General features: G+C 37.4%; 2 protein-coding genes across 8 annotated transcripts in view; both read right to left on the bottom strand.

Moving 5' to 3' along the window:
• Nucleotides 1-48,372, bottom strand: part of ARB2A (ARB2 cotranscriptional regulator A) — a 274,667-nt gene extending 226,295 nt beyond the window's left edge. For 5 of the 7 annotated variants that reach the window (XM_063295415.1, XM_063295417.1, XM_063295418.1 and 2 more), the window contains exons 1-6: nt 48,161-48,239; nt 34,322-34,445; nt 30,602-30,703; nt 24,437-24,537; nt 14,981-15,046; nt 11,321-11,512 (exon numbers count right to left, since the gene is read on the bottom strand). In XM_063295415.1, coding sequence (XP_063151485.1) covers nt 11,321-11,512; nt 14,981-15,046; nt 24,437-24,537; nt 30,602-30,703; nt 34,322-34,445; nt 48,161-48,214 — 639 coding nt within the window. In that variant the 5' untranslated portion in view covers nt 48,215-48,239. Of the gene's footprint in view, nt 1-11,320; nt 11,513-14,980; nt 15,047-24,436; nt 24,538-30,601; nt 30,704-34,236; nt 34,446-48,160; nt 48,240-48,261 lie in introns of those variants that run through there. The other 2 variants (XM_063295416.1, XM_063295420.1) reach the window with 2 other exon arrangements.
• Nucleotides 48,373-57,092: 8,720 nt separating this feature from the next.
• On the bottom strand, nt 57,093-277,740 carry KIAA0825 (KIAA0825 ortholog). The gene is made up of 19 exons (XM_063295424.1): nt 277,543-277,740; nt 276,577-276,745; nt 272,214-272,889; nt 257,943-258,107; nt 251,350-251,444; nt 249,202-249,429; nt 247,591-247,856; nt 239,375-239,525; nt 234,894-235,084; nt 230,791-230,973; nt 223,018-223,128; nt 219,035-219,174; nt 215,085-215,273; nt 213,744-213,977; nt 211,670-212,078; nt 205,280-205,439; nt 194,565-194,717; nt 182,850-182,944; nt 57,093-59,671 (listed from the first exon to the last, which is right to left on the bottom strand). The coding sequence occupies exons 1-19, from the start codon at nt 277,671-277,673 to the stop codon at nt 59,560-59,562; spliced, it is 3,858 nt and encodes a 1,285-aa protein (XP_063151494.1). The 5' UTR covers nt 277,674-277,740; the 3' UTR covers nt 57,093-59,559.
• Nucleotides 277,741-288,358: the final 10,618 nt, after the last annotated feature.

Here is a 288,358-nt window from a genome sequence, read left to right as displayed (position 1 = left end):
ACATTAACAATCTCAGATATGCAGATGATACCACTTTGATGGCTGAAAGTGAAGAGGAACTGAGGAGCCTTATGATGAAGGTGAAAGAAGAAAGTGCAAAAGCTGGTTTGCAGCTAAACCTCAAAAAAACCAAGATTATGGCAACCAGCTTGATTGATAACTGGCAAATAGAGGGAGAAAATGTAGAAGCAGTGAAAGACTTTGTATTCCTAGGTGCAAAGATTACTGCAGATGCTGACTGCAGTCAGGAAATCAGAAGACGCTTAATCCTTGGAAGAAGAGCAATGACAAATCTCGATAAAATAGTTAAGAGCAGAGACATCACACTGACAACAAAGGCCCGCATAGTTAAAGCAATGGTGTTCCCTGTAGTAACATATGGCTGCGAGAGCTGGACCATAAGGAAGGCTGAGCGAAGGAAGATCGATGCTTTTGAACTGTGGTGTTGGAGGAAAATTCTGAGAGTGCCTTGGACTGCAAGAAGATCCAACCAGTCCATCCTCCAGGAAATAAAGCCAGACTGCTCACTTGAGGGAATGATATTAAAGGCAAAACTGAAATACTTTGGCCACATCATGAGAAGACAGGACACCCTGGAGAAGATGCTGATGCTAGGGAGAGTGGAAGGCAAAAGGAAGAGGGGCCGACCAATGGCAAGATGGATGGATGATATTCTAGAGGTGACGAACCCGTCCCTGGGGGAGCTGGGGGTGTTGACGACCGACAGGAAGCTCTGGCGGGGGCTGGTCCATGAAGTCACGAAGAGTCGGAAGCGACTAAACGAATAAACAACAACAACCAGCCATTAAAGGGAGATACAAAAAAACAACCAACTGTCCAAGTTTGCAGTGCTTTGTGTCTTTACTGAGTCTGAGTCAATCTGACTATTTATTATTCAAGAAGGAACCCATAACAGAGATAAGACCAAACCGCCCCCATCAAATCAGCATCAATATAACCATTTCATGGGCTCTGCCATACAGTCCAACCCACATGCCTGGTGAGATAGCCATGTCTTTAAGGCCTTATGAAAGGCCAACAGGATTCAGGCTAATCTAATCTTGGGGGGCAGGGGGGAATGATGCTCCAAAGACCAGGTGTCATGATAGAAAAGGGTCTCTTCCTGAGTTCCATCAGATGGAACTCTCTAACAGACAGGACCCAGAGTCCAATGGAGATAGGCAGCCAATAAATTTAAATAAATAAGTCTCTCCTGCAGGATCTGATGGGACAGACATAATCAGGGAGAGGCAGTTCCTCAAATAACCTGGCCCATGCCCTGAAGGGTTTTACAAGTAACTACCAGCATATTTAATTGAACCCAGAACCATACTGGCAACCAATGCGTCTTGTGGAGCAGAGGTGTAAAATGCATTGCTGCATTTTGAATCAGTTGCAGCTTCTGGATGCTCTTCAAGAGCAGTCCCACTGTGAAGCACAATGAAGTAGTCAATTTGGGAGATGACCAAGGCATGAGTGACTACAAGGAGAGCTCCCAATGCAGGAATGGGTGCAACTGGTGCACACCACGAAGCTGTGCAAAACCCCTCTTAGCCACAGCTACTAGCTGTTCCTTGAGCAGGAGCCACAAGCCCAGGAGGACCCCCAAATTGCACATTGTTTGGGGAACTGAAACCCCATCTAGAACTAAAGATGGAAAGTCCTCCCAGATAATCAAGCCAAAAAGAGCCTCAGTCACTTCTATAGGGCCTTCTCCAAGGCTACAGTCCAACTTCGAAAAATCCAAGCAACTTTATCTGACAGATGCCTAGCATATTCCTCACAGCAAACTTGCAGGTTAACCTGTCAGCCAGCTCTTCCCAGAGGGCCCCAGTCACTTTGAACAAGGCTGCTTGATGGCTATCTGCTGATGCAATAAGGGAGAAGAAATACTGATGTTTTGCCACTCTTACTGCCACAAAATAGGCCTTAACAGCAGCTCTAACTTGTGCTCAGTCAGGTTCACTCCTTGTTGCCCACCAGCAGCACTCTAGAAGTCTCTTTACCCATTTTATCTCCCTCAGCTCCTCTGTAAACCAAAGGGAGCTCTGGGATCCATGGGAGGAGAGAAGCTGCATGTATACAATCTCATCCAAAGTCCCATTCCAGGCAGGTGGATGTCATGAATATGCAGAAGATGCCCAGTTATATATCTTGTATATTTTACTTTCAGTGGATATCCTGAACGGATGTTTACAAACAGTGATGACTTGGTGGGGGGGTTAATAATTGAAAATTAAATTTGCATAACACATAGGTACTCTTGGTGAAGGGTAAATGTGAACCAGATCTGGTTGTATATCCAACTATGGATGAGTTGCCCTCTCTCTGAAGGAGTGGACATGCAGTTTTACATTGTTCCTTGAAACAGACTGATTAGCTAATATCCAGGTGACATTCCTCAGCTTCAGCTGCTGTATTAATTGCAAGTATTTTTGGAACATACTGACCTTGTCAGAGTGACCCATGCTCTTGTTACCTGTTTAGATTACTTTCTGCATGGGAGTGCCCTTGAAAATGTCTGAAAAGCTATAGCTGCTCCAAAATATGACATCAAGAGTTTTCACTGGCTTTAAAAAATAGAGGACATAATACTACTCTTATTCGAGCTGATCACTTACCAGTTCACTTTCAGATACAATTTAATGTACTATGACTTTTAATGTAGTAAACAACTTGTGATCAAGGTTCCCAGAAGACTGCTCCCACATGAATCAGTCCAGCCTGTAAAAAACTACAGACACTTCCCTCCAAGATCCCACCCTCTCTGAAGCCAAGCTATATCCACCCAGAAATGGGCCTTTTGGATGAACACTCCAATTTTACAGAATCTATTTATCTTTGATTGTCTATTCACATTTCTAAAGCCACCCAATTTCCTGATGACTCTGGGAGACATATAGTATACATTGAAAACCAAAGTAGTAGAACAATATCAGACAACAGAAAAGGACAATCCATGTGGTAGAATAGAAATAAGAACCCCTCAAAAAGGGAGCCAACAACTCACCTCAAAGCCTAGGGAAAAAGCCAGACATTCAAGCTTCAATTAAAAGAGAGCAGGGTTTTGTCCTAAGGGGATGCTGTTCCAGAAGTCAAGTGCCGCATTGAAGTATACTTCCTGGGTTCCATCAGATGACACTGTTTAATGGATCGGATGGGATCCTAAGGATGGGACCTTGCTGACTGCCTCTTATAGGACAGGCAGAAATGAGGGAGACAGTCCCTCAAATAACTGTAGGGCTTGTAGGTGACAACCAGCACATAGAATTGCATTCAGAAGCCTACTGGTAACCAGTGTAGTTTCCAGAGCGTAAGTATTACATAGGGATACCAAAGCACGCCCATGACTATTGCCGCATTCTGGATCAGCCGAAGTTTCCAAGTAGTCTTCAAGGGCAGTCCATGTAGAACACATTGTAATAGTCCACATGGGAGACCATGAGAAGAGCCTCTCAGTCCAGAAACAAGCACAATCAGCACACAAAAGAATCTCTGCAAAGGCCTTCCACACCTCAGCTGCTACCTGCTCTGTGAGCTGGAACTACGAATCCAGGAAGACCCTCAAATTGCATTATCAGTTCCATCTGGGGAACTACAACTCCATTCCAAACTAGAAATGGAAAGTCCATGGTTCCAAAAAGTCCACGTACCCATAGCCACTTAATCTTGATAGTTGATTTTAAGTCCATTCCTTCCCATCCAGACCCACAGCCGTTATGCATTGGAACAAGACCTTGACATCATCACTTATTCAGCAAGGGTTGAGATATATAGCTGAGTATCACTAGTGTACTGATGGCACCTGCCCCTGTGCTGACAGACAAGCTTACCCAGTGGCTTCATATAGGTGTTAAACAAGAAGGGCAAGAGAATCAAGTCCTTTGGCAACCAGGAGATCAGGAGTTTTGGACCCAATTTATTCCCCATCAATACCAACTGAAAGTAGCCTAACATACCCCCACAACCAATCCCTACAGTCATTCCAAAAGGATACCATGTCAGTGGTATAGAAAACCACTGAGAGATCAAGGAAAGACACCATCCCCATTCCCACTATGCTAGAGCAATCAGTGCTGTTTTTGTGCTATGCCCCACCATGAACCCTGACTGAAGAGTTCAGATAATTCATTTCCTCCAGAATTCTCTAAAGCTGTAGCCTGACCTCTTCTTCTGATAGCCAGCTCAGCCTCAAAAAAAAAAAAAAAAAAAAGGAAACAAAACCCTGAGATGGAGGAAGCTGCGACTTGAGATGGCTGAGGAACATTCAAATCAGCCGGAGGCTGCGGAAGATGAGGGGCTGGATCCAGGACCTCCCCCCAGCTCTGAAGTACATATTGCTAAGCACAGAGCAGAAGAGATCTGTGAGGTTTCTTACATGGCAAGGGTATTCCTGCCCTTGACTGCTTGAATTTGATGCCAACTCCATTTAAGAGTAGTTGCTGCCCACAAGTTCTCTGTTTGAAATAACCACTCTGTTTACCAGAAACCCTGTCTGTGCCCTGAACTGCTGGTTATGGAAATTCTGCTCCTTTGTGACCCACACCGGTTGATGATTTCACTACGACACTCTGACCCTCAGACTGTGACTCTGACTATACTTTGGCTCACTCCTCTGGACTTTCTGATTATGAGCACGACCATCCAGGAAAGCTAAGGGCAGTCTTATTTTCTACCAATCTGGCATTTAATTCACTTAAAATATTAACTACCAATATAAAAGAATTTCAAAATTCAGCCTAATAAGAGCATAGGTTTTTTTAGACAGAGGGTCTCAGCTTAACTTTGTAAACTGCAAATAATCCAGCTATTTAATTGCTTTCATCTTTTTTTACATTAAAACTGGTAGCCCTCCTGAAAATATAATGTCAGTGGAAAAAGAGTTCCCAGTAAACTTTTCAGAATGCTTCAAAATTTCAATTCCCAAGATTTTCTAACAGAAGTTATGACAGGTCATAGTGATATGATTCAAATCTTAGATGATTATAACAAGAATTGTGGATTTTTAATTTCATATATAAATTTGGACAAGTATAATCCAACTATTAGTTACAAAATGGAAAATTTATGATATCCAACGTTGAAGCTTGAGATTTGGTAATGACCTTGCTATGTTACTACATTCTGAGAATACTTCCTTAGCATGACTACTGACCATGCATTTCTTACAACATTTTCAACATTATTATTCAGTCAACTTCACTATCTGGGCTTTGGAATGATCTTTAATGTGTGTTAATCATCTGTTTCCTCTCCATAAGCTAATTTTTTCCTTGCTAAATTTGAAAGCAGGAATATTGCTTTCTTGTAATATCCAGTATGTCTTCTAGACAATGTATTTTGCAATGCAAGAAATTTTATAGCAATGGCATTAGAATGTTTATAATGAAAAAGCAGCACCATTTATTAATTTTGTATAAATTATCCTCAACCCTAGAGATTCCCTGGAGGGGAAGAACATGTCTGAATTTCACTATACACTGCCACAGGCAGAAAGTGAGAGAAACTAAACAAGCCCATCCTGAAGGAGAGAAAACGCCTGCAGCTGCAAATGACCTATTACATGTCTCACTGGAAATGTTTTCATGTTGTAATTCGTTAATTTCAAGAAAAAAGACAATTATCAACACCTACAGTTTGTTCTTGTGTTGGTATTTAATTTTATAAAGGGTTTTTTAAATCAAAGATGACAGATATTTAAAAGAACACTTTTTTTCAGAAGATTATGATACTACATAATTTTTGAATGAGAATCCCTGTAGCAGATTTATTTCCTAATTAGTTATAGCAAGAAGGTTTGCAACAGGACACAGAAATGCTTGATTTTTATTCCAGAACTAATATTCTAGTAGATGAAAGAATGTTTTTCAGATATACTTTCAACAATTTCAATTAGCAACTTTTTATCTCTGTTGAATATCATGGTCTTATTTTTGCTTTGGTGGCTACACAGAATCCTAAATATATTAATATGATTCATTGGGATTGGAATTTAAACAGTTACAAGAAACCATAGCAAATTATCAAATATTTTATAATAAAAAATGAAGAATTGTATTACAAACTGACAGTCTTCTAGTTTACAGGTCTGCCAAAGAAACTTTATAAAACTCTTTGCCAGAAATCTGAGCTCTGCAGTAGATTTTTCATGAAAAATCTCAATGAATGCTTGTGAAAGGTCTGCAATGGTGAATATGGTGCAGCTCTTCAGAGAGCACAGCAAACAACCAGTTGTTCTTTCAACTCTTCATATAGGGGCAGAATTATCAAAGTATTTGCATAAAAATTCTTGTGACTTCCCCAGATCCAAAATTAATAGAAAAGGAAGATTATCAATCAAAGGCAATATTTGTAGCTCAGGGTTGAACTGTGGAGTCCTTGGTGCTCTCTGAATCGTTTTCCTGCAGACGTTTCTTTCATACTGAAGATGTTGCCTAGTCTGGCAATGAAATGTCTGCAAGAAAACAACAAGGCCAGAGAGCACCAAGGACTCCACAGAGGAGGATTATTTAGTAGTTATGTATAGGGGAATCCACAGGTTTAAAAAGTTAAGCTGTGACAGTGTGATCGAAGCTCCAACTGTTTTTATATTCAATGCACATTAAAAACAGGTGGAGCTTCAATCACACTGTTGCAGCTGCCATCTTGACTTTTCTGACCACCCCCTGTGGACAGCCCTTGGCCATTAAAAGCCAAAATGCAAGCCCTTCCCAAAGCACCAAGAAAGAGAAGAGTAAATGAAGTACTAGTTGTCACTGCCTGAAGGCATCCACGTAGCTTTGGAAAGCAGAGTAATAGCACGCATGTACCTCAACGTCAACAACAAAACCCCTGAACATTGTTATACATTTTATACTATGAATATAGCCACCAGTCCTATGTAGAATTCTAACCGGTGGAAAACATGAAACCTGTGCCACTGTGAAACTGTATTAGCTTTAGCTTTCTGTCCTGAGTTATTAATCTTGTTCTTATTTCAGATGTTGCTGTGCAATTATGAATATACATATCCACAAACCCACACCCAAACACACTGACTGTATATTTGTCTGAGTACTTTTGGACAGGAAGGCAATAAATGTATGTACATTTATTAACTGTTTTAAAATACTATAGAGATAAAACAATCAATTCTGAATCTATGAAATATTCAGCTTATATATGCAGAATTACTCTTTCAACTATAGCAGTAATTTTGTTTTTCTTTACAGTTTCTAAAAAGGGCAAATATTAAATACATAAACATTGGCAGGACTCTTTCACTCTGAACCCATTATTGCATTATTTAATCCATATTTAGGGTACTCCACACATTATTTTGAGGCATTTCTGTATCTCTGAGATTCGAAAACCATGAGCTTCATATCATATGGAGAAGGAAACAGAAAGCTCTATGTTCAAACAAAGAAACAGACATTTCAAAATGGGTTGCTATCTCATTTTTGTATTCTCTACATATTTCATTTTGTATTTAATCTTTATCAGTACAGATATCCATTTAAATCTTGTTAAATGTTCCTGAAAATTAATTTGTATTAGTTCTACATATGTATTTAGTGACAATACATTCTGCCGTGTATGTGAAAAGAAGAAGCATGATTATTGATTATAGAAAGAACAACACAAAATTAATTATTTTATTATGCCTTCACACAGCTGAAAGATTTCTATTAAAAAAAATCTTAAGAAAGTAAACAAAAGGTTAAAGATTAATAAATAAAAGAAAATGACTACCTTTTTCATTTTTAAGCAAGGCTAATGAAAAATGTTCAACTAATTATTACATTTTATTGACAGCAGATTTCCCTGGGGAGGTTATTTAAAAAGTTTAACCCCTGAGCAAGTTATAGTTTCTCTTGCCTTTGAAAGTGTCAAGTGCATTGATTGTAACTGCAAGAAGGGTTATCTTCTGCCTAGAGATTCACTTCCTTTACAATCTTAAACACTGTCTCCCTCCCAAACTGGCTTTGATTCATCAATTTAAGCCTCTTCAGCTGATATGAAAGGCAGAAGCAGCACAGAAAAGAGACCAGCAGTTAAAATGAAATACAAAGTGGGGGAGGATCACAAATCATGGATATGATAGGACTAGGCTAGGGAGAAAAGCAGATTTGAAAAAGACTTCAGAGTGACTAAACAAGAACAATATGAAAGAAATTAAGCATATTTTTATGCTTGCTTCCTCTGCATTTAAACTCATCTCACTTGATTGAAATTCTCATCATACCCAAATCATCAAGGCTTTTTATATACTTTCATAAGTCTACAACTCCTCTCTCTGTTGTTTAATTTCCAGAATCACTGTGAGGAATCCCACACAAAGTACTAATAACACAGAATTCTAATATCCCTATGAAGAGAAAATACCACTTAATTCTTAAAACAATACAAAATATCAATATTTGCTAGGAAAATTTTTCCAGTATTTAAACATGTAGAAGTTTATTAAAACTGAAAAAAAAACTTCTGAAAACATCAAGACTATGTAGGAGTAGTAACAAAACAATGCTACAAATCATATCCCATTATAAAACAGATTCATTAATATTCAGAGAAAAGACATGTATTTACTCCCATAATCTTCAAAACTGAAACTTCACACCACTATTAAAATTCAAGTACAGCTACTGCAAGGAGACTTATGCTACTCTGCACATGAATCACAGACTGTGTTCCCAAACTTCCACAAAGTAATTGGATTTTCAGAACTGCAAGTGGTTTTATTCCATTTCAGTCATGACAGGGCCAGGAGGTAATGATACATCTGCCATGATGCAACAAGCAGACCTGTCTTCTGTCAAGAGTTGAAATCATAAAGGAATAAGCTGTCATTAACAACCTCCCTCCAAACACTAGAGCTGTCATCTCATTGTTTTGTTCTACTGGCTTGGGGGGTAATGTGGCTTCATATAGTCTGTCAATGAGAATTTAACTATCCTCCTTACTTTTCCTTAAGCCACTTTTTCTAAGCTTACACAAATCTATGACTAATTCTCAACATAAAACCAACTGTATGAAATATCCATGTAACCATCTTTTGGAAATTTATTAATTTAATGAAAATTTCACATACGCTATTATGTATTCCTAATAAAAGCTTATTATTATTTTAATTGACAGTTAATGCTCTGATTATTTCTTATAACTTATCTCCTAAATTCATTTCTTACTGGTTGAAATGAAACAAATTCTTCTGGTGATGGAACTACTTCTTAGTCTCCTTATCCCCACCCCACCAGCCTTCATGTATCCTCAGAATCTGTTCATAGTAAAAATGGAGATTGTGTGGGGGCTGCAAAGAGAGAAGAAAATCCTCGAGTACAAGCACAACACTGGATTCTGCCCTTTATCAATGCAAAAATGATTACCTACCATTACACTAAAAATATAAAAATTACTATAAATTAACTTAAACCCCCAAAATTCCAAAAGTGTACAGAAGTGTATTTTAAGACAAATTATATTATATGGACATTGTGTGCAAATATGCTATAGGTTTTTTGCAAAGTAAGACCAGTAGGATAAATGAATTCATAGAGGTAAAAACCTAGGAACAAACAGGGTTAGAGCAGATGCTATTTTATGGTAGTTCTCTTTCTATGAAATAGCTTCCCTACCCTGGAAGTCAGATTGGTGTCAATTCTGGTGTGTTTTATGAAGGTTGCTAAGGCAGAACTATTCCATAGGTCCTTTGACAGCTGTTGAGACCCAAGGTGGGGTAATACTATTATATTGTATTACTGCTGTGTATTATATAGTCTGTTGTTGTTTTTTTGTATTGATACTGTGGTTTATTTTATCTTTTTTAAGAGTATAAACTGCCACGAATCACTGACTTTGCAATATACAAATAAATTAAATAAATAATAGATTCTGGACAATCTGATTTTATAAGAGATACCAAACCTCTGATCTAATACTAAATTATTAGTGTATATTTTAGCAATTTACTCTAAGATCCTAAAATGACAGTTGTGGCTATATTTGATATGCAAAAAGCTTATGTGCAGACTAAATTTCTGGAGCATATGGTGAGATAAAATGGATTGTCCTTTATTCCTTGGTTTTACTCCTGCTGCTCAAGTTCTTACAAATTAGATTATTTCCCACCAGTTAAGATACATCATGCAACTTGTCAAGGATTCTTTATATCCTATTATTTTAATTTGGTTCTGGAATCTTTAGCTTGTCTCAGACAATCCAAAGACATTCAAGGTATCCCAGTGATGGAACTGAACACACATTGTTATTTATATGCAGATGATATATTGGGCCTTATTAATAATTACCAAAAGCCTTTACCTAATCTTGTACACTATGACAGATTTTCTGGATATACAATACATTGGAATAAATCTAATATATTGCCAATCAACAAAAAAGATTTTATGGAAATATGCAAAAATAGGGGTTATTTATTTTCCAGAATCTCTTACATATTTGTGAATAATTATTTCAAGAAAAGCATTTGTTAGTAGATGTGAATACTATGAGCTGTATGGCTTAGCGTCAGTGTTAGCTGACCGCTGAACACAAACATTAGTAAAAGTATATGGAGCAGAATAAATGTTAAAATGAATTAAAGCTCAAGATTGTTATATCTTTAGAAAGATACCTATTTTAATTCTAGTTAGATACTTTAGAATCAATAAGCAAAACCTGCCTTCTAAGATCAACTTATTATAATAATAGGCAGACAAAATTTATATTTGAGAGTAAAATGAAATTTTAAAAAAAATTCCACTTTAAACAAATCATTATATTAATTTCTGTTTTAAACCATATATGTAATAATAAATTTCAATATAATATTTAAATATCCTGAAACAAAATAGAAATTGCATACATGGTTTGAAAATAAAAGAAGTACACATCTGACATGCATTAAGATAATGTATACACCCAGAATTGTGAACACTAATCCCAAAAAAAAAGTCCATTAAAAAAGAGGTGCCCCTGAACCCTTAAGAGTCTTGTATGGTCACCCAAAAACTTTATATGCAGTTCCCAGAAACCTCTAAAAGTTGCTACTAAATTTAAATCTGTGTTATAAATTGTAGATTATTAAATATGTAACTGGATAATAACCATATTAATTATATTAAATTGGAATTAAATTTAAATTCAAAACAACCAGATTTAATTTCTGTCCTGACCCTGTCTACCATTTTGGGATGACTGGCCTCCAACACATAGTGGTAAAAACCCAGGAACAAACAGATACATTCAGAACAGATGCATTCAGACACCAAGTATGACTCTCAGTTTGGAATCAGTTTTGCACCTCTGTTTTAGGAAAACCCTAAAATAATTATCTTACCTCTATCGCTCTTTTAATATAAGGAATCTGAGTGCCACTGTCCAGATCTTCATTTATAATAAGTCTTCTTGCCCACTGTCCTGCTCTGACAACACCACTGCCTTGAATTAAAATCATCAGTTTGTCAGGATTTGTCATTGCATCCTCACTCATAAAGATGAAACTCCTCGGTTCAGTCTCTTCTGCATCTATCTAAAATCAAAACAGCCGAACATTTAATGAATATAGACTATATTCACTAAATATACATAACAAAAAGTTATATACAGCATATTTATTTAGCATATGGCATACAATGTCAGGGAGTCTACAATGTTTTTACACACAGTAGACAGTAGATGTTCTGGCGCCGACAGTTAGTTCTTTGTTATATATACACAATATACACAATATACAGTACATAACAAAAAGTTACTTGAAAAAAACACTGGCTACAATCAGCAGTTCAGATACTATTTATGCCTGATATCTAAAAAATAAACCTCTAGCCAACATAGCCTTACCAAAAAGCAAAAAAAAGGGAACATACTGTCCTCAGTAGTCCAACCAAACAGCAAACCAAACCTATCATTTTCCATTATTATCAGTAGGTATCTTTTTATTTGACTGTTCGATTTATATATTATCCTTTCTCCAAAAAGCCCAGGATGGTATTTTTGAGGTAAGTTAGATTGAGAGAATGGCTAGGTTCACAGATCATGCTAAGCCATAAACCATAGTTTAAACAAAATGTAATAGTAGAGGTCATACAGTGTGCTAAACCATTTATTAGAAATGTATAGCAACAGCTGAATTTTACCAGTTTCACTTCTTCAAAACAGGCAAATCTCACAATGACCCCTCGTACTAGAGAAACTGAAGGTGGGTAGGAGAAAGATAAGAGGAGGGTCTTTCCCTTGGCAACAAGACCAAGATCAGGAATGGACAACTTAATACCACAGGAATCCCTGGAATCCCTGCTATCATAATCTATTTCAAACAACAGTTAGGGATTCAGACACATACCCAATACCTTTTAATTCTTTACCTTACTTAAATATTAAGCTTAATTGCTCAGCTGAGAAGTTGCAAAGCCCTGGGTTGGAGGTGGGGAAGGGAAATCTCATTTCTCCAGAGATGCTGAAACTAAATCCTCAATGGTGGGCCTCTATCTTGGCACCCCTATTTACCTACATTGATAATCTGCTGCAGATTCCCAAGGAATGGAGTAACTCTTTAGTAGTTCCAATCTATATAAAGGCAGTAAAACCAACCCACTCATTACCATCCAATCACCCTCCTGTATATAATTAGTAAATTATATGTGAAACATCTCTATTACAAGTTAGCTAACTGGATGAACCAAGAAAGAATATTAGCTGTGGAACAAGCCAGCTTTAGATCAGATTTTTCAATACTGGATCAATGTATTACATTAAATTAGATACATAATGAACAATGTTACTCCCTCTTGAGGAAGAATGTTTTTGTGATGTTTCTTTCTACAGCTACAACAATCAAGTAGCTGGCAGTTGGCTGGTTTTAAAAAACTGTACTTTCAAAGAAATCTTGTCTTTCACTTATAAATTTTTTTCCAAGATCATTCTACTATATCTTAGGGGATTTTTGCTGGGCTTTCTCTCTCATCTTCTGCAGATAATGAGGACTCAGTTTTATAGCTTTATATACAAATAATAACAAAAAATTGCAATTAGAGAACCAACTGTAAAATTAGAAGAAAAATGTTTATTATAAAGATCCATGCATTGTAAGTTGTTTAGTTAATCTATCTAAAAATAAATTAGTCAAATATCTACCAAAGTTTAGAATCAGCCTCTACAGCTTTGATCTTAATCACATTTGGAAACATTCCTTCAAACCAATTTGTCTTCAGAGTGCTGTGATTCATTAAATGAAGCTTTCACTAAACAATAGCCATAAAAAGGTCATAGTAGTACACAATCACACTTTATTGACAAATCAAACTAGTTTACCACAGCAATGAGAATGTCCCTGGCAATTTATATTTTCATGATATAAATCTATTTTTCTTTTAAATGATTGTTACAGTATATACAAATTGTTATGGTCGTGATTTCATTTTAAAAAACATGTTAGCATTTCACCCTACTACTTCACTGGAATGGAAACATTCTTTCAATTTCATTTTATTTATTGGATGTATATTTTCAATGGACTTCCAGATTTTTTTTTAACCCATAACATTCTCTGTAAGTCAAAACCATGAAAACAAAATGATATTAGTATTATAAGACATGCTAGTCTGATCATAAGACAATATAGTAATTTAATACATTCTCCCTAATCTTTAGTCTCTTTGTATCGTCACTTTAGTCTCTTTTTATAAAGTGCAATAGAACTAACTCTACAAGCTTCATTAGAAAATAAGTTCCCGAATATCAGAATATTCAGATTTAATATATAGATTCTGCAATTGTGTTTTTTATAAAATTTTGTGCATTTTTCCTCCATAGACTGTAGTATTTTAGAATTTTACTTGCACAGTTTATTAACACATTTCATTATAGTAGCCTATGCTACACTTTTATTATACATATTCCTTGTTAGTACTTTGTTTCATCCATTTAATTTGACTTTCATGTTGTATATTTTATAAATATTGCTGGTCACTGACTGAATAAACATTACTGTGTGTATACTTATTTCTGGTACACATAGTCCTTGACTTATGACCACAATCGGGATCAGAATTCCATCGCTAAGTGATGCAGTCATAAAGCACAATGTCAAATGACTGCATCTCTTAGCAACAGCAATTCTGGCACTCTCCGCTGCCATTGTTAAGCAAATTCCACCTGTCGTTAGCCAAGGACCAACCCCAATTCATGTTGATCACAAACAGAAAAACAGATACATATTTGGGCGAACTGCAGCATCAGCAGATTTTCTACTCTCAACAGTTAATGAAGAATACCCATTATGGACTTTTGTGGCATAGCATCATTAATTTTACTTCATTCTAAAACTCAAGACTATGTTCTTCCCTCAGAATTCTTTAATTTTAAGCACATACAATACATTTGGAGCATTGTTGGGTTGTGAATCTTATCGATTAGGAAAAAGTGGGTCTTGCAAATATGAAATCTGCCCAACACTTGATGTGAGTAGAGACTTAATCTGGAGACCTATCTGTACAAAAGATACACATTACACCCTGTATACTTTACATCTGGAATAAAAAAATTAACCTTGAAGTCACACTTCAGAATGAAATATGGCTTGGATTACATGCACAAATATAAATTCATAGTCTGCTTAATTTCTATTATGTTCTACCCTTTCCCAAACTAAAATAAGATGAAACAGCAACTGTAAACATCATCCATACATCCCTAAATAGTCTATGATTTATTTAAATTGCACAAGGCAGCATAGACGGTGTTATACTCCCACCACTATCCAGAGCAACTCTTTATTTGTTAAACTGACAAAATAAAGGACTTATATCACCCAGTGAGATTCATAATGAAGGAGAAATTCAAATCTAGGTTTAGTTCTTTAACATAAGCAATAATAGAATTTCTGAACTGTCATTGTTCAGAAATGGGATTTTACAAGTCCTCACAAAGAAAAATTATTTTCTCGAATTCATTTCTACATCTTAATGTACTCGAAGAAAAATCTGTACATTTAACTTACTGGGACGTATACTTTTTTCAAATGGCATTCCTCTTCCAATAAGTCATATACATATTTAGTGATGATCTACAAGAGAAAAGAGTTGTACAATATTCACAAATAGCTCATTTTTGTAAAAAAAAAATAATTAGCAAATGATTTATCAAGCCACCATTTATAAAAATACAATACATTCTTCAAAGTACATTAAAAAAATATGTTAGCAAAAACTTCTGCCTTGTTGCCCCAATATATTTGTCCGGAAATGTAATTTATGAACTAGGATTTTGCTTTCTGCTACTATGTGAATAATTTAGCTAAAAATTAAGGCTAAAAAATATCTATTTAATGCATAGGGAAAGGCATAATGATCTCTCTTGGATTAATTTGTCAAAAATTATTTCAAACAAATTGCAGTAAGCATATCTCTTAGAACAATTTCTCTTTAACATGGCATATCCAGTTCATGAACCACATGAACAGTAAGTAGAGAAAGGAACAGATCAAAGAAAGCCTAGGCCAAAAAAAACCCCTAAAGAAATGGAAAAAGTACTTTATAAAGGTTAATTAATAAAAGTATTTCTATTGCAAAGATATCCCACACGTCACACCCTTTCAATGAAGAATGAGAACCTTGTGGAGAACTAAAATTTACATTGGGTTGAGTACTACTTGAAATATCTTTAACTCAGGCAGCCACTGTTACACTTCATTTGCAAGATATACTAGTCCTGCCTCAGGCACCAAAGCAGCTGGTTAACTTTAGGCCAGTCACCGTCTCTTAGCCCAGGGAAGAAGGCAAGGGCAAACCACTTCTGAAAATGTTGCCAAGAAAACCGCAGGGACTTGTCTGTTTAGTCGTCAGGAGTCAATGCTGACTCAAAAGCACAAAAAGAAAACCATAGCACTAGAACAGAAAAGAAAAAAACAGAAATCTAGAATAACAATATATGTAAATAAGAATATCTACAACATTAGCATTTGAGATTTCAAACAGACACAAACAAAAAGCCTCTGTGTTGTAAGATACTACATGTAACTGTTCGAACAACTTCTACAGAAAATAATAGTGGAAAAATATTATGTGTTGGTTTTTTAAAAAAATCTTACCATTAAAAAAACTTTTTGAACCCCTTTTACTTTCAAGTGCAAAATAAATTTTAACTAAACACGTTTCCAAGAAATTATTCTGTCCCAAACACAGAGTTCAGTAACGTTTTCAACTGCTAAACCAAAGCAGTTCAATGTTTAAAATGTTAACACGGATAGGAATTCTGCCAGAAGCAGCCCATTTCGTATCACAATACAGTGCAAACTATTTTTGATGATGCATCATGATATAATTTTATGAAGCAAAATAAAAATAACTATTAGATTTATTTTATAACTGGCAGCAGAGTATAACTTTAAATATAGCTTTTGCCAAGATAATTATCTTTCAGAACTTTATGAAGAGCAGTGTCTGGTTTTGCTGAACAATTTTTTTTATTTAAGACATTTTTAACATCTCTAATATAAAGGTGTTAATTAACAAAGTTGTAACATCTTTAAATTCCATTGTCTGATGCCTTGCTTGCCAGCCACCAATACTCATACTATTTTCAATTAATCATAGAAGATAATTCAGTATGTTGTATCTTTTGGTCCATGGTGGTTCAACAAATAAATAAAAACAATTTGTTGTGCTAATATTGGCAGCACAAAAAAATAATAAATTGAAATACAATCACATCCAGGTTTTATACATAATTACACACAGTATACTGAAGAAGCAAAAGTACTGCATGCACATCACTGAAGTATAGCTTTATGAATTTCCCCTTTAATCCAAGTATAATCTGACATACATACTCAAATGATATAGCCCAGTTAAAGGTTTCTGTTTGGGACTTTAATGAGATTATATTGGTAAAAGGAAGGGTTTTTTTCATATATGTACAGTGGTAGTGATGTCTTTCTTACTTTATATATTTTTTATTTCAGATACTTCACAGTTACTAGGTTGTGATAAACCAAATCCAACAGTTATTTTATAGATCCAGCAATTCCTGATCCAAAGATTTAAAAAAAAAAAAAGCTGGGAAAATCAGAATTGATAATTATTTTTAATGAATTCCTACTGGGCCTTCAAATCAAGTATCCTTTTTAAAAAACCACTAGATACTAAGTTTCAGGATGATGCTGTCTGGAAATAACAACTAAACTCCAGCAGAAATATAAATACAAGCCTTGGCTGTTACACTTTATGAACAAAATAAACGTATTTCTGCACATGGCAGAAATGAAGAAGTTAAGCACATCTCAAGTAGCAGAGCTAATCTAAGATCTGATATGATTGGTACTATATGCTTGGGCTAAATAAACTCCCCTTTCTCTGAAGTGACAAATCTGCCAAGTAAGTAAGAGATGCCATAGAATCTCCTAAGACTCAGCTCCATCTTCTCTCACTGATACCAATGAGGGGGGGGGGGGGAAATCCAATTGTACACAGTGGCTAAAAGAATTTTCAAAACAAGGGAGGAGAAGAAAAATCAGCAATGAAAGTGTTTTTTTGTATCAAACAACAGATAGTTGGAATGAAGCAGCAGACTGTTGAATAGCTGCTGCTGTTTGCAACTTAATTTTGAGAGAAAAGGTTTTAGTTTGTCCGATATGTCTTCCCACAAAATCAGGAGACTGGGGTTTGACTTGTCTTTAATGGACGTGCTACAATAGCTAAAGTTCAACCTACTGAGATTTTTCAAGTTTTGTTTTGTTGTTGTTAAGAACAATGGCCTTTTTCTGCTCCCCAGATCAGATTGCACTGTTTATATTCACTCTTGGTGGTAAGAAATTTTCTTATCATATAATTTCCTTGTGGTTAGGCAGAACCATTTATAGAAGCATTTTTCCTCTTCTCAATTGCATTAGAACAAGGAGACAGCTAAAAGTTAAAACGAAGAACTCCTCTCTATCCTTTTCTGGTTCTTATAAGCTGCTGTATGATGAAACCAGAATATCCTCTCACTGGAGATCCACAAAAAGGTTTTTTTCCCCCTTCTTACTTTTAAGGCTAGAAGATTTTATTTAATTTGCTGTGAATCTGACATTCATAAGTGTTTTGCTTTTGCCCTTCCAAAGCTTAAAATGCTTTAAAATATTGTATTTCCAAAATCACTTCCCAAAAGAAATGATTCTAGGGCAACAGACGAGTTAGTTTTGTAAGCTACTTCAAACTTGTTACTGCTGAAGCAGATTGCCAAAAGTATTGCAGCAGACACTATAAGAGATGGTCAATCATCTTGCAACTGTAATGCGTTATTTTAATATATGCAAGATATAATACAGAATGACCTATAGAAGTAGAAGGCTGCTATTAAAAGATGAGGCATGTAATACAACAAAATATAAGCAGAAAATAGAGGTAGAGGGAATTCTTAAAGTCCAAGATAAGATGTAATGCTTATCTCTAGTTCTGTTACTTCTCTTGTCTTGCCACTAGAAAGAAAAACGTTCCTAATTCATGATTGTTTAGTAACTTCTAAACAGGAAAATAGAGCCATTTTTCATACCAGTGTGTTCTTAGTCTGTATTTTATTATGCCCAGAGGAGATATTTCTTAAAAGTATTTCATAAATGGACAATTCCACTATAAATTCAAATAAATGTCCCTATATATGCCACCTTGCAAACAATTAGGGAAAATATTATGTATATGGCTTAACGCGACAAGGCTGATTTATCCTTTATATACTTTCAGAGCACATTCCCAGTTTTTGCAGAATTTGAAATTACAGAGTTCTGATACTATTGTTAAGTTTAAAGAAAAACATCCAAACCTGGCTACATTTTGCAAACCTACATCAAGTCTGACAAAAGCATGTGGGAAAATACGTTATGGTCTAATGAGACCAAGGTTGAACTTTTTGGCTATAATTCCAAAAAGTATGTTTGGTGCAAAAGCAACACTGTGCATCACCAAAAGCACACCATGCCCACAGTGAAGCATGGTGGTGGCAGCATCATGCTTTGGGGCTGCTTTTCTTCAGCTGGAACTGGGGCTTTAGTCAGGGTGGAGGGAAGCATGAACAGTTCCAAATATCAGTCAATTTTGGCACAAAACCTTCAGGCCTCTGCTAAAATGTTGAAGATTAAGAGGAATTTCACCTTTCACCACAACAATGACCCAAAGCATACCTCCAAATCAACACAAGAATGGCTTCACCAGAAGAAGATCAAAGTTGTAGAATGGCCCAGCCAGAGCCCGGACCTGAATCCAGTTGAAAACCTGTGGGGTGACCTGAAGAGGGCTGTGCACTCAAAAACCTGGCAATTTAACAGGGACATGTAGACTTTTTATATCCACTGTAACTAAATATATATTGGGCAACTATAAACTCTTTAGAATGTATGCATTGAGTTTGTATGGTAAGTCAATAGGTCATATAATAATTGGGGAGTATTTGCATCAAACCTTAGATCCCTTTTTTAGATCACTCCATTATATTCTAAGATTCCTAATTTTTATAAAACAGAATTGGATGGCCCTGCTCCTGCTCTATAAGGCCTTGAAGACCTGAATTACCCCCCAGGCACAGAGCCAAGGCACTGAATGAACCCATCTCTAATAGTCAGAATATGAATTATTGGAGGTCGGCCTTGATTTCTGCTGGGTTATTTTCCTGTGCTGTTTTCTGTGTTTGCTTTGTTTTATTGTTGTTTTGTTGGTTCTTTTGCTTGGTTTTCATCCAATCTGTGAGTTAGGCAGCCATAACTAAATAAATTTTGCAAGATGATGTATGCAAATATATTCTAATAGGTATTTGGCATTCTATTAATTGTTCCCAATATGAATACACTTCTCTTTTTCCATGCATAAAACTTTTCATTTAAACTTATTGATATTTCATTATTTAGTATTTAACATTAAGCCATGTAACATAACTTACAATTATTTCAGACTATGCTCTTGTGATGTTAGTAACTCCAATTTACTAAGATTTTCATGCATTTCTCAAGTATATAGTATATATACTTGGAAGTATATAGTTGTTGTACAAAATGGTTTTATTAAACTGAGGGAACAAGAAATTGTAGAATTCTTGAATATCAACAAAGGTTCTCTTTCATCACTATACTGATATTATTGTGATCATATGCATACATTTCTTATGAAAAAAAGCAACAATTAGATAAAGTTTCTAGTGGAAGTAGTTGAAGAATTAACTCTTTATGCATGTCATATATCTCCTGAGATTTAAATAAATTAAGCAAGAAGTAATATTCAATTTCTAATATACATGGGAAAATATATACCAACTTTAATCAAGTGTTTTAAAATGCTCTTCCAAATTATACAATTAAGCATTTTAAAATGCTCTTCCAAATTATACAGTTCAAATCTCTTATCAACTGATGAGATTCATTCTCCACAGCTATCCTAGGACACATACTAATCTCCACTCTACCTCTTTCTCTTCAAGAAATTGTTTCTACAATTAGATCTATGAAAGTTGAAAATTCTCCTGGCCCTGGTATTTTCTAGTTCTGTGGCACAAGGCAGATTGGGTTTTAATGTTCTATTGGAGATATAAGTTGAAGCTTTTTCAAACAGACTCCTATCACTTAATTGTGAAACAAACAGTATTTTTCATCCTAAGCTAGGTAAGGATGTTAGTATTTGTACCTATTATACACTATTTATTTATTTATTTATTTATTCATTCATTCATTCATTCATTCATTCATTCATTCGTTTGTTTGTTCGTTTGTTCATTCACTGCCCATCTCTCCCCTATGGGGGGATTCTTTTTCTTTGATAAATATGAATGCTTAGCTATTATCAGCATCTTTTTGCTTGTAGAATGAAATGTGTTTCAATAACTATTTTGCATGCTGAATTCATGCTGAATTTAATTAATTAATTAATATATCAAATTTAGTCACTGCCCATCTCACTTACTCACTGAATTTATATATAATCAAAGTTCTGGTAACACTGGATGTTTGACATAATTGCTTAACTTAAAACAGGCAAAATCCAGAAGTGCTTATTTCTCTGGATATTAAGAAAGTTTTCAATATGGCTTCTTGGAGATGTTAGCTGAGCAAAAGTTAGTGTGTATTTCCTCAAAGTTTTAAAGCTTGGATTGAATTTAATCCCTAAATGAAGTATTATTACTATATGTTATCATTTTAGTTAAAGTTATGCTATGATAATTTCAAATATGGACTCTCTCCTTTTCATTTCAATTTGCCATCAAAATCTCTGCTTATGTTATTAGAATTTCTGAAAATATTAAAAGGATCAGAGTAGGGGAGCAGAGTATATGATTCTGCTATATGCAGATGATATATTTCCTAGGAAAATGAGAAAAGTCCATTCCTAATTTTATTTTGCTAACACGAGTCTGGACTCCCATATGATTAGTTTATAAAATCAGAACAAATCAGATTAGATATAATTGGTTCTCAGTAATAATTTCAACATGTGTAGGGATTGGGAGGTTAGGTTGTGTTCCAGCTCCTTTATTTATTCATTTCTAGGTTTTATCTGCCACTCTGCTCCAAAATAGCAGTTATCCCAATATAAGACTTCCCAGAAATCTTTTTTAACTAATCAATTTGATGTTTTGTCTTTGATTTGCATCAAAACTGGGAGTAAACATTTCAGGGTAAAATAATTGTGATCAACGAGCATATAATTCTGAGACTGACCTATAAGATACTACATACTTCCTCTGGTGGGACCATCCCTTAAGATTTTCACTGTTACAACTGCCTGTTGGGAATGTGGCTTTTATTTTCAGTACTTTTAGCTGTATATTATTTTCAGCCTTAAAACAGAACATGTCAAATAATGCAAGGACTTCACAAAAGCTCTGAATAGCCTAATTCAAATACTTTTCTCCCCCCAACTCTTATTTTTCATTCCCCCAATTCCACAACTAGTTCTGTACCATCTGCAGCCAGATGCCTCTGCTCCCAGGCACTCCTAAAGCTATGAGGGCTTCAGCTGCTGCTGCTACAGCAATAGTGCCTTATTTAAATTGTTAATTTTTAGCATGCTACTAAATTATGCTGAATAATCTATAACATAGTTTGAAACCTGTAGTTTGAAATTCTTTTAGCTCATTTGCATCCTAACATATTGCGAAGATATAATCAAGAGTCACAGCCAGTGCCATGGGAAGTTCAGTACCCAGGGTGAGAGATCTGCTATAAACAATAAATTGGTCAAAGCACGCCACAAGAATCTTTTAGAAAGTAAAGTATTAACTATTTTGAATAAAAGTGATGTTGTCCATTCTCCTGAAAAAGATAACTCCATCTGTTCATTCTTGGCACTTTTCCTAATAGGAGGAGAAAAACACTATATTTTCAAAAATTAATGCTTCTATTACATTTTTAAAATCACATTTATGCTTTAATTGATGGATTATGTTCATCCATCCTTTATTTCCTCCCTCCCTAAATATAGTTACGATTCAATTTAATATTTCTCAGCATCTCGGTTAACAGACTTTTATGGAAACTACAATGAGATAGCATATCCTATTATGTTTTAGCTGCACCAACAGCAAGACAAGAGCCAACTTGTTTTCACTGATATTTATAGTCTCCATATTAATGTTCAAATAAGGTAAATTTTCAGCTTTATTTGAAACTTTACACCAATTAAATATAGGGCTGTGTGATTTGCTTTGTGGGGCAGTTTGTACATCTTCTGGAACTTGCTGCCTGAAGGAAGCTCATTATTCCTCCCATTAATTCTTTCTGAGCTTGCTGCCTGAAGTGTCCAAGCGGCATTCCTTCCTGGAGGCCTGGCATAGCTCCTTCAAGAGCCTTCCTACTTGACTGACCACACAGACACATGCACAGATGATTTTCCTGCTCTACTAAACTGATAACATCAGAGGCTCATTATTTCTCTCATACTTTCAATACAAGCACAAAAGAAAAGGTAGCACAACCATTTAATTTTTGTTAATTAAATTCAGTATCAGACCTGTTTTTTTTAACATGGATCCATACTGCCATAGCTCAATCTGCCATTCCTCTAAACATAAATAAGAGACTGACCAATGTCTAGCTATGCTAGAGCTGATGGTCTCTCTTGCATCATCCATTACAGGTGGTCCTTGCTTAATGAAAATTCATTCAGTGACCAGACGAATTTACAAAGATGCTGAATGAAGGGGACTTACAGTGGGCCCTCATGGTTGAGGCTGTTGCAGTATCCCCACAGTCACATGACTGTGATTTGGGCACTTGGCAACCAGCTTGCAAGTACAACATTGCAGTGTCCCACAGTCATGTGTTTGCCATTTGCAACCTTCTTGGCCAGCTTCCTATGAGCAAAGTCAATGGGGAAGCCAGCAGGAGGTCACAAATGGCAACTAGATGACATCCTCACTTAACGTCCTGCAGTGATTCACTTAACGACAGCAACTGGAAGTGCCAGAATTTCTGTTGTTAAGCGGCACAGTCACGTGATGTTAAACTTTATGATTATGTTGCTTGGCAACAGAAATTCCAGGCCCAATTATCATTCTAAAGTGAGGACTACCTGTATACAAGAGAAAACTTAATGATCACAGTATTGAAAAAACTTAAAGATCAATATACAAATGATAGGGTTTTTTAAGACCTGGTTATGTGCCTGGGTCTGGGGCCCCGAACATGTGAATGGTCCCATTTCTTGGTTATATTAACATCTATGCACTGCTTACTTGGTGGCCATGTATATTTATTCTGTAATTTAATTGCTTTAATTGAAATTGTTTTAATTGTTTTATAGTTTTTATTGTTGTAAGCTGCTCTGAGTCACTTGCTGAAAAGGGTGGCTATAGAAATTGAATCAATACATAAATAAATAAGTTAGTATCACCAAGATCGAGAGATTTTCTTGTATAAATGCTGGTTTAAATAAAGTTAATATCTTGTTAAGAATCAAGATTTTTATAAGTGAAATATATAAATGACAAAGGAAACTGCGTTACCCAAAATGTATCAACACTTACATGAGAAAACAAAACAAAAATAGAATCTAAAACATTATTTACCAAGAACTTGGTATTTGTTTGATATTGATAAAATACTAATGTACTTCCTCTCATGTGTTAAAAATCAACACAAATGGGTTAAATGTGTTAAAAATCTGCACAACAAATAAATAAGTACAGACGGAAATGCCTTCTCATATTCATACCTGCATTTGCAACAAAAAGTTCTGACCCAATAACAGCAAGATTTTATACAATATAGAGCACATTACATTTTTTTCTTATAGTTAGGCACACATGCACCCCTCACAGAACAGTTAGTTCACCCTTAAAGCAGTGCAGATAATTTCCTGGTAAGGTTATTCCTTGCTCCCAGGACTATTCAGTTCTATGCTATCCTTACAATAATAAGCTCTTCTGCCTTATTTAGCCAAATACAAAATAAAACAGGCACACTGTACACATTACTATATTATTTGTAGATGATATATACCTCTCCAAGAGCTTCATAGCGCTTTTGGTTCCATCTATGTAAATCTTCTCGGTAGTTAAAAACAAATGGCTCTCCAGTTTTTATATGTCTTAACTGCCCTTCTATAAAGAAAAACAGTAGTCTTAGATTTAAAACACAAACTTTCAAAATGATAATTCACTATAAAGACATAATATTTCATGACACAGTAGTTAGCTTATATTCCATAAAGGTAGTTTCTACTTAACAACAGTAATTGGGACCAGAATTTCCATCACTAAGTGATAGTCATAAAGTGCAACATCACATGACCATGTAGCGACAGCAATTCCAGCAGCCCCCATTGCTGCTGTTAAGTGAAAATTGTGGGTCGTTAAATGAGGACCTTACCTGACTGTGCCTTGCAACTTCCTGCCAGCTTCCCACAAGCAAAGTCAATGGGGAAGCTGGTTGGAAGTTGCAAGTCTCAGGTGGCTTGTAAGCAGGCCAGAGGGCAGGTAAATACTAGGAGTGAGCTGGGGTGATTGCTGTGGTGAGTGCGTGAGGGCTGAGAAGGGGTTGCTGTTGCACTGTGCAAGCGTGTACAGGATGGGGAGGGGGTGCTGGGGCACCGCGATTGCGGGTGGGCTGGGGAGGGGGTGCCTGGGATCTCATACTTTGCTGCAGGGCTCCTTCTGGAGAAGAAGTGGTGGGAGTGACTTTGCTTGTGGGAGGCCAGCAGGGAAGTTGCAAAAGGTGATCACATGACCATGAGATGCTGCAAACGTCGTGTGAGCTAGTTGCCAACTGTCTGGATCACGATCACGTGACCACAGGGATAGTGCAACGGCCAGAACTTCGAGGACTGGTCATAAGTACCATTCATTCAGTGCTGTCGCAACTTTGAATGGTCACTGAATGATTGGTCATTAACCAAGGACTACCTGTACTTACAAATAACTAGTCGGATGAGAAAGTAATCTTTTTAAAAGTTGTCAATCTTCTGAAAAATGTTGTTGAGGCATGGTGGTTGTGAAGGTTTATCAGTTGATCTAGATAAGAGGTTTGGGACTTAGGTTTTTTGCAAATTAAAAAAGAATTTATGGCAAAGTAATATAGGAAAGTATCCTAAAGCAAGAACAGGCAATCTTTTTTTTTTTTTGAGGGGAAGGCTCTGAGGAAAACAGGGAATGTGGTGGTGACATTTTCAGCCCCAATTTTCTCCACTTTTTAAAAACTAGAATAATAATCTGTGATATTGTTTTAAAACGCTGAAAATCGAACCACCAAATGTCAGTGGCACAATCCTGCAGTGCTCTGGAAGCAGCAAAAAGTTGTCTAATCCTGCCCTAATTGTGAATCTTATTTTATTTGTAATTTTCACAATCCAGTTCAAGATTCAAACAAGTAAAAGGAAAAGAAGATAGGTCTATATACAGTAGTACAGATCCAGAACCTCCAAACACATTGTTCTCATTGTATATAGTCTCATTGTATAAAGTTTATGGCTGTGACCACACCTGGGAGGTAAATTCAGCATGGAAAGAAAGCACTAAAAACACCTCTTTTTCAAGGGCCTTGTGAAGATGCTTTAAAATAAATAAATTCCTACCTGTTAGTTTGACTGTACAGAACTTAATACAATCATATACTATTGACCTCCTTTTTCATATTATGTAATAAATTATTGTCATACATTCTTGATTCAAATGTTGTTTTAGACTATGTTCATACCACATTTAGTTATAAGTGCATAATAAATAAAATCACTATTATGGATCTAAAAGTAGATTCTCTTTGCAGTCATCCCTTCACTACTGTCCATGTGAAAAGGCATCAAAACAATGAGTTTTTGAAAAGGAATGGGGATGTTAGGCTGCCATTTTTTGGGGTCATATTTTACTCTGTTGCTTGAGAGTCATTGGGGTTTAAAAGATGTTTCATTGGATTTTATGGTACTTCTTTTTGTATGGTTTTAAACTACCCATCTTCTGATGGAGTGGGATATAAATAAATGCAATAAATAAATAAAATTAAGTAATTTAAGGGGGAAAATATTGTAACAATTCTGCAGTGCTCATACATTTTTATCCAAAGCAGAATGTCATGTATGAAACTTGGTAATTAAGGAAATCATTCTGATTCTTCAAATTAATTCAGACTTAACAGTCATTTCAAATACTGTGGATTGCTAATTATATGCCCATGCTTTTAATATTTTTAATAATTAGTAAACTGTAGATTTGTTAAGATTTTTCTCTCATATCCACTTAAGGTAGTGAAACACATGCAAAACTCCTAAACAAAAACTTCACAGTTAACTGACATCCTTCATTCAAATGTGGAACCAACTCGGGCCAAACTTGAGAAATCTTAAAATACGGGATCGTTAAAATACTGAATAACATTGTTATTCAAGTAGTAACTAAGAGCCAGTTTGGTATAGTATGTAAGGTACTGGGCTAGAAACTGGAAGACTGTGAGTTCTAGTCCTGCCTTAGGCACAAAGCCAGCTGGGTGACCTTGGGCTAGTCATTCTCTCCCAGTCCTAGGAAGAAGGCAATGGCAAACCACTTCCAAAAATCTTGCCAAGAAAACTGCAGGGACTAGTTCAGGCAGTCTCCAGGAGTCAGCATTGACTCACACACACACACACAATTTTTCATACAGTATAGATTTATTTTGCATATATCTAATTACTGATGAAATTAAAACAGCAGGTTGTTGAACAGAAAACTGAAAAGAAATTTAAAATAAGCAGAGGAAATTTTACCAGAAACTATAGCTTGAGTTGAATGTTTGGACATATATAGTTACCAATTTAATAAATCAGATAAGCAATTAAAAGAACATTTAAAACAATCTCACCTGTATTTAGATATAAGAGCAAGATTTACATTCATAGAAATATATTGAGTTGTAAAGATACAGTTCAATAATATTGTTGTCTAAAGAAACAAATAGGTCATAAGATCTTTTGTTTAAGAAGATCATTTGTCTGGAAAAATCTTGAAGCCTAGCAATAAAATGAGTACTTTATGCTATCTCAGCATTTCTACTTCTAAATATGTTAATCAAGCAAAAGTATTCTAACTTTCTTACAGTAAGTTTTTATTCATTGTATCATTTTCAATGTGCTTTTACCAACTGCCAATGAAATGCTCCGCCCCAGCTTCACATCCAGTTCCAATATCCCTTTCTTAACGCCAATCATTTTGTTTCTTCCAGCACATCTATTTTTTTAAAATCCCTGCTCAATTTTTGTGTTTATTTTTAAAGCAGGCTACTGAAGTTCTTTCTCCCTGAAGAAATCACAGCACACTGTTTTGAATTGCAGTATATTCTGAAGTGCTCCTAATCTTCACTGAGTCACCACCTACTGGAAATTTTTTTTTTTTTTTGTAAATCAGGATAAAAAGGTATACCTTCTCTCCAAACCACAAAAACATGAATGAGGATGTTTAAAAGGCATGTAAAAAATTCTAGTAACAGCACCAATAGGATGACTTAGAATAAAGAATTATTTAGTACTAATATAGTAATGCCTTTCAAACATTAGGTTGGTCAAACTTTGAACATTTCAACATCATGCATTGCCATTTATGCATTACTAGCTTTTAGCAAGCTAATATGCCCTATTAAATTAGCAGTCCTAGAATGAGGCAGAATACCGCTTGAAATGGTTGACCTGTTTGTTCTGAAGATTTAAAAACTTAACAAGTAACGTTTTACGTTTTAAAACTCCTTACTATAAAACCCACCAGGTTACTGAAAAGCTAAGTGCTACATTTTTAATTGCTTATGTGCCATGAAGTCACTGTTGACTCTTAAGTGACCACATAGAACTACTTCAGGATGATCTGTCACCAACCTGGCCCTTCAGGTCTTCCAATAATGCACCCATTCCCTGCTGTAATTGAGTCCATCCACCTTGATGGTCATCCTCTTCTTCTTTCCTTCCACAATTCCCAGGATAATAGACTTCTCAAGACAGCTAGGTGTTTGCACCGTGTGTGCAAAATATGGTAATATAAGCCTGGTCATTTGTGCCTTAAGTGAGAACTCTGGATTGATCTGTCTCATGATCCATTTGTTTGTTTTCTTGATTATCTATGATATTCTCAGGAGTCTTCTCCAATACTAATATTCACAAATGTCAATACTCTTTCTATCCTGCTTATTCAAAGTCCATCTTTTGCTTCCACAAAGTAGCATAGGGAAAACTATTGCCTGCATGATTGTGATCTTTGTAGGGATAGATACATCACAGCATCTGAATATCTTTTCCAAAGCCTTTATTGCTACCCTACCAAGAGGTAGTCTGCAACTTCTACTTTTTTTCTGGTTTCTTCATGGTTGATTTTGTTGTTTATTCATTCAGTCGCTTCCGACTCTTCGTGACTTCAAGGACCAGCCCACACCAGAGCTTCCTGTTGGTCGTAAACACCCCAGGGACGAGTCCGTCACCTCTAGAATATCATCCATCCACCTTGCCCTTGGTTGGCCCCTCTTCCTTTTGCCCTCCACTCTCCCTAGCATCAGCATCTTCTCCAGGGTGTCCTGTCTTCGCATTATGTGGCCAAAAGTATTTCAGTTTTGCCTTTAATATCATTCCCTCAAGTGAGCAGTCTGGCTTTATTTCCTGGAGGATGGACTGGTTTGATCTTCTTGCAGTCCAAGGCACTCTCAGAATTTTCCTCCAACACCACAGTTCAAAAGCATCAATCTTCCTTCTCTCAGCCTTCCTTATGGTCCAGCTCTCACAGCCATATGTTACTACGGGGAACACCATTGCTTTAACTATGTGGACCTTTGTTGTCAGTGTCATGTCTCTGCTCTTAACTATTTTATCGAGATTGGTCATTGCTCTTCTCCCAAGGATTAAACGTCTTCTGATTTCCTGACTGCAGTCAGCATCTGCAGTAATCTTCGCACCTAGAAATACCAAGTCTTTCACTGCTTCTACATTTTCTCCCTCTATTTGCCAGTTATCAATCAAACTGGTTGCCATAATCTTGGTTTTTTTGAGGTTTAGCTGCAAGCCAGCTTTTGCACTTTCTTCTTTCACCTTCATCATAAGGCTCCTCAGTTCCTCTTCGCTTTCAGACATCAAAGTAGTATCATCTGCATATCTGAGATTGTTAACGTTTCTTCCAGCGATTTTAACCCCAGCCTTGGATTCCTCAAGCCCAGCATGTCGCATGATGTGTTCTGCATACAAGTTGAATAGGTAGGGTGAGAGTATACAGCCCTGCCGTACTTTGCCCAAAAAAAGCAATGAGATTTGTCTGGCATGACCTATTATTAACAAAGCCATGCTGGCTTCTAGTAAACATCTTATCCCTTTCTAAGCTATCAACCTCATGGTTGATAGCTGATCCTAAAAGACAGATACTGTCCTAACAGCCAGGAACCACGCTGAGACAAGAATAGGTCTCTAGTGTTTTATTACTGCTACATGACAGAAAATCCTAACAAACTGAAGAAGCGTGGGAAAAACCCAGACATATAAACCCCAAAGGCTAAGGCGGGCCTGATCTGTGTCTCTTTGAATGGCTACCTAATTCCTCAGTACTACGCATGCGCTTTACAGCCTGGATGGGAGCCCCCTGCTCACCATCCTTACTCATGACAGATACTATCCACTAATTCATTATCTTTGTTATCAGTTTTAAGGGTGGCTTTTGTACCTGTTGTCATTAGTTTGGTCTTCTTTATATTTAATCTTAGTTCCATTTCTGCACTTTGCTCTCTGACTTCCATTAATAGAGCTTCTAGATCACATGGATAGACAATGTAAAGTGTTACATATATTTAAATAAAAGTTCCCCCCCCCATACAACTGGAAAATATAACATGAAAAAATAAGCTAATATTTTATAGAATATATTTAGTATCTTGTTAAACTAAAATCTGCAATATCTTTAACATCAGTTATTAAGATATAGTTCACAATGGTATTTTGAATAAAAATATTCAGATGTTTCCCCAATGTATATTTACAATTCTTTTTTACTTATGTATGGCAAGAACATGAATATCTGTACTTTTCTACTCCAGGGAAAACTTATTTCAGATTATTACTTTTACTAATTATTTAACGTAACTGTAGAAAGATAATCAGTACCAAGCTATGAAAACAAGGTATGGAGAAAAATAATACTTGATTGTTTCTATGTGATTTTTTTTTCTGAAACCATTACTTACTTTCATTAAAGGTGTATTCAAATCCTTCAAGTGTATCAGGAAACTCAAGAGGTGGTTCATCTTTTTTCATCAGTTCATCCAAGTCTATTCTAGACAACAAGTCTGGGGGAAGAAGGTGGGGAAGAAGACAGTCTTTCTGTAGACCTCAAAGTTATTACTTCTAACAAAACTAGTGACTTTAAAAGAATTAATTTATTACAAATATTCAGCAACCTCCTATATACATAAAAACATTTAAACTTAATTGGAAACTATAAAAATATTGGCAATATATTGTTCCTACACAGAGTTCCATCAAGGTATGTTTTCCTTCAGGCTACTGACACTAAAAGATTTTGAAGTAGCCACCTCCAATCTCCCAATTTCTTTTTCAACCCACATTCAACTTTTTGAAGCTACTGGTTTATTTTAGAAGAATTGCCCTGTAACTTAAAAAAAACTTAATTTGGTATATTTAAAAATGCTGGGCTTGCCAGAAACATACTAGTATTTCAATTTTAGTAATTTTACAGTGACCTGATTCGGTTTCATTTCGGTCAAAACTCATGACCAGAGTTTATTATTAAAATAAATTACAACACACTAAGATCGTCTTTTGCATCTATATTTTTGCAAAAGGAAAAACTGGGGTAGGGGGGTTGGGAGAGGACAAGAGAAATATAGGTCAAAACAGGCAAGGAAGAGAGAACATCTAGCTGCTTTGAATAAATTCAAACTGCTGGGGACAGATGGACCAGATCCCAGGTGCTAAAGAAGGTGCCTGAAGTAATCTCAGAACCATTGATAGTAATCTTCAAGAACTCTGGAGTACAGCAGAAGTGAGAGAAGATAGGAGGAAAAAGTAGCATTGTTGCAATCTTTTAAAAAGGGAAAAGGGTGGACCCAGGAAATTCAGACCAATAAGCTTATCATCAATATGTGGAAAAAAACTAGAAAATATTGCAAACACTTAGAAAGGGATAAGATGTTTACTAGAAGCCAGCATGGGTTTGTTAATAATAGGTCATGCCAGACAAATCTCATTGCTTTTTTTGGACAAAGTAATTAAAGTAGTAGGTCAAGGAAATGCTTAGTATAGTATACCTAAACTTCAGTAAAGATTGTGATAAGATTAGGTCACAACCTCTTTCTTAATAAAATGGAACAATGTGGGATAGATGGTCCTATTACCAGATGGATTCATACTTGGTTAAAAAACCATACTCAATATGTGGTCCTTATTGGATCTATGTGTATATGGAGAGGTTCCATCTTGGGCCCACTGCTCTTCAACATTTTTATAAATGACTTAGATGAAGGAATAGAAGGGATGCTCAGCCAATCTAAAGACAATACAAAGCTGGGGGGAACTTCTAACATATCAGACTTAAGGTTCAAAAGGATCTTGATAGACCTGAACTATCAATAAAATCCTATCCAATTGTGATAAATGTAAAGTTTTGCACTTAACTAGGGAAAAGATGCACAAGTACAGGATAGGCAGTACCTAGCTTCTCAGTAGTACTTGTTAGAAGGATCTTGGTATGCTAGTAGACCACAGATTAAGGATGAGCTAGCAATGTGCTGCAGTTGCCCAAAGAGCCAGTGCAATCTTGGGCTGAATCAACAGCAAAGAACAACAAAGAATGTGAGGCTCTTTGAGGATATGAAGAATGATTAAAATAACTGGATAGCAGAGAAGGCTAAGGGAAGGCACAATAGCAGTCTTTATTATCATTATTGTCATTATCATTATTAAACAGATTTATAAGGCCACCCAACTCACATACGGTGTCTTCCAATTCTTGAAATGCTATCACAGGGGAGAGGGTTTGGATTCATTCTCCTTATGTAAAAAACAGTGGGTGAAAGCTTTACAGACAGAGATATAAACTCAAAATAAGGAATTTGTTGACCATGAGAGCTGTAAAACAGCACAACAGCCTGCCACCTGAAGTTGTTGGTGCTCCATCAGTGGAGGCTTTCAAACAAAGGTTGAGCAACCACTTGACTAGGATGTTTGAGGATTCCTACTTTGGCATAAGGTTGGACTAGAACATCTCCAAGATCCCTTCTGACCCTATAATTCTATGAATCTAATAAAGGCCACAAAAGGTACTTCAGCATTACGTAATCTAAAAATCTTTACTTCTGTATTTTTCTTGTTATTTTCAAAATGCACTAAGAGCTTTCTTTTATGCTGAAAGTTTAAATTTTAAAACCTGTGCTCCACAAGCTGCACTGCTTACGAAAAAGCTTCCAGGTGCAATTCAAAGTCCTGCTTATCATTTTATAAAGCCCTAAATGGCATAGGGCTAGTTAACTGAAGGACTGTCTGTCTCCCATGGATTCTGCCCATTCTGTACTATTTGAGCTGGCTTGCTCCAGATCCTACTGACCCTTTAGAACCTGGCTCTTCATCTAGACCCTGGGCTAGGTGGTAGTTTGGGCCCTTTAATATGGGTGTTATTAGAGGTTAGAGGGTTTGTTTCCTCTGGGTAACTATCATTTCTTTCTGATATTGTGATGCTTCTTGTCTTTTTAATTTGTAAGCCACCCAGAGTAATTTTGGAGTGAGGTGGCCTTAGAAATGTATTTTTATAAATGAGTACACAAACAAACTTGAATTATTCCTAGAAACATATCCAAACAAGCCTAAATATTTACCACCTAACTCTGGTTTTATACATACTTAATGTATATCTACATTCCTTGTTAAAAGAATAAAGATATGCAGTAATCATGCAAATTCATTATGTTGCAATCTTGAATTTACACATTTGCCCAGTTATTTTTTTCTAATAACAACAACAATACATGAACCAGAACTTGCATCTGTATGGACTGAGGGAAAGTGCAGAGGAAGACAGCGCCATAGGAGAGTGGGGAAATTCAATTGTCCTGCCTCCCACAGAGTGAAGATGCCTGAATGCTATCATGTAAGTACTATGGGTTATATTTGTGTCCTGTCAGTCTTCTATATAGTTCAGGATAATATACACTGATTGACAGTTTATATGCCACTCTATTTCTGAAGATTTGAAACAGCATAAAAAATGAGATATAGTATCCCATTTTATGTTCAGAGGGAGAAGAAAAAGGCAGTTGAAGAGAGCTCAGCAGGGATTAGGATTCAAAATCCCAAACTGTATCAGATTATAAACTGTGGAAATCCAAAGTAAACCAAATAAGCAACAATTCCTCCCAATATACAAACACCTCATTTTTGCCAGGCTGCCATTGTGGAATTTTGTATGCCCTTCGACTGAAATAATTTTGAAATTATTATAATACATTAATTCAATATCAGCTTTTGCAAACAATTGAGATATGTTTGTATAGACTTTAAAGCTTTTCCCACATACTGCTTTGCTCACTTTATGTGCTTCTTGTCTTTTTAATTTGTAAGCCACCCAGAGTAATTTTGGAGTGAGGTGCATAAGTTGTTGTAGCTTCTCCAATTTTTTTTTCTTTCCATAATAGGATTTTTGCAGACAGGGGGATCCAATTGACATCTCTGTCACAGCTAACAGCATTCCCTTTGTATGCTGATATATCCTTTTTCAAAGCAAAGAACAAAAATTCTGGATTATGGATATCTGTAAGAGATTTATTGCAGCCAAGAAACGTGGGTTGTATCATTTGCACTTGCTCACCTGTTTTACTAACCACAAAATTATAGTTCATCAGAACACAGTCTACGGAGTGCCTATGGAGGAGAAGTTCCAAATTAATTTGTACCCTTTAATGCTGTAGTCTTCTCTTTTTCATCAGGACCTCCTTGTTGGAGTTGCGCCATGTTTATCCAAACTCTCAGCAAGCTTAAAATAATGGTGAAAACATGCATCAATCTTGAGGTGATAAGCTGAAAAAAAATTATAAATTAGAATGCTAAATTTATTTTCTGGAAATATCCTGATTGGAAACAATCATTACAGAAATCAAAGTCTATTAAAAAAAACCCACCAATATCATCTGAAATAAAGGTACTAGACTGTTTGGAATGGGTGGGCTATAAATGTTGCTAAATAAACAAATAAAAAATGCGACTCAAGAAAAAATTCTATATAAGATTTCCAAGATGTGTCAGAAATTTATCTCGCCATATGCATACAATTCTAGATATCCTCCCTTACAATAATTCTTATTTTAAGGGATTGCTTTTGCACTTCCTTTTCCATTTCTGATTTGCTTTTTAAATATATTCATTTGCCTTCGCTCCCCATCCGTCAAAGCTTTTGGCAGTTTCTTCAATAAGATCAATGAAGTTCAGCGTGAATTTTCATCCCATTCCTTTACATTCCTCTTTCCTTGATCATCTGCCTTCATTTCTTAAGTATGTAATTTCTCTTCAAGGAACCTCTTAATCAAATAGGATGATTGTGTAATGTACTAGAAGTGATGCAGAAACCTTTACAAACTGCAAATAATTGTTAATCTGTAATCTAGTGTCTAGAGCTTGAGGTCCTACTATGACCAGGATGACAATGGTTTCAAGGTTTGCAACCTCACTGTTAAAACTTCCCATATTTCTCACATCAATATAATTTGGTTATTTTTTTACACAATCTACAATCTATTACTTCAACAGATTGTTCATCATAGTAATTTGCCTGCCTCTCTAGTACCTTTGCTGATATATCAGACTTAATATGCTTGATTCTCAATCACTTTTAAGTCCCTGGATCTACAGTGCCAATTCTCAAATGCTATCTTTTCCCTATACATCTATAGTATCTTCTCCCTCCTCCAAATTCAACATGCATTCATTACTAATACAAAACTATCTATAGGAAGGATAAAGAAGGACAAAGAACAACAAATTAAGACTATAATACTCCTTGGGCACCAGCACCCACCCATTCAATTTTCCCCCACTCCAGGCTGCCTGCAGCACTTGCCAGCCTGCCCAAGCTCCCCAGCACCCACCCGTGGCCCTCACTGGACCACCTGTGATCCCCCTTGCCTGCTTGCAGTCCTCACCAGCCCACCCATGCTCCCCAGCACCTGCCCACTGCCCTTGCTGGCCCGCCTGCACTCCCTAGCACCCACCTGTGGCACCCACCTGCATTCCCTAGCACCCGCCTGCACTCCCTCCCACCCCCCGCACTCCTTGCCTGGGACTCCTGCCTCTTCCCATTTAATAACCCTGCAGTCCTGGGGTTACGATGGCAACCAGGAGTGCTGGGATTGCTGTAGTTAATCAAGACCATCATGTGATGTTATGACCTCATTGCTTAGCAACCAATTGCCCTTGTAACCCAAGGACTACCTGTAAAACGCATACAATTTTATGATTTAATATTGATTCAAAATCATTAAAAAACATGTCACTACAAGAAGATTCAAAATTAATTTAATATTCTTTGCTAGAAACTTGGCATATTTTTGCCAGAAACTATTTATTTATTTATCTATATTTCAAATTTAGTCACCGCCCATCTCACTCAGAGTGATTCTGGGCGGTTCACAACAAAGCAATAATAAATACTAGTTAAAAACAATAAAACAATATTCTTAAATAAAAGTATAATCCAGGACGTAGATGTTAAGAAGTTCTTGATTTACAGGAGCATCCTCAGGGTGCTACCGCCCCCAGGGCTGGTTATCCCACCTTACACCCCAGGTGAGATGGCAGAGCCAGGTCTTCATCCCTTTCCAGAAGGCCAGGAGAGTGGGGGCCTGCCTCACATCTGGGGGAAGAGTATTCCATAGGGTGGGGGGAACAGCAGAGAAGGTTCTCTTCCTGGGCCCCACCAATCAACATTCTTCCGTGGACAGGGTCTGTAACATGCTTTCTCTGCCTGACCGGGTGGAATGGGTTGATGCAATGGGGGTAAGCTGGTACCTCAGGTAACCTGGACCCATGCCATGTAGGGTTTTATCAATATTGAATGGGTCCAGCTACCAGTGCAAGGCTTCCTGCCTGCAGCCCTGGGCAAGAGGCACAAACTCACTGCCTCAGCTTAACTGCAGCAGCAAGTTTGCTTGGTGTTGCTGCAGTGCAGACTGAGACTCCTGTCATGTGGTGCTCCTGCTCAGTCCACACCGTGGCAATGCCAAACAGTTCTTGCTGCTGCAGCCAAGGTGTCAAACTTGTGCAGGCCTCTTCACCAATCACAAGCCTCGAGTTTTATGGCGGTTGGTGACTAAATATATTATTTAGTTTCAAAATGTAGTATTATCTATGTTTTATTGTATTTTTATTTTGTTTTGTTAAATATTTCCCAATTGCATTTTAACCTGGTTCAGGCTGCATGTGGCCCACATGTCTGACACCTCTGACATAAAGGAACACAGGGATGGCCTTGAAGAAAAGGCTGTTAGCTCTTAGCAAAACATGAGCTTAGCTATGAAAACAGGAAAGTGTAAGAAATTTCAAGATTGCCCCACAAGGATGAAAAAAGAAAATCTGTCAAGCTTTCAAGATTCCATTATTATAGCCTATATAGAGTTCTAGTGTTTCTCATGGTGTCTGTTTCCTGACCTGGTCTACTTCAAAGGACTGACATACAGTACATATGACCAAGGATGGGCATAATATACACTCACTCCCCCAGCAGAATCAGCTCAGCTACCATCCTGGCCAAATCTGCAGGAGAAAAGCCACATTTCACGGCACTATGAATGGCTAACATAGTTGGGGCTGCCCAAATCTCCAAGGGGAGCTCACTCCAAAAAGCAGGCACAGCCACAGAGAATGCCCATCTCCTGGATTCCATTAGATGAAACTGCCTCAGAAGGGGAACGTGAAGCTTGCCCAACCTGTGCAACTTAGTGGGACCTGCAGAAATAACAGAGGCAAATAACTGAGCCCTGTGGCATGTAGAGCTTTATAAGTGATAACCAGCATCTTGAATTGCACCTGGGAGCCACTGCAGTTCACAGAAGAATGGTGTTACATGGGCCTATCAAGGTGAGCCCCTTACCACTCCCACTGCTGCATTCTGAACCAGCTGCAGTTTCTGGATGGTTTTCAAGGGCAGCCCCATGTAGAGCACAATTTGTAGTATAAGGAAAGTTAATACACCCTCTCCTTATTTAGCGGCCACAATCAGTTCCTTAAATCATAAGTGCAGTCGCTAAGTGAACACGACTGAGAGAGATGGTGTGAAGATCACTGGTTGCTGCCATCTCTTTCAGATAAAGTTCTCTTGTGCAGCTTCACCAGTGTCACACTCACTCCAGTGTGCATTGTTGTCAGGCGCATGAAATGTGGTTATAAGTGCACACATTTGTTGGAAAATGATTTTATTTTTTTACACTATTTGTGAATGATTGTTAAACTAGGCAGTCACTAAACAAGGAGTGGCTGTATATGCCATGAAGTCTGCCTACTGAAGATTTGAGTCATAAACTTTCAAGAAAGTAAGTTTATTATAAAATCCATCTCCTTGGTAGAAGAATCAACTAGAGTTGGGCAATGCCCAAACCAAATCAAAAAGATTTTTTACACAAAACACTAAGCATAATGTATCCATATTTTACATCAGGCTAACATTAATGCCAAAATATATGCAAGTACAAGGATATACAGTATATAAGGAGCCAGTTCGGTATAGTGGTTAAGGTGCTGGCCAGAAAGCAGGAGACTGTGAGTTCTAGGCCTCCCTTAGGCATGAAAGCTGGCTGGGGGACTTTGGCTAGTCAGTTTCTCTTAGCCCAACCCATCTCACAGGGTTGTTGTAGGGAAGATAGGAGGCAGGAGTATTAGGTATGTTCACCGCCTTGAGACAGACAGACATAAAAAAGGCAGAATAAAAATCTTCTAATAATAATAATAATAATAAACTACAAAGCTAAACATGAACTAGATGCTCTGTAAACATATAGCCCTATACCATCAGTAGCCAAATATATGGCCATTCATACTAAAGTTTAATTTTATCCAATTATCTCCTTCACCCTTGGTTTCTGGGATCATAGTCCTCTGCTTCCTCTTCTCAGCCACACACTTAAACTGTTACTAGTCTATAGATTTTGCTAAGTATAGTTACCCTCTCTTGAATTCTTGTACCTTTTGTACTTCCAGAATCTGTATCTATCTGTACCTCAGATTCCATTTACTTTTCTTCCACAACTAGAATCATAGAATTGGAAGATGCCATAGAATTGGAAAAGGCATTGAGTCTTACCCCCTGCTTAGTACAAGAATCCAAATTAAAGCATCCTCGACAAATGTATCTCTAGATCCAAGCTGAATCCATCCAGTAAAGGTATGTCCACCACTCCTTTAGCTATTTGGTTCCATTGTTAATCTATTTTTCTGTTTGGGATGGATTTTTTTTTTCAGCTAGAATCTGCCTTCCTGTAACTTAAATCCATTATTTTGTATCTTGCATAGAATGGTTCTTATTCTGTTAGATCCAATAACCCCCTTTTCTGGTCTTGAATGTTATTACCCCCCCCACACACACACACACACACACAAGAAAAAAACAGTCTCTGTTGTTTTACACAAGCAGCTTGGCAGCAGCAGTCCCAACCTAAATCCTCAACTCACAAACAAGCAATTGTAAATTGCTCCATTAGCTGCAGGATACCCCCAGTTTAAGAACCACTGGCACAGATCTTGAACTTTCGTGTGAATTCTTTCAGATGTCTGAAGAGGATCACAACATCCTCTCACTTTTCTTCCCAAAGCTAAGCACGGCCAATTTCTTCAGTCTCTGTTCATTCATTTTGGTTTCCAGTTTTCTGATCATCCTCACTGACCTTCTTTGAACTTGCATCAGTCTGAATCCTCTTTAAAGTATAGTACTTGAGAAGAGCACTAACCAAACAAAATAACATAGAACTATTGTTTCCCATAATTTGGAAACTACGCTTCTGGGGATACAGCCTACATGCCTTATTTGCAACTGTAACTTCTTCATAAATATTGTTCCTAAACCAAATAGTTTCCATCTTATACCTGCCATTTTTAAATTTCTTATGTGAATAACTCTGCATGTATCTGTTAAATTTTATTTTGTTACTTTCTACTCAATTTTCTAACCTATCACAAGATTGCTTTGAATTTCTTTTCTATCCCATCCAATGTTATGTCATCTGCAAATTCCTTCTACCTCTTCATTCAAGTCAATAAAAATACTGAACAGCAAAGGACTTGCTTCTGACTAAGCCTTGTGGCACCCCACTCAGTACATCTCCTGTCTAATGAAAATAACCTATGAGCACTTTCAGAGTATAGGGACGCGGTGGTGCTGCGGGTTAAACCGCTGAGCTGAGCTTGCCGATCGGAAGGTCAGCGGTTCGAATCCGCATGACGGGGTGAGCTCCCGTTGCTAGTCCCAGCTCCTGCCAACCTAGCAGTTCGAAAACATGCAAATGTGAGTAGATTAATAGGTACCGCTTCAGCGGGCAGGTAACGGCATTCCGTGTAGTCATGCCGGCCACATGACCACGGAAGTGTCTACGGACAAACGCCGGCTCTTCGGCTTTGAAACCGAGATGAGCACTGCCCCCTAGAGTCAGACACAACTGGACTTAATGTCAAGGGAAACCTTTACCTTTACCTTTTACTTTCAGAGTATCATTTCTGACCCATCTATACATCTACTTAATTGTTGGGACATTCAGCCCATGCTTAACTAGTTTGCAAGTTAGACTGTCAAGAATACTTTAGCAAATACTATGCTAAAAATCAAGATATATTTACAGCATTCAAACAAACTAATAAAAAAACGAGGTAAGGTTAGCCTGGCAATAACGGACACACTGCTTCTTTCCTTTTCCTTGGATTTTAAATATATCTAAATAACTCTTTTTGTAGTTGTTAACCTCCTTCACCCTTCTCATTCCATTCAGAATTTAACTTTGCTGACATTGTCTCTGCAGTTCTAACATGACCTGTATGTTTTTTTCTTTGCTGGGCTGCCAGGCACTTCTTTCCACATCCTATATATACTGTTTTTTGTTTTCAAATCTTCACTAAAGAAACACTTTTTTTCTGCTGTCTCCTTTCTTTTGCACTGGAGTTGATTGTAATTATGATTTTTCTAGAACCTTACATTTTTGTATCTTTCTATTAATGGCATAAATCTCTACTTAGCTCTAAATCCTTTTATTTGTCAGCATAGCAATTTCATAATCTAAAGAATTTTAGTTAATATCTTGATACTGTATCTCAACAGTTAAACATGTCAATTAAAACAACACATAAATATGACAATGAAAAACTTAAAATAAGCGCACAAAGTTTTTATACATAATGTAAAAGGCAACATATGGAGGCACATGGTTTCTTTATCATTACTTAAGAAAGCAAGCTGATTCCAGCCAGTCTTAGATAATTTTTTTCTCTAGTTTATACTTTATTTAGAAACTGCTCTAAAATTTTATGACAGTACAAAAATGTTTCATAAAGCAAACACTGAAATTGATTTTAAAAAAAACATACCTACTGATGTGTCTCAGCCACCATCATTTTTATAACAATTATAGCTGGCAATTACATACAACCTCACACTTTGGCCCCAGTCCCTATCCTTCAAAATCAAATTTGCACTGTCTCAAATAACTATGGCTACAACTTTTCTTCCTCTAACTTTCCCAAAGAATATGTGCAAATTTTTTCTTGAAAGAGAAATGGGCTATAAATTCAAAACCACTGCAATTGTTATATTTCTATATGTATTATAACCAACTAACAGTACAATCTTGTACATGCATACTCAGGTGTTTGATGGCATTGATTTTCAGTTAAATGCATCCAGTATCACAGTCTAAAGACGTATGGACAGAACTAGAAAGGTTTTAGCTAGCAATTATAAATGCATAGATTGTTTAGTTGTGCTTATGATACATTAACAATAATAATGTATGCTTATATCTTGGTTTTTATGAGATTATAACATATGTTGATCTTATTTTCTCATTTTATTAGTGTTGTTTTAATGTCTAGTAGGTTTTTAATTAAAATGCCTGGAAGCTATTCAACAGTTTCAGGAGTTAAATAACATAATGTGCCAGATCACAGCCAACTGATGATCGTATCTATAGTCAAAAAGCTTCCAACAGGCCCTTTTTAAAACAATAATGCATTTTGATTTGAGACAAATGAATTGCTTTAAAAATGAATCTATTCTAGAAAAACAAATCTCACAACAATTATTTAATGTTGATACACCATTTAACTTCAGCAAAGGATCGTTACCTTGTCATGGTGCTGGAGCTTGAGCACCTCAATGATGCCATGAGCTAAACCGTGAAGGGCCACCCAAGACAGGAAGGTCATGACAGAGAGGTCAGACTAAATGCGATCCCTGGGGAAGGTAATGGCAACCCACCCCAGTATTCTTGCCATGAAAACTAAATGGATCAGTACAACCAGAGATATGTCAGTATACCATCGGAAGATGAGACCCCCAGGTCGGAAGATGGTCAAAATGCTACTGGGGAGGAACAGAGGATGAGTTCAACTAGCCCCAGACATGATGACGCAGCTAGCTCAAAGCCGAAAGGATGGCTAGCGGCCGACGGTGCTGGTGGTGAACGGGAAATCCGATGTTCTAGGGATCAACACACCATTGGAACCTGGAATGTAAGATCTCTGAGCCAGGGCAAATTGGATGTGGTTATTGGTGAGATGTCAAGATTAAAGATGGACATTTTGGGCATCAGTGAACTGAAATGGACTGGAATGGGCCTCTTCACATCAGATGACCACCAGATCTACTACTGTGGACAAGAGGACCACAGAAGAAATGGAGCAACCTTCATAATTAATAGTAAAGTGGCTAAAGCAGTGCTTGGATACAATCCAAAAAACGATAGAATGATCTCAATTCGAATTCAGGGCAAACCATCTAACATCACAGTGATCCAAATATACTCCCCAACCACAGATGCTGCAGAAGCTGAAGTAGAGCAGTTCTATGAGGATCTGCAGCACCTACTGGACAACATACCTAAAAGAGACGTTATTTTCATCACAGGAGACTGGAATGCTAAGGTGGGCAGTCAAATGACACCTGGAATTACAGGTAAGCATGGCCTGGGAGAACAAAACAAAGCAGGACATAGGCTGATAGGATTTTGCCAAGACAACTCACTCGGCATAACAAACACTCTCTTCCAACAACCTAAGAGACGGCTTTATGCATGGACTTCGCCAGATGGACAACACCGAAATCAGATTGACTACATCCTTTGCAGCCAAAGGTGGCGGACATCTATACAGTCGGTAAAAACAAGACTGGAGCTGACTGTAGTTCCAATCATGAACTTCTTATTGCACAATTTAGGATCAGACTCAAGAGATTAGGGAAGACCCACAAGCAATGTGCGGAAGTGGAAGAAGACAATAGAATAGGAAGGACAAGAAACCTCTTCCAGAAAATTAGAACCATCGGAGGTAAATTCCAGGCCAAAATTGGCATGATCAAAAACAAAGATGGCAAGGACCTAACAGAAGAAGAAGAAATCAAGAAAAGGTGGCAAGAATATACAGAAGACCTGTATAGGAAGGATAACAGTATCGGCGATAGCTTTGACGGTGTGGTCAGTGAGCTGGAGCCAGACATCCTGAAGAGTGAGGTTGAATGGGCCTTAAGAAGCATTGCTAATAGCAAGGCAGCAGCAGATGATGGCATCCCAGCTGAACTGTTCAAAATCTTGCAAGATGATGCTGTCAAGGTAATGCATGCTATATGCCAGCAAATTTGGAAAACACAAGAATGGCCATCAGACTGGAAAAAATCAACTTATATCTCCATACCGAAAAAGGGAAACACTAAAGAATGTTCAAACTATAGAACAGTGGCACTCATTTCACATGCCAGCAAGGTAATGCTAAAGATCCTGCAAGGTAGACTTCAGGAATTCATGGAACGAGAATTGCCAGATGTACAAGCTAGGTTTAGAAAAGGCAGAGGAACTAGGGACCAAATTGCCAATATCCGGTGGATAATGGAAAAAGCCAGGGAGTTTCAGAAAAACATCTATTTCTGTTTTATTGACTATTCTAAAGCCTTTGACTGTGTGGACCATAACAAATTGTGGCAAGTTCTTAGCGGTATGGGGATACCAAGTCATTTTGTCTGCCTCCTGAAGAATCTGTGTAACGACCAAGTAAGAACAGACCACGGAACTACAGACTGGTTTAAGATTGGGAAAGGAGTACGGCAGGGTTGTACACTCTCAACCTACCTATTCAACTTGTACGCAGAACACATCATGCGACATGCTGGGCTTGAGGAATCCAAGGCTGGAGTTAAAATCGCTGGAAGAAACATTAACAATATCAGATATGCAGATGATACCACTTTGATGGCTGAAAGTGAAGAGGAACTGAGGAGCCTTATGATGAAGGTGAAAGAAGAAAGTGCAAAAGCTGGCTTGCAGCTAAACCTCAAAAAAACCAAGATTATGGCAACCAGCTTGATTGATAACTGGCAAATAGAGGGAGAAAATGTAGAAGCAGTGAAAGACTTGGTATTTCTAGGTGCAAAGGTTACTGCAGATGCTGACTGCAGTCAGGAAATTAGAAGATGCTTAATCCTTGGGAGAAGAGCAATGACAAATCTCAATAAAATAGTTAAGAGCAGAGACATCAGACTGACAACAAAGGTCCGCATAGTTAAAGCAATGGTGTTCCCTGTAGTAACATATGGCTGCGAGAGCTGGACCATAAGGAAGGCTGAGAGAAGGAAGATAAGATGCTTTGGAACTGTGGTGTTGGAGGAAAATTCTGAGAGCCTTGGACTGCAAGAAGATCAAACCAGTCCATCCTCCAGGAAATAAAGCCAGACTGCTTTATTTCAATCATCTCCAAATCCCTGCAGTTTTCTTGGCGAAGTTTTTCAGAAGTGGTTTGCCATTACCTCCTTCCTAGGGCTGAGAGAAAGTGACTGGCCCAAAGTCACCCAGCTGGCTTTGTGCCTAAGGCAGGACTAGAACTCTCCCAATTTCTAGCCTGATCCCTTAACCACTTACACCACTAGCTCTCTAAACCTCATACCAAATAATAAATAGTTAATGGGAGAATATATTAAATATAGAAAGGTATACCAGCATCTTTGTATTGTTAATATGGAAACTACTGATTGACCATTCAGAGTGGTTTTTAAAAAGTTGTAGAAGCAGAAGGTATGGAAATAGATTTTACGTTGTCATAAACATTAATTCTTAAAATATTTCCAGAACTGATGTGAGCTAATCAAAAAGTTGAGTGATAAAATGGTTTTTAAGGAACTGCTATTCTAGAACAATAACTAAGAGTGATTGGATAAATGGACTGTATTACTTTTGGAAATTAAAATATAGCATTATACAAATGACACATTGCTTTACATGAAAAACACATTGATCCACCATTTTAGCAACTGCCCAATGCACAGTGAGTGCTAGCCTGAAGTTTTTCTATTCCAAAGGAGGGCAGCTGGTAGCCTCCGCCCTAAAATATTCCGGGGCAAGATGATAGTTCAATGGCGGCATAGGGCTTGAATCTGGAGGTGGGAAGAGAAAGCGATTATCCAGCTGGAAGTAGTCCAAAACAAATCTCATGACAATTATTTGAAACACCATTCAAACATCAAGAAAGATGCACCCCAGCTGCTTGTCTACAGATGAACCTTCCATCGCCATCACAGTACACCTTGCATTGTGAGGCATTATAAAAAACTAAAGACTTCAAGAATTCCACTTTGCCAAATTTTCTTTTCTCCATTGTAGAGTTGGGAATCAATGGACCAAACTTTTGTCTTCTATCCTACAGATGTATTCCGTATCCGCTCTGGGGACCTTAGAACAGTTAAAATATTAGAGATAGGCTTCTTGAAAGAGATAGCAATAAATATGAAATTGTAGAATAGTTATCTAAACATTCATCCTGATACCATTACTATAAAAAATATAAAATCCTCTCACAATATCTGGTTAATATTACCACTGCCTCACTGAGAAAGGCATTTACATTCCTTCACCTCACATCTAGCACTCTTCATCATTTTGTTTCCTTATTTTGCTTTATTATATTTTATGCTGTTACGTCCTCTGGTTACAACAATGCATCTACCATACTTGCTTACTGACAATCTGGAGCAATGGCTAGTAGCTAATTGGCTCATTACTAGTTCATGCTGCCAATGAACGAAGATGAAGCAAGATTCACAATTACTCTTAAAGGAGAAAAAAATATTATTAGTACCAGTTGCTATGAGAAAATGAAAACTGAATTTCAAACTCTTGTATTCCAGTGGCAAAAGAAACAGGGAAAATTTCCCCTTGGATACCCTAAACTATCTTAAGAAAAATATATAATTAATTTACAATTTACACTTGTTTGTGTACCCTTTCCATTATTATGAACCTTAGAGTAATTTCCAATAATAAACTTGGAAATGCTTCCCAAGGGTAACCAGAACATTAACATTTATGTCATAATGTCATCACTTTCTTGCAGTCTAAACTTATATATTGTTCCAATCTTAATGTAATTTGCTTTTAATTTAGTTTCATGACAATGTGTACTGAGCTGCTGTAGTTTCTATTCTGATTTAGTATAGATTTTTTATGGTTTAGTATAACTCACAAATCCAATTCTTTATTCAATTAATCATGGCTATCTAACTTGGCCTACCACAACATGAGAATGCAGTCAGCATCATCATTATTATTATTATTTTGTGCCATTGAGTCAGGCTTGACTTCTGGCAACTATATGGACAAGTCCATGTAGTTTTCCAGGTAACATTTTTAGAAATGGTTTGCCATTGCCTTCTTCCTATGGCTGAAAGAGTATAACTGGTCCAAAGTCACCCAGTTGCCTTCAGTTCCTGAGGCAAAACCAAAGCTGAGCTTCTAGTAGAAGAGATAAATATAGTACAAGGGATAACTAGAGCAAGCTAGTTCAAATATAAGAGACTTGCTTTTCCTACAGAACTCCAAAGTCAACAGCTTGCCAGTACCGTAGATAAAATTGCATTAGACTTCATCAACCAGGAGCCTATGTGATGCATTAGACCACAACCCTATGATCTGTAATCACCACAGCTGCTGAAAGAAATGTCTGGGTTCACAAGAATGCAGCCCAATACCTATGGAGGTGCCATGCTGGAGAAGACTGCACTAGACTGATAATGTGACATAACAATGTTGTTTGTTCTCTCTTGGCATATTGAAGGGGGGAAAAAAGCACAATCCAGTAGTTATCAATGATGCACCCAACCCTATGTTTACTTTTCAGAACTATACAGTAGTTTTCTACAACACAGGCATTCTAGTTCAGTTTGCACAACATACTGTGAGAATATGGTCAGCTAGTTTATGGTTAAGGTAAAGGTTTCCCTTGACATTAAGTCCAGTCGTGTCCGACTCTAGGGGGCGGTGCTCATCTCCGTTTCAAAGCCGAAGAGCCGGCGTTTGTCCGTAGACGCTTCCATGGTCATGTGGCCAGCATGACTACACGGAACGCCGTTACCTGCCCGCCGAAGCGGTACCTATTAATCTACTCACATTTGCATCTTTTCAAACTACTAGGTTGGCAGGAGCTGGGACTAGCAACCGGAGCTCACCCCGTCACGCGGATTCGAACCGCCGACCTTCCGATCCGCAAGCTCAGCAGCTCAGCAGTTTAACCCGCAGCGCCACCGCGTCCCTTTTATGGTTAAGAGTGCCATTCAAATTCAGCCAACCAGACTTGTTTAAGGTTCAGTGCATTTCTTGTGAACCCCAGCAATTAGATTAAGTAAACAATAGTAAGCAAACCTAAGTTAGTGTATTGCAGAAATACCTGTTTCTTTCAACATTAACATAAGTTGCTTCTTTTTAAGTACACATATTCTCCTTAAGACGACAAATGTTCTAGTTGAGAAAAGGGGCCTCACAGCAACAGCACTGATATTAGTAGGAAAATAATTACTTTCTACTAGTGTACTATCTTGCAAGTTGAAATAGGAATTCAATGATTATCCACCATTAATATACGTTAGTGAATGTGACCACTCAGTGAGGAACTGTAGAGGATCTAGTACTAGTAACTCCAAGTGGGTGAACATTGTTAGTGATTGATCTCAGGGTATTATTCTGCAGCAAATCCGGATCCTTGTTATTCTCGCACTTTTAAAAGGTCCGATTTAGCCTCAAATACAGCGTCTGCCCTGTACTGATTACAGCAAAGTTAACCAGAGACGCCCCAATCCTGGCTCCGCATCTTTTTTCTCTCACGCCGAGTTGTCCCTTCAGGCTAGTTTTGGTACACTTCTTTCAAGTACCTGAAAGATCAGGTTTGGTTTCTCAAGAGAAGCAGACCCAGAAAAAACATCTCAAAAACGCGCGCGGCAACGTGGGAGCACAAGCGGTTCCTGTGATTCTTGAGGACGCCAGCTTGTACTTCCTGTTCATGACAGACAACCCCCAAAAGGGACACGGGGCCAGCTACTGCCCCAGAGGCTTTCTCCTCTCTCTTCGGCAGGTAACCACAGCCGCGCCGTCGTCACCGCCGGAGGAGAGCGAAATTGTCTACGAAGCCCTCTGCTTCCCAGGGACATTTAAGGCCAAAGTCGCAGACCAGAAGGAGGGGAGGGGGGGTTCCGTCTCCTGCACTGCCCGTCCCTTCTCACTCTCACACACGCACACCTGAGGGCAGTCGGAAGGGCTTGTCACCGCCTGATCGGAGGGGGAGAGGGGCATGCCTGCCGTCGGCGTACGCAAAAGCAAAGCGCGGCGGCTACACGTACCTGCAGTTCCGGGAAAGGGGGCGGGGCAAAGACTGTTACCGAGACACGCACCGCCGCTTCTCCTCTTACTGTTTCGCTATGGGTTGTCCCGCCCCTTCCGTTCTTCCAACCTTGAGACCAGGCACATTTCGAGCACTACTTCCGGTTCCGGTGATGAGGCGCAGTCAAACCAGGGGTCCGAAAATTTCGCGCTTTTTTTCTCCTGCTCTCGCCGCCTCCCGCTCTCTCAGTTCGGAGGGGGGATGCGGCGTAAACGCTAAGCATCACGCCCATCTTCACGCTGAGCATACCCTGATAGGGACTGGTTAGTCGGGGCCATTGTATTTGAGGTTTGCCCATGTTTTCTCCAGTTTCGGAATGAGCCTCCAATGTTTACCTTCCCCCAAATGGCAGACTCCGTTGACGCAGAAAGAAAAGGATTGACAGTTAGCTAGAAGTGATGCATCAGGTGGCTGGTTCCCTCGGAAGTACTTCCCTCTTAGCTGAGTTCAGCGTGCGAAATCTCGGGTTGTGGAATCTGGACTGCAGAAACACGGTCAGCCACTAAGGGGCACCAAAGTGGTACAGAAACGCCTGTTTTTGCTGCCTTCTGGTGGTCGTCCGGGTTTCTGCAGCCCAGATCTGGTAGCCCTAGCTAAATCATAGTTTGTTTTGGCCATGGCTTATTGAATAACCATACTTGACTGGATGTGACCAGAAACTTAAGCTGTCAACTGTGGTTTACAAATCACACTGAGTTGAAATAACAAGCAAACAGGCTACATTTGGCCCCATGTGTTGTGTGAATTAAACCACTGAATTTAAACAACTGGTTCCCAAAGTCATTATGCTGAACTTCAGAAAGTATTTGTCATCTTCCAGTGTTTTTGAATAGCTATAGTTTGAAATGCCTTTTTGGATTATTTTTCCTTGCTGATTCATCCGTCTTGATCCAACTTAACAGATAGCTGTCTACTGTTGATCGATCATTTCATTTATTTATTTATTTGATTTCTATAGCCACCCATCTCAGAGAGTGACTTTGCATACTGTTACCTTGATTACAGCACCCTTAGCTGGGGGTGGACCATCTTTTGATTCTTTTCAGTTTGCTTTATGTTTAAAGGCTATCTTGCCAGCCAAACATAATAAATATTGTGGAAACCAGAAATTAGAAAAACATGTGCTTTCTGATTGCTAAGAGATAAGGCAAATCAGAATGCAATGTAAAGTGAAGCTGGCAAGCAGTTTCAGAGACTGTTGGTGAGTTCAGAAAGAACTAGGATTGAAAAATGTGGAGCTCAAGAGGTATCATTCCACATTGTGTGGTGCCGACAGTTCAGTATTTTCTCCACTCCTGTTTAACATCTACTTGAAGCCAGTGAGTGAGGTCATCTGTAGCCATGGGGTGAGGTATCAGTATACTGATGATACCCGGCTGTATATCTCTGCCCCTGATAATGTAAGCAGTGCTGTTGAGTGCCTGGAGGCTTTGTGGATTTGGATGGGGATCAACAGGCTTCAGCTCAACCCTAGCATGACTGAGTGCTTTGGGCTATGGAGTTACCAAGATACGGGAATTTACTATCTTTTGTTCTGGATGGAGTAGCACTGCCCCAGACAGACCTGGTGTACAATCCAGGGGTCCTTCTAGACTCACAACTCCTGCTCATTGAACAGGTGGCAGTCATGGCCAGGAGGGCCTTTGCACAACTTCAGGTTTTGTGTCAGTTGCGCCCATTCCTGGACCAGGAGGCCTATGCTCAGTCACTCATGCCCTGGTCACCTGCATGGATTACTGTAACACACTCTACATGGGTCTGCCCTTGAAGAGCATCTAGAAGCTTCAGCTGGTACAAAATGCAGCAGCATGGGCAGTTATATGTGCACCTAGATCAGAACACATTACACCTCTTCTCTGCAAGCTACATTGGTTACCAGATTGCTTCCAGGTTCAATTCAAGGTGCTAGTAATGATCTATAAAGCCCTACATGGTTTGAGGCTGGGTTATTTGAAGGACCGGTTGTCTTCAATCACATCTATCCCATCAGTAAGGCCATGTTGCAAGTCCTATCCACAAAGGAGTGTCATCTGATGGGACCCAAGAAGAGACTTTTCTGCCATGGTACCTGCCCTTTGGAATATCATTTCCCCTGAAGTCAGATTGGCCCTGACCTTGCTGGCCTTCCTGAAGGGCCTGAAGACATGGCTTTGCCATCTGGCCTGGGGATCCAGTAACCTGGGTATGGAGACTTCAAGGTGACTTCAAGGTCTAGGAAAATTGAGTGTGCTCTTCTGCAGATTATGTTTTTTTTATTGTTTTTATTTTTAATTATTTTTGTTATGTTTTTTGTTATGTTTTGTTTGACACCACTCAGAGTCACATACGTGAGATGGGTGGCTATATAAATTTACCAAATATATAAATATCCAGTGCTTTTGTTAAAATGATGAAAGAAGCACCATCAGTTGTAAGCTCTGTCTGGTTTGTACATATGGTAGATGTCACAATAGATGTACAAAAGAGACAGAACTTACCTTGTCTCAGCATGACTGCTTTTGTCATTTGTGCCCTCCCTTACCTCCTTGTAGCCGCTTTTAGCTGAGTTGAAAGCAAGGCTGAAATCTGCATTGCCCATGAACTTGAAATTATTTTATTGCTAAGTTTTGACTAAAATGGGAAATAGAGGCTTAGATAAGGCTTAGATATATGCTATTTTGATTTCCTAATTGATTTTAGAATTACTTAATGCAAGAATGTCAGAATCTTTTTTTCCTCCCTTTGGAAGTATCTCAAAGATCTGTTCTTTGAGGAACTGTCCTCTTGAACTGAGGATATGCCTTCAGTGAGAACTATAGGCATAGAGTGTTGGTAATAGTTGATGATTTGATTAGAAGAGACCTAAGCTAGTTTAATGATGGACGTACAAACTGTCTGATGTGAAGGTTGCATATACCACCAACTTTATGTGCCAGTCATGGTCCTTTGTGAAGGAAGCAGCCCCGGCTACAGTGATTTATACTCTTATCATCTCCTAGTTAAATTAGTGCAATATGTTCTACCCCGGGCTACCTTTGAAGACAACTCAGAAGCTGCAATTCATACAAAATTTACACACTTAACCCTATGTTGTGGGTGCTGCATTTGCTACCAGTAGGCCCTGGATACAATTTAAAATTCTGGTTTTGATCTATAAAGTCTGATAGTGAGATGTATTGAGTTGAAAGGGATAGGAGTACAAAATTCCAACAAGTGAACTATCTTTAAATTTGAAACAATATTTACATAAACAAATATTGTTTCAAATTTAAAGATAGTTCACTTGTTGGAATTTTGTACTCCTATCCCTTTCAACTCAATACATCTCACTATCAGACTTTATAGATCTTATAGGTTCAGGAAGTCTCTGCCTTAATCACTTTCTCACCATTTTACAGTGTACCAGAGAGGATTTGGCTCTCTTCACAGTGCATATTTTTCACTTGTTTAGGCAATCTCTCCTGTGCATGACTCATTTTTTTTACTTTCTCCCCCCTCACGGAGTGAAGAGATTGTAAAGGAAGGGATTACAAGAAAGTAAGGCACACAATGGGGAATACACCAGCTGTTTGTCTAGTGTGTCCAGGACTGCCAGCACCAGCACATTCCTTTCAATGTGTATTCCCCATTGTGTGCCTTACTCCTTTGTAATCCCTTCTTCTCCAATCTCACTGCTCTGCAAGGAACGGAAAAAAGAAAAACAGATCAGGCACAGGACAATGCATACTGACTGTAATGACGATCATGTGACTGAGGGCACTGCAAAGGTCCTAAATGCGTGCCTTGGTTGTAAAGTTATTTTTTCAGGACTGTTGTAACTTTGAACAGTCACTGCATGAGGCAGTCAGTAAGTGAGGTCTACCTGTATTGTTGAAGTTGTGGTTTTATTGGTATGATTTGTCTTATGTGTATTTATTTTGTTGTTTTTGAGTCCTTGTAGAGTGTGGCACTATAAAAGTATAGTAAATAAATATATTACTTTACTAATTTAGTAAAGAGTGGGAGAGCAAGCTAGTATCCAGAGAGCATATTGCCATCAAGGAAACCCATGCAGTCTTGGAAAATAAAAATCAGGACCTCCAATGTAGCTTCCAGATACAGGTCCAAATAAGTGGAAGGGAATCAAGGGACACGCAAGAAGGTACGTTGAATATTTGGGACAAGTCAGGCTTGTACAAAATAAATGGAGTCTAACCAGAATTAACCAAAGTGTAGCTCTTTCCTAGAAGATAACAATATATTTTAGGCTCCCCAAGTGAAAATATGGCAGAAGCATGTGATGAGCATATGGCCCATCATTTGCTTGCACGCACACACACACAGATATCAATTTGATAAGGACTGCCAGAAAACAAAAAAAGAAAGAGTGGCTATTTTTAGGGACCATAGACAAGATCACCTACATATTCCCTATTCAAGGATTCTTCAAAGACATGTTACCAAAACTTAGTTACTACTAAAAGGAGGAAAGTGATGTGTGAAACTTGGATGCAGTTGATAGCTGCAGCTCATGCAAAAGACTCTGCTAAGTTTTGGCATTTAGTTGCAGGCAGGCTGAAAGCTCACCCCTCTTCCCTAGAGTGTCATATCCCAACAACAATCTGGGAAACTTATTTTCAAACTTTATATGGTGGTGAGAACTGACAAGATACTGAAACAGATTTAGGGGAAGAGGCTTTGATGAAGTAGCTTCCAGCCTCAGCTGCCGAAGTACACACATTAATTAGGCAATTAAAACCCAGAAAAGCCCTGGTCTGGATTTAATTCCCCCTGAACTGATACAAACCCATTCTGAGTTGTGGGCTTCAGTGTTGGCTTCACTTTTTACTTACATCAATAATTCAGCCTTCATTCCTAGAGTCTGGGGCACAGCAAAATTATCCCTATTTAAAGACAGACAGACATCCCAGACAATTAATGCCTGGTGAGCCTGCTTAGCATAATTAATAAGATCTATGCTAGACACCTTTACTGGAAACGCTTAGACTGACTGGAAGAAGAGCAGGCAGGATTTTGGACAGGTCACTCTGTGTTAGATCAAAGTTTAATACTCTCAGTTGATTGAAAAATATAGCCACCTAAACCAGCACTTTCTACCTTGTTTGTAGATCTCAGGCAGGGTTTTGACTCCATTTCTAGAGAAACTCTTTGGAATAAACTCAAAGCATCTACAATTGATGGGTGGTTACGCACCCTGTTACATGCAGTCCATAAGAACACCATTTTGAGGATGAGATGCACTATAGCCAGGCACTGTACAAACACAGGAACAATCAACAAGGGAATTAAACGGGTGTATTTTGGCCCTATTACTTTTTAATTACTCTCTTCATGTGATGCTAGGTGCCCTAAGCAAGGAAGTTTCATCCCCCAAACTGGCTAACCGATACGTATCTATACTGTTTCATACAGATGCTACTTCATACTGTCCCAGACCCTGGTAGGTCTTTAAAATGCTGTGAGAGCACTGGTTCGCTTCTGTAGGGAACATTCATTATAAATAAACTATGAGAAAACAAAGCTCATGTATTTTGCAAGGGGCTTCAAAAAATTCCATTTGACCCTCAAACAACACAAAATAGAACAAGTCCCTTGTTTTAAGTACTTGGGTTTTGTGCTACTTGATTCAGAGAAGTGATACACTCATTTTTATTATCCCTGTTGCTCTGAATGCTCAGAGGAGTTCAAGAGGATTCCTCTCTTTTTATCTAGAAACACACAGTATGTACCAGCCGCTTTGAAACTTTGAAGCTAAAATACTGGCACAGGTCCTATATGGAGCTGAGTTAAACCCATATGTTAACTAGGAGAAACCAGGGAAGGTCCAAAGGAAGTTAATCTAGGTAGCAGATTGTGTGCCTAATGTTGCTTCATTTGGAGGTGGAGTTTGTAAAAAAAATGAGGTCATGACTATGTTTGTGCAGATATTGGCTAAAAGCTCATTTTCATCCCCAAGATCTGATTCATCTTATCTTATTAGACAAATATTATTCCTCTTGGAAATTCCTAATAAAAGACAAATTACGAAAATTGGGACTTTCAAGTGAGATGCTGATACCCTGAGATGAGATTAGGCAAAGGATTCTTAATATAGAATTACAAACAGTATATAGCAAGATGTCACTTAGAGCTCAACTGGGTTGTAACACATTTTATATCAAACCAGCATTACATTTGGATCAACTTACGAACAATACATTTTGAACAATACCTTTACACTATTGTGGTTTAATATTTTCCCATCAGCAGTATTGGAGGGCAAATATTGCAAAATAGTCTATGCTGAAAGGCTTTGTCCTTGTAAAGATGGGTGTATTGAATCATGGGGTCACATTCTGCTTTACTGTAACTTTTACTGAGACATTTGCAATGAGTTACTAATACTTCTTAGCCCATTCTATGTGTGGCTTCTTTTAGATCCCAAGGTAATTCTTGCTGTTGCGAAGTTATTTGTAGCCTGTAGAATTTGTGTGTTGCTAAGAGCAAAGTAGATTAAGCACAATTAAAGGTCTTTTTACCGTGCATGCTATAATGTACTTTGTATTATACATTGTATTTTCTTTGTGCAGTCTGGGGCTGTGACCTCATGTAGTTTGATTTATTGACACAAATATGCACAATATTATATTAAAATAAAAGCAACACAAAATGGATCGAGTTATTTAAGATTTTTGTTTAATAGGTGATATATATTAACAAATTGTATCCACACATAAAAAACTATTTCTCACAATAGTTTAACAGCAGTTAATAGTTGAATATAAATTGGGAGTATGGATTATCTCTGAAAGCACATAGCCATAAAACTTCTTGCCAAGGAGAAATCTAGATGAATTTCCTGAATATAGAGCTGGAAATCTTCAAAAAGCTTGTGAATAGAAACAGCAGCATTCCATCTGGGCAACTTAATTTATGTTTTTCATTATGATTTCTTGATTTCTATGCAATCAATCTATCAGTAAGTATACTGAAAGCTGAAATTCTTTGCTTTTATAAGATGTGAGAGCTGTTTTGTAACAGGCTTTATCCTAGAGATTCCCAATCTCAGGGATTTTTTTTTTGTTAAATATTTGCATTAATGCAAATAATTGACAGGTACGGCAAAAGAGAAAGAAGAACACGGCAAAATGGCAACCCTTCCAATCATCTGCCTTTAAAAAAAAATGTAAGTGGCCAGGTATCTCTTACCTTGTATCTGTGCATTTGTTTTTTCATATATTCACCATCAAACTTCATTTTGTTGGAAAAGTCCCAATGTTCAAGTCTGTCAAGATCATTTTGAACCTAAAACCTAGACATAGTTCCATTAAGGACCATGCATTTTGTATGGTTGTTCAAGCAATTCCAAATCCGTCTGGTAGTGGGATTATCCATCCCGCATTGTTCCATTTTATCAAGGAGACTGTGGTCAACTTTATCAAATGTCTTACTGAAATCTAAATATACTATATCCACATCATTCCCTTAGTCTACTAATTTAGTTGTCCAAAAAAACAGTAAGATTTGTCTGGCACGACCTATTTCTAACAAACCTATATGGCTTCTAGTAATCACCTTATCCTTTCCCAAATATTTGCAAACCCATTACTCGATTATTTTTTTTAGAATTTTAGCAGGCATTGATTTCAAGATGATTTGTCTGTAACTCCCTGGGTCCTCGTTTGTCCCCCTATTTAAAAGACTGGAACAATGTTAGCTCTTCTCCAGTCTTCTCATATGTTCCCTGCATTGCCGAAGAGTTGCCGAAGATTACACTCAGTGATTCTGAGTTTATATCAGTCAGGTTCTTTAGCAACCTGGGATGTAATCCATCCAGCCCCTGCAAGTTGAATTCATTCAAAGCAATTAGGTGTCCTTTCATCACTTCCTTGCCTATGCTGTCCTGCACTTTTCTTGTGCCCCCACCCCACAATGGTACAGCTTCTGACAAGTTGGGCCACTTTTTTCTTTTGCAAAACGACAGATAATAGGAATTCAGCCTTCTCCCTGTTGTCCCTCACCGTTTTCCCCAACCAGTAGACAGACAGTTTCTGTGATTTTTCTCATGTTCTGCACATCCTCAACAACCCGTTTGTTTTTGCTTTTTTCTGATGTTTATTGTAAGCCTCAGCTCATTCTGAGCCTTAGCCCTCCTGGTTCCATCCATCCTTAGAGATTTAGGTGGGGGTAATAAAGCAAAACACCTCAATATCTAACATCTCTTTTTATAATGCCACCCAACTCCCAGTGACTCTGGGAAGATATGTATATAGAAGAAAGAGAGAGAGAGAGAGAGAGACTGAGACTTAACTTTCTTAAATTTTTTTATGAGTTGTGATCCAATTTTTAAACAGTGCATTGAACCTAGACCAGGGTTTCTCAGCCAGGATTCCGTGGAACCCTAGGGTTCTGCAAGAAGTCACTAGCAGTTTCCTGGGAGATCACGATTTATTTAAAAAATTATTTCAAATTCAGGCAACTTCACATTAAAGAGGTAAGTTTCATTCTTTAGTTTAAGAACACTGTTAATGCATATATACAGGCCTACACATGAAATGAATATAATATGTCCTAACAACCAGGAAACACACTGAGACATGGAACTGGTCTCTAATATTTATTGCTAGTACTTAACAGGAATCCTAACAAACTGAAGAAGCGTGGGAAAACCCAGACATATAACCCCCAAGGGTTAAGGCAGTCCCGATCTGTGTCTCTTTGAATGGCTGAACAATTCTTCAGTGCTATGCATGCGCTTGACAGTCTGGATGGGAGCCCCCTGCTCGCCATCCTTACTCATGACATAATAGTTTTGTAACTTCTGGCCTATATTTGAGCCTGAATGTGCAGGGGTTCCCCGAGGCCTGAATAATATTTCAAGGGTTCCTCCAGAGCCAAAAGGTTGAAAAAGGCTGACCTAGACCATAGGGATCATATTGCCTGGTCTTGCCTCTCCATCATTATAAAGCTAATTCTAAGGCTCAGAGTTGACAAATTTCAATCAGCCAATATTTAGAATTGGTGATACAATCATCCCATTTCTGTCACTGTCTAAGCACAATATATGCAAGTTCTTCATAAAGTGATAGGTTCCAGATTTTTGAGATATAATTTAATAGAATATTGACTTCTTTAACCCTTAACTGCCTTTGAAGAACCTGGTTCACCATAGCAATAATATCCAACCAATATGGAAATACAAGTGGACAAGTCCTTACATATGTACAAAGTTCCTTCAAGTTTATACATTTCCAGCATTAAAAAGGATGAGAGACAACACCTTTTAAATATTTTCTGAGGTCCAATAGACCCTAAAGGGAATTTTTTTCTGAACTAGCTGAGTTTGTAAGTCATAATAAACATATTAACCACAGGTGGTCCTCATTCAGCAACCATACAAACATACAACGATGCTGAATGAATGGGGGTTACATTGGTTGCAGCATCCCCAGTTGCATGATTGCAATCTGGGTGCCCAGCTTGCAATTATGACATCACAGTATCCCGTGGTCACATGATCGTCATTTGTGATGTTCTTCGCCAACTTCCTACAAGCAAAGTCAATGGGGAAGCCAGCAGGAGGTTGCAAACGGCAACCACATGATGTCCTCACTTAATGACACCAACCAGACGTGCTGGAATTTCCATCACTAAAAGGCATGGTCACATGACATAGCACTTTAGGACTGTGTCACTTAGTGACAGAAATTCCAGTCCCAATTGCTGTTGTTAACTGAGGACTACCTGTATTCTTTAAAACCTGGAGCCTTTGATTGGGTAATACAGGATACTCCAATTCATTATTCCAAATTTCCAGGAGATTATCCAAATATATATTTGAAATCTTTAATTTTATAATAATAAATTGTTGGTTTAGTTTCCACAAAGGCCATCCTCAACAACTTTAAAAACTCTGCAGTTTCTAAGGCCAGAAGGGAATCCGGGCTGAGCAGTGTAGATAGCAAAAGTTCTAACTATCTATTGCTGTTCAGACTTTCTAAGTAAATTATATTCATTTTGTAGGTTTTGAAAGTTTTAAAACTATTCTTATTTAATAGCTGATTATGATTCTGTTACAAGCCCATATTTTCCAGAAAAATATATTACCGGCAATTTTCAAATAAGAATTACTCCAAAGTGTCAATTTCGCATGAGAAGAAAAATCAAATTTAAATCTTCTACCCAAAAGGCCAAGGTATGTCTAACTGCATCTAGCTGGCTTTGTACAAAGACAGTCCAGAAGCAGGAATTTCCTCCAATTATGAGATGTACATCCTTGTAGTTTCTGAAATGCGTATTTCTTCAATATGATCAAAAGGTGGATTGCGGTATTTTATCCTTTTAGTTTTATCCTTTGTGTTCTTCTCTAAAAAAAAAGAGAGAAAAATACAGAGGGAGAGACATACATACATACATATATACAGAGAAACAGAGAAGTTACATGTGTGAATGTAACTATACAGGTAGTCCTTGTTGAGCAACCACAATTGGGACCAGCAACTTGGTCACTAATCAAAGCAGTCGCTAAGTGAAACAGTGACTGTGCTTATGATTCATCTATCATTCTTACCTTTATAACTCTTACTTCTGACATGTGTGTCTGTCTAGAAAATATGCAGAAAAGAACATATAGTGGTATTTTGCTCAGATTTAGTTTAGAAGAGACAAAGGAAAGGTTTTTATGTTTAAGATATGCCTTCTGAGTGTTCTAAAGATAGCACTTATAACAGTTTTATAGTACAATTATATACATCTCCAAAATACAACTTGCTGAAGTCCTTGAGAGTTACTCTCAGGAGAGTTTATGCAGACTTGCAAGCTAAATATGGTACTTCGTATGAATTGTCAGCTGCTAAACCTGTAAAAGTATGTTTTATGCTGAAGAGTGTTTCGTTTTACAAAATATTCTCAATAGTAATATATCAGAATTATGCATCTATTCTACTGTAGATTTTAGTATATTATGCTGTGCATAATATACTAAAGCCTTTAGCTCTTGGGATGTTTCAACAGTACTAGACATTCTCTGGTAGGAGGTGTATTTTTACAATTTAATGTTATATTAAGAATCATTAAATCTATTTTTGTCATATTGTATATGACAAAAATATCCATACAAAATAAGTAAGAGAAAACATGTATAAAATACAATATGCAACTGTTCTCAAGAAAATACTAATAAAATAAAATGTATACAAATTATATAGTGCTTTTTTGGAATGCCATTATTCCAAAAAAATATTTATTTCTTTGACACTAACAATACATAACTAAAAAAATATTCTTATCACATTTTCTGTTATTCTTTATCTTCTGAAGCAAGAGAAGGTGGTGTGAGATAAAATTTTTGTAATTTCTCTAGCATCACTTTTTCTTCCTCTTTCAAAGTTTCTTTCTCTTTCATCTCCCATCTGAAATTAAATACATGAGGTGTTCACATTAGCACTCCGAAAAACAACATTTTAAATTATTGTTTTGTATTATATGGAAGCATATTATAACTGTTAGGTTACAACTGAGCATATGATTTACTTGTATTTCTGTACAACCATTTTTTTACACAACTAGCACATTGATAGGTTATGTGAAAGACACATAACCAAAGTCTCTGAATATTCCATTCTCTAAATTTCTCAATTTTATTTTGTTCAGGTTCTCTTCTGAATCTCTTCACTGACTTAAGAAGCTACTACTGAAAAATATAAAGGGATGTGAACAAAATAGACCAGAATCTGTTCCTCTGTCTTTCAGTGCCTGTCAGCAAACAAATAATAGATTCTGAGCCCTCTACATCTCTAAAATCTGCACTAGAAGCCTCTTACCCTAATTATAGACAGGGGAGATGTCTTTGACACTTATGGCTTAATATAGAGAGGAAGATGTGTAAGTGGTAAAAAAACTTCCATCCATGCATTTCTTTGCTGAGTTGTCATCATTAGGCAAAGGTTACTCATTCCAGAATGAGCCAGCTTAGAAACTCTCCACAAAAGTCAGCTAAGTGTCCATGTTTAGCATTATTATTCTGCACACTGCTCTACTTCACCTGCTTCTGGCCTTTGCAATGTTAGCTACACCAGCATAGTTGTGACAGGTGTAATCTTCTGGGCACTCATTTTACCAATTTATTAATAATGCATATATTTTCTCGCTGATATTTAACGCATTGCTGTCAGGGCACAACAACAAAGAAATACTTGTATATAACCTGTCAGACTTCTCTTGGGCAAGCTGGATTGAACAGATAGAAGAATACAAAGATACAAGATGGAATAATTTTTGATTTATGAAAAGCTAAATAACCCATTCCAAAAGAATTTCCTGACTGCTTTATCTCAAGTTCTGTTTATACTACCATGTTCAAATTTGTGCTCCTCTTTCTCCAACCTCCTCTATCTACAGAGCTAGAAGCAATTCTCTCTTGAGCAGGAGGGACAGTTTTCACCTGTTCCTTGCTTTGGTAATGAACAGATTGGAATCAGACTATATACTTTTGACCATATGAGAACTAGCTTTCACACTACTGTCCTGGATGCTGACTTAGAATGAGAGGTACTTGCTCCAGCTTCTTCCCCACTCCATGAGCCCATGAAAATTGGGGAAAAGGATGCAACAGAAAAGCAGCAAATGAAAATAATAAAGTCAGAAAATGTGGACAGATATGTCATATGTCTTCAGCAATTCCACATGAAATACATTAATATAACAGGCAGGGTTCTTTTTCTGTACTGTATCACAAAGAATGAATCCCACATGTCTAGTAACCTTAATATAAATTTATGACTCAGGTGTTTTGAGATCACAAATTTAATTCTAAGTATTTATCTTAATTAATAAGATAAGTTGCCTGTTTTATGTATATCACACAAACTATAAATAAAACATTGAAAAAGTAAAACATTTAAACATTTGTGAAATTGAGTAACACAAATAAGGTACTGAGATATACTCCTTATATGAAAACTTGTTTATCCACTTGAAAATAGTCATTTTCATTCAGCAAGCGAGTTCCATCTTCAGAAATAGTTTCCCATACATGTTGACAGTGTCTATCACTATTTGAGATAAAAATCTGGTTCTAAAATGAAAAACTAGGAGCTTATCAAGTATAATTTGCTTGCTTCTTCGATGTAATTGCATTATTATGTTTAAAGAAACCCAGAAGTATAACAAACAGCAGATGCCAAGAAGTTATCTTCAGTTGTATTAAAAACAAACTCAGTATTAAAAACTCCAGAGATGTCCACAACAGAAATGTCTTTATTAGGATATCCAAAATACATAACATTATTTTGGCAGCATCAGCTGGCAAAATGTGATCATATACCAGCTCAAGTAGTATGAATCTGTTCATTTTAAAATCCTGGCTCCATGAGTTGAATTGCCAGCTTTCAATTTATGTTATTCCAAATTAAGAACAATGTGACTTTTAGATAAGTCTATTAAATCTTTAACTGGCACATACCTTATTTAGGATTACATTAGAATGTTCAAAGATTAAATTAAATCTGATGCCCAAATAAGTAATAATTTGGTCCAAATCTTGGTGACAATATGGAATACTTGCTTTATGATTAAAGGAACAATCATGACAAGTTTGAAAATTTATTCCAATTTGATTTTCATACAAATTGTAGAATTAATTTTGTCATAATTTCTAGGCACATACATATGCCTAAATCTGGCACTCATATGAATCAGATATAAAATCATGAACTTGGGTGGAATCACATTCTGTATGTTGTTATTATCTTCCTTTATGGTCAAAGTCCAAAATCATCTTCTATATGTGTACTGTAAATGCTGCAAATATCAATACTGTGTGAAAAATAGAGAAGTGGAAAACAAATTAGAAGAGATGGTCAAGTCAATATTCTTATCTATACAGGTAGTCCTCATTTAACGACAGTAATTGAGCCCAGAATTTCTGTTGCTAAGCAAGCAGTTGTAAAGCAGGATGTTTAGTGACAGCAATCCTGGCAATTCCACTATCGTCTCAGAACCTTTGTAAGCTTCTGAAGACAGCATTCTGAAGGGAGCCACGTGGAGGAAACTTTTGCCAGAGAAGCTGGGTCCGAAATTAGGGCATCTGTGACTGGTAAGGGAACCCCATATATGTCTTCCAGGGTGGCTGCATTGTCCCTACACCTGAATGTCTTGTTCATTGTGCAATGGAGGTGTGGATTGTCTTTGGGATGTCTTACTCCTAGATCCCTTGCTCATCCCCAAGTGGATCATTGAGAGTGGCCTTCCTGGTAAACTTGTGAAGTGGTCTTAATCGTAATCTTCCTGGGGACTAATGAAAGAGCAGCGAACTCCCTAAGAACTCCCTAAGATCCACAAGGAAGGGACACCTCTCAGACCCATTATCAGCAGCATTAATTCAGTAACATATAACACTGCCAAACACCTTGCTACCATACTAGCACCTCTGGATGGATACACTTACCACCACATTCATAACTTGGAAGAATTTGTTGCTAAAGTTAGGGTCCTGAAACTGGATACAGATGAAACCATGGTCTCCTTTGATGTTTCCTCTCTCTTCATCATCATCCCCACCACTGATGCCCTAACTGCGGTTAGGAAGAGATTAGAAGAGGACAGCACCCTCAACAGGAGAAACAACCTCAACCTGAACCAGATCTGCCATCTTCTGGACCTGTGTCTCAACACCACTTACTTCTCTTACAGAGGTGACTTCTACAGACAGAAACATGGCTGTGCCAGGGGTTCCCCTGTGTCACCCATTGTTGCCAACCTATACATGGAAGAGGTGGAGAAGAAAGCACTCAGCACATTCCAGAGAATGGCGCCCACCCACTGGTTAAGGTATGTGGGTGACACCTGGGTAAAAATCAAGGCTCAGGAGGTACAGGCTTTCACAGACCATATAAACACCATAGACGCAAACATTAGGTTCACCAGGGAAGACACCAAGGACAACAGGCTGGCATTCCTAGACTGTGAGGTTCTTATTGGGACCAGTGGCAAGCTAGAAATAGAGATTTACAGGAAACCTATACACACAGACCAATACCTGATGTTTCACTCCCACCATCCACTGCAGCACAAACTAGGAGTCATCAGGACATTACTTCACAGGGAAGAAACCATCCCCACCTCCATGGATTCCAAAAAGAAAGAAAACCAGCACCTGAGGACAGCTCTGAAGGCCTGTGGGTATCCAAATTGGGCCTTCATTAAATCTAAGTCTACCCCCAGTCCCAAAATAATGGCAGACAGGGCTGAGACCCAGAGTCAACAGAAGAACCTGGTCATTCCTTACATGGCCGGTGTGTGAATTTTATTCACAAGGAATAATGGAATAAAATTCACAAGGGAGGAAGAAAACAACAACTCACTACCATTCCTGGACATCCTCATCAGTAGAGGAAATGATGGTGAGTTAGAAACACAGTCTACAGGAAAGCTACCCACACCAACCAAGTGCTCCATTACCAAAGTAACAATCCAACCTCCCACAAGAGAAGCTGTGTAAGAATATTATTCAGATGAGCACTTACACACTGTAGCAACCCAGAACACCAGAAAAAAGAAAAAGATCATCTGTAGAGCATCTTCCAACAAAATGGATACCCGCTCAACTTTATCAAAAAGTGCCTCGCTACCCAACCCACTACAACCCAACCAATAGAAACTATGAAAAGGATAGCACTGCCATACATCAGAAACGTCTCAGAAACCACCAACGGACTGTTACAACCACATGGCATCACCGTAGCACATAAACCAACTAAAACTCTTCAAAACGCATTAAGCAACCCAAAAGACCCAATAGCCCAAGAAGAAAAAACAGGAGTTATTTACAACATACAGTGCAAAGACTGTAACAGCCACTATGTAGGACAGACAGGCAGAAGACTAGCAGAGCGCATCCACCAACACCAACTAGCAGTCAGAAGACATGATGAAAACTCCTTAATCTCACAACACATGGACAGACTCAACCATAGTTTCAACTGGGAAACTGGGAGCATCCTAAACCAAGCCAAATACAAAAATGCCAGAGAATTCCTGGAAGCCTGGCACTCAGACAAAGCAGCCAGCAACAGACACATAGAGGTAAACAACATCTACGTACCATTCAAAAGAGACAATAGAAAAGCAAAAAGACCAGTACACTCCCTTGCCAGCAATCAACACCCAGATATGCATAAATCAACACTAGGATTAACACCAGATGAACCATCAAACAGCACAATACACCCTAATCAAGGAACTGCTAACTCAGGCAATCAACCAAGCAGCAAACAACAGCCCAATCAAAGAACTCCCTAGGAGAGAACAACACCCCTACCAACACAAGCAGGGCAAGCCACGGTATATAAACAGAGAGCAAGGCCCACTCCCTCTTTGCACTGAAGATGTTGCCTAGTCTGGCAATGAAACATCTGCAAGAAAACAACAAGGCTCAGAGAGCACCAAGGACTCCACAGTTCAACCGTGAGCTACAAATATTCGCTTCGATTGATACTATTTATTGTTAATTTAGACTATTTAAATATCAAGATTAGTAAAAAATTAAAGTACTATTTTTAATAAAAGAAAAAAAACTTGAAAAATTATTTTGCGAAGATGCTTGTCATGAAAAACAATATAGAATTATTAGATTTTGATGATATGTTCAAGTTCCTGTCAGACTGCCTTCATTACAAAATCTGAAAATAAAAACTTAATTGCTAATCTTAAACCATCTTGACTTTTGACCCTACCTTATTAAGAGAGGAATAAGCCAAAGTTCTAACTTTGAATATCATGATAAATTAATCAAGGATTGAGCTGACTGGGTTTGTCACATTTATTTGCAGGCAGAACCAAGATGGAATTACCTGATTAGCTCATTCCCAGTGAAATCAGAATTCTTAAAAAGTTTTGGATTGCTGATGCATGTGAATGTTATTGTTGTGATTAGCTTTATGAAAAAATGAATGAGGTGGTTGATGTAGCAAAAGTTAGGAGGATTTCCTTTTAGCATCACATTACTATATTTACTTGTTTTCTAAACTGTCACAGTTAATTATCACAGCAGTATATAAATACAAAATGTCTTAAGATAAAATATCCACAATTAATAATATGACAATTACAAAAATTGAAAACAATAACTTAGAATAATATAAATATATACGTGGTAAGTAAGTAGTCTTTATTATGGTCACTGACCAGGACTCTGCAAATTAACATGCAAGGAGATAAAATCATATTGGTCTATTAAAAGTAGCTGTACATACAAATAAATCACAATTGTCTGGGTACTTCACCAAACAGGACTTATCAAGCAGGCCATTGTATCCTTACAGAAGACACAGTGTAACTGGACATCAGAAATGGATTCAATTGGATTCACTTGGAGAGGATCTTGCAGATTATTGGACTTCTGGGGAAGAAATGAACTGAAGACAGCTCCTCTAAAAGTGAAGCCAACAACCACAGCAGAATGAAGGGCGAGTAGACTGGCTCTTTGTAATTCTTCTCCAGACTTGAGATTGCCCACAAGTGCGCCATACAGTTGCTCCTCATGAGGAGACCTCATGACAGTAGTCTCCAGTGGATATAGAGCTCTGGGAGATGAGGGAATAGCCATCTTGCTCACACCACGGCAGCGCCTTTAAAGATACTGGGTTTGCATACTTCCTTTTCTAATCACTTTTGGAAATTGCTTGTTAAGTGCTTTTCAGCTACTAGGAACCTTTGGACTGACAGGTCTGAAAACACCAGGTGAGTTTCTTTCATTCCTTAGCAAAAGACATTTTAAATACAAGTTTAAGAACTTAAAATTTAAAAAAAAAAACAGCAAAGGGGTGATTAGAACTTTGATTTTGGGAAGTTAAAAATGGATTAATGGTCCAAATGGATTTTGGAATAAATTAGAAGTATCCTTCCCATGGGAAAACGCTTTTGTTTTGAATTCTTTTTAAAAAAGAAAACAGGATGAGACTTTGAAGGTTGGACACTAGAGGGAACTAGAAGGAACTAAAGATTACAAGTAAAGGAGAATAACACTTAAATTTGACTTAATGAAGCAAAATATTTTAACAATGGACATATTGAAGGATATGTTTGAACAATGGACCAAGAAGTTAATTTTAAGAGTGTCTGCCTCTATAGATAGACTGTGTCTAAAAGAAGTTATGGAAGAGGAACAAGTGTTACCTAACAAGATTGAGACTGATCTGAAAGTGGATTTAAAAATGAGAGGCTACAAGAATGATATGGAAAAAGATGCTACACTGGACATACAAATGAAACTGGCTGATGTCTTATTAATTAAAAGGGATACACAATCAATAAACCAAGAGAGTGACCTGGATAATTTTCCTATATTGGATTTATAAAAGAGGCTTGTTCAAGCTTTGAAGAATTTTGTGAGAAGGGACAAAAAAATATGAAAAGAAATCAAGTTCTAGGACATTATTTGAAGGGACTAAAGATCAAGATTGTTAAAAGTAAAAAGAAGGACAATAAAGTTGGTTTATTTGATCAAGTTAAAATAGTTATGTTATCTCTGGTTATTCTTAATGAACTTTTGCTGATCAGGACTGAAACGATGAGGGTTTATGATTTGTTTATAGATAAGAGATGGGATATGGGAAGAAGAGATCAATGGTTGTATTTTAAGAGAAGGTGATGTTGTTGTTTATTCGTTTAGTCGCTTCCGACTCTTCGTGACTTCATGGACCAGCCCACGCCAGAGCTTCCTGTCGGTCGTCAACACCCCCAGCTCCCTCAGGGACGAGTCCGTCACCTCTAGAATATCATCCATCCACCTTGCCCTTGGTCGGCCCCTCTTCCTTTTGCCCTCCACTCTCCCGAGCATCAGCATCTTCTCCAGGGTGTCCTGTCTTCTCATTATGTGGCCAAAGTATTTCAGTTTGGCCTTTAATATCATTCCCTCAAGTGAGCAGTCTGGCTTTATTTCCTGGAGGATGGACTGGTTTGATCTTCGTGCAGTCCAATGCACTCTCAGAATTTTCCTCCAACACCACAGTTCAAAAGCATCGATCTTCCTTCGCTCAGCCTTCCTTATGGTCCAGCTCTCGCAGCCATATGTTACTACGGGGAACACCATTGCTTTAACTATGCGGGCCTTTGTTGTCAGTGTGATGTCTCTGCTCTTAACTATTTTATCGAGATTTGTCATTGCTCTTCTTCCAAGGATTAAGCGTCTTCTGATTTCCTGACTGCAGTCAGCATCTGCAGTAATCTTCGCACCTAGGAATACAAAGTCTTTCACTGCTTCTACATTTTCTCCCTCTATTTGCCAGTTATCAATCAAGCTGGTTGCCATAATCTTGGTTTTTTTGAGGTTTAGCTGCAAACCAGCTTTTGCACTTTCTTCTTTCACCTTCATCATAAGGCTCCTCAGTTCCTCTTCGCTTTCAGCCATCAAAGTGGTATCATCTGCATATCTGAGATTGTTAATGTTTCTTCCAGAGATTTTAACTCCAGCCTTCGATTCCTCAAGGCCAGCTTGTCGCATGATGTGTTCTGCATACAAGTTGAATAGGTAGGGTGAGAGGATACAGCCCTGCCATACTCCTTTCCCAATCGTAAACCAGTCTGTTGTTCCGTGATCTGTTCTTACTGTTGCTACTTGGTCGTTATACAGATTCTTCAGGAGGCAGACAAGATGACTTGGTATCCCCATACCACTAAGAACTTGCCACAATTTGTTATGGTCCACACAGTCAAAGGCTTTAGAATAGTCAATAAAACAGAAATAGATGTTTTTTTGAAACTCCCTGGCTTTTTCCATTATCCAGCGGATATTGGCAATTTGGTCTCTAGTTCCTCTGCCTTTTCTAAACCCAGCTTGTACATCTGGCAATTCTCGCTCCATGAACTGCTGAAGTCTACCTTGCAGGATCTTGAGCATTACCTTACTGGCATGTGAAATGAGTGCCACTGTTCGATAGTTTGAACATTCTTTAGTGTTTCCCTTTTTTGGTATGGGGATATAAGTTGATTTTTTCCAGTCTGATGGCCATTCTTGTGTTTTCCAAATTTGCTGGCATAGAGCATGCATTACCTTGACAGCATCATCTTGCAAGATTTTGAACAGTTCAGCTGGGATGCCGTCGTCTCCTGTTGCCTTGTTATTAGCAATGCTTCTTAAGGCCCACTCAACCTCACTCTTCAGGATGTCTGGCTCTAGCTCACTGACCACACCGTCAAAGCTATCCCCGATATTGTTATCCTTCCTATACAGGTCTTCTGTATATTCTTGCCACCTTTTCTTGATCTCTTCTTCTTCTGTTAGGTCCTTGCCATCTTTGTTTTTGATCATGCCCATTTTTGCCTGGAATTTACCTCCAATGTTTCTAATTTTCTGGAAGAGGTCTCTTGTCCTTCCTATTCTATTGTCTTCTTCCACTTCCGCGCATTGCTTGTTTAAAAATAATTCCTTATCTCTTCTGGCTAACCTCTGGAATTTTGCATTTAATTGGGCATATCTCCCCCTATCACTGTTGCCTTTTGCTTTCCTTCTTTCTTGGGCTACTTCTAGTGTCTCAGCAGACAGCCATTTTGCCTTCTTGGTTTTCTCTTTCTTTGGGATGTATTTTGTTGCTGCCTCCTGAACAATGCTGCCAACTTCTGTCCAGAGTTCTTCCGGGACCCTATCTACTAAGTCCAGTCCCTTAAATCTATTCTTCACCTCCACTGCATATTCCTTAGGAATATTAGTGAGCTCATATCTAGCTGATATGTGGGTCTTCCCTAATCTCTTTAGTCTGATCCTAAATTGTGCAAGAAGAAGTTCATGATCTGAACTACAGTCAGCTCCAGGCCTTGTTTTTACCGACTGTACAGATGTCCGCCACCTTTGGCTGCAAAGGATGTAATCAATCTGATTTCGGTGTTGTCCATCTGGTGAAGTCCATGTATAAAGCCATCTCTTAGGTTGTTGGAAGAGAGTGTTTGTTATGCAGAGTGAATTGTCTTGGCAAAATTCTATCAGCCTATGTCCTGCTTCATTTTGTTCTCCCAGGCCATACTTACCTGTAATTCGAGGTGTCATTTGACTGCCCACCTTAGCATTCCAGTCTCCTGTGATGAAAATAACATCTCTTTTAGGCGTGTTGTCCAGTAGGTGCTGCAGATCCTCATAGAACTGCTCTACTTCAGCTTCTTCAGCATTTGTGGTTGGGGCGTATATTTGGATCACTGTGATGTTAGATGGCTTGCCCTGAATTCGAATTGAGATCATTCTGTCGTTTTTTGGGTTGTATCCAAGCACTGCTTTAGCCACTTTACTATTAATTATGAAGGCTACTCCATTTCTTCTGTGGGCCTCTTGTCCACAGTAGTAGATCTGGTGGTCATTTGATGTGAAGTGGCCCATTCCAGTCCATTTCAGTTCACTGACGCCCAGAATGTCTATCTTTAATCTTGACATCTCACCAATAACCACATCCAATTTGCCCTGGCTCATAGATCTTACATTCCAGGTTCCAATGGTGTGTTGATCCTTAGAACATCGGATTCGCCGTTCACCACCAGCACCGTCGGCCGCTAGCCGTCCTTTCGGCTTTGAGCTAGCTGCGTCATCACGTCTGGGGCTAGTTGAGCTCATCCTCTGTTCCTCCCCAGTAGCATTTTGACCATCTTCCGACCTGGGGGTCTCACCTTCCGATGGTATACCGACATATCTCTGGTTGTACTGATCCATTTAGTTTTCACGGCAAGAATACTGGGGTGGGTTGCCATTACCTTCCCCAGGGATTGCATTTAGTCTGACCTCTCTGTCATGACCTTCCCGTCTTGGGTGGCCCTTCATGGTTTAGCTCATGGCATCATTGAGGTGCTTAAGCTCCACCACCACGACAAGGTAACGATCCTTTGCTGAAGAAGAGAAGGTGATAAGTTATTAAAATTGTTTATATTTGTGATGAAGGGGAAAGTTACTTGAAACTACTGAAGTGCCATATCTGCAACATCAAGGGAACTCAATCATGGCAGTAATTTTTGGTGGTCCAATATGTCAGAAGAGGCAGATAGATCTAATAGCACAAATACAATAGATGGGAGGCAGTGGAGATTAAATTTAAAAGTTATTTTTAAAGGTGAATGGTCACAGTTCTAGGATTGCCATTAGCCATGCTTTCATAGCAGCCATTTTGAAAATTCCAATTATGCTCACAAGCCCCAAAATGTTACCTATCTCTGTTGTACCAGTTTTCTTTACATATGTCACAACAGCATGGAGTATCAGGAAACAGAGCAATGGAAATCAGATTTTTGTCTGCTCAAGCTCAAAAGAAGCATTCAACCTAATTACCTGACCCTACCTATACACATTGTGTTTCTAATTATTTTCAGTGCTTAGTTCTACCATATGAATGTGCATGGTGTGTTTGTGTGTACATGTGTGCATGTGTACACATACAGGGTCATTATTCTCTTACACAAAAATATAAGAGAAGATAGAATGTCAATAACAATTTGATGACACTGATGCAAGAATTGTGTGTAAAAGGAAATAGCCAAAATAAGGCACAGATTTAGGGCACCAAATTTAGTTCATGGAGCACTGATTAAAATCCAGTCTTCTAGGCCTGAATGGAGAAAGGAAACTTGACTCCAAAGAGTGAGTTGAGATAGTGTTGTTAGAGAAACAAAGGAGTTCATAGTTTCCATATTTTATTAAGCAAAATTTACTAGGGAATAAATGAATAAAGAGTCACTATTTGTAATAACTTCCAGATGATTTTAAGCACAAAGTGCTGACTTATATTTGTAAAACAACAAACGGTCTGGGGTTAAGAATATTTCAAGAATTGCTTTGTCTCATACAATCATACTTGCTCACTGCATGCAATATAAGAGGATTTGCAATGCATGCCATTCAACTTTAGAAATATAATAGACTGTGAGGCAAGATAAGGCCTTTCATCTTGTGATACCCTAGTTGAGAAATTCTCTCCTAGAGAGGTTCAGTTTGATCCCACTATTATGGTTTACATGAGTGGTAAGGCCTTAAATTTGCCATACTTTTATTGTGCTAACCTTTAGGTAATTTTCTCTACGTTTTTATGGTGAAGCATTTTTTTCCTATGATTTTTTTCAAGTTGCTTTTAATTACACAAAAATTAGTTTGAATTTAATAATAAAACAACAAATTAAGTGTACAAAATTTGAGAGGTTGAATTTGATATCCTCCCATTCTGAGAGCTCTGGTTTCAGACAAAAGAAGCCATTACACCCCATGTTTTTTAGGATACATCTAAGAAAATATATGATAGTTCCAAAACAGGGCTGCAACTGGGCGGGGGGCAAGCGGGGCATGTGCCCCAGGCGCCGCACTGGGGGGGGGCGCCAAAATGAGCGCTGGGGGGATGCCAAAATGGGCCTGGAATCCATGTTTGCCTCAGGTGACACAGACCCTAGTTGCGGCTCTGTTCCCAAAGAAATGAATTCAATAGAAAGGTAACATAGTTCAGTGACAGAGCCACACATTTTGCTTGCAGAAGGTCCCAGATTCAACCTCTAGGATCTTTTAGTTTAAAAAACTGTGTAGTGCCTGATACGGAAAGCCCTCTGTCTTAACCCTGAAAGCCAAAGTGTATTATAATGGGCTAAATAAACAAATAATGAGACTTGATATAAAACAATTTTGCATGTTGCCTGAGTTTCATTTTAAATTCTTATATTTTGTCTTTTGTTTTTTCAGCACTTTTCCAGTTATCACATTCACAGTGTATAAACATATTTTACTACGTACATTTCTTTGTATGTTCAGATACAGGAAGACTACATTAACACCCATCCCCACAAGCTGAAATAATGTGAAACAATGTATTAGCAGCAGTTTTACTAATAGACACTTTAAAAAATTTCACAAAATTTTCTATACAGAGAAATAGCTAGACCTTCTTGAACCCTCCTTGTGATTAATTAGAAAACCTGTCTTACATATTTTTCTCTCAGGTGTAAATAACCTTGTTAGACTTTGTCATTAAGAACTGATAAATAAATGCTTGGTTAAGCATAAACAACTTGACAGCAGTAGCAAAGAGTGATGATCTTGGCTTTATGCAGGATACCCATGGTGTCATTTTTAACTTATAAGATCAAACAGTATAGATCATAAAATAATTTCTAAAATACCAAATTTAGTTTTAATTTGCTATAGTTAAAACATCTGAAGAAGCAGCACTATAACTATTATAAGCTACAGTATTTTTAAATGTTATTTGCCTGTGCTGTTTCTTTTCAAAACAATTTAAAAAAGCATAAAACCAAATCAGAATCGGCGTGCAGAGGAACCTCGGGCTTCAGCTTTGGGCTCACTAGTTTGAAGGACCTCTGTCCTTTGTTGCTGTAAAGGCTTTCCAGGTTGTCTCTGCATGCATGTGCATGCACGGTCACTTCATTTCTCCAGGGGACTAGTTATTTGTGCATGCACACACACATGAAGACAATCTGAGAACAACTCTGAAGCAGCCCTACAAAATCTTCCAGAGGATACAGCTGCCTCATCCCTCATTGGTGCTAACACATTTTGTGAAATGCCCTTCTAAATGCATTGCACAATCTATAAACAGACATCAGAACTGAAGTATCATACTTGATTGCTATTCATACAGTATACATTTAAAATACCCTGATCATTGGTACAAACATAACATCCATTGGCTTTTTCTCCGTGTTTCTCTGGACCAGGAGGTGTAAGCGAATAACATGCTCAATCATAATCACGCTCCACAAAAGCCTAAAGGGTTTCCTTTGAGCTTTGAACTGTTACGTCAGGAAGAGTGGAAACAAACCCATCAACAAACGAAAATGCATTATTTTCAGGTGATGGTTTACAACAAATCATGTTGGAACTGGGTCTGCTTATATTGTGCAAGCTTCATGAAGTAAAACTGTGATGGGCAGAAATAAAACCCTTCACAGCTTCTCTAGGGCAAATATAGTCATCTTGGTGGTGAATCAGTTCAATATTACATCCCAAACCTTCCTGCACAAAATTATGTCACTAACAGAAGCCACAGCATTAAATACAAAGTTTGGGCTGTTAAAGTAGAGGATTCAAAATGGAGAAACGCAGGAAGAATGAATAGATATCAGTGTCATGGAATAAAATTATAGAATTTAATAAAAAGTATAGTAGAGAGCTAAAGATACACACACACACACACACACACACACACACACACACACACATACATATACATACATACACATACACCCAGTAAAGTATTACTTTTGTGGAAAATACTAAATAGTGTAAAAAAAATTAAAACTCATTCAACTGATCATTAAATTTTAAAAAATCTGTATTAATTTACATAATCCATTTTTAAAAGGTCATTGCTGTGACTTTTTTACTTTATTTTAGGTTATGAAAAGACTTTGTTTTTCTGGTATTTGTGAGGTTCTTGGTCCTTGCAATCCTAACAGCATTAACTCTCAATACATGCCATAAAGGATATATGAAAAGTTATTTATTAGAATGTGATTCCAAGCTCTTTTATTGCCACGAATAAATTTTTGAACCCAAAGCTTTCCTTAAAAACATTCTAGTCACTCTCCTACTTCCCCCTCCTTTCTTCTGTAATTAACTGTCTAGTGAAATTCCCTTTTGTTTTCAGGCATCTCTTCGTTCCAAACAGTATCAGGCCCAACCTTGAGATACAGTCTTCCTCTAAACATTTTCTAACGGCAGAGAATGGAATGCATTCCTCCTCCCCACTCCTTTGTTCTCCAGTGGTCAAAGCTACAAGTGTTAATCCATACATGTGTCTAAGCTCTGCTTCTCTCATACTACTTAACCCATATTCAGGTGTGACATCCAGATGCCATTAACTATTGCTTCTGGATTGCTTCACCCTTACAATATTACTCTATGTGTAAAAGTCTTTTTAAAACAACGAGGTTTTGTAAATAATTTCATTTTGAAAAGAATATGTGCTAACTAAAGTTTATATCTTTACGACTAATTAAAATGTAAGTCTTATTTTCCATTGTATGCTAAAAGATTATTTTGGTCAGGCCATTGAGCTTATACTCAATATAAGCAAATTCCTTCATTAAAAGAAAAGGAGAAAAAAGAAAGCTGAAAGTTTGTGTTGAGAAAAACAATTACCGATCAGTTTCCAATTACAAAAGCAGCTATTGTGTCTAAAACAATTCTGTAATAAAAGATAGGGCTCTGCAAAAGTTCAGGTTTGGTCTCCAAAAGGTGCTTCATTGCCAGCTCTGACTCAGAGGTTTCTGACCCTGAGGAGCCTATTCTGGGCATGCTGGATAGACTTCAGCCTGATGAAGTTGTGGGTACACAGCTACCTGAGACTGATCTGGCCAGCAGTTATCAGAGCAGCTGTGCCTGCAGTCAAAGAATAAGAAACTGGAGCTGGAGCATCCATCTAGTCTGAAAGCATACCACGTGCAACGGCAAGCAGGACAACAGCACTCATCAACTTCAGCCCAGTAATATGTGGATATTATTTATCCATTATTATTTCTATACTTCTTTTATATTACTTGCCTTGCCTGTCAATATAGCAAATACGTTTTCTACTTCTAATATACTATAGGATCACAGATTTTACTGCCAAATTCTGCAGTATGCCTGATTTCTCCTATTCTATGCTTCTGTTAAAAAACAAAAAACAAAAACCTGGTTGAGGTGTTGTTATTATAAAATTTATGATTCTTTCTCTCCAAAGGCATATGTTGATCCATATGTTATAAGTATGGCAAGATACTTATGTTTTGTTATTTTTTCCTTATACAGATTATACACACATTCATTTTCTGATGCTAAAAGAGATGGTTCAAAAATGGTATGATGGTTTACAGTAGTAATTTAAAAGCTTCCGCCAGTAAGTATTTTCAATTATTGGCAATGTGTCCCAGGGATTTTTTTACTCTTGAGATAACTTAGACATTTTTTTCCTGTTCCCCAAGTGTTATTTTGTCTATAAATGAAAGGATTGGGAAGCTGGAGCTGGCTGTACTATGTGGCAACTTGAGGCTGTTGCTGAGCAGCCCTTCCTTATGTTTATATTATAGAAACAAGAGAAGCCTTTTGGATTGAGAATGTTTAAAAAATCTACTTGTCTGTAAGAATCACAATCTATCTCCTAGTCACTTCCATCATGAAGAATTTTTTACTGTCTTCGGTGCTGAAGTGGTACCTGCACAAGGACATCTGAAGGCCTGACCAAATTAGAGGTATCCAGGAAATAATCAGCATTATTTTTCAGTTATACAGGTATAAAAATGGATTGTTAGTTTAACAATATTAAAAGAATTTTAACATATGTTCATTTGTAGCAATAGTAATAACATCACAACCTAAAGCTAGAATATTTTTCCCTTCTTGATACTGTGTACTATTTTCAGGTTTTTGCAAACTTTAGAACATTACATTTGCTGGAAGATTCAGAACTACTGTTTATACTTTCTTTTTTACTTCCTCTGCCAGAAATATTGATGCTGTAGGAAGAAGGGAAAACAACAACAGGAACATAGAGAATGTAAACTAGTTACAGTAAAAAGAGAAGGCAGTAATCCAATGTTTCCTGACCTGAGTACTTGTGATATATAGACTTCAACTCCCAGAATTCCCCAGCCAATATGGCCATTGCTAAGAATTCTGGAAGTTGAAGTCAACACATCTTGAAGTTACCCAGGTTGGGAAATGCTGCAATAATCATCTTTGCTCTTTGCAAAACATCACTGTCAGATAGTAAGCTTTTTCGAATCAATCCCAATGGCCAAAAAAATTAGACAGTATGCCCCAAAATACATAAGCCCAGCATACCTCTTTGTCCAACTGTATCATTACCAGGGACCCCAATATACAACATAGCCAAAGAACTTACACAAAAGCTTGGACATCTCACAGAGGGGAGTGAATATTCTATTAACTCCCCACTGCAGTGCCTCCAGAAAATCAAAGACCGAAAAATCAAAGAAGATAAAATTATGGTTTCATTTGATGTCACAGTACTCTATGTCCAGAGATCCAGAATTAGTGAAAGAATCCATGGCAGCAGTACTACACAACACACCTGACCTAGCCCAATACCCTAAAATTGAAATACCCAGAATCACGGACCTCATCAACCTCCGCCTCACTACCTACTTTCAGTCTGATGGACAAATACCCCAACAAATCAGAGGAATACCCATAGGATCACCACTCTCAGGACTCATAGCAGAGACCGTAATGCAGCATCTAGAAACTTCAGCACTCCCACACATATAACCCAAAGTATGGATCTGGTATGTAGATGAGGCCTTCATCATAATAAAAAAGGAACAACTAGAGAAGCCACATGAAACAATCAGCAGCAACTTCAGAGGAATAAAATTCACAAGGGAAGAAGAAAACAACAACACACTACCCTTCCTGGATATCCTCATCAGTAGAGGAAATGACAGCAAATTAGAAATGCAAGACTATCGAAAAACAACCCACACTAACCAAGTGCTCCATTACCAAAGTAACAACCCAACCTCCCACAAGAGGAGCTGCGTAAGAACATTATTCAGATGAGCACTAAAGCACTGCAGCAGCCCAGAACACCAGAAAAAAGGAAACAGACCACCTATACAGCATCTTCCAGCAGAATGGATACCCACACAACTTTATCAAAAAGTGCCTGACAACTGAACCCACTACAACCCAACCAATAGAAACTATGAAAAGGATAACACCGCCACACATCAAAAACATCTGAGAAACAACCAACAGACTGTTACAACCACAAGGCATCACCATAACACAGACCAACTAAAGCCCTCCAAAACTTAAGTAAGGCAAAAGACCCAGTAGTCCAAGAAGAAAAAGCAGGACTCATCTACAAGATACAGTGTAAGGAATGTAACAGCCACTATGTAGGACAGACAGGCAGAAGACTAGCAGAGCGCATCCACAAACATCAACTAGCAGTCAGAAGACATGATGAAAACTCCTTAATCTCACAACACATGGACAAACTCAACCACAGATTCAGCTGGGAAACTGTGAGCATCCTAGACCACGTTAAATCCAAAAACATTAGCAAATTCCTGGAAGCTTGACATTCAGATAAAGCAGCCATCAATAGACACATAGAAATAAACCATATTTACAAACCATTCAAATGAGACAATAAAAAAAAAAGCTAAAAAGGAAACAAAAAGACCAGAACACATCCCCTCCAGCAGCTAATACCCAGGTAAGCAGGGATTAACACCAGGCAAACAAGCAGAAAGCAATACCCTAATCAAGGAACTACCAAGGAGAAAGCCACACCCCACCAAAACTGGCAGGGAAAGCTACTGTATATAAAGAGGGAGCAAACCCCACACTCACTTGCACTGATGATGTTTCTTAGTTGGGTAATGAAACATCTGCAAGAAACAACCAAGCTCAGAGAGCACCAAGGACTCCATAGGTCCAATTCTGAAAGAAAATTCAGAGCAGAGAAGGATTGGAGCACAGTAGAGCTTGGGAAGGAAAGATCTCTGGAAAGCAGCCTAGACTTTTGAGGAAAGAAAAGTTGCTGAAAAGTATGCCAGTAAAAAAAAAAATCCTAATATACCTGCATCTGGCATAGTCTTTGCCAAATCATTCTGGAGTAAGGACAACTAGGCAGGAGCCTTAGTGTTGTAAGGATGATAATCTATCTACACATATAACCTGAACGTGCAAGTAAATGAAAAAGAGCTATTTTAAGGAATTGTGTATTGCTGTTCTGGGTGTTCCATGTGACACATGAGTGAAAATTGGGACCAAGGGAGGGGAATTACAGCCCCATAAGATTTTATGAGCCACAGATCCCCATTAGCTATGGACATTACCCTTCCAGCACAGATTTATCATAATAAGCTGGAGGCAGGCAAGATTGCTTCTTATGAGAAGATTTATTGAAATTCTGTTAAGATTACAGTGGTGACTCCCCACCAACCTGTTTTGTGGTGTACTGATCCAAAGAAAGAAGTGGTTGTGTGACAATTATATTCACCCAAGCACCACAGGTGCTAGAACACCATGTTGCAGCACAGTATGAACAGATGAAGATTGTTGAATAACATTAAACAATTCTGAGTGAATTGCTTGTGCTTACTTTCCATTATTACAGTAATCTGTACTAAGTTGACCATGCATCCTCTTTAGAACAGAAAGACACTGAGACATTTCTAGCAACTCTCCCTAATTAGGGCACTGATTTCTCTGTTTATCCCATTGAGAAAGCAGTGTGATTGACTGACTGTGGATATCTCTGGACAGTTTATGCTAGAACTGAGGAGTGCAAAAAGAGGCAGGTATATTATAGCTTGGAATCATTAATTGCTCAATAGTTGCTGGCCATATCCTATTGATCTCGGAGGCTGGTATGCTCATTGAAGATACAGAACTCAATATACACTAAGAGCTGAGAATCCAACATACAAGACATTTCTTACATACAAGAAAATGTTTAGTCATTTTAGTAGTATTTTGGAATATATAATGGTATGGGGAACAGTAAAATACACATTTTCATCAGACATGATTTCTGGGAGCTTGACCCAGAAATCTTACTAGATAGCTCTTGAGTAGGGCATTGGAAACAACAGAAATTAGAAGCCGACATTAAAAGGGTTGCTGCTACAATACCAAATCCATCTGTGAAAGGTGAAACGTCCTCTGTGCAAGCACTGAGTCATGTCCGACCCTTTGGGGGGATGCAGCTTTCGTGACGTTTTCTTGGCAAACTATAGCGGGGTGGTTTGCCATTGCCTTCCCCAGTCGCCACCTTCCCCAGCAAGCTGGGTACTCATTTTACCCACCTCGGAAGGATGGAAGGCTGAATCAACCTGAGCCGGCTACCTGAGAATCCAGCTTCCGCTGGGATCAAACTCGGGTCGTGGGGAGTTTTCGGTTGCAATTCTGCTGCCTACCACTCTGTGCCACACGAGGCTTCTAAAATAGTGAAAGGTATGCCTTCCTCCATCAATTTATCTTATAGATCTGTGGGGTCCTTCAGCTATTTGTGTAATTGCTGGGTTTGTTCTAACTACAACTGAAGCAACCAGAGGGAACCATAAGGAGATCCACAATGCCTCATAAAAATTAAACTTAATAGGAAGGATCTGAACTCGCAACTGGGCAAGTTTAAAACTATGTTTATAATCATACCGTGTTAAGCTGGCAGCCAGCAAAATAAAGTGTGTTAACCTATCGGAACATTTTCCTTCAGCTTGTGACCTCTGCCTTTAAAGTTGCTCAAAGGAAGAAAGAGAAGGGGGAAAAAACCAACCAAAGTTTGGGTACTTCTACAAGAAGACTACTGCAGGGTTGTCCCCCTCCCCCATCCCAAATGGCATTTCTGATGGATTAGCCTTCACAAGGGCCAGATTCTTACATGCGTTTGATAGCGCACAAGCAAAGCCTCTGAGGAAAAAAAGATCTCTGCATTTTTTTTGTCTTTTTGTTAAAATATCCCTACCCATAGGGATTTGAGCTTATCACCTTTGGCTCAATAGCTAGGAGCTCTTAGCTACTCTGCTCTATAAGCAATTGGATTTGAAAACCTTCTCAGAGAGTTTAGCTTAATTCCCTCTTCAGAGTTCTGAGAACCTGAGGGGATAATGGCTGCCAGTCACAGCCTCAACAATTTACTCTCAGTGTCCTAGGCATCTTGAACTATGGCTCTGGAGTCTTAGCAGCCATGCTCATATTATTTGTGTTGCTCCCAGGTCTGTACATAGGGAGTGAAATCAGGAAGACTACCGGCAGTTGGAAAAAGCAGGTATGGAGGCAAGTTAAGTCCAATACTGATGTACAATTGCCACTGATTTTCCCCTTTATTGACTTAATTCCTTCAACTTCAGACTTTTTGCCTTGGTGGAATAAAGAATAAGAGGTCTGAAGAAAACAGAATCAGAGAATGAGCATTGGAAAGAAAAGTCTTCGGTATTTAGCCTAAGGCCTGCCTCTTAAGGAATGTTTGCAACTTCTTTTTAGCTCTTTCATCTGTGCATATTATTGGATGAACAAGCCCCTCTAGATCTGCTCTTCAAAGCAGCCACAGCGGCTTGAGAAATCTAATTAAAGAGATTTGCATGGGCCTAGTTTCTATGGGATTTTTTTTGTATGACAACTTGGGGCTAGTAAAAATGGGAGACATTTTACCCCTAAGAGTCCATTCACTCTTTAGCTACCCCTACCACCCACTAAACCCCCAAGAAATGGAGTATACAATCCATTCAGGGGACTGAAATAAGAATCACAGTGTCTAATCCCTTCTGCCTGAATGTTGCATCCCTTCTGTTTTATTGCAAGGCTGCTCCTGGCTTTGTGAAGCTCATCCATCTTTTGCTCTCAGTGTCACTGCATAACTGTTCATCCATGTGATTGAAGTCAAAGCCAATGTTCTCCTCCCTATCCTGTAGATAAGGAGAAGCAGGGAATGTCTGTTAGCAACCAGGAAGGACACACTGGGGAGGACACTTTATTTGCATTTCCGCCTCTTCAGTTGGTGGGACGAGGCTGTAATGCACTTACTGTTTTACTCTAGCAGTTCTATAGTGATATGAAGCACCAATATGTCAAGTTTCCATTACATAAACATTTTGCAAGTTGGAAGAAGAGCAGCAAAGGAAAAGAGAAAAAGATAAACCTTCAGAGTATAAACCTTCTGAATACAAAATAACTCATAAACTTTTCCTCCTTGGTCAGAAGAAATAAATAATTTAAAGTTTCACAGGGGAGTATTCAGAAGAGATGAGCAAAACTGTCTGGGAGTGCTCATTCATTTTTAAAGAGGCTGGAGCAGCCTCTGAGCAGCCTTGTCCCACCGCTACTTCTCCCAATCTTCTTTCTCTTCTTTGCATGTCCGCACATCACGTTGCAGTTGTTTTCATCACTCTCTGTTCCCTTTCCTCTCAAATCCTTCCTTACCTGTTTTTTCTTCCCACCCTCTTCAGTCACTCTCCCTTGCCAGTGCCCAGTCTATGCTCCCCAGCCACTTTCCTGCCCCTATCCCCCTTACCAACCCCAGTCCAAGTATTCAGCCCTCCTCCTCCCTTCAGACTTAGAATCCAGCTTTCCAAAGATCCCCTTCCCAAGACCCAATTCTGTTCTCCATTCCAACTCTTCCCCCACATCTAGGATTCAGCTACCAAGGCCTATAAGTAATTTCTTGGGGCAAATTTAAAAAGCAATTTGAAACTCTGTTAAAAATGAGTAACAATAAAGCTGGAATTAAGACTCAATGTCCATGCAACACAGACATGGTGTTTTCTAGTTGTGATAATGTGATTTTCCAACAGAAGGAAACATCAAGTTTGGAGAATTCTAAATATAACATAAAGTTGATAAGACCCAACTTTCAGTAAGAAATTCAGTTATTAAGTAGAGAGATACAGAATGGCTGTATCCCTCAATGCACATCACCCTGTCAGCCATCCTTACTGATGGTTCTGACATTATGAAATCATACTAAGTAAGTCAAAGGTTACTAGTTTGAAATTACTGAAGATACAACTTTCTTCAACAACTGCACCAGAAAAGGCAAGGCTAATGTTGTTACTAGAATCTTCCTCATGAGTCATTGGTCAGGCATCTTTTGGCAGCTGCAAACAATCAGTATTTGGAAGGTATGTTCTATGCAATGGGCCTTGGTAGTAAATGCTGTAATGGAGAAACAGGTCTTTTTAAATTCACTGTTTCTTTCCAGCTATTTTTTGTGGAGGATTAGGTAGGTAAGCAAGTAAATTGACTTGTTCAGGTGTTCTCACAACATAACCTGTCCACCCAGAAGTGTTTTGGGTTTCATTTATTTATTTATTTGAATTTATTAGCTGACCTACTCCAATGGACTCTGGGTGGTGTACAAAACTGAAAAATTCATAAAAACAGATAAAACATCAAACCAAAGAAACATCCCAGACTAAACAAGACAGATCAAACAAAACAGGGGTCTTAGACTGTCAGGCCTAGCCCAAGAACAACAAGGAAGCAATCCAACCAAATTTTCATTCTTTATTTGCTTACAGCATGTAGGCAGAATCTTGCCAGACTAAACCTATACTACTCTAATCTAAAGGATATAACCTGGGAGACTCTAGAGCGCTGCTATTCTGAATCTCTTTGTCTTCCCACGGTCCAGCTCCAGGCTGTGTTGTCTCTTGCCTTGTCCCCTTCCTTGGAATGTGCTCCCTCCTTCCTGAGAACAAACTGCGTTACTATAGTCCATCACATCACCTTGCCCTTCAATAGACACGTTCCATCACATAGACACACGGTAATACATTGACCAAAGGCAGGTTTTCAGAGCTCTCTGGAGGGAGGATGCAGTCCTTTTCTTGGAGTGGGGGCTGCAACAGAGAAGGCATGCTTCTTCAATCCCACAAGATGACAACATTTAATAGAGGGGGCCTGGAGCATACCCACTTTGCCAGCATGTACCAGGCAGGCAGAAACGATCAGAGACAAGTGGTCCCTCAGATATCCAGGCCCTGCGCCATACAGGGATTTATAGGTAATAACCAGCACCTTGAAATGTTCTTGAAAGCTGACTGGCAACCAATGCAGCTCATGTAGCAGTGGTGACACATGGGCATACTGAACAGTACCCATTACTGCTTGTGCCACTGCATTTTGAACCAGCTTTAGCTTCAAGAAGGTCTTCAAGGGCAGCCCCACGTAGAGCACATTGCAATAATCCAATTGTGAGGTACCCAGGGCATGAGTAACTGTCTGAAGAGCCTCCTGATCAAGGAAAGGAAAACATTGGTGCACAAGATGAACCTGTGCAAAGGCTCTCCCTGCCACAGCTGCCCCCTGCTCTTCGAGCAGTAGCTGCGAGTCCAGAAGGACCCCCATGTTGCACCCCAGTTTTGAATGGGGAAGTGCAGCCCCATCCAAGATCAATGATGATAACATCCCTGATCCTGGGGGGCGGGAGCAAACACCCACAGCCACTTAGTCTTGTTAGGACTGAGCTGAAGTCTGTTCCACCTCATCCAGACCTGAACAGCCTCCAGACATTGATTCAATAGATAGACAGCTTCACCTGTGCAGCTTGGGTTTGAGATTTAGAGTTGGGTATCATCAGCTTACTGATGATACCGAACCTTGAACTGGCTGATGACCTCACCCAATGGTTTCATGTTAAACAGGAGAGAGAAGAGCATCAAGCCCTGAGGCACCCCACATGTGAGAGACCACGGATGCAGTCCCCCCCCCCCCACAACACCGGATGCGAACCACTGAAGCACAGTGCCTTCCACTCCTAACTCCCACAGCCGGTCCAGAAGGATAATGTGGTTGACAGTATCAAAAACTATTGAAAGATCAAGGAGCACTTGATAGCACTTTAGTTTTCAGCTAAATTTAACCCCCTTGAAACAGTTAACATTCAGAAGTCTCACTAATCCTAAGCCTATGTCAAGTAAAATTCTGATGCACCAACTTTGCAAAATGTAAGGGACAGATGAGGCAGGACTTCAGATATATTTTCACATGACTCCTGTTACTGAATACAGAAAACATATTGAGCAACAAACCTTGTCAGTGTAACAGTATTCCAGCCACTGTGAAAAACTATCAGATCAAGCTATGACCATATAAAGAAGCCTGTGATGCAGCTAAAAAGCTTTCTGTTTTAAGGTGAAATAGGCAGCAAAATACAGCCATGGAAATGCTTAGATGCATATACTGTAAATAACAATTTAATTAGTTTTCCATGTACAAATGCTTCATATATGATTAAAAAGATACTATGCATAATATATAGTACAAACTTAAATCAGTTTTGAGCATTTTCTGTTTGCATATGGATGCAATATTATATTAATATTTGTTTGGAGGAAAACAAAACAGGTTTGCTACATATTGGAAAATTATACATATCCCCAAACTGCCAAGTCAATGAAACATACCCACCAAGTGCTTTAAGTAAAGGTAATTGCTCTATGTGTTTACAATTACTTAATTACTTTACTTTGCCAAAAAAGATCATTAAAATAATCTTGAGGCTGAATTAAGTTTAATGTATGTTGTATATTCTAAGTATGTTCCATTTAGCACATTTAATAGATGTAAAAGTTCACAAGTGATGATATAAAGGATAATTTACGCTTGCAATGCATTTTTGTCCAATTAATAGATTGCCTGTGTGTTGCATATTTTGCATGACAAAAGAGGTGAATATTAAACTGCCATTCATAATGAAAATGCACTTTGCAAATTAGAAGTGCCGAAACAGAAATTTTTCACCCTGTTTAGGAAATAAACAGTCCTTAACCAATTAAACTGCATTGTAATAATTCTATGATTTATTGCAAGTTGTTTAACTTTCAAAACTTGGCTAACCCATATTAAGGTCACAATCCATCATGTCTTGCTTGGAAAGCCAGCAAATAATGGCTGTTGTATTAGCTGTTTTTGATGATAGTATGAAAGAAGTATTAGCACTTGTCAACAAAACTGCTTACAACATAACATTAGCATGCATGGGCTGCTGTACCTATTTATTATTCTGGCAGCTTCACACATATTGTTACAAGCTTATAAAACATTTTGTTGGGTAGAAACCAAATGTACACTGTTGATTTTCTGATAGACTGGCAGCATAAATGTCTAGGCTGACTTAGTTCAGTTTAAGTGTAAATAGAGACAAAAATTCTTCAACCTGTTCTCTTATTGATACTGAAAAGTGCTGAATTATTCAGCATCTAACTCTTCTGTTTGTGTCTATCACAGTTATCAATTACCCATCAGTCTACTTGTCAAAACAGAATGGATTAATGTGGCTGAAAACAAGACAAATAAATGGATACTATAACAGGGGTTCAGAGTTGCCAAACTGTCAAAGGGAAATCCAGGCAATGACATTTACCATCAAAAGTGGGATAGCTGGCTTGAGAGAGCAAACGATATTATTTTATGAGCCAAGAATGCACTTAGCTTACTGTAACTAAATGAAATCTGATTACTCTACTAATACATTGACAATACTGATAACACAATAGCCACTATAAGTAGGTATTCTGTTGTTCAAATATCATCATAATCTTATACAGAATATGTCTTATAAATTAAAAAATGGAGCCAATATAAATACAATTTCAATTATTTGGAGCGTGTTATGGGTCTCTAGGAACAGAATTTAGAAAGTGCTTGCTGAGATAGGAAAATAAAATCCAGCAAACCCAGTCTTGGGTCCATTCTGATCATTATCTCTAAAGTTTTACTTGCCAACTGGTTTGAAACCATTATTTGCAAACATCATAGGATAGAGCCATCTAATTTGATTTCTTTAAGAGGAAGGTCAGTAATATGCCTACTAATTTAAGTTTAGTTTTGGATTACTGTAAGGATTTTCTTTTACTAATAAATGTCTCTGAAACCAGTTTAAAATAATCATAATCTTCAAATTCTTGAAACACTGCAGACCTATTGCCTCAGATTACCACTATTTTCATTCAGATACTATTATTTTGTAAAGTCAATGCACCAGCACTTATTGGTATCTCTTATAGCTTCTTTAGAAAGATTAACAATTTCAATTTGATGAATTGAATTAGAGACCTTGTTAAAAAAAAAGTGTACCTCACATTTTTTATGTTATAATAATTATTCTTAGGTAAATGTGTATATAATTGCACCTTTATCATTTTTTTGAAAAAGTAATTCTTTCAGTGCTCTATAGTATAATACCACTAAAATGATTGTTTGGCAAATGCCAAATGATTTCATTTTGTGGAATTAACAATTAGAACCAGCTAATTTAGACATGGAGATACTAAATAACAGGGAAAAGATTATAAAGAAATGAATGTACAGTCAGGTTTGCTAGGTGTGATAAATGTTAGAAACTGTTTAGAAAACAACTGTTGTATCTGCTTCTGAAATGGGATTATGTCAAGCTTGTGTTATGAACCAAAGTTATTTTTTACTTACATATATTCTGCTTTATTAGTTCTAAGAAAAACAAAAATAATATTTTATTCTGCCTAATAAAATATATATTTATAACATGGGCTATAATTTTGACTCTATTACAATTAGAGCCATCATTTAGAAGAAATATACAGTCTGCTCCTGTTGCGAAATATATTGTTGTTTATTCGTTCAGTCGCTTCCGACTCTTCGTGACTTCATGGACCAGCCCACACCAGAGCTTCCTGTCGGTCATCAACACCCCCAGCTCCCCCAGGGATGAGTCCATCACCTCTAGAATATCATCCATCCATCTTGCCCTTGGTTGGCCCCTCTTCCTTTGGCCTTCCACTCTCCCTAGCATCAGCATCTTCTCCAGGGTGTCCTGTCTTCTCATTATGTGGCCAAAGTATTTCAGTTTTGCCTTTAATATCATTCCCTCAAGTGAGCAGTCTGGCTTTATTTCCTGGAGGATGGACTGGTTTGATCTTCTTGCAGTCCAAGGCACTCTCAGAATTTTCCTCCAACACCACAGTTCAAAAGCATCGATCTTCCTTCTCTCAGCCTTCCTTATGGTCCAGCTCTCGCAGCCATATGTTACTACTGGGAATACCATTGCTTTAACTATGTGGACCGTTGTCATCAGTGTGATGTCTCTGCTCTTAACTATTTTATCGAGATTTGTCATTGCTCTTCTTCCAAGGATTAAGCGTCTTCTGATTTCCTGACTGCAGTCAGCATCTGCAGTAATTTTTGCACCTAGAAATACCAAGTCTTTCACTGCTTCTACATTTTCTCCCTCTATTTGCCAGTTATCAATCAAGCCGGTTGCCATAATCTTGGTTTTTTTGAGGTTTAGCTGCAAGCCAGCTTTTGCACTTTCTTCTTTCACCTTCATCATAAGGCTCCTCAGTTCCTCTTCGCTTTCAGCCATCAAAGTGGTATCATCTGCATATCTGAGATTGTTAATGTTTCTTCCAGCGATTTTAACACCAGCCTTGGATTCCTCAAGCCCAGCATGTCGCATGATGTGTTCTGCGTGCAAGTTGAATAGGTGGGGTGAGAGTATACAGCCCTGCCGTACTCCTTTCCCAATCTTAAACCAGTCTGTTGTTCCATGGTCTGTTCTGACTGTTGCTACTTGGTCGTTATACAGATTCTTCAGGAGGCAGACAAGATGACTTGGTATCCACATACCACTAAGAACTTGCCACAATTTGTTATGGTCCACACAGTCAAAGGCTTTAGAATAGTCAATAAAACAGAAATAGATGTTTTTCTGAAACTCCCTGGCTTTTTCCATTATCCAGTGGATATTGGCAATTTGGTCTCTAGTTCCTCTGCCTTTTCTAAACCCAGCTTGTACATCTGGCAATTCTCGTACCATGAATTCCTGAAGTCTACCTTGCAGGATCTTGAGCGTTACCTTACTGGCATGTGAAATGAGTGCCACTGTTCGATAGTTTGAACATTCTTTAGTGTTCCCCTTTTTTGGTATGGGGATATAAGTTGATTTTTTCCAATCTGATGGCCATTCTTGTGTTTTCCAAATTTGCTGGAATATAGCATGCATTACCTTGACAGCATCATCTTGCAAGATTTTGAACAGTTCAGCTCGGATGCCGTCGTCTCCTGCTGCCTTGCTATTAGCAATGCTTCTTAAGGCCCACTCAACCTCACTCTTCAGGATGTCTGGTTCTAGCTCACTGACCACACCATCAAAGCTATCCCCGATATTGTTATCCTTACTATACAGGTCTTCTGTATATTCTTGCCACCTTTTCTTGATCTCTTCTTCTTCTGTTAGGGCCTTGCCATCTTTGTTTTTGATCATGCCCATTTTTGCCTGGAATTTACCTCCAATGTTTCTAATTTTCTGGAAGAGGTCTCTTGTCCTTCCTATTCTATTGTCTTCTTCCACTTCCGCACATTGCTTGTTTAAAAATAATTCCTTATCTCTTCTGGCTAACCTCTTATTTTGCATTTAATTGGGCATATCTCCCCCTATCACTATTGCCTTTTGCTTTCCTTCTTTCTTGGGCTACTTCTAGTGTCTCAGCAGACAGCCACTTTGCCTTCTTGGTTTTCTCTTTCTTTGGGATGTATTTTGTTGCTGCCTCCTGAACAATGTTGCGAACTTCTGTCCAGAGTTCTTCCAGGACCCTATCTACTAAGTCCAGTCCCATAAATCTATTCTTCACCTCCACTGCATATTCCTTAGGGATATTAGTGAGCTCATATCTAGCTGATCTGTGGGTCTTCCCTAATCTCTTTAGTCTGATCCTAAATTGTGCAATAAGGAGTTCGTGATCTGAACTACAGTCAGCTCCAGGTCTTGTTTTTATTGACTGTATAGATGTCCGCCACCTTTGGCTGCAAAGGATGTAGTCAGTCTGATTTCGGTGTTGTCCATCTGGTGAAGTCCACGTATAAAGCCGTCTCTTAGGTTGTTGGAAGAGAGTGTTTGTTATGCAGAGTGAGTTGTCTTGGCAAAATTCTATCAGCCTATGTCCTGCTTCGTTTTGTTCTCCCAGGCCATGCTTACCTGTAATTCCAGGTGTCATTTGACTGCCCACCTTAGCATTCCAGTCTCCCGTGATGAAAATAACATCTTTTAGGCGTGTTGTCCAGTAGGTGCTGCAGATCCTCATAGAACTGCTCTACTTCAGCTTCTTCAGCATCTGTGGTTGGGGAGTATATTTGGATCACTGTGATGTTAGATGGCTTGCCCTGAATTCGAATTGAGATCATTCTATCGTTTTTTGGATTGTATCCAAGCACTGCTTTAGCCACTTTACTATTAATTATGAAGGTTACTCCATTTCTTCTGTGGTCCCTTTGTCCACAGTAGTAGATCTGGTGGTCATTTGATGTGAAGTGGCCCATTCCAGTCCATTTCAGTTCACTGATGCCCAAAATGTCTATCTTTAATCTTGACATCTCACCAATAACCACATCCAATTTGCCCTGGCTCATAGATCTTACATTCCAGGTTCCAATGGTGTGTTGATCCTTAGAACATCGGATTCGCCGTTCACCACCAGCACCGTCGGCCGCTAGCCGTCCTTTCGGCTTTGAGCTAGCTGCGTCATCACCTCTGGGGCTAGTTGAACTCATCCTCTGTTCCTCCCCAGTAGCATTTTGACCATCTTCCGACCTGGGGGTCTCATCTTCTGATGATATACCGACATATCTCTGGTTGTACCGATCCATTTAGTTTTCACGGCAAGAATACTGGGGTGGGTTGCCATTACCTTCCCCAGGGATCGCATTTAGTCTGACCTCTCTGTCATGACCTTCCCGTCTTGGGTGGCCCTTCACGGTTTAGCTCATGGCATCATTGAGGTGCTCAAGCTCCAGCACCATGGCAAGGTAATGATCCTTTGCTGAAGGTGAAATATATAAATTGCTCAATTCTAAGGGATATGGTTTCCTAAGAAAATGCTGCAGAGCCCCACTTTTGCAGAGAAGAAATGCTACTGACAGTCCAAACTTCACCAGGAAATGATCCAACCATGACACAGAGGTGACCATTAGGTCTTCCAAGTTCATATAATCTGGCTCCTGACTGACTGAAAAAAAACCACACACATCCAGAGTATGCCCTACTGTCAGAGTACAGTAAGAGAATCCCCAATCTGTCCCAATTGCCCAGCACAAGGTTCAGACATTCAAGATTAGCATTCAACTGGGCAGAAATCCCAATAGACTACAGCAACTCCCTCTCCCCAGCCCTTAGGTCTATGCTGAACAGAGTACAATTGAGAAAACCTACCTTTTCCCAGTTCACCTACCCAAGTCTCTGTTACACATTCTAGGTCAGCCCTTCAACAACAATTAGATTGTAGATGAGCGATGTTTTATTTTCGACTGACCTGGCATTCAGCATCGGCACCAGTAGACCTAAGGGCAAGCTGGTACAGTAAGCAGGTACCTTCAGGATTGGGGGGTGGGGGTAGGGGCCAAAACGGAGAATAGGCGTAAGATGTCTAGACACACCCTTCCTTACCTGGCTAGATGAACCCCAATGCCATGTCTCCCTCTACCATGACCACAGCTTTAAAGGCACCTATGTCTCTCCCCAGGTTCTTACACACATTTCCCAGGCACATAATGAATAGTGTTAAAGGGATTAGGGGGTAAGGCTTTTCCTGCAAACAAAGTTCTTCCACAGTCCCAGGACTTCCTGTTGTTAGCCCACTGCATTAGTGAAGGTACTACAGTAGTCACTGTCGTAATCACTATTACCTCAGCTCCACCTCTGAATGGGCACCAAATGGATGTTCCTGTTAGGTTACAGCCTTGGGCTTCTGGTGCTGATGTGCAAGATGGCTGGGCCATTCTTGGGTAACCAATAAATGCAGGCACTTGTCCCACCCATCCACTCACCCAGACAGGCAAGCAGGCAGGTGGTCTCACAGGAACAGTCCCAGCACACTGTCAGTAATTTTCATTTTACTTTCTAAATATTTTGTTTTAAATTAAAACTTGAAGTCTTTATATTTGAATAACCATGTCCTGGCATCGCTACAATTCAAAGCATAATTACCAAACTGTGGATCTGAAAATTATAGGAAAAATTGCATGTGTGTCTGTGATTGAAGCAAACAAATACAGTTTTATCACTCTTTCCACAGATTTAGATATTTTAAGTCAGCTAAACAGGTTATCTGATTTGCCAGTTAGGAATTCCTTAAAGGCAAAGAAATTTCTGGATGGCTCAGCCAATGCATTTAATTATGTCACAGTTAACAATTCATTTTAACATACCAATTTGTTTCCCACAGATATAAATTTTGTATAGAAATACAATTGAGAATAGCTTTGCTGCTGCTGCTGCATGATGATAGATACATAGTTTACATTATATCTGTAATATATCTATCTAGCTTCACTGTGGGTTTAGAAAATTTTACTTTAAAATTTAAAGTAAATCTAAATAATTCAGAATCCAAAGCAGATTGTAATCAATAGACTACTTACAAAGGAATGTGTTCTGCTTTATTTTTATATTTTAATAAGGCAGATAATGATATCACAAGGCACTAGCATAATTCATCTTTAAAGAAAAAGGCAGGTAGATTTATTTTACATTGCTTTGGATTACCTAATTGCCCATTATACATCTAATTGATAAAACCATTTATAGTTACTTGTATGCAGTTTTTGGATTATGAAGAGGCAGTTCTACTTCATCCACCTATTTGAGCCCCACGTTTTAATGCAATTCACCTTTATCATATCTAAAGTGAATCAGCACGTATGTTTTAAAGAAATGTTTAATAAATCTATACCCAATTCTGAACCATATTATTCTAAAAAGTGGAGTTGTTATTCCAATAGTTCCCAGAATTGAGAGGCAGTTGTCATAAAAGTATTTTTAGACTCAAGCCTTATTGGCCTTACAGACTTTGTCCTGAATTCATATAGATCCCTTCTTTTTCAACCCCACTGATGGCAGTCATGTTCTATACTTTGTAAGTTCCTACATTCCTGATATGTTAAAGAAAAACAACTATGAAAGGAAGATATAAAGTTTAGAATTAAACCGGAATTTTCTGCTGCAAAGCAGAAGCTCTTCAACTGGGTTACAACCCTTTCCTTCATTTTAGAAACATCAGTAAGCATCCTGGAGAATAATCTGCAGGGAATAGCTTTTGCTGTGTGGATGGGGACAAACTAATATACTTGTTCATAGGCCAGTGTTCCCTTTATTTTCAGAGCATCTGGGAGTCCCTACTTGAATCTTGGCAGTTTCTACATTCTGATGTAACCAGATTCAACTTAGTGGACAGCTTGTGCCAAGCTTCACAACCAGGAATAAATAATAGTTCTTTGGAAACTTAACCTTTCTTCAGCAATTGGCTTAACTTGGCAAAAGTCTCTCAAACATGACTCAACTACATTAGAATTGTTATTGCTGAAAATAATGATGCTGTATACACAGTAAAGCAAATAAATAAAGCAAAGCAAAGCTCAAAACTGTTACATTGGTCTATGCTCCAAACTCTAGACACTAAATCTTGCCACCCTATTTCTAAAACACCAAGGGGCCTTTTTTGTTTGTTACTGAAGAGAGGACTTTTGCAACAAAGAAATGTGAAGCTCTTGATGATTATCATTATTTTTGGAATTTACTGATTTGGAAAGTTGGCTTTTTTGATATTTAAATTCTAATATTGGGATTTAAAGATTTTTGCTGTTTTGTTGCCATTTTCTTAATGTTTTGAGGATTATAAAAGATTTATCTACTTCACTGAATCTGTGGAGTTGAATTTTGAGCTATCTGCCTCTGCTTTCCTGTGAGAACGGCTCTTGTTTACATCTTTTTTCTCCTGATAACACACTGTGGAGAGACATGGAAGAAATGAAAGCGATCTTTAAAGAACTCTATCCTGACGTCACCCAAGCCCTGGATTGTCTCCTAGAACTTGTGGAGTCCACAGCCTACCAACAACCTGAAAAAGAAGACAGGAGTGAAAACTACTTTGAGAGTAGTGCTGCTTCTCTAAAGAAGAAAATGAGGATTAACGTTTCCAAGTCAAAAAGGGAAGGGAATATAATTGGACTGTGGAGAGTTAACTTTGATTCTGAAGAAAGAAAAGTTTTGGGTGCAAAGGGAGAGATACGATTGGCTGTGTTCCTGGAAAATCGAGACCCAGAATCAAGGCTGGCTGCTGAATTTGAGACTTGTAAGGGGAAAGCTCTGTGTGTAATACTGAGATATGTAAATGCCTTAGTCTATTTTGAAGTTGGATAATTGTTTAAATGTGTTTATCAGGATGGCCTCTTAAAGGTTTAGACTGATGTTTTTGTTTTGGTGATAATGATTTTACCCTGGGTAAAAGAACATTAACCAAATGTAGATACAGTAATTTATCTTTTGTTATTTTAGTAGGCAGAGAGGAGTAAAATTTTAGTGAAGTAGGATAATATTTGAGTATTTGCTTATTAGATGAATAATTATGTTAGAAAAGGTTTATTCTTTTAAGAGGGAGAAATTGTTTTAGAGGAGAATGTCATATAGAGATGGAAATGCTTTACAGAAATAATGTTTATCTTAGTTTAAATTAGAGTAAGAGACTGATAATGAGTTATGTATATCTTTGTTGTGGAAAGTTAGAAGCCACCATGTAATAGTCTTCTCTGTATTTTCACACTTTTTAATTCTCTTTTTTCTTGTAGTATTCTTTGTTTCATTCTTTTTAGTTTTTATGTATTTTATGTATATGTTGAAAAAATTAATAACGCTTTATAATTCATCAGATTTTCAAAAATATCATTGGGTGTATATCTTATCATCTACATCTATGTCAGATGAACACTGGTGCTCCTTTGTGGTCAACCTTTGTGGCCTCTGTTGGAAAGTTCTTATGCATTTTCACTGAGGTCCTGGCAATTGCTAGAGACAATATATAGCAGAAAGGGTTTACGTTTCCAGGTTTATAGCATCCAGACATGTTTGGAACTTGTTGGGTCACAGATTGATTTTTATGTTGAGGCTCATTAATATTTAACGTTATGGAAAAACTCTACCATAAAAATAGTCCTCAACTTAACTTTTTTTTCTTTAGGACACCCAAAAAATCCTCTTCTGCCAAGATCTAAATGAAATGGCAGCCTTATTCTCTGGTTTTATTTTTTAAAAAATAAAGTGATCAGCAAGACACAAAATATGCAGTTGCAGCAATAAAATATCCAGTTCCAGAAGCATCTTTGTAGTATAAAATTCAAGAAAAATAATTCAAGATACAATTTTTGTTAGGTGATTTAAAAAATTATGATCAACAATGTGAAATAAAACTGTGTTCTAAAGTTTGGCCAAATGTATCCATTTTTCCCTAATATTCCCCTGCAAAAGACTCTCCACATGAGATACCAGCCTGAGCCAGAACTACTCCATTTTGCCCTGCCAAGGATCTTGCCTTCATTGTCAGAAAAGAATAAATTGAAAAACAACATATGTGCGTGCAGGGACAATATCCTTGCTGAACCAGTAACTGGTGATTTCTGTAAGATAGCAAAGGAAAGTTATGAAGGGAGGTATATCTTGTACTGAAGCTTGATGTTTATTGACGAATGAATGATTTGTAACTTGTGATTATTGTTGAAACTGTTGAAACTGTATGCAAAATCCTATATAAGCCCACCCATCCCATTGAGGGGTGTGCTTGCTTTGGGAGATTATCTCCCTTGCTCCTTTCTTCTGCACAGAATAAACTTTTGCAATCTCTACTCTTGGCCTATTGATTGGCTGTGCATACCAGGTCCAACAAGCCCATTTCCGGGACAACCCACAGAGTGCTCATAAATGTTCCCAAGGCTATAGTTCCATAGTAAGTCTCTCATTTGCCCACCCAAAGTCCCATTTTTAATGCTGGCCTCTCTGCATAAGAATGAGAAGATTTCAGTTGAAAGTTGGACAGTGGCTGTTAGTTAGTAGGTAATACTGAGCAATTGGGGTCAGTGGTCTGTGCTATGGGCAGCTTCCTGTATCCTTAATTAGGACATAAAATCTTTTCCTGACAAATCATGTAACTCTAACTGCTTAAAGTTGTATGATTGTGGCAGTTTAAAAATCTAGTAAATAAATATTAGGCAGTTAAATGAACGAGAAAGGTGGTGTGGAAAAAAATATGCAATATATTTTTGGGTTATAGAAACTATGTTTCTGTCAAAAGATATAACATGAGTTCAATTCATTTTATTTTGCTCGACAACCAGCATAAAATAAGGTACAGTACAATAAAAATACCCACACTATGGAAGCATTCCCAAATGTAAATAAAATACCATATAATATCAAAATAACATTAAATCTATGAAACTAAATGTATTTTGAAATACATAAAAAATAGAAATGCATAAAATGTTATTGTTACTTAAATTATAATACAAGGAAATGGGAATACAAATAGGGATTATAATATCCAATAAATCTAAAATATTTTATATTCTAAGAATACTAAGGATATTTTATATTCCTTAAAGCAATTTGGTGTTTTTTCCATTTTGGACAGTGCAGGTAAAATAAGAGTATTTAGAGATACTGAATGAGCCTGTATTGCTATCAACAAAGCACCTCCCAAAATGGACAACTATATTGTAGTGATGCATAATATATGCACAAATTATAATCAAATCCCATTCATGGTAGAGAATAGTGAAAAAGGATCCTAGTGATTTGGAATATCGCACTGGGTAGTGGGAAAGTGACAGAGATTGCAAAAGGCCATGCAGAGGGAAAAAAAAGAGTCAGATAAAGTAGGGAAAATCAGTCAGAGAATATACAGTACAGGCAAAGCCAGGAAGAGAGAGAACTTATACTGTACATGCTTACATAGACATCAACATTGAATAGGCACTCCATATTTTTCACATTTAACTACCTTTTATATATATTTTTCCTCTATACTGTTGTGCTGAGAATAAGTCTATTATTGTTAAATTAATAACAAATATTCAGATGCAAAATGCAACTGAAAAAAGTTTAACCGTTCTTCATCTTTAACTCTCAAAACGTGTACTTCAGCTAATCTCTGTTACTTAATTGCTAATTAGATTACAATATGTAACAATAATCTTCAGTAAGTTAGCTTTATTATATAATGCACGTTATTGTCATCACAATTAAATCTGCTACTATAGCAAGCAGATACCTTCACCACTGTTTTAAAAGGTTTTTTTTTTAATCTGTTCAATCGTGCCTGATTCTTGGAGATTGCCTGGACAAGTCCCTGCAGTTTTCTTGGCAAGGTGTTTCAGAAGTGGTTTGCCAATGCCTCCTTCCTAGGGCTGAGAGCGTGTGACTGGCTCAAGGTCACCCAGCTGGCTTTCTGCCTAAGGCAGGACTAGAACTCATGGTCTCATGGTTTCTGCTCTGCTGCCTTTAACTGCTATACTGAACTGGCTCTTATCAAAGCCGGTGGTAAGGGACAGAACAAATCTAAACACTTTTGGTACTGGCCTAGCTTCCTAATTTTTGAATAATAAACTTTATTATTCCACATTACTTCAGTGAAATGTATTTTACCAATCAAAGCAAATATTTGTAGCTCAGGGTTGAACTGTGGAGTCCTTGGTGCTCTCTGAGCCTTGTTGTTTTCTTGCAGATGTTTCATTGCCAGACTAGGCAACATCTTCAGTGTGAAGAGGGAGTGGGCCTTGCTCTCAGTTTATATACAGTGGCTTGCCCTGCTTGTGTTGGTGGGTTGTATCCAATGGATACCCGCTCAACTTTATCAAAAAGTGCCTCACCACCCAACCCACTACAACCCAACCAATAGAAACTATGAAAAAGATAACACTGCCATACATCAGAAACATCTCAGAAACCACCAACAGACTCTTACAATCACATGGCATCACCGTAGCACATAAACCAACTAAAACTCTTCAAAACATATTAAGTAACCCAAAAGACCCAATAGCCCAAGAAGAAAAAACAGGAGTTATCTACAACATACAGTGTAAGGACTGTAGTAGCCACTATGTAGGACAGACAGACAGAAGACTAGCAGAGCGCATCCACAAACACCAACTAGCAGTCAGAAGACATGATGAGAACTCCTTAATCTCACAACACATGGACAGACTCAACCATAGTTTCAACTGGGAAACCGTGAGCATCCTAAACCAAGCCAAATACAAAAACGCCAGAGAATTCCTGGAAGCCTGGCACTCAGACAAAGCAGCCAGCAACAGACACATAGAGGTAAACAACATCTACATACCATTCAAAAGAGACAATAGAAAAGCCAAAAGACCAGTACATTCCTTTGCCAGCAATCAACACCCAGATATGCAAAAATCAACACTAGGATTAACACCAGATGAACCATCAAACAGCACAATACACCCTAATCAAGGAACTGTTAACTCAGTCAATCAACCAAGCAGCAAACAACAGCCCAATCAAAGAACTCCCAAGGAGATTACAACATCCCCACCAATACAAACAGGGCAAGCCACGGTATATAAACTGAGGGCAAGGCCCACTCCCTGTTCACACTGAAGATGTTGCCTAGGCTGGCAAAGAAATGTCTGCAAGAAAACAACAAGGCTCAGAGAGCACCAAGGACTCCACAAATGTATTTTAAGCCAGTGCACTTAGAAGTGGAGCACTGCCATTCCATTTTCCATTAAGTTGCTATAAATTATTACTATGTGACATTTTCATGACAAGATCCAGTTTTCTTTGCACAAACTGAGTTTATTCTCATAACTTCTATAAAAGAATTTCATCTAATGGGGTCTCGGAAGTGTGCCTTCTCTGCTGCAGCTCCCGCCCTTTGGAACATCCTTCTCCCAGAGGTCCAACAGGCCCCTTCGCTCCTGGACTTCTGAAAACGACTAAAGACCTGGTTTTGTCAGCAGGCTTGGAATGAGAGGGGGAATAGTTATACCTGGGGATGGCTAGCACCCTAAGTGATTTTGAGGGGCGTCCTACACTCATGGACTGATTAAAATCTCTTGCCACTTGGATTTTACTATATTCTTATTTTATTGTATTGTTATACTGAAATGGTTTTAAGTTTTAACTGCATTTTATTGTAAACTGCCCAGAGTCCCCCATGAGGGGGAGACGGGCAGTGAATAAATTTATAAATAAATAAATAACTTCTATTTGATCATTATACAGTCAAATAATGCTACTTACGAGTGAACTGTAGACAAAAGATGAGATATTCAGTATAAGCTAAACAAGAGAGCATTTGCAATTTAAAATACAATTTGTTGTAATGAAATGTTTTATTTGGCATGGCAGGTTAGGAATTCCTGTGAACCTATACTGAAGGAAAAAATAGATTAATAATTTAATTCAGTTCAGGACTATTTGTTTATTATTCACCCATCTCAAATATATGATTCTGGCAGCTTACAAACAATTAAAAGCAATATAAAAGCACCAAAGCAATACAAGAATTTAAGAATAAAAACAATATAAACACCATATACAAGTAGGACACTACTAGCTTTATTTTATGATCAAATGCTGACCTTAATATGGTTCAACCAAGTAGACATCTCTATTTAATAGTAGGATGACAATAACCTATCTAAAACTCACTAGAATTTACCTGCAAAGGGCTAAAAGAAAAGAGTTATTTCCCTGGTGGAGATGTTCATTTGATAGAACAAATGACACAGTTCAAGAAGCAACAGCAATGCACACACCAAAAAACAAAAACAAAACATCCTCTGCAAGAGTGTTTTTAACTGTTTTCTGCAAAAGAACATCTTAATGAGCTTTTTTTCAGGCTCTCTTGGCAGGGCTTCAGTCTTCTCAAGATATTCCCACACAAAGCAAGTATCACTCATCAGAAGTTACATTTGCTCCTTGTTATCACAACTTATGCTGCTTAATTTTTTTATTCAATGAATTCACCTTCTTGTTTATTAGATGCAAGGTAGCTGCTCTTCCCTAACGGCCTTGTATGCAAAACTTTGCTTGTAACCCTGTCATTTCAAACCTCTGTAGGCTTTTACACTGCTTCAGGAATTAGGAAGAAAGAAGCAAACAATTTAGATTTATTTGTGCTGATATTAAATTTGTATATGATTAAGGAAATGAGAGGACTTTACACAGAAAAGCAAACATAGTTGTTGCAGGCCAGTGGACTATATTAATCCACATATTTGTACAAATTAGCAGATTTATTCTTGCTCCTAAAAACAGCTCAATATAATATACTGTATCAAGCTTCACAAGTTTCTGTTTCTCATACCTGTGCTTTCAAAGTGGATTTTTTTCATCTGTTCAAACTACAACTGAGTAATATATCCAATTACCAAAACAATGCCCAATTTTTCTTTTAAAATGCCTTATATTTCAAAATATGCAAGTTTAATTAATTATTATTATTATGGGAGTTCTGAGTATTAATGCTGAAAATTTATGAAAGGAAATATACTGGAATAAAAGTTGCGACTAATTACCAAATGTCTTCTAGTTTTAAATGTTTCTGTAATGTTCATTATGAATATCATGCAATAATAAAATTATCGCAACACTTTATCATTAATATTTAAAGAATCCCAGATATTTCAAATTAATTCCATCACTTAATACTATGAAGATCATTGAAATGTGAATGACTAACTGAATTAAATATATTTTCAGGTATTTTTAGGACAATTAAAAATGTATAACATCTACAGAATAATGCATATTCCTTTCATACACAGAAAGATTAAAAGCATACAAATCCATAAATTAGTAGTAAAATGATAAGCAATATATTAGTCATTGCTTATCCGATTAGGTCCAAAAACCTAAATCTTGGTTTTTACAGTATTTATTAAGTTGTATAAATAATACTTTTATTAATTGGTTTAATTTTAATTTTACAATGTTACGTAATTCTGAAATGTGTCACACTGCAGCATTCACTAAAGGTAACAGCAAATATTTCCATGTTATTAATAGATACTTAGTTCAGAATTCTCAACAAACTGATATAGTCCCAAACAAGGGCAATTGTGTAAAATGCCACTTTATTAAATACCCCCTCTTAATAGGAACTTCATAAGACTATGTAATTTATAATTATAGTCTACATTTTTATACATAAGTGTGCTGAAAATTTAATTTAGTGCACTTCCTGAATAATTATCCCTTCTCTGGTATCTACATTCAGATTTCAAGATTTGCTGTTCATATGATTTATAGAAAAAGCCAGCTTATCAAGTTTAAAACACACTCTATTTGTGTTTGTATGTCACTATGATTTTCATATGATTTGTCACTAATCAGCCTGTACAGGACTTAAGTACCCTCATATAGATATGAAAATGTTAACAATTACTTAACTTCATTATTAATAATGAGGCACAAATTTACTGATATTATGTAGACACACCAACCGACAGGAAGCTCTGGCGTGGGCTGGTCCATGAAGTCACAAAGAGTCGGAAGCGACTAAACGAATAAGCAACAATGTAGACACACCCCATTATTTTTTAATTGCACAATTCTTACATTTTTGCACTTGGAAATTTTAAAAGTCAACCTGTGATTTTTATAGCATAATAGTATGCTAGATGAAGATATTTAAGATGTTACAATAAACTGCCTCTGTTTTCATTTTGCATTTAATTTCAGTGCCAGACTCAAAGCATAAATTTTTCATCACCTGCAATGCTATGAATAAAAGATTAAAAAAAAGATCTCAGAAGAAATTCTAACACATGTGGTGCATGCAGCACATTGTGCAGCCACAGTGTGCATAACTAGATGTTTAATTTCCATAATTTTCCCCTATGTCAGGAACATTATTATTTGGGTTAATACATCATGCAGTTAGTTTCCAGTATTCCAGCTCCAGTATTCCATTAAATTACAGTTTGCTTGTTTCTCGACAGGTAATCTATTGAGAAGCTTCAGAATTCGAAACAGGTAGGTATACTGTTAGAACTCTATATTTCTTAATATAAAAATATAAATATCTTGTGTGTTTGAACTATGCTAACTGAAATATTACAATACCACTTTTTGTTTGTTTGTTTGTTTGTTTGATGAACTAGCAAATAAATCCATTTGCAAATGCAAAGAAATAAACATTTTAATGGTAACTTTACTCATTAAGGCTTACTTCATACTTTAAATCAAAGGACATGATCATTCCCAGAAAGTGACAGAAGATGATGGTATCAGTTCATTGTCAAGGCTTTTTCATTTAGCACTTAGGAGTGTATTCTGTAGTAGTATGTATTTTCATTTTTAAATTCCTCAGCACGCATACATATGTAGAAACATACATATATACCCATCACACTATTCCCTTTTGGGATAAGCAGTGTTATGCAGAGTGAAGAAAAGAAATAAGAAATAGTAAACTGGATTAAAAAGTATATCGTGTGTCGTGTGTGTCTGTGTGTCACAAGCAACAATATGTTGGTTTAAAAGATAGCCTATAAATAAGAAATCTTAGTTTGGATAGAGTAATGTAAACTGTTTGGAATAAAACTATTTAGACAGCACTTCTGGCATACTGACAAAAATGTTCCCAAATGGACTGGTACTGTCCTTGCGTTAGCAGAAAATGCTTCACATAGCATAGGTCTTACCAAGGCAAGGAACTCAGGCTACATCTTCTCTATCTTACTAAAGGTACTACTGCATGTGAAAGCATATTTGACTGTTGGCATGTGGAGAGCTGCTTATTAAATTTACGAGTTTCCTTCAATTAAGCAATGCTAAGAATTTTGAAAATGCATGTTTGTCAGCAATTACAACCAACCTTTTATTGTTTTAGAAGATACAGGTAGTTAATACTCATGTATGACTCTCACTGACAAAAGAACTTTTAGGTACACTGGGAAATTCAGTCTAATTAAGGAAAATAATGTTTATTTGATTTGGCTACTGTGCTACTTCCAACAAGTGAGTAGATTTCCACCTATAGAATTCCACCTTTGCTCTTTTTCCTTTACCTTGTAAACTCTCCACATCTTCTAGAGCATATTTGGAATCCTCTGAGGTTCCTCCCAACTTTATGATTCTATGATAAGTTGATTTTTTAAAAACCAAAAGATTTAAATATAGAAATCCAGCAAAGTTATGCTTTGTATTGACTGGACAGAGTATGCAGTAGAGAAGGAAAGAAAAACTATAGTAATTTATATTAGATATATGGTTAAATATTTTCTCAACAGATAAAGAAATAATAATTTTCATTTCTAAAAAAGAAACAGTAACATATACTCTATTATTAAATGTTTTGATGAGATACAGATAAGGAAACATCAAAGGAATATTCTACAGCTGCAAGCCTCAGTGCTGGAGGAGGGAGGTATTAGAAAAAATAAAGAAGATTTCACTGGAAAATGTAATAGTTTTGTCTATATCATGTTGTCCTTTAAATATGAGAATGGAAATATAGTGATGATCATGAGAAGCTAAGTTTAAAAAAAACAGATCAGAGGGAAAAGAATATTTAGCAAGAATGACATACAGGTAGTCCTCGTTTAGCAACTGCCTTGTTTAGCGACCATTCACAGTTATGACAATGATGAAAAAGTACCTTTGTATCCAATCCTCGAATTTATGACCTTTGCAGGTCTGTAAAGCAAAGAAAAGCTGAAGTAAGATCATAGGCACAGTCATGGTTTCATTTAGCGACCAATTCGCTTAACAACCAAGTTGCTGGTCCCTTAATGAGGACTACCTGTACTTAATAACTGCAGAGGTAAATTGAGAATTGAATTTGAATGAAATACAGAAAAAATGTGTATGTTGAAGAACCACCATAGTTAACACAAAGAAGAAGCAAAACTTTGAGAGGAAAGTAAAGTAAGGGAACATCCAGATCTACTTTCGTACTTCTGATGTAATGTCCAAACTAAAAATTGCATACTTTCCATGTAGAGAGATGCATATAGCCAAAATGCAAAGGCAGTTTAGTTTCACTGTGGGAAATGTATCAGTACCTACTTCAGATTGTATATACATAAAGCTACAATTCTAATTCCACTATTTCTATGTAACACTGAACTCAATAAAATATTAGTTTTATCTAATATGAAGCAAATGTTGATAATATGGAGCAAATGTCATTAGTAATATGGTATACTAGAGGAAATACTAGAATGCACTGGTCCAGCATGGTGGATCCAGACTGATTTGTAGGAGAGAACCTGAAACAATCAAAAAAAGGCAAGGTCACACATTTCCAGTATCTCTTGTTTGGCATTACTCAAATCAAAGCAAAAAAGACCCTCACAAAGCACATTATATATAAAGCAATTCACCTTCTGCTAATGCTCTAAATATTCTACATATATATCATGTAGAATATATATGATATATATGTAGAATGTATCATATTCTATAAATAGAAAAATTATAGTGTAGAAAAACCACTTTTTATATGGTTCATTAATTATATTTTCCCCCAGGTTTCAAACATTCACTGGCTCACTGTGTTATAATATTGTGCAAAACATTCCATAGAAGTGTAGTACAAACAAAATCCTTCTCATCCACTCATTAAAAGCTTTTGCAAAGCCCACATGCCTGTTCTGAAATACTTCCACTTGGACAATATAATGCGACATGGAACGGGAAAACAAATCAGCTTTATATTTTTCTGCTTGTTTTCAGTCTTAGCCAGTAGTCAAAATTGTAAATTGCAGCAAAAAGATCCCGCAGTAAAAGCACCACAGAACTTTTAGAAACCAGAAGGAAAATTGTGGTTTTATTAATACATAATACTCAAAAAATAGTTTGACATTTTAATAACTTCCTTTCCCTCCTACATAGCATTAATCTTTTTTTATGTATACCATAAAAGATATCCTTCTTAAAGAACATTCGGGATTAAATGTAGTTTAATGTCACTTTGGCAAACATTTTGTCAGGCTTTTAAACCTTTAAAATTAGTATTGATTTGTTTTACTTGCTGTTTTTATCCTATTCATATTAAGCAATTGATTCTAGTGCTTCTAGTGCTTAAAGTGCAATTGTTCCTGCAAGCACTTTTATGCTGAAGGGCTAGAATAGAGATTAACTAATTAATTATGATGATGACAATGTTGATAGAATAATGATGATGACACTTATCATTTATCTTCCTAAACAACTTATCCAAATCCTTTCAGAACAAAAACAGCAGTAATTTTTTCAGGACAGCAAAGCATAAAAGTTTTGTAGTTATATCCAATAGTCTTGAGCTCCTGGCAGTTATAGTTATCACATGTGACACTGAGGGCAGGCACGTTTTTCAAACAGGCTGGTTAAAGCCATATAGGTAGAAGTGTGTTAGAAGCTTCAACAGACTCATGTAGGTGAATCTGACAGCAGGACCACAACTCTTTACTCTCTGCATAAGCAGGTAGCTAATACTGTAAATAAATGAAATCTGCCTAGTGAAACAACACAGACAACAGCTCTAAGTTATATTGTGGCTTGTAAACTGAGCCAGATCAGGAGATTCTTAGCAGCAGGCATGCTTAAAATTACTGCTTCAGACTTGGCACCCCAGACTGAATTAATTTTCAGCCAGAGAAGTTATTCTACAGAATCCTACAGCCTTGACTGACTTTACAATGTATTCTAGATGCACCGTAAAAACAGATGGGCCTAGTAACTGCTACAGGCAAACAAAACTTGTAGTTATCCATAGTTACCCACTGCTATCTATAGTCTCAAAGTAAAACACATCACACGTACATATTTATTTATTTCTCACATTTCTGCACTGCCCATCTTGCGAGAGACTCTGGGTGGTTTACAGTTCAATTAAAATAACAAGAGATTAAAATCATAAAAACAAATACATCATAAAAATGTAAATATAAAATACATAAAATATTTAAAATTTATATGAAATATAATATCATGGCACCAACAACATATATGTGTTGTTCAGTAGAATGGATGTTATCATTTCCGTATAGTGACTGAAAACTTTTTTGTTGGAAATATTAGATAATATCTCAGTTTTGGAGCTTGTGACTATACAGATGTTGGATTATGAGTTCTTAGCATAGGCATACTTGTAGAAGTCTGGAGTTGCAGTTCAGTAACTTCTTTCCCAATCCTGCATTAAATAATATTTTAATACGATTACAATTCCTTTCTTTGTAAGGACTTCCCCCACATCATCGGTCCCCCCAATTTGTCTCAGTCCCAGCACTGCCATAGTTTGTATGTTTGGTCATCTAGAGTGCAGCAGAGAATACTTTGCACATAAATGTAAATATCACTGGGCTAACTAGATGCTCAGTTGAGAGGTCCAGAAATACTCCATTGCTATTTCAAAGCATTGTGCCACATATCTATTACATTATTCATTCATTGATTAACCCTTTTATGTTAACCTTTTCAATTTTTTGCTCAAGCACAGTATAGTAAGGGTGATACTCCACATCCATGCTCCTCATGAGTGGCAAAGCCAACCTAACAATCCTTCTGTGCATACAGAACCTTTACATTCAGTCTTCCATTTGTGATGGCTGATTCATATCCTTAGTTTATACATGACTGTGACAGAGACTGGAATGCTTCTATGTTCTGTAAAAACCAGCAGTTCTTCAAATAGATGTTAAATATTAAAATATGTTTATAGATTTTATTATTTCATTATAATGTTAATATGCCACTAGTTCAAGTATAAAATTATATGGAATGCTAAACATCTAAAGATATGTACCATTATTATGTAGAAATTCTTAATGGTTTTCTTTCTAATTGTCTACATTCTCTAATCTTTGGGGGGGTGCCTTCAAGTCAGTGTTGACTCCTCGCGTGTAATGATTGCCCTAGCCCAAATACTCAGACTCACAAGAGGCTGCTAAATGAAATCTGATTTATTAGAGAACTAAAGACAAGTACAAAGAAAGCTGAGAATGAGCAAAAGCGCGCCAAATACAAACTTAAACCCTTGGTGCAAACGTATCCCGCCTCCCTCGTAACCGCCCCGCCTGGCACAGGTGCTAGCAATCGTCAGAGTTGCTAGCCTGGGAAAGTAACCTTGAGCGCAGTAGATAAGACAAATACATTCCAAAGCAAAGCGAAAAGATAACTGTTCCCATCCTCCCCACAGAGATGAAACACGCATCCAATTAATGACATGCGAAACGTTACGATGTATCAAAGACATTGAAACGGCGAACATGACATCGCGACTGCCTGGATTAGTCCCTTCAGTTTTCTTGGCAAGATTTCAGAAGTGGTTTGCCATTGCCTGCTTCCTAGGGCTGAGAGACAGTGACTGGCCCAAGTCACCCAGCTGGTCTCCTCATGGTCTCCTGGTTTTCTAGCCTGGTGTTTTAACCACTACACCAAACTGGCTTCTTTATTCTCTAATAATCTATCAGCTTTTTACTATCTCAATATTAATAAAGGTGGCTGTAATAATAAATATAATAATGCACATATTAATATAATTTACAGGGAACACTTAATTTGGACAAGCATTACATGAAAATATTATAGTAGACTATGTTATGATGCGTTATTACATGACTATACCATTTTAGATATTTAAATGAACTTTATAAAACATAACATGGTGTGTAAAATGAGGTTGATAGAAATTATTTTTCAGTATTGCTTATATGCTTGTCTATTGAGTACTCAAAGATCCTACTTCTTTCATAATACTCTATAACATGGTTACAAGTGCATTGAAATTCATCTTGTTAGGATGGTAGTAATATATCCCACCAGGACTACTGTTCCTAGTAGCAATTTAAAATAATTATTGTGAGACTTGATGCTAGACATCGGGTTTGCAATAGAATTACAATGAGGGAAGTGTATTAGAGACAAAACATTGCTGGAAGAAAACTTCATAATAGCACAATTTGGAAGTAAGGTTCAATTTTGCAGTAATAGATTCTCTTTATGATGGCACAAAGGAGTATATGCACTTAGCAAATTTAAATCTATTATTAGTCACGCTTTGTGGATTGTAGTGCAGTAAGGAGAAAAGAAATTAGCTTTTTAAATATATTTCTTACATAAAACAGGATCTACTCTGAAGAACATTATATAAAAATCTCCTCGTTACTGTTTAGAAATATACTCAGTTTTGGCAACTACAAGGAGCTGCATAGGTTCATACATTATTTTTAAATATTTCTGATTTCTCATCTACATTTCTGAACTTCCAACAACCTATAACATATACCCACTGGAGATTATGTAATTCCTAATTTCCTAGCAGCACCTTATGTAAGAAATTAGAACAGAGAAATATTTACAATTCACATTAGCAGAGAGAGATGAGTTCCTCCAAACAATTATCTATATTATTTTAGTGATCTGATGTCTCTATTTAAAAATATTAAATTCCTTCAGTGTCTTCTAAAGAAAAATTCTGGCAAAGAGAAAAGTATCTTTTACAGAGAATATTCAGACTGAATTCATATATCGTTGATTCTAATTTTCAAGACTATTTCCTTCCCTTTTACCACTACAAACCATCTGATTTTCACAGCTTTTTTTAAAAAAACTTTTTGTAAAAAAAAATTAGAAGCAACTTGCAACAATATAATCATATAATAAAACCAAATCCACAAAATGTAATAAAATTATAATAAAAAAACTAAAATTCTAAATAATGAACACAGTAAGGAAAATTTCATCAGAGTTTATTATTTTTATTATGTATTTTATTATACATAAAACAATGGAAAAAAGTAAAGCAATAATTTGTGTGCCGTGGTAGAATGTTTAATAAAGGTAGGAAAACAGATGGAGAAATTTTAATATACTGGTAGAAAACGATCTGTAGTATGTGGTCTAATGCAAAAAATGAATGTTTGTAGGAAGAAGCCAATGTATCTAAGAGCATGTTTCTGTCCCTTTTGTTTACATGGAAGTGCAATATGTATTAAGTTATGTGATAGGCAACAAGGAAGTTGAATGCAGTGAGGATGTGTTACTTAAGAACCTGTGTGGTAAGCAAGAAGAAATGCTATTAAGATCAGCAATGAATGTGTGGTGAACATGGATTGAATGCAAAAGTGGGTGACCCTGTACAAAGGGTGTACACTAAGATGGCTTGGTCATCTAAGAACAAATGAGAATCAAATTGCAAAACAAACATATGAAAGAAGAGTGAATGGGCTGGAAGAAAAGGGAAGACTGAGAAAACTGATTGAATGGAATTAATGAGACCTTCAGAAAGAGAGAGTTGGGAAGTTCAAAGAACAAAAGACAATGTATGAACTAGTATATGGCCATAGTGGAATGATGATTTGAAAGGATAGAAAGATATGGAGAGATATAACAAATGGGGTTGATGAAGACTAAATTGTCTTTTCTCCTGCTCTGGGAGAAGTTAGAAGAGACAGCAAGCAGCCTGGATATTCTGTAACTGGCAGCCATCATGGCAGCCATTTTATGAACAGTCATGTTCCATTATAGCAGCATTTTATAAGAGGATCCCAAAACAGAGTTTCAAAATTCCTCCAAAGCCCAAACGTTTACCTAACTCTGAACTGAAATATCTACCTGTATGTGCTATCAGAACTGCTCTTCTGACAAGAATAGGCTTTAACAGATCAGTACTAATATATTTTTCCATTAGCCCTATATTTAAAATTAGTCTTAATCATACAATATACTAGTTCCCAGATAATGAAAAAGAATTAGTGTAACTTTGTTTTAAGATGTTATGCAAGAGAAAAGCCTAGTCCTATATTACAAACCCTCAGTTTTTTAGTGAGCTTTTTCAGATATCATGGCTTATCATACTGAAAAAATACTTCTATTGGAAAAAAATGAAACAATCTCTGTCAGTGACATTCTGAAAAAAATTCATGTGATGCTGCCTCATCAATCTTTCAATGATTCTATAAACACGCTGAGAAGAGAAAATGAGTCTAAAACTGAAGTCAGAAGTTTCATATAACAGAGTAAAGACAATCAGGAAAGACAATCAATTAACCAATATGGTCATCCATAAAACAGTCATATCAAGTCATAGCTAAGTAACTACATTAGATCTACTTCTGTATCGATGTATTTTATTTATTTATTTATTTAATAAATTTATTCACCCCCCATCTCTCCCCTAAGGGGGGAGTCTGGGCGGCTTACAATAAAACAGGATTAAAATATAAAACCATTACATTACAAAATACAATAAAAATATAAATATAATAACATCTACATGGCGAAAAGATCTTAATCAGTCCTTCAGTGTGGTAGGTCCCTCAGAATCACTTCATGGCGCTAGCCATCCCCAGGTGTAATTATTCGCCCTCCTGTTCCAAGCCTGCCTACAAAACCAGGTCTTTAACCTTTTGCGGAAGTCCAGGAGTGAGGGGGTTTGTCTCACCTCTGGGGGAAGGATGTTCCAAAGGGCGGAAGCTACAGCAGAGAAGGCACGCTTCCGAGACCCCGCTAGATGGAATTCTTTTATAGATGGCACCCATAACATGCCCTCCCTGCATGACCGGATGGGGCGGGTCGATGTAATAGGGATGAGACAGTCCCTCAGATATCCTGGTCCCATGCCATGTAGGGCTTTAAAGGTGATAACCAACACCTTGAATTGGACCTGGAAGCAAACTGGGACCCAGTGGAGCTCACGCAACAGAGGTGTTATGTGTGCAAATCTTGGAGCACCCAAGATTGTCTGCACGGCCGCATTCTGGACCAGCTGTAGCTTCCGGATATTCTTCAAGGGTAGCCCCATGTAGAGCGCATTACAGTAATCTATATGGGAGATGTATAAATGTCTTATGAACAGATATTGAAGGACAGCAATTAATGTATTCTTATAAGCAGTATAAAATGTTTTCATCTTACTGTACATCTCCTAGGGTTTAGGATTATATAATGCCACAAAGTTATATTGTATGATGATAATAGTTTTAGTTCCAGGTTTGGTAAGAATAGACAGCGGGAATATACACCAGCAACATCATACAAGAAATATTAAAGTAACAATTGCATTGTATTCTTTCATAATGAACATTATGCATTACAAATGGTCTTATCCTCAAATAATCATTAGGAAACTCCAAAAACAAGCTACTTGAGCCCCAGTTTCTGTGTTGGCTTCTAATAACGTTCACACCTGTGTAAATAGGTTCTCTGAGTTACGGAACTTCCAAAAAGACTTTAACTCAAAATGCTTAATATTTATTTCCCAAAATTCAGTTGAAAGCTATACGATTTATTAAATATACTCAATATTTATATGATTTATACACCTGCAATATGAAGTAGTCTGTTTTACTTCCTCTTTGCATGTGCTAAATTTGTTATTTACCAGTTTTGGTTCTGAGATTTATGATCTGCTCCAGATGGACATCCTACAACAATGAGCCCTCAGACATTAGTGATGTGTTTATAAGAAGTCAAGATGCAGTCTTTAAGAAAATTAACCTGTTCAAGTTTTTGCTGACATTCTACCGTTGGAGCAGTCAGAGGATACACAATGGTATCCAAGCATCTCTTGGGTAAATCAACAATGAAAAACATCCCAGGAACCAATGCTACAATATCCATAAATGAAGTTAATTGCTGTGAACTAACTTATGGTAGCTTTTACCATGCCACAAACCAGGGTTTCTCAGCCAGGGTTCCATAGAACTCTAGGGTTTTGCAAGAGGTCACTAGGGGTTCCCTGGGAGATCACAATTTATTTAAAACATTATTTCAAATTCAGGCAACTTCACATTAAAGAGGTAAGTTTCATTCTTTATTTTTAGTTTAAGAGCACTTTTAATGCATATATACAAGCCTACACATGAAACGAATATAATAATTTTGTAACTTCTGGCCTGTATTTGAGCTTGAATGTGCAGGGGTTCCCAGGTCTGAAAAATATTTCAAGGGTCAAAAAGTTGAGAAAGGCTGCCACAAACAATAGCTAAATGTTGCAAATGTGGGTGAACTGGGCAACTAGCCAATATGAGGACACTGTCAACACCATTAGCACATTTTATGGCCGAAGGAATGCTTGGAACAAAGGAAGTTCAGCATAATTTCAAGGATCATGTTGGAGTCAGATGTTATTTCTCTAAATTGAGTGAGAGATCTAAGTTTGAAAGAAAATCCAGTTTTATTTGCTATCCAAATTTATTACCAGGATTCTACCTAAGTCATTCACATACTATATAGGAAAACTGTACACAATGCAGATTCATGGCAGTGTTGACAGGCCAAAGGGAAGAATTTTCAACTGGTCAGATGCTCTGAGCAAAATGGAGAAATTGTTATAACTAGATGTGCTCACCATACTAAAAGTATTGCAAAATTAGTCAGATTCAGATCAATCCCTTCAGATGAATAAAGGTAGAAAAAGAGATGCCAAAGTCACAATTTAGAACTAATGAAACAAAATAAAATAATTGATGACCATAAAGTATTAGGAACAGAAATCCATAGTCTTTCTATGGCTGTTAGCAAACTGCTTTTTGATGAGAGATGCGAAGATTCTGACCTTGAATACAGGGAAGGTGATGTTGTCAGAAATATACTGGGGGAAGCAATACCCAAATTCCAATGTGTAATCATTATAGATGATTTTCAGAACTCACTGATCCATGATGATATTCTTCCCAGACTGAGATGAAAGTCATAGACAATAATTCAAATTTACCTTGGCAAGACAAAAAGGCAGAGTCTAGTTAAAATTGCCACTTACTCCCTCTCCTTCAGTTCTCGGAATTATGATGTTGTCCTGAAATAGATGTGGAGAACCTGGAATAAAGTAATAAATGTTTCCAGAACAACTGCTATCTGGGTAGGAGCTGGGAAAAAATCCTGATACTCCTGATGAAAAAAAAATGTTTTTCTTGTCCAAGGTTGCGATTTGGAGGAATTGTCTCATCGATACTAGTCCCATGCAGTGAGATAAATTTCAAAGCTGCTGAATGCATCATCATTGACACTGATATAAAATAGCCCATAATTATCACATTCCAGGTCCTTTATTCCGTGGTGGGCTTTTTTTTTATCCCACCTTTATTATTTTTGTAAATAACTCAAGGCAGGGAACATACCTAACACTCCTTCCTCCTCCTATTTCCCCAACAACAACCCTGTGAGGTGAGTTGGGCTGAGAGAGAGAGACTGGCCGAAAGTCACCCAGCTGGCTTTCACGACTAAGGTGGGACTAGAACTCTCAGTCTCCTGTTTCTAGCCTGGTGCCTTAACCACTAGACCAAACTGGCTTTCTTTATAAGATTACATGATCAAAACCAAACATGTCTCCTCAAAGCAACAGATCTGTAAAGGAGATAATCTGGTAATGTTTGCTTTCCATTGGGCAAATCTAGCAGTCTTTGAAAAAAAGTTACTTTGTATTTAGTGTCATTTGGTAAGTGAATCAATAATCCAGTGCAAGCTAGGTAATTTCAACACAACAAAGCAGGTTCTAGTAGAAAACAGTCCCCCACCCGCACAGGTTTTGTTCTTCTTTGTCTACTAGAGCCAAGTGGACTTTCTATGAACTCTTATGAAGTTTCTTTCTGTTTCACCTCCACAATAATATAATTTGGCGGACTGACACATGAGAAATATAAGGCCATTGCTATGAATATAGTAATGCAACCAACATATATAGAATAAGGAATAGAGAGACCTGTTTCTGCCAAGTTTCTTTGATGGCACACAATAGGAAAGGAGCACCAGAACTGATGCTGGAGCAGAAGCACTTGATTAAACAGCTTTGAGCACTGAAACATTATCAGTTGAAATTATCATTTCTGGTGCTGAGGAGACCCTTTAACACAATAAGACGGAAGTGGCTTTTACACCTTCTCTTCTGGACAAAGAAAATCTTGATATAGATCATCTAATGATTATTATCCAATTATCAACAATAGTACAGAACTTAGTGGGATGCGAACAGTTGGCAAATAAGAATCTCTAGCTCCCAGCAAATAGTCAGAGTAAATCAAGTGATAAGTTGCTGAGGAATCAGTGTATCAAGAGAGAGAAGAGGAATGCTAAGTCCACTCTGGTATAAATCACAATATGAAACACAGTATTTATCCTTTGGAGAAACTAGAGTGACCAATTATTCATTAATTTTTCTATCTAAGACTAACTGATGAGCTGAAGCCTGGGGTGAAAATGGTGGTCTTTTCAATATTGATGGTGGAAACTTAAAAAGGAAATAGTCTAACATAGTCACAAAGCAAAGGACTGATGCTGACTATGGAATTTTAGGTTCTGCCCATGTTAGGTCTCCTTTTCTTAGATAATATGAGTTCCATATACCTTTGGCATTTTTTCTTATATTTCAAAGAAACCTGTCTTTTAGTTTTTAATGCTATATATAGCTATGTTGATATTATAACGAGGTTATATGTCTGAGTAGAAGCAATAGATGCTGAAGGTGGTTTACTAGCAATCTCAAATGACACTAATACCTTCATGTGTGCAGTTCATAGACCCAATTTCCATGGTATGGCTCAAAGATTGAATGATCAGCTTCAGTCCATCTGCTTTGTAAAGTTGTGATAATAGGGAGCAGAATCCACAAAATGTCTTTGCACAAAGTAAGATACATAGAATATCTATCTACAGTGGAAGATTGCTCCAGCAGTTCACATACTTTCTAATATAGGGTCTTTCAAGTCCATAAGGTGTGAAACACCGTACAGACAATGAACTGTACCAATAAACTTTTTTTTAACAAGAAGGAAGAAAATGAAGGGTTGAAGAATAAATGGCAAAAAACCCCACCTTATTTACTTTTCTTCAATAAAAACAAGCTGTCAGATTGTCCTCAGAAAAATGGATTTTACTCTTCTATGAAATATTTGTTGTATCCAAGTATTTCATTTTCATGATCCTGTTATTGTACTCAAGCTAACATGGCATTTAGTAAAGATATACCAGTGTTTTTCTCCATCATTACAATAAAATAATTCTGGCTTTTAAAAATTACCTTATGCATTGTTTTTTCCTCTATAAATAAACTCCAGAATGAATAGTCGACATATGAACAGAAAGATTATAGCTAATTTTCCTTAAATTATTGTCTTCTTTGCTTACCTTTTATTATATGATCCTATTTTTTCAAAAATAACCATATTCAGCAATTCAATATGGAGATCATCCTGATTCTTAACATTAGTTATTGCCCATATACTTTTCTGCACAGGTTGATGTTCAACATAGCCTTTTAGTTAGATTACACTGATTACTATAAAAATCCAACACATTTAAAACAACAGGACAACATGATGGCTCCAAAAAGGCCTTCAGATACCAATAAATAGGAAGGAGGACAACTTTTCTATACTTGTCAGATGGGCATAATGGCTTGTATAGTACATGCATGCAATGCTGAAGCCAAAAAGAGTATGGATAATCAAGATCTCCCAGTGTATAATTATAAAAAATACATTCTACCGTTTTGGCTATATGGCTAGGATTATGTCATCCTCATAAACTCTGCTTCTTACAAGAACAGTTCTTAAATTCACTTTTCACAGTAAATTCATAATCATTACACAGTCATTTTTTCTATTATGTCAGAAAATGAGTATCTTACACCTTCCAAATGGTTCTGAGAGATGAATCAGGCTCACCTTTCACAGAGACTAGGATGAAAACAGCTCAGCTTGGCACTCACCATGCTCTCTGTCTTTCAGCTTAAAACCAAGTACAGTTTCTCCTATATAGCATCCTGATTAAACAAATTAACTATGGCACTGACTACAAATGTACACACTAGAGTGCTGGAAATGAACAGATACAATGGCCAAGTCTGTATTTAATTTTAATTAAATTTCATTCTGTAGCTCAATTAATCCACATCTCCAAATGTCAGCAGGACTTAAGCAAATGGAATGACATCTGCTGCACTGTATATTGACTATAAAACTTTCACTACATGATACAGCTCTGGAAGGTTACCAGGAAAATGAAATATTTTCCCTAACATATAGATATGTAACATGAAAACTCAAAGGAATGTTAACATCATAACAACAAAGGACCTTAAAAAGTAAGAATTACTTCTATTATTAATATATTGATAACAAGGCAACATAAAAAGAATCATTTAGAACCAGATAAAAATAAGCATAAAATTATTAATTATTCACGTTCAGCTGAAACATGACATTGGAACATGACAATGTTACTATCAAACATCATGCCATTCTTTGGAAATGTCTGGAAGTAAAGAGAAACCCTGTATTACTGGTGATGATATGATAAACCCAAAACTTTTATAATAAATAACTTTCTAAATAAGCATAAAGCTATATGCTTTAAAATCTTTAAATCCTAAGTAGTGTCTTCTAATTATATTGGGAATTATACTGGCTGCTATGCTAATATACATAAATTATTGGAAATTATATTTATAGCAACAGTTATCAAATTTCAACTTAATAGCTCTTTTCTCCAGTGAGATGCTTGAGTTGATGCAGATTTGAAGAATGTGTAATAATGTACAGAAGCAATACGGTAATTCTAAAGTAGCTTTCCCCAACGTAATATTCTATAGACCTATAGCCTTCAACTTTTAGAATTACATAGCAGTGTTATCTGGTGGAATCTAGGAAATGAAGCTCAACAAATCTGAAGGGACAATGTTGGACAAGTTTGTTCTGGCACACAGCTGACTACTCAAAATGGAAAAAATACAATATATTGCTTAGGATTATATACACATACCATCTGTTGTGTCATTTAGTAAGCTTGTGAACCAGCTCTTGGTAATGGCCTCACAGAATTTACTGGGAATACTTACACTTCTCATTCTAATGGTTTCAGCCACATTCTAAGCACCAAGTCAGAATGACAGGCACAGTCAGATTTGCTGTTTGAGGTTTCATCCTGTTCATGTTTGAAATTGGGATGTGAGGAAAGATGAACTAAGCCACTTTATTTTACTTTCTTAAGAGTTTCTCACATTGTTTCTGATACAAGTAAATACAAGATTTTTCGTGCTTGAGACAGACACATACACTACAAATGTGACTGTGCCTTTCTTACTTGGCTTGACTCTAAGATCACACCTGAACTGAAACTTCATATAGAACAGGACTTACAATACTGTACTGCAATACTAGAAAAGTTGTCTGATCTTATATTGGGGCACATCTTTATCTAGTATTCTATTCTTTCCTGGCTACATATGCTTCGGTAAGTGCTATGTACGTTGCCTCAAGCTCTTGGAAGAAAGGTCAAATATAAATCTAATGAACAAACAAATGTGGTAATGTGAATTGCAATATCAGCAAAATTATCAGGCTATAATACTGTCTTTGCTACTGCTCTACCTCACGTGGGGACAAGACATGCAGTTAAGTAGGTTTTAGAACAATGTGGAGCTAAGTGAAGACATAAGGCTTCACTTGTGGCTTGATCTTAATAACATACATAATTTCCCAGGTGTCAGCACCTGATCAGTACTTTCTCAATCTGGTTCACAATTTTTAAGGATGAGTAGTATTTTCTGTATTTCTGTATTTCCTCTGTCCTGCAAGTTAACAATGGAGAGGGCATTCTTGAACTGCAGGGCTACCATTGAAAAAGCCCACTTTTGACAGCCCTTCCTGGTACACTAACACAATGGCTTCAAGGATGATGTTAATAAGTTTAAGAATACCTAGCAATTGGTGTTCCTTCATATGCTATGTCCCAAGTCTTGAAAGGCTTATCGGCAAATATTGTAGAACTGTCATGTCAGCCTATGGTAATCAAAAATCAGAGAGTTTCGTAGCACTTTTTAGACTATCAAGTTTTATTATAAGGCATATGTTTTTGTGAGCTGCAGATATATTGAATTGGATTTCTACATTAAATACTTTCAACAACAAGCTAAAGCCACTATTACTATTAAAAAACACACCTTATGCAACACTCTCAGTAGGCAGAGTGCCTCAAGAACAATAACATCATAATCAAGCAAGCTGACAAAGAAGTGGCAGTTGTCATTATGAATATGGTTGATTATGTTAAGGAAGCCAAAAAGAAACTCTCCAGTACTATATTTTACCAACCACTATCCTCAGATCCCACTGCAATATATCAAAAAGAACTACACAATCTGATGAATTAACTTCCTAAGGACATGACATATCTACATGGAGACACTCAGGACCAGGCATCTTCCACCTACTTCTTAAAATACACAAACCAAGGAATCCGAGTCCATTGTCTCAGAGCATCAGAATCATGACAGCTGGATTATCAGTTTCATTGCCTCTGTACTCAGACTTTATGATCCCAGTATTCCCAGTGTCCTGTTCAGACTATGAGTCAGCCAGACAGGGTTATTATCAAAACCACTCTTTATTAATACAACTATCTACAATAATAAGTCCTTGTGATAAATGAGGTAGGCTGGTTCCAATCAAGACCACCCGGGCAACAACTGGAGTACTGGTAAGGCTGTAGGAGGAGACTGTGGCAAAACAGCTAGGCAGGATTCACTGACCAGAGCTGGGAAACTGGAAGAAGCTAGGGCATGTGGCAGAACTGGAACTGGAGGCGAGTGTCCACAATCTGAAACACCACCTGAACTAGGCTGGCACCTGGAAGTTAGGCAAGACTGAACTGGAACCACCAGGCAAGGCTTGGTTCTGGAGGCAGGACTGGACTGAACTGGACAATCCAGGCTGGACTGGGTACACTGGGCTGAAGACTCAGGACAAGGCTGATAACTTGAAACAAGGCTGGACGTAGCTGGAGATTCCGGGCTAGGCTGAGAGCTTGGCATACAACTAGACTGGGCTGGAGGCTCTAGACTAGGCTGGACTGGACTGGGCTGCAGATCCTGGACAAGGTTGAGAACCTGGAGCACAACAAGATTGGCCTGAAGTTCCTGAACAAGGCTGAGCGATCAAAGCACGACTAGACTGGACTGGAGATCTTGGGCAAGGCCAGAAGCTGGAAGCACGATGAAACTGGACTGGAGATCCTGGGCAAGACTGGGAGTTTAGAGCACGACGAAACTGGACTGGAGATTCTGGGCAAGGCTGGAAGCTTGGAGCATGATGAAATTGGACTGGAGATCCTGAGCTTGGCTGAGAGCTAGGAACAAGGCTGGGAATGCGCTTGGAACACACCGAATGGTGGCGGCGAGGTCCGAAGCTGGACACAAGGCTGAGGTTGCTGGATTCAGCAGGGATAAGATCCTCTGTGGCAGCGTGTGCAGGATACAGGTCCTCTACACTAGGAAACGCAGGTGCTGATTCCCTTCCGACTACAGACAAGGTTTCCGATGCAGGTAAAGACTCTTCCGCTGGGGCTGCAAGCTCAAAGGATCAGTTGTCTCTGGCAGCTTGCTTTTCATGCATCTGCCTTTTATGCCGATCCCTTGCTATTTTCCTCTGCAGCTAATCAGGCCGCCTTCTCCTTCACGTGCTTTTCTGCATGCCTTTCCCGTGTGCTGATTGGAGGATTCAAATCCTCCTCTGAAGACTGGCCAATAGCGTCTGTAACTTCTTCCGTGCTGCTGAGTCACTTCTGGGTTTTGCTTTCCCAGTTTCTGCCTGGTAAATTTCTGTTTCCCCTTCTGACTCAGAAAGAGTTTTCTTTTCTGAATCAGAAGCCAGCTGAAACCTCACACCCAGCTGCATAAGAGATATCACAGACTTCCTAAGAAAACTTAGATCCATTGGCAACCCTCCAGGACAACAACATTTTAGCTATCATGGATGTTGAGGCACTATATACTAACACTATATACTAACATCCCTCATAACCATAGACTTCACTAGTAGTATCAACATGGATATCACTACAGCATACCTTGCAACCAGACTTCATACTTACCCATAACTATTTTACTTTTGGCAACAATCATAAACCTGCAAAGCAGTTCCACAGCTATGGGCCACACACATAGCTCCATAATATGCCAACATCTTTGTGGGTGACGTAGAATTTTCTTAACAACTTTCTCAAAAATTACCTCCTGAAATCCCTCCTTTATCTGAGATTCATTGATGACATTTTCATCATCTGGACCTATGGAAAAGAATCCCTCATCAAATTCTATTAAGATCTCAACAACTTCTATGCCATCATCAACCTCAGCCTCAACTAATCTACAAGTCCACTTCCTTGATGTTACAATAAAACTAGTTTTATACCATGGACACATAAACATTACATTATACAGAAAACCCACAGATTGCAATGCATACCAATATTTTCCAGTTTACATCCAGAAGATGCTACTAAATCTATCATCTCTAGCCAGGCTCTACTTTACAATCACATTTGTTCTGACTCACTAGACAGAGATGCTCAACAAACAAAACTAAATCAAGCATTCAGGAGACTGAACTACCCATCCAGCAAAAGAGGTATGCAAATCAATGGAGCAAGATCATTCTCCAGGAAGGACCTTCTAAAATACAGACAACAAAAATAGAACAGCAGAACACCACTAGCTGTACCTACAGCTCACAGCCCAATCTACTCAACACATTATTAACAGTCCAGAACCCATACTGCACAATGACATTGTACTTTCTTAGGCATTTAATGGGCAAATCTATACTTGTATGCAGACAACCACCCAGCTTGAAACAGATTCTCACAAGCATCAAGACACAACAGGATGATGACACTGACATGGGAGCCTGACTCTACAACAAGCTCATATATCTACTTTGCCTCTACATTTACAACAGTAGCACCATCACAGTCCCTAACAATTTCATATACAAGGCTAGAGATGCCTTCATATGGTCTTTCTCTAATGTGATATATGCCATCATCTGCCAACAATGCCCCTCTGGATTCTATTCAGCAAACAGGCCAGATTTTGTACAAAAGAATTAATAGACACAAATCTGACATCAGTACTCAAAACAAGAACAAAGTAATAGCAGAGTATTTTAATCTCCCAGGACATTCCATTATAGATCTTAAAGTAGCAGTTTTGGAACAAAAAGACTGTGCTAGCACAATTAAATGAGACAGCTGAGATTACATAGATCAGTAGATACCGGGCTACTGAAGGTCAGAAGGGCTAGGGAGGCCATTTGCCACACCCACATTCCTTCTGCAGACTCAGCTGCCGCTTGTCTGACCATTGTCTAGTTTGTGGTTTTTCCACCTGTTTCCCAGGGTCATTCCCACCTGCCATTACACTTAATCACTATGTATTCAAGTCCTCCATCAGATAAGCAATTCCGTACATCTAATGAAGTGCAGTTAACAAAAAAGTATGTCTTATAATAAAATTAATTAGTCTTAAAAGGTGCTATCAGAAAGAGTCTGATAGCATCTTTTAATAAATAAAATTTCTAATAGCAGCATTAGAAGAATTCTAAAAATAACTTTGAAATTAAGGTGTTGCCTTATATGCCACATTTGTTTTCATTAGCACTTTATGTCAGAACAGGTAAAAAGCAAGTAAATAAAAACACAACTAAAAACATAATAAAAACATAATAAAAACATGCCATGAAACAAATTTAAATTATCTAAGATGTTTCCCCTCCATTTTCCATATAATTAATAAAGCATCATTCTTTCATGCACAAATTTTCTTTCTTACTATAATTTCAAAAAAAGGAAAATAAATAATACATATACAAATACACATTTAAAAGAATATAGAGAATACAGTAAGGAATGAAAAATAAAGCATTATTTTAAAACTCAAGATAATCACGATTAAATCAAATTCTTTTTGTGCAATGACACATTAGAAATCATACGAAACTTATTCTGAAGTAATTATGTTACAATTATATAAAGAATTGCTGCTTGTACTGATTTATCAAGACACAAATGAGCAATCCATTTTTCAAGAGATGTGTAAGAGAAACAAAGAAAGAGAGAGAGAGAGAGAAAGAAATGAAGGAACTGAACAGTGCTAGTATGAACAGTACTAGGCCAAGAAGAAGGAACCTGCTCCTTAAGTATCTGCATCAAAAGTAAGCTCAGCTACTGTATAGCTTCAAAATCAGGGAAGAAATTCAGACAAGGCAAAATTTAAAAGCCTGCCTACTTTTCTTCTTAGATAGCTAGTGAAGTAAATTTATTCATTCAGTGACTGATGAGGAATGAGTTCAATAAAGATGTCAACACAGTGTGCGTAAAATGTAAAAAAAGGCCAACAATGTGTTAGGGATAATAGGGAACGGTACTGAAAAAAGAGATGCCAACATTATAATGCCCTTATATAAATTAACTGCACAACTACATCTGGAATATTGCCTGCAACTTTGGTTATTCCACCTCAAAAGGGCATACTGGAGTAGAGAAGGTTCAGAGGAAGGCAACTCAGATGATCAGGGGGCTGGAGCCGCTTCCCTATGAGGAAAAGTTGCAACATTTGGGGGTTTTTAAGTCTGGAAAGGAGGCAAATGAAAGGGTGCATGACTGAGGCATACAAAAGTATGCATGGTGTGGATAAAGTAGACAAGAAGAAGCTGTTTTCCCCTTCCCAAAATATTAGAATGGTCACTTCTGGAAACGCTTGCCAAAAAAACTGCAGGGAATAGTCCAGGCAGTTACCAGGAGTCAAAAACTGACTTGAAGGCACACACACAAAATATTAGAACCAGAGTTCATCCAATGAAACTGAATTTGGAAGAATCAGGACAGACAAAAAGAATGTTTAAATATACAATGCATAATCAAACATTTAAATTTACTACCATAGAATATGGTGCTGGCTACCAGCTTGGCTGGCTTCAAAAAGGGAATGAACCAATTCATGGAAGCCAGTGGTTATTAGCCTTGATGGCAATGTAACTACTTCTGAGGGCCATCTGCTGGGAAACTAGGCGGCTTTCTTGTGAGAACAGTCTGCTGGACTAGATGGGCCAGGGGTCTGATCCAGCGGGGCACAGCTTATATTCTTATGTTTCCTGTCTTCAAAAGGAGGAAAAAGAAAGATCCAGCAAACCACAGGTAAGTCAGTGATGACCTAATGCCTGGGAAAGTTCTACAGCAAATCATAAGAAGATATTTTTGAAAATACAGTCATTACTGGAAGTCAGCTTTGATTTGTCACCAACAAATCTTGCCAGACTAACTTTATCTCATTTTTTGATCTTGTGATTCTTTTAATTGTGGGAATGCTGTCAACATAGCTTACCTTGACTTCAGCAAAGTATTTGAGAATGCAGATGAGCAAGCTACTCAATTGTGGGCTGAACGGTACAGCAATTCAGTAGATACACAGGTAGCTTGAAAATGATATTCAAAAAGTGCTCATAAATAGTTCCTCATCTGTTTGAGGAGGTATCAAATGGGATACCACATGTAACAGTCCAGAGCCTCCTACTCTTCAGTATTATTAATTTGGATGATGAGGTAGGGAAAATGCTTACCCAATTAGCAGCTAAGACTAAGCCAGGCTGAAGAGCTAATACCCTAGAATATAGAAATACAATCCAAAATGACCTTGATAGGTTGGAGAAATTAGCTGGAAGTAACAGACTGGAATTTAACAGAAACAAACACAACGTTAGGAACTTGGAAAAGAAAAATCAAGTGCACAGGAATAAGATGGGGAATTCTCAGCTGGGAATTCTCAGTAATGGAATCCTGGAATAGTAATTAAGTGCAAACTGAATATGAGTCAGCAGTGTGATACAGCTGCAAAATGACAAATGTGATTTTAGGTTGCATAACAGAAATGTCATTTTCATATCACAGAAGTAATAGGTCCATTTTATTCCGCTTTGGTCAGATCTCATCTTGAATACTGTGACCAGTTCTGGTCACCACATGAACAGAAATCAGAGAATTTGAAACAGATTCAAAGCAGGGAATGAGAGCCAGTTTGGTGTAGTAGCTAAGGTGCTGGGCTAGGAACCAGCAGACTAGTCCTTCCTTAGACACAAAAGTCATCTGGGTGACTTTGAGCCAGTCACTTTCTCTCAACCCATCTCACAGGGTTTTTGCTGTTTTGGGAAAATAGGAGGTGGGAGCATTAGGTATGTACCCTGCCCTGAGTTCACAAAAAATAAAGGAAGGATAAATCAAATAAATAAATAAAAATGGATCACATGACTAAGTTTCTAAGTATTCAAAGTCTTATGAAGAAAGATTTTAGATATATTTAGTCCTGAGAAAAGATAACTGAGTGAAAATATCTTCAACTATCTGAAAGGATATTATATAAAAGAAAGTCAAGCCCTGTTCTCTCTCATTTCAGAATGAAGTTATCGAATAATCTATTTAAGTTACAAGAAGTAGATCCCAAATGAATCTTTGAAAAAGCTTCCTCATAGAAAGAGTAGATCAATAGTGGAATCAATTACCCAGATAAGTGGTAGATTTCTTTGCATTGGATATACTCCAGTGGAAACTAGACAGCCATTTGTTTGGGATGCTTTAATTTGGATTTCCGCACTAACTAGGAGGCTTGTTAAATGGTTCCTTCCAACTTTATGATTCTTCTTAGTTTACAAAGGCTAAATAATAGACCTGGAATATAGAAAACAGTTTCTACCCAATAGGAATAATCTGTAATATAATCACTAATCTTCGTTGATAATATTGAGATTATCTCAACATTAGTTGAGACCAATATAAAAACCTTTGGAGTAGCTGTTTCCATTTTTTTGCTTTGTTTGTACAGTATATGATATCCAGTTAGTTTTATTCTGGCCAACTTTTGTACGTATCCTAAATTGGACGGCTTTGAAAATAAGCTAAGCTATTTCCAGATATATGTGTGTGTGTGTGTGTATGCTTGAAATAAATCTGGTTAATTTTTCAGGGTGCTCCAATCCCAGAGAAAATTAAACCTAACATTCTTCATTTCATCTCCCTAAACTTAATTAATGACAAGAAAGCCAGAGCCTATTTGCATGTACAGTTTCATTTAACAATACTGATATAGTTTAAAAGTTACTACCAATTTCATTAATTTAAAGACAGGATTGGCAATAAATATATCTATGCAGTTCAAAAACTTTTTAAGTCTTGCATATCACAAAAATACTTCTTTTCTGTGACACACTAAGGCATAGAATTTTCATAATTAAAGGACTGTAGGTACATTTGCATGATATAGCAAAGTCAAATTTTGTTCTACCTGCAAGCACACCTAGAGGCTCCAGCATTTAAGGGGTACAGCTGGTACAGATCACTCAAATAAGGTTTCTTTAAATATTATGTGTTGTCTGATTCTAGCACCATGGTTTATTTAACCCAAAAAAGCTAAAAAGAAAGTCTCCTGTTTATTTAAAGTTTGTCTGAGTTCCTTCTTTTGTAGAGAGAAGCCATCATTCTGGATTCACATAACACTTTCACCTTAAAATAAACCAGGGATAGCAGTTTGCAGCTCCTCATGAGGAGAAACCATCAGATGTGTTTTTAGTTAAATCAGATTTTGTTTTTACTGTGTTGTACAAGTATGTTAAGAGGTAAGACATATGTCTGAATCTGCAGTGAGTTTAACATAGTGTTTTAAAATACAGAAACTGATTATAAAGGAAAGGAAATGCTTAGCAGAGCCTTTGAAAAAAATGTTGGACATAGAACCAGATTACATAAGGAAGCTATTTAAAAATCTCTTATTTTACTATTAGACATGCCCGGAGCAATTTTCAGTTCTGTCATTTGTGGAATTGTGCGCAATCAGATATTCTGAGTTCATCCTCTGTGCCTAATTCTAGTTATCTGCTAGCAAATTATATATTTATAAAGATTTGTTGAGCCAAATACAGTTAACAGGATGTGAAACAGAATTATTGATACCTTTAAGATTAAGCTGATAAATGATTGATTTTACAGTATGTGAGACTGTTATAACATCTTTACAGAGTTGTTAGAATTAAGTAGAAATAAGTTCGACTTATTTTTAACAGCTCTATAAGATAGTGTAGGTGTCTCTCATATTTTTTTATTTCCATAGATTGTTTCAGAACATTTTCAATACAACTATATAACAGAATTCTTGTATAGTATTTTAAATTTATTTTTCTTTTGGGAAAAAAAATCAGTATCAGTATCGGGTGCATTTAGTAATTATTCATTTTTATGAACACAATTCAACTTTCATAAGCCACATTTTTGTTTCTGAACTTTCCTCAACCCACATTACCCTATTGTCTAACTTTTGTCTTCTTAATTCCGTGGGATTTCCCATCCTAGCAAAGGACTATTTAAATTACTTGGCCCATTTTGTCTTTGAATCCCAAGTGGAAATTGTCACTAAGGTTGCCAATTAGTATACCTGAGGTGAATTTTAAATATATGACTGGTTTTTTTTCTCTTGATATAAGAAAAACTATAAACTAAAATAGTCATAAACTACATAATACTTTAGCTCAGAAAAATATACTAGCAAGGAAGAATATGTGTATCACAGCCAGAAGATGAAAGGGCTATCTCGGCAGAGTATATGAATGTTAATACTCCCAATGCTTCTATTTTGATTTCTAAAAATTGTCCCACAACTTCCCCTGCTGTTGCTACTACCACTGTAAAAATTCAGGTAATGAGATAAGGGGCACACTCATGTTCTTTGTATGCCAAAATGAGGAAAATTAATTTTAATGCTAAGAAGATGAGAGTGCTGTTACAGACGGTAACTAAATGTGACCAGCTGCTGTATGAAACTGGAATCTGGAAAGGAAATCCTGTAATTAACTGGATAATAGTGGACTAGATTGTTGTACTTCATCAATACTTTGTGGTATTGAGAAAAAATATGCAAGAGTTTAAAATAATTTCCACATCATCTACATTAACTATGTAAAAATATATATCTCTGTGCAGAAAACAGCAATACATTCAAAAATACTATACTATGATACAATTCTAGTTTTAAAATGTTAAGTAGTATGAACACAATGGGATAAAGGATATACTTGTTCAAGTCCTAAATTCTGGCAATTCCTAGGTTCTGCTTTTATTTAATGCTAGAACAAAACATCTAGATTCATATTCATCCCAAAATTACAGGTAAACCAAACACATCAGGAACAAAATCTAACTCAGATTTATCCCAAGTTCTTCTTTAATGTACCCGCCTGCAGTGCTGCCTCATTGTGGTGGTGGAGTTTCCTGGGCGGGATGACTGAACAACATTGGGAATGTATGCCAAGAGTACATCTCAGCAGGGTTGCGCAAGGCATTGTGAGGAAATGAAGCTGGGGTTGCTGTCTGCATTTGAGAAAAGCAGCTGCAGCCAGGTAGAAATGCTTCCCACTCCCACTTCCCCTGGGATAGGCTCAGCTCATCCCACCTCCCAAAGAGCAGTAAAAGTTTACAGCCCCAGAAACTTGAAAGGAGATGGGCTAGTTTATTCATTCATTCCCCCACTCGCAGTTTACTTACAAGCATCCATGCCAGAATTCCACGTGTCTGGCTAATTGAGCCACCCCCTGACATTTTTAGGAATGTGTGGACATACATAGACAGCATCAACCCACCTAGGCCCTTAGCCTACAAAAGTGTGGGTGTGTAGAAGAAAAGGATAAGAAGATAGCAAGCAGAGAAGGAAGCAGGAAGTGACGTCTGAGAATTTAAAACTATTACAGGCAAGCAAGAAGGTTATCAGTCAACTGCCAGCCCCACAAGCTACAGTAAGCAGCCCATTGTGGTGTGATTCCTGCCTGGAGCTTGGCTTAGATCTTGGCCTGGAGCTCAGTAGCAATCAGAAGAGGAGCAACTATGCTGAGGCAGCACCTAATCCCAACAAGTGCAACAACTTCTGGTGAGAGGGAAAGGTTGTATGCCACTTTACAAACTTTAAAACTTTTATTTCTTATAGGGACTAACCATCAAAGACTTGTTTAAATGGCTACATCAACTTTAAAAGCCTAGGAGGGTGGAGTTAACCCAGGGCAACAGCCTATTGTTAGGAAGGTGTGGGCTACAATAAAGCATTGTGGACAGTTATCTTCTGCACTGTGGTGTGTTCAGTCCTTGGAAAACAAAGAACCCTCACAGCCATGAAGGTCATCCCAGCTACCCAGCTAAAACAAGCAGGCACCTACTGTGTATTGGGCAGCAACAATATAGGAAGACTTTTTTTTTAAGATGGTGGCGGTGAGGGTGGTTGTTTGAGGGGCCCTGTAGTAGATTTTGAAGTGTGGTTGATGGTGGTTGATAATGTGGCTTTTGAAGGTCTTGGGAAGTGTGGAGGGCTGTGGAGAGAGTTGGAATGTGTTGGAGAGTTGGAGGAGAAGTTGCAGTGGAGTCAGGATGGAGAGTTCACATGTGCTGGGAGGGAAAGAGCACAATGAGCAGAGGCAACGTGGGACTGTTTGGAGGACTGTACTGGTGTTGGAAGACCGGTTTCTGCCCAACCCCCCAGATCCCCTGTGGGCTGCACTGGGACCTACTCTTGGATGAGCTTCCTTCTGGTGTAGTTGAGAGCAGCCGGTGTCTGGGAGCTGGATTTTTGAAGCTGCAGCTCCAGCAAGATGGCGTGGGCCATGTGATGGCAGCAGAGATGGTGGGGAAGATGATCTCTCCTGGTCTCTGCCAAGGGCAGCAGCTGGAGCTACCTGCATGGATGCTGGAGGCGTTGTGGAGGAAAGCAGGCTGCTGGCTGAACTTTCTGCTCCACACATTAGAAGCCTTGGACTCTTGAAGGTGATGAAGATGGAGGCTTTGCAAATCAGCGCTATATGGTGATTGGCCAGCGCCGGTGGCAACAGCATTTGGTAAAGTGCAATCTGTTCCCAAGCTGCTGAAGAGGCTGCATGACCACCCCACGCTGTTAATGAGAAGCGCTGCACTTTGTGTTTTAGGAAGCTATTCCTGGACTGCTCTGTGTGCGTATGCAGAGCTTGTGATCTTGCCCTGTGAACCTACCTAGGGATGATCTAGGGGCTGTAGGGTGGTTGATGGGGATTGTAGTGTGTGTGGATGATCCTCTCCTCTGGGTGAGAGCTGGGGGGTTGGTGGAGTGGCTCCCTGCTGGGTGGGTGAGAGCGACCAGGCAGAGGGCACTTGTGGTGGTTGGCAGGGCAGCAACTAAGGGCGGCCAAGTGAGGCATGTGCCTCAGGCACTGCGCTGGAGAGGCCCCAAAATGAGTGTTGAGGGGTGCCAAAATGAGCACTGGGTGGGAGCCAAAATGGGTGCAGAATCCATGTTTGCCCCGGGTGACAGAGACCCTAGTTGCAGGCCTGGTTCTTGGGGATATGAGTGGGGGTGGGTGATGACCTACAGGTGCTGAGAGCTAGTACTATAGCACCTGTTAGGTTTTTACTTTGTCCCTTGATTGTGTGTATTCTGTATGCATGCTGTTTGGAGGGGGGGGGTTCCCTTTAGATCGAAAGGGGAGGTTTGAGGATGGGGGATGGAGAGACTTGTGGGGTGGATAGGATAGGGGAGCAGATCTCGGTGGTGTCAGGTATGGGGAAATATGGTGGGAGACAGGGGGGTCATTTTCAGGGAATGCAACCTTGATGCCTCATATCAATCTTGCGTTCCACCCCCTGTCATGTTCCACCCCGTCATAAATTAGTTTTCTCTAGTAACTACTGATGAGACTCCTTTTATTGGAATAGGCAATCATTACACCCCCAAGCTCAACCCAATGGCCTGGTCAGCAGATCCACAATTGCCCAGGTTTCAGGCTGCTGCTCCTGAATGCCAGATCAGTCTGTAATAAGGCTCCTCTTATTGCTGATCTTATCATGACAGAGAAGGCTGATCTGGCATGTGTCACTGAAACATGGCTGGGGCCAGAGGGGGTGTTTCTCTGTCTGAAATGTGCCCAGCCAGTTTTCGAGTGTGGCACCAACTGAGACTGCAGGGCAAGGGAGAAGGCATTGCTGTTGTCATCCGAGAATCTCTGGTGGCTACCAGGGGTGCCACTTCACAAGTGCCTGGTTGTGAGAGCCTTTTTCTTAGGTTGGGATCTAGAGATCAGTTGGGATTGCTGCTGCTGTACCAGCCTCCTTGCTGTGTAGCAGCCTCCCTGCCTGAGCTCCTTGACCTCACTGCAGGGTTGGTGGTAGAGTTTCCCAGGCTTACGGTTCTGGGAGACTTCAACCTGCCTTCCCTGGGAGTGGGATCAGAGGTAGCTTGGGAGTTCATGGAAACCATGACTTCCATGGGCCTGTCCCAAGGTATCCAGGGCCCAACTAGGAATAGTGGTCACACTCCTGATTTGGTGTTCTTGTCAGAGCGTTGCTTATGTGATCTGGAACTGGTGAACCTATCTTTGGTCCCCCTGTCATGGTCAAATCACGTCCTGGTGGCTATGAGCTTCTCTAGGGCCACACACCTCTGCAGGGAGGTAGGACCTATTAGATCAGTCCACCCCTGGCAACTGATGGACCCAGTTGTGTTCCAGAGGGAGCTAGGGGTTATAACTGAGGGTCTGCTGCATAGTCCTGCTGAGACCTTGGTTGCTGCATGGAATAGTGACTGAGGCTCTAGACAGGATTGCGCCCATGCGACCTCTCTTGAGCCATGGATCTTGTCGAGCCCCGTGGTATACGGAGGAACTGAGAGGAATGAAATGGATCGAGAGACGTCTAGAGCATTGCTGGTGGAAGACGAAGAATGAATCCGACTGAACATGGGTAAGAGCTGCTATTAAAGCCTACCTCGTGGAGATTCATGTGGCAAAGAGGCACTACTTCTCTGCATGAATTGCATCTGCAGATAATCCCCCGGCAGCTCTTTTTAAGATGACCTGTCTCCTTCTGGGTAAGGAGGATTTGGAGGTGTACCTGCAGGGGCGTGCTGAGGAATTGGCGGATTTTCTGACAGATAAAATCACTCAGATTCCCTGTTGGATGCCAGTGTGGATAATGGTCTAGTGGAGATGCCTGGGGTAGATTCTTGCCCAGTTATCTGAGAACACCTTGACCCTATTGCTCCTGAGGAAATGGACAGGATCCTAGAGACTGTGAGCTTGGCCACTTGTGTATTGGATCCCTGTCCCTCCTGGCTAATAAAAGCCACCCAGGAGGTGATGTGTGGGTGGGTACAGAGATTAATGCATCTCTGGAGGAGGGGGTTGTGCCCCAGTCTTTTAAAGAGGCTGTGGTTTGCCCCCTCCTTAAGAAGCCATCACTGGCTCCACCCTGATGGACAGTTTTTGTCCTGTCTCCAACCTCCCTTTTTTGGGGAAGGTTGTTGAGAAGGTGGTCATGCTGCAGGTCCAGAGGATCCTGGATGAAATGGATTATCTGGACCCCTTTCAGTCAGGATTCAGGGCTGGATAGGGGATGGAAATGGTATTGGTTGCGCTTTTTAATGATCTCTGGCAGGAGCGGGATGGAGGGTGTGCAACCATCCTGGCTCTACTTGACCTCTTGGTGGCTTTCAGTACCATCAACCATGGTATCCTTCTGGAGTGGCTTTGAGGATTGGGGGTGGGAGGCACCATGTTGTCCTGGTTTACCTCCTTCCTCCGGGGCCGTTTCCAGTCGGTGTTGATCAGGGCGAGAGGTCCCGCCCTCAGCCCCTGCTTTGTGGGTGCCGCAGGGGTCGGTGCTCTTTCCACTCCTGTTTAACATCTACATGAAGATCATCCATCACCATGGGGTGAGATATCATCAGTATGCTGATGATACTCAGTTGTACATCTCTGCCTATGGTGAGTTAAGTGATGCCCTGACTGCCCTCTCCCGGTGCCTGGAGGCTGTTGAGGTCTGGATGTGGAGCAACAGGTTGAAGTTGAAACCTGGCAAGATGGAATGGCTGTGGGTTCAGGGCTCTTTGGTTTCCAGAGAATTACCATCTTTGGTCTTCAATGGGGTTGCACTGCCCCAGACAGACCCTGTGTGTAACCTAGGGGTTCTCCTGGACTCAAGACTCCTGCTCGAAGTGGGTGTTTATTGCATTTTTATGGTTTTTAATTCTGTAAGCCGCCTGGAGTCATTGTGTGTGAGTTGGGTGGCTTTATAAATCTGTCTAATAAATAAAATATATATAAAAATGCTAGGGACAAATGATCAATTTAGTGACGATGGCAAAGGTATCAATTCATGCTGTGTGGGAGAAGACAATGATGAACTGCTCCTGTATTTTTACCAACAAAGCTACGTGGATAGAAATCATAAAATGATTGATAATATAGTGTCTGATGATGGGCCCTCAGGTTGGATGGCACTCAATATGCTACTGAGGAACAGTAAAAAGTAAAAAATGGTCTTTATGACATGGCTAGATTAAAGTCTTCAGGACATCTGCACATGTTATCATACAGGAAAACAAAAACAGAAGCTGCAACGACAGTATTACAGAAGGAACATGGAACCTAAGAAGCATGAACACAGGGAAGTTCAATACAGTGAAAGAAGAAATGAAACAAGTACAATTGACATCATAGGTTTCAATTACTTGACTGGGATTGGATGCTTTCAGTCAGAAGATCACACTGTTTATTAGTCAGGACATGAAAAACGAAGAAGGAACAGCGTTGCTTCTTTGTTTAACTTTTATAGTTAGGAAGGGTATAGCAAGATCAGTACTTGGCTACAATGCAATCAGTGACCAAATAATATCAATTAGACTTTGTAGACAACCTTTTAAAATGACAATCAGTCAAATCTATGCTCTGACCACTGATGCAGAAGAAGAGATTGATGGATTTTAAGATCAAGTTCAATTTGAAATTGATAGAACATGCAAGCAAGATGTGCTGCTTATGACTGGAGACTGGAATGCCAAAGCTGGAAATATGAAAGAGGAAAATGTAGTTGAATTTTATGGCTTAGGAAACCAAAATGAAGCAGAAAACTGGCTTATCAATTTCTGCCACTCCAATGATTTCTTCATAGCTAACACTGTCTTCAAACAACCAAAATGATGCCTCTACATATAGACATCACCAGATGGAGTACATAGAAATTAAATTGACTGTATTATTCCTAAAAGAAGGTGGAGGAGCTCAATTATAGCATCAAAGACATGACCAAGTGCTGACTATGGAACAGATCGTAAACTGCTCATGTACAAGTTCCAAGTTAAGCTAAAAACGAAGAAGAAAGCCATGATATGATCTTGAACATATACCCACCATTTTCAAGGGGAACATCAGAAATCATTTTGAAGTCCTGAAACTCATGGATAGAGAAACAGAGGAATTATGGAATGAACTTAAAGAAGTTGTTAAAGATGAATGTGAAAAGAGACTGCCAAAACCGAAGAAACAGAAAAAGCAAACTGGATGTCAGAACAAATCATAGAAATTGCCAAGATGAGAAGCCAAAGCCAAGAAAGAGAAAAATCTCAGAAAGGAACTTAACAAAGAGTTTCAGAAAGCTGTCAGAAGAGACATGAAACAGTATTACAACATCTGTAAAGACATTAAAAATGGATACAGAGAAAAACAAAGTCTTTCAAAAGATCTCTGAGCTCAGAAGGAGGTTCCAACCTTGAATTGGTATGCTAAAGCAGCGATTCTCAACTGGGTGCCATATGGTCCTCTGGGGCCCCTAGGATGTTTCAAGGGGGTCACAGCTGAAAAAGACCCACAGAAATACGACAAGCAATGAAAGAAGAATCAGTAAAGGTTCTAATCAATTATGCCAGTAACTCTAGAGAACAACACAACGGCCAACAGATTGGAAGAGGTCAATCTACATTCCAATACCAAAAAAAGAGAGACTTAACAGAGTGTGCAAACTACCATGTAACATCCTTAATTTCATATGCTAGCAAAATAATGCTTAGGATCATCCAACACAGTTTAGAACCCTATGTGGAAAACGAGATGCCAGATGTTTAAGCTGACTTTAGAAAAGGCCAAGGAACATGCAACATTATTGCTGATGCATACTGGATAACTGAGAAAGCCAAAGAATTCCAAAAAGAAGTCACTATGTATTTCATTGATTACAGAAAGGCCATTGTGTTGATCACATCAAGCCGTGGAATGTGCTCGGAAAAATGGGAATCCCAGAGAATCTCACTGTCCTCATGCGAAATTTATATACAGGCCAGGAAGCCACAGTACAGACACAACATGGCAAAACAGACTGGCTCCAGATTGGCAAAGGAGTGTGACAAGGCTATATACTGCCTCCTTATTCATTCAACCTCTATGCTGAACATATATTAAGGAAAGCTGGATTGGAAGAAGATGAGTTTTAAAACTGGAGAGAGAAACATCAGTAATCTGCGCTATGCTGATGACACTACCCTGATAACCAAAAGTGCAAAGGATCTGCAAGCACTAAAAGTCAAGGAGCACAATGAAAGAATAGGACTAAAATTAAATATAAAGACTAAACTAATGACAACAGATAAAACAACCAGCCTTAGAATTGACAATGAAGATATCGAAGTGATGGATAGCTGAAAAGGGAATTTTTCAGCTCAGAAAGCATTTGAGTTGCATTGGTTAGGGGTATATGTCTGACCTATTCCCACTCAGCAAAACTGGAGGTTTGCCCTCCCATTATCTGGTAAAAACAAATAAATAACTGTACTTGTACCTTTACAGTTTCTTATTACAATGGGATAATTTGAATGAAATCAATCCATTAATGAGGGCATAGAACCTGCCAAATTTAATAAAAATTAATTTAGGGAGTTTTGAGTTATATTCATTTATAAATTATGCTCTGAAAATGCTCATAACAGTTCTGTTTGTCACATTTCAAGATACTACTTACAGGAAACTTAATTATGAAGCAATTAAGTGAGTGAAATTTCATATAAATCTGAGTTGTTGTTTTGTTGTGTATTCGTTTAGTCGCTTCCGACTCTTCGTGACTTCATGGACCAGCCCACGCCAGAGCTTCCTGTCGGTGATCAACACCCCCAGCTCCCCCAGGGATGAGTCCGTCACCTCTAGAATATCATCCATCCATCTTGCCCTTGGTCGGCCCCTCTTCCTTTTGCCTTCCACTCTCCCTAGCATCAGCATCTTCTCCAGGGTGTCCTGTCTTCTCATTATGTGGCCAAAGTATTTCAGTTTTGCCTTTAATATCATTCCCTCAAGTGAGCAGTCTGGCTTTATTTCCTGGAGGATGGACTGGTTTGATCTTCTTGCAGTCCAAGGCACTCTCAGAATTTTCCTCCAACACCACAGTTCAAAAGCATCGATCTTCCTTCTCTCAGCCTTCCTTATGGTCCAGCTCTCGCAGCCATATGTTACTACGGGGAACACCATTGCTTTAACTATGCGGGCCTTTGTTGTCAGTGTGATGTCTCTGCTCTTAACTATTTTATCGAGATCTGTCATTGCTCTTCTCCCAAGGATTAAGCGACTTCTGATTTCCTGACTGCAGTCAGCATCCGCAGTAATCTTTGCACCTAGAAATACAAAGTCTTTCACTGCTTCTACATTTTCTCCCTCTATTTGCCAGTTATCAATCAAGCTGGTTGCCATAATCTTGGCTTTTTTGAGGTTTAGCTGCAAGCCAGCTTTTGCACTTTCTTCTTTCACCTTCATCATAAGGCTCCTCAGTTCCTCTTTGCTTTCAGCCATCAAAGTGGTATCATCTGCTTATCTGAGATTGTTAATGTTTCTTCCAGTGATTTTAACACCAGCCTTGGATTCCTCAAGCCCAGCATGTCGCATGATATATTCTGCGTACAAGTTGAATAGGTAGGGTGAGAGTATACAGCCCTGCAGTACTCCTTTCCCAATCTTAAACCAGTCCGTTGTTCCATGGTCTGTTCTTACTGTTGCTACTTGGTCGTTATACAGATTCTTCAGGAGGCAGACAAGATGACTTGGTATCCCCATACCACTAAGAACTTGCCACAATTTGTTATGGTCCACACAGTCAAAGGCTTTAGAACAGTCAATAAGACAGAAATAGATGTTTTTCTGAAACTCCCTGGCTTTTTCCATTATCCAGCAGATATTGGCAATTTGGTCCCGAGTTCCTCTGCCTTTTCTAAACCCAGCTTGTACATCTGGCAATTCTCGCTCCATGAATTGCTGAAGTCTACCTTGCAGGATCTTGAGCATTACCTTACTGGCATGTGAAATGAGTGCCACTGTTCGATAGTTTGAACATTCTTTAGTGTTTCCCTTTTTTGGTATGGGGATATAAGTTGATTTTTTCCAATCTGATGGCCATTCTTGTGTTTTCCAAATTTGCTGGCATATAGCATGCATTACCTTGACAGCATCATCTTGCAAGATTTTGAACAGTTCAGCTGGGATGCTGTTGTCTCCTGCTGCCTTGTTATTAGCAATGCTTCTTAAGGCCCATTCAACCTCACTCTTCAGGATGTCTGGCTCTAGCTCACTGACCACAGCGTCAAAGCTATCCCCGATATTGTTATCCTTCCTATACAGGTCTTCTGTATATTCTTGCCACCTTTTCTTGATCTCTTCTTCTTCTGTTAGGTCCTTGCCATCTTTGTTTTTGATCATACCCATTTTGGCCTGGAATTTACCTCCGATGGTTCTAATATTCTGGAAGAGGTCTCTTGTCCTTCCTATTCTATTGTCTTCTTCCACTTCTGTGCATTGTTTGTTTAAAAATAATTCCTTATCTCTTCTGGCTAACCTCTGGAATTTTGCATTTAATTAGGCATATCTCCCCCTATCACTGTTGCCTTTTGCTTTCCTTCTTTCTTGGGCTACTTCTAGTGTCTCAGCAGACAGCCATTTTGCCTTCTTGGTTTTCTCTTTCTTTGGGATGTATTTTGTTGCCGCCTCCTGAACAATGTTGCAAACTTCTGTCCAGAGTTCTTCCGGAACCCTATCTACTAAGTCCAGTCCCATAAATCTATTCTTCACCTCCACTGCATATTCCTTAGGAATATTAGTGAGCTCATATCTAGCTGATCTGTGGGTCTTCCCTAATCTCTTGAGTCTGATCCTAAATTGTGCAAGAAGTAGTTCGTGATCTGTACAGTCAGATCCAGGTCTTGTTTTCACCGACTGTATAGATGTCCACCACCTTTGGCTGCAAAGGATGTAGTCAATCTGATTTCAGTGTTGTCCATCTGGGGAAGTCCATGTATAAAGCCGTCTCTTAGGTTGTTGGAAGAGAGTGTTTGTTATGCAGAGTGAGTTGTCTTGGCAAAATCCTATCAGCCTATGTCCTGCTTTGTTTTGTTCTCCCAGGCCATGCTTACCTGTAATTCCAGGTGTCATTTGACTGCCCACCTTAGCATTCCAGTCTCCTGTGATGAAAATAACATCTCTTTTAGGCGTGTTGTCCAGTAGGTGCTGCAGATCCTCATAGAACTGCTCTACTTCAGCTTCTGCAGCATCTGTGGTTGGGGCATATATTTGGATCACTGTGATGTTAGATGGCTTGCCCTGAATTCGAATTGAGATCATTCTGTCGTTTTTTGGATTGTATCCAAGCACTGCTTTAGCCACTTTACTATTAATTATGAAGGCTACTCCATTTCTTCTGTGGTCCCTTTGTCCACAGTAGTAGATCTGGTGGTCATTTGATGTGAAGTGGCCCATTCCAGTCCATTTCAGTTCACTGACGCCCAAAATGTCCATCTTTAATCTTGACATCTCACCAATAACCACATCCAATTTGCCCTGGCTCATAGATCTTACATTCCAGGTTCCAATGGTGTGTTGATCCTTAGAACATCGGATTCGCCATTCACCACCAGCACCGTCAGCCGCTAGCCGTCCTTTCGGCTTTGAGCTAGCTGCGTCATCACCTCTGGGGCTAGTTGAACTCATCCTCTGTTCCTCCCCAGTAGCATTTTGACCATCTTCCGACCTGGGGGTCTCATCTTCCGATGGTATACCAACATATCTCTGGTTGTACTGATCCATTTAGTTTTCATGGCAAGAATACTGGGGTGGGTTGCCATTACCTTCCCCAGGGATTGCATTTAGTCTGACCTCTCTGTCATGACCTTCCCATCTTGGGTGGCCCTTCACGGTTTAGCTCATGGCATCACTGAGGTGCTCAAGCTTCAGCACCACAACAAGGTAACGATCCTTTGCTGAAGATAAATCTGAGTAGGGACTTTTAAATGACATGGTTTTTGACCACAGCAACACTTGCTAAGAGTACTCCCATGTTATTCCTGGTAATCCTTTGCCAGCACTAGGTTGAGGTCTCCCTCATGCATCTGTCTGATGACAGTACCTGCTATACTAACAGAAACAGATACATAAATGTTCCTATTAACAAACACGTTATGACTCTAATGCCCGTCAAGACCCCTACCTGCCCTCTGCGCTGCTGAAGAGCCCAGAAAACAGCCTTGACTTTCCTAGAGGTAAGAATACCAATTATATTTATTTGTTTTCATATCATGATATCATCCCCAACCCTACCTCCAAGGACTCCTGGCAGTCTCACTGCAAAAATCATCATCATCATCATCACCATCCCCATCACCATCATCACCACAGATGAGAACCCATTATTGTGCCCTATATTATGTTGAAGCTTAGAAATACCTGCTGTGACTCATTTGCAAAGAACTTAAGGAATAAAATTTCTCTACCAGGTGCTGAGTTGGATGCCCCAATTGATGCAAGTATAGTTGAGGCTCCAATCTCCCATATTATCTGCTTTTGTGTTACATGCAGTCCTCACTTGATGACCACAACTGAGGCCAGAATTTTGGTTGCTAAGCAAAGTGGTCATTAAGCGAATCCAACCTGATTTTATAACCTTTTTTGCAGCGGTCAGGTCATTAAGTGAACCATGTAATTAAGTGAATCATGCAGTTCCCCGTTAATTTTGCTTGCCAGAATCTGGCTGGGACCGTCAAAAATGGCGATCATGTGACCACAGGAAGCTGTGATGGTCACCCAAATCATGATCACGTGACTGCAAGGACGCTGCGATGGTCGTAAGTATGAGCGCCAGTTGTAACTCAGTATTTTCAGCACCACTGTAAGTATGAACCATCACTAAATGAAAGATTATTAAGTGAGGACTACCTGTATCAGTATTAGCTTTTGAGGCCCATATTGTGGACAAGATGCTCAAAGTTAAGGTTCTGATCTTACGTCTGCTTGATCCTTGCCTTCATGGGTAATTTGATCTAGCCTAAGGGAAGACACTAGATGTGTTCAATATGATAAATGCATCTCTGTGGCAGTCACTCCTCAATAAACACACACTGGAGCTTAATAACCAAAAATTAATACTACATTTTAGATATTCGATCAGGGGTAGGACAGCTATAGATGCTATTGTAAGAAAATGGATTTCCAGTCTGCATTTAGAACTGCATATGGGATTGATGTCTTTGTCGCTGTTTTCTCAATGCAACCTTGCTGATTCTCCATGATTTCTCAGCAGCTTTTAGTATCATTCTTCTAGACCACTGTTTAGGTGGCAGCACATATTTCTGTGTGCTTCTACCTGCAGGACCACAATCAGAAAATAATACTGATAGGCTTCTGGTGGGAATATGGTGGACTGAGCTGCTTTGCCCGTGAGCTCTGCGGGCAGAACTGGCATCGTGGTAGTTTTTCCAGGCAGAGGCTGGTTTTTCTTGTAGCCCAGAGCACTTTTCCAGATCAAGGAAAACACTTGGAATCAACCCATTCATCCTCCAGATGGTGAGTTGCAGCCAGGAGATCATGGACAGCGTGCGTGATCAACTGGTAAGACTTCGCTGGGAGGCTGGGACGCCACCATTTCCGAGCTGCACTGCAGCCCTTAAAGGGACAGTAAGTCCAGCCACCCCATTTCTTAAACACCCAATTTATTGCTTTTTAAAAAGTTTTTGTACCATAAGAGAGGCTTTCTACAGAAAGAAGAAATGGACTCTATTGGTGCTTATCATTATTTCTGGATTTAATTTTTAAATTTTTAAGTTTTGGCTTATTTTCCCATCTAAAGATTAAGGAGGACTGAAAATAAAGAATTGCCTTCCTGCTATTATTTTTGTATTGAATTGGAAGGATTGAATATTTCCCTACACGTTGGATTTGTTGTTTTGAATCTTCTGTTCACTTTCCCTGGGTTGCTTGTTAATGTACTTTCCTTTGTGCCAATTTCACCTGGAACTTTTCTATTAACCTATTAACTCCTATCTACATGGGTCAACTCTTGCAAGATGATGCTGTCAAGGCAATGCATGCTATATGCCAGCAAATTTGGAAAACACAACAATGGCCATCAGACTGGAAAAAATCAACTTATATCCCCATACCAAAACAGGGAAACACTAAAGAATGTTCAAACTATCGAACAGTGGCACTCATTTCACATGCCAGTAAGGTAATGCTCAAGATCCTGCAAGGTAGACCTCAGCAATTCATGGAGCGAGAATTGCCAGATGTACAAGCTGGGTTTAGAAAAGGCAGAGGAACTCGGGACCAAATTGCCAATATCTGCTGGATAATGGAAAAAGCCAGGGAGTTTCAGAAAAACATCTATTTCTGTCTTATTGACTGTTCTAAAGCCTTTGACTGTGTGGACCATAACAAATTGTGGCAAGTTCTTAGTGGTATGGGGATACCAAGTCATCTTGTCTGCCTCCTGAAGAATCTGTATAACGACCAAGTAGCAACAGTAAGAACAGACCATGGAACAACGGACTGGTTTAAGATTGGGAAAGGAGTACTGCAGGGCTGTATACTCTCACCCTACCTATTCAACTTGTACGCAGAACACATCATGCGACATGCTGGGCTTGAGGAATCCAAGGCTGGTGTTAAAATCGCTGGAAGAAACATTAACAATCTCAGATATGCAGATGATACCACTTTGATGGCTGAAAGCGAAGAGGAACTGAGGAGCCTTATGATGAAGGTGAAAGAAGAAAATGCAAAAGCTGGCTTGCAGCTAAACCTCAAAAAAACCAAGATTATGGCAACCAGCTTGATTGATAACTGGCAAATAGAGGGAGAAAATGTAGAAGCAGTGAAAGACTTTGTATTTTTAGGTGCGAAGATTACTGCAGATGCTGACTGCAGTCAGGAAATCAGAAGTCGCTTAATCCTTGGGAGAAGAGCAATGACAAATCTCGATAAAATAGTTAAGAGCAGAGACATCACACTGACAACAAAGGTCCGCATAGTTAAAGCAATGGTGTTCCCCGTAGTAACATATGGCTGCGAGAGCTGGACCATAAGGAAGGCTGAGAGAAGGAAGATAGATGCTTTGGAACTGTGGTGTTGGAGGAAAATTCTGAGAGTGCCTTGGACTGCAAGAAGATCAAACCAGTCCATCCTCCAGGAAGTAAAGCCAGACTGCTCACTTGAGGGAATGATATTAAAGGCAAAACTGAAATACTTTGGCCACATAATGAGAAGACAGGACACCCTGGAGAAGATGCTGATGCTAGGGAGAGTGGAGGGCAAAAGGAAGAGGGGCCAACCAAGGGCAAGATGGATGGATGATATTCTAGAGGTGTCGGACTCATCCCTGGGGGAGCTGGGGGTGTTGACGACCGACAGGAAGCTCTGGCGGGGGCTGGTCCATGAAGTCACGAAGAGTCGGAAGCGACTAAACGAATAAACAACAACAAACATGGGTCAACCATCTAGGGGGCACCATAATCTACTGTCTGAAACATGGAAGATTCCAAAGAAGACTTTTCAGAGTCCTGTTATGAGCCTGAGCAGACTGTCAAAGAGATTTTTTTAGAGTGTTGTCAATCTATTCTGCAGACTATTTGGGACTTTGGGGAAGAAATTATTTCCAAGTTGTGTCATCTGGCTGAAGATGTTATGGAGAAAGATGAAGATTTTGACGAGGGAGATTTTTCTACTGACAGCAAGACAGGTAATGCCAGGTGAAGTAATGCCAGGTGAAGACTACATTTTGGTACTGAAGGGGTTAAAACGACAGTCTGGATTGCAGATTACACAGAGAGCTGTTTCTCTGAGGGATTGGTATGGCTTCCTGGGATATAGTGTGAGGACTGAGGTTGCTTCAGAGGGGGAGGAGGAAGAAAAGCCATTAGAAAAGCCGTTACTGGAAAGAGCGGGGGAAGAGAAGGGCGTGAAAATCAAAGGAAGCGAGTTGCCCATTGGCAACAATCCAGGGCAGGATTCGCCACTGCCTATGAGCACTTGGGAATGAAGGGCTGAAAAATGTGCCAGGGAAAAAGCAGCCCAATTGGGGTCTGCTGGGAAATGGCATGGAAAAAATCGAATAAAAGGGGGAGAGCCAGCAGCATGGGTTGTCGGAGACAACCGTTCTACAAGAGCCCTGACCTTGCCTCCAGACTCAGAGCCCGAATCGGACCCAGAGCCTTGCCTCACACCCCCCGCGGACCCAGCACCCGCTGCTACAGACACTGCACCCTCCCACTCCGGACTTCGGCACCGTGTCAGAACCCGCAGCTGACCTACTCCTCGCTGTCGCCTCTGCCTCCACACCAGCTGCCAGCCTGCTCCCTGTTGCTGCTGCTGACCATCTTGCCACTTCCACCCCTGCTTCCACCGTCGACCTGCTCCTCGCTGCTGCTGTCACCAATCCTGCTGCTGCTGCTGCTGCTGCTCGACTCGCTCTCCCTGCTGCCGCTCCAGCCACCGGTCTGCATTCCACCACTGGTGACTCCGGAGTCCCTGCTGCTAAGTGCCACGCCACCGTTGCTGGCCTTGAATCTTCTGACAAGGGAAGTTCTGCACCTGAGTCTGCTGGTTTCCATGCTGGTCCTAAAGTCTGCCTGGTATCCAGAAGTGATTGTCAAGCCTGGTCTGTAGTCAACGTGATTCTTGTCCCACCTTACCTTGTTTCCAAGTGGGTTTATCAGTCTTGCCTGTAATCCATGAAAATCGGGTCACACCTTATCCTGTATCCAAGTGATTCCACCAAGCCTTCTCTGTAACCGATGTGAATCTGGTCCTACCTTGCTTTATATCCAAGTGGATTTAACAATCCTTATCTGTAATCAATGTGAATCTGGTCACACCTTGTCTTTTATCCAAAGTGGGGTTACCAAGCCTTGTTAGTAACTAATGTGAATCTGGTCACCCTTGTCTTATCTTCAGAGTGAATCTGTCAAGACTTGTTTGCAACCAATGTAACCTTGCCACACCAAGTCTTGCTAATGACCATGTGAATCTTGTCAGCCTCACCTTGTAACCAGAGTGATTGATGTCAGTTCCTGCTTTGTATAAGAGTGCTGATTAATTCCAGTCCTGTTGTGCTGCTAGGGACCCTTAAGGTCCAGACACGTTCTGCGGCAAGTTGTGAATCCTGGAACTTGTTTGCTGAATCCGTTTCATCACTTGTGTTAAATAAATGATAAAATTACACCTTCCTGTGTCAAGCCCTGACCCAAACAGGAAAAATTGTTATGGAAGAGAAGATAATTTGTTTTGTGGGAGGTTTTTTGTTGTTGTTGTTGAGAAGTTGGAGTATTTAAGGGGGAAAGTTGAGCTGTTTGATTTTTGCAAGAAAAATTCCTTGGGTCTAATAGGGAGATATGTAAATGCTTTGGTATACTGCAAGGTGGGGTAAAATTAAGAATGTGTAATTGGATTGATAATGAGGCTATTACGATTTCATTTCTCTTTAATGATTTGGATTAAGATTTATTCGATTTTTCTTAAGGTTTGTTTGATTTGTAAGACTTATAAGGTATTCATAAGGTATAATAATAATTGCTTGGTTTTTAGGTTTAATAGGGTTAAGATTGTTGTAGTATTATTAATTATAAAAGTAGACAATTTATATGTTTTACAATTTGATTTTTATTATAGTGGACAGAAATATATAGAATAGTGGTGGGAAAGAAATAATTAAATTAATGTTTTATGTGAGAGGGAAGTTGATTTAGAAATTTATATAAATATATACATTATTTATATAAGGGGAAGGAGAAATTGCATTAGTGATTTGTATATGTGTTAATGGAAGGATTTATAGAAATAATGTGATCTCAGTTTGATATAGAGTAAGGGATTGATTATGGAAATTGCTGTATATTCTTCCTGTTGAAAGTCGGAAGTCACTTCTCTATGTAATCTTTAAAAATTCTTTCTTCTTCTGTTTCTTACTTTAGTTTTTTTTTCTTTTTGCAATTTTTTGCTTTTATGTAGTTTTTATCTTTGTTTTAAACTCAATAAAATTCTTTTTTTTAAAAAGAAAATAATACCAATAGAATAAAATGTCATCAGTATACTGATAAATTTAGCACTACTTCTCAAGACATACTTGCAGACCCTTGAACAGTGTCTTGATATGGCTTTGTGCTGGACAAGGGACAATAAACTGTGGGTGAATCCCAATTCAATGAAATAAATATAGATAGATGGTTCCCTTATTTGGGATTAGGGATGTTACCTGCTTTGGATGAGGTTGCACCTTCTTTGAAAGAACAAATGATCACGTGGGAGTGCTTTTAGAAGCATCACTATCTACTTCCAAGAAGTGCCTTTTTCCAGCAACGGTTAGTGTGCCAGCTGGATGGGAATAACCCGGTCACAGTATCCATACATTGGTTATTCCATACTGGATTATTGCACTACAGGTAGTCCTCGCTTAACAATGGTAATTGGGAGCAGAATTTCCATCGTTAAGCAATGTGGTCGTAAAGCACGATGTCACGTGACTGCATCGCTTAGCACCTGCAAACCCAGCAGTCCCCACTGCTGTCATTAAGTGAAAATCATAGGTCATGAGATGCGACTTGTAACTTTCTGCTGGCTTCCCACCAGCAAAGTCAGTGGGGAAGCTGGCTGGAAGTCCCAGGTGGCTCGCAAGCAGGCTGGAGGGTGCATAAGTACTATGGAGTGAGGCAGGGGGTGCTGTGATGAGTGTGTGAGGGTTGGGGAGGGGGTGCAAGGTCCCTGAGATCTTGCACTCTGTAGGGGGCTCCTCAGGAGAAAAAACAGCAGGAGCAACTTGCAACCTTCCCTGCCAGCTTCCCCATTGACTTTGCTTGTGGGAAACTGACAGGGAAGATTACAAATGCAAATGGTGATCACAAGACTGCAAGATGCTCCAACCGCCATAACTGTGAGCCAGTTGCCAAGTGCCCAGACTATGATCACATGACCATAGGAATGGTGTGAAGGTCAGAACTTTGAAGATTGGTCGTAAGTACTACTTGTTCAGTGCCACTGTAACTTTGAATGGTTGCTGAATGAGTGGTCATTAACTGAGGACTACCTGTACCCTGAACATGATGTCCCTGCTACCCAGAAGCTCTAAGAAGCACAAAATGCAGTGACTGGGTTCCTGAAGGGGACAGTTATCTGTGGACAGTGTCATGAGCACTGATGGTGAGCAGGAGGGGGCCCCTATCCAGGGGGGAAAACGCATGCGTAGTACTGAGGAGTTAAGTAGCCATTCAAAGAGACACAGATCAGACCCGCCTTGACTTTTGGGGTTTATCTGTATGGGTTTTCTCATGCTTCTTCAGTTTGTTAGGATTTTCTGTCTAATGTAGCAGTAATAAAACACTAGAGACCTATTCCTCGTCTCGGCGTGGTTCCTGCTTGTTAGGACATTATAGTGCCATAATGTGAGAGCCAATTTGGTCTAATGGTTAAGGTACCAGACTAGAAACCAGGAGACTGTGAGTTCCAGTCCTGCTATAGGCATGAAAACTGGCTGGGTGACTTTGGGCCAGTCACTCACTCTCAGCCCACAATGTCTGGCCTGGGTGACAAGCCGGTCAGTCAATTCCTGTTGCAACCAACAACATTCGGTTGATCCGAAAAAGCAGACAGTGCACCCTAGCTAGAAAAATGCTAGGAAGAAAAATAAATTCTAGTGCCATACTGAACTATGGTCAAGATACTTGTGATGGCATACAAAGGCTTATACAGATTAGGATCTAAATATCCAGCATATCATCTGTTCCATTATTTACCTGCCTGTAGTGACAATGCCCTCTTGCACAGGCCACATCTGCCAGCAGTTAGCTACACAGTGACCTGGGGGGGAACATTCTCCATATCAGCTTCGTACTGGTAGAATTGCCATCCTTGTGCAAGTTATATTTAGTGCAGAGCCTTATAAGATTTTGGCACTAGCTTAAAATGTATCTGTTCTTCTAGTATTTTGGTTAAATCTGTGCTGCAGTACCAGCAGCTCCATTTTCTTACTATTGTCTATTTTTAAAGACACCATTTTGTCATTGTTTTACAGTTTTAAATGTATTGGGTTTTAGAAGGGTTTTACTGATTTTTTTATTGTCATCATCACCTTAATCACTTAATACAGAGGAAAACAATTAAAAAACAATTTACAGGAAGAGTAAAACTATGTTAAATTGTTCCCTTTATTCAACTGCTTTTACTAATGAATAATTTAGTTTAGAAATAAGAATTATTATAGAATTTAAACACTTCTTCAACTCCCCAATATTGTAATAAATAATATTAATGTATAATAAACCGATATATAGTATGTTCTTCTAGTGAATCTTTCTTATCTTTAATTATTTAGGCAAATATTTACAGCTTGATTTTTATCTCCAAAGGAATCAGTTAAAGGGGCTGCCCAAAACCATGCACAAGGATAAAAATAACAATGATTTCATCATTAATGCAGTTATGAAAAAAAATCAAGGTTAAAAGCAACATTATAAAAAAAAAAGAGGAACCAGAAGGGCTATCATGGAACAGGGGAGAGCCTAGATCATTTTCTCCATCACACAAAACCTAATTGATGTAGTGTAAGTATTTGTTTATTGTCAATGATGTTACATGTTACTGGATGCATTTATTTCTGTACACTTCCAAAACAACAGAGTACAAATAAAATATTGGTTATATAAAACTGACACATTTTCTTCAAAAACTCTTTTAAAAAAAAAGGTAGAGTGGCAGATTATGTCAGTTCCTGAAGGGAATTCTGCATATCATAAACTGCCAGAAAAAATGCCCTCTGGTGCTTTGCTGCCAACAATAGAAAAATGGCCACATAAACTTATCTTAAAGGACAGGCATATGGAAGAAGAACCTTGGCCACAAGCTTTTTCATGATACCCTGATCAAAATGGCCTTTTGTAACAGACAGACATGCATTTTCCTAACTATGAAGCTGTTATTCCTGCACGGTAAATAGTAATTTACCTTACAGTATGTAAATTTGAGATAGATATGTTTAATATATGAGAGCCAGTTTGGGTAGTGGTTAAGACACCAGGCTAGAAACCAGGAAACCATGAGTTCTAGTCTCGCCTTAGGCACAAAGCCAGCTGGGTGATATTGGACCAGTCACTCCCTCTGAGCCCTAGGAAGGAGGCAATGGCAAACCACTTCTGAAAAACTTTGCCAAGAAAACTGCAGGGACTTGTCCAGGAAATCTCTGAGAATCGGACATGATTGAACAGACTAAAACAAACAAACAAAAAGTATGTATAGTAAAATAGGAGGCAAGAGTTTTAAGTATGTTCACCGCCTTGAGTTAGATATATATATAAAAAGGCATAATAATAATAATTGCAATCTGTAACATTGTGATCTTGCTATTTTCATCAAATAATTTCTAAGTCAATCTGACAACCTAAAATCTTCCAGACTTGGCTGATGATCAAGTAATGTAGCTCATGCTTTGAAATTCAATCAAAAGTATTTTAAAAGTGCATATAAAAATTATTTTAACACATCAAAATAAATTTATAATTGAGACAAATTTAAAGAGTTACATGGATCAAACTTGAAATTAATATCGTTAGAAACTGTATTTTGCACATTATTTCACTGGAAGTCTGTGGTTTAACAGGTTATAACTCATTTATACCTTATTAGATGCTTCTCTTTCTTCCATAATACTGTTCATCTAGTCTATGCTTCATGCTTGAGTCATGCAGATTAGAGTTGACTCTCAATTACACAAAGTCTTTCTCTAAAGATGACAGTCCAAATACAGTAGAGATAAAATACATCAAGGTCTGAAATAGGTCCGTTCAGCCTCAGTGCTGCTTCATCACAAAATGATATAATTCACTGATGCCTCTGCCTAGCCTAACATATGTTCTATTCACAGCCTGCGTCATTCTTCATTTGTAATTATTTCTTTTTTTTAAACCTATCTTGTAATACTTTGCTTGACTGAAGACAAATACTGAAAAGCAAAAGAAGTATTATCATATGATGACCTGTTCCAGGATATTAAACTCCTGTCAAGGTTTGATTTTAACATAGGGTATCAATGACAGTACATCAATTCAAGCATCATGTCCTGAATTAGACTATATTAATTATCACTTGAGTGCAGTATGCATGAAAGTGCAGTTTCATTGACTAAAAAGATTTGACTGAATAAAAATCCATTTCTCATTTGGTTGCTTATGGATAAAGACATTTGCTCTGTTTGCCTTGGAGTGCTCTTTATTAAATATGATATGATTATTTGAATAAATCATCTCACTAAACAACATATTGAAAACTACAAGTAAATTGAAATAAATGAAATTGATGGTAAAATAAGTTCTGAAACAATATGTAACCCAAATAGTATAAAGAACATGGTTCTAATTAGTTTTTAGATATTTAAATATTTTAATACAATCATAATTTCAATATTTCAATATTTAATTAAAATTTAAATATTTAAATATTGGAAATATAATTTCTTAAAATACAATTAAACTACAAAATGTGTGCTAGCCAAGAAATAAAATGTAATGGTTTGGATCTTGACCAATGTAAGATTGTACCCAAGAGGCTGTTGGCATAAGGAGAATTGCTCAAAATTACAGAACCTGATAAAAAATAATACAATACTCCTATTTTATGTTTGGGAAATATATAGGAGCTGTATGGGGATAACAGGCAACTTAGGGGATATTTATAGTGGGAGAACAAAAGCTGGTGATAAAGGCCTTCCAATTTTCTTTTTTTAAGCAAGGAAACAACATCAGACTAAAAGCTGAAACTATCACAACCTTCTTCTATCCTTTGCAGCTAAACATTTATGCAAACTGCTTAAGAGTACTGGCAAAATCTTCCATATTTTACACTTGAAGCTGAGGTTTACACTTTAGAATGCAGTTTAATTAAATATTGTTTCATAAGATAATATCCTATGGATAAATAGACTAACAATTCAAAGATGGTTATCAGGTTCTACAATTATAGTAGATAGATACTTTAGACAACAAAACAGAACATTACGGACGATATGGTCTCTAGAATTTTGTTATAATGTAGCTAAGGCTGCGGATTTTTTAAAACAACAATATTTACAAATAACAAGTATTCCTTAGCCCAGGGTGCTTCAATTTGGGAAGCATTATGAAATAATATCTTGTTGAAAAATCACTGAGTTCATGAATTAAATAATAATCTGAACTTGCCACTACATATTTAGCCACTACACATATTTAGCCACTATAACCAGGCCAGGTAAACCTTATGTATGGGAAATAGATAGGACCTAGATGGGGATAATAGTAAGGGAACACGCTAGATTTTTTTTAATGTTTCCTGGAAGCAGCTCAGTCAGGGAGACTTTTTAGCATGGAATAAAACTGCAAATTTAAAAGACTAAATCCAGAACCCATACATGCATACTGATAAAAAAGCATTTTGTTTTCAGTTATTCTACTCATTAAATAGCTAACAGGTGTATAGATTAATGGAGTCTAATGCTAGGATGCAATTAATTAACAATGAATGCCAATAGATTAAGAGGAAGGACTTTGCACTGTACAACATGAGGTGGCACTGATCTACAAAAAGTCATATTAAGTAATAGAAAAAAGGGGCATCCCAAATAAGTAATTGATCAACTCCAGCACTAACTCTTTTCACAGTGTCTGAATTGTACATTTTCCTATCTTCATTTCCAGTAAGGCTGTTAGTGTATTATTTTCTTCCTTCACTGAATGAGAAAACAGGCAGAAAATGCAAGAGGATTACAATTTGTTTGTGATGTCATCTGGAATTACATGAAGGAGGCCTAGCAACAACTCATTAAAAGCCTCAGCAGAAAGCCTCTTGCATGTGACGTTGCCATGTATAGCACAAAATATTTCTGTATCAAATAATTTCTGCTCAGTAACATAGGATAAATTACAGAGCAGGTAATATTCACAAATAATTCAGTATTGTTCAGTCAGCAGTCAATATTAATACTTTAATGTAAAAACTTGCTATTTTCATCATTACTGAATGTAAATTATAGACATTTCTCTCTGTGCTCTCTACTGATTAGCTGATTGTAACATTCAACTCCATGTAACCTGTATTTGCCTGATGTTCCATCAATGTATATAAAATACAATTCTCTATATTTTGCAAAAATGTAGACTAAGTAACAAGGGTGACCTCCAGTGTGCAATAGGTTTATGTCACTGCATATTACATATAGCAAGCTAATGTTATCCCCTAAAAACTATAGATAACAATCTCCATTTTTATATAAATGAAAAGCAATATAGGAATATTTGAAATAAGATAAATTTTAGTGTCTTCTATGCTTAGAATGAGGACATTTGGGTTTTAACTTCTACTTTGATTTGCAGGATTAAATACTCTTTTTAAGAGGTACAAGAATTTTCTTCCCAAAGCTACTATTACTATCAAAATCCATGATGCATAGTAATTAATAGGGAAGACTCGTCAGCCATCTAACCTTCAAGACACAAGACTTTCCCCTACCGATGCTGCTCAACAAAAGAAACATTTGTTACTTGTTAACTGTCTTTTGCTTTTATATTAGCATATAAGCCCTGCCTCCTAATTCTTATTCTCTTATGTTTTCATGATGGGGCACATAATGGGAGGGAACTTCAAGTTACAAAGCAATCAGTTATTTATAACGTTATTGCCCTGATTTTCCTCTAAGGAGTTCAGGGTGATGTAGCTCTTCTATATTTTTCTTCACAAACCTGTAAGTTGGTTATACCGAGATATGGTAATCTTGCACATGGTCACCTAGTGAGATTCATGATGAAACTGAGATTTAAACTTGGGTTTTCCAAGTCATTCCTCCCACAAACAATATCTACCATTTAATACAAGTACTGTTAGATAGATAATGCAACTGGTCTATCTGCCTTCACTCCAATTAATCTTAGGAGTCAAAATTTGACTTACTGCAGCCATTTTATTCAGAGGTTATAATTAAGAATCAAAACTGCAGCCTTGTGTGTTTTTCAATGAGCTCTGGTTCCCCATCCATCCATCCATCCATCCATCCATTTATTCTTATGTATATTCTGCCTATATCATAAGAATATGAGCTGTATACAATATGTAAAATCATAAAGGTATCATAAAACCAATAAAATAAAAGACCATAAACAAAATGCATATTTATTTCTTTATATTTTAAATCTGCCCAGTAAAAATTGGTCTCACCATAGATTACATGGTAGAATGAGACTCTTGTTTTGGCTTTATACGTGTTTTAGTACTACAGTCAGATTCAGATTCTTTTCTTGGAGACCTATTGCTTATGGATTTTATGCACAGGCCACTTATACCATGACACTGACTGACTGTTGTGATTAGAATGACATCCTTTCCCTTCTATCCTGACTGTATCCCTGTCAAAAGAATTTATTTATCCCTTGCGTCTAGCTCTGTCTGGGATGCCAGAGAATTCAGATTTAACTTTGGATATTCAATACCTTGTATCAGTTGTCTATTAAGACTTAAGCACAGTAAGTGTGACAAGGTATAGCATGTTTTTAGAATATTACTGTCTTTGTTTTTCACCACTGCCACATATTGTTGCTCTCTACGTTATTTATTTTAGAATGGTAATGAGAATGGTAATGGCAATAGAATCTACAGCTGTGCAGCATAAGTAACTATCATTGTAATTATGTTGGTATCTTTTCTACTAGTCTCAACATACTAGGATCCCAATTAATCACACTTATGCAAGCTCTAGCACAGAGGTGAAAACTGGCTCCCAGGTTTGTTCTGCCTATCAGTAAGCAAAAGCAGCATATGAAAAGTCCAACATCTTTATTCAGAAGTACAATGATCCTCAAAGTAATTTTGCTTAAGATAGCAACCTCACCATTTTTCCAATCATACACTTTATATATAGTATGCTTATAAAGTATTGATTTTCCAGGTATCAAGTATTTTTCTGGGATGTTACACGTGCCCAGAATTTCAAGCTTGTGTGTGATTGTGTAGTCTCCATTTGCTTAGTACAGGATTTGTGGCAAAATCCACGGATTCAACTAAATGATTTTTCTCCTACTTCTTCCATGAATCAGGGGACCATTTTAATTCATTCGAACTAAATTCTCAAAGGGATTAGTATACATGAGTACATAGGAGCCAATATCCCAGCTATCAGTTTTCATACAGTTTAACTGGACCTTTACATTACTTCTATCCCACATTTATTGTTCTTTCATTACAATTGTCAGCTTTTCCCGACAGCACATTATAGAGCACTTGGCTACAGAGTTTGATTCAATCAGTCCAAGATCATGCAGATATAAATAGTAGACTATTGATAATGCGTCTGGAATCAAACTACTTTGGTTTAAACATAAGGTTCGTAAAACCTATCAACTCAGAGGGAGCTCCTTTTTCCTTCCACATATTAGAAACTATAGAAGGTTGGCACATTCTATTACTTACTTCTTTCTAGATAGCTGAAATGAATCTATTAAAAGCAACCACACACATAGATTCTTACTTTCTGTACTACACCCATAAAGCAGCAATTAATAAGACCTTCACTATATCTCCTTTATATTATGAGTAGTTGAAATTTTACACAATATCTGCCATTACACTAATGCTATTTCTTCCCTCCGTCTGCCATTGAGAACAGCAATTTTATTGTGTCTGAAAATACCTCACTTCAAAAAGTACTTCAAGCTTGAAATGACCATTTAAAAGGGAAACTAAGAGCAAATGTATAGTTCAGAGGAACTCTTTACCAAAACTGAAAGTGCCATGTTAAAAACAAAAGGATCTAATTTTTCCTAGACATAAATAATAAAAGAAAACAAGAGTTGCATGCAAATTTAGTAATATAAAATTTGAGGTGATAAACAGAATGGAGGCTGGGTTCTTGTTTAGTATTCCTTAGTTATCACCATAATTGCTGCATGTCTGTCATCACTACGAAAAGAAAAAAGTGTCTTTCTCAGCTGCTCCCCTGCTTGTTTTGTTCGCTGTATTCTTGTAAAGTGGCAGAAAATAAGTGTCATTTAATGAATAGTGCTATTCTTTGTCTGACAGCTTCATATCTGTTAGGTGTAGGAGGCCTAGTACTTTCCTTTCTGATAATGTTTTTGACAGTGCGCTAAATTCCTCCCCCCAAAGGCCAATGTAGATATTCTGCTAAAAGGAGCTCTATCTATCATGAATGGGTGCCCTCTTTTAACCCCCTTCAGCTTCTGTTCTTACATTAATTGAGCTGATCAGATTGAGTATATGAATTTGTCTTTGATGTATTCGTATGTTTAGTTGATGCTGCTTGCTCTCTCATTGGCCATGGACTGAGCTCTCAGGCAAATAGAACTGTTGTCATGGTAACAAGAAAGAGCTAGGGATCTCTTGAAAAATATTTTTATTTCAAAATTCAATCTGAAAAATTCTCACTGGATACAGTTCTTGGTTCTAAACGTGTCATATATAATGATGAATGCAATTAGGAATCCCACTAGTGTTTTAAATAATAAATTAGGCTAATTTCCTAAGCCTGGCATGACAACATACAAATACTAAAAAGGAATCGTCTCTTTGTTATCCATCACAAAGGACTTACTACTTTTGTCCTTAGGATCTGAAAAATAACAGATCAAACTTCTGTGTGCAGAAAACCAGAACCCTTGAAATGAACTTTCTCCCAAATGTTTCAAACCATTCTTATATTCAGTTAATTTCATATTTTAGCAAATGAAAATGTTGAAAGCAGTTGACAAACCTCTGAGGGTAAAAAAGCCCAAAGCCATTTTTAATTGCTAAGCGCAGAAAAAGATAGGTGTTGAACATATGTTTTGTAGGCCTCTACAATCTTTGAAGCATAGGATCTTAATTCCTAAATTCTCATTTTGAATGCAAAAAGAACCTGAAAAGCAAAATAGCTTAGGTGATAGGAGTGATAGCTATGATTTATAACTTAGTATTCCACACTACCATTATTTCCCCTGGAAATGAGATTCTTGATTTTTTTAAATATTACATACTAATACATAGCAGGAAAGAACAGTAGAGTTGCTTCTGTCTAAAGCATATAATTATGCTTCAATAAGACCCATTACAAATAGATAGGGTCTTTTATGCTACCTTCAATTAGATTTGTTCAGTCTTCTGGGGTCATTTCTCTTCAATTCAATGTTGCAAGAAATGTTAAAATTCAAAACTTCCATGATTTAATGTCAGTTGCAAGAAAGCAGATATCATAGAACAAATATTATTAAATAATATATTCCACATTTGCCAGTTTTTGAAAGGTATGGTATTACAAATATGTATTACAAATATATGTCAATATACTGAAGGAAAATACAACAAATTGCCATTTTTTTATAATATAATATGAAAGTGCAGCAAGATAAACACAGTGTTACAGCACAATTCCTTCCCATGTTGCTGGGACTATGTAGTTTTGCAAATCAACTTCAATGGGGCAATGTTAGTTTTAGAAATATTTACAATTTGTTTTCTTCCCAGTATTTTAAGCATCATTGCAAAATAAGTATTATGACAGGACCTCCCATGTTTCTGAAGTAATTTTGGTACTAGATATGCAGTCCATAGTAGTGCAGAGTCTAGAAAATCCCATCTATCATCTGGGAGGACAATTCTAAAACCTAGAGCATAAGAGGCAATTTGTGTACTACAGATGGTACTAAACTGCAACTCCAAGTATCTCCATACAGGTCATATTTCTTAAGAATACTAGGAGTTGACATTAACATAACCATGACTATAGCATATGTTACACTTATCATGCTCATGATTTTAAAATAAACTGGAACATCTACATTTGCAAAAATCCCTATGACTTAGCAAAATATCACTGGCCATATTGAACCATCAACCATCATATTGAATAAACCACAACTGCTGGGCTCATATCTCACTCCTAGCCACAATCAAAGAAAGAAGTATAAACTCAGTATTCCCATATACTGAAGTATTTCCACACTGCCAGAAGAGTGCCTAAGGGGCATGCATTATTTTTGGTGGAAAAAAGAACAATAGTGTGTTTGGGCTCAACAGTTGACTGTACAACCAACTGAATCATAGACGTTAACACTTGCAACAATTTATGCACGATCTATAATGTGTACTGAGTAAATTATCTTCCTTTATCTAGTTAAACATATGTGAGATTAAGGTGCAGACAGTGAAGATGAACTGTGGAGAGTAAAGAAGATGACTTGAGGGAGATAGGCGAAATCTGTTACCAAAACAATGAGGGGAAAAACATTTTTTAAGTCCAAAACAAGCAGAAGAAATGCAAAAGCCCCCAGGCAGACACCTCCCTAATTCACATGAGTGTAAGAGGAGGAAATAAAGCATAATCAGACTTCTCAGATTCTGTTACTATAGCCAATCACAATTTTTTAAAAATAGCTTTATTTGTATAGCCATAATACAAAAAAAGATAAGGATATGGTAAGACTTAAGATCTTGAAAGATGGTGGTTTTATACATCATGCCAAGCCGTGATGTTTTTTAATTTTTTTTTTACTTTGTCAGGACTCCTGGGGAAGTGTCTTTGATGCATACCCTAGAAGCAGCTACACCAAATATCAGGAAGATGCAATTATCTTGATGCTTCAAAGAAGCTCAAAGTGCCCTTTAGAATGATTTCCAGGGCCTAATGCCTTTGTACTTAGCATGCAATGATACAAAACTTAATCAGAATAAAATCTCACTGAATGTGAATAAAGTATAAAGTTAAATGCTGCAAAGTATCATTGTGTTGCACTGCTTAAAGGTTAAGGTATCATTATGATGCACTGGTTAAATCTTTTCCTGACTTCCAGGAACCAACTTAAATAATTAGTAAGCTTAGAATGTAATACACAGTTTTATTAAGTATGTATATAAATGTATACGATTGTATTAATCCTCCAAGCACTTAAGGATGTATGTGCACCTCTCATGTTATATTGTTATTGTTATGGTGGTTTTTAGTTTGGGCTGTCTATTTTATTTTATGCTTTTAACTGTTTTAACTGTTTATTTAGGTTTTATAAGCCACCCAGAGTCTACTGGAGTGGGCAGCCATAACAAGTTTAAATCAATCAATCAATCAATCAATCTTGATTTCTAGTCTTGGAATATTCATCTAGTATTGCTGTAAGAAACAATAGTTTAATGCATTAAAAGTCACTATTATAGTTTGATCCAGTGCAATATAGGATAAAAAGAATATAGACAATCATGCCTATCTGCTTATCATTTATAAGAACACATATGCTGCTATTTAAAATAAAAGTATTCCCTAACTCAGAGTACTAAAACTCTTCAAGAAACTGTTGACTCAATAAAGAAAAACCTTCAACCTCCCCATGCCTACATCTCCAACAATTAACTTCTGTACAGATTCCCACAACATGGAACCTAACAGCAACTCAATTTTTTTCTGAGAATAAAAATTCTGATGGCTTCTAGAGTTTCACATCATTGTTGAAGCAGCACCAAGCAGTCTCTGCCAGCAATTGATTATGGAGCCTTAAGTTTTCTTGGTTTTCAGAGGACAGTGATTGGCCCAACGCTGCTGATATCAGTGAAGATGTTACTAATCAACTATCCCATGAAATGCTAATAGCCTTGGATAGTGTGGGCAACTTTTTCAGCCTGGAGTCGCCATTTATTTTAAAATGTTTGGCCCATTGGTAAGTACATGTAGGTTAAGAATGGAAATTGATTGTTTTTCTTAGTAGAAGCTTAATTCATTTTGTATTTGCTAAAAGTAGAAGAAAATCCTGCCAATAAAAAACATGTGTAAATATTGATTCAATTTTAATATTTGTTTTCTTATTCAGGTTGGAAGATTGTTGATCAAACTTCACAAGGTTTAAAAACAGAGTCCAATGCTAGCCATCTTTCTGGCACCAACAAATAGATTTGATGATCTTGCCAAATATTTTGCTTTTAATACTAAAAAAGGGTTTATTACATTACTTTGAAGGGGAACAAAAAAAACAGTAGATTAGAACTAATGTTACATATCAGCAGCTGTGTAAATAATACATGTAGCAGGTTACTGGAAGATCCCAGCAATCATTCAAAGTGTTTTTTTTAAGTGTCTTTAGTGCATATATGTTATTTTAAAATAAACATTTTTGCAAAGTAAAATGATAGCTTATTGAGGGAAGTTGTTCATTCATAAAATTTTGAAATAATACTGCAGATTTTTCCAATTGCTTTTTTCCTACCAGTATTGAATACAAAGGATTAAATTAAATATTATATAAGCAGACTTCTACCCACACTAAAGGAGTTTTCATTCTCCTTTTTTCTGCAGACCCCTGCACTAACCCCAAAGTGCTCCAGAAATCCCTCAATCTTCGAAAGATTGTGACCACATCAAAAAGGCTATAAAGAGAGTGGGATTTCAGTCAACAAAATCAGACCTATCTATGATATTGTCATACAATTTGTATGAATACAATGAACAAATCTCACTATCTATGTGGAAAATAACAGTAAATGTTGTGAACAATAATAGTTATACAATGAGTAATTATATATAATTATATAATAACTTTTATTATTAAGAGTTTATTATTATATGCAATTTTGAACATAAACTTACAATATATTCCCTCCAAAGAACTAACTTTTATCCCTCCTAATATACAAATAGTCATTGATTCCAAAAAAGGCCCATCAACTTCCACCTGTAATCTGGTATGGCTGTCATTAAGTTGGCAACAGTGTGCAACTGCAGTATGGAATTAGTTATATTCCTGCTTGTACACTGGAACACTACGGCCGTCATTCATTCATGTTTACATAAAATTGTGCACAAAGTTGTTTACCTACATAGATAAATAATTGTACAATGTTTTAATATATTATGCATGGAATATTACATAAACAATAAAATAAATCAAATATTTATTGCTGTGAACTATTCCAAACAAATATATTCTTCTTAGGTAGCTATTACTTCTTGTATATTTTGTATACAACTGTAGAATAAAATTATCAAAGGTATTATTCTCTTAATATTTAAATAATATATTAAAATTTAATATTCAGCACCTGGAAAATCTGTGTGCCAGCAGATGAGATAGCTGGGCCTCGACCTTTTATACATATGGGACTCAAAAAATCCACCTATCACAAATAATTACTAAGCATACACACTGCACAGGTAAGAGTTGTTTCTATTCTTTCTTATACATTATGTCTACACATAAAATTCACTGTACTTTGTTTACTATTTTTAACATATCTGTAACAATTTAATATTCATAATAGTAATGTAATAAACTATGGGGTCCATTTTTTCCTGAAAAATTGTAAAAGTATATTCATCTATAAATACATGATAGTTTGATCATTTTTTAAACAAACATGCACATGAGCTATGTCTCATTTCAACATAATTTACTTACAGCAAATTTTCTGATCAAATAGTAATTATGTTTTATTTTAATGTAATATTTCTAGGAAAAGTGTATAACCAAATAGCAGTTGTTTATATCTGGGCATACTGGAAATTATCTATGTTTGTATATTTAATCATATTATTATTGATGGCATCATAGATTCATTGAAAACAGTAATAGCAGCAGATGTTTCAAAAATACTGAATTTACTTTTAAATATATTTTATAATATGTACTTTTTGTGTGCTCTTCAACTTTGGAGAAGGGATAGGTATGAAATATTAGTACCTCATTACACCCAAATAATTCAAATAGAAGTCATTCTAGACTACCTTCCTAATAAGGCATCCAATTTACTAAACAATGAATATTGAAACTATATAAAAAAGTTACAAATGACTGTCCAAGAATGACACTGGAAAATATTAAGTAACAGCTCTACCTCCAGATAAGCTTAACAATTAAATAGTTTTAATGAAGAGAGCTTTCAAAGACAAAAATCAGGAGGCATTGGTTAGATTGCCTCTAACTTTGTGTTTTGACATCTTCGTCTTTCGTGGCATTATATTGTCTCTGTGCATCTTACAAAGAAACCCTTTTACTAGGCCCACACATGAACAAGAGACAGCAGTGCTTATAAAAGAGATTGTCAAGGGTGTGAGCCAAAATGGGTCTCATTTGGATTTCAAGTGAACAAAACTCCTAATGCATTTCATTACAATGCATGTGAACCTCTGAAAAGAAGGATGGACTAGGATTTTCATCCCTATTAATTTATTGAAATGGATTCATTTTTGCCCTAGCATATTATGAGAGATCATGCATTACAAAGTGTGTAACTATATATATATATATATATATATATATAGAGAGAGAGAGAGAGAGAGAGAGAGAGAGAGAGAGAGAGAACCAAATATAGAACAAATACGAACCCAAATCCAAATGTGGTACAGTGTTTTTGTGACTTAAAGGAATGCTCTTTTAAAAGAAATAAGTGGAAGGATTTAAAAAAAATAGAACTATATAAGGTTTTTAGAAAGTATTCTGTTCTAATGTTCTAATAACTATGTCCATAACTTTGATGTATTGCCCAGTCCTATGCATATTTTAACTTTCCTATGGTGTGTATTCCCAGCTGTATGTACAGATGACTGACCAAACTTATATTGAAGGGCTATAATTAAACAATATTTTTTAAAAGAATGTGTACTGATAAACATACAAATGATTTGGATCCAAACCTTCTCCTCCACGATCCAACTGCAAACAGAAGTTGGATGCAGCAGAAATATTAAGTGGAGGAAATAGGCAGGGGAGTAATTTTTGCCAGTCCTTTCTTCTTCCTACAACCCCTCCCTAATTGCAGACACTTCTATCTGATGTAGAGGCCCAACTGACCTCAGAGGGCAGATTTTGGAGGACAAAGTAGCTACATGGGTAATTGGCTGAAATTACTGCAACTTTCCCACATTCATCTGAGAATTCAGGTTCATGTAACTATGGATCTAATCCAGAAAATTCCATTTACTGACAAAATACGTTATATTATTTATATAGCACTAACCTCTTATTGTAAACAAACTATAGAGATTAAAAAAATAACAAAAACAGGAACTTATAAGCTAGCAAATTCTGTGTGTCTCTTTATTATATCTAGCCTTATTCATATATTCTCTAAACTTTTGGAATTTCTATCCTAAATTATTTATATAAACCAATACTCTAATATATCCTTTTGTATATATTATATTTGTATATGATGTGGTAAATGCAAGATGCTTAGTAAATGCTAACACGTTTATACATTTCAATTTCTTAGAAGTTCCAGTAGGAAGTGTCACAGATATTTGTATCCTACAGTCTGTCTTTTATATTTATACACAAGGTATGATAAACAACTCTTACGAAAATAATAAGAACAGATACTACACTTTGAACTTAGCCCAGGGAATCAACAAATCAACAGAAGATGCCCTACTAAGCTTGTATTCTACAAGGATATACTGTGCTCTTTACTTTTTTTTTCTTGTCAACTGATTACTCAGAGATAAATATTTAAAGACTGCTAAATTCTGTGCAGTGGCCTATAGCAGAAAAACATACCTGATCTTTGAATGGTAAAAAGAAGCTTCTCTAATTTCCTTTTATTTGTTTTATGATTCTTAGGTTTTGGATTATTTTATACTAATTAATTTTGTGTACATGATCTAGTCATTGACCAAAGTAACGTGATTTGATATAAACACTTACTGGTATAAAATTAAAATAAGAAAAACATTTCAAGATTTAGTGAAATGCTTAGCATTAGATTTAACAGTTAGAACTTGGCTTTTAAAAATCTTGAGAATTACCATTACAATAAGCCAATTTCTTAATGTACATATAACATACTTTAGTATTATTTTTTAAATAAATTTATATATATTTCATTTTCTATTATAGCATTATTTTAATCATTTATCTGCTCTGGGTATATTTAAAGGATATAAATATATCATAATCAATTATTATTATAATTACTTAATTGAAAGTGGCTTTATACCACCTCAAAGTGCAGTAAACAAAATTCATGAATGAAATAACAAAATATTAAGATGTTTTGGTGAAGGAAAATATTGCTTTAATATTTAAGTGAAAACTTAAGTCCAGGAAAATGTCTATAGGAACAATTTTTTAAAAATTATCTTATACAGAAAAAAATAAGAAGGAAAGTGGCAATGGCAGATAAATTAACAAAGAAGATTAATTATTGTTGTGGTTTCTAAGCATGCCAGCATGCTAATAGTATCTACCTATCTATTTATCTAACTAATAGATGAAATGTGGGTAAGTACAATCAAGAGGTGCACTCATCCATGCAAACCCACTGAGAAAAGCAGCAGTCAAATTCTAGTTCTACTGAATGAAATATCTAGGCTAATTTGCTGAATTGGTGGCAACTAGAGGATAATTGGTTATGTAACCTTAAATATAACTGGACAGAATACCGTGAGTTTGAGCATGCATTATTTGCAATTAAGAAACTCTTCATATATTTAAAATTGATATAAATAACAAGAATCAATCAATTTTGATTAACAAAACTGAATAGCAAAATTATCCATTGATCTTAAGCAGCAAGTTATGCAAATCTGCACTTGAAGATGGTTTTGGTCAATTTTTTGATTTGACATTCCCTCACTTAAAACTTATTTAAAATGGACAATGAATTCCACTGAACTTTCTACTAAACTCATCCCCAAATACAACTTAATAAAAATAGCTTTTTCAATTTAAAGTATATGATATTCTGAACAGAAAAGCATACCATATGAGCAGTAAACTAAATGATGTACTTATGTTAATTCATTTTTTAAAAGATAACAGTGTTGCTCAGTTTTTTGACAGGCCTCTCATTTATTCTGGAGACATGTTGAAAAACACCATGTTTTCTTTCGATTTCTTCTCCCTTCTCATTCTGTTAAACATAAAAAGATCAAAATCTTGTTCCCACACTTTACAGGTTGAAATGCCAATTGATGCTCAGATAAATAATTTGAACTGAAATACATTACTCATTATGCCTCATTATTCTAGATTTTAAAAAAAGATTATGTATTTTGGTCATAACTTAATCTATAAAAAAATATTTTTTTTCTCTTGGATAGAGATAGGTGAAATGAGGTTACAATAATTCTAAACTAATAAGATTATATTGACTAAAGTAATTGTATCAGTCATCTAATGCTAGTAACATCTAGGTTAGACTTGTGGTTATCTTCTCAGGTTGACCTATTCATGAATGTGTAAATCAAATCTTTGAAGGACAATCTACTGACCTGTTATGGCCCCTTAAACATTATACTAGTAATGCCATATTTTGAATTAAAAACATTTAATCAATGAAGCCTTTGCGACATCTGGCGGTGCAAAGTATATGCAAAAAATTACTTTTGTTTTTACAAATCAATCCGTACTTGAAAATTCCTCTCCAAAAGGCTTTGATACCCCCTAGTGGGAGGACAAAAGCAATCTAGTCTGTAAAAAAACATGGACTATCATGAATCCTTATGGTGCAAAGGTCAGATCTTGAGATGTAGTGACATTGCGACAATGAGACACTTGCTGGACAGAAAGCCTGCTCATTTAAATATAAAAAAGATCTTCATCTAATGTTCCCACACATTTAAAACTATAGAAAAAACAGTCAAAACAACCAGTGCAAATGTTAAAGAATGAAAATAAAGTTTGTGTATGAATGTTCATGTGTTCATATTGTTGCCTTAGTTTCTAATAGCACCATTTTGTTATTAACAATTTCTGAATAACACATAAACAGACATGAATCTTAAGATAATTGTATATACATTCTAACTTTTTAAAAATTGAATAGTATAAAGACTTCATTTTAACTAAGCTGTTTCTTTGGTCCAAATGTGAAAATAATATAAATACATGTGGATAACCTGAACAACAGATCATTAAGATCTGTACTTTTTATAATCATTTTACAAAAACAGGTATAGAAGAAAGATTTTCTCCAATGGAACAGAAAATTATATAATGTCTAGAGTGAGAAATAATGATAATGGTAAATGTACTATCAGCCAGGTACCCTATTTAATTTCATATCTTTTCATCAGATATATTCAAAAATATTGTGACACAATGTCTTATAGAATGGAACATTTAATTTTCATTCAGTTCAGTATTATCCATTTACAGTAATATGCATGTTCAATAGTATCTATCTACAGTAATATACATGAAAGTTCAACAGCTATAATGTTTTTAACCAAACTCAAAGTATTTTAGCACTTATTAGTTTAAAACAAATAGAAGGGTATTTTAAAAACATTGAAGTGAGTTACAAGAACATAAGACTGCTCAATCAAAATGGCAAACTTGAACAAAATATTTAAGATAAAGTTTCAGTAATGCCAACTATAATTATGCTTGTATAAAGTTCACATACTATTACCAATTTATTTTCAAAGCCAAATTTAATATATTTTGCCTAACAGAATGCATTTATTTTCTCTGATACACTGGAAAGAAGCTCTGTGAGTATATTAAATATTATGAGTAATTTAAGAAGTTTGGGTTTAATTCAGAATCTTCTTAAATATTAAGCAGAGAGAATTTGTCTGAATTACAGTAATTTCTATCAAAAAATGTCTAAAATTAGGGTATTATTTCATTATCACATATAACAAAAAACATTAAACCTTAAAAGAATGGCCTGCATTCAGCAAAAAGGAAATCAAGTTATACTTTTAATAGAACATACTGTAGAATTATTATTAAAGTTCTATTTTCACATCCTTTAAACTTGGATTGTGGACAATGGGTTGAGGCCAATGGCACCCAGTATATATGCTGTATTTATTAATACAGAAAAAAACCTCAGAAATATTGAACTACATTTTCAATATTTCATATCAAGAAAGCAATATGTCATTAGATAGGACAGAACTAGGATGGAATACTTTTGTTGCCTGCTCATGGAAACTCAGTGATAATGAGTAGAACTACAGATACTTTTTCAGTGAGTTAAATATTCATGCTGATTTTTCCAGATGTTACAATGTAGTACAAAGAACTGGTATCTGGTAGATTATGTCATGTACAAAATAAGGGTGAAAATACTAAATACTCAACATTTATGACCTAGAAGAGCATCTTCTGGGTGCATTATTCAGAAATATTTGGAATACATCTCAGCCTGGCAAAGAAGAAGGTCAGAGTATTATGAAAACATTGAAAACAAATTTACAATAACTTTGTTATATATGAACAAATTACATATAGCTGAGAAGATTAGCTCATATTTTAATGGGAATCTGATTACAGTGGAAAATTAGCTAAATTAGTAAGGCAATTTATTCTAGAAATAAAAGAATTAAATGATAAATTAAAATAAAAAGTAGAAGAAAAATAAAAGGAAAGACATACCAAAAAAACAACTGCGGGGAGAGTAGAGAATAGTGAAAAAAAATAAATTATAATTAAACTTTTCATTAAAACATTCATTTAATTTATCATTACTATTTAATAACTGTATCAAGCAATACACACACAGATATGTACACTGATACACAGACTTTACTGTTACATTAAGGCTCTAGCATAAATTACATAAAGCTGTGAAAACAAAACTATAATAATGACAGATGCCAAAAAAAGAGTAGGGGTAGTTTAAAAGATATGTATATGTTATATGAGAGCAAGTTTGGTGCAGTGGTTAAGGCACCAGGCTAGAAAATGGTCTTGCATATACACATATTTTAAACTATTCCTACCAAAAGATTCTGGGCAGTTTACAATATTTAAAAGAATACTTAATTTAAAGAAACATGATCACCTAAACAAAACCACATAAATAACATCCAGGAAAAAAAATTGATAGGGGTCCCAAAAACATCCTAACCCCAGGCCTGGAACAGAGCCAAGTCTTAAGAGACTTTGGGAACACTTGGAGAGTAAGAGCTGTATGCATCTCTTGGGGATGTTGTTCCAAAGGGGAGGGGCTGTGACATGCAGAATTTAACACTGCCTCTTTTCAGGTATCATGCTAAATTTATGTAATTGCATTATATGATAAGCCTTGGGATCATGTACATGCTTTTTTGTTCTCTGATCTGATGCAAACAGAAAGTGGAATTGTAAGTTTTCACTTTTGCTTTGAACTAGGGTTTCCACTTACGTCTGAATTCAGGGACTTCTTGTTAATTTATGTTCTAGATAGTTCAAACAAGCCATGATCAAAAGAGGAGTTGGGAAGGGGGAATAAAAGAAGAGTCTGAGTCTTCTTCACTTAATCTTAAACTACAGTATAGTTTAGCATCTGATCTAAACCAGCTCATTGTGCTTCTTGTTAGATAACTCTTTCAGCTTAAATGGTTGAATAGTATTACAGACAAATGGAAAGGCAAAACATGACTCAGTCCCTTGATATAAATAACCCAACTTAGATTCTCTCATAATCTCCATAATAAAGTGAATTTAGACAAAGTTTATTTAGCTTCAATGCTATTTAATATTTATCTTAATTATTTGAACTTTTTTTGGTCAGGGCTATCATTTCCTTTACCTATTTGGTAAATAAGGAGATTACCTTATGCTTTATACAAAGGATGCGATAATCCTTTCTGGAACAATAAATTAAATACCTTTGCACAGATCAAAATATCTTGGAGCTATTTTTCAAACTTCTTGCTTCTGGGGATTGCACTGCAACAGTGCAAAACAGAATGCCCTGAATATTGAGGTCACTACTAAAGTACCCTAAGATTTTTCTTCAGCCCAAACTAGGCATGATGATGATGGTGATGATGGTGATGATGATGGCGGCCCAAAGTCACTGGGTGAGTTTCCACAGATGATTGCACCATACTGGTTCTATAACAAGCAGCAATGAACTACATGGGATTCCAGTTTAGGTAAGGGGCCTTTCCCCTCCTTTTTTAAAATGAAAGTTACTTGATTTGGCAATATCTCTGTCAAATGCAAAGTTTAATTTGAAACAGGATTGAGTTATGTGATAATCAGTCCCTGATTATCAACTGATCGTTGGCTTCAGCTATTGTCTCCAGGTCTTGAGAAACGTCTTCTACTGTACTAATGCATAATGTCCATTCTCACTTTATTCAATCATCATATTTCTCAGCCAGAGAATAATAGAACAAGGGCTATTATTAAGCAAAGAAAGTTGGAAACTAATTTACAGGAAAATTGTTTGCAGTCTTCTTCACACATTAACACTGAGAGAAGGATGAAAATACCCCTGAGTTTGTGGGGAACAATAAATTTAGTGAAAATAAACATGATACATATTTTGAGAACAATGGTTTTGTTGGTTCCACTTACATATTTTTTTAAAAATGATAATAAGTTTTTTTTTTAATGGAAGACATAAATATTACAACTTCATTCTTAAAGCCATGGCTTTCATATGAAATTGATAATTTTAATTTTCCTGATTTTAAAGCATATCACCGTGCATATTTGTTAAGTAGTTTGTTCAGTAATAAATTGGGATGAAATAATATTGAGTATCTTCTTTTGTGGGCTCCATCTGAAAGTTATTACTTGAAATTATTGAAATCTTAGCAGGTTCTTAGTTAAATTTCTTCTCTTGTTAGAACAATCTTTCCATCACTTAAGGCAGTTAGACATATATGGACCTTATTGGAAGAAAATGGATTTTAGATCTAATGAGAAAGTGACTCTTTGAAATAATTTTTATCTAAAAATTGTGGGAACAGGGGTGTTTGGAAATCATGGATTGAAAAGGGAATAATTACCCTTAATCAGTTAATAGATAATGTAATTGTCTCTACTTCTGAAAAACTGTAAAAGGAATATAATTTACCCAAAACAACTGAATGGCAATACATTCAGTTAAAACATTTGCTATGTTCCATGTTTGGCCCTGATGCTTTAAGAGCTTCTGAAACTCCAGAACTCCAAACTGTTTGTTTGGATAAACAAACAATTCCATATTATATAAAAAATAAAATTATATTAAAAAGTCCACCCTTGGATAATAGACAAGAAATGTGAAGTAGAAAATTGGAGTATCCTATATGACAAAATCAAAGGTTCTAGATTTTAAGAAAAATACATTTTGTATACTTTAAAAACTCAGTACAATAAAATTGGGGAATATATTGAACTCCCCAATGGATGTTTTAAAATGGTTTTAAAATACAATAAATTTGAAGGATAATATATTTTGGACAAACCCATAGGTTTCAGATAATAGTTAAGGTTGTTCCTTACCATTTAGATATTATTAATATGGTGAACAAGGTTCTTACAAGGAAGCTTAAGGATGTTAATATGTTGTTAAACTATATTCCAAAACTTATGAAGAGCTTTGGATATATTCAGCTTGGACAACTGCAGAAATGTGATTCTGTCATTTTTTAAGGAACATGTGCACACCAATATTGGCTTAACAAAATCTGTCAGCCCTCGGTTTTTGAACTGGCTTTGTCCTAATGGAGAGGCAAGATCAGAGAATATGATTTTGTGTGCTCCAGGTTTAACTCATTATTTAAAAACTCATTTGTAGCAATTTGTTTAAGCATAATATAATCCTATTACTTTAATACAATAAAAGTAGTTTTTTCATTATTTTTAGCATATTTAATGTTGTCTTCTTTCTTTTTTGTTTTCTCTAGTTTTCTGGATATATAACTTACTTAACAATAGTTTAAATACAATGAAATTTAATATTTTTAATTATTATTACTTATATTACTTGTATTTTTATTGTACTACTTATATTATTAATTGTATTTGTTTAAAATCATTATCTTAAAAAAATTAAAAATAAGAAATGGGATGATTAAAAAATTGGTAATACATTTGAGAAGATTTTTTTATTAGGACCTAAATAGTAGCAATTTCACAACTTGGTTTAAATACTTAAATACATGTTGGTATTTATTTATTACATTTTTACACACACCCCAACTCCCAACAACTCTGGGTTGTTCACAGATAAAAACATACAGAACAAAAGAATAATTCAAAGATAAAAACAAAGAATAAAAGATGGCAAAAATGGCAAAAATAGCACAAGCTAGACAACAGCCAACAAGCCAGACAACAGCCAAAGCAAACTCACATTGTCCAGAAGAGGGCTTCAATTACCCTTGCCAAAGTCCTGGGCAAAGAGCCAGGTCTTCAAGGCTCTCTGCAGAGAGTGGGGGCCATCCAGATCCCAGGGGGAATCTCATTCCAGAGATATGTTATGTATGGTATGTTCTTTCTGATATGTAATAATGTAAGAGCTGTTTTTGTACAGCACATAAGGGCATAGTGCTTGATAGGTGTGAACATACCTGATGTTTCTCCCACCCACTTATACAAGCAATAAAACTACTGAAATACTCATCAGTGGTTTGTTTATAATTCAGTATCTCCTATCAACAGAGAATCCACACTACCTCTGGCTAGAGCTAGCCGTACTGAAAAATTAAATTTCAAATACAAGTACTTGAAAACATTATTTTTTATTACTGAAATTAAGGACTCTTTCTCTTTATGTATACTTTAATGATGACTTGTAATAATTAAACAAAAATAGAGCGTGGTTACTATATGGAAAATGAGGGGAAAGAATCACTTTTTAATTCAAGTTCGAAAAGAAGCCCTAAGCTAGATCCTTAAAACTCATGTCTTAATTAAGGCAAAATTTTATGAAGTCCTCAGCTTCACTTTTAAGTTTGCGCTTAATAACTTCACCAAAATTAATTAATTCACTTTATTAAAATTAAAGGCTACGGTTCCGAAACAGTAAGAAGTCTATAAAAAAGACGAAGGGCTTATTTAAAGGTTCAAAACAAAAACTTGAACTATTTATACAAGTTATAAAAACCCAAAATTCTATGTTCTGCCCTGGTCTTCCTTTTGTTCCCTTTGCAGTTGTTCAGTCTTCCACGCTGAGCCTTAAAATTCTGTGATTTTAAGTCTTTTTATTTTTATAGAATACCCATACATTGTTTCAGGAAGAGTGGTACTAAGAGAATCAGGGATTGTATGGCTGAACTGACCAAGGGAAACTCAGTTGATAGTAAAAACAGGGAGAATGGAATATAGATAGATTTAGTGTAGGCTAACAGAATTATTATTATTATTATTATTAATAATAATAATACACCACCAACTCCCAGCGACTCTGGGCAGTTTACGATTGTTAAACACATTTAAAAACAAAGAATACAAAAAAACACAAAAACAGTACAAGACAAAAAAACAATAATGACGAAGAAAACAAATCCAGAATCAAAAGAAAGAAAGGGGCATCAGTCATCCTCACCAAAGGTCTGGGTGAAGAGCTATATCTTTAAGGCCATCGGAAATACCAGTAGGGTGGGAGCTGTTCAAATTTTGGGGGGAACCTCATTTCAGAGGGCAGGTGCTGCTACAGAGAAGGCACACTTCTGAGGTCTAGACAAATGGCATTGTTTAATTGATGGAACTCAGAGCTTGCCAACCCTGCCAGATTGAACAAGACAGGCAGAAACTATAGAAGACAGGGTCCCTCAAGCAGCCAGGCCTTAGGGCTTTATAGGTAGTGACCAGCACCTTGAATCATATCCGGAAGAAAAACTGGCAACCAGTGCAGCTCATGAAGCAGAGGCATTACATGCCCATACTGCTGCATTCTGGACCAGCTGAAGCTTCCGGGTGGTCTTCAAAGGAAGCCCCATGTACAGTACATTGCAGTAGTCAAGCCAAGTGGTGACAAGGGCATGAGTGACTGTCTGAAGGGCCCCCCGATCTAGGAAAGGTACACCAGATGAAGCATTTGGTACACCAGATGAAGCAACTGGTACACCAGATGAAGCTAGTCAAAAGTCTTCCTGGCCACAGTTGCCACCTGCTCATTGAGCAGAAGCTGTGACCCCCAAATTGCACACCATCCTTGAATGAGGAAATGCAACCCCATCCTAGGTCAAATTGGAATATCCAGATATCTGGGCAGTCCAAACACCTGCAGCCATTCGGTCTTGGTAGGATTGAGTCAGAGATGGTTTCTCCCCATCCAAACATGCAAAGCCTCCAGGCACTGGGACAGAACCTTGACAGCCTTGTCAAGACTTGGCAAGCCCAGAGTCGAAAGATATAATTTGGTATCATCAGCATACTGATGATACCAAACCCCAAAATGGTGGATGACCTCACCCAGTGGTTTTATGTAGATGTTGAAAAGGAGTGGAGAGAGAATAGAACCCTGTAGCATTCCTCAAATGAGGGGACTACAGGATGATATCTCACTACCAACCAACACTAACTGGAACTGGCCCCAGAGAAAGGAAGAGAACTACCATAAAATGGTGCCCCCAATTCCCAACCCATGGAGCTGGCTCAGAAGGATACCACAGCTGACAGTATTGAAGGCCGCCGAGAGTCAAGGAGCAGAAGGATGGATGCACCACCACCATCCCGGCTCCACCACAGGTCATCAACAAGCGTGACCAAAGCTCTCTCAGTACTAAATCCTGGCCTGAAACCTGACTGAAATGAGTCTAGATAACCCTTTATCGAGATAAACCTGACTGAAATGGGTCTAGATAATCAGCTGCAGACCAACCACCTTCTCAACAATCTTCCCCAAGGTACCTGGATTGAGTAAACATGTGGCCGAGCTGACAACACAGAGAGCCCTGTCCACTTCCTCAGGAGTCATCAGCTCAAACTTATCCCAGATCACACCACCGGACCATATACCAAGCACCTTGGCCTGCTCTGCCCAGTCAGAGTCTAAGATGGAGTGAATCTGAATGACTTCATCCACAATATAGCCTGAATAATTTTCACAACAGTCCAGCAGATATTCCAGAGGGCCCTCCCTACCCAACAGGGAACAGGTCACCCTAAACAGGGCCACTGGATGGTATCAGCAGATGCAATAAGGGCGGAGAAATACTAACATTTTGCAGCCCTTATCACCTTGAGGTAATTCTTAATATGGGCTCTTATCCACGTCCAGTCAGACTTGCTTCAGTGGTGCACCAGGCGCCTCTTTTGTTGCTTCATCTCCCAGAGCTTTTCAGTAAACCAGGGTACACCCCAGGATCAGTGCACAGGGAGAGAAAGAAACAGAGCACAAGCTGGAATGCAAAATGACTTAACTTCCAGTTGATTCACAGAGAATTCAAAGGAAACACTGTAGAAGCTATTGTTTAGATTGTAGAACAGAAGTGCACAAACTGAGGTTCTAGGATTGCATGTATTCCAAAGTCCTTCAAAACTTATCAAATTGTAATTTTTTACATAACATACTAACATAGCTAACTATATTTAATAGGGCTGCACATACTTCAAAAATGATTCAGGAATGTTTCATAACTTCAATTATTAAAGCATCTCTCTACTACTCATTAAAGCAGCTGTATCTTTTTAAAGCTTTTGTAACTGCATTAACTAATGCAATTATTGTTTATTAAATATGCAATATTTAATTTATATTTACATGTAAATTGAATCAAATATAATGTTTGTCCTAACCCCACATATAAGTCTGGGAGTATAGCTTTTGTCACACAACTAAAAAATTAAGTGTGGCTCTCAAACCAGAAAAAATTGTGAACCTGCTCTAGAATCTTCAATTTAGAGTCAAATTTCAAATGAAGCCATACACCTACATACAGTTCCCTCCCCCGCATGGGCAGGTAGCCATTTTGCCTGCTTCTTGGCAGAGAGCTGGAAGGTGCCGCTAATAGCTATCCGCATGAATTGTTCCTAATCAGCAGTCATTGTGACCCAAGTGGATTGATTGAAGGACTGAAGGCTAAAGGATTGAAGGAATGTTAGAATTGCTTGTTCCCTTTGATGCTGTCCCCCTGCCCATGGGTGAGAGCCGGGGAGGGGTTCTTGAACTCACTGGGATTGTGTAATTGGGGCCTAAGTGGTCTGGTGAGAGGGGACTGGCTTATGGCATGATGTGCTTGGTAGATGGGGATTAAGAGAAGTGACCATTGATTAGCTGGAGGCACTGAATGCTAATACTGCAGAATGCCTTAGGCATTAAGGAGCTTTGTAGGTGAATTGTATGGTGTGTAAGGTGGGGTGTGTGGGCCTGGGTATGGACCTTGATAGGCAGGGGAGGGGGGAGAGCTCTGAGGGGAAGAGGGCAGACTGTAACATCCCAGTGGTGACGGGTAGAGGGAGATATGGTGGGAGACAAGGAACAAGGCTTTTATGAGGAACGGCCAGAGGTATATTGTTCCTGTGGCATGTTCCAGTTCCTTGAGCTTACTCCTGGGCCCCGGTTGGCAGACTTTCACAGCCCTGGGCTGTCAGCTGCTGCTGCTGAACACCAGGTCAGTTTGTAATAAGGCCACTCTCATCCATGATTTGATCATGGATGAGAAAGCTGAGCTGGCTTGTATTAGGGACACCTGGCTGGGAGAGGAGGGGGGAGTTCCCCTTTCTGAGATGTGCCCAGCTGGTTTCCGGGTGTGGCACCAGCCGAGACTGCAGGGTAGGGGCAGTGGGGTGGCTGTGGCCATCCAAGATACTTGGGAGGCATCCAGGGGCACTGCTCCTCAGATTGACGGGTGCGAGACCCTGTTTGTTAAGTTAGGCTCTAGGGATCAGTTGGGACTGTTGCTATTGTACCAGCCTCCCTGCTGCATAGCAACCTCCCTGCCTGAGCTCCTTGATTCTGTTGCCGGGTTGGCAGTGGAGTTCCCCAGGCTTATGGTCTTGGGGGATTTCAACCTGCCTTCCTTGGGGGCAGGGTCAGAGGTAGCTTGGGAGTTCTTGGCTACCATAACAGCCATTGGCTTGTCCCAAGTCATCCAGGGCCTGATGCATAATAGTGGTCATTTGCCTGACCTGGTTTTTCTGTCAGAACAGTGGCAGAGTGTTCTGAAATTGGGGGAGGTATCCCCTGTCATGGTCAGACCACTTCCTGGTGAGCCTCCAATTCTCTGGTGCCACTCCCCTCTGCAGGGAGGGAGGACCTATTAGATCGGCCCGCCCTAGGCGGCTGATGGACCCAGTAGGGTTTCAGAAGGAGCTTGGGGTTGTTTGGGGAAGTCTACTGCATGGTCCAACTGAGGCCTTGGTGGCCACATGGAACGAGAAAGTGGCCGTGGCCTTGGATTGGATTGCGCTTGAGTGGCCTCTCCATGCCCATGGCTCCCGAGGCTCTCCATGGTTTATGGAGGAGCTGAGGAGGCTTAAGAGGGCTAAGAGATGCCTGGAGCGCCACTGGCGGAAGACAGGGAGTGAAGACAATTGAACACGAGCTAGAGCCACTATTACAGCCTACCTCATGGCGGTAAGTGTGGTGAAACGTGCTTATTTGTCCTCTCTTATTGCATCCAAGGACTGCTGCCCAGCAGCCCTATTTCGGGTGACTCGGTCCCTCCTCGGAGAGAGTAATACCAGGTTTCACCTGCAGGGTCACTATGAGGAATTTGCTGCACATCTGCCAGATAAAGTCACTCGCATTCACTCTACGTTAGACTCCAGCTTTAAGGCAGTGCCAGTGGAGACTACGGCGGCTAAGTCTGGCATGCTTATCTGGGGGGAGTTTGATCTGGTTGCACCTGAGGATGTGGACAAGGCTCTTGCAGTTGCTAGTTCGGCACCTCTGTATTAGATCTGTGCCCCTCCTGATTGGTCAAGGCTGCCCGGGAGGAGGTGTGTGATTGGGTCTGGGTGGTAGTTAATAATTCCTTGAGAGATAGGGTGGTGCCATTGGCTCTTGAGGCATGGTGCATCCTCTCCTCAAGGGGCCATCGCTTGACCCTACCAGCCTGGATAGTTTTCATCCAGTCTCCAAACTCCCCTTTCTAGGGAAGGTTGTGGAGAGAGTGGTCACGTGGAAGCTGCAGGGATTCTAGATGAAGCAGATTATCTGGACCCTTTTCAGTCAGAGTTCAGGCCGGGTTACGGGACTGTGACGGCATTGATCACACTCTTAGATGACCTCTGGTGGGAGAGGGATGGGGTCAGTGCAACCATCCTTGCTCTTCTTGACCTCTCAGCGGCCTTCGATACCATCGATCATGGTATCCTTCTGGACCAGCTTCAGGAGTTGGTGGTGGGTGGCAGTGTTGTGCTGGTTCTCCTCCTTCTTCTGGGGTCGGTTCCACTCGGTGTTGATGTGGGGGGGGGAGGTCCAGCCCACGTCCCTTACTTTGTGGGTTGCCTCAGGGCTTGGTTCTCTCTCCTACTTAACATCTACATGAGGCCACTGGGGGAGGTGATCTGATAGTTTGGGGTAAGATACTATCAATATGCTGATGATACTCAGCTTTGCATCTCTACCCCAGACCGCCTGAGTGATGCCGTGGATGTCCTGACCCAGTGCCTGGAGGCTGTAAGGGCCTGGATGGGGTGTAATGGGCTTCGACTCAACCCAAGCAAGACTGAGTGGCTTTGGGTTTGTGGGCATCCCGGCGACAAGGTTTTTCCATCATTGGTCCTGGATGGGGTTGCACTGCTCCAGATGGACCATGTGCACAATCTGGGGGTCCTCATAAACTCATGGCTCCTGCCTGAAAAGCCAGTGGCAGCTGTGGCTAGGAGGGCCTTTGCACACCTTCGGGTTGTGTGCCAGTTGCGCCCATTTCTGGACTGAGAAGCTCTGCTCACAGTCACTCGTGCCCTCATGACCTCCCGTCTGGATTACTGCAGTGTGCTCTACATAGGGCTGCCTTTGAAGAGCATTCAGAAGCTTCAGCTGGCGCAGAATGCAGCTGCACAGGTAGTAAATGGAGTTGGGTATTCAACGCATGTAACACCACTGCTACATGAGCTGCATTGGTTGCCAGCATGCTTCTGGGTGCAATTCATGGTGCTGGTTGTCACCTTTAAAGCTCTTCATGGCTTGGGACCAGGTTACCTAAGGAATTGTCTTCTTCCAGTTGTTTCTGCCCATCCAATTCGATCTGGTAGGTTGGGCATTCTGCAGGTCCCGTCAGCCAAGAAATGTCGGTTGGTGGGGCCTAGAAGCCGTGCCTTCTCAGCTGCAGCACCTGCCCTCTGGAATATCCTCCCTACAGAGGTTAAGATGTCCCCGACCCTGTTGGCCTTTCGTAAGGCCGTGAAGACCTGGTGATGTGCCTGGGTCAGGGGCCCAGAACATGTGAATGGTCCCGTTTCTTGGTTATATTAACATCTATGCACTGCTTACTTGGTGGCCATGTATATTTATTCTGTAATTTAATCATTTTAATTGAAATTGTTTTAATTGTTTTATAGTTTTTATCGTTAAGTCACTCTGAGTCACTTGCTGAGAAGGGCAGCTATAGAAATCAAATAAACAAACAAAAAAATAAATATTGGTTAAAAACAGAGTAGCAGAGGGCTAAAAGGACTCTATTAAGCCAATAAGATTTTGCAATTGAATCTATATATAATTTAGAACTGAACTATGTGTTCAGGAGGAACTTGTTTGGAGCAAAACGCAATTCAAAATAGATTTCTCTACAGACAGTGAGGAAATCAAGTAATTAAAAAAAGGATGTGAGATTCTGGGCTTGGAAACAGAGTATATGACAGAATAAGGAATAAAGAATTATATTAACCTTGTATCTAATTCTAAAGCCAGATTCTGGAAAAAGGGAATATTTAGGCAGCAGATCGGCCAAGAACCTAACAATGAATGCCTGGACTCAAGGGTATTTATCAGGTTTCAGGTAATTATTTCAAAAGTCTTAGGTCTATGTCCTGCATGGGCCATAACAGACAGAGTAACATATGTATCTTGTTGACTGCTTACTAGAACTCCTAGACAATAAATGTTAGGGGCTAAAAATAAGAAGACATGAAGATACTCCAATGATTCTGCTGTAGTCAAAACTTTGATGACCTAAGTGAAGGTAACAGTGCTTCATAACTATTTTATCCATCAGGGTTGTCTATTGGCCAATACGAAGCTCACCTTTGATTATACATACAAAAAATGAAACTTGCTTGGATATGCAGTGAACAATTGGAATATTTTTAAGTAACTTCCACTGAATCTAATCAGCAGAAATATGTAGCTACTACTTTATTTATTCCTGCCACTTCCCAAAGAGTAAAACCAAAATTGTTTTTCTTTCTGGTATTCCTTCTCTTCCCTAATTGGGCCATTTAGTTCGTGAGCCCAGAGCTCTTGAGGATGAAGAATGAAGTATAAGACTCTGTCTGTCTGTCCGTCCATCCATCCATCCAGAAAACAGAAGGTTCACATTATTCTATAATTCCTAACTCTTGGCATTTAAAGAGTTTCATTTTCAGATTCAGAAATATCTGGAAGGTGCTAGAAAGCCTATCTTATATGCTTTGACTGACACTGGCATTTTACATTTATTGTGGAAGTGCCCTAATGATGTGAGATGTTTAAATAGTTATAGTAGCACAATCTAAGAAATTGAAACTTAAAAATTAAGAAAAAAATTACAAATGCTTTTGTTTGCTTTAATTCCTTATGCTAATATAGAGTAATTGGGGTATTTGTGCAGGGTAAGTCATAAGAAAAGAACTGTCATAAGATATGTCTTATTTTGATTATAAATGGGGATAGCGGGAGGTAAAAAAGAAAATAAAATCACAAGTGGAATAGTATTACATTAGCTGTTTAAAATGGGACTGGTGATAAAGAAAATTTGATTAAGAAGATGCTGCTGCTCTGCATACAAAAAGAATTCATTGTATTTCAGAAACAAAAAGAAGGTACTGAATTCAATATAGCATTTACTGAGATTTGGCTTTGTATCATAGAAGTGCCTTCATTTTTTTAATCAAATGTAGCATTGAATAACCTACCCAATTATTTCAGAAGTGATTATATCATTTTACTGCTAATTTCATTAACACTTCACTGACAAAGGTTTAGTTCTGTACAGGTGGTTACAAAGTTCTCTATTAGCACAATTATTAAGAATATATTCATGATATTTTACTGTGAGTTTTCTTAAAAGGCTATAATTACTAAATTAACGAATAACAGAAAGAAGGTTAAAAAAATAAAGGTCAGAAAAAGACAATTTCGCTCTTCACCATACTAATGACAATAGATCTAATACAGCAAAGACCATGAAAAAGTATAGCTTTCTGCTAGCAAACAGAGCAGGCAGTTGATAGGAGAGAAAAGTGTGTTCAACCCTCAAAAACCTCTCTTTTCTCTTCAATGAGGTGTAAAATTACAAATATGATTTTTCATGTTCTCACTGTATACAACATTTTAACATGTCTGGCATTTCAATCCTTACTATTTTCAGTACCAATTCTTATATTAAAATCAGTCTATGGATGGAAATTAATTTCCTGATACTTAGATTTTAAGTAACATTAAATTTTCATTAACATCATAAATGAAGCTTGTAATTAATAATTACAAACTATTATTGTAAGCCAACTGGATCCTTTCAGGATTATAAAATAAATAACTGGATACATGGCAAAGCTAGTGTGCATATAAATCAATGCTGATATATTTTATTACTGTAGTTCTTAGAAATAAAAATAGACCCAGTTTTTAAAAATTAGTGCAAATGCTTATTTCCCTTACTTAAACAATAACATTTTTCAACTGGAAAGAGAAAAAGGCACAAGTGTTTGCAATCCCATTTTGACAGCATTGTGTGGTAGACATGACTTTCACAGTCTGCTGGCAGTTTGTAGGAAAGCCACCACACCTGTGACTCTGCCGTTGATTAATGAGTCTTTCAACTTATCGCTACCATCTGAAGAAGGGCCATGGCCTTTCCAAGCTTCACTGGCTCATTCACTTTCGACTGCAATCCTACTCTGCTAGCTTCTATACAAAAAAACCAAACCTGGTTAAAGCAAATGAAAATCTCAATATGTTATTTTTTAGACAAATCAAAAAGAATGTAAAACTAGACAAAATGTATTCAGTGAAAAGGAATACAGTTGTATCATAACTGTCAATCTAAAGATTCATTAAAAAAGCTTCCCTCAGAGGTATGTTTTATACTGCAAACTTTGGAGTGACACCACTCCATTCTTCCTTTACTACAATGTGGAGGTCCTGCAACAAAGGAATTTCCATTTGAAAACAACAGTTTGCTACAGGATTCAAGAGAAACCCTTCCATGAAATGCTGCCATTATACCGAAGAACTTGTGATTTACAATTTTTCATATTAATAAAACATTAAAACAATGAAGTAAGTGCCAACTTTACAAATAAGAACAATATAACTATTAAGAGATTTTTAATCTCTGCTGACAGAACAAGTGACTTAAATCAAAAGGCTTAAATTGCTATCCATAGGCAATAAAGATAGCTACCCAATGTACCAAAATGTCAATGTTTTGGGCTAAACTTTCTCCCTTTTATAGAACTGTCTATAGTCTTCAAACTCTCTTTTCTTAACAAAATATGATCTGAAGTGTGAAGGCAATTATAATTGGCTCAATGTCCTGAAAATAATTGCATTCATTCATTAAGACAAAAATCCCCTTTGGAAGAAAGAAAAATAGGTTATAATTATAAAAATGCTTGAGAAGGAAGCAATTTTTTTTCTTCATATTACACAAAATAAAACGCAGCTGAGATAGAGAAATTATTTTTGCCAAACACAACAAAATAGTATGAGACCATATTGTTATTCAGCTTTAATTATGAAATGAGATTATAGAATGCTGAAACACAGAATTATTTCATTTTCTTCAATGAAAGCACCCTCTGAAGTAATTAGTCTAATTCAAAACATGGAATATTGCTTGTTTAGTTTTCTAATATTGGAAGGCAAAACTGTCAATATTAGTTCAGACTGACTTAATTTTATGAATGAACAATATAACAACCCCCTTAATCTTTGACAGCAAATATAAATATAAATATAAATGAAGCAGGATAGAAGAAGTATTTGATGCTTTTGAACTTTAGTGTTAGAAAACATGCCTGAGAACACCACTGATAACCAAGAAAACAAACCAACTGTTTATAGAACTAATCAATCCAGAGTTTTCAAGGCAGAAATGACCAGGCTGAAATTATCATATTTTACACACATTACAGGAAGACTCTGCTCCCTTGAGAAATCCATAATACTGGGAAATGTAGAAGGAAAGAGAAGAGAAAGACAACCAGCAGCATGGTGTACACATTCAACTACAAAGGCAATGAGTGCACCATTGAAAGACCTGAAGAATCAGGTTGGGGGCAGATCATTTGGAGAAGGTTTATCTATGTAGTTCCTAAGAGTCAAACCAACTTAATGGCACATAATCAATCAATATAAACTGTCCATTGTAAAAGAGTATAAGGCTATGAAGGGTTACTAATCATAATAGCTACATAATACCTCAAGTGTTAGAGGTTATATTCCTCTAAATATTCCAAGCATCTACATGAGGAATAAATAAGCCTATATTAAAGTCTATCACTTCCATCTTAAAAAAGTATAAATAAGATGATGGGGGTCCTTCAGTCCACACAGGGTTATAGGCTCTAAGGAACATTTACAAGGTTTTTTGTATTTGGTATTTTGCCACTGCAGCATTTGAGATGCAAAGAAATTGGTTTTAATTTAAGTTTCCAGAGAGATGTTGCTGTTACAACTGCATGGCCTATATACACACAACCGCTTACCCCATGGCCAAGTAATTTGGAAGAGAAGGGATCAATAGAACAGAAAGGAAATATTGTTGACAGGGCTAATACTCAGGCTCTAATTTTTAAAAAAGTGTGAGAGCGCTTAACTATTAATAGGTGAGATATTCAAACTGGGAATGTAATGACAGTTGAGTCGTTTTATAGCACAACTTTATTATTTGTTAAACTAACAAGAGCTATGCAGCACTTCTACTCTATACTAAATGATTAAATGCAGATATCCTCAATGCCAAAAAAGATCATTCAATATGATTTGGATAAATTGTTCAAATTATTTTTCATACTATAATAATAAGAGTTTTTAGGCATGCTGATGGGGAAAAAATAAAAATCAGCAAAGCAATAAATGTTATAAACATTTTCTCCATAAATAGTCATAATATGGCAAACATTCATAGCAGATGCTGTCTGTATATCCACTAAAATATACAGTATATGTATTCAGTTTTGCTCTCTGATCATCCCAAACAAGAATAGTAATATTATTATACATTGTTGTTGTTTATTCGTTTAGTCGCTTCCGACTCTTCGTGACTTCATGGACCAGCCCACGCCAGAGCTTCCTGTCGGTCGTCAACACCCCCAGCTCCCCCAGGGACGAGTCCGTCACCTCTAGAATATCATCCATCCATCTTGCCCTTGGTCGGCCCCTCTTCCTTTTGCCTTCCACTCTCCCTAGCATCAGCATCTTCTCCAGGGTGTCCTGTCTTCTCATTATGTGGCCAAAGTATTTCAGTTTTGCCTTTAATATCATTCCCTCAAGTGAGCAGTCTGGCTTGATTTCCTGGAGGATGGACTGGTTGGATCTTCTTGCAGTCCAAGGCACTCTCAGAATTTTCCTCCAACACCACAGTTCAAAAGCATCGATCTTCCTTCGCTCAGCCTTCCTTATGGTCCAGCTCTCGCAGCCATATGTTACTACGGGGAACACCATTGCTTTAACTATGCGGGCCTTTGTTGTCAGTGTGATGTCTCTGCTCTTAACTATTTTATCGAGATTTGTCATTGCTCTTCTTCCAAGGATTAAGCGTCTTCTGATTTCCTGACTGCAGTCAGCATCTGCAGTAATCTTTGCACCTAGGAATACAAAGTCTTTCACTGCTTCTACATTTTCTCCCTCTATTTGCCAGTTATCAATCAAGCTGGTTGCCATAATCTTGGTTTTTTTGAGGTTTAGCTGCAAACCAGCTTTTGCACTTTCTTCTGTCACCTTCATCATAAGGCTCCTCAGTTCCTCTTCACTTTCAGCCATCAAAGTGGTATCATCTGCATATCTGAGATTGTTAATGTTTCTTCCAGAGATTTTAACTCCAGCCTTGGATTCCTCAAGGCCAGCTTGTCGCATGATGTGTTCTGCATACAAGTTGAATAGGTAGGGTGAGAGTATACAGCCCTGCCGTACTCCTTTCCCAATCTTAAACCAGTCTGTTGTTCCGTGGTCTGTTCTTACTGTTGCTACTTGGTCGTTATACAGATTGTTCAGGAGGCATACAAGATGACTTGGTATCCCCATACCACTAAGAACTTGCCACAATTTGTTATGGTCCACACAGTCAAAGGCTTTAGAATAGTCAATAAAACAGAAATAGATGTTTTTCTGAAACTCCCTGGCTTTTTCCATTATCCAGCGGATATTGGCAATTTGGTCTCTAGTTCCTCTGCCTTTTCTAAACCCAGCTTGTACGTCTGGCAATTCTCGCTCCATGAACTGCTGAAGTCTACCTTGCAGGATCTTGAGCATTACCTTACTGGCATGTGAAATGAGTGCCACTGTTCGATAGTTTGAACATTCTTTAGTGTTTCCCTTTTTTGGTATGGGGATATAAGTTGATTTTTTCCAGTCTGATGGCCATTCTTGTGTTTTCCAAATTTGCTGGCATATAGCATGCATTACCTTGACAGCATCATCTTGCAAGATTTTGAACAGTTCAGCTGGGATGCCGTCATCTCCTGTTGCCTTGTTATTAGCAATGCTTCTTAAGGCCCACTCAACCTCACTCTTCAGGATGTCTGGCTCTAGCTCATCGACCACACTGTCAAAGCTATCCCCGATATTGTTATCCTTCCTATACAGGTTTTCTGTATATTCTTGCCACCTTTTCTTGATCTCTTCTTCTTCTGTTAGGTCCTTGCCATCTTTGTTTTTGATCATACCCATTTTTGCCTGGAATTTACCTCCAATGTTTCTAATTTTCTGGAAGAGGTCTCTTGTCCTTCCTATTCTATTGTCTTCTTCCACTTCCGCGCATTGCTTGTTTAAAAATAATTCCTTATCTCTTCTGGCTAACCTCTGGAATTTTGCATTTAATTGGGCATATCTCCCCCTATCACTGTTGCCTTTTGCTTTCCTTCTTTCTTGGGCTACTTCTAGTGTCTCAGCAGACAGCCATTTTGCCTTCTTGGTTTTCTCTTTCTTTGGGATGTATTTTGTTGCCGCCTCCTGAACAATGCTGCCAACTTCTGTCCAGAGTTCTTCCGGGACCCTATCTACTAAGTCCAGTCCCTTAAATCTATTCTTCACCTCCACTGCATATTCCTTAGGAATATTAGTGAGCTCATATCTAGCTGATCTGTGGGTCTTCCCTAATCTCTTTAGTCTGATCCTAAATTGTGCAAGAAGAAGTTCGTGATCTGAACTACAGTCAGCTCCAGGCCTTGTTTTTACCGACTGTACAGATGTTCGCCACCTTTGGCTGCAAAGGATGTAATCAATCTGATTTCGGTGTTGTCCATCTGGTGAAGTCCATGTATAAAGCCGTCTCTTAGGTTGTTGGAAGAGAGTGTTTGTTATGCAGAGTGAATTGTCTTGGCAAAATTCTATCAGCCTGTGTCCTGCTTCGTTTTGTTCTCCCAGGCCATACTTACCTGTAATTCCAGGTGTCATTTGACTGCCCACCTTAGCATTCCAGTCTCCTGTGATGAAAATAACATCTCTTTTAGGCGTGTTGTCCAGTAGGTGCTGCAGATCCTCATAGAACTGCTCTACTTCAGCTTCTTCAGCATTTGTGGTTGGGGCGTATATTTGGATCACTGTGATGTTAGATGGCTTGCCCTGAATTCGAATTGAGATCATTCTATCATTTTTTGGGTTGTATCCAAGCACTGCTTTAGCCACTTTACTATTAATTATGAAGGCTACTCCATTTCTTCTGTGGTCCTCTTGTCCGCAGTAGTAGATCTGGTGGTCATTTGATGTGAAGTGGCCCATTCCAGTCCATTTCAGTTCACTGACGCCCAGAATGTCTATCTTTAATCTTGACATCTCACCAATAACCACATCCAATTTGCCCTGGCTCATAGATCTTACATTCCAGGTTCCAATGGTGTGTTGATCCTTAGAACATCGGATTCGCCGTTCACCACCAGCACCGTCGGCCGCTAGCCGTCCTTTCGGCTTTGAGCTAGCTGCGTCATCACGTCTGGGGCTAGTTGAGCTCATCCTCTGTTCCTCCCCAGTAGCATTTTGACCATCTTCCGACCTGGGGGTCTCATCTTCCGATGGTATACCGACATATCTCTGGTTGTACTGATCCATTTAGTTTTCACGGCAAGAATACTGAGGTGGGTTGCCATTACCTTCCCCAGGGATCGCATTTAGTCTGACCTCTCTGTCATGACCTTCCCGTCTTGGGTGGCCCTTCACGGTTTAGCTCATGGCATCATTGAGGTGCTCAAGCTCCAGCACCACGACAAGGTAACGATCCTTTGCTGAAGATTATTATACATTAACTACACTAAACATTTTACAGGTGGCTGGGTGCAGTATGTAATTACATATTTACTGATTTAGGAAATAAATTTTGCAACTTTGTCCTAACATATCCATCACAAATACATTCTGCAAAGACACAGTCTTTGCCAAATGCAGGCCACACATTTTTTTATAAGCATCCCAGAAGCTAAGGATTTGGCAGCATTGTTATTTCAGAATAGTAGAAGCGGCCTGATCAGTTATGTTCTTTCTACAACTGGAATCGTATACCAAATCAAACTGATACTTTAGTAATTCTCAAATAAAATGATTTTCAACTCTTCAATATTACATATCAATTTAACGTTTTTCTCTTGTTGTTGTTGACCCTAATGTTCTTTTAGGTTATCTTTGTGTGGGCAATATATCAGAGCTTTCCTTTATCTGCAAACAGCACAATTTATTGTGAGCTGGTTGCTGCAGAAATCTGTTGTAGCTGTTTCTTACAGAAGAGACTTTTTGAGGCCCGTGCTTCTCTATTACAGTACTATACTGCATAGGAGGAAAAAAAATCTTCACTAAAACATAACTTGCCACTCTTTTTAGTATTCATTACTATTATTTAACTTAACACCTTACAGCAAATCAGTTATATGGCCATTTTGTTATAACACAAATTCTCTAGAGACAATCTCCCATCTTCTAATGCAAATTTGTAACGGAACATTAATGCACATGAAATCATGAAAAAATGTCGTATCTTGAAGAAAGTAATGCATATACGGTATATCCCAGCTTTCACCATTTTCTCAACCATTCACAACTCAATTAGCATGAATTCTTATAGTGTGCCTTCTTTGTAGTTCCACACATGAATCATTCTTCCCTAACTTTAAACTCATACCATATATATGTTCCATGCTGTTTATTTATTTATGGTTTTATCCAGTAATCCTTGCATTTAAAAGGCAATTTCACATGTAAGGAAAGGCTTTCAGTTTCTATGGATGTAAAGGCATCCTCGCAATACATCCCACACAATTCTATGGCGCCTCTTGTCCTCAGAAGTATCTTTTCAAAAGGGATTATAGGATGCAATGACCACCAGTGTAGAAGTAGAATGTCATATTTAAACTTTTAGCCCATTAGTTGAAATGGCTTTTTAAATTGTTTCACATTTTATCCACACTTTAACAAAGAACACAAAGCTTATCAAACTCTAAGAAAACTTTTCCCTTCTCTAGTTACATTACCTGTGTGCTAGTAGTATCCCGAAGGCGATCCTATTTTGTCCCAAATAATGTGGCAGCATATCTGACCAATCCCATTTCCACTCATTAACGGTAAACTGTTGATGTATAAAAAGAAAGTATTCTTAGTTATTAATCAGAATTAATATAATCAGCAAATTAAAACTTCAGCTGTGATAAACTAAATAAGAAGAAGGGAGGGCTGGAGCAAGGACTTATATAGATAACATCAATCATATCAACAGAAGAAGTGTTTTATTCTAATAAGACAGCAATTAATTTCTAAATCCATTTGGGGATGTAGCCATTATTTATATAAAGATAAATCAATTTTTGAACTCTCTAGTTGTTAATGGCATTTTGCCAAACTATTTCCTTGAAAGACTATACATTTTGTGTGCATTGTAGCAATTTATCTTTTTTTACTGACATAAAATTTACTGACAGGAAGAACTTAACTACATTTGGAGGTACATATTATAACTACTATATGGTTTTACATATCTACTGCTATGTAAAATAATCCATAATCCACTAGATTATTATTTTAGGTTTCTGTAGATTATTATTGTAGATTTCTAAATCTATATAACAGTGCTACCTCATGTAATATTTGCATTATATAAACATTTTCCTTGTGATTGTCAAATGATTTCATACGAGAAAGAATGCTATCCAAAGCAATATGTGAATACATAACATTAATGATGTCATTAGATAATAGTAAATCAAATATCATAATGAAAGGGTGGAATGATAACTAAAAAAAGGACATATATTTCACCAAAAGCTAGAGGGACATTGCTCTCACTGTAAAAGATTTCCATAAGTAAAGACTGATCTTTATATTCAATTATAGTTATTTGTTTTACTCCTTTGAACTTAAAAGAAACAACTGACAGTCTAGCCCAGTGTTTTTCAAACGTGGCAACTTTAAGATGTGGCTGGGGAATTCTGGGAGTTGAAGTCCACACATCTTAAAGCTGCCAAGTTTGAAAAACACCTATTCCTATCTGGAAAGGGTAACTCTTTACTGACAGATCCACAGCCATTTCTTAGTCCTATCAGTGTTTAAGCCTGTATCTCAGGCTGTATGTGCTGGTAGGAGGTTCATACATGAGTAGCCCATGTCACTCTTTTCACCTCTAGTTATAAACCCCAGAACATGATTCATGAGGGAATGCAGTACTTGAACTTAAAAGGGATTTCTGACTCTGAAAAAAAGTAGTGTGATCAATTACTTCCTGATATCCAAAATGCTACCACTTCAGCTCAATTTTTTAATTTATAACTGACAGCAATCATCTGCCTCTAAGAACCCACTTTTTAATTCCTAGATGTGATCTAATAATTAAATGATTTTACCCTGGTAATATTACAGGCACAAAATAGTCAAATTTAAATGGTCACCAGATCTAAGTGATTTTATGCTGGCCCATTTAAATTTCCCCAAGTTACTAAATGTTAAAACTATCATAACTGAGAATGGAATTCTCATGGTGTTATAAATAGTTTTGATAAACTGTCATTTTTAATGAAAGGTTTATTGATTGAGGGATCTAACATTTATAATCCAGTAACCAACAGAAAAATGAAGTATGTAGATAATTAGTTTGATTCAGAGTGTCTCTTTCTTGTGATACAATTAAGAGAAATATATATTTCATATCACTTAAACAATCTTTCTGATCTTCCACCTAGCTATTTTCAACTAAAAAAAAATAAGAATTTGATAAAACTGAAAAAATATCAAAAAAGGATACCCAGTACAAATTACTTGATGCATCTTTGAACAAAAAATCCAACATGTTTTGGAGCATTATATCCAGTAATCTTGGTTCAAATAGACTGGCTGTGGTTTGCAATATTCCTACCCAGAGTTTTTTTTTTAAACTCTTGTTTTTTGAACAGACTTCTGATACCGACAATGTAAATTTTAATACTATCAATTCTCCCCTTTGGGATCCCATAACTGAAGCTGATATCTGTTCTTTTGTTCAACAATTCAAATTAGGGAAAGCTCCTGGGCATGACTATATTTCCCATGATTTCAGTAGGCAAAATCTGACCTGGTAAGCACCTCTAGTTGCCTCACTATTTATGGCTGTTAACAACTCAGGGATAATGCATTAGGGTTGGAACAGAACTATAATTGCCCCAGTCTACAAAAAAGGATCCCCAATGAACCCTGCAAACTACAGACCTATAAGTTTATTCTCTAATAGAGGGAAGCTGTATGCCAGATTTCTAAATAATAAATTAGCATCATTTCTAGAAAAAGGATTGTTAGTCACAGAAACCCAAGCTGCTTTCATGAAAGGCCACTCTATTCCAGACCACTGTTTGGTCCTTTCTCTTACTGCAGAAAAATATTCCAGCCCCCCAAGGAGGGAAACTGTTTGCTGCATTTATGGACCTGAGGGCTGCATTTGACACCTAGACCCAAATTCTGGCAAAAACTCAATGCAATGGTACCCTACAAGCAATTACTCCACCCTATAAAAGCTCTGTACAAAAATAATCAACTGCAAATAAAATGTGGTAAAGATGGCATTCTTACAAATGTTATCCCTATGAAGGAACCCCAGGGCTGTATTTTGTCCCCAGCATTATTTAACATCTACTTTAACGTCTTTGGAGTCATTTCTAAATTATGTCAAGAGCCATTTCTCTTCTCTTGACCATACAAAACGATGCTTGCTGTTGTATACTGACAACAAAGTTTTACTCTCCCATACAAGACTGGGCTTTTAACAGCCAAGTGCATGGTATCTATCAGTCCTCATTAAGCCCTCATTGAGAGATCCAGTATGATTTAGTGATATGGGCCAGAAAGACTCTGGTTCAAGTCTACTCTCCACCACTGTAGTGGGTAATTTCAATGTCTCTCAGTCCAACGTGATGCCAAGAAATGTACTTTCTACATGCAGCTGACCAACACAAAACAGAAAAGAACAGTGACTTCTCTTTATCTTGACACTTTGATGTCATCTAGAATTGCATTGATTTTTATTTATTTTTGTAGCTGCATAATACTTTTGTCTCATGTTTAGATTGTGATTGATCAAGACATCCAGATACTTTTTGCGTGTACTATTGCCAGTATAGTTCTCCTTCATCCTATACTCATGTCTTTGACATTTTTCTACCCAAATGTAGGAGTTGGCATTTGTTCTACTTGAAATTCATTTTGCCAGTTTCTGCTCATTGTTATAGTTTATCAAGATCATTCTGAATTTTGTATCTCTATTCCAGGAAGTCTGCTGTGAATCCTGTCTTTGTGTCATCTGCAAATTTGATAATCAAATTTTTAAATACTTCCTCATCCAAGTCAATTATGTTTCCCATTCCTTATATTCTTACTCAAATGTTTTATTAGGACTCTTATGCTCAAATTCCTGGTCTCAATATTGGGTGCACTTCCTTCATTTAGTGCCACTCCTCCTCATTTCTCTCATTTTTTTTAATCTGTCCTAGTCCCTTTTAATGTTATATTCTTCAGTCTTAGCATTCTACTCATGAGTTTTATCCCAACTGGTTTCAATAAGGCCTATTAAATTATATTAACCTTCCTGTATTAAGATTTCTAGTTCTTTCTGTGTTTTATAGATACTGGAATCCTAGGGGGTATGTAACTTGGCCTATCTCTTCCTATATTTATATGCTTCTTATTGGGTGTCTTCACACCCTGCATATTCCTTTCAGTCCTGTACTGGTGCTTGGCATTGCATTATTTTCTGGACTCTGCCCCCTCCCCCATACAATTCAGTTCAAAGCCTTTTGAATCAGGTTCGCACAGTTCCTTCCGAACACATTCTTCCTAGCTCCCATGAGGGTCTCTCTTGCCAGGAATCCCTCATCTTGGAAACATGTCCCATTAGGACTTTCTGCATAGCCAGCTGCTTACTTCCAGTATCCACTCATCCATTGTCAAGTTCTTAGCCACCCCACCTCCACAGAAAGCAAGATTCTTCCAGAGTTTCTTTAACAAGATTTATATATAAAAAAGGGACTGGACAAGGTTACAGAATTCTCCGTAATTGGATGTTTTCCCTTTAAAACCCCTTTTCTCTCTCAGGTTCCCAAGGCAGAGACTTTACCAATGTCATATTCACAATCCCTGTGTGAGCTGATAAAGTAGAAATATTCAGAAGGTTAGGATATAAAATCTCTCAGGCTCTAAACATATCACTACATTCCTGGGTCACATCCTTGAACAGGAATGAGTGAAAGAAATACCACCAAAAATTCCAGAGAATAGAATAGCTACAATGGAACAACAATCTCTCCCTTTCCTTGTGCTGTCATAAAACAATGCAACATAGAACAATTAGAATGGGGCACAGGTTACATATTATATCCAAAATGGCCCTACTAATAGTTGCAACCTGCTTTGAGAGTCACCCATGTCTACTGAATTATTTTTATACACTATATTTTGATTGTTAGCATAATAAAACAATTTTTAAAAATTCTCTTAGTTGGCAAAGACAAGGTAGTATAACAAAGGTTTCTGCAGTGCACTGTAACTATTGCTTGTCACTTGCAGGTTAATAGAGCAGTGCAGTCCTGTCACATGGTGACTGAATTCTACCCAGAGTTGTCAGCTTTTGAAGGTCTTATGCTACTACAGTATTAATAAATGGAGGAGTCACTTGTAACTGATAAAATAAAAATATTACCTGCATTCCAAATTAAAGCCTAGCATAATTTAATCTTTTAGTCAAGCAATATTTAAGGCAATATGGAATCCAAAAGGCAAATCTTCAGTTTCACTTGAATAGAAATATACAATATGATAAAAATATTTATTAATTAAATATTCATACTAGTTTTTACCAATGTTTTCAACTTTTCTTTCCTCTGCACTCTTAGCCTTTTGAGGTAGACTAGGTGAGGAAACAGATACCACAAGTATTACTGGAATGCTATTTTATTGTTGTAGGGTTTAATAAACAAAATCTTGAAAGCTTGCTAGAATTTCCCTTAGCCCCTTCTTATACCAAACAGAGTCAAGGAGAGGTCTCCTTTCCCAGGACTAAGTTGTCATTTCTCCTTCCTTAATGGCTCATACATACTTTGTCAAGGTTAGTACTATTGATATTTCCAAGAACAGTATGGGGAATAGCTCTCACACCATTACAGGGATTATAAATAATCTCAACTGCAGCAAGGTAACTAACAAACAAGTAATAGAATTTTGTGCATGAATTCCTGATCAAATTCAGCTCTGAATATGTAACAGAGTAAGTATGTCAGGCTGCTGGTTCTCTGACAAACTGATGGTTCAGTACACTCAAACACAGGTTTATTGTTAGCCTAACAAGCTGCTCAAAGTCAAGTCAGAGAAGGTCATATGTGACCTTATTGGCTCCCTCAAGATAAGTAACCTTTGAGTTTAAGACATTAATATATATCACTGTTGGCCATCTGCAAAGTTGCACTACAGAGCACAAGAGATAATGTTGTTGTTAATTACCTTGCAGTGTGATTTACCTGGATATAGAAACAACAAGGCTGCCTCAAGGTTGTCAAGCATCTTATATACCAATGTGTGTGTGCATGTGTGCGTGTGCTGGAGACAACATATATAGCATCTGAGACAATGAGTTCAGTATTCTTGCTGCTTCAGAATCTGCATGCACTGCTGATCATCACAAAAGTACTACCAACTCAGAGAGTGTTGATCATCTGTTTGGGGCATGGCTCATAGCAATCCCACTCCTTTTGCAATGGACAATTAGGTCCATCAAAGCTGTAAACACTGACCATCTGCTGGTCCAATATATAACACAGTATATGTACCTTATTGCAGAAATCTAGATTTGACCTACTAAATTTTCAAAACAAAACAGATACATGTATTTCTAGTAAAGAAAAAATAAGTACACAGATTTCAGGATATCTACAGGTAAGACAAGGGAGAGAGCATAATGATGATTTCAGTCAATTAAGGAGTTTGTAAAATAAGAAGAACTGAAAGAAGAACTTCAGAATGTTGAGGTGGTTTCTTCCCTCTCAAACCCAAATTTCAAGGAGGCAATATGAGTTTATTATGCCAGGCAAATAATAGATTTATTCATTTTGTTCTAATGTTTATGTTGATTTATGTTTCTCATGCATTTTAATCTATTTCTGAAAATAGAATTCTGAGAACCGGCAACTATAATTTATGGATGTTTTTCAACAGTCCTCTCAGATATTTTAATATTTGTCTTCTATAACAGAAGGGAGAAGCTTGCAAATCAGTGATACAAATACTGAGTTGTTTGGTTCTTCTGGCAACTGCAAATATTATCCAGGTGGCTCAGTGGTTAAACAATCTTAACCATTTTAATTTTTGTTTAAAAGGGGAAACTCAAAATTTTTTTTCTACAAAAGAAAAAGGGGAATCAAGATGACTAGCACTGAGATGAATTAATCCTACTTAATTCATGGAAGGCCATCAGTTTAACCACAGAGTCACCTCACAAAGTTTCTGACAGTTAATTTATATGTAAAAGATCCCATTCTTTGAGATTTGTGTTGAAGTGTAATGCTTGGTTGACTTAGGCAAGACTATAATGAGTGCCTCATGTTGGAAGAAGAGGCATGGTTGCACACAGACATTCTATAGAGTAATGTTGTCTCCATAATCTGTTTCCTTAACTACTTCTAGTAACCAAAATAATTTAAGATCTACTGTCTCCTCCCTGATGATACAGTGCTGTTATCATTTGGAAACAGACTCATGCCCATATGATGCACTGATATGTTAACTTCAAATCTCTGTGGCCATGTCAAATAGGTCTGGCATTTCACTTGGAACCACAGTATCACCAGGAATGTTGTCATCTCTTATATATTACTGATCTGATCTGAAGCTACTCCAGTCAAGAAGAGTTTTCTCCATGAGATGAGTGTGACCTAGATGGTCCAGCTAATAAGACTGCCAAGAGTTCCAAGTTAAATATGGTTATGTGATAAATCAGGCATAAGGGGTCAAAAGAAGACAATAATCTTCTGGCAAAAGATCTGTTGGCTTCTTAAGAATTTTTAGAAACCACTAAAAAATCTAAAATGCTACCTTTCAAACTTGTAAGGACTCATGCTGATTAGAGTATCACTTGCAAATATCAGATACAATGATGGAACATGGTTCAATCATTCTGTATATAGTACTATTTTTTTCTCCTTATCAATCTATAGATATACTTGTGCTTATCTGAGATAGCAATAAGGATGCAATATTTTACCTTAGTGGATGCAATTTCTAGTACAGTAAAGGTATTTATTCCATCCCATACTGCTCAGTGTTATTTTCTAACTCATCCTACAGCATTTGGATGGAATCTCAGAGTACAGTCATAGTACATGAAATGGAATGGAATGAGGGGATAGCATGGGGAATGTGCTATAATAGGAGAAACTCTGCCAATACAGATTACCTGTCCTTGCTTCTATGAATCACGTATAAGCATGATTCAATATTGAATGCAGCAGGTTATCAGTGTACATCTCCTCTGCTGGTTTACAGATGTTCAAAACCATCAATGCTGGGACTGTATGGAAAGTTTTGTTTAATTGTGTAAGATAAAGGCCACTACTACCTTTCTAGTATTTTGTACTTTAGGAAATTGAAAGCATGCATTTTATGATTTTTACCTCCTGATATGGTATACATTCTTATTTGGTGTTATGGTTTTCCCATACAGGTTGGTTGCTGAATATGATTAAGATTGGTATACGATGAAAGAATAAATGGAATGTTCAGTGAATAATTCAATACTGAGCAGGGAGTAAGACAATGATGTATGATACCCCTTGACTGTTTAATGCATTTATGGGAATATTTGTGGTGATATTAAATGTTCAGGATATGAATGTGTTTATAGTCTTGTTTGCAGGCAATGCCATGTTACTGGCTGAGAACCCAAATGATTTTCAGGAAATGTCAGATACTGTATGATGCAGCGAGTAACACAGATCTAAAAATTAATGTATCAGAGATCAATGTAATTATATTTGACAAGGAAAATGAAATGAACAATAACACTGAAAAATTTGAGCAAATATATGAATATTCATAAAATGTTCATTGAAGATAGGAAAATGGATGGGGTTGTTTTAAGAAGTCTAAATGCTAGTAGAAAAGTATTGTGTATGTGGTCTGCTGTGTATGTGGTCTGCTGTGAATGAATGGAATGTTTTCAAGAGAAGTGAAAATAGTTGTATATAAGATTATATTTCTGGCTACTTTTTATACAGAAGTCAGAACTGGCTATGTGAGACAATACCTTAAAAGTTAAATGCAGTGAGTACAGGGCACTTCAGAAATGTGTATGGTAAAACAAGAAGCAACAGGACCAAGAATGAATGAATGGATGAATGGATGAATGGATGAATGAATGAATGATCAAATACAAAACTGGATGAATAGTACAAAAAGAGTATACTGAGTCGTTTGGTCATACAGAGAGAGTGAATGAAGATTGAATCTCAAAACAAATATATGAAGGAAAAGTGAATTGATTGAGAGGAAAGGAAAGATGGATGGAACTGACAAGATCCTAAGAAAGAGAGAGGTAAGAAAGAGAGTTTAAAAAACAAAAGCAATGTATGAATCAGCACATGGATGTACTGGATGGTTTACAAAGATAGAAAGTTACAGTGAATGGTGTTGGTGTTGTCATAGGAGAATAAAAGACAAAAATAGTTAAGCAAGATTACTCCTTCCATCAGTGCCTCCACTCTCAGAAAAGAGAGTTACTTGAGAGATTTGAATTCTGTGTGGCTTGCCACTATTGGTAGGGCTAGATTTCAAAAGGAAAGAAGTAGTTAGCAATTTCTCTGTTTTGGTTATTTGCTTCCTTCTAACAGAAAAAAGCCACTTTGGTCTGTAAAGGTTAAAGTCACTGCAGCTTATGTATATAATAGATATGTCTGCAACCAGCTATAAATACAAGTAGAAAAAACTAGGTCAGATGAGTGTTTTGTTGATTTTTTCAGTGTTATCTGCTAATGGAACTTTAAAAGAAACAATAACTTAATATAAAGAGCCAGTTTGGTCTAGAGAGCTAATCTGGTCTAGTGGTTAAGGTGCTAGCCTAGAAACCAGGAGGCTGTGAGTTCTAGTTCCGACTTAGGCATGAAAGCCGGCTAGGTGACCTTGGGCCACTCATTCTCCCTGAGCCCAACTCACCTCACAGGGTGGTGGTTGTGAGGAAAAGAGGAGGAAGGAGTTTTAGGTATGTTCACTGCCCTGAGTTATTTATAAAAATAATAAAGGCAGGATAAAAATAAATGATTGCAAATTTTGGTGCATTGTTGCATTTCTGCTCAATTTTTGCATGGCTAGAATTCTCTGTACACTGTTTTCACTAAAGATTGAGCTAGGACTTATTTTCTTCTTTGTGATACACACATACCACAATCTATAATTTTGAGGCCCAATGTACAGATTTAAGCAAAAAGCCATGACTAGAAAAGTTCTCACACAGCTACCCGATAAAAGACACATAGGCACATCAAAACCTCCTCCACACTCCCCGCCTTTCCCCTTAACAGTCCAGCATTCCACTCCTGGCTGATACAACCTTAGATTTGTTCTCACTCTCAGCAACTTTTCCACTCCCATCCAGAGCTTGAGACTCATTGCTTCAATGGCAGAGAACACAATCAACAGATCTAACAACTCTTTGATTGTGGGTTCTGACACTCAAGACCTATTTCCAAGGCCAAATGTCTGCTGCTTTTCTTGACCTATTTTGGTTGCTTTGCTCCTCACAGAGATCTTTCTACTTAGTTTAAAACAGCTTATCTCTTAACAAGCATCTTCTAGGCCAACTATCTGCTTATCCACATACAGTAGGCCAAAAGATAATTGCAAATACCTTCCTTCCTTTTTCCTTTCTTTCAGTCTGGCAAAAACTACTCCTTTGGGCAATGCAGATATCTGGCACATAGTCAACAATATTAGTCACAGAACCCAGCAAAGTAACAGTAAAATCTTGGGAAAATTGTAACTGGCTATTTTCATTCTGTTTTTAATCAAAAAGTTTGGGTTTCAGAATTCCTAATAATGGATTAGGTTTTCCTTTCATCACCCAATCATTTGCCAAACTTGCTTTCTATAAAACCATTTTCTTGACTAGTACTCTACAATATTATTGCAATTCTGGCTATATAGGCTGAATGTTTGCCTAACATAGATTTTAACTATCAACTAAATATTCTAGCAGAGGGTCTCAGACCTTTTAGTTTGGATGGGGCTACATTTAATTTTTTGAAGGTGAGGTTGCAGCGGTTAGAATGAATACAGAAATTAGTCAGGACCGTATGATATATTAGGTTTGACTGAGATTTTCCTTTTGTACATGTATGAGGATTTAGGGGGGAACATAGAGTTACGTGTGTGTGCGCGCATGTGCACACATGCTTTAAATAACTCTTAAACATATTTTAGGTCTTATGCTGCAGTTTTTGTGCTTCCTATTTGAAAAAAACAAGAAAATTTTCTAGCAATTGTGCTGCTGAAATACAGCAGCACGATGAAACAGTGTTCTGGGAGACAAAAGATTCAGAGACCTAGGCTGACCATCCCCTATTCCAGAAAACAACCTCACACAGCAACTGTTTCCAACCCTCTGTATGCAAACAGGAAGTTAAGGTTTTTAAAATTTCATCTCTTGTGGAATAAGTAATTAAAGAGCTCGTTTGTTCTGTTACTGCTATTTTTTCTCATGCTCCATTTTCACTATCAATCTATATAGCCATTCAACCTGTGATATTCCACTAATGCCACTTTTTTCATTCCATATGTTGTAGATACTATTTTTCTTCTCACCAATTTTTCTATACTTAGATTTAAATGTATATGGTATGTGTTCCAATCCCCATTTTACCAGATGAAGAGATTAACCAAGCAATTTTCTTCTCCTTTCCCTATGTTTTGTGTCCAAATTAATTCCTCTTGTTGCTTGTCAATAAAAATATTTTTTCAGGTATCTTTTTCTTGTTGTTTTTACTGTTGAGTAAAAGGTGAGTTACTTTGCCTCTCATTGTGAGTGAAACAAACAGTTATTCCTCAAATAGCAAAATCAAGACAGGATACAGTTGTTATATGTTACATTATATGCAGCTAAACGGTCATTTAGACCAGGGGTCACCAACCCCCTGGCCACGGACTGGTACCGGTCCATGGCCTGTTAGGAACTGGGCTGCACAGCAGGTGGTGAGTGGTGGGCAACAGAGTAAATTTACAGCCTGAATATTTACAGCAGCTCCCCATCACTCGCATTACTGCCTGAGCAATGCCTCCTGTCAGGGAAAGCAAGCCCATTGGCTGCTATCTCCAAACGGTGCGAAGAAAAAAGAAAAAAAGGTCAGGAAAAAGAGGAAGCACTTGAATCATCCCGAAACCATCCCCCACCCCCGGTCCGTGGAAAAATTGTCTTCCACGAAACTGGTCCCTAGTGCCAAGAAGGTTGGGAGCCGCTGATTTAGACTACCTCCAGGCCTTTAATGTGTATATAGCCCAAGATGCCTATATATGAAAGATGGCTTTCAAATGAAGAGGACAGTATATACAGCACCTGAGATTTTGTCAAATGGTGTATACGCATATGCAAAAAAAAGTAATTTCAAAGCTTTCAAAACCAATCTCAGCTAGGCATTGGATTTATTTTGTTAACAGATTTAAACACTAAACAACACTAGATCCTTCATATAATGACTAACCTTTTTTAACACATTAGTGCAGTACCAGTGGTGCACCTGGAAAGGGTCAAAACCAGGCTGTTCTTTGCTTCTTAACTTAAGATGTAAAGGTCTGATGCTTGCTGTGTTTTCTTCATAATTTTCCTCGTAAGATAGCTGTTCATGCAAATAATCCTTTAAAAAAGAATTCCAATTGAATATCAATTGTATTGAAGAAGAACAAGAAAGTCAGTCATATACATGCATTTAAACTCCTCCCATATATTTTGCATATACATACTTAAATAATTGTATCTTTTGCATTTAAAAGAAATCTTTTAGTTAATTTAAACTGATGGGATTGTGGCTACTCTACCAGCGTCCCACAGCATATTGGCTTCCCTGCCTGAACTGCTTGACACTGTGTCAGAGTTGGCAGTACAGTATCCCAGACTATAGTGTTAGGGGATTTCATCTTGCCTTCCTTGGGCATGGAATCAGAGGTAGCTTGTGAGGTCATGGCCTGGCCCTAACACCTGTGGCAAAACCCAGCTTTTTACAGACTTCCAGAAGGCCAACAGGGTTTGAGCAATCTGGATCTCCATGGGACGGCTGTTCCACAGGGCACATGCTGCAACAGATAAGGTATGTCTGCTGAGTTCTTCAAGATGTCACTGTTTCACTGAGGGGATGCTTGATCTTCTTTTGCCTCAAGGCAGCGGCAACGCAATCTGGATATAGGATATATTAAAATCAGTCCGGCACTATGATTGAATCACTCTGATTGCTTTGGGGTTTTCCATAGCTGCTCCCGCCATGCGGGTTTCAGAAGGAGTTTGGGATTATTCCTGAGGCTCTGATACATAGCTCAACTGAGGCCTTGCTTACCCCTTGGAATGAGAAGGCAACAGTGGCTTTATATTGGATTGCACCTGGCAGCTCCTCCCTACTTGCAGATCCAGTGATGCCCAGTGGTTTTCAGAGGAGCTGTGGGAGATGAAATGGCAGAAGAGATGCCTAGGTACCACTGAAAAAAGCAAAACCAAGCAAACATGTGTAAGAGCCTTTATTAAGCATTACCTCATGGCAATAAGGGCAGTCTGCCCCTGCTCAAGAAACCACCACTGGATCCAACATACCAATTTTCAGCCTCCCCTATGGGGGAAGGTTATGGAAAAGGCAGTTGGGCTTCAGCTTCAGCAGACTCTGGAAGAACAGATTGTTGTTTATTCATTTAGTCGCTTCCGACTCTTCGTGACTTCATGGACCAGCCCACGCCAGAGCTTCCTGTTGGTCATCAACACCCCCAGCTCCCACAGGAACGAGTCCATCACCTCTAGAATATCATCTATCCATCTTGCCCTTGGTCGGCCCCTCTTCCTTTTGCCTTCACTCTCCCTAGCATCAGCACCTTCTCCAGGCTGTCCTGTCTTCTCATTATGTGGCCAAAGTATTTCAGTTTTGCCTTTAATATCGTTCCCTCAAGTGAGCAGTCTGGCTTTATTTCCTGGAGGATGGACTGGTTTGATCTTCTTGCAGTCCAAGGCACTCTCAGAATTTTCCTCCAACACCACAGTTCCAAAGCATCGATCTTCCTTCTCTCAGCCTTCCTTATGGTCCAACTCTCGCAGCCATATGTTACTACGGGGAACACAATTGCTTTAACTACGCAGACCTTTGTTGTCAGTGTGATGTCTCTGCTCTTAACTATTTTATTGAGATTTGTCATTGCTCTTCTCCCAAGGATTAAGCGTCTTCTGATTTCCTGACTGCAGTCAGCATCTGCAGTAATCTTCGCACCTAGAAATACAAAGTCTTCACTGCCTCTACATTTTCTCCCTCTATTTGCCAGTTATCAATCAAGCTGGTTGCCATAATCTTGGCTTTTTTGAGGTTTAGCTGCAAGCCAGCTTTTGCACTTTCTTCTTTCACCTTCATCATAAGGCTCCTCAGTTCCTCTTCGCTTTCAGCCATCAAAGTGGTATCATCTGCATATCTGAGATTGTTAATGTTTCTTCCAGCAATTTTAACTCAGCCTTGGATTCCTCAAGCCCAGCACATTGCATGATGTGTTCTGTGTACAAGGTGTATAGGTAGGGTGAGAGTATACAACCCTGCAGTACTCCTTTCCCAATCTTAAACCAGTCCGTTGTTCCGTGGTCTGTTCTTACTGTTGCTACTTGGTCGTTATACAGATTCTTCAGGAGGCAGACAAGATGACTTGGTATCCCCATACCACTAAGAACTTGCCACAGTTTGTTATGGTCCACACAGTCAAAGGCTTTAGAATAGTCAATAAAACAGAAATAGATGTTTTTCTGAAACTCCCTGGCTTTTTCCATTATCCAGCGGATATTGGCAATTTGGTCCCTAGTTCCTCTGCCTTTTCTAAACCCAGCTTGTACATCTGGCAATTTTCGCTCCATGAATTGCTGAAGTCTACCTTGCAGGATCTTGAGCATTACCTTACTGGCATGTGAAATTAGTGCCACTGTTCGATAGTTTGAACATTCTTTAGTGTTCCCCTTTTTTGGTATGGGGATATAAGTTGATTTTTTCCAATCTGATGGCCATTCTTGTGTTTTCCAAATTTGCTGGCATATAGCATGCATTACCTTGACCGCATCATCTTGCAAGATTTTGAACAGTTCAGCTCGGATGCCGTCGTCTCCTGCTGCCTTGTTATTAGCAATGCTTCTTAAGGCCCATTCAACCTCACTCTTCAGGATGTCTGGCTCTAGCTCACTGACCACACCGTCAAAGCTATCCCCGATATTGTTATCCTTCCTATACAGGTCTTCTGTATATTCTTGCCACCTTTTCTTGATCTCTTCTTCTTCTGTTAGGTCCTTGCCATCTTTGTTTTTGATCATACCCATTTTTGCCTGGAATTTACCTCCGATGGTTCTAATTTTCTGGAAGAGGTCTCTTGTCCTTCCTATTCTATTGTCTTCTTCCACTTCCGTGCATTGCTTGTTTAAAAATAATTCCTTATCTCTTCTGGCTAACCTCTGGAATTTTGCATTTAATTGGGCATATCTCCCCCTATCACTGTTGCCTTTTGCTTTCCTTCTTTCTTGGGCTACTTCTAGTGTCTCAGCAGACAGCCACTTTGACTTCTTGGTTTTCTCTTTCTTTGGGATGTATTTTGTTGCCGCCTCCTGAACAATGCTGTGAACTTCTGTCCATAGTTCTTCTGGGGCCCTATCTACTAAGTCCAGTTCCTTAAATCGATTCTTCACCTCCACTGCATATTCCTTAGGAATATTTGTTGTTGTTTATTCGTTTAGTCGCTTCCAACTCTTCGTGACTTCATGGACCAGCCCACGCCAGAGCTTCCTGTCGGTTGTCGACACCCCCAGCTCCCACAGGGACAAGTCCGTCACCTCTAGAATATCATACATCCACCTTGCCTTTGGTCGGCCCCTCTTCCTTTGGCCTTCCACTCTCCCTAGCATCAGCATCTTCTCCAGGGTGTCCTGTCTTCTCATTATGTGGCCAAAGTATTTCAGTTTTGCCTTTAATATCATTCCCTCAAGTGAGCAGTCTGGCTTTATTTCCTGGAGGATGGACTGGTTTGATCTTCTTGCAGTCCAATATTAGTGAGCTCATATCTAGCTGATCTGTGGGTCTTCCCTAATCTCTTTAGTCTGATCCTAAATTGTGCAAGAAGAAGTTCGTGATCTGAACTACAGTCAGCTCCAGGTCTTGTTTTTACCGACTGTATAGATGTCTGCCACCTTTGGCTGCAAAGGATGTAGTCAATCTGATTTTGGTGTCGTCCATCTGGCAAAGTCCATGTATAAAGCCGTCTCTTAGGTTGTTGGAAGAGAGTGTTTGTTATGCAGAGTGAGTTGTCTTGGCAAAATCCTATCAGCCTATGTCCTGCTTCGTTTTGTTCTCCCAGGCCATGCTTACCTGTAATTCCAGGTGTTATTTGACTGCCCACCTTAGCATTCCAGTCTCCTGTGATGAAAATAACGTCTCTTTTAGGCATGTTGTCCAGTAGGTGCTGCAGATCCTCATAGAACTGCTCTACTTCAGCTTCTTCAGCATTTGTGGTTGGGGCGTATATTTGGATCACTGTGATGTTAGATGGCTTGCCCTGAATTCGAATTGAGAACATTCTGTCGTTTTTTGGATTGTATCCAAGCACTGCTTTAGCCACTTTACTATTAATTATGAAGGCTACTCCACTTCTTCTGTGGTCCTCTTGTCCACAGTAGTAGATCTGGTGGTCATTTGATGTGAAGTGGCCCATTCCAGTCCATTTCAGTTCACTGATGTCCAAAATGTCCATCTTTAATCTTGACATCTCACCAATAACCACATCCAATTTGCCCTGGCTCATAGATCTGACATTCCAGGTTCCAATGGTGTGGAATGATCCAATGATCCTTAGAACATCGGATTCGCCGTTCACCACCAGCACTGTCGGCTGCTAGCCGTCCTTTCGGCTTTGAGCTAGCTGTGTCATCACCTCTGGGGCTAGTTGAACTCATCCTCTGTTCCTCCCCAGTAGCATTTTGACCATCTTCCGACCTGGGGGTCTCATCTTCTGATGGTATACCAACATATCTCTGGTTGTACCGATCCATTTAGTTTTCATGGCAAGAATACTGGGGTGGGTTGCCATTACCTTCCCCAGGGATCGCATTTAGTCTGACCTCTCTGTCATGACCTTCCCGTCTTGGGTGGCCCTTCACGGTTTAGCTCATGGCATCATTGAGGTGCTCAAGCTCCAGCACCACGACAAGGTAATGATCCTTTGCTGAAGGGAAGAACAGATTATCTGGATCTTTTTCAGACAGAATTCAGGCCTCGGTGTAGTAATGAGACAGCACTGACTGCACTTGTGGAGGACTCAGATGGCACTGGTACATCCATCCTGGCCCTCGTTGATCTCTCAGTGGCTTTCAACCACATTGATCATGGTATCCTTCTGAACTGACTTATGGGGGAGAGGAGCAGGGGCTGTAGTGTTGTAGTTCTCCGCCTTCCTCAAAGATCTGTTCCAGTTGATGGTGGGGGTAGAGGGCAAGCCCTAGGAACCTCCTTTGTGGGGTACCTCAGGGGTGTACACTCCTGCTCCTATTTAACATTGATGTGAAACCACTGGGTGAAATCATCCAGTGGCATAAGTTGAGTTATCATCGGTACTCTGATTATACTAAGTGTACATCTCTTCCCCTTGTCGACCATGTGATTCCAAGGATCCTCCTTAGTGTCTGGAAGCTCTGGGGAATCTGGATGGGGAGGAACAGGCTTAGATTCAACCCTAGTAAGACTGAGTGGTTTTAGGGCCAATACCTAGTTCCCCAGTACCAGGAACCTTCCATCTTTAATTCTGGATGGAATGAACACCCCACCCCACCCCCAGGCAGAACTGGAGCATAATTTTTTTTTAGAAAACTTTATTAAAGCATTTTCAAAATATACATAAAAGAAGCTTACAAAGAAAGAGAAACAGAACTAAAAAGGTGTAAAAAACACACAAAACAAACTACTACGAAGTGATTTCTGACTTTCTGTAACAAAGATATACATAAATCAATATCAATCTCTTACTCCAATTCATACTATAGTAAACATTATTTCTATAAAGCATTTAAATTCTCATTATTACATTCCCTTCTAAAACAAAGTTACCCTCCCATATAAAAACATACGTTTTATATAAACATATATAAACATATGTTTATATAAAACATATGTTTTTATATGTTTTTATATAAAAACATATAAAACCCTTCAAACATAATTTGGAACCTAGTATAGTAACAAACACTACCCTTTTTCACTATAATTTGCTCCCATCTGCCAACTAAGCTAACAACCAAAAATATAAAAATTATCCAAACAGCATAAACATTTATCTAAACCCTTAAGAAACCATCCTGATAACCACATTTAAACATAACCTACGCATTTACCAAAAATGTAAGAATTTTCAAAACAGCATAACCATTTATCCAAATCTTTAAGAAACCATCCTGATAAACACATTTAGACAATTATCCCACTTCAAAGTAAACCAAGGAATTTACATGTCTCAGTATTATGTACAGAGCTTTCTTCTTGTCAATTTCAAATTCTACAACCTGCTTTAAAAAGCCCAAATATTTGTCCAAAATCTTCCAGCCTCTAGAGTTTAATTCTCTTTCTTGATCATGGTGTGGTGGCAACCCTGTCTTCTTATCTTCAACTTTCAACAACTCAATTTTCCTTTGACTATTTAAATGTGAGTCACCAAATCTCATCTTTTTCTTTGGAGAAACCACTTTACTCTTAAGGTAGTTTTCAGCCTTATCAGTTTCTCTCAATTCTTGTGACAATTTGGACTCCACAAATTCTGAGAAATGCTCCAAGACTTGAATAACAGCATTGTATAGATCTTTAAATATCAAATTAATTTCCTCCATATAGCGATTCTGTGATTGTCATGCTGGCCACATGACACGGAAGTGTCCTTAGACAACGCTGGCTCTTCGGCCATGGAAACGGAGATGAGCACCGCCCCCTAGTGTATCATTTGACACGACTAAACGGGAATCTTTACCTTTTTTATATATATTTCTTAACAGTAAAATAGATTATGGTGCCCTTTAGTGCCACAGGAAGGTAAAGTCATTAACGCTGTAACTGAATACTCTCTCCAGCCTTTTTATCTCCAGTGTGGCCAATCAGGAAAATAAGTAATAACAAACAGCATTCCCATGGGAAAGTGAAAGCAAATCGATCAGAACTCCAATCCGCAGATTCAACGAAGAGAGTTTTATATTCCTCAAAAATCACTTTAATAAAAAAGCAATTTAAAAAAAACACAAATTCTTTAAATCTGTCAGAGCCAGCCCAAGAACAATGTCGAGTCAGTGTATTCCAAGCTCCAGTTCTTTATTGCTTTCACCATACAGACAGAAGCTTGCCAGACTAAAGCTACTCTAACTGACCTAAGGATAAATAACCTGGGAGGCTCTAGGGCAAAGCTACCTTGAACCTCTTAACTTTCCCAGCAATAGTCTATGGACTGTGAATCCTCTTATCTGCCTGGAATGCACTCCCTCCTTCCTGGGAATCAGCGGTAGCACCGAAATCCACCATATCATCCCCTCCTTCAGGAACACATTCCATCACAAAATCTCAATTTAACAAATTACATATAAAAAGCCAAACTACCAAGTTAATAATTTTCAAAAATAATGAGAGTCACCAAGAGATTCCACATTTCTTTGTTGTAGAAAGCCTCTCTCTAGTAAAATTCAAACAAAAAAACCTTAGGGCTGTAGAAATGGGGCAGGCAGCTTTAAGGTCCATTTTGGATTCAGAGTGGCTTGGGAAGAAGATGATGGCCCCACCTCACAGCTGATTGCTTACCAGTCAATCGCAAAATGTTGTTTTGCGGTCTTCTGACTGTGACCAGCCATCCGGAGAATGCATGGGGTGATTCCTGGAGTTCTCCTTAACCAGGAGAACGCTTCTGGGCTCCAAGGAAGCCTGCCTGAGCTCAAGAAAAAAAGCCACTCTGACAGGTCAGTCCACACACAGTGGAAAAAACCAGCTCAAGCTGCCATTGTCCACACCGGAAGTCAGAACTGGCGCATAATTTGGAGATCCTCCTGGAATCATGCTCCTACGAGGACCAGGTGGCAGCCTTGGCCAGGGAGCCTTATGCATAAATCAACTGCATCTGTCTCTAGATTGGGAGACTCTGCTCACAATCACTCACACTTCAGTCATCTCCTGTTTGGATTACAGCACCACATTCTATTTGGGTCGGTCCTTAAGTATCACTCAGACACTGCACTGGTCCAGAATGCACCAGTGTGGATAACTATGGCCGTGCTTCATTGTGCCTACGCTACACTACCACTCTATGAGCTGCCAGTAGACTTCCAGAAGACTTCCAGGTGAAATTCATTGATCGTCATCAGTAAAATTCTTTATGGCACAGGGCTAATTTATTTGCAGGATTGCTTGTCTCCTATTAATTCAGATCCAACAAAGTTGGCAAGCTCTAGGCCCCTTCTATCAAGCAATATCATCTGATGGGAGTGCCTCCTCTGTAGTGACATCTGCCTTGTGGAACAGCTTCCCCCAAAATTCAGTCATACCCCACCTTGTTGGCCATTCAAAAGGCCCTAAAGATCTGACTGTTCCCATGGGCGTTGGGTGTATAACATTGAGTGAGTGACTCTGAGAGATGTTTTAAGAAGTGTTTTATAGAGTTGAGTGATTGTTCTTGATTGCTCGTTGTTTAGTTTTTAAGTTTTAAGTTTTATCAGATCTTTTTTCAGTAATGTTCTATGGAATAGCACTCAAATGCAATTCTGTGTTGTTGTAGAGCTCACTGAAAATGTGGGTAGGAAAAATTATACATAATTATGAGAAATACAGATGACAACCATTTGTTCAGCGACTGTTCGAAGTTATGGCAGCGATGAATTAAAGACTTATGACCAGTTCCCAAAGTTATGGCCCTTGCAGCACCCCCATGGTCATATGATCAAACTTCAGGTGCTTGGCAGCCTGCCCGCAGGGGTGCTTCAACTACCCCCACTCACCTATCCCCCCCCATCTATGCCCTTTTGGCCTCCTGCCACCCTGCGCTCTGCTACCTCAGCTGACCTTTGCTTTCTTCTTGCTCTCCTGCTGTTGAGACATGCCCGGCCTGGCCCTTCACAAGGTAGCTGCTGGCTGCATGAGGCTTTCTTCCCCAGGTTGCACATGGTGGTTTCCTCGCAAGACCTGGGGAAGATGGCCTTACATGGCCAGCAGCTACCTCGTGAAGGGCCAGGCTGGGCATGCCTCAACGGAACAGGTGAAAGAAGACAACAAAGGTCAGCTGAGGTGGGAGGGCGCAAGGTGGCAGGTGCCTTGGAGTACATGGTGGCGAGGGCGACTGCAGCTATGACTGGGCTGGGGTGGCTGTGGCATTGCACCTTGCTGCTGGGCCAGGCTGTGGCTGGGGCTGGGCTTCTATGGCATGCCAAGAAGCCCCTTTGTACCACACTGCAAGAAGCAGCCCCTGAGCTGCAGCACAGCACGAAACCCAGCCCCAGCCCAGCCCAGCCCAGTAGCACGGCACAAAGGGGCTTTTTGGCACGAAGGGCCAGGCTGGGCATACCTTGTCAGCAGTGGGAGCAAGATGACAGTGAAGGTCAGCTGGAGTGGCAGAGTGCAGGGAGGCAGGAGTCTCAGAGTGCAGGGTGGCAAGGGCAAGGGCAACTGCAGCTGGGACTGGGCTGGGTGGCAGAGGCTTCCAGGGGCAGCTGCAGCTTCATATTGTGCTGTGGCTCAGGGGCTTCTTGCAGCCCCAGAGCCGCAATGCATCAAGAAGCCCCTGAGCCACAGCGTGGCAAGCAGCCCCAGAGCCACATGGGTCTGGGGCTGCTTGCCTCCCTGCAAGGCAGGGTGCAGGGCAGCCAACAGGGCAGAGATGGAGAAGAGATAGGCAGGTGGGGAGAGTTGGAGGCAGTCCCTTACCTTACTGAGGCTCAGGGCTGGGAGGGACCAAGCCCAGAATGGCTTGGATTGAAGTGGGTCCTCAGCTAATGACAAGTAGAATTCGCTTAATGACGGCAACAGAGAGTGCCAGGATTGCCTTTGCTAAGTGATGCAGGCCATGTTGATAAATTAAAACTAATTGCCGGTTGTAAAGGAATTCCTGGCATGCCAATCAGTTGTTCTGCAACTAGCAATATATTTTGTTAATATATTAAAATGGCCCAAAACTTAGGAGGCAGCCAAATTTCATTAGGTTTTGGAGTATTCCTGCCTGAAATCTTACTCAGGTCTGGGACTGTTTTCAGAGCTTCATTGTTAATGCTTGTACAGTACCTTGCCAAAAGGATGCCGTATAATTGCCCCTTCTTTTAACAAAATTGGCAAACTAAGTTTCTAGGCCCAATAACTTGGGGAATTAGAGAGGCCCCAGTTGTCTGAATCAATAATAGATGATACCTTAAATTTTTATTCCACCTATATACTGTACCCTCCAAATCAAAACAGCAATTTCTCAAATAATTAACAAACTGTACTCAGAGTTACAGTGATTAATCAAGCTACAAGGTCCTGTTTTAAACTTTGCTCCTAAATGAAATGATTATAGAAAATAACAGGCATGATGTAAAGCTGACAAACCTATTTCTATTAGCAATCATGTTCATTCATATAGTCTTGAAGTATAATTATACATATGAATCTGATATATTGGGCAGCAATGGCCCATAACTGTGAGCAGTGACAGTATTGTATGTAACAACTGCTTCAGAAGTCAATTCAGAAAGAGAAGTTACTTTATTTACTCATTGTGCAATTTGCACATTGCTAAAATAAATGCTCTTTCATAGAAATTTTTTTTCCAATGATTATAGGTTAAAAATATAATCTATTATAAATCTACATATTCATATTCTTTTATTATATTAATATAAATTTCCTTAAAATAAAATGAAAACAACATAAAATGGAAATAAAATAAAATGATTTTGTGTCACATTTTGTTTCAGTTTTAGAACTCAGAAATCAGTTAATCAAGCATGACAGAGTTTATATACATAAATAAAAGGCATATAAAGTAACCTTTCATAAATAAATGCAGAAAAGCTGAAAGTGAACAATATAACACAGTGAGGTATTGACTCAGGTATTGACTTTAGGAAGCATTATCACCTCCTTGACTAACCCTTAGCTGCCAGCAGATGCTGCCTCAGGCCACTACACACCTAATTGCTCGGCAAAAAAGGCCGTTTCCTTACCTCATTGAGCTGGATGATGTGATAAATTTGCCTCAGGTATTCACTGCCACCTGGTTTGTGGCAGATATCCAAGGCCATCATGTTTATTTTCTGCTCAGTCAATTCAAGCTCAGTGGTTTCCTCTTCTAAGCCTCTACTATCGTTTGCAGTAGTAATTGTACTAAAAAGAAAGAAGGCACAACTATTACAATAGGAAGTAATGAATACCACCAAAAGACAGAGTTTTAATCCAGGAGTCTAATATAGTTACATTTCCAGATTTGGGCTTTTCAATCCTTACATTATGTGATTATATGATAAAACTATGGAAACACAGTTCTACAAAAGTCCTTCAGTGTAGTTTAAAAAGAGAAAAATGTAAGTTTGTGGGTATCTTTTGACTGTTCATAATTACTTTTCTGCTTGTGCTTTTAAATATATCTCCTCACTGTATGAAACAGAATCCTAATAAGAAGGAAGTATAATACTTCAGTTTAAAAACATGCTAAATGTAAAAATATAAGACAATTAATTTTTTTCTATTTTTCTTAACCAAAAAAGCACACTTTGGGTAACATATAAATATACAGTATTTTAAAAATTACAAGCAATTACTAATTGGGTGATTTTATATCACTGTTCAGTTTGGGGAGAGGACAAATTGTTAAAAGCTTGCACTTTCTTTTTGCACGTGACACTGGGGCTGGTATATTTTCTCCCACTCTAGTATTAATGATTTAATATACTGTGATCTAATGTTAAGTTTCATACAGCATAACAGCATTGGATCCATCCTCAATCAGCAATTTAGAAACTCCAAAACCTATTATAGTTTCAATTATAATAGAGCCTATAATGCAACATTCTCAATGAAAACCAAGAATTTATTCCTATGAATACAAAGTGCTGTGCACTCCAGTATATGTCTACTCAGAATTAAGCTTCACTGAGTTCAGTTGGGCCAATTTTCAGATAAACATACGTAGGACTGTAGGCATAATTATTAGACTTAAGCAATAAATTTAAGTAATTTAAATCTATTTGCAAAACCCATGTACATACAAAGATCCCAGTAATTAATATTACAATGTATCATTTTAGAACATTCAAGGTGGCGAATAATTTGAAAACATAGACACTACAGTTTAGTTTTGCTGATATATGCTATTGTTATATTTGATCTAAAAGTTTCCAAAGAAGTACTCATCTTTATAACTATAGCAAATTAAAAAGTAGTTTTCTGAAGTTGTATAGTGGTATAGCTGAATTTTATGTCAAGCTGCTTACAGGATGACATTGAAAAAAGTTGAGGCCCTCTGACAAATGACTGTTTCAGTGTCAGCACACAAACTGTATCCTTTCCTGTCCATCACTGTGCAGGTGAAGCAAATGATTGGATTCAGTCAGTGTTGTGATTAATGAGTTCCTCTCTAGATTTGGGACTGCCTATCAATCATGTCATTAGGGAGAATGTGCCCTGAAAGAGGCAGACCTCAGCCAAGGAATAACTGCATTCATCTTAATCTTTATATGCACCCAGTCAGGCAACTCAGGGTCACCATAATGAAAAATAATAATGTTCGACTCAACAAATTACATTGAAAAGCAGACATTTCTTTTGAGACTGTGTATTCTCCACAATCTTAGTTGACAAATTATAATTTGGGTGCTAACAATAAAGTGAAGGTTATTTTAATCAATAGTAATGTTTTAAAGTAATGTACAAGATAGACAATGAGTACAATTGTCACTTTTCTCATGACTCTTTGTCCCACTATTTCTATAAAGATGAAATTATACTAATGTTTATTAATTGTAATATTTTATTAAGCTATTATCTTCATATTAATCAAAACTACAGTTGATAATTTAACTTTCTTAAAATATGCAAAAATATACTGCACAATTTACAAAAATACACACAATCGAGTTTAATAAATGTCTCAGGTAGATAGTAATATAGTCAATATCTTTAATACAAACTTTCCTTTCTGGCTTAATTTTTCCTGGTTTAGATAAGACTATAACTGTGATTTTTCAAGTAGCCATTTATTCAAAACGGAGCTGTGCCAACCAGAGCATACAGTATCGTATTTCCAAGGACTCTGTCCGTGTCTGAGCATGGCTGGCCCTAGTCAAGCCTGTTTCCTTCAGAAAGTTACTGAATGGCTGTCTTCTTTTTATCCATGCCCACTGATGGAAATCAAAACAATTGCCTATATCATTTGGGTAAAAAGGCATTATAGGAGATCTACTCTTTGAAATTCACTTTTAGCAACAATGACTTCCAGAAGTGTCACAAAATTCTGCACTAGCACTATTGCAATGCTGAAGAATTGTAATCAGAGTAGAGTACAACTTCTACTGGGCAGAATCTTGAGATCCTCTAGGCAGAATCTTAACTACTTTTATGTGATGCATTGCATTTTACTATAATCATGTAGATTATTCCTTAACTATCTTAGTAATGAGTAAATTTAGCTTGGAGTAAATTGTAGACAACATGATAGCTGTCTTCAAGAATCTGAAGGGTTGTCATGTAGAAGTCAGAATGGACTTGTTCGGCACTCTTCCAGAAGAGACGACACAAAACAACCGGTTTAAATCACAAGGACACAGATTTCAATGGGACATCAAGGTCCTAATGGTAAGAGCTGTTCAACAGTGGAATGGACTGCCTTGGAAGGTATGGGCTCTGCTTTGCTCTAAGAATTTAAACAGTGGCTAGATGGCCATCTGTTGGAGATGTTGTAGTAGCAGATTGCTATACTGTACTGTGCAGAATGTAGAGTAGATGGTCTTCAAAGTCCCTTCCAATCCTATGTTTCTGTGATCTACAACAATAAAAATTAGGTTGTGGATATAGTTAGTTAGTTGTGTTTATATCCTGCCTTCCGTCCACCAATTCTTCCCACCAGAAGCTTACGGGGTAGGTTGGGCTGACATACTGTGATTGGTTGAAAGTCATCCAGTGAGTATCCATGGATGAGGGTACACTTGAACTAGGCTTTCTCATGTCTTAGTCCAGCACTTAACCTCTATACCATATTGGCTCTTCATGCAATCCAGATGCATGCACTGTGAATAGCTTCTGCCATGATTCTGTAACCATCCATATGAGGGTAGAAGGATAGAAACGATTGGTATCAAGGACTATGTGAAAACCAAGAATTTTAATTCCTCAACACCTAAAACAGGCAGGGGTTTTTTAGCTCAACAGCAAGTATGAGAACTTGCTCAGAACTTGCTCTGTAAAATAGATATCCTTGGATGGAGATGCTCTTATAATGTCCTGCAACTGTTGGTTTTATTTGTAATAATGGATTTTCAAGTATCTCATAAAGAGTTGTGTCCTTGAATCTCTGCCTGCAGGCCTTCTATTTCCAGTATAGTCTGTTAAAGCCTAGCAACTGTTACCGAGAGCATGCTAACTGCGATCGTGCTTACTGGTGGTGGTTACAATGAAGGCAGAGAAAATAACTTCAGATCAGGCCTACAAAACCTGTAGAGAGGAAAAGGCCAGACTGATAAGTTTAAAAAAATCACAAGCCACAAAGAAATACCTAGTACACCGACCAGTTGTTCAGGGGCTAGCAGAGTGATGGCAGTGCTGGAGCTGGCAGCATCAGTGAGGCCTGATGGTGTTGGAGGCACTCAGCAGCATGTCTCTTAGGGTAGCAATGATGGTTGCGGATCCTTCCTGGTGGTGGCAGCAATGTTTGATAGCAGTGAATTTACTACGTTTTTTAAAAATGCTGGCAGGCAGCACAAGGCTGGGCTGCATGCAACCTGCAGGCTGTATGTTGTGTAGGCCTGCTCTAGATCCTGAGGAAGCTAACTGTTACTGAGGTAGAAGCCAGGTATACTGCTGAACCCAAAGCAGCTATTCTCAGCAGAGTTGTAGAAAGAAGGCCTGGTACAGATAAAATGTGGTGGAGTGTGAGAGTGAAACTGGAAGACGTGATCCCTTGATTTAAGTATGATACTGAGGCAAATACAGTAGTCTGAAGAGTAGTTCTAGTGCATGATGACCAGTCAGTTGATTAAAATGATCCAAACCATAATGGGAACAATAAACTGAACAAGCAATTTCAGATCTGGGGAAGCTCAACAGTATCAACAGGATCAGAGAAAAAGGATCAACTCCTCTGGTGATTATAATCACCCACTGATAGAAGACTGGAGGAAAGAAGCACTAAATCAATTGATTCCATCGACTGCTCCCAAAAATGCTCTGAATTTTTTTCCTTCTGAAGTGGAACGCTGACACTAATGCAGGAAGATGTAAGATGTTCATGGCCCTATGAACAGAGAAGGCATTTGACAGAGCACTGGTTAATCTAATAATTCCACTGCCGGTGGCTCTGTTGTATCAGGGAAAATTTAACTTTGGTAGATGCTTCGCCTCCTTTTTCTTCTTCTTATGCAGATTTTCAATCTTCAGAAGACGAGGACTTGTGCTTTTATTTTGGACACAAATTACCCTTCCATAAGGAGTGGCAGAATCCGCTGATGTCAAGCCTGACATGATTTATTTTATTTTATTTATTGATTTTCTGGAAGAGCTCATCAGTATATAACTATGTTCTCTCACCTTCATAATAGATTGTGTCTCCAAACAGGTGGTCCAGCCATGGAGGCCACAGCAGAAGAAACAGTATGAACTGGAACGGAATGGGTAGGTGAGAATTCTATGGCCTGCTCTTACAGATTCAGGTTACAGAACTGCAAGCAGATTCTCCTATAACTGCCTTGGAAAAGCTTGGCAACAACTATAAGCATCAACAGTGCACCCTTCCCCCAAGAACAAGAGGCCAAGAATTCTTTTCTGAGAGAGAGAACATTGCCTCATCAGACACACTTTTGAAAAGGTGCTTTATGGCTCTAGGATGAAATGTAAATCATGTTGAACTACTTAAGCTTAAATTATGTACCAAACAGGAATGTGCCTCAAATATTAAACTACCTCCTAATACATATCCACAATGGATATTTAAACAATGACCAAAAATATATCTTTGTGAATTTAACCCTGTTACCACCAATACAATAATCTCTTCAGTTAAGAGCTTTTACACATATAAAGCACTAAAAGAACTCTATTTTTAGGAAATAGCAAAAATATCAATACTACAACAAAATCCAATTATTTTAGTGGGAGAAATTAGCAGTCTACTACAATAGTACAAAAAGTAAAATGATAATTACATTAAGCACAAAAAATGTAAAAGTGTTTTAGAAATGAGACTTGGCTATATTGAAGAACTTGGCTGTTACTGTGCATTATCTTTTACATTTTACTATTCGTTTAGTTTAATCTGCCTGGAACTTCAGCAAAAGGAAACTGGATTTGCTGGGTTACCAGTTTCCACTGGATCTCTGACACTCCATGGCATTTACATCTTTCCTTATATACTGTTTGGCAGACAGAAAGAAACCCAAAAATAGAGAAACAGAACAATGCAAATACACATGTTTACTTCAAGGGATCAAGGATTCAGGGTGTGTAGTGAGGCTTCAATTCAAAGATAGAAATCCTCCAAAGAGACAGGAAGAGAGTTTCAAACGATTACTTCTCCTATAGTCCAGTCTAAGGAATAAACTGGAAAGTGGAGATAGCCTGGATTTAGTCCACTAAATAATTAAAAGGATTCAAAATAGAATGACCACAGCACTACAAAACAATATAATTTAATGTTCTTCCTTGACTATGACCTCAATGCTATAAAATGCCTTTGTATTGTAACCCTTAAGAAGTTTCCCTTTAGTTTCATCCTAGGAGCCCAGCTTAACCTTCCAGGTGAGAGGCACAGAGGATTTGTACTCAAAAATTAATGAGGTTGCCCTAATAAAACAGGAATAAAACAGCAGTCAGCTCTAGTATCATCTGGGAATTATGCAACATGCTATATGTATCCTTATAATTAGCATTCAATTAAAGTATATGATAGTTACATCAGACAGAAAAACATATTTAGCTTCATTCAGCTCCTAACAAATCTTCCAACTGTTGGAAACTTAATGTGAAATCAACACTTCAATGCTTTGAAATTTTTCAATTTCTCTTTGAATCTACTGCTATGTTACAATATTAAATGTGCTTAATTTCATACCAACCATATAATCCAATAGAAAACTCCTATGTGGAGCACTGCCACCATAGTCTGATCTCCATAGCAAAATTCATTGTCAAACTTTAAGTAACGAAAGGGCAAATAACAAAAATGTTTTTCTTGTTTTCTATCTAAGACGACTTTCTGGGAACTCAGTACTATCTACTTCAACATTTATTATAAACTATTTTATTATAATTAATTACAATAAACTGTTTTATTATAAACTATTTGAACATGATCCATACTCAAACAGCAGCAGCAGCAACAACAGCAAAGAAGAAAAATTGTTTCTTACCAATCTGTGCTCAGTTTTCTTGCCTTTAGTAACTGGTTTTCAATCCAGTTTGGTTTTTCCTGTTCAATGCTTTGAATAATGTTATGAATTACTTGTTTAGGGCTCTTTTTCTTTTTTCCTATAATAGTTTCCAAACATATGCATACTAAACTGAGCTTTTCTTTGCTCCATCTGTCAAGAATTGTGCCCGTTAAAAGTTCTGTGATGTTTCCATCCTCAAATATCTGACATATAATTATAATCAAAATCTTGACAAGAAAACCAGCTTTCTTTGATTCAATAAACCTTGGTGATGTTTTTTTCTCAGATAGAAAAAAGAAATATTTAATTGGGGAAGGCAAACTTGCAATTATAGAAGATAACTTTCCGATTACAATAGATACCACTTGAGCAGCAAGTCTTGTGAAACCTAAAAGAAAAATGAAACAAGACATTAAGATTAAACAGTTTTATTTTATAATGCAGTCACAACCTTAAAAGCTTATATTTAATTTTAATTGTAGCTACCACACACTTCTCTTGCTCATCTGTCTGTTATGGCTTATGAGACTGAGCAAACCTGATCTCTATTGCTTCAACCATGCAAATAATATCTGATATGGACTAGACACTACATACAAACACTTGAACAGGCCCAGGCCCAGTGGGAATACATTCTCATTCCTTCTTTCCTGGAAAGGTTAACCTGTTCTTCATATGATCAGGTGTTCATATTTGGTCCCACCTACCTACCTACCTACCTGTGGTAAGAGGGCATGTTGCTAAGAAAGTTTTACTTGTTTTTTTTCAAATAAAACTACAGTGTACTTTATTTACAGAACAATAAAAGAAATGACTTTGGTACTATGTGTGTGCAAATTTTATAAAAGCAAATTCTTTCCCTTTAATAGGCCATACCACATTTCTACAGTAGTGCATCCATCCTGTGCTTCTGAAAGTACTACAAACTCACAACAGCCAGTATTGTCAGTTTCCTTCTTTCTTTATTAAATTTATATGGCTGCCCATCTCACCGTCATGACTTTTTCCGGTTGCCTGGAAACTAATGCAACTTATAGCAATATGAAGAAAAGAGGTACAGTAAGTGTATTTGGAGGCATACATTGTTTGCTGCAGTGACTACAGAAAAAAAACACTACTTCCTATTCTGCTTAACCTACTATTTACACACTTTCTACACTACCAAACAATTATTAATTCTCAGGGTACATATTGTTTATACTTTATACTAAATATCCAAAATATTTTAAATGTTTTTATTTAACTGTGCCTTATGCTGGGACGCTGCGGGTTAAACCGCTGAGCTGCCGATCGGAAGGTCGGCGGTTCGAAACCGCGTGGCGGGGTGAGCTCCTGTTGCTCGTCCCAGCTCCTGCTCACCTAGCAGTTCGAAAACATGCAAATGTGAGTAGATCAATAGGTACCGCTTCGGCGGGAAGGTAACAGCGTTCCGAGTTGTCATGCTGGCCACATGACCCGGAAGTGTCTATGACAACGCCGGATCCATGGCTTAGAAACGGAGATGAGCACCGCCCCCTAGAGTCGGATTCGACTGGACTTTACGTCAAGGGAAACCTTTACCTTTACCTATGCTTTAGGTTCTTCCACAATGTTTTTAATACATCCTTCTGTTTTCCCCCATTTAAGTGAATTACTGACATTTACTAACTGTCATCAACTCCTGCAGAGAAAAAGATAGAGCAACTTAACTTACTGAGAGTAAATCTAGTTCTTTAGAAACTAAAAAATGAAATGAAGGAGCTGAACTATAGCAGAGAATTCTAGGAAAAGTGGCACAATACTCAGCTGTATAGAACTCTTTCTTCCTCTTCTCTGAACCTGTGCTGCATCTGGGACTGTACTGAGCTGCATCTGGGACTGTACTCTTTTTATTATAATTATATGTATTTTTCCATTAACTTTCTAAAGAAAAAGTCAACAATTCCATTAATAAACTTTTTAAAAACCAAAAGAGTTATTACCACAGTATTCATTATCAAAAACTCTTCCATTTTTACATATTCTCATTAAATAGCTAACTAATATTTTGATAGGTTTAAGTAAGCACACTTACATTTCCCAGATTCTTCTCTTTTCATACCTCTGTAGATGTAATTCCATTGCTTTGGAACTGTTTTCAACAAACTTTCAGGAACAGTTTTATTAGGCAGATAGATGCCATATCTCTTTGTTGCTTCCCATGAATGCATCAAGGAGATTATCTCCTTCACTATTCCTTTAACTGAATTAATCAAAGTCAATTTCAGGCATTTGATAACTTCTGGCTCTGACTCACTGCAACCAGAAACTTCAGAGAAAAAACATTAATGATAGTAAAACAAGTAAACTCAAGGTTGAGTAAATTTGGATATTAGGATTCTTATAAAGTTTCATTTGGTTTTTAATGCTAGATTCTTATAATAAATAGAACCCAAAGCTAACTATATTTCTTTATGGCTTAAGTATTGTACTTTAATCATTTATTCTCAGTAGAACTTTTTTTTAAAAAAATTGAACAATGATTACTACTAGCATCCAACATAATACTTCTATTCTTTTTTTTAAAATTTAAGAATGTTTTTATGACTGGTTCGATCAGATTATACTCTTACGCATTTTTGGTGGACAAACATTTATGAAAATCATGTCCCTCATTCTCTTAAGGTATTTGGTAAGAAACTAAAAGAAAGGAAACATTCTAAAAAATTAAATACAAACCATATTTGTAAAAAATACCTGATACTTGTTCCAGACCATCACAGATTGACTTCCTTCTCTGACCCCCACAATCCCAATTCATATGAACCTAGCATATACTACTTCACTGGGGGGGAAAGCTTACACTGACATGAATGAAAAGGTAAACATCAGACACAGGGTGAATCTGAGAGGACTGCAGAAGAACAAGTAGTTAAAGTTCTTCCCTGCTAGAGTCCCAATCCATCCCACTGTGCCAGTTATTTGTGAAAAAACAGTCCTGCACTTAAGGACAAACTACATGATTAATGTCTCATATAGTTTATCCCTGAAATGAAGTTCAAATTGAAAGTGCCAGGGGGTACCACATATCAAGATGAGTAGAAAGTAATTTCTGTAGTATTTCAAAATATCTCTAAGACAGAAATTAAATGTTCCCCAGAGGAATAATGATACTGTCTGAATGCCACATTAATTCTTGCAGAATTAATGTTTTTATATATGAAATTGTTTTCACTGATGATAACAAATGTAATATTTAGCAGTATCAACTCAGTTCTAAAGCAGTGCCTTGCCATAATTACTACAGTATCTTGGAGGGCAAGAGAACACTTGCATTATTGAATAATTTAAGCTCTGTATTTTAACACACCCTATCTGTAAATCAAGAAAACTGAATATATAATATGCAAGGTATATTTTATCACATTATACATACCTGATATATTATGTAAGAAATCCCACATGTGTTCTTTTTCCATGTAGTTCTGAAGGACATCACCAAGAGATTTGGGAGATAAAGTGCAATAAGACAATACTGTAAATAGTGCTTCAGCTATACTAATTTCCTTGTTGCTTTTCATGTCTAGGCAAGTACTTTGTTCATTACACTTAGACAATTCAGATTCTGGAAAGAAAGGGAGGGAGGGAGGGAGGGAGGGAGGGAGAACAAGTAAGACACACAATAAAATGTTCCAGTGCATCCATACATTCTAACAGGACTATAGTTATTTAGGATTTAATCCAAATAATTGACTATCCAAGAGTCCATTTCCCCATCCCTATGTCTCTTTTCAACTGGCATTCAATTACTTTTTTGCACAGAGTGGGGAATGCTTCTCAGTTGGGGGGGGGGTGCCTGCCTGCCTTTCGTCCTCCTACCCAGTCTTCCCTAAAGCTGAGATAGGCAACCTGTAGCCTCAAAATAATATCTGGTCCTCCAGATTTCTTTCCTGAGGTTCCTAAAGCCTTTATCTATTATTGTTGAAAATAAGTTATTCCATTTTGAGGCAGAAAACACACAAAAATGGTAAAGCAACCCCAAAAGTGTCAGAATGTAAGGGTTCTGTGTGTGCATTTGAGCATTCCTGAGAGTAGGAATCTGACCTGAGCAAGGATTAGGGTGGCCTTAGAAATTGGTTAAATGAACAGGCAGGTTTTATAACTGTAACAGAAAGGAGATTTATTTGCAGAAAAGTCATTATATGAATAGACAAAGCCTAGCATTTAGCCAACTATATTTACCAAGACAGAGTCAAAAGAGCATGTTCTCCATGTGGTATGTGTCTGAGGAAAAAGGCAGAAGGAACTGATCTCAGATTAAGGATCTCTTGGATAAGAGCAGGCACAATGATAGACAAAGAGTGTTCACACAGAAAATCCTTAACTCTTTAGCTATACTCAATTGTCCCCCTATGATGTGCTGAAGAATCAGTGCCATTGGATTTGAACCTCCAACAAAAAGACATTTACTTTAAAAATAAAGTAGACCCTAACTAGTCTATAAATTTAGGGGAAAAAAGACATTTGGTCATGCCAAGGTACAAGAAATGGCTACATCCATGCTGCAATAGTATTTTTGTCTCCTAAAAAATGTTGTTTGTCACTGCTCTAAAGGGATCAGATAATGGGTGATGTAGCTGCCTGACACTCTTGTGAATTGCTATCAGTAAGAATAGACAGCACAGATAAATGAACAAACAGACTAGTATAAGGCACCTTAATATATCATTAGGGAGTAGCAGTATGGCGAGAACAGAAAGGGGAAAATATATCCTTTTTTCTTTCACATTCTCCTTTAATTTTTCTGTATAATGGACGAGTTGCCTTTTCTGAACCCATAATTCTTATCAATTAGGAATAGTTGGCTATAGTATATTCTCTCCACTATTACTTGCTCATTTGGGGCAGGTTTTTTTTCACTTTCCTTCTCCAGGGCTGGTAGAAACAGGCACTTTTCCCCTTTGCTTTGGCCAATTCTAGTACCTTGCAGTTTTTTACACTAGCCTAAACTACCTAGGTAGCTAAGGTACATAGAGTTGAAGTACTGAGAGATTGTACATAAGGCCTATGCTGGAATCAGCAACACCCAAGTTCTGCATCACCCAATATGGCATCCACAGCATCTCCAAAATGTTTTTTTTTTAAATCCAGAATCTTGCAGGATCACCAAATAAGAGATTTTGGTGTGAAAGTGCTGATGATCTTGGAAGATTTGGCAATTTCATGAGATTCTGGCCATTTTTTAAAAGGTGGGGGTGGAGGTTATGCCATCCAAAATTGGATTATGAGTGCAGCTTCTGAAATGTTTGCCAATCCCTAGCCTATTTTTTTCCTTCTTATAAAATTCAGAAATTTATTTATGAATAAATAAATTATAAGATAAATGCCACATGTACTTCTGGAAAGTTATTTCTTTACAGCTTAAGATTTTAAAGAAACATACATTTGGTTGAAGCTAAGAAAAACGGTGAATCTAAATTCTGTCCCTTCATCCTAGGGTTAATTAAACAGGCTAATAAAATTCAGTACAGGATCATAGCAGGATAACAATATGATCTTCACAAACATTTGTCAGTTTTTGTTGATGACATGGATTTGAACAAGTAAATTAGTACTTTGCAAGATTTCATAAAAAACACAACAGACAGTGAGCACCACTTCTCTCAAGTACTGCTTTCAAGTTGAATAATAGAACTAGATAGCCCAGGACTAGATCAGCTTATGTAAAACTACTTTGCAGAAAAATGACAAACATAGATTAGAATATAACACTGTTCATTATATTCATTCTCAACAGAATTATAAATTCTGTAACCAAAAGCAAAAACTTCTGTAATTAACTTTTAACTGAATTACAACCATACGTTCCAAAAACAAACTTTGAATTTATAACTGTATAAAATATTTCAACCACTTTTGCTTTTGACAAATTATCTCTTTAATAAATTTTACTTTATCAATTAATAAAAATAAAGAACTTAACCCATAGTACAAAATCTCCACAATAATGTTAGGCAAAATTACTGGATTGAGACTGGATTACCATTTTCCCTCTAAATGTGGCCACCCTTGAATACCATCCAGAAGTTTCATCTGGTGCAAAATGTGGCAGACCATATGCTATGGGGCAGTCTTGTTACTGCCATATAACACTGCTGTACAGAGCTGTACTGCTTGTCAGTGTTTTTGCAAGTGAAAGTCAAGGTACTGATCATTACCTATAAAGCCCAAGATAGCAGTTTCTATTGGGCCTCCCTTCCTTTGGAACAGTTTTCTCCCCAGGCAAGAACAGCCCCTATTCGTATGGCCCTCCAAAGATTTGTAAAACCTAATACTTTCAGAAGGCCTTCAGACACTGACAATGGTGTTGAATGGCTATTATTTTATGTAAAGTTGTTAAATGCACTACTTTTATAAAGATTCTTGTATTGTTATGTTGTACTGCTGCTCTAATGTACACTGCTTAGAATTATCCAGACTGAAGCATTATATAAATCCTATAAATGAAATAAATGAATTTAGCCCACTAATTTGAACTTCCGGACATACATCAGGAAAACCAAAGTTTACCCTGCTCTTGTTTTTCATCTATTCAGCACTCAGCTTCATAAATTCACAGTTAAGCAATTTCATTAGATAAAGCAGTTGCCCAAATCATGATTTGACCAAGCTTCATGAATTAAGACGTAAACTCAAATACAGCTAGCATATATTGTAGTTTGCAAACCAGCTTAAAAGCATAATTTGATATAGTTTGGCATTCTTCACAAGCAGAGTTGTAGATTCACAAGAAAACAAACAATGACTGGCACTCATTTTAAATGCAGCTTTAGCTTTTTAATATGCTTATCAGAACTGAACTGATTACATTTACTTTAAAACTCCAGATTCAGATTAGGACTCAGTTCACACATCACAATAAGCCTTAATGTGGTTTGACAGATTTTGACATATAATAGAAACCAAACCACTGTGGTTTATAAAACATGTTTAAAACTCAGCATGCTCTATGACCTTGCAAGTTGTAGTTTATTCATCAAACAATGCTTCAGCAAATAATGGTTAGTACAATGTTTTAACCAGATATAAGGATACACTATTTAAAGAATTTAGATTCAAGTATGATATTCTATTCATTCACTTCTTAAATTTACACTGCATCTCACATTTGTCTCTTTATTATCACAATAACTAAACAAAATTATTATGTGCACTGGCACAATTTTAGCAAAAACTGAAGTGCATCTTAAATATAGTATTTTTCATCTATTGTATCAGTTAGAGTCCTCTATTAATATCCAAATAATTTAAAGGATGGCAACTTTGAAAAATATACTTATGTTTGCACAGTTACATTATTAGAAACATGATAAAATCAATACTTACTACAACTTCTCAGTAAAATTTTCACTAACAGGCAATCATGATATAGCAGTGTTCCCAAAAGCAAGTTCCAGTTACAATATGGCTGGGATAAGAGTAGCTTCAGATGACCCTGAGCTGTCATTTCTCCAGCTGATGGGGTCCTTTCAAAATGTAAGATACAGACAGAATAATATATTTAATTTATCTGTGAAAAAGTATAGGCTAATGCTAATTCCTTTAAACATCAATTCCTCACAGATTGCTGAATGCTTTCATTGTTGCTTACAATATGGCTGCTGAGGGAAGGAATTACATTTCATCTTAACTAGCTAAAAGCAAGTTAATATTTGGTAGTATGCCAAATTTATAACATACAAGGTAATCTCACTTAACTCCTTCATGGGGACTATGTATTCTCTTGTTTCATGAGCCAAACATTGTTGTGATGCTTGAATAAATACGAAATGTTTTACTATAATTCAGTGTTATGTTTGTTTAGAATTATTGCTATAAATATTTGAAATAAAGCTTGAAGTCATAATTAAGGCAGAATTACAGTAGAAATATATATTTAGTCATACAAAAAGGTACTGATCTGTATATATCTATTCTAACTAAAGGTCAGTGCTAGAGGAAGCTATTAGAGACATGTGTTTAGTAGCAATTGCTGTGCAATTTTGGCAAATCTGCCTGTAAAATTAGATTGCTTCATGGAGAATATTTGGGAACATTTATCTTCAGCTATAAGTACATAAGTCCTGCAAAATCAGATGAAGGCACATGGAAGTTCTCTATAATAAAACAAAGAGTTGTAATTTGTTTAAACGAGGCTTATGTAGGAGAAATTCCCAACAGATTGTGTTCCTGTGTAAGGTGTGTGTGTGTGTGTGTGTGTGTGTGTGTAAAGAATGGAAAGAAAGAGAAATATACAATGGTTGGTTATAATTTTAAATCAAACTTTTTTGGCCTTGTTTTAGGTTTTAATTTCTTGGTTGGAAATAAATTGTGCTACATAATTCCAAACTATTAACTGTAGCCTTTTAGCATGTCTTACATTTGAACATACAATTATTCTAGCACATCATTCCATACTGCACATAAGCAAAATATATTCAATATAAAGGCTATTTATTAGACAGCCTATTCTTCTACTGTACATATATAAACTTTTTTTCATACACATTTATTTAGGTATTAAGAAAATGAATAACTCTTAACTATTATAACAATGCCTAAACACCTATTTATAACTAAATACCTGCCATAAAATAATTTTAGCAGCAATTTTACCTTACATTTATTGATGTGAAAAGAGCAGGCTCTTTGTAACATGGAACTCATACAAACTTTTAATGTATTTAACCAGATGAGGTGTTGTTATCTTTCAGTATTTACTAATTGCTCTAGACTCTTAAAGCACAGTGCAAACTGAAATGTTCACTCAGTCACTGTCTTAATACCAGTAAAAACAATGAAAAAAATTTCACTGGTCCTATGGAGAGGCATATGCGCCTTCATCTTCCAAGCTCATATAGCCATGATTACAAGGCTAGTCACAAACAGCAATAGATGAACTACATATAAAATATGACATGAATAAACAATTCTGTAGTGAGGAAACTTATGGTCTGCATCCATCTAAATAAAACATTGTTGCAGTTGAAGACTAGCTCATAGAATGCCACATCCAAGACTTCTGGCAGTATCAACACCTTCTATATACTCTATACACAATGATATGGATGATTTTATGTGGCACCACTGAGCTACACTGAGAAAATTCAGAAATGACCAGCAAAGCCAATTATTAAATGAGAATCTTAATTATAATAGCCCAGTTACTGATTGTTTTAATTCAGCATGAAACATTTAAAATAAACCAATAATCCTCAATAATTATGAGTATTATAACAAGGATGAAGAACTGTGGTAATCAATATATCCTCATCATTACCGATGCTGTTTGGGACTTCTGGAAAGTATAGCTCCCCAATAGCTGTAGGGATAATTCAGGGTCCTACAATACATTTTGTCATTTGCATGCAGTGTTATTAAATTGACAGATATATTATTTAGATGTTTAATTGATAATATAAATATATATTATATACATAGTACATATTATATACATAGTACATAAGAAGTGACAAAAAGCTGTAAAATGAAAGTGATTTTATATATTGGCATCCCTCAAAGAGACTGGCTATTGATAGAAAAAGCAGTAAGATGTACTCCAAAGCATAGCTAAACGCAGCATTTGCCAATAAAAGCCTATGCAGTGGTTAGGAAGATAAAGACTGGGAAGAGCCAAGTTCAGATATTAACAAAATACTGTTTCTTACTGAGTGACTTTGCCCTTAGTCATTCTCAATCTATTCCACAAGTTTGCCAAAGAATGTTATGGATGACTGCTTATTGGATATAGAAATGAAATTTAGAAATAAACTACACAATAAACAAATACAAATGCAAAAAATAAACACTGTATGACAGCCAGTTATGCAGAGAAGCCTTTTTGTTGAGCAGGCTTTCCCTCCCTCCCTTCCCTCCATGCATGCTGAAATGTTGAGGGATATTGGAGAGAAATCTGGAAAGTGAACCTTTGGAAATAAAAGCAAATGTTTTCTTAAGGACAATGAAAGAGAAAAGGAAAGAACAAGTTAAATGGGAAAGTTTTTATTGCTTATAATTTCCACTTAGTCAAGTATCATATTTCAAGTGATGAAGTATACTAAGAGAAAAAGTAATATATGTTAAATATTTATATTTATTCATGAGTTAATATAGTTATAATAATATATTAAAAGATATATGTTAACCTGTTTATTTGTGTTTCTCATGTCACAATAATTATTCACACTTTGATAATACCAATGTCAATCTGTTTTAAAACATGTTTGTTTTCAATAGGTGGCAAATTGTTTATTTGATTTATAGGTACCCTGAAGTAGAATTGTGAAAGGTGAAAGGTCTCCTGTGCAAGCACCAAGTCATGTCTGACCCTCTGGGGGGATGCCGCTTTTGTGATGTTTTCTTGGCAGACTGTAGAGCAGGGTGGTTTGCCATTGCCTTCCCCAGTCGTCGCCTTCCCCAGCAAGATGGGTACTCATTTTACCAACCTCAGAAGGATGGAAGGCTGAGTCGACCTGAGCTGGCTACCTGAGAATTCAGCTTCCGCTAGGATCAAACTCAGGTTGTGAGGAGAGTTTTGGTTGCAATACTGCTGCCTACCACTCTGCGCCACATGAGGCTTTTTAGTAAGTAGTAATTACCTAATAATTTTTAGTAAGTAGAATTACCTAATCTACTTACTAAATTGGGCCTTATTAAACGATACAATGTCATCACTGAGATTTTCTTTTAGAGCAATGTGATTCAACAAAGCAGGAGAGAAGAAACTAAAAATCAGATCTAGAGGAATTGAATAATGGAAGCTAAACATCTTTTTTCTTTCATAATAAGCATGAAAAAAAAATCTAGCATTCAATTAGTAATCAAAGATTACTACGGAGGGACACAAAATACTGTGAGAAGCCTAAACAGGTTTTGAAATGGATGTGAGAGGACTCTGATCCAAAGTTAGAAAAGAAATGGCAGTACAGCTGGTAGCATATGTCTCATATGTAAATTGTTATTACACTTACTGAAACAGCAAGAAAATTATGCATTTGCTTCTAAACATGCCATTTTCTAAAAATACCAAATACGAACAAAACAATAAATGTAAACTTTAGTAGCTTCACCAAGTCCCAAGGCTGCTACTTTTTCAAAGTTAAATCTGTGTACATAAGTTAAATCAAATACAAAAAACAAATATAAAAACAATTGCTATGTAAAATTCATAAAGCAAGAAGAAGTTTTTAAAGAAACTAGACAATGAAATAGCTATTTTAATAAAATGTTTCAAAGTGGTATATTTATTTCAATCTATTTATCAGTAAAAACAACAATATGGAACACAGAAATGGGTTCTAGAGTCTTGTCTATATTATGAAGATACTTACTTTAGCAAAGAAGAGGAAAACTCTGATATGCCAGATAGCCAGTGCAATGGTTGGTAAACAGCTTGCTTCAAAATATCTGAAGACAAGTTATCAAAAACGCTTTGAAATATTCTGAAAAATATAAGCAATTCAAAATCACAATTTATCATATTCCTTTGACAGGCAATGAAGAGAAAATAGGCAAACTCATTTCAATTCCAATAGCTTCATGTTTAATGGAAATACTTTGGCTTACTGCCATGGTATTGTATTTCAATTCACTCTACTGTACCATTCTGCATGCTGCACATTAGAGCATCAGCCAACTCAAAGAATGGCTTCTAGGGGCCCTAGGGCCCAGAGCAAAAAGGATATAACTGAAAATTATTGCATAAGGAGAACTCTTGAGTGGAATTCTTACAATCCAGGCTAAAGTGACAGAAGACAGACAGATCTAGATGTTTTTTGCTTCATTCTTTTCTCCCTCGGTTACCTTCCAGCTGGACTGATAAGGGAGTGATAAGGGAGTCCAAGCAGCCAGACCAGATGATGATACCTCATCCCAAAAAAGGATACTTCTGCGTGATCAGAATTTAGATAGTTACCAGTAGCAGGGACAGTGCTCAATGAGTAAATCATGGGAGATATTATTTCAGTGAATTCAACTTCTGTATCCAGCTTCTAGGGCTTGCTGGATCATTTGGTTTAATTTTCCTGCTCTACTGATTGATAATGTATTACTTTAGTTACTAGATGTTCTTTATATATAATATATGCTATAGCAGCTGCCTCTTGTCTCAAAGCTGGGGGAAGCATCTGTGAAAGTATTTGATATCAAGGCAAGATTCCATATTAGGGTGGTGTTATTCTTCTGTAGTATGTGACAAGGTGAGAAGCGATCTTGTAAATTTTAGCACTGGTGTGAAATTATGAGATGCCTAAATAATGAATCCTAATAGATGCTTCATAAAATTTAAAGAAATTAGTGTTGAAAAATCTCCTTAAATTTCATATGGTATCAAGCTGCATGAATTTAGACTATTTACTTTTTAAACTCACAAAAATACTTTTAACTACTAAGACTGCATTTTTTTCAAAAGGAAAGATATTGAATTTAGTAGAATGGGCTAAATAAAGAGTCTTTTTTTAATGAACCTGACTCCTGGTGACTTCATGGACACCTTTCTTGTTTCCTTTGCAATGATATAGAAATACTGCATTTCTGGGACTTCCCCCCCCCCCCCAATCTAGCCTACAGTCTTGGAATTTCCTGGTGATTTCCCTGATTAGCTGTTTGAGATCAGTCAAAGTCAACTAGGAGATACCAACTTGATGGTATAATAGATGAAATTACATTTCATTGTTCCTATGGGTTAAAAATAAATATCTAAGTCAAAAGCTAGCAATCTAAAGACCAAAATAATATTTAAATTTTGCTGTGTTCTTCAGCAGACAAAATAAACGAACTGCTTATGGAACAGACTTGGTTTAATTGGAACCTCCACAAATATACATGGATGAATATATATTTTTGATAGTAGATATTTTTTCAACAGTTATCAATCCTGTTTTCCACACTGTTCAAGAAGGACCCTTAATATTCTGAAGGAAATTATTTTGTGAATAAGAGACTGCAAGGTGAGCAGAATGGTGCAAAACAGAAGGTTGCTCCAAAACCCTAGATCCTCTCTATCACGTTTGTATGAACCATGCTGAAACAGATGTTCCATCTGAAGTATTAGCAGACTGTATTCAAACCAGCTTTGGGGCACAGTGGAACAGCTAAATGCTTCTCTTCCAGAGAGAAAATTATTAGATTTCGATGGAGGGGGAGTGGGGATGAAGTAATCTTGCCTTAAAAATGAGGTCACAGATTTTTACTTTCTTTTGTTTCAATTCCTCTTATAGTGTAATTCCCAAGAAATTTTTCTTTAAAAAATTGAAGAAATTGGAAAAATTACCTAAAGAACTCTGACAATGGCTATTAGTTAACTTCCCATTTCTCCTAAAACATACATCGATGCTGCATAAGAAATTGGTTTAATAAATTTAAATCTAGGTTATTGTTGCAAACAATTAATGTTTATCTTACTTTGTATCAGCGGAACTTAAATGTGTAGGAATTTGAGAAGAGCTTTGAGAAAGAACTTTGAAGAATACTACAATTAAGAGTACAGTAGATTTAGTAAAACTGGTCACAATTACTTAGCTTATATAACTATATTTTTTCCTGAAAAAATTACATTTGTACAAATGTCATTCTGGGTAGAAATACTTAATACAAATGTTTAATATTCTTTTATTTCTCATTGAGAGCACATATATTCTTTACATTTTCTATTTTTAGTAGTTGCATTGATGCTTTATTTGGTCAACTGAAAGAAGAAATGCAGCTGGAGAGCTACTAGCAGCCAAGTAGCTGCTTGAAGTGTTGGCTGGTTTCTTTATTATTATCATTCACCAAGAAACTCACAAGAAATTATTGTCTACAGTATCATCTATTTAAGATAAAACCCTTTTGGTCTCAGATATCCTCCCATTCTTTTCACATGGGATGAATGCGCCTACAAAAAAGAACAGTACAGATCCCATTGGAGGTGTTTGATCCAGATAGCTTATTTACATATGCAAATCATCATAAGAATCATGAAGTGAGAAATATCATCATTGTAATAACATACAATGGCTGAGTGCCAAAAGAAAACATTGAAATTTAAGAAAAGTCCTCCTATTTTGACAAAACTACAAGAAATCTTTAGGAACAACACCTGAAACAATACCCATACTTCAAAAAATGAAATGGAATATGAAAATGTCATGCTCAATAAGCAATTTTCCTGTATGCAAAATGCTGAATGTCTGTTGGCTATGTAAACACTCAATTTCATGCCAGTATAAAAAGTATTTGTGGGTGCAACAAATTGCAGAGGCTGGTTCACTGACATTTCCATCCTTTTAGTTAAAGTCTAACATCCAATGGTTCCCACTTGAGCAATCAGGCAATCCAATAATTCTTTGTGTGAACATTGAGGCAGGAACCAGTGGCTCCCAGGCAGGAGAAGGGCATTATGTAAACATACAGCAATTCCACTTAAGGCCCCAAGCACCATATCAATTATCTATTAATTTGAAGGGTGAAAGGAAGAAGCCAGATATCTAAATCCCTGAGGATATAATAATCATTTGCATCATCTCATCAACAATCAACTGTTTTGTATGGCTTCATTTCGTCTGCAATACAGATTCTAAACTAGCCGAGCTGTGTCTCTAACTCTTCTGTCAAGTCATACCAAGGCAACAAACTGAACCATCAAGTGCCGGGAGATCTGTATTTTCTGCTGAATTCTGGTCAGGACAGCTGACACTTTCATCCAAAATTTTCATATATTGTTCTCAGGTAAATTTTATTTAATAAACTACAAAGCCTTTATTTCCTGTTAAGTTATACATGAAAAGGCAAGAAAATTGATATGAAAATTTTACAGAAATCAGTAAATGCACTGTTCCATTAGTATTTTGTCTGTCAGCAAAGAACAATCATATTATTTAACTATTAAGTAATACTCCATTTTTCCTGTTCACTGATAGCAATCTTAAGCAAACTACAATATGTCAGTATAAAAATAGCATTCTGCATTTACTAATATTTTCTCATCCTAGTAGAGTTCACCTACTGTCTGAGCTAACACCAACACTGTCAGTTATATTAAGTTTGTACATTTAAGCAAATGACGGTGAGACCTCACAGGACATATACTAAGCCCCTTTTTGTCCTCTTATATTATGGCACTCTACTAATAAAAGGAAATTTTGTCTAGAAGAATAGCATAAGAAATTCTGTAGTTTGACTGGCTTCAAGATGAGTTAGAGCCAAACTGGTCACTTTCATGACATTATTGATTGTGGTGAAGCATGTCTCAGCTCTCTAAGGAATTGAAACTGGCTATCAAGAGTACGTGTTACGGGATTTTAGATGTATTATTTGTGCAAGTATTTATTAATCAATAGTAACAGTTACAAAAAGTAATATCTATTGGATTTAAGTTTAGAAACAGGCATGTTATGTTGTTCAGTCTAGTCTCAAAGGAAAGACTGCAATTTGGTCTCTAAGAGCATGTACCTGGATTCAGACAAACTTAAAAGAAAAAAATACCTTTTCCTTAGCACTGTAACAGAGGAGGACCATAAGAACTGAAGAAAGAAATAGTATCACATTTTCTTCAAATATTTTGAATTAAAATCAATTGGCTTACCCTTAAAACAATGACCTTATGCAATTATACCAAAGTATACGATGACATACTATGTTAATATGCTTATACATTTTCTGCCATGTCAAAATAACTTAATTAGTCACACTTCGATGTTGACAATGTCATTCTGTATTAAGCATATTTGTTTTCAATAGTGGGTTTACAGCGATGGTAAATTATGTATTTGATTTACCACACCCTGAAGTAGAATGACCTAATCCCATGCTGGGCCTTACTAAACTATTTAATGTCACCATTGATACCAAGTTATCAGATAAAGTAAGGGAGAATTATCAGATAAAGTAAAGGAATATACAATAAATATACAGCTAAGATTGAATATGTAATATACTAGAATAAATAATTAAAAGAGAGAGGGGGGAGAGAGAGAAAGGCATACGTTCTTTTAAAGATGGTACAGATCTGGCTCAACACATTTGGCTCCTGTTGGGAAAAGAGTGTTTTGTTTTTACACAAATAATGATCTGAATTCTTGTTATATTTCTATACCTTATCTCAAAGTTTCTAGGATTTATATTTTTCTATTTTTTTTAACTTATCGTGTCTTTCTATAGGTTTAGTTTTACTTTCACAGACATGTAGAAACCTAGCTTTTATTATGTTTTTCTTTACTTCCTTCTCCCTTACCTGTCTCCTGTTAATCTTTCCTTTACTCCTTAGCATCTTCTCCAGGCTGTCCTTCACTGTTAGACTTCACTATCCTCCCTTCATCCCCAGCACAATTTACTTCCTAGCTACTTCTCCTCGCGCTCCTTTTTTTCTCAGTTTATTCTTAGCTTATCTTTTTCCACAGCAGCAACTTCCACCAAACTACATTGACAGCCTCTTTTTTTGCCAGCCAAAAAACTTTACCAGCCTTATGTCCATAATTAAAACTCTCTGATTCCATCACTCAACTTAACCTTAAGTAGTGTATGTGAGAGACACTGAGGATGTGATATCTGTAAGAGGGAAAGTCACAATGGGTTGGCAACCTTGGCCATCCTCCGTCCTTCCTTTGACATATACAAACACACACACAAACATATAGATGCTTTTAGTTGTATATTACTGTTTCCCAAGAAAAAACAGCAATAACTATACAAAAAATAGGGAAACAAGTAAAAAAAAATGTAACATACTATATCTCCATTTGCACAGACCAAAGCAATGTACGATTACAAATGATATATAGTGAATATTTGCCCCTCATTCTATGTGTGAGGGAGAAATATAAATACCCATTATTTATATACAATATAAAGGACTCAAGACTGAATATACACTTAAAGGCAGAAATTAAATAGCACAGCAATATATTTTTATTATTACAGATCTACAACTAAAATATTTAAGTTTCCACATCAAGGGGTCCACTGGTTATATGTATATTTCTCCTACTTATCTTTCCTTCTTACATTTTTTTCTTTTGTTGTGCTCTCTTAGCTTCTATCTACTTTGAGCAAATTCACCTTCTCATGCCTTTTAAACCTTTCCTTTTCAGAAGTGTTCTATCTGTTCTGCCCTTCTCTAAATGACAACAGATACAAGGCCTATTTGCTTAACCCCTGTAGAAAAAGTAAACAGCTGAGTCAATTACGGCCAGATGATTCACAAGTATTAACAAATATGTTAATGAATTAGGATATAAACTGATTGCAATTTACTAAATTTACTAACGCACTGTTCTCCTTAATAGTTGAAATTAATGTTTGGACTGATAGATCTTGTTGTTTATTCATTTAGTCGCTTCCGACTCTTCGTGACTTCATGGACCAGCCCACGTCAGAACTTCCTGTCAGTCGTCAACACCCCCAGCTCCCCCAGGGATGAGTCCGTCACCTCTAGAATATCATCCATCCACCTTGCCCTTGGTCGGCCCCTCTTCCTTTTGCCCTCCACTCTCCCTAGCATCAGCATCTTCTCCAGGCTGTCCTGTCTTCTCATTATGTGGCCAAAGTATTTCAGTTTTGCCTTTAATATCATTCCCTCAAGTGAGCAGTCGGGCTTTATTTCCTGGAGGATGGACTGGTTTGATCTTCTTGCAGTCCAAGGCACTCTCAGAATTTTCCTCCAACACCACAGTTCAAAAGCATCGATCTTCCTTCTCTCAGCCTTCCTTATGGTCCAGCTCTCGCAGCCATATGTTACTACGGGGAACACCATTGCTTTAACTATGCGGACCTTTGTTGTCAGTGTGATGTCTCTGCTCTTAACTATTTTATCGAGATTTGTCATTGCTCTTCTCCCAAGGATTAAGCGTCTTCTGATTTCCTGACTGCAGTCAGCATCTGCAGTAATCTTCGCACCTAGGAATACAAAGTCTTTCACTGCTTCTACATTTTCTCCCTCTATTTGCCAGTTATCAATCAAGCTGGTTGCCATAATCTTGGTTTTTTTGAGGTTTAGCTGCAAGCCAGCTTTTGCACTTTCTTCTTTCACCTTCATCATAAGGCTCCTCAGTTCCTCTTTGCTTTCAGCCATCAAAGTGGTATCATCTGCATATCTGAGATCGTTAATGTTTCTTCCAGCGATTTTAACTCCAGCCTTCGATTCCTCAAGCCCAGCATGTCGCATGATGTGTTCTGCGTACAAGTTGAATAGGTAGGGTGAGAGTATACAGCCCTGCCACACTCCTTTCCCAATCTTAAACCAGTCTGTTGTTCCGTGGTCTGTTCTTACTGTTGCTACTTGGTCGTTATACAGATTCTTCAGGAGGCAGACAAGATGACTTGGTATCCCCATACCACTAAGAACTTGCCACAATTTGTTATGGTCCACACAGTCAAAGGCTTTAGAATAGTCAATAAAACAGAAATAGATGTTTTTTCTGAAACTCCCTGGCTTTTTCCATTATCCATCGGATATTGGCAATTTGGTCCCTAGTTCCTCTGCCTTTTCTAAACCCAGAAGATCTTACATACTGTATATTGAACTTGCACACAAATATATTTTATATTTAGTATTCATACAGTATATTAGAACATTTGTGCTTTTAATATGGCTCTGAAGTCATGTTTTATTTCCTTGAAGAGTTGTGTTGGCTTTCTTACTCTTCCTTTCTAACAGGCCTTGATATTTAGCTATGCCCAGAGAAAGATAAGGTATACATTCCAAAGATAGCTTCTTCAGAAAAAAGGTATTGTTTAGCTAGCAGTCAATGGGCAAGGAAGGAAGGAAGTTCCTTATATGGAATGATGTTAAGGTGGAGCATGGGGAACTGAGTAAGGGGTGTATTCTGAAGGAGAAGAATGGGATGTATCTAATGTGCTGTAAGGAGGGGGTCCTGCGCAATCGCCCACCTAACAGCTTGCTGTCATTGCTTTTGCTCTTGGGTTAGAATAAAGACCTTAACTTCATGCAACTGCCTGTTTCTTTGATCCTGGCTCAGAAGCGAACCTGGTAAGGAAATAAAAAATTCTAACAGGATTTTGGGGCTTTATTATCATACTATAAACCAGCCATTAAACAAAGAGAGATAATTGTCAGTCCTACTATAGGTTAAATGTATATTAGTCTTCAAGTTTTGTATCATACTTACTTGTACAGATTCTCTAGTGGTGAAGTTAAAATGAGAGCAGCTGCAAGTAAATTATTGCAGTATCTGTGGATATTATAAATATGAGGATTTCTGTCTTTATGTGGACCTAAAAGTTCTTGCATGGAGCCACAAACTGACCACAGCATATTTTCACAGGTCATCAGGATTGCTGTGACATCTCTTCTGTAAGAGATAGAACAAAAACTCTAGAAGTAATCTTACAATACAATCCATAATCATGAACTTATTTGCCGTAATACAGAAGATATACTATAAAAATTAATATTGCTTAAAATTATCAGGATTCTTAGGTAAAAGGAAAGAAAATGATTACAATGTAGTAGAAGAGGTCCAGCTTAGTGTAATGATTAAAGATGCTGAACTAAAAGTCAGGAGATTGTGAGTTCTAATCTTGCCTTTGGTACAAAAGCCAGCAGGGTAACTTTGGCACAATCACTCTCAGTCCTATAAAGAAGGCAATGGCAAACCACTTCCAAAAATGTTGCCAAGAAAATTTCATGGACTTATGTAAGAGATCATCAAGACTGACTCAAAAGCAGCCCCCCTCAGACAAACAAAGAACTAGAAACATATCCAGACTTTCCCTGCTTCAAACAATTCCCTGACAAAATTTAATGAATTGATGTAATCTCTAAAATTTATTTTACACACATGGATCATCTCACTCCATAAAGATGAACAGTAAAGCAATTTTCTTGCACACATGCTGAATACTGTATCAGAATTATTATCTGCTAGCATTTATTTATCTGACCATAAATATCAATATAACCAGGAAACGGGGCCCTTAACACACTCGGAGCCCCAGGCCTGGGCACATAACCAGGTCTTCAAGGCCTTATGAAAGGCCAACAGGGTCAGGGCCATCCTAATCTCTGGAGAGACAATGTTCCAGAGGACAGGGGCTATAGTGGAAAAGGCATACTTCCTAGTCCCCTCCAGTCAACATTCCTTGGCTGACAGGACCTGAAGCATGCCCAACCTGCCAGACTGGATCAGACAGGTAGAAACAACCTGGAAAAGACGGTCCCTCAGGTAACCCGGTCCCAAGCCATGAAGGGCTTTAAAGGTGACAATCAGCATCTTGAGTTGTACCCAGAAACACACTGGCAACCAAGGCAGCTCACACATTAGTGGTGCTATATGTGTCGAGTATCCGACACCATTTACTACTCGTGCAGCTGCATTCTGTACCAGCTGAAGCTTCTGAATGTAGAGTGTGTTGCAGTAATCCAATCAGAAGGTCAGAAGGGCATGAGTGTCTGTGAGCAAGGCCTCCTGGTCTAGGAAAGGGCGCAAGTGGCGTACAACCGGAAGGTGTGTGAAGGCCCTCCTAGCCACAGCTGCCACCTGCTCTTTATTGGGTAATTTATTGGGTAACATTTAGTTTTTATTTTAAAAAAAAACACACCCAACCACATCATTTAACTTATCTATACCATATGTAAGTTGTCAGCTGAAGCTATTGCAATGATTGCAATCAACTTATTTATATTTTAAATCTGTTCAGTAATGTATTTTCTTATCACTGTCTCCTAAAAATTTTCAAAGCCAACACTGAGTATAAATATGACACAGAATATTTATTGATTTCACCTATTGATTTTAAATTATTTAATTCTATGTTTGCTTTGCAGTTTTAAGCACATAAAAATCTCGTATTTTCAAATGTGCTTTTTTCCTTCTATTCTTTTAATCCTATCCAGTTCTCTATAGAATACTGCACTATGTTACGATGCCCAACAAGTGTCCCTAGCTGCCACAGAATTACACATGAGACAGATGGTATGGCGGTTTGAGTGCCTATCACACGACAAAGAAAGAACAGTAAATTCTAACTAAAAGACAGACCATCTACTTAGATGACAAACCATCTCACAGATATAAGTGGCAAAAGTCTTATCTTAACACAGCAAACATGAGAGCCAAAGTACACATCTGTAATTGAGAAGACTGAGTAATATGAAGCCAGTAAACCAAACATTCAGTAGAGAGCAGCACAAGTAATATAGAGCTCAAGCAGTTTAGCCACTTGAAATTCATTGCACTCTTAATTCAAGAGTTAAAGAGCAGTTGTACTGTAATACATTATAACTGTGTTTGTATGTGTGTGTATTCATTATATAGAAAATTAAATTTAGAGATCACTGAGGATTACAATCTCTCTACGAAATGTATTTCAATAAACAATGAAATCTACAATTCCTCTAATAAGATTATGGAATTTCTACAGAAGTAACATTTCTAAGAGCAAATATATTTATATTATACAACTTATTTAGTAATAATATGGCATTTTGAATTAATATGCTTTAAATAAATAAATGCAAGACTAAAATTAAAGAATTCATATGGCCACATATCTTACATACTGATCCTAAGCAGTTCACAACTGCTAAAAACAGGAATAAAAGCAAAACAACTTTTCCCACTAGGCACCAGACCAACCAAACTATTAACCTCCTGATGCAACCCCCATCCTAGCCCATCGCTTGGGGGAAGAACCAAGTCTTCTCTTTTCTTCCAGAAGGCTAAAAGGGTAGGAGCCCCTCAAATCTCAGGCGGGAGGCCCAAAGGGCTAGGATTGCCACAGACAAGGTACACCTCCAAGGTCCTATCAGATGGCAGCATTTAAGGGAAGGGATTTGGAATGCACCCATCCTCTCTGACTTGGCCAGATACCCTTAGTCAGAAGCAGTCCCACAAATACCCTGGCCCTATGCCATGTAGGACTTTAAAGGTGATAACCAGCACCTAGAAATTTATTTATTTAAGGATTTGCATGGCCACTCATCTTAAACACAACTCTGGGCAGCTCACAACAACAAAAAAATCCTGTAACTATAAAACCATAAAACCATAAAACCAAAACCTGGCACCTCAATCATCTGCTTGGGATGCCCCACAACCAATTCGATATCCTCATTCTATCCCAGCATCTGGGTAAAAAGCCAGGTCTTGATGGCCTTCCAAAAAGCAAAAAGGGTGGGGTCCTGTCAAATTGCACCTAGAAATCAACAGGGAGCCAGTGCAGCTCACGCAACAGTGTTGTAACTGGCAAACTGCAGGGCACCCAGAACTGCATATACTGCTACATTCTGGACCAGTTGCAACTTCTGGATGGTCTTCAAGGGGAGCCCTGTGCATTGCATTAATCCAGTCGAGAGGTACCTAAGGCATGAGTGACCATGAGCAACTTTGGATAACTTCCATCTAGTCGCCAACTCTCCCTGTTTAGGGAAGGTTGTTGAAAGGATAGTGGGCTCCCAGCTGTGGAGGACCCTGAATGAAATGGATTATCTAGACCCTTTTCAGTCAGGCCATGCTATAGTATTGAGACAGGACTGGTTACACTGATTTCCAGTTGGCTTCTGGATACAATTCCAGGTGCTGGTTATCACACATAAAGCCCTTCATATCTGAGGGACCGCCTATCTCCAATAGTTTCTGCCTATCCAGTATAATCATATGAAGTGGACACACTCCAGGTCCTTTCAATTAATCAATGTCATGTTACAGAAATGCACCTTCTCTGTTGTGGTGCCTGCCCTCTGGAATAGCATCCACCAGAAATCCATACAACTCTCACCCTGATGGTGTTCCAAAGGTTGTTAAAAGCTTAGCATTGCTCCCAGGCCTTGTTGAATGGTAGCTGCTGAGCCCCTATCAGTTTTTTAGGCATTGTGTTTGCTCCTTCAGACATACATGATTTTTCTTTCTATTTTTATTGCTTTTTGTTTTTTAGCATAAGCCACCCAGAGTGATCTGGAGTTGGGCACCCTCCAAATAAAATAAAATAATAAAATAAATAAAATAAAATAACCATCTATCGAATGTATCATCAAACCTCTGGCTATTTTCCTTTATAAGTTTTGATTTCAACAGGATTTTAATGTGTAATTTCTGTTACTATTTTTAAATCAGTTGCCTTTAAATTGTAAAATTTTAATATATTATTTTAACGTTATTTTAATTATTACATTGCACTTTCATTTCTGTGAGCTGTTCTCAATTAACACAAGAGTAAGCTACTGTTATTCCTATCAACTCATTCAAAGCACATAATTTTGCTAAATTATTACCTTATTTGTGGTGTCCTTTTGTAACTGGGCTGGGCATGAAAATATCTGCAAGCTAAAAGTGCTAATGATTCTTCCAGCACTTCTGTTAGAATCTCCTGGGCTAACAGAGGAGGTAGAATAGTCCATAGATCATGTTGAAGAGCACAGCAGAAATAATGCCACATATGGATAGAGAATGAGCACCTTTCTCCCTGGCAAAACAACCAAAGATTACACAATTAACCTATCTTCCTCAATGTCACTTTGGATTCTCTGAATCAAATGCATTCAAGCTGAAAGGAAACTGCTAAAGAACAAGAGATGCTGAGTTAAAATCCTCACAAAATTTAAAACAAATTTTGACTTTTAAAAACGCAACAACTCATAGTTTATTAGTAGAAAGTCAACATTTTTACATTAATCCAAATCACAGAAATTTGAACTACTATAAAGTAGTCTTTCCTACATTAAAACAAATTTAAAATAAAGACTGTCCAAATACTTACCAATTCTGCAGTGATAAGGGCAAATTCCCCTGTAAAAAGTAGGAAGCTATGGAACAGTCGCTCCTATTTATGTTCTTATTTGTTACTGAGAATAGCTTTCAGTGCATCTGCTACTAGGAACTTAATAAATCTTTAGGTACTCCAGTTTCCCTAAACCACTTACTTCCAGATTCCAGATTCATATCCACTTCACTTACTGAATTATGAGTTATTTATTTATTTATTATTTATTATTCACATTTCTATCACCGCCCATCTGCCCCTAAAAGTTATGTGGTACTCATGAAGATAATTCATGAAGTTGGGGAAATGATTAGTAAACAGTATTCCTAGCAAATATACTTTTTATAGATAAACATTATTTTCAGTGATAAACTGCCGCATGGGGTGCTTTAATCGGTCACAATCTAAAAAACCTTAAATCAATAAGGTTTAAAGCAAATTAGGTAAAGGTAAAGGTTTCCCTTGACATTAAGTCCAGTCGTGTCCGACTCTAGGGGGCGGTGCTCATCTCCGTTTCAAAGCTGAAGAGTCGGCGTTTGTCCACAGACACTTCCGTGGTCATGTGGCCGGCATGACTACACAGAACACCGTTACCTGCCCGCCGAAGCGTGCCTATTAATCTACTCACATTTGCATGTTTTCGAACTGCTAGGTTGGCAGGAGCTGGGACTAGCAACGGGAGCTCACCCCATCACGCAGATTCGAACTGCCGACCTTCCGATCGGCAAGCTCAGCAGCTCAGCGGTTTAACCCGCAGCGCCACCGCATCCCCTATTTAAAGCAAATTAGGGTACAATTTTATATTCAATTATTCAGGACTATTCCCTTTTTAACTTGGTGACACTTTTCTTTAAAAAAAGGGAAAGTCTCCATTGAGTCAAGCTCTTATTTGCCCATAACATCAGATTAACTCATAATTTTAATGATTTATCAGACAGCACACTACTGTCCATAATAATTTGGTAAATATATGTAAACATTTATTCACTATTAGAATGCTAGGACTATGGCATTAACTCTGATTATATTTTAACAAATATGATCATTTTTGTGACAAATCATTATTTTTACACTTATGAAAAAGTGTAATATCATAATTTCAATATGTAATTAAAGACAAGTGATTATTGCAATTTCTAGTCTAATATGTAATATAACTATGTATTACCTATTACTATGGGCTACTATTTTAAAGCGTAGCCATTAAAAATAACCTTACCAATAGAAATTTCTTCCAATATTAGAATCAAATCAACTTATTATATGTGAGCATTTTATTAATGTGAAGACATAACCAAAAGTCAAGGAAGGAAACAAACAGCCCTGAACAAGCCCTCCCTAGCAACATCCGGATAAGCAGGAAATGGCATTAGATAAACAATCAGGGAAGAAACAATACCCTCTGTCTTATGACCTACTTTCAGTTTGATGGACAAATATACCAACAAATCAAAGGAACACCCATGGGATCACCACTCTCAGGACTCATAGCAGAGATGGTAATGCAGCATCTAGAAAGGATAGCACTCCCACACATACAACCCGAAGTACTGATCTGGTATGTAGATGACACCTTCGTCATAATAAAAAAGGAACAACTTGAAGAGACACATGAAACCATCAACAACATCTTCAAAGGAATAAAATTCACAAGGGAAGAAGAAAATAACACCACACTACCCTTCTTGGACATCCTCATCAGCAGAGGAAATGATGGAAAGTTAGAAACACAAGTCGACCTGGAAAGCTAACCACACTAACCAAGTTCTCCATTACCAAAGCAACAACCCAACCTCCCACAAGAGGAGCTGCTTAAGAACATTATTCAGATGAGCACTAACCCACTGCAGCAACACAGAAGACCAGCAAAAGAAAACAGATCACCTACTCAGCATCTTTCAGCAAAATGGATACCCAGTCAACTTTATCAAAAAGCTCCTGACCACTCAACCCACTACAGCACAGCCAACAGAAGCTATGAAAAGGATAACACTGCCATACATCAGAAACATCTCAGAAACTACCAACAGACTGTTACAACCACACGGCATCACCACAGCACATAAACCAACTAAAACTCTTCAAAACATCTTAAGTAACCCAAAACACCCAGTAGCCCAAGAAGAAAAAACAAGAGTTATCTACAACATACAGTGTAAGAACTGCAGCAGCCACTATGTAGGACAGACAGGCAGAAGACTAGCAGAGTGCATCCACAAACACCAACTAGCAGTCAGAAGACACGATGAAAATTCCTTAATCTCACAACACATGGACAGACTTAACCATACTTTCAACTGGGGAACTGTGAGCATCCTAAACCAAGCCAAATCCAAAAACACTAGAGAATTCCTGGAAGCTTGGCACTCAGACAATGAAGCCATCAACAGACACATAGAGGCAAATAACATTTACATACCATTCAGAAGAGATAATAGAAAAGCCAAAAGACCAGAACACCTCCCCGCCAGTAATCAACACCCAGATATGCAAAGATTAACACCACGATTAACACCAGACGAACAATCAAACAATCAAACAGCACAATATACCCTGACTATTAACTCAGTCAATCAACCAAGCAGCAAACAACAGCCCAATCAAGGAACTCCCAAGGAGAGAACAACACCTCCACCAACACAAGCAGGACAAACCACAGTATATAAACAGAGAGCAAGGCCCACTTCCTCTTCACACTGAAGATGTTGCCTAGTCTGGCAGTGAAATATCTGCAAGAACAAAGCTCAGAGAGCACCAAGGACTCCACAATTCAACCCTGAGCTACAAATATTTGCTTCGATTGAAAAAATACCCTAATCAAGAAAACATCAAGGAAGAAACTGCACCCCAACCAAGACTGGCAGGGCAAGCTACTATACATAAACAACCAGTACACTTCAGTCTCCCATCTCTGATGATGTTACCTAGCCTGGTAATGAAATGTCTGCAGGAAAACAACCAAAGTTAGGGAATACCAAGACACACAGATATACTCACATATATTTTTAAGTATACGAATTAAAGCTTCTTAATAAATGCTATATTATCTCAACACATGAGTTTTGTAATTGTTCTAATATATATATGAAACAATTTCCTATTTTATATTTGCTGTTATTAGAAAATAGTTAAATGGATAAACATTTTCTATTTTTGCAAACCACATGCAATAAAACAGACATGGTATTTCATTTAAATTTTATGTGAGGAAACAGGCAGCTAAGCAGTATTCCATAAGCCATTCAGTATTATTTACAAACTTTATTGTTGACAATTAGGAAACAGAAGTTTAACATTTGCTGCAGAGTTTTATTAAAATAAAAAACTGATCCTAAAATACTATATAGAGGCCTAATTTGCAGGCAAAGCAGTATTCATGCAGCTGATGAGTTTCTTTACAGTACTAGAAAGTTTTGACATAGCTACACAAACTGATGCTCCTGTAACTTTTATGTATTGCAAATTCTCACTATCTGCCTTAACTGCTGTATTAAATAAGGTTCAGCGGTCCAGAATTCAAAATTAATTTTCCATGTTAATTTCCAATATTCACACTGTATGCAAAGACAATGTAAGAATTACTATTCTTTTATAATTCCAGCTCCTTCTTTTACGGTTTATATTTTATGCAAAGTATCTTTAAAAAGAAGTTTAAACCAAAATATTTTCCAGATCTTGCTGACCATGAACATTATGCAAAAATAGAACTATACAGAATTGTAATTCTGTTGTACATTTATATCAAGAATGGTGGAATCACACCTAATGCAGAGACACATCAGGATTACTGGATGTCAATGGAAGCTTACTGGCCTTGTGTCTTACCAGAACCATTCAAAGATACATAAGGCAGACAATTGGATGAGTGGATACAATTTTAAAACCTTACCTTGAGTCCAGATCGTTTTGAACCTATTTTTCAAATCAGTCAAAAAGAAGCAAAAATAAAACACATTTGTATAAAAATGAAGGATAGTAAAGTTATCCTCACACCTCATAAAAAGCTTTGTTGTCATCCCAGTAATGACTCTCGGCATCCTGTAAAATGCTTGTAACACAAACTCGTATGCAATAATTTGTAACTTGAAACTGAAGAATGCTGATCAGTTCTTGATACTGCTGGAGAAGTGCTAGAAATAAGGGCCTGTTCAAATGTAAAGATCAGAGGGAAAGATTTAAGAACGCTGCTGTAGGAGATAGCAATTTTCAATTCTACAAATGGTTTGGATTATTAAATAGCAATAATCCATTACTGTTGATTCCACATTAACTTTAAAATCTGGTTTTCAATGCATATGCTCTTTTGAAAATATGTGTCATTTTACAAATCTACACTATTTATAAGGTTAGGCATACTACAATAAAAATACTTATCTAAATAATCAGATACTTATTTTGCTGTTATTAAAAGGCAGCCTATTATTCTACCTGGTAGTTCTAAACAATAGGGTTATTAATGTATAATTCATTTTTATTCAGAACATATTCTAAATGACAAAATGTTAGTTTTACACTAACATGAATTAATAATTTAATACTAATCTGGATTATTAGCATTTTATTTATATATATATATATATATACACACACTTAATCTGGATTATTAGCATTTTATTTATATATATATATACACACACACACACACACATACATACATACACATGCATACACATACACATATACATACATACAAACTACCCATACACGTGATATAAATAGACAAGTTATGGGCCTCAATTTTTATCTCAAATTTATGGCATAGATAATATAAGGTGCAAAAACATGAAAGGTTAAGCAAGGGTAGGTAAAGGTAAAGGTTTCCCTTGACATTAAGTCCAGTCGTGTCCAACTCTAGGGGGCGGTGCTCATCTCCATTTCAAAGCCGAAGAGCCGGCGTTTGTCTGTAGACAATTCCGTGGTCATGTGGCCGGCATGACTACACAGAACGCCATTACCTGCCCGCCGAAGCGGTACCTATTAATCTACTCACATTGGCATGTTTTCGAACTGCTAGGTTGGCAGGAGCTGAGACTAGCAACGGGAGCTCATCCCGTCACGTGGAGTCGAACCGCTGACCTTCCGATCGGCAAGCTCAGCAGCTCAGCGGTTTAACCCGCAGCGCCACCGTGTCCCGCAAGGGAAGGAAGTGATAAATGCTAGTTATTGCAATTACAGAATGATTTGGTTTGGCTGAAAGTTTTAACTTTGGGTATACAATTAGGGACCAATGGGCTGCATGAGGCACTTAGGTTTTTTTGCAACTCCATAATCTCTTAAAGACCACATCACCCAAAAAGGTTATTTTCACCAGGAAGAAAAAAAAAGATGTTGGTGGAAAGAGTTAACACATGTAAGAAACCAAAATGAATACCAGAACATTCCTTGAAAGTCTAATCCTGTTCCTGCTTCATGCAATCCTGTGAAGTCAATCCTATTTATTCCCCCCCACTGCAGCACCTCAGCTGCTCCCCAAAAATAATTTAAAAGTACAACCACAGCCATCAAATTCTTGCTTGCAATTAGTAGTTTAGTGTTGCCAAAGAAAACCAGGCTAGTGGATTCTCCTTTTTCTTGTCACATGTCTGCAAGGAGAAGTTTGGAATTGGAAGCATAGTTTCTCCTTTTGATTCATTGAAGTGCAGAGTTGGGCCATTAAGGAAATCAAGGCCAATTCCCTGCTCAACGTTGGAATCCACACTGAAATATCCAGACAGCTGTCTAGCCTCTGCTTGAGCATATCCAATGAATGGGAGCTCAGCATTTTGATAATTAGTTCCACAGTCAAACTCCTTTTATTATCAGGTATGAGGATGTGCAAAATTGAATATTCCAGAGAACAGTACAATGTTCTATTCTCCTTCTGGACCATGTTGAACCTCCTCCAAACTGCTCTATGTCCTCCTCAGGGCAATTCAGCAACTTCTAAAAGTAAATACTCCAAATTGAAAGCTATCCCCAGAATGTTCTGTTCCTGAATTAGTGAGTTTTGTGCATCCTTCAATCAGGATTTTTTTCTACAATTTAGTTAGAATGTCTGAAATATATACTATGTATGGTTAATTATAGCATGATTTGAGGTTTTTAGTAGTATATTTTATTTTGCTGCAAGAACGAAGTTATTTATATTGTTACCTGAGACATTGTGTTGTTCAGAAAACATAGAATGGTAATAGCTTTGTTTATTCGTTTAGTCGCTTCCGACTCTTCATGACTTCATGGACCAGCCCACGCCAGAGCTTCCTGTCAGTCGTCAACACCCCCAGCTCCCCCAGGGACAAATCCATCACCTCTAGAATATCATCCATCCATCTTGCCCTTGGTCGGCCCCTCTTCCTTTTGCCTTCCACTCTCCCGAGCATCAACTTCTTCTCCAGGCTGTCCTGTCTTCTCATTATGTGGCCAAAGTATTTCAGTTTTGCCTTTAATATCATTCCCTCAAGTGAGCAGTCGGGCTTTATCTCCTGGAGGATGGACTGGTTTGATCTTCTTGCAGTCCAAGGCACTCTCAGAATTTTCCTCCAACACCACAGTTCAAAAGCATCGATCTTCCTTCTCTCAGCCTTCCTTATGGTCCAGCTCTCGCAGCGATATGTTACTACGGGGAACACAATTGCTTTAACTACGCAGACCTTTGTTGTCAGTGTGATGTCTCTGCTCTTAACTATTTTATCGAGATTTGTCATTGCTCCTCTCCCAAGGATTAAGCGTCTTCAGATTTCCTGACTGCAGTCAGCATCCGCAGTAATCTTCGCACCTAGAAATACAAAGTCTTTCACTGCTTCTACATTTTCTCCCTCTATTTGCCAGTTATCAATCAAGCTGGTTGCCATAATCTTGGTTTTTTTGAGGTTTAGCTGCAAGCCAGCTTTTGCACTTTCTTCTTTCACCTTCATCATAAGGCTCCTCAGTTCCTCTTCGCTTTCAGCCATCAAAGTGGTATCATCTGCATATCTGAGATTGTTAATGTTTCTTCCAGCGATTTTAACTCCAGCCTTAGATTCCTCAAGCCCAGCATGTCGCATGATGTGTTCTGCGTACAAGTTGAATAGGTAGGGTGAGAGTATACAGCCCTGCCGTACTCCTTTCCCAATCTTAAACCAGTCCGTTGTTCCAAGTTCTGTTCTTACTGTTGCTACTTGGTCGTTATACAGATTCTTCAGGAGGCAGACAAGATGACTTGGTATCCCCATACCACTAAGAACTTGCCACAATTTGTTATGGTCCACACAGTCAAAGGCTTTAGAATAGTCAATAAAACAGAAATAGATGTTTTTTCTGAAACTCCCTGGCTTTTTCCATTATCCAGCGGATATTGGCAATTTGGTCCCTAGTTCCTCTGCCTTTTCTAAACCCAGCTTGTACATCTGGCAATTCTCGCTCCATGAACTGCTGAAGTCTACCTTGCAGGATCTTGAGCATTACCTTACTGGCATGTGAAATGAGTGCCACTGTTCGATAGTTTGAACATTCTTTAGCGTTCCCCTTTTTTGGTATGGGGATATAAGTTGATTTTTTTCCAGTCTGATGGCCGTTCTTGTGTTTTCCAAATTTGCTGGCATACATTACCTTGACAGCATCATCTTGCAAGGTTTTGAGCAGTTCAGCTGGGATGCTGTCGTCTCCTGCTGCCTTGTTATTAGCAATGCTTCTTAAGGCCCACTCAACCTCACTCTTCAGGATGTCTGGCTCTAGCTCACTGACCACACCATCAAAGCTATCCCCGATATTGTTCTCCTTCCTATACAGGTTTCTGTATATTCTTGCCACTTTTTCTAGATTTCTTCTTCTTCTGTTAGGTCCTTGCGATCTTTGTTTTTGATCATACCCATTTTGGCCTGGAATTTAACCTCCAATATTTCTAATTTTCTGGAAGAGGTCCCTTGACCTTCCTATTCTATTGTCTTCTTCCACTTCTGTGCATTACTTGTTTAAAAATAATTCCTTATCTCTTCTGGCTAACCTCTGGAATTTTGCATTTAATTGGGCATATCTCCCCCTATCACTGTTGCCTTTTGCTTTCCTTCTTTCTTGGGCTACTACTAGTGTCTCAGCAGACAGCCATTTTCACTTCTTGGTTTTCTCTTTCTTTGGGATATATTTTGTTGCCGCCTCCTGAACAATGTTGCGAACTTCTGTCCAGAGTTCTTCCGGGACCCTATCTACTAAATCTAGTCCCTTAAATCTATTCTTCACCTCCACTGCATATTCCTTTGGAATATTAGCGAGCTCATATCTAGCTGATCTGTGGGTCTTCCCTAATCTCTTTAGTCTGATCCTAAATTGTGCAATAAGAAGTTTGTGATCTGAACTACAGTCAGCTCCAGGTCTTGCTTTTACCGACTGTATAGATGTCCACCACCTTTGGCTGCAAAGGATGTAGTCAATCTGATTTCGGTGTTGTCCATCTGGCAAAGTCCATGTATAAAGCCATCTCTTAGGTTGTTGGAAGAGAGTGTTTGTTATGCAGAGTGAGTTGTCTTGGCAAAATTCTATCAGCCTATGTCCTGCTTCGTTTTGTTCTCCCAGGCCATGCTTACCTGTAATTCCAGGTGTCATTTGATTGCCCACCTTAGCATTCCAGTCTCCTGTGATGAAAATAACGTCTCTTTTAGGCGTGTTGTCCAGTAGGTGCTGCAGATCCTCATAGAACCGCTCTACTTCAGCTTCTTCAGCATTTGTGTTTGGGGCGTATATTTGGATCACTGTGATGTTAGATGGCTTGCCCTGAATTCGAATTGAGATCATTCTGTCATTTTTTGGATTGTATCCAAGCACTGCTTTAGCTACTTTACTATTAATTATGAAGGCTACTCCATTTCTTCTGTGGTCCTCTTGTCCACAGTAGTAGATCTGGTGGTCATTTGATGTGAAGTGGCCCATTCCAGTCCATTTCAGTTCACTGATGCCCAAAATGTCCATCTTTAATCTTGACATCTCACCAATAACCACATCCAATTTGCCCTGGCTCAGAGATCTTACATTCCAGGTTCCAATGGTGTGTTGATCCTTAGAACATCGGATTCGCCGTTCACCACCAGCACCATCGGCCGCTAGCCATCCTTTCGGCTTTGAGCTAGCTGCGTCATCACCTCTGGGGCTAGTTGAACTCATCCTCTGTTCCTCCCCAGTAGCATTTTGACCATCTTCCGACCTGGGGGTCTCATCTTCCGATGGTATACCGACATATCTCTGGTTGTACTGATCCATTTAGTTTTCACGGCAAGAATACTGGGGTGGGTTGCCATTGCCTTCCCCAGGGATCGCATTTAGTCTGACCTCTCTGTCATGACCTTCCCGTCTTGGGTGGCCCTTCACGGTTTAGCTCATGGCATCAATGAGGTGCTCAAGCTCCAGCACCACGACAAGGTAACGATCCTTTGCTGAAGATGGTAATAGCTAACTTTATTTTTTTAATTATCAGTTTAAGATTTATCTAGTTACAAAAAGTTAACTTCAACTTTTTTATATAATAGTTTTTTAAAAAAAAAATCAGTATTCCTTCCTCAGTATTCTCCCTGACACATCTGCCTTTTCTAATCCTAGAGTATTTTAGTTTCTCCTGTCATTTTCTATGCAATTAGAGAGATGTCAACAAAGCCAATTGGTTGAAAGAGTGGGAATAAGCACAGATATACTTAGTATTGTAAGAATGGAAACAATTTGTGCTCCTTACTGGTCCAGAAGAAATACTGAAATACCATTAAATGCTTTATTGTTGTAAACCTATCAAAGACAAGTATCAGTGAGTTTTGTGGCAGAAGATTTTTCAGAATTCTGAATGCTTTTATAGTAGTACTAAATTTCCTGAAATAATAATAGTTTCCTATTAAAATTAATTCAGTATGACATTACTGTGTTGCAGTAAATACCTGTTTTAAAAATATATAGTAATATGGGGAATTTTTCTGCTTGCTCCAAATATTTATTTATTTATGGGATATGTTTACTGCCTGAAACCAAACAGTAGCTAAGTAGCTTACAGAACTTATATACTAAAAATAATACAAAATCAATATAATAACTACTTAAATAGTATATCTAAATCTAATTACTAAAAGTAATAAGTTAAAGTTTACTGAGTGTGGTGCTGCTGGTTATAATTAATCCCTACAGGCATTCTGGAAGAACCATGTTTACACCTGTTTCTGGAAGGCCATGAAGATGGGGGCCATCCTTGCTAGTCTAAAGGAGAGGAGTTACTACAGAGAATGCCCACCATGAGGCTCCTGGTAAGCCCCTGTAAGTGGGGATCCTCCTAGTTGTTTGGGTAGGACAAGCAGAAATGATTAGGGAAAGGTTATCCCTAAAATAAAAGCATCCTTTTAAGTTTCACCCCCAAGAACACACAAATACTAACGATAAAGATGGATCTTTAAAGACTTTCCTATGACTCCTGGCTGAATCAATTCAGACTTCAAAGGTCCTCCCATTCCATGTTTTAACCCACTGTTGTATTATAAAGCCCCACAAGCTAGTTTGCTTTTCAAGCATTTTTACTATTATAATTCATATGTATTTTATTCTCTTGTGTTATTTCAGAAGCAACAAAATTTAAAATAGGTTTTCTATAAAACAGCTTTCATTCATTACCTCACTATGAATATCTCACTGATTACTCTGTTAGAATTCAACGGTTTTAAAAATGCATACTCGTCATCACCACCATCATCAGAACTTTGATTTATATGTTAGCTTTCTTTGTGAAATCACAGTTGGGGTAACTTGCCATTTAAAAAAGCAAAATATCCAGAATACAAGTCAAATCAAATAAAGACGTAAGTAATAGAGTCATTGATATTTAATGGCCAGAATAAAGACAATGCTTTTACAGACATCTAAAGAGCGACAGAGAAAGCCAAGTGCATACATTTCATAATCTGCAAGAAATGCAGAGATCATCCCTCTTCCTAAGTGCCCAATAAATGGGCATCTGAAAGTCATCAGAATATTGGTATTCTAAAAACTATGCAACTCCCCCTCCTGTCTAGGAGATTAGCTTGTCTAGTGATTAAGAACCATAAGAGAGACCCTTTTGTAGATGTCCCCCAATGTCAAAGGTAAATGTGAAAGGGTCTTTGCCTGCAAGGCTTCTAGGCTTTTAACTTGCTTTAATATTAGCAGTCTTTAGTTTTTAAACTTTTATATTATGCTTTTTAAATTTTGTTAGCTGCTTTGAATGCTCATCTTAGCAGAAAGACACACCAACAATTAAAAATTGGCATAAACTAAAATGAAATGAAAATAATGTTTAACATTTAAAAGGCTATGGACTTTTAAATGTAATTAGTTATATTTTAAATAACTTTTTCCATGCTATCATAGTCAGTTTTATTTACATTAACAATTTAAATTAATTACTTTTTTTGGTAATTTAACATTTCACTGAGTCTGAGCTATAAAGAAGAGCAATGGACAACAGATAACTATGAGGCAAAAGAGAATGAACAATTACAATTGAGGGATAAAACTCTTTGAAACATAAATGACTAGTTTTCTTGGGTACAAGTTTACTTATTTACTTATTTATTTATTTATTTATTTATTTATTGAATGTGTATAGCCACCCATCTCACAATTGTAACTCTGGGAGGCTCACAACAATTAAAACAACAGAAACAGTAAAAATATAAACAAACACAACAGCATAGAACTAACCTAAAACCATGATTAAAAATGCAATAAAACATAAAACAGAGTCACAGTCAGCTGGTGAATATAAACCACATATCCATTTAATACAGTCATTGCCAAGACCCACGACTACTACCAGTCCCACAGGCACGATGGTACAGCCACGTTTTCAGGCCCTTCCTAAAGGCCAGACAGGCAGGTCCCAATCTAAGTTCCAGCAGGCGACACAGCCAAAAAGTCTCTCTTCCTGGGCCCTGCCAGATGACATTCCTTAGTAGAGGGGACCCATAATAGCATAGAACTATCTTAAAACCATGATTAAAAATGCAATAAAACATAAAACAGAGTCACAGTCCCTCCTGCCAGATCTGATGGGTCAGGTAGATGTAACTGGGGAGAAGAGGTCCCTCAAATATCCCCCAAATATGTACACTGTAGAGAATTCTTCACATTTAAATACCAACCTTCAGTTTTAGCAGCAAATTACATCAAAATCTAGCCAGAGTAGATCTTAAAGGAAGTTGAAATAGAAAAAATAATGGAAACAAGTTATTTGTTTTCAATGAAAGGACACTTACTTTTCACAGGCCACTTTCATTAAGTTTTGATACATTTTAAAATGCTGATAGACATGTACTGCTGAGGAGAGAATAGTAAATAGGTTCTGAACTGGAGCTCTTGTAGGGACATCTTTACTTCTCTCTTCCAGTCTTGTCAGGACAGCTGTTGCCACTTTGCTGCAAGCCTCTATAAAGTTTGCTCTAATGTCCTGGAGAAATTCACCTGTGGATGCCAGAGCCAGTGGGAGCAGTATGTCAAGTTCTTCCATGATGTCAGAACAAAACTAAGAAATATAAATGTTAGAATTCAGTTATTTTTATTCCAAATATGTTCATTGATATACAGTGCAGTCAATATACATTTGACATGTAAAACAAATCAATTTTGAAATAATTTCATTTTCTGATATTAAAAGGCAAAGTATAACACAGGAAGTGCAAGCAAATATAACTTATAGATATTAAGCACATTTAAAAAAACTCAGAGGAATTCAAGATTAAAGGTCATGTCATCTGTGGCATTTTTTTTAATGGAAAATGTGGAATCTCCAGTTGTATACATGAGTTGCTAACCAATGACTGAACAAACATTAATAATATTCAGATATACGGTATGTCAAGTTTATTAAATAGGAAGGCAACCCAAATTTAAGTAAGTCCCTCTCCCAAAGGAAGAGTTGATAGGGAAAATATATATAATTTATATATAATTATATATAATTTTCTCTGCTAAGACCCTGCGCAATAGCTAGCTTCTCCACACTTGTCAAAAAAGACTGACAACTCCACTTGAAACCAATATTAGAGATTTCCCCCCATGACTATTTACATATGACACATATGTGTGTGTGTGTGTCTGTGTACGTATGCACCAGAACCTATACTCCAAAAGGTCAGGGGCAGGGTAAAAAAATAAATGTTTATTAATTGAATTAACAATTACTAATTAAAATTAATTGCATCTGCATATATCAATCATTTTCTCTTTTATTCACAAAACTTCCAGACATACTGCTGTCCATTCTTCCAACAGCAGCAAAACAAAAAACATGGCTATAGGCTGAGAGGAAGCAATAACTGACTGGGAATTGAAAGGAAAAGAAAGAGACATGAGACAAAGGAGAGAGGTAACTGGACACCGAAGGAAACAAAAGAGAAAGATGTTCTATTTAGGTATTATGAAAGGGTTAAATTCAACAGGGAAGTAGTCTCTGTCAAGACAGGGATAATCTTCAAAAGCATCCAGCTTTTCAGCAGCAGTTCTACAGTCATTTGCACCTCCACCCATTTTTTTGTTTTCAAGGGTTCTTCTATTCTCAGTCATTGTAAATGACAACCCCTCAATTCACAGGTCCTTATTTGGGAAGGGAGAATCTACGGGGTAAATACCATATATCTTTTAAATCTTAATTCACTCCACTCCAAGCAGAATCTATGACAATGACCAATGTAGATTAATCGTACAGTCCTCAAAGATGCCTACAGTTATAACTTACAACTTATAACTCTAATTCACTGTTAAATAATCAAGCCCAATTATGGATTTTATGAGTATTATTGATTTTGCAGGTACTTCCAACAAATATGAAAACCTATAGATCCTCAACCTTCACAATTTTGGATACATGCCTTTGAAATTTGTTTTGGTTGCTCTTTCTCATGGACAACACTCCCGGATTCATTCGTGTTTTGTACATCAACAAGGCACATCATATAATAGGTAGCTGAAGACTGTTCATTTTGTTCATGTTCAAGAATTTTACTGGAAAAATCTTCAACTGCAATTATTAGACTCTGTGCTACTGAAGAGGACAGGTCTTTAAAAACATTTCTCCATCCAAACTCTAGCACGGTAGACTGAAATATAAATGTATACAATAAATATACAATACGAATGTTGCAATTTCAACTATGACAGCTTTAAACATCTATCTGGATTATCTGCAGTGAAACTAATGGGGAAATGACATCAAGAAAAAATAGAGAACTACTTTTGTATTCTCCCCACCCACAACAAAACTTATTCCTGGATACTTGTCAGAGCTCAAGCCTCAACATCTTTCAGATGCATTTTGGAACTCGCTTACAGAAGGAAAGGAAAAGTCAGAGTTAATTTGGAAAGTTAAAATATAATATGGCAAATTTTTATTTTATTTTAATTATTTTATGCTTTCAATTTATCCCACGTCATAGGCATACTTTAATATCTAATGGCCACACCCATCTCAAGGAATTTTTGAAAAAGAAAGGATAATGATTGGATTAATCAGAGTACTTTCTGTAATTGCTAGAATTTTATAATACATTCCCTTTGGAATACAAAACTTTAGAAAGCTAGTTTAATACAGTATCTTTTGATATTAGAATTGACTCCTTGGTTTAATTATTTTTCTTACATATTTTACTGCAAGCAGTAAAATTGTTTTGCTGACAGTTCACATTGATTATGAGCTGCTTCAGCTGTAATGTATTTTAGCCATTGTCACCTAATTGCTTTCATCCAAATTAAACTGGAACATATTTAGTTAACCTGGGCCTGGACTGAGTAGTTTTCTAATGTGTAAGCCAAGGACAGTCTATATGGGACTGATGTTGAACAAAGTTGAAAATGGAGACTGCTGCAGTGCAAATATAGATTATATCAACCAAACCATAGATATATGAATAGTTATTAAACAATCAAGATAGGAGGGCTATAAATTAAAATCAATAAATGATATTGATTGTGATTCAAATTACTACAGCTAGTTTTGAGCTTTGTTTCTGAAATAGCCAATTAATTCTAAAAGGGTGAGACTTTCAACATCACATTAGCAGTCTGTCATTCAAAAAACATTCATTTGAGTGCCCTTAATTCTTTGGATCTTGGCCATGAAATCAATTTTGATAATAGTAAAAGATTATTTTTATCAAATCTCAATCCATTTGATGCTATAACAAGTATCACATACTATAACAAATATCAAATAATCGAACACCATAGCAAGCACAAATTACTTTGGATACATGACAAGTTTCAAATCTTTGTCCTTAAAGATCTAAAATCTTGTTTATCTATAGACTAGGCTATATGAATAAGTTGTTGATGAACTTACTATTATTTCTATAACCATACAAAATATACTAAAGTTGTTGAAATTTTCTTAATACTTTTCTCAGTGAGACAGTCTGATAAAGTGTGGTTGGCAATCATATGCCACCAGCATCCCTAAGCCCCAGAATATGTTGTATGGAATTGAGGGGAGGCCCATTACTTTGCCCAATGCTTTTACTGCTCAGAACAAAGTTAGCAAACAATCCCCCTTTCCCACCAGATCCACATAGTGGTAGCACTAATGCCGAAAGTTGTTTTCCTGCCAACCACATGAAATAGATACAAGTATCTTTTATATGTAGGACGGTAAGCTGCACATTGGTATTAATTGGGCATGTAGGAAATAACTATCACAAATTAACAAAGTAACAAGCTTAGTCAAAAAAAAGCCTTGGTTTTCTATATACATATTTTTCAAAATATTTATTGAAGTTTCTTAAAAATTAACAAACACCTAGGAGCAACATTTCTGCATGTTATAGTAGTGCTACAAAATGGCTCAGCAAACTGTTTTATATTCTCAAAATTTGTATTTTCACCCCAGCCTTAAATTTAGTTATTGTACTGATATTAACATCTAGATACAAGTGATTTTTAATGATTATGTTAATATTCTATAGTGATGTGTACAGATGAAAACTCTCTCTCAAAGTTAAGGAATTTTTAATTTTTATTTTGGGTACCTTTTTTATCTGAAGAATATGTTCAGGAAACTCACTGGATCCATTTGCTCTACTTTCCCCTGGTAAAAGCTCCACACAAGCTTTTTTCAGAACTCCTGCAAAATATGACAAATAGAGTAAAAATTAAGATTAATCTTGTGAAAAAACTGCTAGCCTGCAATACTTTCTGATATGTCAATTTGAGCTATAAAGATGTTTTCAAACTTTAATTGAAAGCTATTAGTAAAACAAATACTAAAAACGGCTTCCATATACAGGAGAAGGCACTGTTACCAGAGATTGCTAGAGATGCAAAATGGATCTTCTGCCAATCCTAGATGTTTGAGACTAACTCTATTAAGATTGATAGATACATCAATTTAGCTGGCAACCTTGATGAGGGTTCCAGAATAGCAAATGGCTTGTGCTGCACAACCTTTCTCAGCCATATTCTGGAACCTGTGGAAATGAGAAAGATTAGTGTTGGGAAGTGCTTCCCCCACAAAGCATGGGTTTCATCCTAGCACTCCCTTTCCTAGTTCTTGCCCAGATATCCAAAGGAAATAACTAGCAACTTTTTAGAATGTGATTCTCCTTTTCTGTTGTTGTTTTCTTGCTATTATTTATCTATGTTCTTTGTTGTTGTTTATTCATTCAGTCACTTCCGACTTTTCGTGACATCCTGCTACAGCTTATTTATCTATGATTTTGCAAGATCCTCATCCATCTACCAAGCAATCCACAGCAAACACAAGTGACATGATATGGATGCTTCCTGAACACTCAGAGGCATTAGATCCAGGAGTCATAATAAATAGGCTTTCAAACAGTAGATCTTGAATGTATCGAAAAGTCTTTTCAGTAGGAGATTCTATTTGGTGTCTTGGAAGATATTGGTGGTAAAGTTCCCTGCCCTCCACTCACACAATATAAATCCTCTATAGAATTTGCACAAATGAAAAGTATTTCTCCCTCCCCTCCCCACCCCCAATCTAATACAAGATTTTCAGCAGGGACAGAAATTAAGAAAGAGTGAAGGAGAGAACAAATGTAGAAAAGAGAGCAGGAAGAAAATGAATAGGAATGTCAGCAATCCAGCCTCATGAACTAATTATGCAAAATACGTTTCCTGAAGAAATGCATCCCCCAACTTAAAAAAGGTTCCTACCTTGGGTAAAGAACATAAGGGGCAGCCATTCTTCACTGAAATAATTTTTTTTCTATAGAAACTCACAACAAATGATTCTATTCCCCTGAAAATAACCAGGGTTTGTAACTACATATTTAATCTTCCAGTCACTGTCTTTATCATTACTGGGCATTTAACTCATAATTTCTTCCACAATAAAAATGATGAATGCGGTATTTTAGAAATAAGAAAGAGAATGAGCATTCAGGAGCTATAAGAAGTTATAAAAGTTTTATGCAACACCCATGCATATACCCAGCCACCCATACATCTGTCCCAGTTTTGAATTTTAATCTGTACAGAATTTCACAACAGTATCAATAATTATAACATCAATCATTATTAATTATTAATAACAATAAAAACCCCTACAATATGTGTAGAATAATTACATGAGTGTATTAAAAGCAATAATACGAGAGTAGAAAAATAGTTACACTTATACCTGGACAGCTGTGAAATTAATGGAGGATTGACTATCTGACTCACTAAAACTAATATTCATACCCATTACTGCTAATAAGATTGTCATCCAGATCTGTTTAATTTTTCAAACTGTAAATACAATTCACATTTACAATAAACCAAATCTGTATGTATACGTGTTTGTGTTTATATCCAACACAGAAAAATATGGAAAATTTTCTCAGACTTCTTTAAAAATGTAAGATACATCTTCTTAATATATAAAAGTAACATAGTCTCTTGTCCTCAGATATTTACATTATTTACTTACTCTAGAATAATTTTTGTCCTCTTTTTAGGATATGTCCATTGAACCTTAGAAGGGATTTGTTCTACTTTAAATCATTCCCCCATTTAAACTAATTATACTAGTTCTTCAAATACACAATTATAATAAAATTCAGCCAACACATTTCTGTTTACTTTTAAAGGAAACTAGATCCAACTGACATATTAAATTTAGAAAATATAGAAAACAAAGGATTTGAAATCCTACTTAAAAGATACAATCCCCCCAAATCCACTTGAACTGGTAATGGCATGAACAATCTATTGAAGATAATCTAACAGCAAAATCCACTGAATCATTACTATATGCATTTAAAACATGTACATAAACATAAAAAATATGATCAAACGGATCACCTGATTATATATCTATATTCTTTCCTATGGTTTGGTTATGCAGAAAAATTCTAGCAAGCCTATTAAACAATGTCTGACTGCTATGTTCTGAGTAAACATTTTATTCTTATATTACCATGCTTCCTAAAAATAATCTTTATGATCTGCTATTGTTTTTAGGATCCACAAAGAATCTAAATGTTAAACTGGGTTCAGAAGTATAAAGCAATTAATACATCTAATTGCATCATTTTTAATAAATGATTTTATTTATGTGAAGTAATAGATTTCTTTGCAACCTTTCTAGTTCTTTGCAAATCTTTCTAGTTTCCTGAAACAAAGCTTGAAAACTTGTCTTGAAAAGTTTGCCCAGGGTGGTTTCAAAGCGCTCTTACTGGAAAAAGCTATTCTTGGCACTCATTATCAGATCTATCTAAAGTTTATCTTTCTCAAACAAATGGGGAAAAAATGGTGAGAGGAAGATGACGAAATATGTTAAGATATTTTTGAAAATCTCAACAAGAGACTTCTGAAATATCAGAGGAATGAGAAAGCATACTAGAAGGGAAGAAAAAAAAAATTGGTCAAACATTCCTTATTTTTAATACAGATGTTCTGCTTTATTCATGACCACTACTAAACATTCTAGGTTCTTTCAAAGGGCCATATATCCAGTTATAACGATTCTACTAGGCACAGTGGAATATTCCAACAATTTAACTGCAATGTAAATTTAGGAGGACAAAGCAGGAATGGACCAGCAAATAAAAGAAGCACTATTCTCAATGGTGAGCAAAACTAATCTACCAGTCCTATTTTCTTCCATTATCTGCTAGTTCTAGGAAAGCAGAGTTAGGAAATCAAGGAACACCCTTCCTTTCTTAGAAAAATGTCCCAAATCTTTGCCCAAAATGACAAATGTAACATTGTCTACGTGATGTTGCATTCATGGTAAAGGAATTATTTTAACTTTTTTGATAATTCAATCAGCTGGCTTAGCATTTGAGAAACATTTACTGTTTTCTGAGGTTCACTGATTCATCTAATCAATCATATTCATGTTCATATAACTTTTGTTGCTTTTTTTGTGAATGTTCATATTTTTATGAGTTTGACTTGATACTTCACATGAATGCAGCCTATAGTGAAAAGTACTCTAGAAATATAAAATAAATATAGAAGTCAGATAAACATCCTAAAATTAAGTAATTGTCTAAATGTTATTCTTTTAAATTAAATGTTTACAGCAGTAGAATCAAGATAGACTAATTTCTAAATTATAGAAATTTACCAAATAAATTTATAATTTTTTATAAAGATAAGAAAATATATGACTTCACATATTTTCTGATACTGTCATTTTTTTCTACTATGTCTCATAACGTTATTGTTTGCCATGGGATTACAGTCAGAGAGCATTACTAGGTGGTACTTTCTTGAGCTGTAACTTTTATTTTCATCTATCTAAATTGAATTTCACAGGTTTCCACTGTGCAAACTGTCAAAGAACTTGTCCTAATGGCAGCTCCAAACAGTGTATACTAAGTCTCTCTCTTTTCTTCACAGTTCTCTCTCTTCTGGTTCACAAGCAACTTCCTACCAAAAGAGAATCTGCAGAAGAGGTTACATCCAAGTGATAACACTATGAAAACACATGAAGAGAAGCACAGGTGGTCACCTTGTAGATTTCCAACATGGAAGCCTTCGACCTCTCCGCCCAAGCAGCAGCTACAGCTCTATTGTAATGAGCTTTAGAAACCCTGGGAGCCACTTCAGCCTTAACTATGTACACCTCCCTAATACAGTTCTATAATCATCCAGCTAAGGAAATCTTCGAAGTTATCTGACCCCTCTTAAGACCTCCTAAGACTACAAACAATCTGTCAGAAGATCTGACATCTTTGATTTTTTTTTAAATAAACCCTAAGTGTTCTTCTTACATCCAATTTATGCAGCCATTGCTCTTTGTCATCACTTGGTCTAGAGAAAAATGATGAAGAAAACTGGTATAGCTAAAAACCAGACATTACTTTGGCAAAACTAAAATAAAAGATAAGGAATTTTTAAAAGAACATTTTAATTTTTAAATAAATTTTCAAATATTTTCAACATCAGACCTAAAGTCTTCATATAATAATCCAAACAAAGAACTAAACAATACAATTTTCTCCCTTCCCTTTCCTTCCCTTCCCAAAAGATCAGCCCAGTAGCACAATTTCTACATAGATCTAATTATCATCTACTTCTATTTTATTCAGTATTTAATTAACTCATTAAAAAATCCATTGTTTTACTACCTTTAATAAACATGCACAGAAATGTCATAGTATCATCAAGGTAACTACTACTGTACCACCATATTGTCTCTAGATTTCTCTGGAGATTAATAATTAAAGCTTATTATTTCCATTTTCCCATTTACCCTCTATCAGAATTTTGCTAGTCTATTCCCTTTCCCTATGAGCCGCTTATTCTAAAACCCGTTTTCAATTCATGTTTCTCTTTCTGAGTAATCAATGAGTTATCTATCAGATCATACACACACACACAGAGATGTATATATATAATTTTATTAAGGATTTTAATTACAATAGTAAAATCTAATACAAACTAAAAGAAAGAAAGATAGAAAGAGTAAAAGGTACAAAGGCAAAGAAAAAATGTAGAAAAAAGAAAGAAGAAAGAATATAGTAAATAAAGAGAAAAGAAATATTTAAAAAAATGACTTTCGACCTTCATCACAAGTATAAACAATTTTTGTAACTCTTCACCCCTTCTTAGTTTACAACCAATGATCTCTTCATCCCATATCCCATCTCTTACTTAGAGACTCTTTTCAGTGCTGGTGTCAGCAGAAATTCCATTAAGGCTTATCAAAAATAACAACATATCTTATTTTAACCTTGATCAAATAAACCAACTTTATATTCCTTCCTTTGACTTCTAACAATCTTTAGTCCATTCAAATAATCTTGTAGAATTTGATTTCTTTCCATTTTTTTTTTGTCCCTTCTCACAAGACTCTTCAAAGCTTTAACAAGCCTCTTTTGTAAATCTAATATAAAAAATTATCCAGGTCACTTTCTTGGTTTATTATCTGTATTTCCCTTTTGATTTCTGAAACATCAACCAGTTTCTTTTGTATGTCCAGTGAGACATCCTTTCCATGTCATTCTTGTACCCTGTCATTTGTAGATCCACTTTCAATGCCATCTCTGTCTTGTCAAATAAAACTTGTTCCTCATCTGCCATTTCTTCCATAACATCTTTTGCACTATCCATAGAAGAAAAAAATGCTATTGACATTGTTGGTACTAACTTCTGAATCCATTCTGTGGCATTTCATAAGTCCCAGTTAATTAGCTGTCAGTCAGGCTTGTGTATTTTTCTCCTTTAACTAAAATCTTTAGTTCCCTCTAGTGTCCAATTTTTAAAATTGCTTATCCTTATTGAGTCTTGCAAAAAGTAAAAAAAAATCAAAAAAAATATTTCCCCCATGGGAGGGATTTATTATGATTAATTCCAAAATTTTATTCCAAATTTATCTGTATCCTTAATCCATTTATAACTTTCTAGGATCAAAGTCTTACTTAGCTTTTCTGTTTGATTTTTTAAAAATTCTTAAGCTTATGATTAAAATTTTCTTTCATTAAGAATTGAAGGAAACTCACCCAGTGTTTGCCAACTTGTTGATCTAATAGCTTAAAAGTAGTTAACAAGCAATTTTCAAATATGATTAGAAAAGGAAGTTTGCAAACTCAGTGTCTGTTAAAAGGCTCCGACCTTAGTTGTGAGCAAGATGGCTACTCCCGTCAACTCCCAGTGCTCAAAACCCATCAAGGACTGCTGTCTTGAGGTCTCCTTGTGAGGAGCAATTGTTGGGAATGCATGTGGGTGATATCCTGTCCTCTCCTTGTCCAGAGAGGTTCTAAAGAGCTAGTCTACTCACTGGCTCTTCATTCTTTGCCATGGTCATTGGCTCTGCTTTTTGCGAAACCATCTTCAGTCCGCCATTTCTTCCTCCGGAAGTCCATATCGGATTATTTTTCACAGTGCAGCGCATGACATTTTATTTATTTATTTATTTATTTATTTATGCAATTTATATGACCATCTATCTCATACCAATGTTTCTGGGCAGCATAATTCTAGCAATCACAAAGGAAAATTAACTATCAAGAACAAAATATTTCAAAAGACTGTATCAGAAATATGTTGATGTGATAAGGCTGATAAGACTATGTTATTGTTCTGTTTCCCTTATTATATCTCTTGAAATTCTACCAATCAATTATTTTAAAGAAAACAATATATGGTAAATATAACCATACATTACCTTGAATGTTTTTGTTCTCAGAAAAACATGTTAATAGCAATCCTGAAGATAGTTCTTCAATATTTTCTTCCATCAACAAAAATGACTTTATAAGCTGGGAAAGGCACTTGAGCTGATGTAATGTTAAACACTGGTTCATTCCTTTTCTGGAATATTCCTCAGCAACTATAAATAAGGAGAAAGAAAACCAGATTCAGGTGTCACATTTATAATAACACTAAGTATAGTATATGTTATAATTATTTACTGATATTACTGAAAATTACAGACAGAATATATACACATTTCATGTACATATGAATAAAATAAATGTTCTTATATTTGTGAGAAATGTTCAAGATTCTCGTGTAGGAATGTCCAGAAAAGAGAGCGATTTCTCAGGTTCATGACAATAAAGTCCAACAAGGATATAGCTCATTCACAATACTTTTTAATGTTTATCTAAACATTTACCTAGAGATTATCTACAAGAGTAGCAGTATGTTAAAGATATCTGGTTAATTTTTTTATTTCAAAAATATAAGATATAATATATCTTATATAATCATCATCATCATCATCATCTGCAACCAGCAGGGACTATTGAAAGCTTAGGTGTGGACTGAAGCCAGTAGCGTCTTGTGTTAGAACACCTGATTGCATCAACTGAGATCCTTTCAGTAGTACTGATAATAATGGCAATCATTAGCCATTACTAAGCATCCCTGAAAAGTTGTTATGGAAATATATTCTGTAAGAATTCTGCCTTGAAAATAGTTTAGAAATTGCAAAATACAGTCTGCCAGGTTTTGGTCACAGTTGAATACAGTATGTTAGTATTTTTAAATCACTCTGTGTCCTGGACTCAGTAAGAACAGAGAAAATAATGCCAAAACCCATTTTAAATGCCAGAAATATTAACGGCATTTAACAGCATAACATAAAGCAGTTAAAATGAAAACTTCAAACAGAAACCTTTATTTTTGTGATGGCTTGCAAAACAAAAAGTAGGAAAGAAACACTTTTCTCCTTATTTCAGTGCGGTAACATCAATTTATTGTCTGGAATCTCTGCATATTTATTTTTTGGTCTTTATCCAGATTACTACCTATTTCCTGCCTCTTTGAAAATGATACTGTATATAGATTGATTCTCCTTCTGCTACATTTATATGAATCTGTTTCTTGATTCTTTCTTGATCCTATGACTTGACTGTTTCAGCCCACTTTTACTCTCCTTGTAATTGCAGTTCTGTATCTTGGTTACTTGTAAGCTATCAATGACATTATCTCAGTACTGAACATCTATGTATAATAAACACCTTCCTTTATATGAGCTCTCAGACTAGAGAGGTAAAGCTGTTATTATGTCATGTCTCAGACTGGAGGTTTTATGATCCCAACCCAACCTCCTAGGAGGAACTATTTCAGTACATATTCCTGTGGTTGTTACACATTCATTAACTGCCAGGAGGGATTGTGCTACTGGTTTCATCTTTATTGGGACTTATCAGGCACACACAACCATAATAGCTAATTAAAAGTTATGTAGTTCAAACTGCTCTACCCAGAACTGAACCCCTAGACCATCTATTCCCCTTCCTACCAACCTAAAAAGTCACTGTAGGTCATAAAGCTATATAGTACAAGAGCCTAGGAGTTTGATTGCTGGTAGAAAATGTGCCATTTTTAACAGTACTTTTTCATTTATTGTTTTTATTAGGACATCTTCTGACTTCCAATAATAAACATTTATTTTTATGTACTAGTGAATTTCATCATGCTTAATATCACCAATAAATAGGCATTAATTAATGTAAGAGGATAATGAAGAATTTACTAGAGGTAGATAGTTTTTCTCTTGTTCAAAAACAAAAAGCAATTTTCCAGAAGTGAACATTACTCAAGTCAGTATTAAAATTGGTGATTCAGTAGGGAAACCAGTGCTTTCATAAATATATTATATTCATACAATATTGTCTTATTGCAAGCAAAAGTATTTTCTTTCATTGTATGTTTATGTCAGATAGGTATATTATTGTCTATGGCTGCCTGCTATTGGCATGTTATTTGAATAATAGAGTTAATGTGTTTTAGCAAAGAAAAAGATAGCAAGTTAGATACAATTTGTAAATTAAAGGGTTCATTTGGTTTAGAGAAGAACTAAGATTCAGCCCCTGCTGGAGAAAGGAGAGAGGACATTTTTATCTTGTTTCAATTCCCTCTTCAGTCTTCACTTCAGAAAACAAGAGGCTGCAGAAGAATGGAGGTAATATTAAAAAATGGAAGCTATATGTCATATGCTCTTCTCCTCTTTGAGTCATGGAAATATCTGCAGACTCTTTGGGAAGAATTCCACCCATTTTATACAAGACAAGGCCAAAGAACTTCAGATATTTCTCCAGGCAAAAGAGCCATCCTCCTGCTCTCCTAGACTGGACTGAAAAAAATAGAAGAACCAGTTAACTTCACAATTATTGGAAGGTAGCTATAGCCCTCAAGATGCTATTTAACTAAAATTCATGAAAGCCACAGATTTGGGTCTCTGGCACAACATGTATTAACAGTTCATAAAATTAATGTCATCAAGTTACCATTTGTGATTGACAAAAAATTCCACCTTTAAAAGTGCAGTTGTTAAACCCAATTCAACAGTTGATGACTTTCAGAGAAATGTCTCTAATGTTTGCAATCATAGCAGCTGAGATAATGTTTTGCTAATAGTTTAAGCTGTATTTGGCTGTATGCTTGGACTTCAGATGGCAATACAGAGATTTTATATTTTGCTTGGCTTGTGTACTGATATATTCCGTGTTTGGCTCCACAGGCCATTCTGAACTTCCATTTCAATATCCCATTTTCTTCATCTGCTTTCAGAGATCCCTATTTTACTTTTTATCTTTTAACTCAGATCTGACTTGTTTTCCCCATATCATTTTTTATGTTTTACCTCCAACATACCAGTCCTTTTTGCAACTGTTTTATCTCCACCAGCCTTGCTTCATCTCTCCTGAATTTTTCTACCAACTCATTCTGCTTCAGTTAGTTCCTCACCTGGCTCACTTCATTCTGCCCAGCACTACCTTGCAAATGCACCAACGAAAGTGGCCAAGAAGCATCTAAAACTTTCTTCCTTTCAACAAATCCACAGCTGTGTTACCAACACTTGCCCACACTGGGGGATGCTCTTATTGCCAAATGTACCTGCAGTGGAACCACCAACACTTCCCTACCTCTACACACTTTTACAAAGATAACTGGAAATCAGTTGTCATACCGATTAGTATTAGCATATTAGTATATGTATAGTATAGTATCAGCCCCAGAAACTAATAAAGCCATTAGTCAAAGGTATATGAAGGCACTGTCACTAGATTGGATTGCATTTATTCATCACATTTGCCTGGCACCTTCACCAGTGTCTTATTGTATAGGAGTGGGTATGTTCCAGACTAGCAAGTCGTTTTGGATACCGTTTTTGTTGGCTTCTGGATGGCTTCTCCAAGGTCAATTCCATGGCTCCCTACACATTTACATTGCTCCTTCTGAAGAAGCTTCCTCGTTATTGGTCCATTTTGTAGGGAATAGTCAGGGATTGTCTCAATCCCAATTAGACGGAACTCATATCCTGCTCCTCGAGCTAAAAAGTGCTACCGCCTTCTGCCAGTCCAACTCTAGGACCCACTGAGAAAGAAGCTGCTGAATATAATACCTGTTTTCAGTTCTCTTTGCAGAGCAAGGTTGCTGAAGAACTTTCCAGATGAAGTCTTTCTGCAATGAGATTTCATCATCCTGCTCCAGGGCTAAAACAGATACTATTGTGGGGTAATAGAATCATTAGTGAAGGAGTGACCCTTTGAGAAACCTTTATTGTGTTATAAAGCTGTTTAACCCCATGAATAAATATTGGAAGAAAATTTGGGACTCATAACAGAGGAAATAACACTTATTTTTAATAGCTTTTATTAAATGTTGCCTAGTATTGTGGGATGTGTTAGGGAGAAATTGGGAGATTGGAGAATAGAATTTGGCTTGGGAACAAACATTACAGCAGTAACTGGCAGGGGAAATATGGTGAGAAGCTGTAACTTGGCCACTGTAACGAAAGGAGGGTATACCTGAGCCATTGACATTATCGATTCTAAACACCCGCTTCTGTCTAGCAGAGCACACTGAGCACCTCAGTTTACTGGTGAGCTGAGTGAATGAAGCAGATAGGTAGAGGATTGAACGCAAATGGAGGAAATCCTGGACTGAATCCTCTTTGAAGACCATCCTTTTCTTATTCCTTTGCAATGATTTTCTGTATTGTGTAATAACTCCTCCATCAAGATACTGGTGAAGGAAAGCTTGAAGAGCTGGAGACTTGCTGAAATCAATTTGCATAATTCTTTGCAGACTAAGTTGACCAGATTTGCCTTAATTTGGATTCTACTGCTGGGAAAGGTCACAGTAAAGTAACCTTATGTCTTGTCTGATTCATATGGATTCTTTTCAGTTTATACATCTCAGAATGTGGACAGTGTGCCTAGAGATGAAGGCCACCACTTGCTTTCTCAAACTTTATCCTCCCTAAACTATTAAATTGGCTAGGTTGAGATTGTCTAAGGGAGGTGATCAATGCCTCCTTGAGTTCAAGTTGTGTCCCTGAATGTTAAAGGAGGCAATTACAGGATCTTTATTGAGAAATCTCTTTCCTGACCTGGAAGATATTTTAACTGATCATTATTATGACTGAATTTAAATTTTGTTTTCAATTGAATTTTATTAATTTTATTGTGTTTACACTTCATATTTTTTATTGTTGAAGATATCTTCAGCGCTCAAATAAAGAGTTTCAGTTACAGAACAGTTCTCAGTTGATGAAGATTATTTGGGAGACTGTTTTCTCTAATGTAGAGAAAGGTATCAAGAAAACCCTTACTATACAATTATCAAAAAGACTCTTGCTTTGCAATTTAAGAAGTAACTTGATTTTCAAAATAAGAATTGCCATAAAGAAAATAAGTGAGGGGGGAAATCAAATTGCATATAAAGTAGTCTAACCCTAATTTGGATTCCATCCAAAGATTATCCATATATCATGCATAAATAATCATAATATTCAAAGTTTGAACCTCTGACAAAAAAAATTATGAACAATTAAATGGAACTAACTTTAATAAGTAAAATGGTAAAATATTTTCTCAGGATTTATAAATATGACTCCCAGTAAATATACATTTCAGTTTCTAAAACCTATAAATATAAATTTAATTTCTAAATTCTCTATTAACTTTATAGTGATGCTATAACTTGTATCTTGCATTCATCACTATTTGCATTTACTCATATCAAATAAAGCTAGGTTTATAATTATCCCCCATTTTTTCTGAAATACTGTATTCATTTTATATGTACCAATCATGTTCACCTATCATCCATTTTAAACTAAAAATATTGTTAATGAAAGAGTAGCTACAGGATTAAATTTATTTATTTTGTTATACACAAATGACTTCACTAGATTTAACAACCTATGTATTATTGCCTAATAGTCTTAGCTTAGGTAATTTAATATTTTGGAATAGTTTCTATAATACTGTTTCAAGCTAAACTGCTAGAAACAATGGTAGCAGACTTCCATTGTTGTTTATTCGTTTAGTAGCTTCCGACTCTTCGTGACTTCCATACGTGTTTTAATATAGCAGTTTAAAAATTCACATCATTATTAATCATTAGAATTTAGAAGCTAGTATTTTTATAAGATATTGGATTTTAAATAGCAGCTGGGTTTCATTCAAATCACAGAGTGATTGTACAGTACACCCATAAAACTACGAAGTGTTCTCAAGCAAATCCCTCTGACCTTGTTAATCTAATGCAAACATTGTTTGCAGATTGCATTTGTTATAAAATATGAAAAAGAAGACCCCCTAATAGTTATTGATCTCAGTATTTGTGGGCAGTGATTTAAGTGCTATTTACCAAACAGAACAGATGCAGACGCTGACGAAAAGGTAAACAATTGTTGCATAGCTTACTGCCAGATTCCAAACCAATATATTAAATGCCAAGTGAAGCACATTTCCCCGATGGATTGCACTTACTGCCACTTCATTTCCTACGTGCACTGTCTCTCTATTGCTGTGCCTGGCAGTAAGCTATTTTCAGTTCTTTTATGACCCCTGAGGCCTAGTACTACGTCACACAGCCATTAGTGAAGGGAATTGCATGTGTGTGACACGGTCTGAAACCAATTATTTGATATTTTCTTCAGGATGATGCCCAGGTCTGTTGGGAATGAGCAATCATGAAATAATTTACCTCCTGATTTAATTTTTTCCTTCACAAATTAGTTGTAGTCTGAGCTTGCTATACACAGCTGCCCATGACATATCTCTGTCTTATCAAGATTATACTTGAAATGATGAAAGAGAGTGGGGGATGAATAGAACAGACTGGGAGATTCTGCTTTAAACAGGCATTGACAAGTTTATCAGATATACTAATCATATGTACTCTCTGCTGATTGAAAGTGACAGAATCATAAAAAATGTCAGGGTGCTAGGAAAAACAACATAGATGTAAATCATTATCATAGTATTTAAGCTTTTAAAATAGTGGCCTGTTTTTCAGTTATTTTTAAAACTACTGAAACCTATTAATAGTAAAAATGTGTTTTAGAGGGTAAAAAAAAATACAGACTAAACTGAGCAGACAACTATTCTGAGCTATCCAGGTTGAGTTCCTCTCAAAATGAAAAACTGTATTATTTTACTACTAGTAATTCTAAGTAGGTAGTTATAATAGTTCTTTATTGCATGAAAAATATTTCAACCTCTGCAAAAAATTCAGAATATTCTGTGGCACATAGTTATTGCTATAAATTATGGAAAGACCCAAAATGAGATTATATAATCTCACTGAAAAGGATCTCTAGGAAAGCACTCACAAACCATGTTCCAACAGAGTGAAAGTATGGGATGGGATCCAAAAGGCAGTACAATTAGTTCCACATACACTAGAGAGCTCTAAGCATGTGTTTCTTGAATAGCAGCTGCCATGCCACATGGTAAATCAGTTTTGAAGCTCAGGGACTTCAAAAAGCATTTTCTTATGTAATATGGGCTTTATATTCAAAGAAAGTATACTCATAATCTCCCTGGGCATGCCTTTCTTTATGGGAAGAAATGTAAACTATCCCATCATTTAGAATGCTTCACTGTTATAAAGAGATCGTATTATAATTTAAAACAAAACATTTGACATAAAGCATCTGTGATACTGTGATACTATGGGGCAGTATCCATATAACTGGGATCCATAAAATCCAATTTTCTTAATGCTAAGATTGATTTGAAAGTTGGTTGCTGCTGTCACTAATAACAATATTGGATATACTGCAATCAATATCAACTTTTTAATACAAAACAAATTATAGGAAATACAATCATATATTTTATATTTGTCTAGTTTGACCCTTCTATGGGGAAGAGAAATAAATAATGGTGAAAATTACTTCCACGACTACTTTAGAAAACAATATGAAGAGGACAAGAATGTTAAACCTACAATGTATTATAAAATCATGCCATTCCTTAATAGATGAACAAAATTATTATGCTAAAAATGGAGGACATTTTTAAATATTTCAATTAAATCACTGACTAGAAGATGTTGATGAATATGGAAGGAAAGGCAAATACTTCATTTTTCCAGCAACAATGTCCTCCATTATTTCCAACAATATACAATGATATCTGACTATAAAAATTAAATTAACTAGAAATCCTAAAGCTGTAGCAAACCCTAGCTTCATTTGTGAGAGAACTTCAATAGCAAAATTTATATTTAATATTTACCACTTACAGGACAGGGTATATGAACTGTAAGCTAAATTCTGTACATGTAAAATCTATGCACATAAAAGGAAAATGACATTTCAAATTAAACAAAGAGATATATATTTGCCATTGCAGTTTGCTTCTCAAGTTAGTTTTCAAGCAATGCTTGCAGTAAAATATGTACTAAAATGTTTTTATTATATAAAAGCGCATTCAAATGTATACACTGGGTTAAGTTTTCAGAAAAACATGTGTATTTGTGAGAAGTGGCTCACAAAAACATTTAAGGAAAACAAAAAAATGTGACTATAGAAATGCATCTATTAGAAAAGTATGCAAAAATGTATCTGAATATTCAAACTTTTTTAATTTGCAAACTTCTGCTGAAATTGGGTAGAAGAAACTTAAGGTACAAAAAGTAAGAAACACAAACCAAAATACAGTAATTTGTTTAAACCTGCCCAGATATGTTTGTCAGGAATATGTTTAAAACAACCATATTTATTTTTAATTTATGAGACCAAACTAATATTATGAAAACATTCTAAACCCTGGTTATACTAGGATTCCAAATCTGTAGACAGGTATTTTTTATCCTAAAAACTGGCACATGGTAAACTTTATACTGCAATATAAAGAGAGACTCTTTGCATTTTAGTAATATTTCTAAATAGGCATATTCAACATAAATTCACAAATCCATGCCTGTCTGCCTTCCCTCAGTTCAGTTTTATGTAAAGTTCATAAAATCATTCATTTGTGTAAAAGTCCAGGTACATAGCAACATAACCAGCAAAATATATGGCCAGTGGAGGGGAACTGGGATTTGGGAATAAGAAATGGATTGAGTCCCTTATTAGCAAAAAAAAAAAATTTTTTTTTCCTACAGTAAAAGACAAACAGAAAATTCACGTCTAGGTCAGTATGACAAATAGGTAACTGAAGCTGGGAATTGATGCCTCAAACCCATTGTTTTAAAATTTAATTTGAACTATGAGAAAGTAATATTCAAATTTTAAACATCTTTCTCACAGATGCCAACAATGTGCACAATTTTTTAAATGAGCTATTTCTGAAAAAAAAAATCTAAAGCTAACCAAACTTTATATTACTGAAAGTATACACAATGCCACCCAGCTTAATAGTATCTCAGCAAGGAGCACTTAATTAAGTTCTGCTCAGGAGACAGCTGAAATGTGTTGAAAAGAGTCTAATAAAGAGGCATGTAACATTTTTTTTCTCAAACAATAGTGTAAGTGCCTTAGGAACCTCTTCAAGAGACCTTTTAGAAGTCCTTCTTCTTTCAACTCTCATAGGCATGTATGGTTTCCTTTACACACTACTGTATGTTTCTAAGAAAAAGTAACTTAATAATTCTCTCTCAACTTCTTTGTCACACTCTTTTTTATTAAAGAAAGTACTCTAATACATAAATCTCACATTGAATACAGACCGCTCAAGAGAAATCAGATTGAAGATTAAATCATTTTGATCTTTTATGCTTGGGAGGAGAATGCAATAATTAGGGGGCATGGTGAGTTACCTTTTTTTTCCCCTAACCATAGGAAGAACACCCAAGTGTGCAAAGGAGGCTTTGAGATGAAAATAGTGTTTTCTAACTGGAAATATTAGATAAAAATGACCAAATTCTGTTTTGTTTGCAGAATCTTCATAGCAAATTAAATTTTACATTTTAGCAAAATTATATTGGTCAATATACATGGAAGAAAATTATAATACAAATATTAAAACTGTAAACATAAGCCATCTATATATAACTTGTTCTTTTTTAATAAAATAAGCACATCCAAGAATAATGAAGTCCTAAATACAGTAATAAGATTCCCTTTTCATATAATGGCATTAATAAGTGATTTGAATAATAAGATATTCATGGTATCAGCCTCAAAATTCCTTTAGCAAAAATAGTTTGGTAACATTTTATCTTCAAAGCTGAAAAGAAGTAAGCATTTCAACATCATATGGACACAATGAAACTTTTTTCTGCAGCTCAAACAATTCTGTTCGTAAGAGTCTCTAAACTCTCCACTTCTCATTTTCAAAGCATATGTCAGTTTATAATGTGAGAAGGGAACCACCCTTCTCCCCTGATAACAGAAACCTTTCCATTGACATAATGAATGAATTGGACACTACCCTTAATTCTTTCCCAAATTTTAGAAGTCATATAATCAAGAAAATTATTTGTAATCTTTTTAGATTTTTATGACCTTGAAGTGTTTATTTCATTCTTTATTGCACCTATTTTTATACTGCTTCCTATGCAAATGCATCCCTATGCAGTTTAGAGAATATAAAATACAATACTAACAAAACAATATAAACCATAATGATTAAAAAGTTAAGGAAAGGGAAAACAGAACAACAGACCCACTCACCCAGCAGGCATACAGGGTGATTGTACAGGTTTTCAACAGACATCTAAAAGGTACAATAGGCACCTCAGCAATTTCAGAGGAAAAAGCATTCCAGAATTCAGGTGCTACTATGGAAAAGGACCACTTATACGTGACCACCAGGTGGCACTATGCATCTCTTGGCACATTCCCCTAATGATCTCAGTAATTTACCAGACTGCAGTGGAGAAGAGTCATACAGCCTGTCCAAGTTGTTTAGGCTTTATAAGAGTTTAACAACATATATTGTAAGCAAAACTGAACCTGGCTTGAGAGCTAATTAGCTGGTCCAGTTGTTTCAACGGAGGTGTGGCTTCTGCATACTTAAATGCCCAGTTGGCAACATAGGCACTACATTCTGCTTCATTTGCACCTTCTATACCAAGTGGAAGAGTAGTTCCACACAGAGGACATTATAGTAATCTAGTGTGAGCTAACAGTGCATGGACAATTGTAGCTGTCCCTGTCCAGGGAAGGGGATAGTGATAATATACACTCCTGGCCATTGAGATCACTTAGGCTTCCAGTGGCAGTTGTGGTTCTGGAAGCCCCCTCAAAATATGTAACTATTCTTTCTGAGAATGCAACAGCATTTAGAATCTGCAACCTACCCAACCGTATCTCCCATAACCCAGATAATTACCTGTCCACAAGGTCTTTGCCTTGTCAGGATTCATTTTCAGTTTACCGATCTTTAGTCATCCCATCACTATATTTAGACACTGGGTCTAAAAGAACATGGGTCAGGACATGTACAGCCTCTCTTGATTCAGGTGTTTTGGAAAAGTACAGCTGAGTATCAGCAACCTACTTAAGACACCTGGCTCCTAAACTTCCTTATGGTCACCCCTGGTGGCTTCATATAGATTTTAAATACTACTGGAATCATCACACAAAACGGTTGCCATAGTACAGTACCCAATATTACTCTCTGAAACTGTCCCTGCAAACAGGAGTGGAAGCACTGTAACACAGTGCCACTAACTATAGGGCAGGATACCACAGTCAATGGTAACAAAAGTCACTGAGAAATCAAACAGCAGATCATGTTTAAGGTCTATCCTACCTTTATAAGCCATTCATTATTTTCCTGAGTAAGTGTATTTTTTCAGGTAGTAGTATTAAAATACACTACAAAAAGCAAAAACAAAACATCAGTTAAACAACATGGACAAATCCAACCAAATACTGGTCCTGGCAAAATTCCACTTAAAATACATGAAGTTGGCAGATTCAGTGCAACAACTGTGATTTATCAACTATTCTTAGATGACATCCTATAAAATGCAAGAACAAAAACAGCAACCAAAACTTGCTGAGGAACCACCTGTCCCTGATTATATCAGCCCAGCCCATTAGATCCATCAGAGAGGGCATGCTGCAGATACAATCCTCAAGGGGCCTACATTTGGTGGGTCCCAGGCAGCAGGCCTTCTCTGCCATGGTGCCTGCCTTATGGAACATTATTCTTCCCCCCAAAAAAATATTTGGTTAGCTCTATCCCTTTTGACATGTCAGAAGTCCCTCAAGACCCAGTTATGCCACCAGGCCTGGGAGTCCCAGGGAACTGGAGATCTGTTGAGACGGCTCCGCTATTGAGGTGGATGTACTCATTTTCTCTCTTCCTGGGGTTTGTTTTGATTAATTTTTTAATGTTGATTTTTATCTTTTTAATGCTTGTTTTTATATATGTACTGTTTTTATCTGATTATTGCATTCTGCACAGAGTCAATTCCCATGAGATGGGCAGCTATATAAATTTGACAAATAAATAAATACATTTTACATGAGTAGTTTTCAAATCATAACATGTTAGCAAAGTTTTCTCTTCTTCAGCAATTAATTAGTTCTCTTTTGATACTTTTGTGTTAACAGTTAAAAGTAGGAGAACCAATTTAAGTTATGTTGAGAGGAGAAACAAAGTTTATCCTGAATAATAATTGCAATCTTTGGGGTAATTATCATCACAGTATCCTTGAGGGCTCCTCTATTTTGATTCCTAAATGTTATGTTTTCCCTTTCCTCTTTGTTCATCAGTTCACTCTGAATCAATCCCAAGATACAGTTCATTCATTATTCTAATGCTACTAAGCATAATATTTTGAGTATGCAAAAATAAGTTGGTGATTCAAATTATTGCTAGGTTTGGACAATTTTAAGTTCTCATTTTAACACCCTACTTTCATTTTCCCCTATATTCTTCTTGTCTGGTAACTTGAACCATAATGACAATGATACCATTATCATACATGCTTAATGGTTTTGTTAATTCTTTATTGTGAGTGATAGACAAGGGGAAAATAACTGATACTCTTCTGATTATTCTAGTATTATTTATGGAGAATTAGACCATAATGGGGTCTGTCTTTAGTTTATTGTATTTGAATGTATGTTTTGGCTGTCTCCCTAAATATAATGTTCAAATCAAGCCATCATGGATTGTAATTGTTATAAATCCTTGCTCATATGTAAGTATAGTTTATAAGAATATACCTTATGTCTGGCAGTACCCTCCCCATATTGCTTCAAAGAAGCAACTGAAGAATAACACACACACGCAAAAGCCTAGTCACTTAAAATCTCATACACACCCCATCACGCTGAGGAGACTGTAAAATTTTCTGCAATCCAATTATAATATAAACAAAGAGGATTATATTTGTCACTTATTTTTCTCAGTTATATAAATTCACAAACCAGTCCAAGAATTATTGCAACTTCGTATAATATTGATAAAAATTACTTATATAAAATACATTTGATTTTTTTTTATTTGTAACTTTTACTTTTTTAGAAAACAGAACCCATTTTTTCTTGTAAGGTTCCAGAAGCATCACTTGCTGATTTGTTTATCTCATACATTAGAATTATTACAGATAATATTCCCCAAGAGCTCATATGGAAAACTTTTTCATTTATATGGTAACAGTCCCAACTGAATGTTCATTTAAAGTAATATCCTCCCATCTAAAAATAGCTGATATGTTCTTTTTTCTTTATCTATGCATACACCTCAGCATACGGAGAGATGAAATTTAGAACCTCCCTTCCCTGTGCTCCAATCTGTCTCCCCTGCTAATCAGCAGGATGTGGGAGAACACATGATTGAAATGGAGAAAACAATACATTGCATTATCTACCCCATTTGGACTGTCAACCAACTAACCATTTATTTGGTAAGCTGCCAGATCCCAAATGTGCTGGGATAAGAAGATACTCAAGCAGCATTTCTACACATGCCATTTCCATTACACAATTGCGGTGACAGAGATTGGGATTTGAAACAGCAGGACAGGAGTAAAAACAGGAATCTGAGATAGACCATGTATGCAGCCCATGTTCTGTCCATACATATTCTCATATTGCACAATTAATAGTATGGTAAAAGTTTGCAATACTTTGGCAATTAAATAAGAAACGCTAATTACTTTAACAATACTGAGCAATGTCTCCAGGTTTCAGAAATAGATTTCTATTTTTATTTCAAGTGCACATTACTCTTTTCAATTTATGTATGCTCAAACAATAGGATGAATGTTGTAGTTTAAGATTAATATAATCCATATAAATAATTATATATTTTAATTTTAATTTTAATTAATATGTTACTTCAATCTGGATCTAATTAGTGGGTAAAAAAGAAAACAGCTCCAGGCTTCTCATTCACATAATGGCAATTAGAGAGTACAGAAATCAGACTTCTGTTGATCTATAGCTATGACATTTATGCAGACAGTAAATATACTGTACCTAAGAGGAAAGCGAACTCCCCACCTCCCACCAAACCTACCTTTAAAATGGGAAGGTTGCTTCTGTTTTGTTAATGAAGGCAAGCAAGGTTATCTTGCTCAATCTTCCTGGGGTTGGGGAGAACTGTAATCCTACATTCAGGACTGCTTTTCTTTAAGTATATATGGCAGTATATTATGTAAAACCTGACATTTATTATATTCCTGCACTTAAATATTTTGCTGAATCACAAATCACTTGTATCAGAAATTAAATGATAAAGAGAAAAGTATTAAAGAATATAAAGAAAATGCCACTAACCCCCAACATGAATCATTCCTCTGCTTTTCTTTGAGTTCTTGCTTGCCTTTACAGCACGTAATGCCTTTTCTTTAAATTGAAGCTCACAAAGCATGTCAAGAAGAATAGTAATTTCTTCAGTGAAGGTAGCCAAATAAGTTTCATTAATAAATTTCAGTGCTGAAGAAGAATCAGTTATTCCACTTAAAATACATAAATCTTCTTTTATCATTGCACAGAAGGCAGGAATTGAACTTTTATAATTATGAACAATCTTTTCAAAGTTAATTTCATCACTCTTATCCTGAACATATTTCTGCAAAAGACCACTAACCAATTTATTCTGCATTTTTTGATACTTGACTAGAACTTCAGATTCAGGATAAAGAAATAACAGTTGCTGCAGACACTGAGTTTTAAATTGCAGTTGATGTTGTAAAGTACCAGTTTTTGTTTCTTGATTACTTTGCAATTGATTTACTAAGAAGCGTCGAAGATGTAATCTTATATCATCCCAAATACAGTGAACATCTACTGCTGTATCATCTTCAACACCATGAATGGAACTTCTGGATATAAATTCAAAAGATGCTCCACTTGGAGTACAGGGAAATAAGACACCACACTGACTGGAGAGTTCAAGGAGAAACTGAAGAATTATTTCTTCTTGATTTTGTTCATTCTTCAGTAATCTTTGCTATGAAAGGATAAATGATAAACGTAACATGTAAGGTATTAAGTGATATGAATAACTATTTACAGTAAATAACATTTCTCTTCAAAATAAAGCTTCTTCATTACACCTTAAAATCTAGAAAATATTTTTCCTATTTATTTAATTTTTATCCTGCCTTTATTATTTTTATAAATAACTCAAGGCAGCGAACATACCTAATACTCCTTCCTCTTCCTATTTTCCCCACAACTACTACCCTGTGAGGTGAATTGGGCTGAGAGAGACTTGGCCGGCCCAAGGTCACCCAGCCAGCTTTCATGCCTAAGGCGGGACTAGATCTCACAGACTCCTGATTTCTAGCCCAGCACCTTAACCACTAGACCAAACTGGCTCTATATACATACATATATACATAGCTATATACATTTATATATCTGTGTGTGTGTATTTGTATATACAGTACATATATATACACACACAAATATATGCATATATATATATACATTTCATATATATATAAACATATACATTTCACACACACACACACAAACATTTCATTTTTCTTTTGCCAGTTCAAACAAGCATAAGTATGTATATTATATACATTACATATTAAGAACTTCTAGACTCTCTTTAATGGATATTTGTAATAAGAACAAATTCCCCTCATCTACCCAAATCAGCCCATCTGGCGTGTTCTTCTCACGAGAACTTTGGGTTGTACCCCACTTTCATCAGGTAAGGGGAATGGAGGCCAGGAGGCACTGTTTTTCAGTCACTGCTCTGGCTTTATGGAATATCCTCCCCTTGCAACTAAGACTCGTGCCATCCCTCATATGTTCTGAAAGCTGACTGATAGAACTTGTTCATATAGCATTGGGTGACTAGTTGTTACTGCGGACATTTTAATGAGCAGTATGTTTTACTGGATCACTGTAAGCTGCCATGAGTCTTTTTGATCTGGTTATATACAGATCAAATAAATAAATAATTAAATAAGAAAAAAACAGACTGAAAAATACCTAAGTGTCAAATTTTAAAAACTGTGAATAGATATATTAATGCATCAAAATATTTTGACACAGAATCCATACACTCTTCCACACAACCCAACTTTGTCCCACTAATGAAACAAAAGCTATGAGAAAGTTAACATTTCATGTTCAGAGTGTAATTGCCATGAAAGTTGGAAGAAAAATCTGAATTTACTATTTAAATTGTAATAAGTATTTTATACAACTAAAAGGTAATACTTTCTCATTTATTCTAATCACAGCATAGAAATTATTAGCAGACTGTAGTCATTTACATGTGCATGTATAAAAACAAAAATTCCAACTTATAAAAATAACTGTAACTCATAAGAGTTACAAAGAAACCTGAAAAAAATGAGCTGATCTACCCAATTTATTCTGTTAGCAAACAATAGTGGTCTTCTGACTATGCAAGCAAGAAGAAGAGATATTCTAGAAATCACAAATATGACTGACTATTATTTCCATGTTTAATAATAGTTTATAATATCTAAAGTAAAAACTTCTTAATTACTTGGTGTTCACTTGGATCATAAAACTATTAGTTCATGTACTGTAGCTAGCCATAAATTATTTAAAAATCTCCTAGACCTAAATAAAATACATCAAGGAAAATAACGTAATAGATGTTAACATGATCCAAACATTGCCATTGTTTAAATAACAACGTGGAACAGCATTAGTTATCACTGCTATTAAAATAATTCAATTTTATTTTATGTACTGTTGCTTTTTTAAAAAAATCATCCAGATTTCTGGAAAACATCTTATTCTAAAATAGCCAAAATAGTATAACACTAATATGTTACTATAGTATTACACTAATATTTACATGGACACATTCACATGCTTAGAACTGATCTTCTGAAATCAGTGGGACAACTGAACTGGCTCAGAGGTTCATGGACACCATGGGTCTGATCCAGGTTGTTGATGGCCCATCTCACACTAGAGGTAACCTGTTAAATCTGGTCTTTGTCTTGGGAAAGTGGTCACATAATTTGGGCAATATAATATCAATCCCTTGTCATGGACAGATCCATGGGGTTCTCTATGGCCACTCCCCATTGCAGGCAGTCAGGACTTATTTCATCAGTCCATCCCAAGCACCTGATGGACTTGGTAGGATTCCAGAAGGAATTTGGGATAGGTCCTAAAGCTCTGCTGCATGGCTTGACTGAGACCTTAGTTGCTGCTTGGAATGACTGAGTGAACGTGGCCTTGGATCAGATTGCACCCATGCAGAATCTTTGTGTACAGGTATGTGGATCCCAAAGGACCCCTTGGTGTATATTTTGGGAAATGTAACAGCACAAAAGACACCAGGAATATTGGTGGAGGAAGACAAAGGGCAATTCCAACCGGGACCAAGATAAGAACCTTTATTAGGGACTACCTTGTGGCAATAAGAATGGTGAAACCTACTTATTTCTCTGCTCTTATTATGTTTGCAAATAGCAGCCAACAGCCCTATTTCAGGTGACTCAGTCACACTTGGGTAGGAAGGAGTTGGGAGAGTCTCTGCAGGATTTCTGTGAGAATTATTCTCAGCATATGTCAATTGATTTTGGCTATTAGGCATTATGGAACTGGCTGAAGCTAAATTATTGGGGGAGAGTTTGAGCCCATTGGTCTTAAGGAAGTGGACAGGACTCTTCTAGCTTTGAGCCCTGCTGCCTGTGGTTTAAACCTATATCCCTCCTGGTTCATTAAGGCCCCCAGGGAGATGATATGTTGTTGGGTCCAGGCAGATGTGAATGCCTTCGTGTGGGAGCGGATGGTGCCTCCTCCTTTGAAGGAAGTGGTAATTTGATCTCTCCTCAAGAGGCCATTGCTGGATCCAACAGTTCTTGACAATTTTCATCCAGCCTCCAACCTTCTCTTTTTATGGAAGGTTGTTGAGAAAATGATAGGCTCACAGCTTGAGAGAAATGACTATCAGGACCCTTTTCAGTCCAGGCTCAGGCCAGGGATTAATGCAAAGATAGCATTGGTTACCTTGTGGATGACCTCTGGTGGGACAGGGACAGAGTGGTGTCTCTGTCCTGGCCCTTTTTAATCCCTTGATGGCTTTCAATACCATCAACTATGGTTTACTTCTGAACTATCTTAGAGGGTTGAGAATGAGGGATATTGTGCTTCATTGGTTCTCCTTCTTCCTCTGAGGTCAGTTCTAGTCAGTGTTGGTGAGGGCAAAGTCTAGCTATAGGTCCCTGATTTTGCAGGGAATCCCAGGCTCAACTCTGTTCCCCACTCCTATTTAACATCTACATGAAGCTGTTGAGTCAGGTCATCTGTCCACATGAGACTAAGTATCATCAGCATTATGTTCTTAACCAATTACAAATTTAATCTTATCTAAGAACAGATTAAAATATGGGCAGTCTGGATAAAAACAACTGATTGCATCAAGCAGAGTTGATCTGCTCTCAGAACATAAAGTACTGAACTGAAAAATCCACATGACTCCAAAATCTGTCCCTTAAGGTTGAAAATCTTGTAAACCAGACATTATTGTCCAAAATTCTACAGTATTTTGTGAAACACACAAAAATACTGCAATTTTCAAATTCAACTGTATTTTACACTAGCAAATAGCAATTAAATTTCAAAAGAAGGACAAGTGTAGGATGAAACTATTTTCTATCATAACATAAAATAGTAGGATTTTCACCAGTGTTTGGAGGAATTTGATTAGTTCTCTTTGAGGGGTTGAAGAAAGTTTGGCTGAACTGAAATCATAGTTATTTAGCCAATGAAGATAATTGGTTGTGTCCTGTAGCAAGTCATCAGAACAAGTTTCATTTAATTCCAGTTGTAGTTCCTTAAGACATTGATCTATGCTAAAACAAAAAGAAAAGCAAATATTTTCACTATTTTAGTGTATTTATTTTCTGCAGAACATCAACATTTATGTCATCCTATGATATTATCACTTAATTTGACATAAAACAAATGTCATCAGCTTATAACTTTCAAAACAGCTAGCTATATGTTTGTAAGCCAATCTGTCCCAACTTGGGCACCTTCTAGATATCTGGACTTCAAATCCCACAATTCAGCAAGGCCATTGGTTTGAGAAAACTGATGTAAGCAATGTTTGTGCATCCTAAGAGTATCATATGGAAATATTTGCACAGAAAGGTAGTATGGATTAAAACAGTGTCACCATATTACTACCTTACTCAGGGCTGATTTCATGCCAGGGGCTCAGAAAATGCAGTACCCATATTCCAAATAAACAAACGAAGTTAATTACCATGTTTGTATAAGACTACCTTATTGGGCTGTGACATCTGTGCTAATCTGTCATGCTTCAGAAACTACTCTGGCCTGAATCAAAGAGGCTATGTATGCACAGTTCTGCAGAGATAGCCAGGAGTAGCTTCTAAAGCAGCCATGGGAGCCTTGCAAAAATCTGGTTGTTCTAACAATTTGAAAAGAGATGCATCATTTGTGTTCCCACATGTTACAAAGAACCTTTCTGAAATGTTCTATAGAGCTCATAAATAAATAAGCAACACTTTAGTAGCTAGATTACATACTGATAGATGAATTATATAAATTACAATAATTAGAAACCACTCAGAGAACTCTTGTCACTGGGTATATACAATATCGAAAAAATAAAATAGCTTACCCTGAAGCATTTTTCTTTATTTTTTCATCAATGTCACCAAGTATCTGTTGAAATTCCAGATTCCCAGGAAATATGTTTAACAAACAATCCAAGTTCGAAGAATCAAGAGAAAAATCACCTCCCCACTCCATTTCTAAATTCCAAACAATAAAAATAGAAAATAAATAAAATGTCCACCTCCTTTTGATTGCTGATATGGATATAAAAACTATTGCAAAATTGCTAGCAAGTAAAAACATGAAAATACCTTCCTTAGGCTTCTCTTTCCCTCAGTGGTTTTGTTTGTTTGCTTGTTTTTGGCAGCGCTATTCTACCTGTCTACAAATAGGAAAAACAGGCTGCATACCTTTAACTCCCGGTTTTCTTTAGCAGTTATATGTGAATTCATACAACTAGGTTCTGCATCTCTGCAGATCCCCATTCAGAATCTTACAGAGCTGAGCTTTTGGGTAGAAGCATGTTTTTCTGATTATAGACCACAAAGAACATAAATGCAGCTGGTATTCTCATCAATCCCAACAAATGTAAAGCTCTTTTGGAGCTTGTCAAAGAAAAGGTACAGTACTTGGCAGAAAACATCTTCCATGTTTCTATGGCCACTTGGAGAACTACTAATATAAAAAAGTGACCAGTACTTTCATGGTTGCTATGATTCAGATATATTATTGTTTAACTGCATAACATATAAAAGTTTAACTGCCTGAAGAAGAGACAGGTACTTATGAGGAAGGAAAGCATGATCTTGTCAACTTCAGCATCAATTATATAGAAGTTGCCATTTATAAGACATAAGCCTTATATGACATAAGACAGACAGGATATGGCAGACCAAATGACAAATGGCACTGAATGTTGGGCTATTAGCAATTCCCATATAAATATTTAATAAACCTCATCCCTTGGGACTGAATATTTAACCATAAAGAACATATATATGTCTAAAGAATGTACATTGTAATTTGAATTAAACTGAGAAGCAGATGATAATGGAAAGCAAAGGAGGAAAACATATAATACCAAACTTCTATCAATGTTCAGTACAAGAGGCAATGAATAGGTGTGGTAGGAAAAAAACCCACTAATGTCTGAGAGCTGTTGATTGTATAAACAGTAGTAAATTGTTTATATTAGATAGGCCAATAACCAATAAAGTAATCTGGCAATATATTTCTTTCAAAAGAGATCAGCCTTACTGGGCAAAAGAAGAAAATAATGTGCTTGAAAATTAGCACATTAGCAGCTAATAATCCACCACAACTAATATTAAGGCAGCTGTGCCAATGACCAAACATATTCCATGGCTACCAGCACTGAAACCCTTTAACTGAGCCACTGCTGGTGATCTGTGGAGAACTAATCTCGCAATTACCTTGCATATCATACTGCTGGACAACCAACTGCCCAGCCAGTTGGATGACAATGCATGTCAAAAGTAAATGCTAACAAAGTCAAATCTTTAAAACAGTGTTATAACAGAAGTAATTCCTTCTTAGCCCATCAGGTTGCAGTTCAGAAACTTCCATAGTAAAAGTGCAAAAGCAGAGGTTAACATTCTGAGAGGAATAAGGAAAAAGACAAGAATATGTGAAAATAATTTTTTTAAAAATTAAGAGGATGAAGTCAGTGATACAGCTAGTAACTTCTAAAGCTCACAGTAGTGATTAGAGAATTTACCTCAGTACAGAACATCAGATATTAAGACAAGATTTCTCTCAGTAAATGAACATTTATGTTTACCTATGTTAACTGCTTTTCAGAAGAATAACTTACCTGAATTAAAAAGAAGATTTGCAGTGAGCACAACACGTTTTGATATGGATGCCAGTCGAGGAATACAAGTACAAATTAATAAGCATATCCCAGGTACTGAAAGTACTGAAATCACACATGCAGAGGCCTCCTAATCTGTCAAATCACTCCAGTGCCACAGGAAGTCAAATGTATCTACCGTTGCAGAGATATTTATAGTGATGATCTATCTATATACTACTAAAACTCTCGTGTCTGGTTGATACTTGTAACCTTTAAAGGGCAAAACGGTGCATCAGAGGCCAGCAATTTTTGAACCAAGGTACCTCAAATGGGCTAACTTACAAAAAGTGTCCAAAATCCTGGACCCGTGACTCCCGTGGAACTGAAATTTGGCAAATTTTATAAAACATTATACCAATGGACAGAAATACCTATTAAAAATGAAACCATAACACATGAATATTCAAAATATAAATAATCAAAACTAACCCTTACTCAACATAGGCTAAAATGTGAGAATGTATACAAATAACTTCCTAAGTAGCACTTCAATATTTTGGTTCAGTTATAAGGTAACAAATCATAAAGAGATCAAGTTTACCCAAGGCTTACCATTTAACATATTCTTATGTGACAAAACATTTTGTGAACATGGCAATTTAATTTCAGTGTATGAAATTATTTTAAGATTTCTGTGTCATGCTTGCTCAAATTAATTGTCAAAACATTGCATTTGCTTCTCTTAGGCTCACATGACTTATTCTGCTTTTGGGAATATAAATCTGAGTTTCTGAGCATACCATTTCAAAATACTTTATCTTAAAATAAATAAATATTATCCAATACTTTCTCCACAACCTGCATATACATGTTCAGGAATTCCTCAAGCAAATTTGTATGCAACCTTAACTCATGCTCATAAAAATAAGGAACTTACATCCAGAACACTTAAGTTCAACTTTAAATTATAGTAACTTGTAAAATCTCTGCTTTAAATATAATTATAGTCCACATTTTTTCCTCTAGAAGCTACTTCAATTTTATCTTTTTCTGGATTTTATTTTCTGAAATTCTCAGCTGACATTTGGTGTTTATGTCAAGGCTTAATGTAAGTATTTTTATAATCTATTATTTAAAAGGTATGTTTTAAATCTACTAAAAGCTGTGATAGAGTAAATCTCAAAGTCGACCATACATTGCTAGTGTGCCATTTTAATATGGTGTTATGCTAGTAATGCATAAAATATATATTGTTGACAAATCTATTATCATAAAGGTGAGACAGATGCTCATTCTAACACTGGCTTACATCATTATCTACAATTTATAAATTATTCCTCTTTTCCTTTTGACCAAACTTGTCAGTATTTGCCTGACCGTGAATGTTATGTATAAGACCTTCAATATTTTTAGACAAGTCATTTGTTTTAAAATAAATATTTTAAAAATTAAGAATAATAACTCAAATTTATCTAAAATATACATAAAAAGCATGCATTATTAAAAATTTAAAGTCACTGACTTTAACTGATACCAATATAGTTCAACTTGAAAGTGCTTTCTCACAGAAGCTGGCTCCACCTGGCCCACAATATCAATTGTTAGAGGAAATAAACAAAAAGAAAATATTTAACCCCATAAAGTATTCAGTAACACTATACTATGAACACCAGCTTCAGTTTGGTATAGCAGTTAGAGCAATAATATGCACATGGTGACACAACCCATGGCATTAATACTAGCACTCCACACAGAGCTTATTTTTAAAATATTATTTAATTTAAAATGAATGGGAAATTAGCATTCTGCAAAAGAAAACACTAGTCTCTAGCATTATCTTTGTTTAGAAAAACTTCATTTGACTCTACACAGGCCCACCCACAGGCATCTTAAAGAAGAAAACTATTGGATGATTAGGCTCTACTATTTATTTTAGAAGTCTAGTAACTTGCCTGAAAAAACACAAAGCTAAACTGGTGTAGCAGGGAGGATTTTAAGAAATGGGGCATAGTGGAGGAGGGAATCTTGCTAGTTTTCCTTCCTGATAATCAGGCATTTCATAAATGCTCACCATTGTTGTGACAAACAGTGTGTGAATGTGCAATCCTCTATTGTAGGATTTTATGAAAACATTAATGACAAGTTCTTAAGACACTAAATATATCCACTAGCCCAAAAAGTGCCTGTGCCTATTGGAATCTTATATTCATAACCATTCTTATTCAGCCATGAAGTCCACAAACTAATCATAGGCAATCCATTTGTTATGTCTGCATGTGTCCCTGAAATATATTGTGATATCTTTAATTGTTTTAAAATCTGTACACATTCAATAGTAGAACTTATGGTTTGTTTGGAATGAACACATGCCTTATTCCTGGCTTACTGAATCTTACTTGCTTATAGAACTGCTTGGTATTATATCTGAATACAGATCTATGGCTTACTTCTGGTTTATCTCCATGCTTTGTTCAAATTGCCTGCCAAGAAATAAAGCCAAGAGTCAAGAGCAGGTAGAAAATAGTGTCACTCCTAAGATTCATTTACTGTGACTAGAACTTTTCCAGAACTAGCTCTTTGGCCATGTTTTCTCTGGCAACAAGAAATGTTAAACTGACCTGACCTCTCTCAAGGCTGAATAGCTAGCTTTGAAAATACCAATAAAGCAAACATGAATTAAAGGAACTACAAAAGAATAATAGTTTAATTACCCAAATACACAATTAAAGCACAACTTCAGGATAGCATACCTTGAGCTCTACATATCCAAAAAAGATTATACCATAAATGCCCTGCAATTTGTAGAGAAGTGGTTTTAATTTAGAAGATTATTCTTTTCTTGCTAATGCTTCCTAAAGCAACTCCTAGAAAACTGTTAAACCTGCAATACTAGTAAAATAATAAGGATTTTTCCTCTCTGCAAAAGAGTCACAAACCAGCACCAAAGAAGAGAGAGATCAGAACACTATTATCTGAAAATGGGAGAAGCGTGTCCATATTTCATTAGATACCTGGCATACCAACATGAAAGTGGGACAAGAAGCAGACTCTGGAGGAATGAGCATACCAACTGGAAAAATAAACATTTAACTAACAGCTTGTAAATTAGCATTTAGCAAGGCAATTTAGCCCAGCAACTGGTAGATTATAAAAGACCTGAAACAAAAGATTCCAGAGGAGCCTCTCTGTCTAGATGGAGAAATTCCATGCTCTTGGACTGTGTGCTTGGCCAGCTCTAGGTTGTAAGAGCTTCATGAGTGAACAGATGGATGAATGAAAGTGTGGGATACAAACATTCTAGAGCAATAAAACTTTACATTTGGAACATTGCATGCTTGTAACTTGTTAAAAAAATCCTACATCCTCTAACTGGCACCTAGGAATTCTAAGGGAAAATACCTACCCAGTATTGTGTAGGTATGATTTCCAAAAGAGCCTCGTGTAGCACAGAGTGGTAGGCCGCAGTACTGCAACTGAAACTCTCCCCACGACCCGAGTTTGATCCCAGTGGAAGCTGGATTCTCGGGTAGCCAGCTCAGGTCGACTCAGCCTTCGATCCTTCCAAGGTCGGTAAAATGAGTACCCAGTTTGCTGGGGAAGGTGACAACTGGGGAAGGCAATGACAAACCACCCCGCTATAGTCTGCCAAGAAAACGTCACGAAAGCGGCATCCCCCCAAAGGGTCAGACATGACTCGGTGCTTGCACAGGGGACCTTTCACCACACCATGATTTCCAAAATGGAACACTCCCCCGCAACTTTACAAAAATTAGCTTCCTTCAAGATGCCCAGTCACAGTCACTTGTGAACTGCTGACCAAAGCAGGTGGAGGAGCATGAGAATATCTTAACAGTGATCTTTAACGGTCCATTGTATGTAAGCCACTTTTCATCTTGTTAATCCACCCATGACACCACCTGGATATCTCTTAGTTGCTATATATTCTGTATAGATTAGTGAAAGGTGTATTGCAGCTTCAAAGGACTCTGGAAGAAATGGATTATCTGGACCCTTTTGGAAGTTTCAGGCCAAGGCTAAGATAGCACTGACTGCACTTGTTGATGACTGCTGGTACAACCATCCTGGCTCTCTTTGATTTTTCAATGGCCTTCAATACCATTGATAATGGTAAACTTCTATAATAGTTGTGGGGATTGGGAGTGAGAAGCACAGAGTTGCAGTAGTTCCCCTCCCTTCTCTGTGGTCTGTTCCAGTTGTTATTGACAGAAAAGGGAGAGACTAAGATTGGAGCTCCTGATTTATAGGTACATAGGACTCGATGCTCTTGCCCCTCCTGTTTAACGTCTATATGAAGCTGATGGGTGAAGCTATCTGTCAGCATAGGGCTAGGTATCATAAGTATGCTGATGACATTCAACTGTCTGTCTCTACCCCCAGCTGACCAAGTGATGCTGTTGAGGTCCTGTCCCACTGCCTGGAGGCTATAGAAGTCTGAATGGGGAGGAACAGATTAAGATCAACCCTAGCAAGACTACGTGGCTATGGATGCATGGACCATCCGGACATGGGGACTCTCCATATTTAATTCTAAAAGGAGTTCACTTCACCAAATGGAACTGGTGCACAATTTGGGGATCTTCCTGGACTCTTAGCTCCTAGTTGAAGAGCAGGTGACAGCTGTGGCCAAGGAGGCTTTCACATAATTTTGTCTTGTGAGCCAATTGTACCTGTTTCTGGACCAGGAGGACCTTCTCAGTGTCATTCAGGTCTCAATCACTACATGTATTACATGTTTTACAATGTGTTCTACATGGAGCTGTCCTTGAAGACCACTTGGAAGCTTCAGTTGGTCCAAAAAGCAGTGGTGCTAACAGTTATTGGCATGCCATTTTATGTTCATGTATTCCATCTGCTACATTAGCTACACTGGTTACCAATAGGCTTCTGGGTGCAATTCAAGGTGCTAGTTATCACCTGGTGTAGGGCCTAGTTCCTGTGGAACTGCCTCTCTCCCATCAATTAGGCATATCCTGTACAGACAGTGTCAGCATTCTCCAAATCATATCTATTAAGCAATGTCATCTTGTGTGGCATGCCTCCTCTGTCACAATGCCTGTCCTATGTAACACAATCCCCCAGAAAGTTGAATAGCCCTGATCCTGCTCTCCTTTAAATATCCCTTAAGCTCTTTCTTCAGGCTTTGTGCTAGGATATAGGCTCCCTCTGTTAGGGGTTTCACAAGTTTTTAGTGGATGTTTTGGATGACCATTTTACTTTCTTTTTCTATTGTTTTATGTTTTACACCTTTGTTTTTAATTTTGTATACTACACAGAGTCATTGAAGAGTTGTGTGGCCTTAGAAATGTGTAATTATAAAAAATAGCCACTATCCAGATGCACAAGAAAGACATGACTCTCACTCCCCAAAGTTAGTCACATTCTGTTTTCTAAAGGGTTATTGAACATGTCTAGGGAATACTCATTTCCCATTTCAGAGGTAGCTTGGAAGAATACAGATAAGTACTTTGTGCTCTACTTCACATCTATCCTCATGTTTCTGGGTCCCACAGACCAAACACTGAGCTTTAAACCAACAAAGTGTAGTGGGTATCCTCATCAGTTTATTTTAAAAAAGGGTAATTAGAGTTTTTTTTTTAGCTGTGCTATTACATCAGAAGGGGCTCAGTGATCTGAAATAGTTAAAACACACACTGGTGTAGTACAGATATATACATATATATATATACATACACACACACACACACCAGTTTATGGAGTAAAAAGTTTAGAAAGAACAAAAGAAGAAAGGCAAGCTTTGTGTTTAAGTGGTACAACTATGTAATGATGTTCCCCCCGAGATCTGAACAGACCACACCCTGATGGTGTTTCGAAGTGCCTGGAAGACTTAGCTCTTTGCCCAAGCCTTTGGTGAGGATGACTGAAGCCTCCTTTTAGATTGTTTTCCTTTGTCCCCATTCAATTTTATCATCCTGCCATCTTTACTGTTCTTTTTGTTTCTTGTTTTTAATGTTTTAAACAAATTGTAAACAGCCCAGAGGTTGATGGGAGTCAGGTGGCATGCATATATGTATATGTATATGTATACTACTACTACTAAATTGGTGATCAATTCCATTCAGTAAGCTTATAAAAGTAATGGAAAAGAAATGCAGATTTTAGGGAGAGAAGATTCAATAGGTTAATTTTAGCTTGGAAAAAGGGAAGAAAATCATATTCCTAGTCTTTACTGTAGAAAATACAGTACAATGAAATTATGTCAAGGAGCTCTTTTTACCAAAGAAGACATGCCAAAAGCATGAATCTTTGTTTTGTTTCAGTATATTTTTTAAAAAGCATAAAGGATCCCTTCTTCAACCCCTCCCTTTAACCTATTTTCTTTTTTTTATCTTTTCAGTCCCTTTCAGATTTTGCAGCTAAGTTTACCCAAGATGATGGAAAAAACGGCAAGTAGCCAATCATGAACCATTTGATATAAACTAAATACCAAATATAGTGCGCCTATATTGGCAAAATAATTGGGAAAAAGGGACAAGATTATTCCAGAGAAGGAGAAAAAAGGGTAAAGTATCAGCTAGAGAAACAGGCCAAGATATGAGAAAAGGTGTTGTGCTGTATCCTAGGAGCAGGCCTATACTTCTGCTTGGTCTATGGCCGGCATAGGTCACCCACCGCTTCCTCCTCCAGCCATTGCAAATATACCCTGTGCTGGGTTTTCCAAATTCAATTCAAAACTGCTGTTTTTCAACCACAGCTGTGTTAAGCCCTTCAGAACAGATGGCCTCCAGCACTTTATTCCAATCTAGTGGCAGCCCCAGCCACAATTGGCTGCAGTACCTGGCACAACCCTCCCCTTTAGCAGCTGGTCACTACCCTGTGCAGCTATTTCAACCTGGGCTGCTGCTCTATTCTATGCATTTTAAAAAAATAATCTTGCACTTGATCCAACAAAGGCCATTGAATCAGTGAACTATCCTCACCCATAGACGCTCATGCTCCATTTAACCCTGTTTCTCTCAATGGGCACCCTTTTGGTTTCTCTCCAGGTTAGATGAAATATGCTCCCATTGCTTTCCCTTCCCCAGCCCAGAGTACTGCAAAGCTTCCCTTCTCTTTTTTGCTTTTTTTAAAAAAAACAACAACCCAGTGACATTGTTACTGTGTTTCCATACATCAGTTCTTCCTTTCTGAAGAGGAACCTTGGAATGAAAGAACAACCTGTTGCTTTATTGTAGCATCAGAGCAATAAGGGTACCATAATAAGACAAAAGAAAAAGAAAGGGTCTGTTTTAGTGTCAAAGGAGATAATGTGGGAAGGAGGTGTGAAAATACCCATACGTGCAAACATCTGGGAAAGCAAAGGAAAGACATGGGGACTAGTGAGGAGGGAACAATTCCTAAAAGGAAAAGGCAGGCACTGGCATACCCAGTCTACACAGAAGCCAGCAAGTGAGGCCCACTTTATCTGCACAGATGAGGAAAAGCAGCAGTGACAAAGAAGCCAGATATGAAGCCATGCTAGAACCATAGCTCTGCAGAAGTGAACGTTACATCAGATGTGGCCAGGGTGGGGTGGGGTGGGGGGGAGGAGAAGGAGACCTGCTTTCTTAGCCACATATGAGGTTTTTCTTTGGTAACATTAAAAAACTATGGTTAACATGAACCATTCTACAGTGCTCTTCAACAAGTCATTGAGATATCTGTGAATGTGAGAAAGTTTACCTTTTTTGATTCAGGTAAAATGTACAATAAATAGGCTCAAATTATGGAATTTTGGACAAATGTGGAATTAAAACTTGGTTGCTGAAATACTAAGAAGTAACTGATGGAAGTAAAGCATGCATGAGAATAAACACAAAGTTTAATGGATGGTTGTACATCAAGTATGGGGTAAGACATGAATTTGTGATGCTCCCTTGGTTGTTTTACATAATTATAACTAAATGGATAAGGTATGTTGTGGTGACATTACAGATGTGTTAGTTGGGGATATGAATGTATGTGTACTTTTCAGTATAACTGATGAATGAAAATTTGAATGAACTGCAGTGAATATTAGATTGTATGATGCAATGAAGATCTTAAAATTAAGGAATTAAAGGCCAAAACAGTTGTGTTTGAAAAAGAAAATGGAATGATTGCAAATTATACATAACTAACAATAAAACTAAAGTAGACAAATGTATGTATCTTGGTAGAAAGTCAGAAAATGGATATAGAAAGAAAGGCATGCACATGCTGATAGTAAGTACATGGGCTGATATAAAGAATGAATGTTTGTTGAAAGAAGCAAAAAAGGCATTTTCTATTTACTCTAATATACAGCAGTAAAAGCTACATATGTAATCTGTACAGTTTATTAAATTAGCTCTATTGCTAGAGTTCATACTACCGTGAACCAACGCTAACAACCAACTGCATTTTTATTATGTTGTATTAAACCCATCCTTACCTAGATAGTTAGTACAGTTCTATTCAAAAATATGAGTTTGGTACCCTCCTGAAAAATAAACTCTGTTGCATTCAACGGCATTAACTCTCAGATAAGCGTGAATAGGGAAGGCAGTGTAAGGAAAACAGTGAGTACATGGCATGCGCTACAATATAATCCGCTATCAAAAGGGATCTCTTCGGATGCAATTGTAGTCTTTGAGGCACCTTTAAGACTAACACAGCATGGATTAGGATTCGCTTCGTCAACTGCAGGGAAGGAAGACGGAACCCTGCGCCAAAATAAATACGTGTGGCAGTTTTCAAAGTACCGCCACACTTTTTTACGGCGCGTCAAGAATATGAATCTCAGGGTGGGGCGCGGAGCGTTAAAAGGTTAACTAAAACCCGGTGGAGAGGAAGGGAGACAACCAAAGATTCAGACGTATGGCCTAAGGCCCCCTCACTGCTGGAGGACACATTCCGACGTCACTTACCAGGTAGGCCAGCCGCCGCTGTGCTCCGAGCCTGGTAACCCCGGAGACCAACCAGCGTTAGTAGCTACGGCCCGGAACGGCTCAAACATCCGGGGGAGGAGCCACTCAGCCTGAGCCGCGCGCGGGAACGAGGAGGAGGCCGAGGAAGCTCTCGGGGC

This window comes from Candoia aspera, chromosome 2 (genome assembly GCF_035149785.1).
Source record: "Candoia aspera isolate rCanAsp1 chromosome 2, rCanAsp1.hap2, whole genome shotgun sequence".
NCBI classification, from domain to species: Eukaryota; Metazoa; Chordata; class Lepidosauria; order Squamata; family Boidae; genus Candoia; species Candoia aspera.
This window is presented reverse-complemented; position numbering and strand designations above follow the sequence as displayed.

Coding starts and splice junctions, on each gene's coding strand:
- KIAA0825 (XM_063295424.1), bottom strand. CDS start 277,673: ATGGAGTGGGGAGGTGATTTTTCTCTTGATTCTTCGAACTTGGATTGT. Junction 219,175..223,017: donor TTTTCCTCTTCTTTGCTAAA/GTAAGTATCTTC, acceptor ACATTTTGAAAG/GACCCCATCAGCTGGAGAAA. Junction 213,978..215,084: donor TTTCTTACATAATATATCAG/GTATGTATAATG, acceptor TTTTCTCTGAAG/TTTCTGGTTGCAGTGAGTCA.